This window comes from Centropristis striata, chromosome 20 (assembly GCF_030273125.1).
Source record: "Centropristis striata isolate RG_2023a ecotype Rhode Island chromosome 20, C.striata_1.0, whole genome shotgun sequence".
Lineage (NCBI taxonomy): Eukaryota > Metazoa > Chordata > Actinopteri > Perciformes > Serranidae > Centropristis > Centropristis striata.
Window position 1 is genome coordinate 17,224,351 of NC_081536.1, and position 242,317 is coordinate 17,466,667.

The 242,317-nt window shown below is 39.7% G+C and overlaps 9 protein-coding genes and 2 long non-coding RNA genes across 17 annotated transcripts; 4 read left to right on the top strand and 7 right to left on the bottom strand.

Moving 5' to 3' along the window:
• Positions 1–11,908: 11,908 nt before the first annotated feature.
• On the bottom strand, positions 11,909–18,348 carry LOC131993163 (G-protein coupled receptor 26-like). The gene is made up of 3 exons (XM_059358934.1): positions 16,855–18,348; positions 15,848–15,961; positions 11,909–14,637 (listed from the first exon to the last, which is right to left on the bottom strand). The coding sequence occupies exons 1-3, from the start codon at positions 17,523–17,525 to the stop codon at positions 14,361–14,363; spliced, it is 1,062 nt and encodes a 353-aa protein (XP_059214917.1). The 5' UTR covers positions 17,526–18,348; the 3' UTR covers positions 11,909–14,360.
• Positions 18,349–18,983: 635 nt separating this feature from the next.
• Positions 18,984–118,772, top strand: LOC131993166 (uncharacterized). Its single transcript, XR_009396285.1, has 3 exons — positions 18,984–19,337; positions 47,761–47,835; positions 117,877–118,772. It is a non-coding gene; the product is annotated as an uncharacterized LOC131993166 (long non-coding RNA).
• A 433-nt stretch (positions 118,773–119,205) lies between these two features.
• hmx2 (H6 family homeobox 2) lies at positions 119,206–120,946 on the bottom strand. The gene is made up of 2 exons (XM_059358937.1): positions 120,440–120,946; positions 119,206–119,802 (listed from the first exon to the last, which is right to left on the bottom strand). The coding sequence occupies exons 1-2, from the start codon at positions 120,711–120,713 to the stop codon at positions 119,255–119,257; spliced, it is 822 nt and encodes a 273-aa protein (XP_059214920.1). The 5' UTR covers positions 120,714–120,946; the 3' UTR covers positions 119,206–119,254.
• Positions 120,947–126,302: 5,356 nt separating this feature from the next.
• On the bottom strand, positions 126,303–150,496 carry hmx3a (H6 family homeobox 3a). 2 transcript variants are annotated; one of them, XM_059358935.1, is made up of 4 exons: positions 150,270–150,496; positions 148,975–149,070; positions 128,728–129,031; positions 126,303–127,803 (listed from the first exon to the last, which is right to left on the bottom strand). In XM_059358935.1, exons 3-4 carry the CDS (start codon positions 129,014–129,016, stop codon positions 127,181–127,183), a joined length of 912 nt encoding a protein of 303 aa, XP_059214918.1. In that variant the 5' UTR covers positions 129,017–129,031; positions 148,975–149,070; positions 150,270–150,496; the 3' UTR covers positions 126,303–127,180. The 2 variants fall into 2 exon arrangements, with proteins under 2 accessions (XP_059214918.1, XP_059214919.1); XM_059358936.1 differs by lacking the exons at positions 148,975–149,070; positions 150,270–150,496 and having other exon boundaries at positions 128,728–129,337.
• ikzf5 (IKAROS family zinc finger 5) lies at positions 150,425–155,290 on the top strand. The gene is made up of 4 exons (XM_059358933.1): positions 150,425–150,971; positions 151,130–151,290; positions 151,690–151,863; positions 152,031–155,290. The coding sequence occupies exons 2-4, from the start codon at positions 151,158–151,160 to the stop codon at positions 152,990–152,992; spliced, it is 1,269 nt and encodes a 422-aa protein (XP_059214916.1). The 5' UTR covers positions 150,425–150,971; positions 151,130–151,157; the 3' UTR covers positions 152,993–155,290.
• An 856-nt stretch (positions 155,291–156,146) lies between these two features.
• Positions 156,147–170,144, bottom strand: LOC131993160 (deleted in malignant brain tumors 1 protein-like). Of its 5 annotated transcripts, XM_059358927.1 has the most exons (22): positions 170,113–170,144; positions 166,651–166,676; positions 166,523–166,546; positions 166,113–166,205; positions 164,944–164,985; positions 164,760–164,858; positions 163,588–163,647; positions 163,400–163,498; positions 162,600–162,638; positions 162,407–162,505; positions 161,717–161,758; positions 161,525–161,623; positions 161,046–161,093; positions 160,854–160,952; positions 159,998–160,045; positions 159,668–159,812; positions 159,317–159,522; positions 158,514–158,689; positions 158,156–158,386; positions 157,922–158,082; positions 156,465–156,709; positions 156,147–156,319 (listed from the first exon to the last, which is right to left on the bottom strand). In XM_059358927.1, exons 1-22 carry the CDS (start codon positions 170,127–170,129, stop codon positions 156,273–156,275), a joined length of 2,145 nt encoding a protein of 714 aa, XP_059214910.1. In that variant the 5' UTR covers positions 170,130–170,144; the 3' UTR covers positions 156,147–156,272. The 5 variants fall into 5 exon arrangements, with proteins under 5 accessions (XP_059214910.1, XP_059214909.1, XP_059214914.1 ...); XM_059358926.1 differs by lacking the exon at positions 170,113–170,144 and having other exon boundaries at positions 166,651–166,722; XM_059358931.1 differs by lacking the exons at positions 166,113–166,205; positions 166,523–166,546; positions 166,651–166,676; positions 170,113–170,144 and adding an exon at positions 165,511–165,533.
• Positions 169,459–175,056, top strand: agt (angiotensinogen). Its single transcript, XM_059358932.1, has 7 exons — positions 169,459–169,605; positions 170,914–171,356; positions 171,525–171,891; positions 172,619–172,743; positions 172,866–173,014; positions 174,244–174,400; positions 174,485–175,056. Exons 2-7 carry the CDS (start codon positions 170,952–170,954, stop codon positions 174,659–174,661), a joined length of 1,380 nt encoding a protein of 459 aa, XP_059214915.1. The 5' UTR covers positions 169,459–169,605; positions 170,914–170,951; the 3' UTR covers positions 174,662–175,056.
• Positions 175,057–176,268: 1,212 nt separating this feature from the next.
• cog2 (component of oligomeric golgi complex 2) lies at positions 176,269–185,314 on the bottom strand. 2 transcript variants are annotated; one of them, XM_059323895.1, is made up of 18 exons: positions 185,154–185,314; positions 184,225–184,386; positions 183,576–183,641; positions 183,393–183,473; positions 182,984–183,087; positions 182,564–182,672; positions 182,138–182,317; positions 181,907–182,031; positions 181,456–181,582; positions 181,206–181,345; positions 180,147–180,208; positions 179,907–180,058; positions 178,977–179,165; positions 178,754–178,826; positions 178,156–178,298; positions 177,560–177,699; positions 177,076–177,259; positions 176,269–176,882 (listed from the first exon to the last, which is right to left on the bottom strand). In XM_059323895.1, exons 1-18 carry the CDS (start codon positions 185,208–185,210, stop codon positions 176,784–176,786), a joined length of 2,193 nt encoding a protein of 730 aa, XP_059179878.1. In that variant the 5' UTR covers positions 185,211–185,314; the 3' UTR covers positions 176,269–176,783. The 2 variants fall into 2 exon arrangements, with proteins under 2 accessions (XP_059179878.1, XP_059179880.1); XM_059323897.1 differs by lacking the exon at positions 185,154–185,314 and having other exon boundaries at positions 182,984–183,089; positions 183,394–183,473; positions 184,225–184,300.
• A 1,877-nt stretch (positions 185,315–187,191) lies between these two features.
• pgbd5 (piggyBac transposable element derived 5) lies at positions 187,192–217,055 on the top strand. Its single transcript, XM_059359101.1, has 7 exons — positions 187,192–187,579; positions 194,600–195,030; positions 199,889–200,023; positions 204,661–204,835; positions 207,134–207,331; positions 208,535–208,640; positions 210,137–217,055. Exons 1-7 carry the CDS (start codon positions 187,207–187,209, stop codon positions 210,330–210,332), a joined length of 1,614 nt encoding a protein of 537 aa, XP_059215084.1. The 5' UTR covers positions 187,192–187,206; the 3' UTR covers positions 210,333–217,055.
• LOC131993275 (uncharacterized) lies at positions 194,124–214,151 on the bottom strand. The gene is made up of 3 exons (XR_009396297.1): positions 214,012–214,151; positions 199,856–199,951; positions 194,124–195,008 (listed from the first exon to the last, which is right to left on the bottom strand). It is a non-coding gene; the product is annotated as an uncharacterized LOC131993275 (long non-coding RNA).
• A 17,724-nt stretch (positions 217,056–234,779) lies between the features above and the next one.
• On the bottom strand, positions 234,780–241,871 carry klf5a (Kruppel like factor 5a). Its single transcript, XM_059359626.1, has 4 exons — positions 241,545–241,871; positions 239,399–240,524; positions 237,918–237,977; positions 234,780–234,998 (listed from the first exon to the last, which is right to left on the bottom strand). Exons 1-4 carry the CDS (start codon positions 241,707–241,709, stop codon positions 234,820–234,822), a joined length of 1,530 nt encoding a protein of 509 aa, XP_059215609.1. The 5' UTR covers positions 241,710–241,871; the 3' UTR covers positions 234,780–234,819.
• Between the last annotated feature and the right edge of the window lie 446 nt (positions 241,872–242,317).

Below are 242,317 nucleotides of genomic sequence, written 5' to 3' on the forward strand. Positions count from 1 at the left end.
ATAATTACATCAAAGGGAATTTAATTTAAATGCAGGGAATAAGTAAGTGTTAAAATCAATGTGGGTGTCACAGGAGTGGTTTTATATGGAGCAGCTCCAGGATTATCACCACATGGCTCTGTGTTGTTCAGAATGAGAGAATGGCTTAGTAAAAATTAAAACTCAGTTTATAGAAATTGTATTAAAAAATAATCAAATTATATTACCAGGGGAGGTTTCATCTTTGATTTGCACAGAACAGAACACAAACATCTAACTCCCCGTTGGACCAGCCTTGTGTTGCAGAGGCATATGTCCTCCTGCCTGTGTGTATTGGCTGTGTTTCCTCATGGCCACCCATCAGCAGCGACAACAGCTACATCTAAAGACGGCTTGTCTCGTTTCACGCTCACGGAGACAAACAGAGTAGAAGAATGATAGAGATAAATCTCTGTGTACTACTGGGCCCAAGCAGAGGCAATCAGTCATGGTTGAACTGTGCTATGACTTCAATTTCAGTGAGAGGAAACTCATCCTGCTATCTCATTTGATTGCACAATAGAAAGGGCCCGCTGCCGGGACTCTGTTTATTTCATCCCAGTAGAATGGAGAAATGCAACATTTTTTTGCAAATGATTTTTGTAACAAAGAAATACACATAAGCTACACTATATGGACGTATAAAGCCACACATATACAGGACTTTATCTGTTAGCTTTTAATAAAACAATGAACACAAGCAGCAGATAAACAATACAGGAAGTAGACCAAGGAGCCAAAAAGGGTTCAAGTTTTCTATATATCTTTATATTTTAATGTGTGTATCACCACGCCCTGTTGATGGCATAACTAAATGTGTCAGTCTACATTCAGATTGGGTTGGATGTGTACAACACACATAAGTTTCATTCATTCATTAGTTATACACTGTTAAAGATGGAACATAATATTTGTGTCTGAAAACAAAATTAACTTTATGGGCATATATATAACATATAATTTAAATAAAGTGTTATGTTTCATTAATGTTTTATTGTTATTGTTGTATTGCTGTTCATTTATATCGTTATATTTTCATAGATTTTCAAATGTTCATATCTCTCTCTCTCTCTCTCTCTCTCTCTCTGTCTCTCTCTCTCTCTCTCTCTCTCTCACACACACACACACACACACAAACAAAACAAAGCATGTTCCTAAAAGTAAGATGGCCCTGAAACCATGGTAGTATTGGTGTTGTGTAGGACCACGCATTTTTTTAGTTTTTCTTAAATAATTGTCTGTGTGTATTTGTATGTGTGCGGATGTGTGTTCGTGTGTGTGTAAGACAACTCAGTATTTGTCATCTGAGCTGCTGTGTTGACTTACTTCTGACTCATTCCTCTCATTTGTACCAAATAGTAATTATTTTCAGACTTCAAATGCAATGGTAGTCTCTTTTGTAATGTGATGATGTGACAAATTGTGACTCAGACACTTTGTATGAAAAATTAATGTATTTTGTTGTTTTTATTATGTCACTTTTGCATTTCAATTTTGACATTTGGAAACGACACAGCTATCAAATCTGAATTTATCACATTTTATGTTCAGGATAATAACAGAAGAATATTCAAATCTGACTGGAGAAGATTTGTAAAAAAGTCATGTATGTGTAAACAACTTCTAATATCCTGTGCCATATTTAAAAAAAACCTTAAATAGAAATGAGTGCAGTATGTTTTCTCTTTCATTCCTCATGAGGAACAAGTACATCAGATCACTTAATCACTGCATAACATCGTTTTAATCTAAATCTGCAAAGTTACTAGTAACTTAAAATGTCGTGGAGCAAACGTATAGTATTTGGTTCCAAAATGTAGTGGAGTAGAAGTAGTAATAGTAGTAGAAAAATTGAAATACTCAGGAAAAGCACAGGTACATTCAAAATGTACTTAAGTACAGTACTTGAGTAAATGTACTTCGTTGCTTGAGTCGAGAAAGTTTAACACAGATAAACACATGTGATTTTTGCTCCATAACTAAGTACTGTCTATGACTGTAGTTGATACTCTGCAGCCATTGACTTGCTTTATGTCTTCTTACAACATTCACTATCAGCTAATCACATAGTAAAGCTGAGGTTGTCATGAATGCCAGAAACCTGACATTGTTGCCTGATGATGGCACTAGATAAAAAGTCAGTATATGAATAAGGGATCAGAAGTCACTATGAGGATTTCAATTGGGGTAAAAAATGGCGGCTGGGAAAGTTTCAGGCCACGCCCTCTCAAATGGCCGCTCACATGGCGTGTGTCCATTTAAAAAAATAAAGGACCTAGAGGGATTTATGAGACTCTGGAGGTGACGTATGGTTTTTGATCGTCGCATAATCGCTTAGCGACAGTTTCAACCGTGACGTCACATACACGATGGATTTAACACGGGAGACGTGCCAAACGTAAACAATAAGGAAGGAGACGCAGAGATGGGAGGAGCAGAGCTTGCTGTGTCTCTTGTCTCTGTGTCTCTTGCATGATTATTATTGTTGTGACTACTTGCTACTTCAAGTAGTCACAACAATAAAGAAGATGGCGTGTGTTGTTTTGGCATTGAGTACTACATCACATCCCTCTTAGCGTTCAATCCAATCAGCAACCAGGCTTTTTCCAGGGGAGAAAAATGGCCGTGCTCTTCGACAGGGACAAAAAATGGCCGGTCAAACGGCTGCGGCTCACATTCCGGGTATTCAACGATAGTGGAAACGCAACTCTGGTCCCCTAAAGGGCGGGCAGAAGTGGTGGTAGATGTATCAAACCAACTCAGGGCTTTCACCCAGGAGGCAGGGTTTTGTGTACTGTAAGAAGTTATGTACAGAAGTAGTTATTTTAACTGTAACACTGTTCTTTTTTCCTAACCTTACCAAGTAGTTCCATTTCACAACACCGTATTTCCTAGAATATCAGACAAATTTGCATTACTTAAGTTTTTGTAAGAAATTATACAAATCTGTTGATGAGAATATATTGTGCACAATAAGTACAGCCAAAAAATTTAATGGAAATCATCTCAATAGTTGTTGAGATATTCCAGTCCATAGAACCATGCCACTACCATGATTCAAATATATAAAAAGATGTGATGCACCAAAAACGGCTTAGAAAACCAATAGCAGCTTTAAACCACAGAAAACACAATTATTTTCTAACAGCAGGTGATGTTTTCAAACTTGAAATCCCTTCCATCTCTGCTTTATTTGTGCCCACTCTCCTGGAGCCTGTCCCTGCTCAGCGAATACTCTGAACAGGTTGGCAGTCTCACAAGGCTGACACATAGACAATCACACCTCCAGCTTCCAGTTCACCTGAGCTGCATGTGTTTGGACTGTGGGAGGAAAATGGAGCGCCCAGAGGAAACCAGCACAGACACTGGGGATGTAAGGACTCCCAGTTGGTGAATCTTCCTGCTGTGACAGAGCCCTTTGCTACTTGGTTCCACAAGTGTTGAAAACTTTTAACTTGAAGTTGCATCTCAGCAGATCAACAGGTGCTTGCATAATTATTTCATAACAATATGCAAATAAAGATTACATTAATTTCATGCTTCCTTTAAAATGTTATCCTTTCCACATTAGAAGACAGTGGAGAGCATGTTGTGAGAAGCCTTTCTATGTCTCATAAGATCGTCACCATGTGTGTAGATTTTTAATTACAATAATGTCATCTACAATCCCAGATCTCTGGTTATTGTCATCAAGTGATTTCACTTGACAGTAATTCTCCTTTTCATAGGACATGAGCTTGCTTGTTCATTTGACCTCTATGAGAGCGGCTTATTCATGTGCAACCACTGTTCTCCAGAAAGTGGCTCCATTGTCTCCAGATCTTTTCACTGCTGAGGTCTCTCCTAATCAAATGACTTGATGGATTTTCCCTAAGCCATGGGCTCTTAGCTGGCTGAAACAATAATTACATGGCTCAGTTTTGTTCACAGTCCTTTTTGATAGATTCCCAATCCCTTTCCATAGGGATTTCTCTGCCGCTTATAATGATTCTCCCTTTCAGATTTCCTCTGTGGTTGAGGGTATTGACTGAGTGGAAAGAGACAAATATGGTCACTGAGCTACAGTCACATCCTGTTGCATTTGAACGTCACACTCTTCTCACCACATTGTGCCACTCAGCATTAGCAGATATTCTGTTTCTTCTTTCTTTCCGCACATGGAAGCGCCAATGCTATCTCTTAAAATGTAACACAGCCCCGAGCGGTGTCTTCACTTCTGCTATACCTTTAACCTTCTCTGAGCCCTATCGCACCTTAAAAAGGGATATAACCCCCTTGTGTCAGTTTAGACATGCCCCTCTTTGGTCTCAATTATTGTCTGATGGGATTTCTAATGGTACCTCGTGTCAGAGTGGGTCTTTTTGGCACATTTTTATCACACACAGCCTTCACTGCAGCTGACAACAGAGTAATGGAAAAGGTGGATTCGTCTGTCAGATGCATTTCATAGGATCAGCTTATAGCCTGAGGTTTATCAAAGGGTTTTAAAGCAAAATGACACAAGGAAAAGTACAACAGTGTGTTTATTTGATGCTATGGAAATAAGCAGAGTGGCTTTGAATGGATAGGAGAGAGAAAACAACAGTTTTAATAGCATCGTTTCATTGTTTTAGTGCCACTGAAGCAGTTATTACTGCAATTATTGCATGTGACTAATAAATGTACTTTAAAATGTCTATGGATGTTGGGCGAAACGAATGGATTTGATTTAAATTGAAACACTGCTGAGACAAGTTAATGGATTTTAGCAAGTTGGGAGTCTGCGTGCAGCTCTCCATCAATGAAGCAGGAGGCGGCTGTCTGAATATGTGCCTTGTATACTGGGCAGCACTGGTAAACATGGGCAGCATGTTAACTGGAGACATGAAGGTCAGGGACAGACTCAGAAAAGACTGCACAGCATTTCTTGCACTAAGCTTATCACTTATATCTGTACATACATGTGTAGAAGCACAAATCAGGATTTCATGAGAAGCATTTTTTTGGTCGAAGCCATTTGTTAGACAGATTCAGTCTTAAATTCTACCTTTCTTTTAGAGTTGAGAATCAATACAAAAGGTCAATTTGTCTCTAATACAGCATTAAGACAGAGACATTGAGGAATACCAAAAAAAAAATCCATGCTGTGTTTCGGTTTCAAAAACAATTCACAATTTGGAGATTTCTACAAGAATTGCATTGCCAATTGGATGGCGAGCACTTCTTTTCTGAAAACTGATGAGAAACCCCTTTATTGTCAATATACTATGCACGCAATACATCCTCTGAATCCTCCAGGTCTCTATTTTGTGGTTATAAAGTGTCATTAGGCTATGATTATCCTAGAGGTCACAGCAGGTCATTTTATACAGTGAGGTCAAGTTAAAAATGTTCTCACCACAATGAAATGGTTACTATGGAGACAAACATCATTACACATGAACACAATTGGGTTAATTGAATCCTCAAGAGTCTCCACTCTCCAGTCACAACCAATTTATACAATCCCTAAGACTGTTTATGGACAGAAGAAATATGTGAAATATGTGATATGTGAAATATTGTGAAAACACAAGAAATACTGAAAATATAGAAAATATAGGGAAATAACTCATTTGTATTCTATGAGAAAAATTAGATGGGTCTTGCCTTAACCCTTTATCAGGTGAAGAACCGTATTTGGTAACTTCAGCGGATATCCCAAAAAAAAAAAAGGTTGCAAATTTACTAGATTAAAGTGGCGGATCTACAACAAAAAAAGTAGACCACTTTAAATCTCATAAATCTGAAACTTTTTTTCTTGTAGATTTGCCACTTTAAATCTCATAAATCTGAAACTTTTTTTCTTGTAGATTTGCCACTTTAAATCTCGTAAATCTGCAACTTTTTTCGCGCAGATTCACCACTTCAAATTTCATAAAACTGCACCTTTTTTTCTTGTAGATTTGCCACTTTAATCCAGTAAATTAGCAACTTTTTTCTCGACTCCATTTTGATATCCACTGAAGTTACCAAATATAGTTCTTTGCATGATAAAGGGTTAAACTATATGGAATTTTAAATCAGATATCTTGATGTCAAAGGTCAAGGGACCCCTTTGAAAATGGTCATGTCAGTTTTTCCCTCACTACGATTTAGCTTAACTTGTACTAAAGGATTTTGATACCCATATCTTCTCTGTAGCATTAAGATTGAGTCCACTACCAACCTCTCAAAGAAAAATCTTGGCAGTGCCATTCTGCAAAAGGGTTTTAACTACAACTGTACTTTTTCATGCATCTTAACTGTTTTCTTGCATTAAATAGCATTAGAGCTGATGTATTGTAATCCCTCAGCAAATGCCATGTACAAGCTGTGGCTTAGATCACAGTCAAACTCATCCCAAAAACATACAACTGTTGTTCTGCATAGGGGAGTCATCACACATTTTACGTTAACAAGCTCTAATGTGTAGTACATTTATTCATCCCTCTGTATATGTCATGCTACTGCAGAATATTAATCTTTCTGCCACCCACACAAGCCCTGCAACACTGACTGAGATAAATGAAACAGTGGAGCTTTTTTCCCTACATGAGACCTTCATATCACCAGGGAAAGTTATACCATGTGAATAATAAAATAAAAGTTGCATTGTCTATTATTTATGCATCAGTTTTTATAATAATTTATTCCAGCTAATTTACATCGCCAAAAGAGAAATAAATAAATTAAACATTCCTTCAAAATGTTCCGACTATGTGTCATGGTGCTTTAATTATTTGATACCAATCAAAAGTTTCAGTGAGAACCATCTGTTGTGCTTCCAAATCACGTATTCACCAGAACTTTCACCAGTTACTGTGTCTGCTGATCATTAAACAGATGGTCGGAAATGACTAAAGTCACATACTGTACGACATACTCTCATTAACTGTCAGCAGCAGGCACGTTAGGGTCAAAACATTACTACATCCTCACTGATCAATGACCAGTCAGGCCCTGCAATACGCTTCATCACTGACTACTCTGAAGTATTTTTAAAAAGCATCATGATTGCAAAGCACTTGAATAAAAATCAAGTACTTGGTTTTCACATGCAAATAAAAGCCTTGTGGTTTACACCTTAATGTGTCTGCTGTCTTGAATTTGATTAGGAATAAAATAACATTGTTTTCTACCCTCTGATCTATTTTAAGCACTAAGTGTTGCAGAATTCCCTCCTCTGGAGTTTTGCTGTTGTTTGATGCAGAGCAGCACCACTCAGCTGTGGATGTGACTGGAGACATGAGGAGCAGCCAGTGTCTCTGCATTGACTGAAAGATATGAAACAGCTGCAGGAGAAGGGAATCTGTTTCTGTATTTTTTTTAGTGCCTCTCGATCGACTAATCTTTTCTTTATTGTACATCTGTGTGTCTATCTCTATTTTCCCCCTCATTCTTCTCCTTTCTACTGCATCAAAATCAGCAATTTACAGATAATTAGTTACTACATTTGAAGGAAATAAAGCACACAAATATATATATATAGAACCTGAGAGGGTGTTAATGCGACAGAACACACATATCATTATTGTAGAGCAGCTGCTTGAAAGGCGGATCCTATAGATTCTATAGCCGGACACATATATATTCAGATAAAGGCCACATCGGATTAGGTTCATAAAGTGCCTTTATTGTTTTAAATCTGGAACTATATGGTGCTGAGGACATGCAGAGTGCTGACAGGAGATGATCTATTATTTCAGAAGAGAAACCCAGCACATTGTGATTTGTACTTGTATGCCGAACAGGAAAGTTCAGTTCATCAATGTACTATTAAAGTAAATGTCGAACTCAAGTGCCTGTGCTTATTTCTACATTTCTGCCACTCATGACACATCTGCGGAATCAAGAAATGTTCATGACTTTTTCATTGCAATAAATTTCTAACACAGAAATATTGCATACTTCATCTTTATGCTATTCAGTTTATTTGCCCCAAATCCCTTTATTTTATTTTATTTTTTATTAATCTCAGTTTGTAGACTGGTCTACCACTTTAGTCCAGACTGGCCATGGGATGATATGAAAATTTCATCATTATCCAGGCCAAAATAGTAGTCACAATTCATGATTTTATCCCAATGATAATCAAAATAAGTAAAAAGTTCTAAAATGGGAACTAAAACACATGTCAAATTAGACTATGGAATTTCTGTAAAAAAAAATAATAATAATAAAAAATAAATTATAAATGAATTCTACAGTTAGAGGTGAAACAGTAGTAAACAGCAATCAATTCACCGGAGAGAACAATGGAATAATTGGCTCTGGCACCGCACAGTGCTAACATTATAATGTTTACAAGACTCTATCTCAGCGAGCAAAACAGCTTTTTCAACTCACTAATGAAGATATTCCCATTCATGGAAATTCACCATGATTAATCTATTCCTGTTATTTATCATGATCCATGATAAAATTATATATAGTCACATCCTTAATACAGACTGAAATAACTCAATGATTATTTAATGGTCTACATATTAATGGTCCCTAGTGCCCAAAGTGACCTCCTGAGTTTACCTTTCTTTCTCTAGAGCCTCCATGAACTTAATGTTTGTGTTAATTAAATATTTAAAAAAATTATTGAGTGGATTGCCAAGAAATCTGCTATACTGTTTATTCATGGTCCCTATGGATCCCAGTGACTCACTGTTTTTACTGGTGATCCCTCCCTGATCCCTCCCTGATCCCTCCCTGATCCATCCTGACATTTAAGAGTGAAATGTCTCAACAGCTATTGAATTGTTTCCAATGTAATAAACCGCGGACAATTTTTGCTGTAGACATGGGCACACATAACTGTAACGGGTATTGGCAGGCAGGTGAGTCAGAGGCAGACAAGGTTGGCAAAGGGTAATCAGTCCACAGAACACTTGGAAGACAGGCAATGGGGATTGGGAAGCAGAACTTTGATAATAGCAACCATCTCCACCAGGTTTTGTTAATCTTCATGACTCCAGTTGAACTCATTTTTGAATTGATTCAAATGTGCTTATTATGAAACCTTTTCCAAACATGTTGAATAAAATCAAAAGACACAAACCAAAGCTGTTTGTCTGAGGTCCTGAAGGGTTCTCACTGTATGATGAATGATACTCTTTAAACACTGCTGCAATGTTTTTTGAACAAACAAAAATGAAGCAAAAACAAGTACAGCATTCCTGGACAGAAATAGATTTTTTTTTATTTGTCCTGTGAGCAGTGCTGGCTGTTTGCTCGGGGGATGGGGAAAACCGTGACATCTGGGTCCAACATTCCCATGATTCACATTATATGCCTGCAGTCAGTTCGATAGCTCAACTGCTAGAGTTATAGACAGGCCTGTTAGAGGCTGAGGACAAAGAAAACAAGAGACTGAGACTAAATGAGACATAATGGAAAGACATATCGATAGCTTTTATTATCTTGTCATGTTTTGGTTGCCGTGATCAAGTGATTTGTGACGTCTGAGCGCGACTGATGTGCAACACCTGCTTTGTATTAGTGTCATTAATGACCAAACCTGAGGAAGCGTTCAGTGAAATGCCTTGTTTTCTCCTTTGTTGGTATAAAGGAATTAAAAAGATCAGTCAGTTTTGTCAGTGTGTTGAGGATGATTCATTACTGATGCAGTTCAGTGTTGTTGTTGCTGTTGATTAAAATAAGCTGCTGTGCCTGGATGAGTCCAGTTACTCTCCTGCTTTTATTTCACTGTGCAGTAAGTTTAAAACACATATTTCAGATTCATCTTCTCTTTAAATTGTCATTACTCAAGAAAGTTGTAAGGTACATGTTGTTGTTTATTCCAAATGTGTTTGTGTGAACTTTCAGTATACTTATTCAACTTTCTTTCTTTCCAGAATATTTTTGCGTCTCTAAGGGATCTACCAAATCTGAAACACAAAAACACAAGTGACGGTGACAAATATTTTCTTTTCTTTTTTTTAAGTTGCTCGTTATCATCACAGAAAAATCATTGACATCATTGACATACCTGTGTCAGCCATGATGTTTCTTGAAATTATGAAAAGCACAGTATGAGAATGTGAAAATATACATTGTACTTGATTATGCTTTAAAAGCACAAACATTGCTTGAAAATGTTATAAAACGCAATATTTGCATGATTTAGTGTGACTTACAGTATAAATCATGTCCATTTCTGGCCCTCTAGCTGAACACAGATACAGATCATGACATCTCTGCACAGTAGGGATGTACCTGAATCCAAATATGTTATTTGGGAAAGCACAAAAAAGTGACGGACAGATAGAGACAGATAATGTGACGGAACAGATATTTTTTCTTATCCAAAGTTACTCCTTACTATTCAAGGAAAAAAAGCTATTAGGCTCTTGACATTTTCATCCAGGTATTATGATTTTTTTTTTCACATGATGAATAGTACAATATGAGGATACAAAATACACTTTATAATGAATAATATGCCAATATTAAGTCAATGTGATGCTCTGAAGGCACACAAGTGAATTGCCAATAAATACAAGGTTAGAAATTATCAGATTCAATGGGACTTCTGGTATAAATCACGGCAATTTATGGTATTTTATCCGAATACAGATCCAAAGACAGAGAGTTCTGTTGGTTAAATGAACACAGACACAGATAAAAACATCTCTGTCCAGCTCAAGTATGGTATAAAATGCACCTGCTTCCTTCACGCCACATCTGGACACAATTTATCCTTCTATTTGGCTTAAAAATCTATATTTGACATAAGGAAGAGTAATAGTTTGCACAATACAGCTTAATGTAGAGACAATGACTGCACTGTGGCAGCATGGCATGTAGTTTAAGACACATGTTGAGTCTCTTGAGTAAAGGGTAAAATATGCAAGACACATTTAAACATATTTCTGCATTTATAGCTCAACAAACAATCACTTAGCATCTCAAATCCCTACTGAAATATTTTACTTCATGCAGTGATGATGTTTTATGAGGACAATTTCACTTTATGAGTCTGGGAGAACCACATTTGGACGAACATCTGGCTTGTGTGAAGTCAGCCAGTGCCCTCGTCTTCCCTGCCTTCTTTTTTCTGCTTTCCTGTACTTCCTACGCGCTGTGGCTAAATCACACGGTCTGTGCACGCAGCATTTTGTGTATTGCAGGTTTGTGTCTGTCTCTCACCCACTCACTGAGTCTCCCAAGGAGATTAGATGTACGCACACCTCCAGACTGGGGATCCTTCCAAACTTTCTGAATACTTTTCACCAATCGTTGTTGATTGGCATGCACAATACAGTGATATGATAAATGCAGCTTTTGCCCCCCCTCGGTGAATAATAAAAACCAGTGGAGGCAGCTTTGATGGATGACAAGTCATGATTGTCTCAAGCTTTTGATGGAGAAAGAATAGATATTGTTTCACGCACTTGTTGTCAAAGTGGGTAAAGATGGAGATTAAACAGAGCGTTTGTGAAGGATAGATTATAGAAATTTGGTTCAGGATGAAGATGAAAAGGATGGAGGGTGCAGAGTCTTTTAGCACCATCACAGATGTACAAACTTGGTGAGGTAATGCCTACTTTGCTCTCTTTTTCTTGGCTCCTTTTCTTCTTTACCCACTCCCTATAGCAGCTCTACAATTAAAAAAGCCTTTAACCCACAGCCCCACTGCTTTTATAAAACGTCTTTGTTCTGCTGCCACATCAACAGCAGCAGTGGTGGGTGGAACACATCTTAAATGATTTTTCAAATTAATTATTCCTTCTCCTTGACTTAATCAGCGTGGGAGAATGAAGGTGTTAAGATTTGGCCGACTTGTCTTTTGGTAAAGCATTGTTCAAGTAAAAATAAGCTGAACTGTCTGTGCATCATTTCAGGTCACTCGGCAATGAATACAGACATTAATAAATGTGTAAGAAGAAATTCAGTGAGGTTTTAAAATGTCAAAATGCACAGCATTTATTGCAATATAATCACAAATGTATTTAGCAAAAACACAGTTTTGACAAAAATAAATATTTTAAACCTTTTAAAGGCTTCATACTGTCACAGTAAAGTAAAAACACAACATCCTGAAGTGCCAGTGTTGTCAAAATTAATCATTTTTACAACCCAGACGTCACACAGCTGCTCATACAGCACAAGCTGGAATGTTAATTACACATTACTGAATAGTTGCTACCACATTCAAATAATATTTCACCCTGTTTTGCCCGATGCAGTACAATGTGGTGGTATTACAAAAATCAACTTTCTTACAATGTGACCAAACTGCATAACTCTAATATCACACTTAACCACAGCACGCAATACCAAGGAAATGATGATGTGAAGGTTTCCTCTGTTGTGTTTGGATGCAATCAGAGTGCTCATAGTCTAAAAGGCACTTTAGATTTCAGGCCTCACAGCTACAACATTTCAATTAAACCATCAGTGTGGTGCACTGCTGTGCATACAATATAACTGTATGGTCAAAATCTATTTTATATATATTATCCCTTCAACACAAACACTCCTTAATCCAGCCAGAGAATCATCACTGAGGTCAGAGGTTTGGCTTGAATTTAGAAATTCAGCCATTCAGCTAAGGTGGGATGTTTACATTTAAATTGGTTTTTACCATATGATATACAACTATACTGACTTGAGGTAATGAAAGTACTCCTATGTTTACTCTTGTACGTTACCAATGTAACCAAACTGTAAAACACTGCATCCGAGAATGACAATACTAAAGATTTAGTTGCTTTTTAAGTGAGGGTTCACTTATAGTTTGTGTATCTAATGACACAATAAACAACTTAGTCAATTTTTGCTTTCCATGTTACACAGGCTATTTGAGACACATTTACCAGTATGCTACAAAATTATCGCATTAGAAACTTTGTTTTTGCAGAAAAAGACGACATTACACTTTTAATGAAATACTTAATGCTATTACAAACTACACACACAACCCACAGATGTGGTCAGTCTGTTCTCCTTTGAAGGATATTCTATACATTTCAATGAATTGATTGTACAGAAAATGATTTCCCTTTTTGCCTTATAGGGATAATCCCTACACAAACTATCAAAAATACTTTGAGCCAAACTTTTGCACTGGTTGAGATGTTTTTGAGACGTTTATTTTGAGTTTGGCTGCTGGAAATAGTTGCAAGTGTACCAAATCTCCTGTTGAAAGAAGTCCCCTACAAACTTGCTTTTAACTTCTGTTTAAGGGTCAGCTGCAATAAACTGCAGCAACCAGCTGGTTAAGGACATATGAAGACATTTTATTGTACTTACTTGTATTTTATCTTCAAGATTTATGTCCTCAGTAGGAATGAATGAGCTTGGGGTGGCACAGACAGGCTGGGAAAGTCCAGTTGTTGATTTTGGTCTGTTCATGGGATTTGTTGATAGTAAAAAGAATGTAAAATATTCCCAGCCTCGTCCTTCAATAAATAATTAAATAACAAAACTCCATCTGATGTTAAACCATCACACAGAAGTAATTCTACTATCATACCCCCATTTTCTGAAGTGTTCAGCTGCATCCACACAAAATCAGGTGTTTCAGTGAAAACTGCCCGTCCTGAATGTGGAAAGTGTCCCTGTGGTGAAAAATTCAAGCAAAATCAACTTTTGACTACAGCATATTTTTTGTTCAAACTGATAAACTATATAGACTCTGCATTTGGAGTTTGATGCATTCCGTTTTTACTTACGTTTTACACAGCATCCCAACATTTTTGGAATTGGGGTTATAGTTATACCCTCGAAGAGCAATGTACTGTATTTCCTATGTGACCCATGTTATTGTGAGCCAAGAAGCCCATATTGATGTTTTTATTATAGACAACGACCTCTAGTGGCCATAGTAATTTTGTGGGAAGCAAAACAGGAAGTCGGATAATATGCTATAAAGACTGAGAAAGTCTGTATAGGGTGGGAGAAGGCGCTGGTTAATGGGTCAAACACACTTTAACATGTTTCCCCTGTGAAACCAAAAGCCAACAGATATTCTAAGGGACCTTGTAAATTAATTTCCATATCTAAATATATTCTGTTATATATCACCTATGCAATTATGTACAGAAGTAGTTACTTTATCCGAACCCTGATCTTTTTTCCTAATCTTAACTAGGTAGTGTTGCTGCCTAAACTTAACCGCAAACTTCTGTTAACCTTGTTTAAAACTGCCACTGTGCAACCATTTCACAACATTAGATAGGTCATATGTTGCAAGATGTTGTGCATAAGTTTCCGTAAGATATCTTACACACTGTTCATGAGAGTAAGTTGTTTGGTGTGTATGCAGCCGTTACCTCAAAGTAAGATCTCAAATCCAAGACACCTTTAGCACGGTAAAGTACCCTTATTGTCTCTGAAAGCGACGACCTTCACTGGCTGAGAGGCTTATTGGCGGTTGGTTGGATGTTGTTGGTGGTGTTGGCGTTGTTGTTGATCCTCCCTGCGTTGTTCTCCATCCTGAGGGAGGAGGAGTTGAGTGGACTCCTCTTGAGGACCTTGTTCGCCAGAAGGTTGCAGGTCTTCCTGTACTGGTGGCGCAGCAGCGAGTAGACAAACGGGTCGCTGGCTGCCTTGCTGTAGGCCAGACATTTAGACAGCACGCCCCAGTGAGGGCTTATGGGCCATGGAGAGAAGAGCTCTACCATTCTACCTCAAATAAAGACAAAATAGATAGAAAAAGTCACACAGCATCCATTAGCAGAATGCAATCCAATCTTTAAATCAGTGTAATTGGAGTGGAAGTCATCTAAAGGAAATGAGCCCCCCCCCCCCCCCCCCAGTGCTGTAATATTGTGAAAATGTCATCATTTCACTTCACTGAAATGTCACCACTGTGTTGGGGAATTCAACGGACGGGTGTCAGTTTTACAGCTTCCGGCCTTCTTGCTGGTTAAAATCCTTTAATAAATCCAATGCCTGACACTTCTTTTGTCCCAATAAATCAAATTAAAGACAAAGTGAAAACCAACAGGAGCCTTGTTTTGTCTTTAATCCGTCTTCTTAATTGGCGTGATCTCCTTAAAGTCTAACGAGTCTCACCACCACACAGCTCCTAGTGTGCTTCTTTTCTATTTCCATACCACATCTCTAACAGCTTCTGACAGGTTGCCACCACTAATACTGGGGCTAATACTAATGAGAGCCAGTGATACCATCACTGACTCATTTGCTATCGCCCTCTTTTTCTAACTCTCTCCCTTTCATCTCCCCAGTCGCGGAGGCTCAGTGACAAGGACTAAAAATGTGTGTAGAACCAATAAGCCCTGAGATTATGAAAAGGAGGCAGCTAAAAATGTTTACAATGTTAACAGATAACAAGAGAGTATTAAAAAATAATTATCACCATTAGCATTCAGACAAATATAAGCACATTAGGAGCAACAAGGTAACTGAAATCTGTAATCTGTCAAATATAAAAGTCCTGGGAGAGTTGCTCTACTTATGAAGCTGAACAAGGAAGAAAATCTGATGTCAAGAACATCACAGACAAAATGTGCAGAATTGAACTGTCATTCAATCGCCTTGATGCTGTATATTAAGCATTTTCTTTTTTCTCTCATCTTGTGATTCATATAAGAATAAAACATCCTGCACACTTCAATACTTGCAATAAACTTTTTTATTAAATATGCTTTGGTCCTGTTATTGCAAGTCAAAAGATAGTGTGCAGGAATATTCTCTCTGGACATTTCCTCCTACACACCTGCCTTCAAGAATTGGAAGGTGTGCATTAGATTTCCCAATAAATCTTGTGATTCAAAAGACAGGAAAAATGTTTTGAAGGTACTGAACATGGTGTTAAATCCCTCTCACAAAGAGAGACAAAATGTTTACAATACTTTAAATCCCTGCTCACCTTGTAATGACATAAGGGGTGAAGCACACCACAAAGGTGCCGATGAACGTACTGATCTTCTTGGTGGCCCTCTGCCTCCTCCGCTTCTGCTCATCCAAGCATTTCTGGCGCACACTGCCAAAGCACACAGGCACCATTATCTACCCAGGAGGCATGATCAGAGACATGCAGACATAATGAAGCTGTCCACAGGGAAAACATGTGGGATGGACGGGAAGAAAGCAATGAACTGTGCCCTGTTATCTCTGAGGATTATGTTGGACACATTTCACGCTGTTCAGATATTATTTATGTAAATGGGGAGCAATTTAAAGTTTAATTATTTGACCAAATCAGGATGGATAGAAAATGATAGAATTGCAAAAAAAACCCGAGGATGATGAGGTGATAATATTCACACTGACTGCAGGCAGGCCTGACAGTTTAGTCTTTCTCATGAAGCATGAATATTCATGTCTAAAGGGATGCACCATAAAGATGCGTATATACTAACTTTCATTGTTAATGAGTTTAAAATATTTTTTGGAGTACAGGAAAGGAAATGATCACTGCAACCAACTACTTTCAACAGAGATTAGTTGTACTTATTATTTATTTTTTCCAATTTATCTAACAAACTGTCCAAAATAGGAAAAAAGATATACATTAGATAAAATTTGAAAAATTCTCAATATGGAGCCGGAACAAAATGTTTTTGATCAACATTATATCATCATTAAAATATCAATCATTTGATTCAGTTTCTGTTCATAAACTAATTGATTTTGCATTGTTTGCAAGGCAAATGAGAGAAAATCTACAATATTTCCTGTTGGTAATCTATATGAACACACTCAGTGCTCTTAGTTGGTCATTATTTGTGTCTAAAAAAATACATGTCTAAAACTCCTTTAGAGGATGTTCTGATTTTACCACATGGTCAAAATGCTTCTTCTAAAAGGCAGAAAAGGACACATACATTAAAAAGACAAATGGGTTAGACTTAATGCATCTCTAATGATTGTTACCTGGGGTGAATATCCACGAGCAGCACCAACGTCTGCATAGTGATCACGTCGATGCGTTTACAGTGAAACCTTGCAACTTTCAGCACTTTCAGGTACGTTACACACAACACGATCAGCGTGAGAAGGAATGTGAGGGAATACAGAGCCACGGTGAAAACGATGAACTGCGTCCCGGCTCCTTTCGCCCTGACATTGCAGAGAGTGCACGATGCGTAAAGGTAATGGTAGCCGACCCAGGAGCGGCAGGTGGCCACCGTGGAGAAGCAAAGTGAGTGTATCCACGTGTACGCCAGAGCGATCACTGCATCCCGGTGCCGTATTCTTGAGTGGTAGCTGAGGGGGAACACCACCGCCACCCATCTATCGATGCTGAGAGCTGCCATGGTGAGCATAGAGTTAGTGGTGAGAAAAGTGTCAAGGAAACCCACAATTTGGCAAAAGCCGCTGCCTCCGGGGTGCCCCGTGGTGATGAGCCCGACCAGAGTAAGTGGCATGTTGGACACGCTTAACAACAGGTTGCAAAACGTCAAATTGAGGATAAAAAGCCCGGGTACCTGTTTGCGGATCTCCGGGTTGTACAGAAAGCAGATCAGCACCACCACGTTGGACAGCAGCGACACGATAATAATTCCGAAAACCACAACGGAAGCAACTATGTCCGCTGCGTCCATGGTGCTTCCTCTGAAATATCCGCACTTTTGACGAGTGCATCCACAGTCCTGATGCGAACTGTCATCGTGAGTTGCAGTCACAACACATATGAGTCCAATACACTGTCATGCTTGCCGTCCCCAGGCTCCAAAATGTCTTCAATCCCTCCACTAGCGTCCACGATAAAGTCGCAGAGAATTCATAGAGAGGCAATGCTCACCTGATTATCAAGAGAAAATTTGGAAGTCCGCGTCATGAGAACGGGGTCACAGCAGGAGGCTTTTTTTCCCTCTCGAGAGAGGCACGCTGCAGTAGTTTCAAGCCCCCTTGTTGCCTCTGGTCTCACTGCTCTGGGTTTCCCGGCTGCGCAATTGCGCATTGACACAATGGCAGCTTTGAAAGGGACATGAAAGTACTTTAAGCTTTCTGCCTTCTGTTGCTACTTATATCGTCTTCTCTGCCACAGTCTGAAGCACGTTGGTGAGCCCCCGTTCAAAAATAGCTTTTGGGTGCAAAAAATAGAAGCACGACGCACGATTGCGTGGCTGGTGGTAAGGCTGATGTCACGAGCATCACGTTGAATACAGCAGTTTTTGGTAATGAGGTGATTTGTGCAAATAATACATATTTGGGTCAAGTTCAATATTAAAATCACACAGTGTACTTTGCTACTTTTGAAAAGAAAATTTACAAGTCAGTGTCTGATTAGATTGAACAACCACTATTGTCACTTTATACAATGACATTTTCCAGCAGCAAACACTTACAGTTGAATCCACAGCCCTGAAATAATTGCGACAGAACAGAGAAACCCAGAGCTCATCAATGCAGTGTTAAAAGCTGTATATTGCCATTTAAATGGACGCAGTGCAGCTGGACATCCAATATATTAGTCCACTGGATGTACTCTACAGCAATACTGTGTGTTTGCAGCCTGCAGCCTTGCAAGGGAGGGCATACTTTGGTTTCTGGCCCATGACCTAAAAAACATGCTGATGCTAGTGTGTGTTTATGTGTGATTTGTCAGCAGTATGTGTGCGCCAGTGGAATTGGCCATAATGACCAACTCTGCTGGTCAGTGTGCACAAGGACAAAGGTCAGGAGGAATAGGGGTCATGAGGTCAAAAATAATAAGCGGGGGAAAAGTGTTCACTAAAAGTCCTGTATTAAAAATCCAACATAACATGCAAAACAGTAAGTATTATTATTGTGCAAAACGTGCTGATGTAGAAAAATGGCCCCTGCAAAACAAAGCCTGCTGACAGCTGGTGTAGTTTTAACTTTTAATAAACGACCTTATTATAATTATAAATTAATACATGAGATAAATCACTGTTATTTATCATTACCATACCATTGTGGCTGGATATAATAATGTTTAAATGGTGTTTTAAATGCCCTGGGGGTGTGGAAAACAACAATGCGCATGCCCACAGCCTTGGGCAATGAAAGCGGGTGACACAAATGTTTCACCTGTTGCCCAGGTGAAATGTGTCATTTGCTTGTCGCGGTTTCACCGTGGAAGACGTTGTTTATCTGTTACAGTACACGTTTAAAAATATTCTATTCAAAGTTAAACTTGAAAATAGATTCCCACCAGCCGCGATATATAAAAATCAGGTCTTATGTAGAGTGGCTCATCAGAGCTAACAACTTGTCAGTGGAAATGCTAACAGCGTTATGGGATGTTACCTGCTCAACAACAGACTTCGAGGATGTCAGTCATCTCTCAGAGGATTACCAAGCAGGACAATGCGGTGGAAGTGAGAAAATGCAGCTAACGCCAACCCAAACTGACAACACAAACAAGCAGAGGAGACTGAGGAGAACAGGTATGAGCTCACCTGTATTTAACTGTGCGGAAAAAAACGTAATATGGCGCATAATGGCGTCACATTGTCTTATTTCCTGCTATTGCACATATCCAAATTTCTTGGCCCACTTTTTCACTATTGTATTTTAACATCGAAGATGCATGATTTTTATGAACATCTTCCATATAACATGACCAAGTGACCCACAGTAAAAAATAAAAAATAAAAAATATTTATTAAAAAAAAACAATTAAAATCACGTATAAATATGTGTGTCCTGTGTAGTGATACATTTTGGTATTAAAGTTGAGTCCCTGTGTGACATTAAGATGTACTAAAGGAAACAATTATTTTATATTTTAGTGTATTCAAATCATAATTCTCATCATTCACATCTATTTAATATTAACACATTGATGATCATTATGGCAACATGTTTTGAGTACTTTGACATGTGTTCATATGTCAATGTACTTAGCTATAGTCCACCACTGATAATAAAAAATATCCTATGGCTTTCTGGCTGTGATTCACTGCACACAGTCACCTTGCTGATGGCTAAATAACTGTTCTTAAGAGTGATGCTTCAGGCATACTTTATATCTCTCTGCCTTATAAAGATAACACCATCCCCACTTCTGAATTATTACATGCAAAGCAAGTAGAGCTTCAGTGTTGCTATTCAATTGAATTTGTCCACATCTAGTGTCAGGCAGTTGTATTAATAACTCTGCAGAGTAGTGAAAAAGTACTTTTCCCAATTAAAAAAACAATCAAACCAAAAACATGTCTATGTAAGACAGGATGCTCTATGTGTATTCTCTCTTAGAGAGCTGTGAATAATTTTGAGGGGGCAGGTTTTGTCAGGCATCTACAAACAGCTCAAAAGACATGACAGTTTTGTGAAAGATGTTGCCAAGCATCAAAATAATTTGTCCAAATATTGGGGGTGTAATTATGTAATATACAACCACAAAAAGCAACTTAGTTAGTGCTCTGTTTATCTATCTGTCTAAAGTACTAAAGACATCGCAGCACCTATACACACAGCAAACAGCACTGTTAAAGCAATAGTCACATGTATCTCAGACAATAATTTAGCTGTCTTTGCTATTTTTTCTATAGATGCATAAAGCTAAACAGTTGGGCCAAAACATACAACTGAGGGGTCTAAGCCTCTGTGAGAGCCCTCATAGTGCAGGTAACAGTGCAGAGGATTCATCACCCCTGTGTCTTCAGTGACAATGTGCTTGATGTGTTGAGCACCAACACTCAATATCTGACCCAGTTAGTCTATCACAGTGTTGCACCTGATGGATAGCATAGCAGTTCCTTCTGTCTGTCAGAATACAAGTGATAAACAAGTTGTTTCTGGTTTTAGTTAAACTCAAATTCCTCTTGTTAATTTGAAGCCTAAAACGGGAAAAGCATGTGAATTTCCATGTTTAAAGTTACACAAAAAATCTAAAAAAACTAAATAATGCATTTATCCTGCTATCAAACAAATTGGACACAGCTTTGGATGGAGGGTACTGGGACCCAGGATGCATACTGACAGTTACAAGTTTAGCCAGAAAGTGCATACATTGTCAAACAAGCAGTGGATAGTGTAGGAAGTATATTTTCTGTGACAGTCTAAATCTTGTCACTGCAGTTAACTCCACTGATCTAGTGCTCCGATAGATTAGAACATGATGTCAGAGGAAGGGGGTTGGATGGTAGAAGACGTAAATGATTCGCTGTCATCCTGTCGTCACGGTGATGTGCTGTGGAAGTGGGTGGTTGTATCAAAACAGAATGAGCCTTCTATGAGAAAACTGAGAAATATGACCATGATATTATATTAGTAATAAAACAAGTTTCTACTTTCAACTATTCTCTGAATAGACTAATTTACAACTGTCACACAGCACCATACATTTTAGCTCTTTAAAAAATTCAATTAACATGCTCAATGAGACCCCCCCAGTAAGGATGAAATTTAAAATTACTCATTTGCAAAAAAAAAAAAGGAAAAAAAAAAAAGATTTGCCTCAGATTAGTTCCAGGAGCAAAATCACGGATGTGATCTACAGTTTTTAATTGAAAAAGATTTCTCCCCTGTCTGGCTACAAGGATAAGAGAAACCAGTCTATTTGTTATAATAGTAGTCACACGTGCCCCTGTCTAGCCATCCTTTAAATTATCAGTAATGACAAATTGCCAATAATGGCTGCACAGATTTTCTAATTAATTCCGCAGAGAGAGAGAGGGAGGCTTTTTACTTCAGCCGTTTCCTCATAGTGAAGGAACAGACGGTGGAACTACATTGGATTTCTTTTTTAATACAGAATCAAGTCTCTGCAGTGCTCCACTAAATAAGATAAAGTTCTGATTCATTTGCCGTCAGACTTTGAGTTAATGAGGTGAAAGGTTGCAGCTATACAAAGCCACCCTGCAAAAAGTTTCTGCAGACACCTGTACATTTTTTCTGTCACATTTACAACAAATGTTTTTTTACCATTGTAAAATATATATTCTGATAGCTTTCCTGTTTTATACTGTTTGGTGGACTATTTTTCCCGATAAAAATATATAACTTGAGAAAGTTTCAGGGCTCACACATGTCCTGGAAACCCTTAACATTTAGAGAGGTCTCCAGTCATGGAAACACCTGGAAATTAATTAAAATGACCAGATATTGTGTACAGTTTAATTGTATTTTAGCCTTACACTTACCTACATAGGTGCATATTTTGTTTGAAACTGGACTGTTGGTAGGATTAGCTTTGGGGTATAACACGAATGGAGAAATGATCCCTCTTCATTTCAGCTCCCATGTCAGTCAATTTCACACTTATTTAACTAACCAGACATGTAGTGGAATGGACTTACAGCTATCTCAAAAGTATTTTTTCTCATGAGCAGAATTCTCAGTAGCCCGGTGGACAGTAGCTAGATAGCTAGCTGACTAATGTTATTCTTCCAGGTTTTCATTTGGTTTCGTTGGGACAAAATACTGAAATTGGGTTAATAGGTCTACTATGTGACTATGTGACTGCCTGACACTAAGGCAGTGGAGGGGGGAAATAGTGGCAGCCAGCATCGTCAACATAAGTAGCAAATGTTAATACTCAAGCATTTAAATGAAATTGGAAACTGGAGTTTTGCTAATGTTTGGGTTGTAACCCCATATCTTTTTTACTTTAAATTACTTTAAGGACATTTTCTAATGTCAGTTCGCTGGCATCACAATTATGAGTTCAGACGTCTCAACTGCTCCTAGAGCTGTCAGAGACACAATCGAGTGTGCATGATGTGATAAGATTGTTGCCTTGAGACACTTTCTAACCAACTGAAAGACGATTGAATATTATGATGATTTAATATTACAATCCTTTTTTTCCAATATATTGCTATGTTCTTTCCTTAAAGACTGGACTCAGGTGTAACTTGGGTAAATGTAGGTGTGTCTGTCACCTGTAATGAACCTGACACTTCTTCATGAACCGTGCACTGCACTGTAGATAGACAGATGATAATAAGGTGTCTCTTATCTAATTAGATTAAAAACTATTGGGGCATTTTTGCTTAATGATGCCAAATAATCCTGCCTCCCTCAGCTTTGATTTTAAAAAACATTTTCTTGCAAGAGAGCATGCTCCTGGACCCCTATAGAGGGGGAAATGTCCTGAAGGCTATATTTTCATATTGCAGGGGGAAAATGACCTGTGAAACATATGATATTGAAATAGGAAATTGCACTGTATTTTTCCCTATTGTGTGCAGCTCTAGTTTACTTGCACAGTTGCTGGTTTATCGACCACAGTTTTTCGATAAGTTGCAACCATACATATTGGCATTGAAACAAAGCTCACGGTTATTTAGAATATCAATGTGCCTTTAGGTCTGGTTATTGAAGTTAGTTATGATTTTAACTCCAATTTGACCATGACAGCTGACTTCAAAGTCGTACAGTTTGTATCTTTATCTGCATTTTTCTCCCTCTGACTGTATCACTCGTCCACACCTGTAAAACACGCTGACTGTGTAGCCTCTCGTTAGATGCAGAACCACTTTCATCTTGAATTTACTGTAGCTCTAAAGGCGGTGGTTTTTCCCGTTGGCTGAACCTCAAATGGCTGGTTGTATCTTGGCTGTACATAAATTCTCGCAGCCATTCCAGGCGCAGTTAATCACGCTCGCCCATCTGCTTTGATGTCCTTTCTCTGGTAATGAGTGTGACATCGCTGTACACAAGCATGACAGCAAGCAGCTCCTAGTAGTTTTTTTTCTTTTTTAAACGAAGCGGGGAATCTTAATGAGAGATTATGATGGTACATGTCAGGACCTTCACACTGTGATTAGATAAATGTGTGCATTTGTGATGTATGTTCCTGAAGCTGAGACATTTTATTCCATTATTATGGGACTGCTTTAAATCTGTTTGTGTCTCTAAACTGCAATTCTGGGAATTAGTTTCTACAAAGACAGAAATCTTAAACCTGTCTTTCATAGCAGATATATCAGTCAGCTGTTAATTAAAAAAAGAGAACAAGTTAGTCCATTAAACATCATAATAAGCATGTTAAAGGCTATAGTATACATACAGTATGTGATGCAGCAGTTCCAGCAATAGATGACTTGTGCCCGTGGCTGCATAAACACACGCCTGGCTGCAGCCCCAACTGGCTCATGCACAATTTCAGAGGCTGTCTTCTCGTATTATTCTTTGTTTGTTTAGTGCTTGGACAGCCGTCTCACTTTTGTGGAACAAGCTTCACATCCACATCCACAGCCAAGCTGTTTGTCCATGTCATGATTCATGCTTTCATACGTTGAACTGGTGACTCAGAGGAGCAACGGCACAATCAAGAGCATGCAAATATGTTTGTGCATATTAATCTCTGGAGGGGATGTTTTGTTGTAAACACAGTGCGGAAATACAGTTTATCTGACTAAGTACTTCTAAAAATAAATCAAGGGCTCCACTATGATGCCCTTTTTATAGCCTTTACATAATTATATTATACTGCTACTCATAGTTGCTACTCTAAAGAAAAAAGACACAATGCCTAATTAAATAGTTCTGGAAAATATTCTTATGTTAACTGTTTCCGAACCTAATCTTTTCTGTCGTCTGTGTTCCTCCGCTGTTATAATGTTAGTGTACCATCGTTCATTTAGCAATTATTACATAAAATAAAACACCTCTGAAGTGCAGGACTGAAAGGCTTCTGAGGCTCAAATTAATATAACAACCTCTCCATCCCTGGCTGAGCTGGCTGCCCTCCCGACAGGAGGTGAGATCTCTGATTACAAGGTGTCATTTAGTTAATGTGCTCCACTCACTTCAGGTTATCAGAAAATCACAGGGCTATTAAATGACTTGTAGCAGTTACCTGTCGAGTTCTTTTTCATTAGTTCACTTTTTCTAATCTCAGCTATGAGACAAAAAGTCTTGTGAGAGGCAAATGTTTTGTGTTACAGCACAATTTTGGCTTAGTTCTGCAATTGTTGACAAAGAATTGTTTACACTCTCCAATTGTGGATGTGGAATGAAAGTTTCAGGTGTTCACAGCACTAGTAGTAAAGGGTTTAAAGAGTTTTTTTTGTTTTTTTTAAGTAGGGTCGTATGACTTATCCATAGTCAGAAGCCATTTTCATTCTAAATTTCTGTAAAAGTCCTGTCACAAGCACTGCCATAATTTCATACTAATTCTGCATCAATATTGGCGTATACATTCACATTGCAATCCAGCATCACAAAACGAAGTGGGAGGAGACAGTAATGCCATGTTAGCGGCGGTATATGTACAATAAACTACAGCAGCGGCAAGTGTATTCAAAACAGTGATGGCGGAAGAACTGCCCGTCTTGCTGTTTCCCGCTGTAAAGATTCTACATACTCAAGCAAAGTTGTTCTCCATTTTGCTGAACATGATTCGAATCCTCCCATTAATGTCAGGGGGATGAGGTATGGGACACACACAGATGCAGACTTGGGGTATCTTAAAGTTGTCCCAGAGAGATAACCATAAAAATCACATGCAATTGGATGGGAAAGGGGGAAATATCTAAATGAGACAAAATTAAAAGGAATAACAAGCTCCTTTAAATAAAAAGGCTTAGATCAGGAGAAGGAGAAACAAAACCACCGCTGTTGAGCAGTTGACTTAAGAAGTGAACTCAGGAGGCATAAAATAGCACTTATAAACAAAAACACAAAAATGGCTGTCAAAGAAGCCTTTAAATAACACAAAGAGATTGGTTTGACAACTACCCTGGATAAAGAACCAGCACACTGGAAGACACAAAATAATCTCTAAATGCATCAATGGGGAAGAGGTGATGCTCTCACTGCCTCTGAAGGTGAGATAATGTGTCAGCACAGAGCACTGGAACCCAACTACATGTATAGGCCTCACACACCTGGGCCAAATCAGGGGCGATCAGTGACACACACACCTGACACTGCAGATCACACTGAGTGAATGAGTGGCAAGTGTGAGTATCCTCACAGTTACGCCTCTGGGACATTCAGATTGAAGGTGAAACATCCCAGAGGCATAAATATTGAGGCTTGAAACGGCAGTCTGAGGGGGGCTACTGTATTACCTACAGTAGAGAAGGAGGACGAGTACTGACATAGAAACTAAGCAATATACTGATGTGGACGGGGGGCAGCAGCAAAGCGTAATTTAACTACCTAAAAAAGGCCAAACAAAAAAAAAGGGTTGGTTTAAGTGTATGCTATATTATAATATTTTCACCACTTTACCTTGCTGTCACACAGGCTTTTCAAAGAGAGAACCAAAAGCTATTATTTATTCTCTCTTCAAAGCCACCAGACTCCATTTACAAAAACAATGATTTTACCTTGTCGATCACAGAAGTTGGTCGTCTATTGATGTTTTGAAAAGGTTTGTGTTATTGTGTGACCTAGATGTTAGTTCTGATTCACCAAAATCACACAATACAATTTTTTTTATTATAAAAACAATTGATCAAGACTCTTCTGTGTGGAGTTTACATGTTCTCCCCGTGTCAGCACGGGGTCTCACTGGGTACTCCGGCTTCCTCCCACAGTCCAAAAACATGCACTTAGGTTTAATTGGTGACTTTAAATTGCCCGTAGGTGTGAATGAGAGTGTGATTGTCTGTCTCTATATGTCTGCCCTGTGATAGTCTGGCGACCTGTCCAGGGTGTACCCCGCCTCTCGCCCAATGTCAGCTGGGATCAGCTCCAGCCCCCGCGACCCGAGTGCGGATAAGCGGTTAACGATAATGAATGAATGAAAAAAAAGAAGTACACTAGCAACTTCTATTGTTCTACAAGGTCAAATTTCTGATTCTGCCAAACATGTCTGATGGCTTTGACGACAGCATTAATGGATATAACAGCTTCAGTTCTCGTTAGAAAGGGTTAAAGCAGTTAAAATTGTCTAAATATAACATATACAGTATACTTACCTGATGTTGACATTACAGCAGTGCATCACTGGGGGCGCGCCGACCTTCATCTACTGTCGGTAATATACTGACTATGGATAAATACCTCATGCAACCCCTCTTCAAAAAAATCCACACTGTCCCTTTAAGTGGTGAAAGAGGGGTAATTTTTCCAGAAACCTAGTGCAGCATCATTCAGAGAGGTACAGCTGGTATTTTGACAGAAAGAAAACATGTCAAAAGGAATGAAAATGTAAAACCTTGATAATGATTCAGTCCAGGCTGATGCTCAGGCTCAGAAGGTCAGTCAGTGTGCCATAACTCATAACTTGAGTGCAGTTGTGGGACCCATCTTAGTTGAATAAATGTAAAAATCAATGTGGAGAGCAACAAAATTCACTAAATTACTTTTCACAGATCTAATGATGGTAATTGGTCACCAGTGTTGTCTTTAAGCTTTTTGAATGTTGTTTATCATCTGCTTCAGCTTTTCCCAATTTTTACACAGATCTTATGGCCAAAATAAAAGTCCAAAATTAAGATTTTTTATTTGAAAAATGTAACATTTTCTTGCGGGAGGACCCCCAAATCCCAACCAACCCAACCAAATATATGCATCTAACTCCTTGATAACCTTCTGGAAAACACTGTAAGAGACATTAAGGAATCATGAGATTTAATATGATTAAATGGCTGAATTTAACTGGTTCCTTGACTCCTCTTGCCTCATTGAAAAGGTCTGTGTAAGGCCTCGGCATGATGTGTGGAGAAGTTACTGCGCCACTTTGTGGGGAATGATTAAAGCTAGCTTAGTCTACTCGCTGTGATAAAAGGACACTGTTGTCATACAGTCGTGGCACTGATCATCACACCCACACTGTCTGGGGTGTGGGTGGATAGATGTGCTGATCTCTCTGTCCCCTGCTCCTCCTTGACAGTCGGGACTGCTGCTGCTATAAACCATTACGCTCACATGCAGCTGTTTGAGCACACGCCGATGGCCAGGGAAAACAGCTTTAAATGATTTTGACATCTTTCATAAAAATGTTTAAGTAACATTTTTACAGAGTTCCTGATAGCTGATATAGACATAATCCATTTATATGATTTGAATATTAGAAATGTACTGTAACAAATGCACTTGTCGTGTCTTGTTGACCTTGTATAGCTCAAGACTTTTGATACAGTGCTGCCCTCTAGTGGACCGAAAATGATATGAAACAGAAAAACGGATTGCTTTGAAATGGTAATTGTATGACTTAATATATTATTACAAATAAAGTATTAAAACATTATTTAATTCTCAGATTAAGTGAGTGGGTAAATATTTTATTTACTCACTTACTAAAAATTATTTATTATAGTCGCACTTGATTTTTCCACATGTGATCATTTACAACCAGGATTCCCAAAAAGTTTGTAAGGGGTCTAAAACAGAAATATGTGATAATTTGCTTATCCTTTTTGACATATGTTGAAAACTGTACAAAGACAATATATTTATTGTTCTAGCAAAAACACATATTTTGTAAATATGATGCATTTTCGTTTTTTGTGTTGTTTTTTTTAAATGTTTTTTAAAAAAAGTTTTTATCCCAGATGTAGATGTAGATCTATGTCTCACTCACAGACTATAAATCATTCTCATGCAATTATTTATTCTAACAAAAAAAAGTTTTACTTTTTACACAGCATCCCAACTTTTTTGCAATTCGTGTTGTAGATATTTGTCTCACTGCTCGTCCACCCGAGAGCCTAACTACATGGCTTTTAACATTTTGTTGCTTTGTTCGGACAGAAATTAACTGGGATTCCTACAAATTCCAGTGCATATCATCACTTAAAACATGAAATTAGGATAAAAATGGAAAACATATATGCATCATCAAAATAAGGATGACTTAATGGGCATGATTCCACTAAGAGGATGGTACATTCAGCATGGCAGCAGGATAGTAAAAAAAGGTGCTATAGTAAAGAAGAAAAAGAAAAGAAAACAATGATTTAACAGAAAGGGTATGCAGTTTTGTTTCGTTATTTTTATCAATAATAAAAGTAACAACTATATGAGCACATTTCTTATTGGTTATCATTTGGCTAGACTCAAAGATTACCCTAGTAAATCCTGAAAATTTAAAATAAAGAGTGAGATTTCGAGTTGACAGAGACAGGAAATGACAGGGGGAATGTATTTGCTGGAGCACCTCTGGTCCTCTTGGTGGTCGTGTCCTATTTTGACCAGAGGAGGGCGCTCTCTGCTCTCTGAACTCTGCCAGCTGAACCTGGTGGAGGTGAGCTGATACTTCTCTGTGCTGTCTGAGCTGTCAGCACTCATTAGTGCTGTCTCATTAAAGTGATGTCAGTGGCACTCCATTAGCAGTGAGATGAACAGCTGCCCTGCCTCGGGGCCAAGTCAACCACTGAACTTTGTTGGTCAGGGAGGTCTGCAGGTTAACCGGCTATAAGCAGGAACAGAGAACTAACTCTTTGTTTTGTTTTCCCAAATCGTCAACAGAACTGTTCAATAAGAACACTTCAGCCGCAGTTCACATTTCTGTTATTTCTGCTTTGTAGATTGGATATAATTGATAAAACATAAGTGTAAGTTACATAAAATATATCAGGTGTTAATAGCAAAATACAAATACCATCAATGACAACACACAAACAAACAGTCAAATGGACAAATGAAGCAAAGACTCGAGTTATAATTTTTGTCATATCTTACAGGTATTTTATTCTACCATGTACATTTTTCATGAATTTGTCAATAAATTTGATCCTAACAACTTCATTGTTTTGCTTTCTGTTCCTGTTTTAATTTGTGGTTTTTAAGATAGTAATGTATTGAGGTCTTGGGGTTCCCTGTCAAATGCACAGAATTCTGCCTATGCAGTTTTAACAGACAAAATACAAAGGGATGGATAAAATGCAGTGGGTTTTAATTGTGGATATTGAAGTTACAGTTACCTGTCTCTGCCATGTGGGGGCACCAGTGTGTGAAGTTGCTTCATCTGGCTTTGAAATCTAGGACATAAGTGTAACTAAAACTGTAATGTAAAATGGTTCTAAAAAGAGTCTTGATTTGCTACTAGCTCCTGATTTCACAAGTTAAAAGCCTGGTAATATATGTGCTTTTAACAAACCCCTCTCGAATGACACAGGAAGCAATTGTTGAAACGTCTCAAACACTGAAGGCCAACCACACTTTAACTAATTTACCATCATCCCTTTTCTCTCCCTCAGCTCCTTGTGACCCAACACATGCTACACCTCAGACAGCCACTCAGCTAGACCAGGATCTGAATGGTATTTGGGGTCAAAACCACGATATCCCCCATTTGCCTCCCTCCATTAAAGGCCTATTTAGCGTACCGCCGATGGCAGTAAAGAGATAGCCGGGCTTTTATACCTTCTGACTGGATATATTAGCAGGTAATGTCCTTAAAGAGGATTAGCGGATGGAGAGAGAGGAAAGGAGAAAGAGAAGGAGAGTGGCTGAAAGCGCCGTAGGGATGGCATGGCAGTAAATAGGGAGGTGATAGCAGGAAAGACAGGAGAGCTTATGCTGCCTCTGGCTGCAGTTGGGGATTAGCAGCTATTGTGGATTCTCTGGTATCCTGAAGCATGTTGAGTCCGAGCGGTCTGTTTGCATACATGGAAATATATGTTTAAAAGTAAACCTACGTATAAACAACAATGGAGCTGTTTGTCTCATGATATTGTCCTCTCTTTTAAGCACACACAATTAGGTAAATCAGCTGTCGAGGACAATAAGTGCGTAATGACACCGCTCTTCTCATGGTAAACTTTTCCTTCTGATGTCATGTCAGTCAGTCAGTCAAGAATGTGCTGCGGGTCGAGGTCAAGAGTTTTAACAAACCAAACAAATCATTTTGTTTACTGTGTTCGGCATTTAACCAGCTTTCTAGTTAATTCTTAAACAAGCATTGCAGCATTTAAGGTTGCCTTGAAGGAAGTAAATGCATGTGTGCATAGGTATAAAGATATTATGAAGTAAGAGTCACATGGTTACTCAACTCCTTGGGCCTATGTAGTATAAACATATATTTTCCTGGTGTCTGAGTGGTGGACTTTTTCAAGAGTGTTAACCACTACATCACAATTTATTGTCAGGATTATCATAGTTAGAATAATTGTGTCAAGATATTATCCCTATGATGATCAAAATGGCACTAAAACATACTGACATAACGACATAACGACATTCAGAACATTAATATAGCAGCAAACAGCTATTTGCTATGTAAAGATATAGTCGTGGTACGGCGTCCTGACCAGAATAAAAGGTCATGCTCCCTATGTGTGTGTTAATCTGAGTTTCTCTGGTCTTTTGTTGGTTGTGGTGGCCGGTCCGCTGAGTTGCGTAGGGCTACCCAGTGCGTTAAGAAATTATGCTGGTTGTGACAAATTGGAATTAAGAAAGAAAGCTGTGTGAAGGCAATCCTAGCTCACACAACGAACAACAGATATGTTCTAAATGTTCTTTACAGCAACTTTAAAAAACAATTATTTAGAGTGAATGGTGGTCACAGAGATAGGAGTTCAAATTGCACCGTCCGGGTCCTGTCAGCCTGCAGGTTGTGCAGGTGGGCATCTCTTCTCCTGTTCTTTAGTTAGGAACTCCCAGTATTTCCACATATCCAATTTAGCTGTTTTTTTGTGGGGGATAGAACTGGCAAGCCTTCAGCCATGGTGACAGGTGTAGGATTTTGGAATGAGTGGAAATATGCAGGCTCCCCTTGTGGTAGTTCAAAATAAATCAGGCAATCAATGTATTTCTAAGTTTGCGAGCTAGACATCTGTTTGAAATCACACATGTAAGGATATTCACGATTATCCCTCTATGGAAAATCCACCACGATCAACCTACTGCAAGAGTTGTTGTTTTTTCATGCAATTCAAGATAGTGTCATACATTGTCCCATCCCTAGTTGCAGCATAAAGCATGATGTAGCCTTTTAGATAAGAGGTGGAAAGGAAAGATGTGGAAGTGTAGCATATTTATTTGTCATAACTATAATCTGTCTCTCATTGAGAATTTCTAAAATGTATATTTGCAGTATTGTCCATTATTGACAGTCTTGTCTGTCAAGGAGTTTGACCATTCCCGAATTATAATGCATATAAACACAGTTGTGAGTTCAAGCGATATTTTTGGTTCCTTCTTAAGACCTTTCAGGTGACAAACACTTTTGAATGAGCTTCTCAGTCTAATCTGCTCCTCCACCCGTCTAACTGCCACAGGACTAATGCCCTAGACCCGAGGCCTTGGCTCGGCCCGGCTAAGCTGTTGTGGGGGGATTTGATCATGCATAGATGACATTGAGTTAGAATGGTTCACTGCAGATTCTGCTTTAGCCACAGTCTGCTGGAAAGGAGTCAAGTGGAGGGCAAGCACCTGGGCTAGCTGACCTTTACCTGCCGAGAGGAAAGAGAGAGGGATCAGGAGGGGAGGCTGCAGAAATCCACTTTTTTATCAGGAGTCGGTTTCAGAATTTCAGGGATGAGTAAGTAAAGCATGTAGCATTGCATGAAATCCTGTCATCAAAACCGGAATGGTATCATCCCTAATCACTCTCCGTCCATTTCCTTATCTACTTAAATGTCTCTCTGTGTGTCACACATTAATACTTCCTCATGCTCGCTCAAGTTTCCAAATCTTGAAAAAGTGTGAGACTGTACTCTCTCCAGGGGAGGCATTTGCTAAATCTTGTCCGTGCCAAGACATCCCTGTGACCATCTCTGCTCTCAGCAGCAGCAGCGATGATATGAAAGGAGCCTTGTGTGCTGCTTCACGCTCCATGGCCAATTGACTTCTCTTCCCATTAATCAAATGCACTGTTTACCTAATCTTTCATAGCATTTTAAAACCAAGAGGATTATCCTAGTATTTCTGACGGTGTTTCTTTACCTCAGGTACAGGTGGCCCGATAACCCCCCTCCCCCCTTGCTCCTGCTCTCTCTTCTCCATCCTTTCCTCTCTTCCGTCTTTTCCCTGTTATCACTTTCTTTTTCCTATATTCACTTTCTCAACTTTTCCAAGGATTACTTTCTGCATTATCTAAATGCTTAAAAGTGCAACCTCTCCATCTTACCAATGGGCGATTCTACCCCCGCTCTGGATAAATAAAGTATTATTGTCCGATTAAAGCAGATTAAGCAGATGGAAAGGGGGTCAATCTGAAATTGGGTTTAATTCTGCACTTATCTGAATTCTTGACTGCTTCCATAGTGTACACTTTTGTGTCTTTGAGCAGGAAGCTGGTGTGGGTTAGAGGGGCTACATTTCGGAGAGTGTATCTCACTGTAGAGCTAAAAGAGGAAATTGTGAATTGAATTGCACTTAAAACCCCTCTTTGTAAAACTAGACGAAGCGCAAAGCAAACTCACATGCCAGAGCTGTTGGCCAGGATCTAGGTGTATAGGTTATAGCCAAGCTGCACTGCAGCTTGTTTTGCCCTGAAGCTGTGGGAGCATGCTTTTACTGGCTTTCACCAGCAGACGACCAACTGAGGTAACATCCTTTAAGGTCAAAAACAGCAAATTTATGGAAATCTGGATTTTTACACAAACAAGGTATTAGTGGTAAAGGTACCGTATTGTGTCTCTGTGTGTGACTTTGTAAATATGCAGCTATTTTATTGTCCTAGGAATTAAGACACATTTGCAAACTTTTATATTACATCAAATTCAAATGTTATGCCTTTCTAGAGAGGTAGAAAGTAGTAATACGGGGTGTGTTTGAGTTAGGGTTGCAACTAACGATTATTTTCATCAGCGATTAATCCACCCACTATTTTATGACGTCTTCAATGGTTTGTTTTGTCCAACCAACAGTCCAAAAAAAGAATCTATCTAGCTTATTGTCATGTATTACAAATAAAAGCATTAAATGCTTACATTTTAGAAGCAAGAAACCAGCAATAGTTGGCATTAAAAAAAAAGTTCTTGCATTAAAAAATGAATAAAATGATAATACATCAAAATAGTTGTATTTTAATTTTCTGTCCATTGAATAATCAATTAAAAAATCTTTGCAGCTCTAGTATGTGCATGTCTGACTTTAACCCATTTAAGCCAGGAAAGCATTATCGCATTTCTACCATTGAAACTGGGGACGCGCTTGCGTTATTCTACCATTAAAGCAGAGAAAGCGGATACGTCGTTTTGTAGTATTTGTTGTTTTTTCCACCTATTTTCGGTCTCTTGGCTAATGAAATGCATCAGAATACATGTGGGAGTGTCGCAATGCAACATGGGACTTTTCCAGAACTGAAATCATGGCGGAAGACGACTATAGCGGAGGGAGCTCAGATATAACAGGTATAAGGTCTCAAATTTAATTTCTATCTGCTACAGAGGCTGAAAAATCTATTATTTAGTATCCGTTGACACTTCTGTTGAATTTCCAGAAAAACTTCAGGTTTTAGGGGGTTATTTTAAAATCGCCCAGAGGTTTTACAGGCATTTTTTCCAGGCGTTTTAGGCCTAAATGGGTTAAAGCAGGAGGCCGGAGTTTGCGCACTTTCATAGATCTGTTATCAACATTTGTATTTTTGTTACTCATACAATAGTTACTGTATGCAGATATCGTAGGATGCAGGAATTATATGCTAACCTTGAACATTAACGTTGTGTTACTTCAAATTTTTGGAGTTCTTAAACTATGGTGACCAGTAAAAAGAAAAAATAAATAAATAGCGCACATGATTTCTTTTATGAAACCAAATATAAAAATAATAATATATCTGCATTTAGCACTACGGAAGACTGTATGGTCTTATGAAGTGCAAGTTGTGTGTATCAGTACACACACTCATGCACGAGTGAGTTAGTCATGTTGATTGAGTGGCTGCTGATGATGCTGAGGGTTAATCTGTATTTAGTTGGTCCATCCGGATGCCTTAGAGGCCATCTTATTAAAGGAAATGAGACGTTGTGAGGCCTTTTTCAACAGACAGTTACTGAGCTCCACGTGCATTCCTTCATGTCTCCTGCATAGTGGATAGGAACAGCGCTGTCCACAGTGGGTCCCAACAGAACAAAGCCAGACAAAAAGGCCCTTGTGCTGGTACACATGTTAGAGAGGACATGCCGGTGTGTCAATCCAGTGCAATTTTGAAAGTTTATCTCTAAACAGAACGTGACCACCGCAGACGGCTGAAGTTCTAAACTATTTGGATCAAGATAGCTGAAGAATCTAGAACCGAAATGCTTTAAAAGATTGCCCAACCCCTCCAGTTGCAGGACGGAGGTTGAAAAAATGGGGACCTGTTGAAATAGACTAATAACGTCTTATTCGGGTCATTTTTTGCCTTGCCAAGGAGTTGACTGTACGTTTAGATGAAAGGGTTTAATTGGAAATGATAACCTGCTGACAGAGGGGATCTGTCAGCCCACAAGCCCTGGCTGTCTGTCTGCCAGTACTGCAACAATATCCACAGGGAGATTGGCAGATAGAAGCTGCTGTCAACGCCCTCAAGCTCAGGGTTGTTCCAGTATAAGCCCTGCACTTGTGTTTGCTTCAGTGAGGGTACGTGATCTATTGCTGGCTGTGTGCAGGTCGCCCTAGAACTTTCACACACAACAAACAAGCAGTGAATGTACACACACAAACAATTTCGCATCATTTGCATGGAAAGAATAAAGGGATAAAGACACGAGGGAGATGAGCATCAAGGAAACTCAAATGCTTTCAGACCATCAGAGCAGTTCAACAAGATCCAGGACATCAAAGCCACTTAAATATTTTTCATTCTTGGGGCCACAAAATGCAGGATGATATGACAGACACACAATAGGCCCACAGTTTCCTCTTGGCCCCTGCAGCAGTGTTGACATGAGTAGAAATTAAGTTATCACCCCTTTTTAAAGTCCAGACGGCTGTCAGACAAGGTCCAGTGGCATGGGGGAAGATTTGATGGTTCCAGCAGCGGACTGCTTTACATGGAAGCTCAGTCTCGCATCTCCTTTTCCACCGGCACTGCTCTACATCTCATACCTACATTTGTAATACAATGGCTAATTGTTGACTGATGTTTTGTATAAACTTGGTGGTGAACCATGTGCTTCAGTTTCAACCACAAAAATGTAGTTGCTGTACAGTATAAGTTGATGATACTGTTTGACCACCTTTTCTTTATTGTTTTCTAATAAATTTCATATAACATATATGTGGAACTCATTTTTATTGTCATGGTAAATCCTTGTATAATCTTCCTTTCTGTCACCATTAAAAAAAGTCTTCCTCCTTTAGTGATCACCTAATTTACCCACCAGGCTGTGTCTGCATTTGAAATTTGCTTCTTGTTGATGGTGACTGATGTTGTTGCAGTATAATCGGTCCAAAAATATACCCAACAGAGCCTGTATTTTGCCTTAAGATAGTGACTGAGTTGAATCCAGTTTGCCTTGTAAAACCTCACTCCCAGTCTTGTAAGTGCTACCTTCTGATCCCATAATTTCTTTGCTGCCAAGTTCCAACAATGCTCCCTTGGAGCATCCTAACACTCTCCCAGAGTGGCCCTCTGCCAGTGTCCTTTATATCCTGATTCCACTCTTCCCTAAACACCCCAGTGTCTCAGATACCGAAGGTCCGGCCTCCAAATGCTCAGTGCATCTGTTGGAGAGCCATCCTAGCTTATCATCAAGCCACTTTGGTTTATCATCTTCTACAGTTCATGTTGACCTTGAACCCTCAGATGCATATAACATTACTGGGGGATATGATTTACCAATTTTTAGCTCTTTTTGTGGATATTTAGTTTTTTCTCCAATGCCAAGTGCACCATGTTCCCCCACTCTCCCTTGCCTGCTTGTCTAATTTATAAGCTATTCTTCCTGATTATCCTTTCAAAGGGCAGTCTTGAAGCAGTTTGTCATCTTGAGTGCATAGGACATTCACTGCACCCCAACATGGCCTTACCTGTTTAGGCAATGGGTCTGGTTGTCCCACAGTTGGCCTCTTCATGCAATCACAGAGACTCCATCTAATGGTGGGGATCTTCGTTGCTTATATCAGCAACCCAACTGCTGTGCAACTGTCTTTGTCCACGTTTTCTGGGTCTGTCTGACTGCCCACCCACGTTAGTATCAGAACTTTCTGGTGCTTTAAGATTGTTTTATGTGTGTGTAATGTCCAGTCAAGTTGTGTCCAACTGCCAAGAAATATGTTTTTATTTGTTAAGACAACTACCAGAAATTATGATGATTGACCTGAACAGTATTAATATTATTCTGATACAAACACCCTAAACAAAAATGTCACAAAAATCTTATTAAACCTAAACTTCTTATTAAACTTTCAACATGTTGACCCCATGAAGGGTGTGCACCACCCTAACTCATCCCCACAGAAACATACATTTAGAGGTTCCTGCTTTAAAAGGGGAGTCGCTCGCCATCACAGAGCCACCATTTAATTACGACACACAGGAAATTATCCTTAGAATGGGCCCAGTGCTGATAAGAAGTCCAAGCCCACTGGATGACAGCTCTGGAAACCTGAGAGAACTTATCACCAAAGTGGAGGGTGGGGGCCCACGACTGGGCGCCTGACAATCTGATTGGACTGTCATCCCCAGGTCATAATTAATATATTTATCAAATTAATAACTGAAAAGAAAATCTCAGCATCATTGGCGCTATTGTAAAAAGAGGCTTGCCCTGGCCCCAGAGGTGAACAGTGGCCAAATTCATGTGGCGGCCGGTTTCCCTTGTGGCTAATAAGGCTGCTGTCAGTATAATGGGGGTGGAGGGGGGCAAAGTGAGCTGCCTCTTTTAGAAGCCATGACAGATAAATTGCCTCCCCCCTGCACAGAATGAAACAGAATTTAGAGGAAGAAAAGAAATACGTTACTGTCTACTGACAACCACAACCACAGTCTTTGCATATGAATACTAGTTATTGTATAGAAAGTAGCACAAAACATGTACTAGACATCACAACAAAACCAAGAGATTTGTTTTTATGTTTTTATCTTTCTGTATAAACTGTTAACAGATGTCAAAGCACTTGTATTTAATTTGTAATTTCCAATTGATATGATTTAATTTGAAATTATACTGTTATGTTAATTGATTGGTATAAGCATGTATTAGAGCAGATTTCTTTACAAATTCAAATTTGTATCCAATCTGGGTCTGTATTTACACATTTCAGGTACATACAGACTATATACTATAGCATCATGTCGAAACATGCTATCAAAAATTTACATACAGTTGTATGTATTTTCCTATTATGCTGAGCAGGTGAACTTGTTAGCAGTTGGCTATATACAAATCTAGCTGACATAATGTATAATTAGCATTCAGTTGGAGTAAAAAAAAATGCATTATTCACTCTTTTACTTTTTGTTTTTGTCTCCACAGACTACTGAAGTTTTCACCAGGTAGTCAAAGAATAGCCTGTTGCTGATGAAGAAAATGCAGACGGGATAAATTTCTGTGGGTCACGACAAGCAATCTTTTTCACATACAATTGGTCATGTGATCTATTGTAAATATAAAATTATTCATTACAACTTTTAAAGGTTTGACCATACATGTGAGCACTGATTCTGTTATCAGTTATATTTGCCATATTTGCATTTTTTTCATAGTTCTTGTAGTTTATTTTTTAAATTAATTGATATGACCTCTTAACCTGTGTTAGAGGGTAATATTGTGCAGATTCCCTATGGGGCTGCATATTAATTCTGACCCCGGACCACTGCCATATCCTCTCTTGTGCAGGTGGAAAGCCACTGTGGGGATACTTTTATCGGGCATTCCAAGGGTACAAAACAGGAAGGAGGGGAAGCCGAATTGTAAAGGTAACACAATCAGCCGCTAAAGTAGTCACAGGAGTATCAGTTTCTTTAAGCTGCGCTGAGCGCGGCACAAGATTAAGATGTGGATTACTGAACATTTACTTCATGTCACACAGACGGAGGCATGTGGTTTGTTCTATAAAGTGATACGGCACCCTGACCTTCTTGCAATCCTGTCACGTGATATAATTACCCTAAAAGGGATGTACTTCTAAATTCTATGCATTTGATTGTTACAGGGTCAAATGAGTTTTAATGGTGTAGGTCCATTATGAATAAACTGATCAATAGCAAATATCTTAAACCTTGAATGTGTATATATGACCTACTACATTAAAAGTTTACTTCAATAGAAGTCAATATATGACTTGGGGAATCACTTCTGGGGTCAGTAACAGACTACTCCTGCTCATGCACACTCACTAATTATTTCCCCATGGACTGGAATCTAAACCTGTGGGGCAGACTTCACCTTTGACTCTTGTACTTGACCCCGTACCTTGGGAATGAGTTTGTGGAAGTCGGACATGCTCAGACACTGTTATGCATTTCTGCTTGACCAATCTCTGGTTGATCTGGAATGCTGGAGAGAGAAAGTGTGTGCGTGACACAGAGACGGAGATTTTAATAACTGACTGGGGACACGCCCTCATGTTACACATGATGTGATACACCCAAATCCCAGCAGCTGATTTCATTCTGCTCTTGAAAGTCAAACATTAATCTCTAAACACAGCTGTGGAACTTAAAGGAATCAAACACTGTCAATCAATAACTGGTGTGTAAGTTAAAGCTGCTATGTGTCAGATGTTAATCACCTTTTGTTCTCTGTCCTCTGAGATTCAACCCACTCTTCTGTGGACCCTGCATCCACTGCCCCTCTGTATAAGTGAATAGGTAGCACAGGTGCACATTGGCGCACAGTTACATAGAGCCCTCCCTCATGTCCTGTGTGCATTGTGTCAGTTTCATTTAGGTCCATGTTCCATAGGGGCAACAGTATGTGTGTTTCCTGCTTTCAAAAAGGCCTTTGAGATCCTACCCACTACCCACCTGCGCTGCTCCTTGTTGCGAACAAATGTACAGCTTTTCCACGAACCTGGGGAAACTGTGGGTGAAGATATAGAGTGAGCAAAGGAGTGAGGGTGAGGAGGGGTTGGGCTCCCCTCCCTCCCCACTCACCAACCCACTCTACAGACTTTCTTTCAGGTTCTTGGTGTAGAGAGAGGCCGGCCGGCTGTCCCAAAGCGTTTCGCCTCTGTGAGCACGCACAAGATGTCCATTCATGCCCCATGGTCCTACAACTTCACCTCTCCCCCCACCCCTCCTCTCCCTTCAACTCCAGCTGAGGCAATTCAACTCGGGCCAGAAGCAGGGACCTTTAATCTAACAGAATGTAGCAGGCACCTGAACTACTTAACCGCTGTGCTTGTTCAAGGGGGTGGGCACGGAGGCTAAGGTAACTGGCGTGTAACAAAAAGCCCCGAACTCTATCCCTGGCCAGGATGAGTACATTTCCTTTCTGTTGTTCCCAACAAAGGCCACCAGGCACAAATGGTCTGCTATCTGTGTCACCGGGAAGTGGAGAGCAATTTGTTTCTATTAAACAGGACGGTCCTCATCTTCCCCAATCGACCCCCTCCCTCCCCTCCCCACCCATATTGATTCGGTTGGCTTTTGTGTGTCAGGTAAAACCCTGCCAGTCAGTGGGTTTCATTTGAGCTCACCTTGACCAGGTGGAGACCTTGTTGTCTTTACTAGGGGGCCCCCATTAAAGAGCAAAAGAGGACCCCCTTTTTTGTTGTTGTTGTTCAGGTTAATGTGAGTATTTACGGGGGGGCACGAGGGGCTTCAGGTATTATGAACACTAAAGGTTGTCGGAGAACAGAAACTTGACTGCAGCATTCAGGGAAACATCGTACAGCTGTTGATCTGCCCTTTCCAGTTCATGGCTGCAGGTCTCAGTGACGCGCAGCAACTTGTGCACACACACAAAGCACACACACTCCACAGCATAACCCATCCCTATGTTCCCTTACTACATCATATCAGTGGCAGCTTGACCTCTTTGATTTATCCGGATTCCTGTAGAGGGCAGAAATACAACAGTGAACCACTGTATTTCACCTGCATCGGTCCTAATACCACACAGACCCATTCCCCCACTTTGACAGGCAAGATGGCTGCTTTCATAAGAGGGTGTTTCTCTTTTTTATTTAAACCCCAGTCTCAGCCCATTCGTTTAGTCCCTGCTACAGACAAGAAACCTTTGAGTATGATTGTATATCATTCGTGACACCACAAATCATACACAGGAAACCTTGCTATTATTTTTGTGCAGTGTAAATGTGTATACTGCTTATGAAACAAAGCGACATGGTTATAGGTGGGTGCCTGCAGGAAATCACATGTCAAACAGTGCCGTTTCCTGCATTATTGTTACTGAGTTTTATGTTGGATTACATTTTTCTTGTATATTCCTGCAGTTTGCACAATCATTATTATATTAAAAAAAAAACACAAATAGTGCTGTAAAAGAGATACTAAAAGAGAAACTACTAAGAATTGTGGGCGTGTAAAACAGTCATAGATATGTGTGATATAAGTGTGTTTTGTTTGTTTGTCTGTTTCCTTTATTTCCTCCTTTCCTTTCATCCAGTTAATTAGGAATTGGACACATATGGTTCAATTCATTTAGCTAATGAGCACCTCTAAATGGTTAAGGCGAGACACTATCCCTCTTCACTTTCTCTTCATCTGTCTTTCCATTTCCTCCCATTTTCCTCCGTCATCCCTCTTTTTTTTCTCTTGCTCCCCTCCCTTCCTTTGTATTGACGCCCTGGGACCCCATCTGGGCCCTTTGGAGGCGTGAAATGCACAGTAATTATTAGTAATCATCACACACCATCAGAAACGGATCCTAGTGCTGTAATTACATGATAAATGTCTGCCTAACACATGCCCTCTATTTAGCAGCCCCCTGGAGACCGCGGATAATAGACAGCTAACAGGGATCCGCAGAATGGGCCTTTCAGCGCTGGCCGGGGCTCATTGTCTACGCGCCAATACACCCTCACCCCCCGTTTGGCAACAACGCAGACCCCGATCAATCCCCTGCACGGCCCCCTCCACCAGCCCACTGACCCCTCCCCATACACACACACATCCCTTGTCAATGCTAAGTAGACAGCAACGTCAATCATTGGCATTACACTGCATTGCTAATGGCTGCCAAACAATTTCACAGGAGAGAAGAGAAGAGTTTTGTTCAGCCATTCATGCTGTAATGGTGACTTGGTTTAATGCTGTTGCCTCTGACCCCTGAGCAAAATGTGATAATTGGCATTATTATCATCAGAATGTCTTTTGTTGCTTTTTCGTGTATCGCTCTTATCACAATGCAGTTTTTTATTGTGTGCTGCTGTCACCTACCTAAGTGGGTTTTTTTACACTGCAGGCTGAGCCCAAAGGAGTGTGGCACGCTTTGTCTGCACACTTTGTTGGCATGCAAAGGACTGCAGAACTATCTATACACATGGGAATACTAGAAGTAAACAAGTCATTATTACTGCCTTTGATTGCAAGCTATCTTAAGAAGTGTGTAATTTCAACTTTTACCTTTACTTCTTGTGTAATATTAGCTTGTCTAGGGGGTGATGTCAGCTTAACACTGCTGTATTTAGCCAACAAACAGTAGTTAGTGGTCTGCCTTAGACACTGTCTGAGGTCTGCGGTGGATCCACAGAATCAACTTACTGCAGATTTATTGTGAAATATATAAGATAAGTTGCTCTTACTGGGCAATGAACAGAAAACATACAGTGATGTCTGGTGTTTTGGTTGAACTAGTGACTGTGCTACCTCTGATGGCAGCTGTAGAAAACATGGACAGAACATGTAGGTGTCCCTTTTAAAAGCCTTAAATTTTACTTTAATCCATTTAAAAAAAAAAAAAGCCCTATGTTTCGTAAGACTGATTTTGTTCACTGTTCTTAACTGTTATTTAGCAGAAAGTCAATAATGTCCATTTTGTCCATACACTTTATGCCAAAGTTTCTCATCAATTGGCCAAAATAATTTGTTGTCAATGCAAATACCCATGCTGCTGTCAGCAGGCAGCAGCAGACAATGAGTCAGTGCAACTCACCACCACAGTAACAGCAGCATTGCTAGATGGGGGAACAAACAAAGCGGTCAAAGCATTTTAGCTATTTTAATAAATGCTCACAAGACTTACAATCATCTTTTTATTTTATCTGACATGGACACAGCTAGCCTTTTTGCAAAGGCAAATTAAAGGCAAATGTCACTCTTACAGTATCAGTGTGTGTATTTCACACTTTATAATCTAAATTGTTAGTTTAAAAAAACAAATGTAAATGAAGCAGCATCATCAGCACAACATGAGGAAGGGGCAGCTGTGGCTCAGTTGGTAGAGCGTTCGTCCAGTGGTGGTTCGATCCCCGACCATGGCATCTACATGTCGAAGTATCCTTGAGCAAGATACTGAACCCCAAATTGCTCCCGATGCTGCGCTCATCGGTGTGTGAATGAATTCCCAATGGTGGCAGGTGGCACCAGTGTGCCCTGGTAGCCTTGTATGAATGTGTGTGTGTGAATGGGTGAATGAGCGTAGAGTGCAGTGTACAGCGCTTTGGATAAAAGTGCTATATAAGTGCACCCCATTTACCATTTACAACTTTCAAAAATTAGCCACACACAAAGAAACCACCGGAGACTAAATAAACATAAGAAAGCATGTAATAACGCATGATAAATTCCAAATTTAAAAGTTTATTTGGCACACTTTCATGTGAGTCATTGAGCAAAGGTTACACTCACTACCTGAGTTCACAGGCCCAGGCAGTTAGCGTTGCTGATACAAAGGTGAATGTGAAGAGATGTCAGCTCAGGTCACCAAGTGTAAATGAGACTCTGAACCTCTGCAGTTTTTAATGCAAATAAGGCCAAGGTGAGTAAATAGACATGTGCACTGCTATTTTCATACAACACTGTCACATTATTTTTCATCGAGCGACTGTTCTTGTGTAATAGCAGTGATGGAGGTCATCGCAGTTTGACTCTACATATGGAAGGATCAGATATGTATGCAAAGAAGGATGCTCTTATCTAAATGCGTAGAGCGAAATGAGGACTCGTGTTTGTGAACAACAAGGGGAATTTGCCTGAGATTTGCCTAGCTGGCTCTAAACAATGGTCGATCCTGTGGGGATATTTTATATAGCGGCCAGGCAAGGCCACAAAGATGTTGGCTGTTAAACAAATTTTATATATACTGTATTACACCTTGTTAAAATATTAACAGTAATTGTTTCAGATGTTGGCATGGTTGCTGTTTATTTTGTACGTAGTATAACCGATTTCCTGGCAGAAGGCTGTCAGTTGGTCCCACGGAGCCCCATTACCCATTCACCTCAAATGACAGTTGAAATGTTCTGTTACAGGGAAAACGTTGTATTTCAATGTGACAAAGGCTGTTTGAGTTCAAACAACTGCAACCATTGCTTATCTGCATCAACAGGGCCTCAGGTTTGCTATGATGCTGTACTTTTGATCCTGACAATACTTCATCTTACCTGCAGATGGCAACAGTTTCCCTTTTCCCTGCTTCTGAGTGAAGGATTAGACCAAAACAGATAAGATAAACACAGTTTTGTTGTTTTTGTTTTATTTAATCTATGCTCCAACGTGCTTAATGTGTTCTAATCTGTCAATCAATATCCTTTCACTGGTCGAATCTTTATCATTTTGGCGTTATTGCCATGTCAAGACCACACACACAGTCACAAACTAAACATGTAAGAGCTTTGCCTCAACACAAAACCAAAAGCAGACATTGAATGAAAAGCAGTGCAATCTCAAGCAGGGTCTGACAATAACAGACATATCAACTATCTCCTAATTGATACAGCTAGGCGGTCAGTCAGTCACTTAATGAATTGCTAATAGCCCTCGGCAATGCTGTGAGTGACAGGGGCCGAGCATTCCACCTGGTGGAGGCTGCCTGGGGACTGCGGTGGATGGGATGTTTCTCATTAATGGAGGCGGGATGCCTGGCGATTGTTCAGTCTTGTGTGGAGAGGCCCCTTGCACATGGAGGCCACGCTTCTCCTTTAGCTAGCCCCCGTAGCCTCAGACAGCTGAGCATCACAGAGTCACCGATAATGAAGACTTGATCAAAGGGATGCAGCATTCCATCGGGCCTGGCTGAGCAACCGGACATGATGAGGGAGCAGGGCAGAGAGAAGCACTGAAAGAGAGACGAGGAGGGAAAGGAATAGAAAGAGAGAGGGGGGTGCACTGAGGAGAAAAGGGTTATAGTCCACTCTGCATAGTAATGCTGCAATTAGAGAGTTTGCAAAGCATACTCGGGCTGGCAAAAGATATGCATTGATCTGGAAGTCTGCCATCAAGTTTCAGAAAGTGCTCGACAAAATGGGTTGGTGTGTGATAGCCAATAAATTGGTTTTAATGCTTACAAACTGGGAAAGGGTGAATATATAATGCATGTTGATCCCTTTTCTTATTTGTATAAGTATAAAAACACTCACTGGCCACTTTATGAGGTGCACCTGAGTCCAACCTAGTGCTGGGTTGGACCCTGTTTTGCCTTCATAATGGCTCTATGCTTTTGTGTTTTATATGCAATTCAGAACATACCACCTGACTGTCGCATGAGAAACAGAAGAATAATTAGATGAAGCAACCTTTTTTAAATCTTCTATTGTTCAATTTTGCAAAGCCTGTGCTAATTTAAGCGTCAGTTTCCCAGTTGTGGTCCCAGTGTGCTTCTGTAGCTGAGTGATTCCCAACCCTAGGTACCTGTACCCTACGCGGGACATATTGTGGTGTACATCATCTTGTTTTGCAATATTATGATAACAAATTGATTAGGGAAAAAAATTTATCCAAATATTGGGTTAGCTGTGTTGCAATTGAGAGTCCTCGAAAAGTAGTTAGCATGTGAGCAGAGATTTCTGAACAGTAAGTTAAAAGTAATATGTAAATGCTTAAGAAAGTAGCTAAGAATGTAATGTAATGTAATGAAATAGAGTTCAAATAGTAAGGGATAAATGACTGAGAGGGTTAACCAAAAATAATGAATATGCAGTTAAAACATTTGGTTAAATGTAATGGTTAGATGGTTGAACGTGTTAAATGTCTGAACAAATATTGTAATAATAATAATTTGGGACATTTTATAAAATTTTAATGAAAAAATATTGTGAATAGTGTTAAATAATATCCAGTTGTAGCTGTAGCTCATGACTGTTGCTGACGTGCATTGTCCAGAAATATGCCAAAAGAAGCCATTACTGCACTTCGAAAAGATGCAAAGCATCGATTGAATATTATATCCCATATAAATGCTTTTTTACCAAAAATAATACATTCAAATGGAATCACCAACATTTTGATTAGTGAGTGTAATAACATTTTTCTCAGTTACTGTAACTGATTACATTTGTATGTATTTTGTAATTTAATTCCACTCATGCCAGAAGCTGCGGTGGGAATGTTTTGAGGGTTTTTTTCAGCTTAATGCAACCTGTAAGCATTTTTTGTTTATTCAAGATATTTACAGGATTTAAAAAAAAAAAGTAATATCATTAAAAGTGACACTATTTAAAAAAACAAACAAAACAAGATTCAAGTCATGATGCACATTATGGCTGGAAGTAGAGGTACATATGCTTCTCATTCATTTGCTGCACTTGCCACAAGCTGCAGCGTTATTTATCTTAATGCATATAACTGCTAGCCCCTCAACTGACCCATAATTTGCTACTAATAACTGCTGTGGGCGGAGTGATTATAGCTTTTTATTAGTGCCAGCAGCTTTTACTAGTGCTATCCCAGCTAAAGGGCCCTTGCTATAATTGTTAGCCATTATAAATATAGTACGTTGAAAGTATAGGGGGGGCCGCTGACGCCTCTTTGTTAACTGTGGGTGATTGAGCAATTAAACTTTGGCAACTTAATTACCTCTCCACAACAACATGGCTATGAGGCATTAAGACTGGCATTATGGTAAACATTGTTGTCAGAGAGCGACGGCCTTGAACTGGATGATGTATGAGTCTTTGTTTATCGCCAGCTGCTAGAAGAGGTAAACAAAGCAGATATTGTCAGGTGAAAAGTAACAAAGTAAGTTTCTTTTTTTTGGTAAAGTTATTACTTTAATTAGGTATAAATAAATAACAACAATTAAATATATGTAATAAAATATAAAATAAAAAATATTATTACATTTATAATAGTAATTATATTACTGGTAGGAGAATTGGAGTAGTGGTATTTTTATTTGAATAAGAACTGTTATCAAATGTTGTAGTCATACCTGACCACCAGCCTATTAATTAATTGGCTACTTATTGTGACTTATTGTAGAATACATAGAGAGCAAAATCCGGCCCCACATGCACCGCCTTTGCTAGCTCTCAGCACAGAAAGGCTAACAGATGTTGCATGGAGCGAAACAAAAAACACCAGAATAAAAAACCAACATCCATTCGTCAGCCCAAGTAGGAATCACACTATGCAAGCTCCTCATTAAGTGGCATTAAAACTGTGAAGGTCTATAATTATCAAATAAATCCTTTCCCACATGAATGAATTCATCTGCGTGCCATAATTCTTCCCCACACAGAGCAGCTCTGGCGGTGAATGAGTCTTTTGTGTGCCACTGTGGGAAGGCTTTTGTGAAATTACACTACTGCATAATGATGCTAATCATAAATTAGCATTTCAAGATGGAGCAGCATGTTTATGTGTGTGTGTGTGTGTGTGTGTGTGTGTGTGTGTGTGTATGTGTGTGCATGTGTGTGTGTGTGTGTGTGTGTGTGTGTGTGTGTGTGCATATGTGTGTGTGCATGTGTGTGTGTCTGTGCAGGTATATAAATTTGACAAAGTAAATATAAGCAATCTATTTTTTATTGTCATTGCCAGCTCACTCAATTTCAGAAGTATAAGAGTATCAGAAGACAAATATTAATTTTAGCCTTTTTTTGCTGATTGTGCCACCTTTTTGCAATTATATACCACAATGAATAAAAAAAAATGAGCAAATGTTGTCACTGAAGTCTTTAAATGATAAAAATGATATAAAATCTTAATTTAAACTTAAATTGTTTTACTGTAATTTCCCTCAGGCAGCTGCAGACCAGAGCGGATGAGCTGTAGACTACGAGAGAAGTTGAACTCAGCACTGACCTCTCTGCTTGAATGTAAGTTTCCTCCCCCTTGCTGTTATTTCTCTCTCTCTCTCTCTCTCTCTCTCTCTCTCTCTCTCTCTCTCTCTCTCTCTCTCTATATATATATATATATATATATATATATATATATATATATCTTCTGTCCTTTTTTTTCACTCATAAAACTGCAGCCCAAATTGCGAAACAAGCCTGCACACTGCAACAGAGATGAACGCAAAATCAACACAAAACACAGGCATTGTGAGCGCTAATAGAAGCCACATGATGGTGATATTAGATTCAAGTTTCTATTCACTGGCTGAGAGTAGCAGGTGTGTGTTTCATTACCCAGCAAAGAAAACACGACTCCAGTGTGGGCTTCTTAATGTAGGGGCTTGACCAACTAATGAAAGCAGACAAAGAGAGCGATCTAGAGGCAGCGCCCACTCTGTGTCCACTTAGCACCAAGCTGGAACCTTTGCCAATTAGGACCTGTTTGTTTGATGTGACAATTAACAAGGAGGTGCTTGGTCATTAATCCCAATATGGTTTTACTCTGCTCACTATTACGATGTCCACCTTTGCTATATGTAAAGGAATAGACAGAAAAAGGAAGAAGCAATTTTCCATTAGTTTGCCATGTGTTCCATTCAGTTTGTGTGTAAATGATTTGTTTTGTATGTTTACTTCCTCAAAATGAGGTAACATGAGCCTTACACAAATGTGTAAATAAACCTGTTGAAAGCACACTTGTCAGTCACAAATTATGATTCAAACTCATAACTTGGTGATAAGTTTCTTTATATTTACTTGCAGACTCATAAGCATTGTTTTCAATTATTGGCACAATGAATGTAGATATGTTTCCAGGTTATACAGAACTCATTTGCATGACAAAAAACCTTTGTAACCTCAGGATGGGGACCACATGTAAATGCTAACTGATGCAGCGTGTGCCAAAACAAAAGGACACTGACATACAGCATGTCTGCGCATTTAAATTTCACTACGATTTTCCTAAGCTCCGGTTAATCATTCCAAAAAACATTGTTGCACATTTACAGTAAGTCCTGGGTGGGCCTTTCTTGTTTTGCAATGTCCTTCATGTTAATGTGACCACGGAGCTTTGCATTTTTCACAGCTCCACCAAACAAATAGAGCTTGCATATGCAAAGCGTATGGCTTTTCAGAGATAGAACTTCATTCAAACAAAGACATCATGCATGTTCCTCAATATCACCACTGCTCTTTGTAATCTGATTCTTGAATAGTTTTACAGACTGAAGATGAAATCCCTCACATGTTTTTGTGAAGAACAACAGCATTATTGGGATATTTCATCCTAAAATGAAAAATATTTACAACATATTTTCCCTTTTACCTGTAGTGCTATTTATCAAACTTGATTTGAGTTGCTGAGTTTTGGAGATTTTTTCCAAAACATTTTGTTTCTAGTGTTATTTCTACAAGAAAAAAATGCTCACAACAAGGTCTGTGGATTATCTTGACTAACAAGGTCATGGATTTCTGGAAAGAGGCACTTCTGTTTCATGTTTAATGAAGGTGCCCAACATCTACTCCATCATCTACAGCAATCACAGCAGACTTGGGCATGTTAAAGTTTTTATCAACAGAGAAGCAGAAGTTCACAAACATGTCAAGGTGCTTCAAAGAGAAAATGATACTGCAGGTGTTAAAAGCGGTATCTTAAGTTGTTGCATGTAACATGTATTTTTGCATGTATTGTGTGTAAAAACACTTCAGTGGAAGGAAAGGTGGCTGTTGCAGTGACTGTGCACTAGGTGGTGCCCCATCTCTTCACCAAGACAAAACCACATGGTACTGTTAAACCCCACACTAAACCTGTAATGAGTGAGCTGTGCATGCAAGCAAAGTGATGAAGCTTTAGTCATGAGTGACAGAATATCAAGTTATCAGCACTAATAGATGTTTTTTGATGGATTTGTTACCTTATATTTTTAGACAAAGTAAATATGTACATGAGTAACTTAAGGTACAGTATAAGAGAGAATTATTTGTGATATGTGTCAGTGCATGAGCACAGATTCACGCACAAAAAGGGGGACAAATTTACTAACACACACTTTTATACCGCTTTAATATGCACACACACACACATATAAGTACATACAGCTTTTTCTCCCCCCACCGTCTCTCTCAATAACTCAGAATAATGTGATCTGAGAAGTGAAAACTAGTGGTGGTTGATTAAAAGGGATTCAGGTGATGAAGGCTCTAGTCTTGGTGCTGAGGGCCTATAGTTTCAGCCCGGCCCAAGGCAGCAGCTGGAAGCGTAATTACACGGGGCTGATTTATACATCATTAAGGCCTCCATATAAGTCACCCCTTTTGAAAAGAGCAGTTAAGCTACTTATACTTTTCACAAAACAGCAGCAATTCTGTATAAAATGAATGTATGCCGTTCCTCTGAAAGCATATGGTATATTTCTCACCTATTAATAATTCAAGTTGAATGAGCAAAAATTAGTTGGCTCGGTTACCGCCGCGTTTGTCCCACATTAATTTCGCCGACATTTTGTAAATGGGGCTATTACGCTAAAAACAAAGCAGAGTGAATGACCACGGTTTGCCGTGCTTAGGAAAAGAGAGGGCCTCATTCGTACACCTGTCATTTTCAAACAAGGCACCATTATGGTTTGCAGAGAGGGGATATCACACCTTTCATTGTGGCTGTGTCCCTTCTGTGGAAAAGCAGTAGCCTTGAAATTGTTACCTGCGAGAGAAAGCCATTTGTAATCTGAAAATCCAGACATTTGCTTTTCACTTCAGAGTCTGTCAAATGGCTGCATTTTGCTCTGCATTTTAAAATGAAAAAAGCTAATAATTAGCATTTCTACTGAGGCAATTACTCTTTCTACTTTACTCATTCTACATAATGCACGCATTGAGTTTCGAAACTCTGAAACTCATAACTAAGGTTTGATTGAAATCAAATGAGGCCCTCATTATTTGGGTGGCTGCAGAACACACAAGTGAACAGGTGTTCTTTTAGATATATCAGAGCATATACATTTTAACAACCCTTGACACCTTATATACACACTGATTTTGAGATACGCGCACACACACACAGACATTCAGCAGCAACACAGAAGGAGCGGCTCAATGGGGCTGAGCACATTGTTGCTTTAACCTTCTGCGCCAGTTATCCCTCTCAGAGCTCCAAGCCTTGGCAGCTAACTCTATTGGCTTTTTGTCATGGAGCCTTGGCTTGTACAGTGGCTGGGGGTGGATGGCAGAGGGGGAGAGATCGGGGGAGAACAAAACAGCAAGAAAAGAAATCCTTCCTTTCACATTATTTCTGAAGTGAAGTGAGTGTGAGCCTGGGCTGGAGGAGGCCTAGTTGGAGCTTGTAGAGGCCCTGTCGTCTTGGGGTCATTATGCTCGGCAGATCATTAGGCTGTGAAGAGGAGGCACACGACACAGCAACCTCTCAGCTGCTGCTGCATCCCCCCCCTCCCCCCTCCTCCACCTGACCCCTCCACTCCTCACCAAGGCTGAGTGGTGAGTACATGACCTGACCTCTGCCAGCCCCTCTGCTAAATACTTGTATTACAGCATCTGTATGGCAGTTTGATGCTGAGATAGATGAACAGATACAGCAGACTTCTCATCCCCAGTGGTCCGTAGGTATTTCTACGAAATGTATCCCACCAAATATTGTCTGTTTATCTGGCATTACTGTCCAATTCATGTCCTGCTGGAAATATTGACTCATGTTCTAGGCCACCAATGTAAAAGCGTCCAGTATGTTAAGTGATTTTTAGGCCTAACCCTGTTATTTTTTTTTTGTGATGCCATACCTAAAGTAGTTCTGTTACAAACATGTTCAAAGCAGTGATTGTATGCTATATGGAAAAAGCATGAAAATTATGACACGTGATAGTGTTTCCTGGACCCACCTCCGCCTCTTACTGTCAGTAGCTAAAATTTTGAGACACATAACACACAGTGGTCTCTCTTCATCACCCACCATTAAGGGTGTGATATGCCTGGTCATATTTTCTTGTCTTTGTTTTGAGAGTTGTGGCGTCTGGTGTAGATTCATTGTCTGCTTTATGTTTATCTGGCAGTCCTTCAAAACTTGACCATTTTTCGTTAGCAGTGCAGAACCATTCATAATTTATATTTAGCCTCGCCACGCCTGTGTCCCCCTATTTATACCTTTTGTGCCACCCCAGTTTGGGACCCAGCGTGCTATTATGTTGATTACTGATTAAAAAGTCTGCCTTGATTAGATTTCTATTCTATTTGTGATCAATATGACAGGAAATATCGAAATATGATTTGACAATTTTATTCCCTAATATAAATGAGAAACACTTTATTTCTTTTTAATAAAAACTAGGGCTGGGACTCGATTAAAAATATTAATCTAATTAATTAGAGGCTTTGTAATTAATAAATCGAAATTAATCGCATTTTAATCGCATATAAATATTTGACCTGAGAACAGTGAGAAGTATTTTTTTCACATGGATTTTTAGTATACCATTGAATAATGACTGAATACATAAGCTTAAGCAACAAAAATATTGTTTATTTTTGTTGAAGTCCAACAGACCAGTGCAATTTTTGCCATTAAGTGTAGCAATAGCATATTTAGAAATACAGTACATTTCAGAAATTCTATAGCTTGCACACAACCATGCTCTTATCGACGCTTCCATCCGTTCGTTTTTTGTAACAAAATGTCCCATCATCCACGGGGCCAACCAAAGTGGTCTCATCAGCTTCTTCGTTCATGTTCACTGTGGTTTGTTGTTCTCATGAACGCTAGTTGGTGCTCCAGTATAATCGGTCCGCCTGAAACTCATCCAGTGAGAAACGTCCCGCGGTGCAAAAATAAGTGTGATTAAAAGGCGTCAATATTTTTAATGCGTTCATTTTTGTGTAATTAATTAATCTTAATTAACGCGTTAAAGTCCTGGCCCTAATAAAAACAAATACACAGTTAGTGGGAATTTCAAAGTAAAGGCACATCTCTAAGATAATGATTTTTTACTTTGCATTGGTGATATTTGATTGGTTATTGAATTGATATAGCTATCCAGATCAGTCTATAATAACACTATAATAACACTAGAATTTTTAAAGAGATATCATGAGAATATGTTTATATGGTGCAAAACAGACAAAGAACTGGATGCAGTCATTTCCTTTTGTCCCCTTTCACCTCCGCTCAGTGACATTCTGGGATCTGATCCGTTTTGTTGAGGGTGAACTTTTTCTCGCCAGGTCAAGTGAGCTAACACGGAAATAGCTAAATCAGGAATCTGAAGTTCAACACTCACATGTAAAGACTGAACATGTTTGTGTCATTCTGATATTTTACGTGATGAATTCTGTCCTTAATGGACCCATTAGCGTGCAGGAAGAAACCAGTCATACAGAGGTCATATCTCAAATGGTTCGCAGTCATAAATAAAAGGGCAGTGACAAGTGAGGAACTGTTAGATTCGTATTGGTTGATACATTTACAAACTCGGCCCTCTCTCTGCCGTTTCCCCCCTGCCTCCCTCGCTATCTCTTCCTTCCTTCGCTTGAATGTCACCACTCTGTGGGAGGATTTAACGTTGCTTTTAACCCTCACCGCCTCATAATTACCTTGACATTTACCCTGCATTCAATCAAGTTTTTAACAGCAGATTTATTGCAATGACTTTTTTGTATTGCAGAAGGCAGCAGTAATTATGCAGGTTATTAAGAGTCTTCATGTTAATGCAGTTTTACATCGATAATTTTCGGCATACCCTGTTTTCCTGGATGGAAGAGCGCAGTGTCAGCTGCCTTAAGACAGAGTGACACAGGAAAGGACAGAAATACTATTAGATGAAGTATCAGATGACTCGGGGTAGTGTGGTAGAGTGGAACAGGGTAGCACTGCCTCTCCCTCCTTTATTGCTCAGGTTATTATCACAACTGCTGGGGAATTGTCGAGACGGGGAGATAGGAGTGGCAACGATCCATCCGGGACTCGTTCATCACCATGCGCCGCAGCCCCCCGAATAGAAATTACATCTGCATCTGAATTAGTAACATTATTCGCCAATTTGGCTCAGAGTGAACATTGTTCCATTGAAGGTGGAATTAAATTAGAAAATGAGTGAGTCTTTAATTTTCAGATTATAAATCAGGGAATATAATTCACCTCCTTGTACCTTAAGGGCAATCACATTATCCTAAGCGACATTTTATCCACAGCCCCGCCAAGTGATCTCGTCACGACGCGCAGTCACACACCAATCATGCTTCCTGGGGAAGCAGGAAATACATCTTCTCCTCCAGAATTATACATAAAATATGAGTGTCTTCTCCTGCATGAGAGCTTATTTTACATGAAATTTGATGGTCCTTCTGAACTCATAAACACTATAAAGAATGACTTGGTTCAAGTGATATAGCGTCTCTTTTCAGCACAGTAAGTGCATAATTTTGTTGGTTGAAAATCAGGTGCAAATATAGAATATATAAGTACTACAAGCGTAGATTATATGCCACTTGGAGAGTTTTAGAAATGGAAACCACACACAGCAACCGCAAAGGTTATTCAAAACCTCAATGTTATGGGTTTGAAACCACTCAAAAACACAATGGTGCTTTTTCTTGTAGTATTCCATCTTTTTAATGTGGCTCAACCCTTTTGAACATTCCTATCAGGAGAAAAAAATCTTCTTTTAGAGCGACTGAGCTTTTCTAAACACATCTGTGTTACAGATATAGAGAAAATGCTGCTTGGCTGTTATAAACAACTTAGCAACTTATAGTCGCACATAACCTGGTCAAATTGGAAGGAATGGTTCGACCTTTTACAGCCAGTCGCTGCTATACTGTGGCCCAAAACTCTCTGCCTGTTCATTTCATTCTGGCCAATGCCCAGACCTCATTAAAAATGAATGCACTCCTTAAACCCCAACACTAGGCCTTTTCCATTAGGGAGAGAGATATGAGGGTGATAAACATTATTTGTGATCGGATATGAATCGTGCGAGGATTGGCTGCAATATTGGAAGCCGCATTGAAAAGTGATTGTGCTTGAATTCCCCCATGCAGTTTCATGCCATATCACAGCTCTTGTAATTTGATTCCTATTCATTTTGGCCATTGTTGTGTATTATATTGAAAGCCCTATCAAGCTGATCTAGACCAACCAATTTGGATTTTTGTTATTCTGTCCCACTTGGTTGATTTTAAGCTGATCAGGATATTTGCCTGGCACAGTCTTGGGCATTCTGAATGGCCTTATCTTACATTTAATTACCATACTGCCTTTGTTGGAGCAAAATTCATCTATTTTGGTGTGTAGTGGTGGGCTGCGTTACTGTCTGTGTGTATAAAAGAGTGGGGGAAAGAGAGAGTGGGATGGGGAGTGTTTGCTCGTCTTCACTTTCTGTCTGTAGCTCTGATGTCACAGCCTCCCTTGATATACTGTACAGGTGTATTTTCACGGAAACAGTGCATTGGTGGATCCCCCATAAAAGGCAATAAACCTTGACAGGCTATTGGAGATTCACCCCTGAGCGCTCCACTGACAACCTCCCAGACATATACATTTAATATTCCATTGATTGATTGATTTTATGGGACATGGTTAACATTATCATCAATACTGCCCTCGAGACCAAGACACCAACTTAGTCGGAAATAGTACTTGTCATAGATTATACATGATAAGGCGCCTTATAAACATCAGTATGAAGGGATTTTTTTATTTATTACAGTACACATATGGTATACCTTTTTATGTTAGTGTGTGTATGTGACGACCAAGGTTTGGGGAGTAACACGATTACACATTTAAAATACAAAACTTAAGTATTCTGTTATGGTTTAAATTTGTGATTGCTGTTTTTAAAAATAGATTTCTTAAAGAGATACCTTATCCCCACCAAGGAGGTAAAGCCTTCAGTTTAGATTTTTTGTTCGTCAGCAGAGTTATAAAAAAAGTATTGGTCTGATTTTAATGAAACTTAGTGGAGGTGTCGTGTTACCAGGAATTCAGTAGTCGATACCAGTACCAGTGAAATTCCACAATACGCAATTCGATACCTCTGTAAAAAAAAAAAAACAAGACAATAAATCTAATTTCTTCTTCCGGAGACGATATGAATCCTGGATGAACTTTACAAACTTTAACCCTTGTTCCATTTCTTTCTTCCTGACCACCAGAGAGTCAATGTTATCCACGTATTTTATGCCACATCTGGCAGTCGGGAGGATTTCATAGAACCAAAATTACATCCGTAACTCTTGTCTTGCTATCATTTACTTTACTTTTTGGGGGGTGCACAGCAGAGAGAAATGAAAAGTGATGACTCGACAGTCTGCTAACTTGTTGCACTTGCTGCCAATATTAGCTGCTCTGCCTGCAAAAATGTGCATGCAGACCAAAAATAAACGGTGTGGTTCTGCCAAGTCTGTATGTATCGGTTCATGTGATAATTGTGCAACAGTGCGTACAGTGCATCTGCCACACAACAATGGAAGAGGAGAAGTACTGCCATGACAGTGCCAGGACTCTGTTTTAGCACAGAAATAGACAGAAACAGACCAAAATTAGCTCAGCAGGACTATTTTTGAAGTATTTATAAAGTATTCCTAAGTATTTAGACATTTTCTCATTCATTCGTGAGTAGTCTGAGGGCAGGTGTGCATATTTCTGAGCATGTGAATGTATGTGTAAGGTGTGTAGGTCTGAAGCATCTATGTGGGGGTTGCAGTACAAATAGAAGCACATCATCCAGGTGCATTTTACAGTATCCTCCACACTACTGGGGGTTTGAGTCGTATTGGCCTGACTGTTTGACCCCGCCACGCTAATCCAAGTGCCTGTCTTACTTTCCTCCAGGTTCACTGACAGTCAGAACGGGATGATAATGGCCGCCCTTGGACACTCTGCACCGGGGGCAGGGATGTGATGGGCTGCAGCTCAGGCACATATTAATATTAATACGTATAAAAGCCGTCCGGCTGGCACAGAGTCATCGGCTGTAGACACTCGCAGACACACACACAGGAATGCATAAGTGTGCACGTGTGCACACACACACACACACACACACACACACACACCCTCAAGTGCACATCTGCATGCTTGCAGACGCACACATATACACAAAAACAAGTAAAAGGCCCATTATGGATGTGACAGCGTAGCGTTTGTGGATGGACCGTTTCCCAAGGTCAGTTTGAAACATTTGCCAGCAGGAAACCTACACAGAGTGCCGGTTGTTCACACCGTTTGGGGAAAACACACATTATGTAAATGATTCTTCTTTTGGAATGGAACGCACACAACTAGAAACAGTGTGCTAATGGCTATCGTGTCAGCCAAAGCTAATGGTTGTTGTGTGTGTTTGCTTATGTGTGTGCTGCGCTTCATGTGTATGTGTTTTTTACTGTATTACAATATAGATGTCTGTGCATGGCATTACTTAGTCAGAATTATCTTATCTGCATGGAGGAAATAAAAAATGCAGAAAGAAATGAAAACCAACAAGGAAAAAGTTAACACCTATTTCCATATTTCAGTTCATTCACAGTGCGGTTTATTAAACGCTCCGATGTAAACGAGACATGCAGAGAGAGAGAGAGCAGGTACACAATGTCACCCCTGTCTCTCAACCAACAGAAGGAAGCGTTAGAAATCATATTCTATTTGCATATTTCTAAATTGGCGGATAGTTTGGTTTCCACAGCATCTACAAACAGTCTAAAGTAATGTTGCATACAGGCAGTTCATTTAAAGAGCTAGGATTACACCTCTTCTCTGTTTGGGTAGAGGCCATGACGTTCAAACACAAGGGCGACAAGGAAATAAAACTGATATAATTTGGAAATGAAGTTACCGAGGGGTAACTGAGTAGCTGACATGTACAGTGAACTGAAAAGCAGATTTCAATGTCAATAAGCAAATCGAGGAGCCAGGTTCTTGTTTTCCTCTGCGTTTCAGATGTAGAAGATGTAACCGCTGAGAAGGAAAATTAAATAGCAAATGAAAAAGCATTCTACATGGTAGGATAAGTGTGCAGGGGCATAATGTTCATCATATGTCACTGAACTGCATGCTTGAACTTAATTAAATCACTCTGTGATCCGTACTCAAGCGAAAATGAATGCATTCCCTGAAATATTTAGCAAGGTGTTGTTGGAGAATGTTACAAAGGGGATTAGCAAAAAAAAAAGGATGCTCTCAAGATTAGTAATAGAAGTGTCTTTAGGAGCACAGGGGCCTTTGAATTTGACCCACACCTGGATGTTCTTGTGTCCAACTGGCTATTTGTGACTTCTTCTGATCAGCATGGGGTGTTAAGAAAGGCTGAAGACTGTAATTATCTTAACACCTTGCCTATACAGAAGCACAATAGGGTCATATGAGAGTAAAACCCACCTAAATAGCACTTTTTATTGGAGGAAATTAAACCCTGGCTCCCTGCAGTTTTCTCCGTGAGGATACTTGACACTGTCACTCCTGCTAAACAAAGACACACTGAGACCTGTTATTACTCTAGAAGGCTCCTCATGACAGTAAACCTGAATTGAAAATAACAGAAGAAAATAAAGAAGGATAGATTGGACAATGATGAAGAGAAAGAAGAGGAAAGTGTAAGAAGGTAAAAAAATCCTGTTGTGTGGATAAAGTGATTTTCATAGCACTTTTTACATCTATGCTGATGTAATGAGACAAAGAAGTGGAACAACAGATCTATACAGTTGCTTTTAGTTTTACCTTAAGACTAAAGAAAACTCTGGTCTTCTCCAGAGCGGGGGGTTGGGCCGGGACAGGTCATATTTCACCGTCAGCCTGACTTGCCCCAACAATGTGACAGCAGGTGACAAATAACCTGGCTCATGATTGAAATCTGACAAAATAACACTGTGTTTTATAATAGCGTCCCCAAGCAGAAATATGGCAGCCGCAAACTAAACAGTGCTTCATCACCTCCATGCCAGTCCCAGCGGTTCTCCATTAAGGGCCAGATCATTGTGTTTTGCCTCCCCCCGTCCCAGCTGACCGCCGAAGTGACAGCCCTGGCTTGCTGCCGTGACATTGAAAAATATTTGTACTGACAAGGCCACAAATCACATGCCGACAAGTTTTAAAACTCAATATTCAGTCAATGTGCATCTGCTATATTCTCGTTAAAAGTGTAATATGGTAGTCTCTCCCCTCCGCGTTCTTTTATTATTATGGTATTGACAGCGACTATAATAAAGTTGTGCTGTTTTGATGCCAGGGAGGGAAGCAAGGGAGATGGAGAGATTGAAAGAAAAGGGTGTACGGGGTGAGAGACGAAGAGAATAGCTGGTGATGGTTGAACGCTCGCATGTCGCTGCAACAAAAGTGTTCCATTTTCATGACAGAACTTCATCTGACATGTTTAGTTTGATGGTCTAGCCATGGATTTCTCAATAAGTCCATCACACTGTAGATCCATACACAAGTTTGGAAGCATCAGATGTAATATCTTGCCTAATATTCACACCTAAGTCACTATTTAACCCTATTTTTAATGCTTCATTCTAACATCATAGCTCACTGGAGTATAATCAGCCTGCTCTAGACCCCTATGCTCTACTATACTAGTGCCATCGAGCCAATGGTTACTCTAATATCCCCTTAGTTTGAAGCCTTGTCGACCATGTAGGCCCTAATGTGTGCCCAGTGCGCACGAGTAAGTGTGCTTTAGGCTCATTGTTAACATAAGGCCAAATCTGTAATATAGCACGGACAATTAAGTGCACAATTTTTGTATAAATGCAAAATCCCTCACTGTGAATTATTTAATTCCCTCTCTACAGTTCATTTAATAGAGCCCTTTTGGCGGGCGGTTTGAGTCACAGAAAACTAATTTGATTCTGCTCCTTGATTTAATTAGATTTTATGATGTATGGTATTGCTAATTCGGTGGCTCACCATGCGTTGTCGGCGCCTGTCCCTTGCACTGGCGGTGAGCTGTCAGAGCCCCATTTTTAACAGTATTGAAAAATTCAAGCTTTATTATTGCCCCCTCACTCATTTTCTCCCATCAGGGGGAAAGTAATGAGCTTTTAGTCTCTCCTCTTTTACTCGTCTCCCTCTCCTCTCTCGTATACTAGCTCTTTTTTTCCTCTTTCCTCTATCTTCATCTCTCTTTTATTTTTTTCTAGAGCACTTTTTTTCTTTTCCACCTCTTTGAAAACAATAAGAGAGGATAAAGAGTTAGAGGAGAGCTCAGGGGAAAGAACTGTAAGAGCAGGGAGGCAGAAAGTAGAAATGATGGCACCAACGAATGCAATACAACAGGGGGAACACAGAATGAAATGAACAGAGAACAAAATGAACAAATAAGATAGCAGGACAGGGGAAGGATGATCAAGTAAAAGAGTGAGAGAAAAGAATAAATGTGTCAGAGAAAAGTGGAATGTGAACACAGCGGTGGTAGTGAATATGAGAGATAAGTAGCAGTTAGAGAGGGAGAAGGAGAGAGTGAGAGGAAAAAAGGGAGTCACTGAGGAAAATGAAGGAGATCAAGGAAGCAAGAGGGAGAGAGAGAGTGAAGGGGGGCAATGGAGATTGTGCCATACGCTTACAGCGCTCCAGGCTTGCTGCTCTGGCATTAGCGCACTGATTCATGAGTTAAGTTTCCCCAACTGCCCGCGGCTATTAGCTTTCAGTTCCTTCGGCTGTCATTTAGACTCCAAAGAGTCTTTTGGTTAATGCACTGTTTTAATGAGAGTGCACCACTCGCTAATATATTTGACTGTATGAAAGGTCACAACAGGAAGCTAAACAGATTGAGAGAGAGGGAGCACAATGGCGGCGGCGCTGTCAAGATGCAAGACGGGCTTTTTTTCCCAGCAAACGGATTGGAGCGGAGGGCGTCAGGGGTGGGCGGCGGGTTTTTAGCGTTAACCCGTGAAGGCAGCCTTGCTACGGTGTCGCCGTCGCACGGCTCGTACCCTCTTTACCCAGCATCCAACTGTGCATAATAGGGCCTGGAACTGATGGGTTACTGCTCCCTCTAATAGTTACGCCCCATCCATCACCGGCTTTAACCAGAGAGAGAAAGAAAAGTTAGAGAAAGAGATGGAAAGAGACAGGGGCAGACACCGGGAGGAGGCACATGTTTCATTACCCATATAATCACCAGTCTGATTGCCACACAAGCAATATAAGAGCGTCTTACAGCAGCCTCGGGAAATTTATGGCTGTCTGACGATGAGATTCCCACCAACCCGTTAAATATCCCTGGAATGCTGAGCTGATATGGGATGGTTCCAGATATACGGAATAAGACTCAATAAAAGTTTGCAGATTGAAAAATTTAGAGCATTTCTGTATATCTTTCCTTTTTTGTTTTTTTATTTCTATCTTTCTATACTGTGTCAACCATAACCTTATTATTATTATGTGATATCTCCAACCTCACGATGCTTCATTCCAAGGGTTTTTTTTTCAGAAATTGAAGTTGGCGAGCAGTGGCGTTATCAAACATTTTGACAACTCTGCATAAACAAGCGTGGCCTCCGCCCTCCTCCCTTCTCGCTCTTTGTCAACACGCAGTCGCCGTTCTGTCACGGGACACCCGTAAGGGACCGTCTCACAGTAGCAGAGCCGTGTCTAGGTTTGGGCCCCAAACCCGATAATCTAACAGTAATCCATTCAAAACTAATCAAACATTTACAAAGGTGCCATGATGGGGAGAGAGCTCTATTCATCAGCGTCCTCCATCACCAACACGCAGGCCGACCTCGTTACGCTTGCGGCGTCTCAATCTACCTATGCAAATGAGACAGCGGGGTGAGCAGGGGACTGACAACCAGACTTGTGTACAGAAATTATAAACAAATATTCATCCATTATGGGTGGAGTAGCGTGCGTCGGGAAGTGCCTGGCAGTGAGGCCGCATACTAACTCTTCTTCTGTTGGACAATTATTCACTGAGCAGGAAGTGACAGTGTTGTCAAGGTGAATTAGCAGCATATGTCAAGCTTTTGTTATAAATCCTGGCCTACTGTAACCCTTATTTCCCCCCTCTACGATGTATGTACACGGTTGATGATATATCAACACCGCTCAATGATTAATAATTCAGCAAGGGTGATTCCACAGGGGGAGTTGTGGCGGGACATGGGACAGGCCTCGTTGTGAGGGTTGAGGGGTTCTGGGGGTGAAAAGTGGGCTCCCTTCCCTGTAATCCTCTCCCAGTGCCTGTAGGCCCCGGACCTTTCCCCCCCATTACCCAAACCATTTGTTTATTGTGCAGTAATTACAAACCTTCAAGCCTAAAGGCAAACAGGCAGAGAGGCGCTCTAATGATGGAGACATTTATAACAATATATCATAACAGCAATGGAATCAAACAATGAATTTATGTCACAGGATATCAATATCAACGAGCAGCAAAACAACCAGGTGGTTATTACTTCACAGTGAGTCAGGGCTTGTTGGAAACGGGAATATGCACTTGTTAAGGTGGACTATTATTGATTTGTAATGAACTGCATTCCCCCCCTAAAAGCTCCAGTGTTAGCAGGGTAATATGTTGCATTTTATTTAGCAATTTCATGCATGTTTGCTTCACAAGGTTAAAAACCACAATCTGTTCTGAGACAAAAAAAAAGGAAAATTTTCTCATTTTCAGCACTCCAGAAGCCATTTAATGCTCCCTGTGTAAGAGTGGCAATCCCTATTACCGCTGGATAAAGTGTACCCTTTTTTATTTGAAATGAAAATGTCAGTAATTTCTTTTGAGATTGATGACTCCTTACACGCGGGCCCAATAAATGAAAAATTGATGAGGCTCAGTTCTCTCTTTTAATATTTAAGGCAATATTAAAGTCTCTCTTACATCTCATGGAAATAGTTTTATTTAAAAGGAATAAGACCATTGGGCATTGTTTACTGAACACCTCATGCATGTTTTATAAACCCGGTGGCTCTTGGAGGAATTCAAAGGCCCTTGAAATCGTTACTGTTTTGCAGTAAGTATAAAACGACTTAAGAGGAAGTCGAATGGCATCGGCATTGTTGTGTAGCTGCTCTCGTGTTGTTGGATGTGGGCTGCTTTGATGAGGGTGCCAGTGGTGGATAGCGGTGCCAAAAAAGGGAGGAGGGAGTTGCACAATAAATGGCTGAGATTTTATTTCTTCTATTGGGTCGTAATGTGTGCTCGGTGAGGAAATTGATGTTTAATGTGGCTGAGCGGACGAATGGGATGAATTGCCATTTAAAACAAAGACCCATGGGTTGAAAGCAAGGGAGGAGGGAGAAGTTAGAAGTAGGACAAGGAGAGGAAGCTACTTGAACTGTTCTGATAGTTTAAAAGAAGCCAGAGGCAAGGAGAGTCCCATGCAGGGCGGAAAATGACACCCAGGTATTACCGGCTAAATTGTCTTGGTTCGAATAGTTCTTCAAATGGGTTGAAACGCAGAGCTCGTAGGTATGAAAATACACAATGCAGTAAATCAAGCAAAGGAGTTCATACCTCACAACAAAGCCTGACCTGTGATGACTGCCGTGACTTTTAAGCACAAAGAAAGCAAAATAATACTGCATAAAGCTTTGGCCTCCAGTTAAATTACTGACCTAAAAATATCTTTAAGGCAGATGGTGTGAACTTGAATGAAACAAAACCCTGCCAGGATCATTTATGGCATGTTAACGATGCCACTTTATTCTTATGGCTGCTTATTTGTGGCCAAGTGAGTCATTTGACCAAGATTTAAGTTAAGTAATGTGTTAAGGTATGCATTTTTTATGACAAAAATGGTTGTTTTCATGTGCAAGCATGCTGCGTCTGTGTTTGTGTGTGTGCCTGCAGCATGCTTGCACACGTACACACAGTCAGAAAACAGCCTATAGTGGAAAACCTCCTATACCAGCAGGACACAATCAGCAGCTCCAAGTTGAGGAGCCCATTACATTGTAGTGGTGGTTAACAGGGACATTCGAACTGAGAACCAAGATACTCCAGCTCCCATTTAGACAAATTAAATCAAGTCCCATAATGCTTTATGTATCTGTTGCCTGGGTTACACATCCTAGCACACCAGGCCCCTTGATGGAGGGCGGAATGAAGCCTTTTATATCAGATGCTTCGACAACAGGGGGTGACTACTACCTGCCAACTATTATCAAAGGCACTGGTTTCATAGCCCTGCCATATTTTTTGATTGATCTAAATTACACGTCAGTGAGTGCTGCAGTAACATGATCTATAAAGAGATAGCGACTACTTGTACATTATTAAACTCCCCGAGCGGCTGCTCTGCTTTTGGATTGCTGTAATTATCTGTGCTGGAGGCACAACAAGTGGCCCAAACACAGCTGTTAGCCTGCCTGCGCACCCGAACACTGGTTGGCATTAATTGTTTCTGAACAGAAGCTACATTTGGCAGAGGTTAACATTAAGAGGAGGGGCGGAAACATGCCTTTATGTCTGAATCTAAAAATGAAGCTTGTGTACAATTTTTCACTTTATGCTTTTGTTCAAGTATGAGAAGAACCGAGATGGGATTTTTTAACATGGATACCAATGTTAAAGGGGAACAATTCACTGGTTACTGATATGGCAGCCAATATGATGAATTTTTAAACTGGAATGGAAATGGACTTTTTGCACTCACCGAAATGCCTCTGCAAAGGTTCTCAGAATGCTACTTTGTTCAACAAATAACTTTATTAAACAAAATGTAACATTATTATACATTATAATGCATAATATATGCAATGTAAAGTAAAATAAAGAATAGATAATATAGATATAAAATAAAATAAATAGCTAAATAGTAGTACAAGTTCAATATCGGCTGACCATTTAAATAAGTAATACATAAGAAATAAAATAAGTGGCTATATGACACAATTACTAAATTACCACAAGCATTGTTTTTTGCATTATATGTTCTGTAAAAAAAAGTTTTAATATCAGTGCATATTGTATAATATATATGCCAATACCGATAGAATAAGATATGTCTGTGATAAGCCAATATCGCCTGATAATATTGGTCGACCGATAAATCAGTCAAGCTAATATATTCACATTGCATTGAAAACATTTTTGTTGTTTTTTGGGGAAGGAACAGTTGTATCACTTTGGTCCAAAGGTGAAATCCAAAACACGGTTTCCTAGAGGGAGCTCAGGACGTGCGGCTCAACTGATATTCCTCTCTTCAGCCTCTTTCCAATATCCCTTGAACTGAGATTAATCAGCCATCGGGGCTTTTTTAAAAGCAGAAATTCCAGTAAATCCTCCTGGCTTTAACAGCAGCTGCCTGTGGCCCTTTGACTTCCCATATATCCCATCTTGTAGGAGAGAGAGAGGAAGAGAGAGCAAGAGAGGAGGGCATTCTGGGATACCTGAGGGACCTCTGTGGGACTCTGGTGAGGGTCATGTGACCCATGGTGTCCGACTCTGTGGCACCAGCCAGGGTTTGTGGCCAATTGCTGGTGTTGTGGTGAGAGAGACGGTAAACAGGACGTATCGGTTTTACCGCAGCGCCTTTCTTTACCTCAGAGCAGATATCTCTGTCTGTGTTGTGCATGCTGTAGATTGCAACTATAGCTGGAGAGAGTATAAAAAAGTGAGAACTTATCGGTCGCAGAGGAGGCAGTAATAGTTCTATTAAGAATCATGGAAATCGCACAATCACCTTGCTATAAGGTTGTTCTGCTGCAGTTTTATGTAAAAGCAGAACATGCATGTAAAAGGATTTTTTATTAAAGGAAATCCATATACAAGCCCCCATAATGTGTTTGTCTTGGTTTACATCATCACACACCATCAATGTCTTTTGCCTGCAAGCCTTATTTCACGTTTTCACCTTTTACGAGGACTGCTTGGGAGTGGAACAGCAGATGCAGACATTGAATTCGAATTCATACAAGGCAGACATAATATCAGGCAATATAGAGGCAGACAGAGAGGCTATTGAAATGCAAATAGACTGCTGGGGCCGCGGCAGCAGGGAAAAGAAATTGGCCAGGATGACAATGCAAGTAAACCACTCCAGTTTGTCAAGAAGGCCACGCTTTGTCACAAAACTGGGAATGGATTTCAGTACAAGTGCTGCTACAGCACTAAAAAGAATAATATTCAAAAATAGGAGGAAAGGAGAAATAAAATAGTTGCCCACTGCACAACTCTCATGTTAAGATTGAGAAATGCCTGTAAAGTTAGCGTTTTTCAGTTTATTGCCGTGTGTTTTCCAAGGGACCCTCTTATGTGTGCCGGTTTTATGGTGGACCATGAATGTGAGCGATGTTGAGGGTGAGAGTGCGCGTGCATGTGCGCGCTAGGTGCTCGTGTGCGTACACACTTTCTTCATGCTTCATTCTCCTCATGAGTGGCCTTTCAGTGCACGGTGTGTTTTGTTAGTCAGGTTGGCACGCTCCATCAGGAGGAGGGACACAGAACTGGGAGGCCTCACCGGACCCTCAGCCATAATAAATTACCTACAAGTGCTGCAGAACAATAACACAAAAAAGTGCGAGCCATCCATTTCGCTACCATTTACAAGAAATCAATATCAATACTTAATGCAATGCGGATGAAAAATGAGCAGAGATACAGGGGCATAATACAAGCTCAAATGAAAGACCTTGGAGTGCTGCTTCCCAAGGGTTTGGGGGATGAGGAGGGAGGCATGATGTGAAAAAAATGCAGGTATAAGAAAGATTGCATTATGGTTTTGTTTTTGTCCCTCATCTATTTTTGTAGTTTAAGTTTCATAATAATCTCTTTTCTCAGCTCAGTTGTTTAATTGTTAATCAATGCGCAATTTTGTCTCGCCAACAACCTGGAACAGAACATGTGCAAACATCTATTTAAAATATTAGAAAAAAAGAAGGTAACATTTAATGCTGAACTTCTTTGAACTTACTGTAGCAGCGGTGGAGGTGACCATCCAGCAGTAGATCAGTCCAAAGCGCTGACATTTCCTTAACAGTCAGCGGAGATCTCTTTACCATGTCACAAATGAATCATCTGTTAAAGATAAACATGATCTATATTTGTCCTCGAGGCTCGCTGCATGATGTCATCACAGCCTTAACGTCCCATTTCATTGTGCTGGTCAGTGATGTATTGCAGATCTTTGCACGCTGGGTAGAAAACGCTTGAGCCTTTATGACTGAAGGATGATAAACATACTGAAGTAGGAAAAAAATGCAGGTAAATAACAGAGCTTAAGGTATTTTTCTTGCATATTTTGTTAAGGAATATGTCACCAGTCTTTCTGAAACCAAATGTTGTTGTTTTTTTGGGTGATATACATTATTATTATGCATACAAAGAGCATGAAAACACAATTCATCACCCAAAAAAAACCCCCCAAAAAAACACATTTGCACAGTCCCAGGATGGTTGTCACATGACTGAAGTTCTTTTTACTGCCAGGTGCATCACCGGTCTCAATTAGACTTGTCATCTGCAGTGAAAGGCCTTTTTAAATGGTGCTTTTGTGCTGAAGTTCCTGATGTCTTGTGGTTTAGTGAAGTTTAAACTTCTCTGGTTCCCCGGAGGGCTAGCCAGCAGTTTAGTCAAAGTTTATATCCTTTTGTTGCTCTCCTATCTCCACCGCAGCCCCTCCCTTTACTCCCTGATGGCATAGGCACTATTATAGCATAACCAAAGCTGTGTGGGTGAGATATGGTTTTGCCCACGCGACTCTAAAATGACATTTCAGCTTTGGAAAATGCTTTTTGCTTTTGAATGAGTGCTACCTTTTTATGCAGGTTAACCATGAGAGAAAAAAAAGACAGATATGACATTGTAAAATCTGAAACTTGTTCACCTAAAGTATGAATCCTTTTCCAGTTGTTGTTTCCATCCACCTCCTGCCTCCCCGAGTGTGGTCGTCTCAGCCCCCGCCAGTTGTCACCAGTAGATGGCACTGCAGCCAAGTCATCTGGCTGCACAGCCACCAATTTCACCTGCCAGCTCCGGCTGCCAAAGAAAAAAGTGCAAATGTATTTGTTTCACCCGGGCTCTGAGGGCTTTTTCAGCCGTTGTGTTCAGAGGCCAGATGCAGTGTGTGTGACACAGAGAGAGAATATCAATAACCAATATGCTCACAGGCCAGTGGCCGACGGTTCCAAGTCCTCTAAGCACAACGCGGCGATTCCCCTTTTAAAGTCTGTCCCTATTCAAATTACACTCTTGTTGCCCTGAAAACACAAATGATCACAGCTTTGGTGATAAGCAACCAAAAACTGAGCATTTTTGTTGTCTCTCCCGCTTTGTACTCCAGTTACTCAGGTTACAGGCCATCAAAAGCAGTGCGTATATTCTTTACTATTACGTCTGCCTACCTCTGACTTATCAAAAGGCGAATAACATCAATTAGTCTTTGGAGGATAGAGTATTTTTGTATTGTTAAAGGTCTGGTGTCGAGTTCTGAAGGGAGCCATTGTCCCTTCTTGAGCTTGAGTCCTTTAGAGTACATAAGTGTTTATTGAACTCAATAGAAAGCGCCGGGACAAAGGGACCTGATATTCCTTACTCACTTGCTGCATAGTTTGTATCATAATTTCACTATAAGCTGTTGCAATCGGTGCTGTGTGAGCAATATTGGCAGCCGTTCAGTGTGGCTCTTTGAACCCCGTCCGGCCCGGTTGTATTGCGAGTTCCACCTGGTTACTCTCGAAGACGGATTTAACCTGAACAGTGGTGTTGACTTTGAGGGTGTTTGGGATTTCATGTGTGGAATTAGGAGGTTATGCGGTGGGGTTGTGACGGGGTTTACCACTGAAAGGATTGTGGTTAAACATGACATGTGAAGGTCCATTGTTGAGATGTGGAGCTGCAGGCTAAGAACAGGAGAATGTTTGGATTTCTTAAGATTTTTGGGCAAAAAAATGCTCTTCAGTAAAAGGTTTTTTTACCTGAAATATGGGAGAGGCTCATGCTTTTCATCTGTTAGCGTACTATAATGCACTTTAGGAATGTAGACTTGTAATCAATAGCAGGAAAAGTATTCCTAATATGTATTCTACTGCAAATATTCAACTCTATTTATACCTTTTTTTGATGAGGAGCACACCTGGAATCAAACATATCCATACATTTCTCTCCCAGACAGATAAGTAAGTGATATATTAGAGCAGAGTGTGACAAAGTTCACTCTCTTGTCCCCCTTGTTGCCCCGGGCTGGATGAGCTCATGGCTGTGCAGTATGGAATAAAAGAAAAGTGTTTGGTTGAACTGAGGGTGGACCTCGGTGTCACAGTGTCATCGCTAACATCAGTGAAACACACACACTTGTCATTCACCATTGTTTTTTGAATGACTGTATCGCTATAACAGGTCGTGCAAAACACACCTCACTTGAATTCTTGGAGGTATAGTTGAATATTTTGGGAAAATATTGTATTCATGCCAAGAGTTGACTGAGAAGACTGTCATATCTGTCAGTTTAATATAATGCGGGAGTCGTGATACAGTTAGCTTAGCTTAGCATAAAGACAGAAATTGCCTGCCTCTAACTAATCTTTAATCTAACTGTTTGTTGCCACAGCATAATTTGGAAATTACAACAAGAAAAGACAGTCAGAGTTTGATGCTGTGAAGTAGTGTGGAATCATGGGAATTGTTGTCTTCACCATCATTGTTCTCATTGCATTCAGCTTCTCTTGATCAGAAGCTGAATTCTCCACAGAGTTCTCCTTTTCTTCCTTCCACAACAAATGAGCAAAAACACTGATTAAAGCAATTTAATATAAAAATCTGTGTTTCCTTCTTTCCAGAGGAGATGTGAGCCGAGCTGCCACTACATTTGCTCAGCTTGTCCAGACATCTGATGAGTAAAATCCTTCATCCGGTTAAAATATATAATTAAAACTAAGTGTATCGAAAAAATGTAACTTCTAACTGGAAAAAAAGTTCATTTATGACAGCTTCCAGCCGACAAACACAACGCTGAGGCCTGTGCAAATGAATAAGATGCCATTGACAGGTGACCACATGAACACTAATAAATCATTGAATGATTAAAATTACACAGACCTTAAAAATTTAAATACATTTTGGTATGTTCACAATTTAACAAAAGTCGTTTTGGGACATTTTAATGCTACAAATTATGTATTATACCTTTAAGGAGCAGGCTCAGGCAGTCAAACGATAATTTCTAAAGTAATTATTTTTATTTATTTTATTCTCACCTTTTTGACCTCAAACAGTGAATGCAGCACAAGGCATCAGTACTTAAAGTCTGTTTGTTTGTGTTGCAATTTGAGATTAAGCGTTAAGGTTCAGCTTGTTTGCTCATCCTGAAGTAGTTGGTGCAGCGTATTACAACTTAATTGCAAAAATGTAGCTCCACGTTGAGTGATATTAATTTCAGTGGTGCTGAAATTTGGGGTCATCAAACCAAAAAATGTAATGACTACACCCACTCAGCTCCATTAATATGATAAATTCTGAAGCTTCCTTTCTGCCTCACCTTTCCTGATCTGTTCCTCCTTTCCTTTCCTTCCCCCTCTCGCCCCCCCTGTCTCTCTCTGGCGATGATTTTTTAGATCACTTCCATTAACACCGGCATGCTGAGCTCTAATTACTCACTCACTCAGCGTTCTGGGCTGCCCGCCGCTCGTTTGGGTAAGCAATGTGGCCCGTTAGCAAGATGCTTGTTAACTGAATGCACTTAATTATATAAGAAGATAATTACATGTAAACGTTGCATCTAAAAGCAGCCATCCAGCCCCGCTTTCTGATTTAATAGGCGCATGTTTAGGATCCCTGTTTTGTTTATTTTAGAGTGAGGTGATTAATTGCCTGCTCTGATGAATCTGCCGGATGTTGTCTCCATGGTGGCAGAGACCCAGTCACACAAGGTTTATGAATACATGTTTATTTGCCTTTGTGGATGATTACAAGTTGGAATGTGCTGAACTTAGCCCACAATTTTAATTGATATTCAAGTCTTTTACCCCCAGCTGGTGATTATTAATGCATGTTACTGTTAGAATGATTCTCAATGTGCATACTAGGTAGCAGCAAAATCATATGACAAAATACTATTTCTTTTTAATAATCACGTGATCTACTCAGAAAAACCTGCATCTTCCTCCTATCTGTGAAAAAAAAAAGAAAGAAAATATCCAGCATGACAATGATTCATTTATCAATATTCTATGGTCCAGGGCAAATGATGCGGCTCTAAGCTGAATTTCATTCAAGCCCCTGTCAAATGAAAGATTATTTAGTGTGTTTTAAGAAGGCGGAGTGCAGGGTGGAGATAGGGGTCAGAGTTGGAGGGCTCCCTCGGGAGGTCCTGAGGGTCTCGGGGACATCAGTCGTCCATTATGAGCTAATCAGAGGGGGGGAGTGTGTGGCTGTGTGTGTGTGAGACCATGTGTGTCCATGTGTGTTCAGAAGGAGGAAAGGATGGAAAGAAAGAGAGCCGCCACGTGTTGTGTGTGTATAATGTGTGTGTATATGAGTCCATGTGGTGGCAGGTGTGTGTATGTGTGTGTTGGGGGGAAAAGAGGTCTTGCTCGCATCTCTTAATCTCTTTAAGCAGCAGAAGGCAGGATCCCCCAGGACGTTATCCACGGAGGCCCTCATGAACATAGGACAGACACCTCCAGCCTCCAGATGCTTGCAGTTCGATATAGTCCCCAAGTATGACATCCACCCATACTCTCCCAGGGCTCTTTGCACGGCCCAGGGGACCTGCTGTGTTAAGAACATGATATGGTATTTACAAAAAAATATTTGTAAATGGAGGCCGTTTGGCTGTCCGTAATGGGCCCGTCCATGCTGCTGTTTCCCATCCTGCCATCTCTAGTAGGAGGGCTGGAAATGCAAGCCAGGAGGGATGAATATCAGGAGATGTATGCCCCAGACGCCTGGGCCGGACTGCTACTGTCTCATCCAGTCAGCCAACACGTCTACTCCGCGACTTTAAATCACTCAACTAGAGACAAGCTAACAGCTCCTTCACTTACCGCCACAGAAATGAAATCCCTGAGAACTTTGATGAGCGAAAGTGCATCGAAAACATTAAGTCATATTTCATTTCAGGCAGCTTGTTGGAGCAACGCCGCAGCGGATGTGAGGCTGTGAAATTTCCAGTAAAAAGTGTAACCTTTTTTCTTTTTTTTCTTTGAACAAGCACTTTCAGATAATAAATTGATGTTTCGATTAGATGGGCTTTATTCGTGACCACTCAGGAAACAAATACACCACAAGAAACAAAATATTGAAAGGAAAAACTCTACAGAAAACCTCCATTGATTTCCTTTTTTTTCTTCATAGAATGAGTGGAAAAAGCCCATAGCTATGATGCACTAAAAGGACTCATAGAGCTGCATATGATAAACTGATATGCCCTGTTTGTGTTACTGTAGTTTAAAATGTCATAGCTGGTAAACCCGGAAATCTTCCAGGTTCAGTCGATTATGCTTTCGCAATATCCAGGGTGGTTATTGAGAAATCATAACTGGTGTTGAGCCAGAATCAGTTATGATTTTAATAAGACAGGAATGCAACAAGCACACTCTCCAGTTGTGCTGACCGGGAAGCCATTTTTAAGATTACTTGAAAAGATAACACGCTTTATTCTAGAGAACACTTAATTATACTGCTTGTTTGCAGTGTTCATTTGGAGGATACATGGATTGGTAGCCTGTAAGTAGAGGCTGCTCTGGGAGGATTGGGTGTATCAGAGACACCTGATCCATCCCTAGGCGCACTTTTACAGCCTCTGAAATGAGACGCATCTTTGATTTGCTTGCCCTGTAAACAGACAGAGACATGAAGGAGCTCTGGTCTCAGCCTCACTCAGAGCTGCCAAATATTCACTGGCTGAAAAATGGACGCAGTCACCCTCCTGACTCTGACACATTTTTTGTTCTACGCCACATATTGGATTGCTAATGAAACAGTGGTTTTGCAAGTGTGGTAATCGAAAACATTGTTAAAACAGTCATTATTATTGAGGAAATATATTAATAACAGCGAGCTGCCGTATTAACGATGTTCAGATGTACTTAATTAGTTTCTTTGTCATGATGACAAACCATTTTTTTCCTCATAGGTTTATAAAAACACATAGTCAGTGAGACATTACAGATTCTTCTTGTTTGGGCTCCCTCATCCCCTGGGGCCTCCTCTTGGCCTGTCAACATGAGGGCCACGACAGGTCTGTGAACAGGCTGACAGTCTATTGCTGGAGGGTGCCACCACTGGAAGTCTTATTAGATTGTACAATGTATTTAGAGGGAAGATAAAACCACAAAATAGTTAGCTTTAGATGGAGCGATAGGGAAGCGTCAAGGGTATGTTGTAATCTAGAAAGGTTACAGATTTGTTGTGTAGGTGCAGGATCTAATAACTTCTGTTACAGTTGGTGCCTTGAGCAGAGCGAACAGGTTCTGCAGTGTGTTGAGATGTCAAATACAATACAGCTTTGTGTGGACTGCTTATTGCTCTTAAGGTCTTGGCTGTGTTGCATGAGTGCTTTCACAATTATTACGCAGCAAAACAGTATAACTATTTGTTTTTTTGCACCACAAATAACACCATCATCCAATTACATTGTGCAGAACAGACGTATTGAAATTATACATTATAGTGAAGATTAGGGTTATGGGTGGCACCTATACTCATGAAGATTATAAAGCTCTGTAGTCCAAACCAAGATGGCAAACTTTATTACAAAGGCAGCAAAGATCCACTCCTTCAGTTCTTCTTTTTCACAAATAAAACCTTAGAAATATAAACTGTCCATCAGAGGAAACTCAAATTTACTCAGAGCATTTTGATGAAAAGAAATACAACAACTTACCCCAGACAGACAGCCAAGCACTGCCTGCACAAAGATGTTGATTTAACCTTTTGTTTAACAAGGGCTGCAACTGTTGCAAATTTGTATCCCTGCCAGTAAGAAAAGTTTAATGCAAAATATTACAGCTGAGTATTTTGATATTGTTGGCTTTTTGTTTGTCACACCCCTGATGTGTTAAAGGTGTGTTAACAGCTCTCCAAAAATGCAAGAAAATACATGAAATAGTTTTTTTTTTAAACCACAGAGATTAATTATTCAGCATTTGGCGTATGCATTGATTACTCCAAGTGTAAGAATGAAATGAGGTCTTATTATTTCATTATTGACCACTAATGTAACCCTGCCCATGATAAATAGCAATGTATAAGTAGAGCTTAAAGAGATTAATATTGCAGTTAATTTATAACAAAGAAGTAAGTTAGCTGCAGTTAATTAATATTAATTAACATGATTAATATTAATTAATGAATTAAGTATATTTAAGGATACCTCTTCAGTGAAATATTGCAGCTACACTCAGAACAAGTTCTGTTTAAAAAAAATGTTATATATGAATATTAATTTAGTTTTAGTAGTTGCACATGAAGACATAACTTTACTGTGTTTATGACTTCATTTAAAAACCGTTTGGCTTGTACAAATGTTACTTAATTATAATATTCATGTTGGCTGTGTGTTTTATAGCCTATGCAACAATATCAGACTATTTTAATACAAGATATAATATATCCTCCTATTATCACCCCCCATGTTGGAAACAAGAACACAGCAGATATATGAATATATGCTGTTACTTATTCAGAATATTTACTGAAAACTCCGATCATGACATGTTTCATAAGTTGTATTAAGTCTTGCTACTCCATGCAAAGGTAAATATATCTGTTTTACCTAGTGTGTGTGTGTGTGTGTGTGTGTGTGTGTGTGTGTGTGTGTGTGTTGCAGTCTAAACAGACTGTTTATCACATTAATGCCATGCCACCGCTGTTTATCTAGACAGATGAATCATGACTTAATTGGCTGTAATGAGCTCAGTTGTTTTTAATAAACTATTCCTGGCAAAGTGAATGAGTGGAGTGGTGGGAGTGAGTATTCCGAGTTGAAAAATCCTGTTGATGTTTATCATTTAAATGTAGCATAATCTTTTATTGCATAGAGTAGCAGTTATGCATTCACCTCTTTAGATCTGTAAAGTGAAATTTAACATGAATTCTCTCTCTAAACCAAGAGAGAAATGTCATGGTTTTGGTCCGCTGTGACCTTTCCTGTTGTGGGCTGAGAGTCAGAGGAGCAGTGATGAGTCAGGAAGGAGGATGGAGGGATGGTGAGTGTTGCTCCTCCTCCAGACAGTCTGCCTCCACTCTGTGAACATGAAGCGGTGCGGTCGGCTAATGTGGCCGGGGAGAGAGCAGCGGAGCTAAGATGTCATGTCTGTCTGTTGGCTAACAATTAAATGTGGCACCTCAAGCAGATCAATTTGACTTTGAGGCTTCAGGTTTTAACTCCTCACTCATCTCTCACTCACTCTTTCTCTTCGGCTCACTTTCACTCTGCTGCAGTTTTTTTCCAGTTCTCCCTTTTGGCACATAAACACCTCTCATTTCCTCTAACGCACCATGTGCTTAACCATGTTTCCCTCTTTAGTTTTTCTTGTCTTCTCCCTTTATTAGACATGTTATCTGTCTGCTTTTAAAAAAATGACAGACAGCTGAAAAGTTGGAGCTTTGAACAGGAACAGATTTGAATAGAAACAGAGCTAAAAAAGCAGAAAACGGCAAACGCGCCAGACAGACTCCTACTCCAGGACGGAGACGAGCGACGCTGTGGGGAAACACAACACCAGCACAAACCAGCACTTGAAATATCAACGCTCCAGCCTTCTAATTAAAGCCAAGACTAATGGGCCCTAATTGCATCGCTAAAATGTACCAGTTCTCTTCTCTCTAGTGTAACTTGACTACACTTCTCCCCATATGGATTAATGGGGACCGGAGCTGCAAACTAAAAAGCAGTTAATTTATCGGAAGATCTGTTAGGGAGGATAAAAAGGGGGGAAGGAGGATAAAAACAGCAGAGGTGGAGGAGGGGGTTGGCAGAGAAAGAGAAGTACATTATCAGCCTCTTGTTATTGAAAATGCATTTCATATCTGTCTCCAGAGGTTTGTATTTCAGATTAAGCTTGTTAATTTTACTTATTCTTCACATTGGCCAGCAGCCAAACCAGTTTACGGTGTTGCAAAGGAAGACAGGCTGAACAGGACAACAGTTGCATTAACTACTTGTGCTTTTAATTATATAACGAGAGTGGTTACTTAGTGGAAAGAAAGGGGAGACAAGGGGTTGGGGAAATGGTGGGAAAGGAGGGGAGAAGAGGGGCTTGTTGATGGTGTAGATATGATGCGGGGTTTTAAAATGTTTCGCTTCTTTTGTGCGGTTTCTTTTGTTTATCAAGGTATAAAGAAAGAAGGCTGGAGCCATTTTCTGTGGTGAGCGAGACAAAAATGTACTCAATAAGGCTACAATATACGTGTTTAAATTACTCTTTCCCCCAGGTGGAAAACCATTAAGCTTGGTGCACCAATCTGTTTTTCTCTCTGTCTCTGCTCCATCCTGATCTTTCTTTGTTGTTGGTTTACTCTTCATAATAGCTTTTTATCAAATCTTGCTATTAATCCATTAGAGGGTGATATTCGTTTGGGGTAATTTCAGTGCACATTTCAGGCATAGGAGGCATGAGCAAGAAGCTTCTGCACCGCATTTAAACTAATGTGCCTTCAATTCTGATGTGATACCCATTACAATGCTACACACAGGCCAGCATATTGAGAAATGTGTTTTTAATATTGGCCTCGTTAACATGCCAGTTGACTGAATAAAAAGAAGAAGAAAAAGAATGGTGAAAGCACTCTCTGCATGTATCTTCCGCATTCACACTTCATTACTTTTGTGCAAGCAGAGAAAAATAAGTCGAAATTGAGAGTGGTCTTTGGATTTGGAAAGTAATTTGCCTGCAAGATCTGTACTTTGGAGAGCTTCAGTGAGTTTTACTACAGCAATGAGTTGTGCTGTGTATAATCTGGTTACTTATTAGGCCTCTCTGCCGGGGACAGCCATGGCCGGAGGCATTATGTTTTCAGGTTGTCTGTCCGCAATATATCAGGAAGGAAATTCTTAAAGGTTGGCACAAACAGACTCAAGGATGGACTTGGTGGTCATAGGTCAAGATCACTGTGACGTCAAAAACAACTAGAAAAGTGCACTCAATGGAGTGTAGATCTCTGCCATGTGTGTCTCCGTCTCCCATGCCAAAACAAGAAGAGTTGAATCTCACTCAGTTGTGCCTCCGAGCTCCCTTATCTAGTTTAGATAAGAAAAAAACTTGGGATTTATACATCTCATATTTTGCTTAACGTTGGTGCAATATAACATATGTAGTATGGAATTAATCTGCAGATGCTCCCGTTCAAAATAGTTCAAACCTTTCTATGGTTGTCAGTTTTTAAGCCTTGACAAAGGCCCAAAAGTGGCCTGCAACAGACTAGGGAATTGCTGTTTTAGCCTGGCTGATTGCTGTTAAATGCCATTTGCTACTGAAGCTGTTTTTATTCATGGGCAGCCACTAGGAGGAAGTGAAGGAGTTAGGATGAGTCAGCAGGTAATGACAGTATAAAACATCACTAAAATAGGTTTTGTGAATAAACACAACCAAATGAGGTCCTTAAGAAGCAGTCATGAATGTGCACAAAAAATATACTGCTAATAGGTCAAGTAATATGCGAGATTAGGTGTGGACAGACAAACAAACACACATGAGCCCCTCAAGGCTTCACCTTGTGTAGATAATCATGACAAACTCTCACACAAATGTCTAATATGATAAAATGATGAAGGGTTGGACCTTTTATATCCAAGGTCAACTCTGCAAAAACACTGTGCTGGTCATTTTACCAAGCCATATCTCAGAAACAGAAGAATCAGCTTTAATGACAAAGCATGTCAACACATACAAGTAACTTGACTCTGTTTTTTGTTTCTCTCAGTGAAAATGGAGCTTAACAAAATCAAGTTAAATCAGTGTATTTATATATTCTGATCTGATTCCAAGGTGGGCACTTAATATTTGTTTTCATAAACAAAAAAAACAACTGAAAAACGTGCAAAAAACTGTGACATGCACACTGAGCACCTAGTCTTCTAGGTTCAAAGTCCAACGTTTTGTTGACGCATCCAACCACCCTAACCTCCTTCCTCTGCAGAATTTGTGGCTCTAAAACAACATCTGACTACTTCCTTGTTTGCTTGTGACTGACAACAGTCAAAATTTCTACAAGGCTTCGTCACTTTAACATATTGTTTTTGGGCCATTTTGTGACTGATGCCATCAGTCACAAAATTCCTGCTTTATATGAAATATTTAGTGCAGTTTTACACTAAATTCAACAACAAGTCCCTATAATAGATAAAGACATGCAGCATACACTGTGGCAGTAACAGAAAGTCACATGGCTGACATGTTGCAGTAACTTGCAAATATGTACAAGAGATTTGCATATCCAAATGTGTGCTGAGGGAAGGATTTGCGATAAGCTGTCAATGAATGTGATACTGGTTATTTACATCAAATGATTTATATATATATAAATATAGGCTGCTTTGTAACAGTTACTGTAATTGTACGTTTATTTCAGCCGGTATAGAAAACAGATGGCATACTGGATAAAAGCCATGCAAACACTTGTAGGTTTGAACTAAATTGAACAGACTGCTAATTTGAATTAAGTCAGATAGTCTTAAGTTCCATAAAAACATTAGATTTAGAAAGAAAAAATGAAGGTTTTTGAGTGCACTCCATTTAATCTATTTATATATACCTACTGACCGATTTGAATCCCTCAGGCGTTGAGCAAGTTCTTCGAATCAGGCCTCACATTCAATATATTACCATGCAAAGCTTATCTAATTTTGACAAAAAGTAAAATAAAGTTGGAAGTTCACTGTGACACCTGTCATACACTTGCATCTCTCAAGTCAAGTTGACACAAGAACCTGCTGCAACAAAAGGCTTTCTGAAAGGCTGTCGTGTGGAAGCAAAGAGAAGGCAGAAAAAGCTTTGTTGGTAGAGAAAAAATTACTGATATATGATTTATGTTTTGTAATACAATTATGGTTCCAAACTTAAAAAATAGGATTTATTACTGCTTGAAGATTTCTGTTGTATACAAATACTCATCCAATTTCTGCATACAGTTTCTGCACACAATGGAAATGAAATGACTGAAAATAAAAGCTTGATACACATTTTATAACTTAATGTGCATTTAAACTTCAACAAAGATTGGGTTTGAGCGTCTATGTATTGTGCTTCCCGACTGGCATTGGTGTCAGTAGCAGCAAAACATTTATTTCAAGACATTCCGCACCCAAAATAGGTGTTATCATTATTAATTTATTTTTCGTTTGCTGTTAGGCAGTCACCTCTAGTGGCTGTAGTAATTATGATAAAGGAGGAAGTCTGGTGATGAAGTATAAAGAGCAACAAAGTCCACATAGCGAGGGAGCTTTGGATTGATGGGTTAAACAAACACAGGATTTACCCGGGAGACTGCTGTTCATGGCCTGTGTGAAACCAAAAGTCAACGTTCATAAAAGGTATATTAGTTATGTAGATAACTGGTTTATCACGTAACCGCATCATTTATGTAACTACATCAAGTAACATAACCATTTCAAATCCTTGTTTTTGCTGAAACCTGGATCTCTTCCTAAACATAACCTTGTAGTTCTTTTGCCTTACCCTAACCAAGTTAACATTAATCATGAGTTTGACCCTAGGACCATAACACAACATTAAAAAAGGCCCCTGATGGACATATGCTTAAAACTGCCACCGTCTGGATTTACAAGCCCTTGTGAGAATTTCTTGGATTATTGACTTATTTTAACCCCAACCACAAACTTTTTCTAAACCTAACCAAGTAGTTTTCTGAATGTCATGTAGTAGGCTTATGTTGTAATATATACTGTTCAGTGACTGATAGAACTGCTTGGTTTTGCAATGTTGACCAATATTTGTTTATTTGTTTTGGAAATTAATTGGCAGAAGACTTTTTCTGTCTGTAAGTATGTGTTTCTTATTTCCCGCTGTTAGTTGCTTACATCCTATTTAAAATTCATTAGATTAAATGTTTAGTTCAGTGACACAGTGGCAGTGTCTGAGTATCTCCAGCTGTGATTCTAGTCAATTGACAGTTTGACTCTGTCCTTCTGCCTGACCAAACCTTTTATCTTTAATTGTGCTCGCATTGGACTTCCAATCAGACCAATTTTGCCCTCAGCAATAGCTCAATCTGGCTAATTGGTTTCAGCATTTTTTTAAATTGTAAGGTATTGATTACACGAGGTCATCTGTGTTTCACAAAGACGAAAGTCTGTCTTGCTTTTGTTTGGAAACTTCTATAGCCCTTACCCATTTAGATTTGTGAGAGGGGAGCAGTAGATCTACTCATTAGTCCACAGACCAGCTGGGCAGTGAATTACACACACACACACACACACACACACACACACACACACACAGCCACATGTGCACACATACAAGAGTGTGAGCGACACAAACTTACACATGATACCATCACTAATGCTGTTTGTGCTTCGAGCGATCATCTCTTAGTTTTTTAATTAAACAGTCCAGTACAATGTAGAACCTGGATGGGCAGAGCTGCACTTTTAACTCCCGTTTATTTCAGGCCTGTGGATGTTTTAGGGAGACCAATAGCAAATAAAGGGAGAATCAATGGGGCTTCATTAAAAGCAGCAGGCAGTCTTTTGCCTGGACACGGCTTAATTACAGTTTCACTGGCGTTTGCTTTAATTGGGGGAAATAAAGGGAGTGAAGTGGAGTGAATGGAGAGTATTAGCATATCTATCACTGGAAGAGGCCACAAGGTCCTGTCCAACCTGCGGCTGTACACCTCACCTCTAACCCCACATGCACACACACACACACACACACAGCCACACACAATATTGTCTTTTTTGTCTCTTTCTTTGATATCTTACAGTAAATACACTCGGATGCTCATGCACATTACTTTTTACTGGTGTCTGGTTCACAGACTTATTGGAATGAGGTAGTATTTCAGAAAACAGAGACAGAAACATTGTTTTTTAAAGGTATTTACAGGCAGCCAGTAGTGTATCAGGAAAATAGAAGCACTTTTTGTATCATTCTTTTTAAGGCAGCTTTGATCTGTACAGTGGTATATTAAGCTTAAGAAAAGAGATGTCAAGAAGACATTTAGGGGTTGTAGCACATTACATTTTCATGGGTTAGCTGATAAATAACAACTAAACCTACATCATTTTAAGTAATGATTCATTTTAATTCATTCCTTCACAGTAAAAGTTCCTTATCCACAGCTTACCTTCAAACTGTGTTGTCTCATATTGTGTCTAACTCTCGAAAGCATCTTGTGTTGCTATATGTGACCTGTATAAGAAGGTTATATGACAACAATAATAATAATGACACCACATAATGGGAAATATATACATGTTTAACATAAACAGCATAACACATCTTCATGAACAAGCAGTTCTAAAACAGGAACATCTTGTTTAACTAGCTACTATTGGGGTGCGGCCTTAAGGGGTCATTTGTTAACAAGCAGTAGCATGACAGTTATAGATAGATACTATAGGATGACAAGAAGATTTATTTAACAGTTACATTGAAATCCAAAGTTTGTATTTTTAGTAGGGTTGTCAATTAATTAAAATTAATTAAATAATTAATTGCACAATTTTCTGTCATTTTCTTTGTATTAATACATAGCTTGAAATAATGTCAGTTACCTGTAAAAGGTTGACCCATAGATTGATACTTTGGAGCATTATCCAGACCCCTGGTACCAGTGGATTCTGTAGCTCTTCTGGTATCATATGACACCTGTATCTTCACTGCATCTTTAAAACTCAGGCCGCTAAAACCCGGAACCTTTAGATTTAGATTTGATATTTTTTTGTGTCTTTTTTTTTTTGGACCAGGGTTAGGGTTAGAACATTACAACATGGATGGAGCTAGCTATTTCCTGAAAAGAAAGTGTCTTTCATAGTTTTCGACAGTAACAAAAATGAAGGACAGAAAACACGTTATAGTATTCGCTTTTCTTTTAAAAATAAATGTAACATTTTATTTCTAAACTCACAGCTTTAAGTTTTACTGTTGAACTAAATTGGCACAAAAGGATCCATGTTTCCTTTTGTAAAGACTAAGTTTACCTTCGTTGTTTGTAAAATGCCAAGCATCCCTTTTTGGAGTCTTGCTGGACACACAATAGAGAGTGATGGATACCTATTATACTGCGCCATTAAGAGCAGACAAGAAAAAATGTCTCATCCAGTGAAGGAAAAGTCAATGCAGCACTTGATGAGTCGTACCAAGTGAAGCATTTCGATGACGTGTGTATTATTTCTTGATGTGACAAAATATGAGACACTGAAAACACAATTTCACCAAAACATCCAGTAAAAAGAATTCATCGGGGTATCATCTGTGCGTGGATGTGATCCCTCTCCATCCCAGCTTTGTCTCTGACAATGACTGATAGCCAGCCGGGATCAAACCATCCTCAGCAGCGCTTCGGTGACAGGTGAGCGGAGACAGTTTGAGTCCCATTCTCTCCCTCAGCAGTTAATAACAATTTGAAAAAGGGTTCAGGGTTAATAACACAATCATTACCTGGATGAGGACGGGAGACAGCTGTAAGCATGTATGCAGATGGACTGCCGTCATTAGTCCTTGTCAAACAAGCTGAATAGGCGTGCTCTAAGAGAGCACTTCAGGTTTTAGTCATGAATGAATAACAGCTGAGAAAGGTCCGACATTCAGCTTGTTTTGAAATCACCTTAAACACATGATAGAGGGTGTTATTTTTTGTTCTTGTCCACACAAAGTCAAACCAGAATCCGTTTTGATGTAAAATTCAGGTAAAAATGTTTGAGTACAAACTGTACATGTCTCTTCATGTGACAACAGACGTGACCGAGCGAGCACACGGCGTGGTCCTTCATTATTGAAAAGATTGATTTGTAATTTGTAGTGTTCCCATCTGTCCTGGTTACGCAAAATTATGGCTAAACCAGTTAGTAAACACTTTGCCCCATTGTCTGTTGTTTTGATAATCACCCATAATAGCATCCAGCATCAGTATGGTCTTTAAACCTGATTTAGGAGTTAATGGAATAAGAGGGAGAGGCAGTCAGTATATGCACCGGGCCTAATGTCATTAGAAATGTTTGCGGAGGCTAAATTAAATCAGTCGTAAATTGTGCTCTCAAGTAAGCCAGAAAAACCCTGCCTCGTCGAGGAGAGGAGGGGGCGGCGGGGATTCATATTTTAACCTTGCGTAGAAAATGCACTTAAACAGATTAAAATAAAATAGGGACCGTGTGGATGGATGGGAATGGTAATTGCTGGTGCTTTAATGGTTTCCTGTTAGCCAAGTCGGGCTGAAGGCAGAGCTATTTTAAAGTTAGAAACGGTGATTGAGGTCATAACTTTGCAAATCTGGTGATTAAGCCAAAGGGTGCATGTCACCAAACAGCACGTTACACATCTAATGGGGCTTTTGCTGAAAACAGATGTTTGTGGAGAGACTTTCACTGCTTTACATGCTAAGTCGTGTTGCAGAGCAGGTGTGGGTTGGAGTGGATGGCTTTTGACCAAACAATGCAGTAGAATGTGGACTGTGAGTGATATAGCCTGCCAAAAATGTAGAAATCTGTGTGTGTGTGTGTGTGTGTGTGTGTGTGTGTGTGTGTGTGTGTGTGTGTGTGTGTGTGTGTGTGTGTGTGTGGGTGCACATAAAGCCCACCCATGTGTGTGCCTCATTCAGTTTCCTTAATGCTGTCGGTGCAGGCTCACTGTTTGTCTGGTTGCATCAGGTAGCTCATCACACAACGCAGCCCAGACGGTAATGATAGCCGTAAATACTCTGGGAATTCCCAAACCTGGATTGAATTAGGCCGGTGTCTTTCCCAAAATCTGACAAAAGGCTCGGGGGAAAAAACAAACACAGTGTCCATATCTCGCAGGAAATGTCGTTATATATCATACATTATGGTATTATAATGATAAAGTGCTGGGGATAAATGAATTCTGGGCACTGTTGTGTGACGTATCACCCCTTTCTGTAACATTACCTGCAGATTTCTATCCTGATGCACTGATTGTGAACTTTAATGTCACACCACATACCTTAGATATTATACTACACTGACTTCATAACACACATGAACACATTTCTTTCCTTGAACTCGCTGCTTCTAAGAAGTCGCTGGTGTGACTTTACCTCTCGAACCTGGGTTCACTTGTAACTCTGCACTGTTGGCTCCAGGTAAAACTGCGGCCCCATGCATGCTCATGTTCAGCTATTGTGTAAATTAACAAGGAAAAGGCTGTGTGGATTGAATGGCAAACATGCAGGTGATGACACATCCCCCGGCACACACAAAGTATGTGTCATTACTCAATGCCGGTTAAATTGTCAGTCGAACAACTGTCTGTGATATTGCGCTCCGATCTGTGCATTCACTCATACTTTGACGATGATACTGTCATTTCAAGCACAGCTTTCTAACGGGCAGTCGAATCGGAAGAAGAGCTGTTAAGAAGCATTTAAGTCAGCAATCCCAAGATTAATTTGTTTGGGTGTGGAGGATGAAAATAATGCCAAAGATTACCTATGCCTGAAACTCTATGCACATGGGTTCAGTTTCAGGTCCCGACCTCTTATCGCCGTATCTCCAGAGACCATTGTATTGTCCATCGGTACTATTGAAACTAAATTCAGAGAAGAAGAAAGTGACACCGCTGTCCGGAAAAATCCCTGTGAATTGGGAAGCATCTTTCTGTCAACTGAAGGCCTTTTTAGTTGATTGCAACAAAAAAGTTCATGACGCTTTCTGTTTCCTATAAACACAGTGAGGAATTTTACTAATCAAAGTTTTTGAACTCTTCATAGAAAGTTAAAGAGAGCTCTTGGATGTTTGCTGCTGCTCTGTAAATTGAAACCCAGACTTGGTTGTCAGCGTGCCAGAGGTTGATGTCACTAAGTAGCACAGGGTGACAGAGACAGAGAGTACAAGTGTTGAAAAAGAAGGACAGGAGCATGTGTAGAATCACCTGTGTTGTTCCCTTTGTGTTTAACGCTGCAGGGCACATAGCTCACTGGGTCACAAGTGTGAGCTAAAACTCTTTTGTCCGATGTCTGCGCCCTGAGGGTCCCCATCTCCTGGCAGGGAGAGATATCACTTTTTTTCCTTAACACTTTATTTTACCTCCGCATTGTCTGTGGCCGGGGTGCAATACACTGCAGTGATCTCTGTAACCCTTTAGACTTTAAGGATAATTCTGGTGAGATTGTTTTTCTTGTTGCCAACAAATCCGACTAACAAGCATTTCCTGTGTAGCCAAAGCCTGGTGAAGCTTTTTCCTCTGTGCCAAAACACCTCCATTGTTGTCCAAAAACTATTAAAACACATCAGTGAGCCACACTGTTACACTGAGTGACATGCCTCTTTTGTTACCATGAACATGGGCGCTGTAGTTTATTTTGAGTTGACCCTTTAGACACCATCCTGCTGCCAGACAATGTAGTGCATCAAGTCTGCAGCCCCAAAAAATACACAATTTACTCCTGGATGAGTTATGTTTTCCAAGAACTACAGTGCCCAGCTGTTTCGGGATTTAAAAAAAAAATGGAAATAAATATTTGTGAGACAGGAGATTTTGAAAAGTATCAAGAATTGGACTAACACAATATGTGTTAATCTGTTGACAATGAGACAAATAGCACCAACCTTATCCTTTAATTTGTTGGTTTTTTTTTTTATGTCACCAGGGTTTGTGCCTCTGGTAAAGTCATAATAAAGTTATGAAGATAGCGATCTTTAAGATTTAATTTAATTAAATGTCTGTTAGGTCACCATCTATAGTCAAATGAGGTAACATACAACGTCTTTTCTGGTCTCTGCTGGCACTACAAGTCAATAGTTATTAAAGCTAAACAAGGAAGAAACGAGCGACAACAGATGATAAAACCTCAAAAAGCGAATGGCGAAATTCAGAAACACACCTGCAATTGCCGCCTATCAACATAGCTCATGCCAAGGATAACAAAATTAAGATGAATATCGAGATTGTAATTTTTAAGTATTTGCATATGCATGCTTCAGTTAACAGCAGCTTCCACACCTGGACTAAAAAAAACGTCACTGAACTAAACTGTTTATTTGTAAACCAATGTTTGGAAAATGAATTGCAACAAAAGCAATAATTGTTCCTAAAAAAATGCCCAAATCTAAAATTTGAATGCACTTTCACATGCAGAACAGAAACAGTCTTGTCTTCGACTGAAGTCTCAAAGAAATCTGACTCCACAGTATGCATACATCTGTCTACATCCAGACTTGAGCTCGGTGACGAAGAAGCAGATGTTACTTTCTAAAGAAGGCCTGTGCCATGAGCTGACCATCACTACTGAACGGCTTTCACCTTTCACACTTTGTCACACTCTGTGTTTATGAGTCAAAAATCTCTTTCATGCAAATCATACTGCACAAACACCTTATTCAATAACAACAGCCAAGCTTTGATTGAAGGCTTGGGGAAATCCACAGGTAAGAGTAGTCAGCCTTCTAGTTCATGTCCCTTGGAAGCGACCCAGACAATGTTTAGGCACACAGTCAACAACTCCTGTCCTTGCTTATCTTAAGAATGTAAACCTCTATAACCAAGTGCTTCATCTGTAATTCTATTGTGAGTTGGCCGGTTGTCTCAAAGTGTCTGATTAATCTAATGTAATGCAAAACCAGCTTTGTCTGCGACACCAAATACTTGCGTTAACGCAGGCGTCTTCACTGTTGGCCTGCACTGCGTGGAATTCGCTGGCAGACAGGATGGCTAGACCACACCAAAACCTGCCAGTTACATTCTTTGCGTGATTCAGACGTATCTCTTTCCACCCATTGGGACCGACTTGAGAGGTCTGATCAAAAGAGCCGTCATCCCAAGGAGCCGAGATTTGGATGTGAGGTTGAAGAAAAGAAGGGACGGCGAACTTGTTGGTTGTTGTGTGGTTGTGTGTTATTATTTCCATTTGTTGGGGAAAAGAGAGATGAATGGAGGGATAAATGGATGATGGGGAGGAGGAAATTCCCTTGTCTGGATGGAATTGGATGGCGAGCTTGGAGGGAGGGATGGGGGGCACCTGATGTAGAGGGTGCTGTCAGGCCCGAGACAGCGGGGTCTTTGTCTTCTCAATAATCACTTGCTGTACCTCTTCTTTCCATTCCTTTTCTCCACACTGCCATTCTGCCTTTACTTTTCCAATTCTCTCTGCAACTTTGGCTCATAGGTCAAATGTCTCAGTCCACAAAAATGAAAAAATAATTAAAAGTAAAGCCTAAAAAGTAATCTTAATGCAATTATCTATAATTTATGCATGCAATAAAGGCCCTCTCAGACATGCACCTCATTACATCTGTCAGTTTAGCTTGTTGGTCTAATGTCTGAATAAGCACGTTTTTATGTAAATATTGCTACAGCAATCTTAGCATACTGCATCGGACCTAGTAACATTTCACCAAAACAGTTGTGACGTTGTTTGATACCAAATATATCAGTATCCAAAAGTGCATTGTCTCAGCTTTTTGACTATTTTTATAGGTTGGAAATACATACTTTATTTGATTATAATTTATTTCTTACAGTTTATTTATTGTTTGATATGTGTGAGTGCACCGTGAGTGCATGCTACATATTTTAGTTTTTCTTTCCTGCAATGACTGTAAAGAAGTCTGATTAATGTAAAGGCTGCAGCAACACAGGGTTGAACATGCAGAGATTAAATGTGCGTCTTCTTCTGCTCTTTTTGGATCTTTGTTACAATTGTATTATGTCAATCTTCATCGTGTATGCTTAAAGTAAATTTAATTGGTTTAATAAAATTTGAATCTACTGGAAAGAGATGTTTGAGTTTTAGGTTGTTGAGGAGATTCTTCAGATTGTTCTGCAGAAACAGTATTTCCCTTATGGCACAACCGAGGCAAGAGTGAACAAGCCCTTGTACAATCGGTTATAATCAGACTAGTTGTCTTTATTTTGCACTGTCAGATATCATAAAACAGGCAGCAGAATTTGCTTTCCAATAGCGTTGAATGATAACACACACAGATGCATAACAAATTAAAGAAAAGTATGTTGTTAGTATGGAGTCCGGCTGACATGTTCCTCCTCCTCCAATGCTCTTTGCCAAGTCTCCTGAACTATTGAAGGGATGAACACCATCCCTCCACATGATATCCCCTCATTCATAGGCAAACCTTTATTTAATTAGATAACCTCATTGAGATAAAGATCTCTTCTGCAAGAGAGAGCTGAGTAGAGCAGAGAGAAAGAAAAACAAACAAACATAGCCAGACGTAACAGAAAGACAAATAGCATCAGAGACTAACATCATTAAATAGATTTGAAGATAAAAGTTATATCATGTGGTCTAATAGAGATGTTGCTGGAGATCATTGTCTTACACTTTGTCTAAAACTTCTTCATCTTGGTTGAGATCTGGTGACTGTGTAGGCCGGGGCATTTTATTCACATCATAATTACTAAATCATTTAAAGAGCCATGGTGCACGAAGGCATCTCCATGTGATGTGTTTCTTCACTCTTCCATTCAGGTTTTTCATTATTTAGTCCTGTCTGCATGCCTGAATCCTTGAACATAAATCAGCAATATTGCACATTGAAAAAGTCACATTTAACTTTGCTTTTATGAAGAAACAATAGAAGAAACACAGGCAGTTAAAGCTCTCTTTGCTGTAAAATGATCCATTGTGAAACAAAAGTTCAAACATTCCAGCGTGATATTTGTTACAGTTTGTGAAATATTATAGACACTAATCAAAAAGACTATAAGTAAATTTAAGGCTAAATCCTAATCTAGACTTGTTATTTTTGGCCTTTGAAGGCAAAGATGATACATCCTGCATCAGGTCACTTTATCCAGGTGAGTTCATAGCTGGAAGACTTAGTTACCTTATACTGTACTTTCAATCCCAGACATGCTCTGTACCAGCAGACACAACGTACTGAAATCTGTTCATTCACACTTGCCAAGGACATGACCAGAGAAATCAAAGTCCTTTGATTACATAGAAAAGAAACTTCAACAGCAGAAGGTTATTGTCCGTTTATGAATGTATGTGCGTGGTTGTTTTGCACAGTTGTAGCTTCTTGCAGTTACTCACTGAGGCAAAGGAATAAACAGGTTTACACACCAGATAATATTCTATGTCATGTAATGCCACAGTGGTTTTAAAGTTATTCAAAGAAGTTGTGGTACATCGACAGACATCTCTGGAATCTGGGTTTATCCTCGTCAGGTGAGGTTGTTGGTGGACAGCAGCAGTAGTTAAAATAATCAGACTCCCATTATCGCACAACCCGCAGGAGCCAAGACATAATTCACAGCTCACACGGAGATGACAGGTCCCTCTCCCTCATGAATGGGAAGACTTGTGCTTGATTGAGGAATTCTTTGGGGTTTTGTTTGCACAAATAAAGACTTACTTTATTTCTGAGATGGCTTTTACCTTTGTAATGGTAGTTGTGGTTGGATGTTGTCATAAAAAAATTCCTATTCATGTTAAGAAGGTGTTTGTGATGCAGTTTTTACTTTCTAGGTAATACGTGGGATTAGCGTACATTCTTTCTCGTTTGTTTATTGTCTTGTAGGGCTGCGAGCTTTTGACAAAGAGGCTTTCCACATTTTTTCATGTAATATGATAAAGGTTTAATCTATTACTCTTTTGTTTATTCCAGCTCTTTCTGCTTCTGCTTCCATGCCTCTTTCCTAAATTCACCTGACCCAATCAATTCACCTCAAGCTTCTCAGAGCCAATCATAAATCATGAAAAAAATGGCTGAAAAAGTGACAACAGCGACAGTAAATAAATGTTTGTTGTTTCTTTCCCTTCCTTGTTTCCCACCCTTTTTCTTTCTCTACTCTTTGTAATGGATGGGCTATTGTTGGTGCTGCCCTCTGGGCAGGGAGAGTTGTTTACTTGGGTGTAAGTCCCCCATCCACCAAGGGTCTCTGTAGGGGATGTTCCTGTAGCAGCCTCACTCCTAACCTCTCTATAGCTCCAAAAGTTAATAGCATGGAGGAGACATGATTTATATGAGCCTTGGAACCACCACCAACAGACTGACTTCTCTGTGCTCGTGGCCTGTTATACTAGCCCCGTTCATCAATAAAGATCACATTTAGAATTCACTCCAAACTCAGTGGATGTGATTTAATTTCTGGAGAGTTTTTCTGAATAAGTCACCCACATTTCGGAAGCAGCTCCGGGCCATGTGACTGAATTTTCACTGTTCTTGGTGTAAAACTTTTGCAAGAGAGGATGCAACGTGGTGATATATAAAAATCAATTCATCAGAGCTCAGATAAAACTAATTTCTGTTCATGCAGGCTTTAGATTTTGGAAAGTCAAGCATGAAAAGAAACGGAGCTTTGAGAAGGAATATATGTTCCCTGACCAGTGTTTTGTTTTGTTATAAAATTGCATTGTTATTTTATATATAGCATGGGCTTTTCAAGCAAAAATACTACTTCATATTCAATGTGAACCAGTTTATGATTATTATAAGATTGGGTGGGCGAGTGAAAAATAAACCATAGTTACATACAGAAGTGGTTATTATAACGCAAACTATGATGTTTTTTTCTAACTTTAACCAGATAGTTTTGGTACCTAAATCTAATTGAGTAGTTCCATTTCACAATGTTAATCACTTGTTAAAAACTACTGCCAGTCATGTTTAAAATGGTCATCATGCCACTGTTCCCCAACATTAAAAAGAACAAAATATTTAGTAAAAAAAAAACATATTCATAAGGAAATGTTTATTACTTACTTTTAGCGGTTTTAAGCCCTGTGACCAACAATACATAAGGCATTTCTGCTGCCCATACACACAAAAGGTGATTTTTTTATCTTTTGACTTTCACACAATGAAGCATTGCCAGTTTCACCTTTAGAAGGACTTTAATTCATAGCTTTACACAAAAAACTCTACCCTTTCTACTGCAAGAAATGACCCTTTATTTGCTAGTCTAAAATACAGTTGAGTAAAAATCGACATAAAATCGACATTCACCCAGGACAATAGGGTTTGTGTCCCATGTGAAAACAAAGGTAGATTACCTCTGTGGCTCACGTTACCCTCGTAACTACTTCACTTAGGGCATTCAGTACATTTGTTTACTTTAAAACTGTCTTTTATAATACCTAACCAGGAGGTTTTTTGCCCTAAACCTAGGTCAGTGGTTTTGTAGCATTAATTCACTGAAACTGCAGCCTTTTTTACAACCGCGAACCGTGCATGTATGTATAATAACGTGTTATTTTTAGAAAGCTAACCACAGGCTACTTTTAACAAACAAAAAACAGATACGAGTCGATATGGGTGGTATTGATAAATGGTCTATTCTGACATTTAGGTTGGAGATCTTGTTGTTTCATATATCGGTAAGGTTTCAGAAAACTTTCATAAATATGGACAAAAAGAACATAGAATATCTAAATACACATCTAAAGTTTTAGCATAAATGAGCCTTAAAGGTCACATTTTTGCCATTCTCTTACAGTGTGTACTATTAAGTACACGTCTGAACAATGACACTGTGTAATCTGTCCCGTAACCGTTACCCCTGACTAAGATAAACAAATTAGCACATCATAAGCAGCTCACATAAGGTGCTATTTGGTTATCTATTATGACTGTATTCCACTTGTTCCAACAGGCCTTTTAACTGGATATCTGCAGTCGAGATTACAAGGTGTCTTGTTTAGGAATGAAAAATGAGGAGTTCTTGCTCCTTGGCAGTAATAGTTTTCATATTAGGTTTTTTTGAAAGAAAGAAAGATCTCGGCCCTGACACTAATCCCTGTTGTGTCAGCCTGTGGTTGCCAAATGATAGTATATCATCTCTTTGTACGTGTTTGTGTGTGTGTGATAGAGAGAGAGAGAGCGAGTGAGTGCATTCTTTTCATTTTGGAGTACGCCAGCACATTTTGTCACTGTAACATAAGCTTTACCATAGATAACCATTGCAGGGCTGCAAGATTCAATTTAACCACAACTGTTTACAGCTGTCAATATAGGGACCAACACCACAATAAATGCATTAAATTGCATCTGGCCTCATGTCACGGAAAATAAGGTGAGTGGACGGGCTGTGTAGGTGATGCTGGCTCTCACTATTATTATATGGCTGTGTCTTAAGGGTTGTCTGGGCTGCTGTCCATTGGATTTAATCAGCCTCTATTACCTGCTACCCTTTTCACAGTTAAAATAATCACCCACAATTACTGACATAAAGGGGAGAGCTGACATGAGAGTCAGAGGCAGAGAAATCACACACAAAGTAATTTCTCTCCACCTTGGTTGCTTACGTGGCTTTTGATGTTTTGGGGAGGGGGGTGGTGTAATAAAAGGATTGAGGGGTGTCTGGCAGACCCCCTCAGCTTCAGTGTGAACAGTAGATATGGAAATGCCCTTTAAAACACACACAGGCAAGTAAATGTACAAGATACAAACAGAAAATGCATAACATACAGTACATACTTGTATAAGGACGCACCACAGAATATACAGTACATGTAAACATAACACGCATAAATACAGACACACAAGTATGCATGCTCACACACATTCATGCAGTGCACACACACATACACGGACACCCACTGCCACTTCCACCATTAACTAAAGAGGTCCGTACAATTTATTGTATGTTGCAGATGAAAGAAAAAGTGGAAATAATTCAGTAATTGACCACCTCTAAAATTAAGAAAATAGAACCATGAGAAAGGGGGCATTGTGATCTACTTTAATCCTCGGCACGCTGCTGAAAATTAAGAGACACCATTAAATGTACCTTTGAAATAAATGGGCCCAATTACCGAGATGGCTGGGACTCTCTGATGAAGCTTTTGTAAAGGCAGACAAACACGGTGGAGGGACACTCAGAAGAGGATGAAGAGCAGGGGGTAGACACGAAACGCAAAATCATTCAAAAATGATCTTTTACATGAAAGTTAAATTCACATAAATGCTTGTGGTAGCAGTGTTGTGATGCAGGGTTCAGAGAAAACACTGGAGCTGAAATTTGTCTATTTGCAGAGATAAAGAGGGAATGATGGCAGGCATAGCCACATGAGAGCTAGCGAGCAAAGCATGACCCAAACAATTAAAAAAAACATGCTAAATGTAGACAATATGAACATTAGTAGCAATCATTACCCAGAGGGTTGCTCAGTTACATTAGCTGTTATGTGTTCAGGAAATAAGTCATGTTGAATGGGTTTAGGAGAGTTGTTTTGATAATAGCGTTTTGTTGAATCTCTCCTTTTTAATTATCGGGTCAGAGGGTAGCAGCTCAAACTCCCTCTCTTTCATCCCTCTTCACAACAGTGAGTGCTGCCGACCCTTCTCACAGTAATACAGCACGCTCTGTACCTCCAGTGTAAAACACAGCCTCAATTACTTTCGCTGAAGCTCTTTTCTGACAGCAATTTGAACAAAGAAACACGGTGATAGCATGAAAAGCATATAAATCAGGTGTTACTTGCTGTTATTGTCTGTTTCTCAACCAACAACTTGCCTTTTTTCAGATTTCAAAAACAAGTGTTTATTTAAAGAGCAATGACATTTTCAAATAAAAAAACAAGAGCCAGAATGTGACGTGTCGTCTGATGACCTTGATATGCCGATTCTTTCCTTGCCATAGTTCGTGTTTGATCGATCCAGGAGAAAGCCAGACCTGACACAGGGGGCTCATAGATGGTTTTGGACACAACAGCTTGTCTAAGGGTAAAGGTTAAGGCCACTAGTGTCTGTCAAGGCCCAGACAGAGGCCAGCAGGTCTAAGTCAGGGTCAAGACCCCAGGTGACCCCAAGTCTGCGCTCACATGCATTCATGTTTCTGCAGACTGTGGACAACTGCCACTGCAGCTTTAATAATACCCAAAAAGAAAATAATGATTATTATTGTGACTATTACATAACAATAGGGAAGAAAAGTGAATGTCAATCAACATACGGGTTAAAATGATGTCATAAAATCACCACATTAGCTTAAGAAACCACTTAAAGGGTATCTAGCAGGTTAACAAGTGAGATGTAAGCTGAACGCATCATCTGCAAAGCAGCCATTTCAGTCTCAGCTGGTGCGTTAAACATAACAGAGTGTAATGTGTACTGCCACCCTACTGTACTATTCATTCCTTCATTACTATTTTATATATGCGTATGATTAACACTCATTGCGTGGCTCGGCTCCCAATCTCTCTGTCGGAGGCCCTCCACTAAAGACAGCTCAAGCTTGAGAGATTTTTTTTTCAGTCATTTAAATTTTTGCACTTCCATTTACCCGCCTTTTAATTTAGCGTATAATGATGCCATTAGAACGAAATCCATCTGGAAGTTCTGTTGGGAGCGGTTAATGTTCCATGGCTTTTTGCTGCTAATGCCATTGCGCCTGCATTGGCAACAGATGCTCTGAAAGCAACAGATACATTCTCTCCCAACATCATTACAATCATGCCCATGTCCAGGATAAATGTTGCTGCTTGTTCAGGACTATCATACCTGCAATGGGACTGTAAAACACAAAGGATATACAGCAGACTGTATCACTGCCAATGAATTCCAATTTTTCAAGCCATTTATTCATGAACCAGGGGTGTAAAAATGTGTCTCTTGCCCCATACAAAGGTGACAGGCAGTAACTCTTTAAGAAGTGAAGCTGAGGGAAGTGGATGAGAAAAAGGAAGTAAGTACTCCAGAATTAAAGCTTACTAGTTTTGAGCTTAAACTGTGTTTTGTCACAAGCAAATGTGAACTCCTTTTGCTCCCATTGCAGCTATTTTAGTGACCCTTCTCCCACCCACTAACGAACACCCTTGGACAGTTCATCTTCTGTGATATGAAAGCGAGAGAAAAAAAGAAAAAATTGTTTTCAGTTGCAATTTAGGTGATTAAGTACAGTGGATAATTAATTGGAATAACAAACAATTTCCTCCATGGAGGATTACTGATTAGTCAAGCTCCCCAACGCTGCCATGGCCTTTTTATCCTCTCTGCTTCAATTATGTTAATGCTAACTTTCTCTCCCAGAAATTATTGTGATTAATTTTCTCTTGTTTTGAATTACAATTGCACTGGCTGCTAGCACTTTAAAGCATTCATTAATTCCCAATTAGATTGGTGGGCTCATTTGCTCCAGTGCTGCTCGGTTCTGTAGCACTTTGTGTTTAATGTGCTAATTGGGCGAGATTAAAAACAACTAACCTCTTATGAGAGGAGAAAAGTTATTCAACGGTTACATTAGCATAATTTATCCCAGGATGCTTAATTAGACATTGCCACAATAATCATGACTACTGACTAACAACTGTTGTTAACAGTTGGATACTAAAACTGAAGTAAGTTCAGGGTTCAGTCGTAATGGATGAAGCGCACGTTGGCTTTCTTCAGTTCTGAGCATCTTGCAAATGTGTTGTCTGTGCTTATCTCCAATCATCCAACATGTCTAAGACAGTATGGTGTTTTTTTCGATTTCTGCATTTTATGTCTCTTCAGTGCTTTGTTACAACCACTCGAGCAGCATTAACAGCTCACTACTCCATTAACCCAAGACTTGGATTGTCGCTAACTCATTTACCACCATCAGAGGATCGACGCTTCGGGCAAACATGAGTGGGGTTGGATATAAGGAAAAAAAGAATGCTTTCATGTCCCGATGTGATCTCTTCAAATGGGACCTGGAACCCGGGAGTGAAATATTGTTTAGCCGTGTGTACCGCACAAGCTTTTTCATCCTAAGATGAGAGATGCTGGTGTGTGTAAGCCTGGAAACTGGTCTTGAGAGGTTTGGTAAAGAACTGGGGTTGTCCAGATCAAAGGAATATAAACCTTGATCATTGCATCTATCAGAGCTCCGTATAGGTTTCTGTAGTCTGTACCTTTTTTAGATTAAAGAGGACTTTCACAGATAATTCAGTATGTCTTTTCTTTGGGATTGAGGTTTTTAGTTAAGTGGTTATTTGGTTCTAGTGCTTGCATATTTACAACTTTATCCCTTACTCAGACCTCAAACTCCACTGTTCACACTACTACACATGGATTTCAGGCTATATATGTCCTCTTCACCATTTAGATAAGTCCTCCAAACCACATAACCACATGTCCTCATACATAAATGTGTAACAGGTACCATTTTAAACACATCATTAGCATTGTGAAATAAACGCAGTCTTGTAAGGTTTAGGAAACAAAACTATTTCCTTAAGGATAGGGGAAAGTACATGGTTAGGCCTTCAAATATGGTAATTAAATGGAAGTTTCTACCAAATGTGAAGAATTCATGTAGTTGATGTAAAGTGCGATAAGTGAAAGTTAACTTATGTAACTTCAAGAACAACATTGACTGTGGTTTCACATGGGACACAAACACCGGCTTACAGGGTGAAAGTCCTTTGTTTGATTGACTCATCGGTCATCCCTCTCGCCCGACCTAAGTGAACCTTGTCGTTCTTTATACTCTGTATCCTTGTTTCTCTCTTTGCTTTGACTCTCAGTAACGTCACTTCCACTTTAGAATCCTTCATAATTACTTTGGCCCCTAGACAGCACTGCTAACAAACGTAAAAATGGGCTTTTTAGACTGCTGTACAAACAGCATGTCGGGTCATTTTTAGGGGGAAGAAAGTCTCCCTTTAGGAAAAAAAATTACAAGCATTTTCTGAACTGGGGCCACAGGACTACATCATCTATCAGTGGATGCCAAAACAATTATAAATCACTGTTAGAATAATGTAATCAGTTTTATGTTCAGCTATGGTTAGTTTAGTTTTAAGCGCTACAACAACTTGGTTTCCCTTTGTTCTTTGATAGACAAGGACAGTCTCTGACTTTCTTGGGAGGACAGTCTAGTCTTGGCACGAAATTTGGGGCAATTTCTAATTATCTTAAATTGAAGTTTATAGGTACTGCATGTGTGTCAGGTTCCCACCACTATGATCGGGTTCCCTTCAGTCGTGCAGATATTACGAACGCTAAATGGGTACAAACCGTCCGTGCAGTTTTATAATATGCTCCACAGAATCCATCCTACGTTGCTCATATAACATTACAAGACCCAAAAGGAACAGGATGTGGTCACAAGTGCGGATAAGTGATAATAATGACATCTGGTGTGAATAAGACTGAAGAGGGACACTATCATCTCAGTTCTCTTGTTGCTTTAACCTCTTTCACTCCTCAAGTGCTCGGACACTGGCAAAATCTATTAGCTCCCTTTTAGAATTACAATGCAGTGAATATCATCCTATCGAGTGTTTTGTTCAGGTAATTCATGGAGCACTTTGAACAATACGGAAGCATCAAGATGAACACCATTGTCCCTTGTGTACAAATGGACACTTGCTTATTTCATTGCACACTTTTCATCTATATGGAAATGAAATGATGCGCTCTCAAGCCTTGTTTGCTTGTTTGTCTTGTCTGGCAGGGACAATGAAAGGAAAATAAGAATTGCCTGTGCGCTGGGAACTTTTGTAGAGGCAGCTCCCGTGGTATTATTTCGGGGCAAGAGGGAAGGAGGGCTGGATGAAAGAGATGTCCAGTGTCACAGAAAGCCCAAATTCTCATTTTGGTGAATAGTACACAGTCTTTTGAGAGTATGATTGCACTGTTTGTGCTCATACATGCTCAGTTTAACACAGTTAAGGGGAGGGGGGAAATCAAATACACTTCGACAAAGTAATAGAATTTTTTTCGGTTTAACTTTGTTTTAATATTTTACATATTATATTGTACATACAATACAAAACATATTACAATTAGGGCCGGGACTCGATTAAAAAAAATAATCTAATTAATTAGAGGCTTTGTAATTAATTAATTGAAATTAATCGCATTTTAATCGCATATAAATATTTGACCTGAAAACAGTGAGAAGTATTTTTTTTCACATGGATTTTTAGTATATCATTGAATAATGACTGAATACATAAGCTTAAGCAACAAAAATATTGTTTATTTTTGTTCAAGTCCAACAGACGAGTGCAATTTTTGCCATTAAGTGTAGCAATAGTATATTTAGAAATGCAGTACAATTCATAAATTCAGGTAGGCTATAGGTAGGTAGACCTTCTGTAAACTATAATACTTTGGTTTTGTTAAAATAATTTGAATATTTTGTCTGTCCCTGTGTCTGTCTCTGTTCTCTGTCTCTGTGCGTGACGCAGGTCACTATCAGGTCAGCCTTGGTAAATATCTCTATGCATCTATATTAATCAGGCAATATGATTTTGATATAATGATTATGTTTGTGTGTTAATGTTAATTTAGAGACTGTGATTACTTTGATTACATATATTCCATTTGCTTAAAGTGATTAAGATTCTATAATCACAAAGAATAGTATTGTCTGTTTTATATTTTTTAGACTTTAAAATTACAAGTAGACATTGAAGAATATTTGGGCTCTTGTTATATCTCTGTAAGACATAACAAGGCAGGAGGTTTTTGTTGATTGTTCTGGAGAAGAAACCAGGTCAGGACTTGATGTCAAGGCCTTGTTCCGGGCAGCAAGATTGTTGCCCAGGTGGCATGACGTGCCGTTGTATTGATTAAGACTGGCGAATCAGCGGATGAAGAAGGCAGAACTTCCTGGAAGAAATCAACCAGCATGTTTTGTAAACAAATGTTAGTATTTTAATGGGTTCAAGGAGAAAGACGGGGTTCTGACTTCACAAACTGAAACCCGTCTGTTTGTATTCAGGGACATGGAGAGTGAACCTGGAGATCTCTGTATAATGCACATTTTTTGACGTATTGTAATAAAACTATGTTAAACTGAGAACTTGGACGGCCTCCTGCTCTTCATTCCCCATCAACGATCTGCGCAGAAAAATGGTGAGGGTTTTCTGTTGGTGACAGATTATTCAATATTCCACAGTTTTTTAAGTAAAACACAATCCACGCTAGCTACCACACTAGCCACTAGCTGCTATATGTTTTGCATTGAGGTGATACTTGAGGCTTGATGTGCTGCGGTGATATGCGAATTCCTTGTTGCATAGCAACACAACCATGCTCTTATCGACGCTTCCATCTGTTCGTTTTTTGTAACAAAATTTCCCATCCATGGGGCCAACCAAAGCAGTCTCATCAGCTTCTTCGTTCATGTTCACTGTGGTTTGTTGTTCTCATGATCGCTAGTTGGTGCTCCAGTATAATCGGTCCGCCTGAAACTCATCCAGTGAGAAACGTTCCGCAGTGCAAAAATAAGTGTGATTAAAATGCGTCAATTTTTTAATGCGTTAATTTTTGTGTAATTAATTAATCTTAATTAACGCGTTAAAGTCCCGGCCCTAATTATAATAGAACATATGGCACAAAAGTCCTTTTTTCTATATGATATAGTATAGTGAAATAGTCTAAGATTACATGTGCATGTTTGTTTTGTGTGTATTGGATCGGCTGGGGCATTGCACAGGGGGTCTATGAAACTAATTATCTAGAAAGATAATTTCTTTTTATTACCTCCAATAAGGAGGTCATGTTTTCAGTTTGGTTTGATTGTTTGTCTATGAGGATTACGTAAAAACTACTGGCCTGTTTTTCATGATTTTCGTGGAGAGATCTACATCTCCCTTTTAGTTATCTGTCTTATTTGAATGAAGGTGCTTTGTGATGAGCGCTTGACACAGTGGATGTCATTAATGGAGGTTTGTACCACTTCAAATCTGGTGCAGCTCTTTGTTTGCCTAAAGACACTTGATTTTCAAGATGAGCATATACAATAGTGTGCATTTGTTATGGAACATATTACATATATTTTTAGATATATATTTTTTAATGTATGTTGTTGATCTAGGAAGAGAAGCATCTTCAGACCTTTCAGCTACATCCCTTCCATTTCCTGCCCCAAACAGAGGACAAAGAGACCCTTGTCTGCCGGTGGTGCCCAGTGCCACTGGGAAGTTAAGGCGGGGAGAATTAGGAAGGGGCAGGAACAGGGCTCCCAACTACAAGGTAACAAGGGAAAACCAATCCCTCCTGGAATTATCCTGATACTGGAGACACTGGGCTCACCAGACAGCGGATCAATGGGTCTCTCCGGGGAGGAGAAGGAAGGAGGAGGGGTCGAGAGCAGGATATTGCACCAAAGAAAGTGTGCCACGCTGTGTCCAAATTACCCCCCAAAGTTGTGGAGGATCCTGTTACCTGTTCAGATGTTTTAGTTTGAATGTTCACTTGCCTGCTTTGGCTGAATGCCCGTACCACACCTACCAAGGATCTGGCTTTGGAACTAGTGTTACAGATTACAAGGACACAGAATCATCCAACAAGCCTTGTTCTGTTGAGGATGACCACATAACGTAAAGCTGACACTTCTCTGGACTTGCACAGTGTTCTTAAACATGTATAGTAGTGTTTTACTGTTTGCATATTCAAATCAATCTATGAACCCATCGGCTATCGGTCTGATGGCGATTAAGCTTCTGGAGACAATGGCCAACATTTTGGAGGTTACAGTCTATCTAATGGATAACCAGACCAAGACTTCCTATTCCATGCACTGGTCATTGTTTACACTCCAATAAGCAACTTAAGACTTAAAAAAAAAATCAGGTCCAGACAACATTTTGGCTCTTTGTAAACAGATATCTGTATATGACTGCTGATAGAAAAAAAATCATATAGATTCATGTGGTTGTGCAGGTCAGCCATATATTAAGAAAACACAGAGATTTTGAAACTTCTGAATTGAAGTTGTTCTTGTTCAAAACTATTAGTTTGCACAAACAAAGTTCCCTAATTCTGCTACAGAATAATCGTTTTATGTGGTTATTGCTGGTGCCTTTTATGTTCATGTGAAAAGCACTGTATTGTTTGTATTCAACCTAAAAACCCAAACCGAAAGAGAAGTTAGGGTCTCCATTATGAACAACAACAAGTCGTGTTGGTCAATCAAATTTGTGCAAGTGCATGGTAGATTATTTAGGAACTTGAATGCAGTAGTCTTATTATTTGCACGGTTGTTTGGTTTGAAGATAAAATTATTATCATGGAGATCATTCATAGTTCTATAAATCTGTGTTTTGGTACCAATGGAGCACCTCTCATCTCTATCTAGTAGTTGTCTCACTGATCCATGCTGTTTTCTGTCTGAAGCCCAGCAGGAGGCATCTTCTGGAGTCCATCACTGATCAGCTAACAACCAATATTCTCCAAGTATTACGGAGTACTGCAACTTATGAAAACCTATTCCGCTCCTAACCCTAATCCTAGATAACCAAGTTTTCTTCAACAGTTTCTCCACCACTTCCCTCTCCAGAGACTACCTGTTAACCTCCCAGTACCACCATTCAATAAGACTGAGGCTCTCTTGTTTTCCTTTATCCATCAGCACACATTGCTCTTCCCCTCGCCTGTTGTCTGTCTTTATGAAAGCATTAGGTATCCTCTTTGAGCCAACAGGCATTGGAAATGAAAGAGCAGAACACTCTTGGTCCTCACCCTCCCCGTCCCTTACCACCATCCCACCCCTACAATGCACTCTTGTCTAGTGCCATGTTTCGAGCGAATGTCATCATCCAACATCTATGAATGAGTGGAACACACTGCGTCACATATTGATCCACTCCCTTTGTGAGGCCTTCCAAGCTTGAGATAATTAGCATCGTCCATTAGCGACTTTGCTGAGCTAACGTGCCCATTAAGAGTCAAAGCTTCTGTTCTTTTCTGCGAACATTCATTTGGCCCGTATTTTCTTCTTGAAAGAGAATAATAAGGGAATGGTAAAAATGTGTTGTGGACAGATGAAAAGTGGAAAACATAAAGTGGGTGTTTAAATGCATTAAAAGGCATCTAGATTTAATTAACACCCTGGATATCTGGCAGCTTTGTTCATGTGCTGTAAATGATCATCTTAGCAAAGAGCAGAGCTATAATTTTGAGTATGTTTTTAAAAGGTGTTTTGCAGAGGCATAGCGGAGGCCTTTTTTCTTTTCACAGCCCAAATGTATGACTTCTCTTTGCCCACTTTGATGCCAAAAGTAACCTATTAGAGTCCAACGCAATAAAGCACGTCTTTACTTGTCTTCTTTTTTTGTAATTTGCCTTCATTAGATGAAGAATTTATTTGGTCGTCAGGGATTTTTTAGTAACAAGCACAGAACTTCCTGACTCAAGATGAAGATTTCATAAAAGTGCATGACAACAAATAAAGTAGCAACAATTGCTTATGACACTGTAACACTTTGGTTTGGAGATCCAGCTATGCAGAGCATGAAAGCTCCTAACAGAATATGTTGACACTTCATGGGATTGTTCCTTTGCTGGTCCAGATCTGAGTATTGATTGCAACACAAGAGGTTCACATCTACCTGTTTACTTTCTCTGTTTACTGTTTGCATTCCTCTGGCAGGCAAAGATATTATTTCTCCGTTGAGGACCCTAGAAAAGCGGCAACCCCGCGCTCAGTGTTCGACCCAGGCGCCCGCTGTAGCACTACTGATATAATGAGAGACTGTGGAGAGAAACTATACCGGTGCCAGTAGAGGCTCTTGGTGAGGCATCCAAACAGCGGCTTCCACTCTGTGGATGGCGTTTTGGGATGCATGCATGTCACGTTGACCTTACTGACCATCGGCTGGCTAAGAGGGGAAATGAGCGCAGGGTATGAGAAGGAGGGAGCACCAAAGTAAAGTGCTCACCCTGAGCCATTATGATTAACCATCAGCAGTTTTTGTGTAATCATCGGCAATGTGCACACAGCAGAATCCTGTATGGAAAGAGCTGCAGAGAAAAATCAATCACATTATATTACTGTGGACATGCTTTATTGACCTCTGTTGGTGTTCACACATTTCATACTTGATTTGTATCTACTGGCGGGCGTTTAGAACAATGTGGGCAATTTGGGCAATGAGGAAAAACAGGGCAGCATTTTCAAGCCCGAAGCCGATGCTTATGGATTGAGTGCTACTTTATGAAAAAGAGCAACCTATTTAGATGCACTCCCTGCATACATTTTATGAAATGCCCAGAAGCGTTGGATGGAGCTCTGCCCTTATTCAGGCCCATCAGAGGGTATTTGCAGTTTGGAATGACTTGCAGTATATATATATATATATATGGCTGTATAGGAGCCAGACCGGCAGTACAATGTGTGAAACCTCCTGTAGCTCAGGCAGACAACAGTAAATAAGAGTTGGATGTCTCATTATCTGAACACCAAGCCGTGACAGCAGCATTCATCCAAAATGCATTGTATCCAAAGGTTAAGAGTAGTTATGAGAAAAGTAATGTATTATTAAAATACCTTTCGGAGTGAAGTACCTTCAGATATATTTTCCTTGGTAATGAAAGCAGGATTCGGTGGAAATGTAGTAATTTGGAGACCCATTTCTTCAAGCCTTTATTCCCCTTCTCCCTCTTCAACGATTTATCTGGGGAGAGTGAAGAGCTCACAGCTAGCGAACAGACAGTAAACATTTTGTTATAGTCAGAACCATCTCTTATTACTGGTTTTTCATTAAAAAAGAAAGCCTTTTCTAAGCATTCAAAGCATTTCGGCGGATGAAGATGCTTCACAATTTTCTCCCTCTCACCCTCTTTCTCTCCTCACTATACCTGAATCCTTTCTCTTTTTGATGCTGTTAAGGGAGTAATTGAGTGCAGAAAATGGCTTGGCTTATTTGGACTGAGCCTGATCCAGAAATGATTAAAGCTAAAGGGGTTTGAGGTATTCAAAGAGAGAGAACGACAGAAAGAATATGGTTAATGCTTTTTTTTCTTTCTTTTTCCATTTTGTGAGGAGAGAAGGAGGCGGGAGGGGTGGTCAGCCAGACAGGTTGGTGTTCAAGGGGAGGAGGGGGGAGGAGGGGGGCGCACAGAATAGCCCCTACTCATACCCCTATTAAAAGCATCAGGATTGTCAGGGACGGTAAAAAGACAGGAAATCACTGTAAGAAATGAAGCTTCTTTTACCAATTACTGAATACCGAGTGCACACCTTGGAGCTCTTTGTCCTCTGTAGCACCAGTTCTCTGTCTCTCTACCCTTTTCTCTCTCTTTTTCTTTCTTTCTTCCCGCCTCTCTCTCTCCCGCTCTCCCTCGCCGGCTTAAAGCCTTTGAGTCAGATGCATTAGCACCAAGGCCCGGAGAAGAGGCAGCGTTTTCAAAGCCCAGTTGGACTCACTTCTAGCCTGTCGTTGTGGCTCCTTTTCAGGCTTTTATTCGCAGACAGTAGGGGCAGGTCTGAAAGAGACGCCCTCAACCTCTCCACTCAAACATTTATCTCTCCCTTTTTTCCCTTGCTACAGCAGAGATGATTAGCGAAGGGAGCCATTTACTGATCCGCGGTGCCTTTCCGCACAGCGTGTTAAAAAATAAAAAGGGAGCACATTCAGTTTGTCTGATTAACACACACCTACACAGTTGTGCACATTCAGACACGTACTCTCAGACAAACATGGAGCAAGCATGGACACAGTCTATCTGTAGTTATGGGTGACGGCAGTATTTTTTTAAGTAAAGTCTCTTTTATCTTATCAATAATTGATATGAGTGTGAGCCTTTAGTGGAGGATCTGTCAGGTCATTGAGTTTGGATAGATGAGCTCTGTCGTGCCCTCTCACCCCACCCGTGACTCTTGGGACCTATAAACATCTCACAGACTGGCTCTCCATCCCACCTATTGACCAAGTCAGTTAATTACCTCCCAGTTAAAACAATAGCAGAGAGCTAATGTAGTCAGTAGAGAGCATTTAGCGCCTGTGGTTGTGTGGGTTTGTAGCCAGTTCATGTGTGTAACAGCACAGCAGCAGTCCGATATGAGTCCACAGGAGCCATCTTAACGCGGTTTCACATTATGGGTTTTGTGAGGATTGTTGCTGTGGATGCGGTTATGGTGATAGCCACTGGTAATGGTGTCGTTAAAGAAGATATAGCTGCCAAATTAGAGGTTCACAGAGCATATTTGCTGGGGCAATAGCTGCTTTCAGGATCCATAACGTTGTTAGTGAGTTTTCATAGACCATGCTGACGGATGCTGTCGGCTTGTTCGGGGTTTGCTCTTATCAAGACACATGAGGATATTATTATGTAAGATTACTCATTTTGAGATTTAACTCTCGCTCCCTACACCCCAACCCCACCCCTGCTCCACACCAATCCCTTTACATCGTCCTCACCTCATCTGTCATCCCCACTGGCAGACAGCAGGGGACACTTTTCAAATCACCCAGTGTTTTGCCACGAGCACTGTTATGATGCTAATAAGATTTTCATTTATTTGGAAATACATTACTTCGTCTTAGCGCCCTGCGTCGAGTACAGGTATTTTTAATGGTTTGAGATTTTTAGCTTGGTGTTAATGTCAACCATCAGGAAGTTGCCAGAGTTGACAGCGTGTGTGTGTGTGTCTGTGTGTGTGTGTGTGTGTGGTGTGAGGCATCGCTGCTCTCTGGCAGCCATTTGCAAGGTTAATGTTGTAGAAAACAACATCCATCTCTCCGCTCCCCCCTCTCAAAACAGTTTCATTAGTCCTGGCGCTCTGACCCCTCTTCTTATAGTGTTGTCAAATGTGACATGCTTCATATTATTGGCGAGTGATGCAATCAATAAAATTTCAAAGTCTGTTCTGCTGCCAAGTTGCCCGGCCTGGTGTTCACAGTGTGCATATTTTAAAACACAGGGTCAAATTGGCATCGCATACGCCGCCTGGCCGTCTCCCATTCATCCCCAGTTGGCTAATAAATAAGACAGGCTGAAGGCTCTGACTATCAATAATAATAACAGAGTGAGTTTAGTTTGGGACCCATTGATGAATGAAGCCTGCGCCTTTCTGTACAGCTTTGTTTGGTGCTGACACATTGGTGTTCTGAGCGAGTGAGTCTAAGACAAACACTTTGATTCAGGGGATTACATTAGTTAAACAAATATCCAACTGAATCAGGTGTTCGCCCTCTAAGTCTATCTGTACTGTTCAGTATGCACTTCATATTTTAATCTTGTTGAGATTAAATGATGTATAGCCACGTAAAGTCTTATTTCCTTATAATTAAAAGATGTTATCCTAAAAATGAGAGAAATTAATTATTTAACAACACCTAGTTAATTTTGTTATAAGAAGAAACTTTATAATACAGTGGTATGTTGCTTGTAAAGTGTTTTTAAATATTTGATGTTGAAAATGAGAAAAAAAAATCCAGTGAAGTCTGTATGTCTGCCTATATTGGTGAAATTATTTGTGGCATATTAATATTAGTGTTGGGCAATATGGCCAAAATCTTCTATCCGGATAAAGGTAATTTCATATCTTGATAACCAAATATTTCACAATATAGCATCTTTTCTGATATTTCAATAAATAAATTGTTTTAAGAAATAACTGCCTGTCTTTGTTACAAAAAGTAAAAAAGTATTTTTCATTTAATTAAGAAGTGAAAAATCTCCTTGTCCTTGATTAAAATACACCATTAGTGGGTTTGCTTAACTAAGGATTATTAGAATAAAGTGAAACGTGATCAGGAAACTTCAGGGTTTAATGATAAAAAAATTATAATGTCAAACAAATTCAAGACTATGTCAAAACTAAAAAAAATGAATAGCTGAAAATTTTGGAGAACAGCAAATTTATTTCCTTGACTATGGGTCAACACCGTTTAATCACAATTTGTTCTCTGATCAGTTAAATATTAATAGAAATACCAAAAAGAAAACCTCAATAATAAAACAAATATGAATAAGAGACCACACAAAAACGTCCCTTGTATTAACAATATAAATATTATATATTATAGTTTTGTCATTATACAAAAAAAAGTTTGTTCAACAAAACAATCATCTTGTTTAAAAAAAATACACCCATAACACATAAAATATCTTGTTATCAAACAGTTTTTGTGAGTGGTAGCAATAACATGCCGTACATTAAAGTACAGTAAGTAGTTCTTGATTAAAAATGAATAGATATATTTTAAATTAAAAGAACAAGATTTTTTTGTAATGCAGACATATCTACAAATAAATGAATAAACAAACTTTAAATGGGGCCTTTATAATGGCATCCATCTCTTTAAATATTTAACTGAGAGCTGATTGGCTTCAGTTATTTCCAGCCTTCAAAATATTGCTGCTGTTTTGCGTGTGTGTCAAATGTATTTTTTAAAATGGACAAAACAATGTAGTCAAGGTCTCATGTTCAAACAAAGTTAGAGTCTGACACATTTATAAAATGACCTGTGGGTAATCAGTAAGTAAAATATGCTTAAGCCTCAGCCAACAGAAATGGACAAAAAAGCACTGATAAATTGCTGTGCTCATTGTGAATTCCATACTCAATTGTGGCATTTTCCAGGGTAAATGGAATTGTACATTAAAGTCTGAATATGCCTGACTTTGGGGGAGTGATACATTTTATTTTCCCTCTTTCTCCCACAGATGTGGCCCGTAGAAGCCACAGTATTGCGGTGCTTTCAGGGAAAAGGCCATCTTTAGGACCTCTTGATCAATCTGTGACCTTTAAGTACATAGCCATCTCGTAAATAGGAGGGTGCGCTTACAGAGACTTCAAAAGCAAGGGGACCCGATAATTTCAAAATGGAGCGGTGTGGAGTGGCGCTGGTGGGGAGTCCATAAAAGCCTGCCTTGTTCTCTACACACCTCCTCTTTGCTCCACAACAGCCAGTTAGGGTAATAGCTCAAGGGAGAAAGGGGAAGAGAGAGAGAGAGGGGGGGGAGGGATGGATGGAGGGAGAGAAAAACAGGTAATTACTGGTAATCATTGGTCGAGGAAGAGCTGATGATCACTACAGTATAACAGATTGTACTGTTCCCTGTTGAAAAACACTGAGGAGACCGGATGTGGTGCTGTCGGCAGGTAACGACTGGGAAATTAGTCGGTAACCTTAAACCCCCCTCGCAATCATAGAGAAACTCTCTTTCCCTCTTTCTCTCCTTTTCTCTCTTTCTCTCTCATTGAGAGGAGTTACATAAATCTCAATGTTCCACTCAGTAAGTACTGTATAAGTAGGGACTATGGGTCCTTTATTATATTACAATCTTTTTTATTTAGATTGGACATCAAGTAGAGGCAAGTAGCTGTGGTTCAACAAGGAGACAGGGTGATACAAACAGAAATATTAGAGCACTTGGAGTTGTACCTCAGTCTTGATTTAAAGCTGAAATATATTCATGACATACTTCTGTCAGAAATGTCTGTTTAGTTAAGACAATTTAGTCTGGCTTTGATTTAAACTAAACCACTAAGTCAAATTCAAACTGTGTCCACTAGGCAATAAAAGCCTCACAGTGAAATGTGATTTTTTTTTTTTTTTAATCCATACACTGTAATGAGGTTCCCCTGTAATTCCCCCTACAAATAGCTTTTGTTTTCTGAGCCTGGCTGTCCAGCAACATTATCAATTTTCTGCTAAAACCATGTACGTTAAACACAGACATACAACATTAATTAAATGAAAGTGCCTCGAACCATTTGGTAGAATGTGCCTCAACCTTTTCCAGAAATTACTGAGCATTGATTGCAACCATTTTTTGTGCAGCAAATTTTAGCCTCTTACTATAATAGATGGGAGAATTTGGCTGCAGTGTAGATAAGCCAAGCAGCAGAAATATTAGTGAAGAAGTGGTGACCTTTGTGTGGTCCCGAAAAAAATCTAATTATAGTTGCAGCAGTTACAGCAGGTTTCAAATCTCTTGAAAGCAAATTATGCAATTGAAATCATCAATGCAGCTGTGTTGTATCACTTCTTTTTCAATGATTTCTTGCCTCTCACATTCACAGTGATGAGCTACTAGAAGTGTAGACTTTAGCAGAGCCAGTGTCACAGAAAGACTTATTGATCTGGAGCAGTGTCTTCCTTGGGCCCTGTGTGACTAGACAGTGGACTCATCACAGTTGGAGTCTTTAGTGGATCAATTGGGAGCACTTGCACTGCTTGTACCTGTTTGTAACTGATAAGACAACACTTCAGAGAACTGATAATGATTAGCTGAGGATAAACACCAATCAACAGGAAAATATGAAAGAGGATTAGCTGAGAACATCGATTCTCTGTTGTTTTTTACAGCACTAAATAAAGCTGCAGTGCTGTTTAGTTTTTACTCAACTATTCACAATTATTAATCACATCATACATTAGTGTATTTAAATGCAAATAATTGCCATACATAATCACCAACAACAACCTGAATCCTGGAGCTGAAAATCGCAATGCAAAGTTTTCTTGGAACTGCGTGACAAGGCCTACTAAGTGGCCACATTGTTGTGTCACTTAACACTCATGAGATCATTGCAGTTTGATCCACATCCCATAATGGTAACACGGTGAGCCCATATCCTGATCCGGCCCCAGTTGAAAGGGAACGCATGAGATCATTCAGTCTTGACCTAGATGCTAAAGAACATACCGGAGATGACCCTGCTGAACACAAAAGTTTGATTTTAAACGAAGGAGCAGACCATTTGAATAAAGACGACCTGTTATCGGTTGAATAAAATAAGATGTTGGGACATGAAATATGGATGAAGTCAATGAGGGAGTGGTGATCAAGGCAGATGCCTCTTGTGTTGACATGTGACAGTACTAACTGTTGTCAGGGGAAGCCCCTCACTTAATACAGGTCAGATCAAAATGTGCCGCTGGGAGTCGTGTCTTCCCTCAGTGTTGCCGCACAATGCCACGCCAACTGAGGCGTAATTCTCACTCTCAGTTTGTTTTCAAAATTACAGTATCACTAACACATTGGCCACACCCATGCAGTATCCTGTTGTTTTGAAGTCCTCTTTAGCCAATGCATCGTTTTTGTCATGGCCATTCAAAAGGAATTACCAATAACACTGCTAATAATAAAAGGCTCGTAACGGATACATAGGAGGGTTTGTCATCTTGCTACAGTTTAATCTGGCCTGCAGGTACTCCGGCAGTGAAGGACAGGTAACGTGAGACTCAAAGATTCGCTGCATTAGTTCTGCTTAGCTAACCGTGAATGCTAATTGCAGGAAGAACAAACTACTACTCTCCCCTCCTTTTCCTCTCTCCTCCCCCTTTGGCCAACAGGAGAGCTCGCTGAGAAGCACAGAGAGTGTCATGCAGCTTTGCATGGAGCGGGAACAAAGAAGGTTGTTCTGCAAGTGAGATTCAATATGTAGAGAGAAAACACTGTTGAACATGCAGCCGTTGACTTCCCCATAGCCATCATGCGGTCCTCTCATGGGCACAATAAAAGCGTGCAGGATAAGAGTTCACTTTAGAGTACGACTGTACACTAACTCTTATCTTAATCTGTGGAAATCCTTGCTTTTCTTGAGCTAAGCCATCTATTAAATAATTTATAATTTATTAATAGTTTATTGGGCTCCTTTTAAGCTGCAGCCTTTGGATGTGTTTATGTGCTATTGGTATGTCCTCTTTAAGAAAAAAAATATTTACATTTTAGAACTAGAAGGGCACTCCGAGAGCACAGATGTCCACCAAGGCATGCCCTGACTTGGGGGAAAGTTCACAATAAATTTCTTAGTCTGGAATAAATTTTTCCACTTACTTGGACATATTGATGCTGCAAAAATGTCCTACCTCGCAATGTTAAAGACAGTGAACAATGATATGTGTATCTGGTCTGTGATCCCTTACAGTATTGAATAGGTTCTTCCTTGGCCCATGCTACAACCTTCCACCAAGTTTCATGGAAATTAGGCCAGTTTTTCTATAAACCTGCTGAGAAACCAACAAACAGACAACAGGCAAACAGATGGACAAATGGAGTTGAAAACATGATCTCTTTGGCAATAGTAATTTTACCATTTGACACCAAGCAATTACTGTGCAGATGAGATTCAGTATTGTTAAACTGAAATGTCAAAAACATCACCCAGCATTAGTGCTGTGTTACTAAAGAGCCTCTATTGAAATCAGTATTACACTTTAGCCAAAGATATCATGATCCAAAATCAAGCAGAGGGCTAAAATCTCAATTGAAAGAGTGTGCTACATTCAGAGGAACCCAACCGTGACACACCTTTGTGAGAAAACGAGACAATAAAAGAAAAGGGGGCTAAGAATGGAAGAGGTAAATCCTCCCCTACTAATCTGGGGGCAAGGTCAAAGACCCGGTTACACACCAGAGGCTAAAAAGGCTCAGAGGTGCTGGTCAGCCTGAGCCGCCAAAGCTGTGATCACTCTCTGAGGTTCTGACCTGGGCAACTGAGAGGCCACTACCCTAGTGGCAACCACTATCTCCTATCAGTCTTCTATCCAGACATCTATAGGCTACCTGTAGGCCCTCGGGCGAGAGCTATCATATAGCCACTGTACCAAGCACTCCTGTCTTTACCTTGCAGTGGAGATTTATTGTAATTAGAAGATTCCTTTACAAAAGCTTGGGATCAGCGTTTCTTCAAGGATCTCTGTGAGGTCCCATGGGGGACACCCTTTGATCCCGACCTTCGAACCCTAAGGGTTAAGCCTTCCCTTTGCAAATGAGTTTGACATGATGGGCCACTTCCTAATTGGCCAATTGCTCAGTGCCATTTCTTGGTCCCGCTGGTTTAACAAGTGTATGTTTTGCTTCCAACTCTCCAGTGTTTTAACACATCATTACTCCCGCCATAAATTCCTATGCTTTGCTAAAAAAGCTACAGGATCTTCATGTATGTAAAGGTTCATATGGCAGAACCCTTGCAAGTTTTAGATTACATTTCTGAAAATGCATACAATCTCAGCACTTCAGATTTTAAAACCATCTGAAACCAGTGTTGTTTGTGTACTTCATTGGGATTCCCACATGTTTTCTCTTTTGTCTCTTTCACTCTACCTCCCACTGTTTGATAGCCTGACAATGCTGAAGGCTATAGTAGCTCTTAAACCATCAGAGACATTGGAGGAGAGGACTGGCGGTGTCGAGTCCTACCCTGCAGCATGTGGTTTGTAAGTTTCTGCCCCTCCCCTGCACCTCCATCTTTTTCCCAATCAGATTAGTTTGTCTAATAGTGAGAGGAAAGGTTGTTGCCAGTGGGCCCTGCAGGCTTGGAAGAACAGGTGGCCAAGTGCTGAAATGGTTTCTCTGCATTGATCTTCAAAAGCGATTTGAAGGTTTGCATCTGCTTTTGACTATGAGATCCCAATCATCTGAGCTGTATACAATCAGAGTACCTACAACTTTTGAGCCAATCTTATTCAACAATACAAAAAATGTTGGATTCAATTTGCATCATGTTATGTATTTGGTAACTGTCATTCTACAACAGGATTAATAATCCGTACTGTTTCCTTACATCTCACTACAGTTAGGTTCAACAGTTGCCTGTATTCTGAGACATCTTTCAAAATCTACCTGCAGACCGTTACTCAGATGGATTACCCAGTAACCTTTCCCGATGACCTCTGTAGGGTTTGTTCACCTGCAGGACCATGGGAATCTCCCCTGCTCAAACACCTCCTCCCCAGTACACCGAGAACGTGCCTCACCAGCCGCCTAGCACCAAGACGGATTGTTTAGAGGCGCAGAATTAGTCAGGTCAGGGAATCCTTGGCCTCAGGCCCGGCTAATTACTTTCTAATGTGACGACGATTCTTTTGAAGAGCTGTTTTCTCGCTGACCAAATCCCTTTAAAAGCATCTTGGGGGTGCAAAGGGGGCCGAGAGGGAGTGCGCTGTGGCAGGCCACACCAGGGCCAGGGGGGGGGCTCAGGTTACATTCTGCCTGCCGTGATGCATTGTTGGTGGGACGCCTAGGCTCCAGTGTTCCCCCTCCTCCTCCTCAACCACCTCCATCCTCCTCCTCCTCCTCCTCTCAGTACTGTCCCTCCAAGAGAGGCTGCCGCAGAGCCTCGCAGAAACTCTGACACCAGTGCGGAGGATGCACTCTGCACATGAAACCCTACACTCAACTAATGGTTACAAATGTGTTTTCAAAGAAATCCCAGGTCTCCCGTACAAACCATAGACTCACACTGCTGGATGGGCATATCTGTACACACACACATGCGCACACGTGTGGGCACATTGGCGAACACAATTGGGGACAATTTCTGTTGCTGAACTGGGAGATTTTAAAAAGTACTCCATGCATGTTTAGATGTGAGGTCCGTGAGCTCACTCTTGTGGGAGACAAGAGAGAAAAACTTTATATTTTAACTGACGTCAGGTCGTTAATTATTACCAACTAACATTAATGATTTACTACAATCAGCAAATATTGCAGATTTGCTTTTAGAAATTGCAGGTGGCTTGTGGCTTTGATTGACACATCACACAGATTTCACCGACCTCTTGCTTTCTCTCCCTCATTCCCTCAAAGAGAATGTATTCCCTTCCAGGGGAGTGATCCCTAATTAGCTGTCAGGTGATAGTGTGCTGCTTTGTGCTCCCTGCTGCTGCGCTGCAGGCTATGTGGTCAGCAGTCAGTCTCACACTGAAGTGACAGATCATCTCTCTATACAGCAGACCCCTGCAGCTGAAAGAGACCACTTGGTCCTTACAAAGAGATCCCAACTCTCCATATTAAGAAGAAGTCAATATCGAATCTCATAACAAACAGATCAGTGAGCCAGCAAAGACAAGAGGATCACTTGAGAATCTGTCTGCACTCTCACTAATAAAAACAATATCCAGGGATGTTTGTCTCCCACCAATAGATGACTGATGACTGGATTTGCATCTGAATTATTTAGTGGCCCTTTTGTGTTTGTCAGTTTGTTCAATGTAGGTGATTTTAATGGAGAAAAGATACTTCTTATATCATGTTCCAACATTCAGTGAAACTGACAAAAGCTTTGGAAAATCACAATCACATTTTGCCATATAAGTGCGAAAAATAACTATCCTTTCCTGTATTTCCCAATAAAAGCCATATCTTCTAACTTCACAGGATATGGCAGACAGGTAATTCCTGATATAAAAGATATGATTTCTTCCTGTCTGTCTGTTAGTTTCACTGCAGGTCTCCTCCAGACAGTTCCAGTATCCACCCTGGCAGCAGAGGGACCTTGTTTGAAGGTCATGTCAGCACCGGGGCGTAAACGTTAGACCTTTTTGTGGTCAGGGTAAATGTACAAGGCCGCCCTGCGGGAGCACTCCTTCCCTCTCTTTAATCGGCGTATAACAGGCCCTTGTAGAGCCAAACTGTCTGCGACACATCAGCACTTAGAAATAAAAACCCCTCAGCCAACCCTGCGACGGCTGCGGTTGGAGTACGGCAGCTGGATCATTTCAGAGGGACAACACAGACGGCTCTGCTGTAGACGGGAAACAGGAAAGGGAAAATCCATTCTTAGACTCAGTTCATAGGAGTTCTCTATTTTGAAATCTTACAATTGGAACTTTTAAATAAAAAAATGTTTATCATCCCTAAGATAAAAACATGTTTACCTCTGCAATGAAAATGATGGAACTCCATTGGCCTTGTTGACACTGCAGCAGCGCAGGTGTATTTAATGGTGCTGCTGTTGTCTGTTAGCACAATAAATTAACCTAATTTGTACTGTATGATTGCAGTGATTAGTTCTTTGCAAAAATAATGTTGAGGTTTTGTCCCTAAATGACATTAGATAACAGTTTTAGCTCTCTGGTTTTCAGCTTTTGTCTGTAAAATTATAAAATTGTAAGAAAACATAATTGAAGATAAAGGGGTTGTTTTTATGAATCTATGTATGTTTGTGTTGATCTGCAATCTGGAATACATGTCTCAATCATTGTAAAACTGCCCCTTTTAACAGCTTTTTCTTAATGCTCCAACATTCAGCTCCCCTAACATCTGCTGTATACTGCGTAAATAAACAGTCTACAAAGTTAATAAGACAAAACATAGAATATACAGCCATCTCTCTGTGTCAGTGAAGCCAATAATTTGAAGGAGCCGAGAAAGCAAACTTAACAGTTCTAATGCTCCAGCCGAGAAACTTAATTTACCAATTTGCAGGAAGACAAGATGGCAGGAAACAAGCCAATTTGCCACGTGTGCAGCGCACAACAAACCCCAGCCTTGCTGCCCGGCCTCATGAGAGGTAATTATCCCTAAAAAAGAATGCCATGCTGTATTAAGATGTTGCCGCATCAAAACGAGGGAGACAGCCTCATTACAAGTAATTATGAGGGAATTAGAAACATCATTTAACTAAACGAGCAAATAATGTCCAGGATATTGAAGAAGCTGCCTGCACTTCTGCCGACCGCTGCAAGTCCCATTACAAAAATTGTAGGTCTTTAATAGAATAATGACATGCTTTATCTTCCCTGCCTCTCTCTGAGAGGGTCTTGGAGCAGAGGGAAGGGCTGAGGGAGGGAGGGGAGGATGTGAAAACAACTGTTGCAGAGCTCTCTGTCCTCAGTGTGGTCTCACTCTTGAGTGTGTAGCATAAGGCCTTCAAGATAATCCCCCTATTATCCTTACAAATACAAAATGGAGAGCAGAGAATTGTATCTCACATCCATTATTGTGTCAAAGGTAATGCTAATGGACTTATCTCTAGAGTAATAGCCGGGTTCTCTGCACGTACTGTAGCCTGTAATAGTTTGATGCATATTGGACAGAGAATGGCACTTCAAAACAGGCAGTTCAAGAAATGGTTGGTAATTTAACAATGAAGCGTAATGCATTTTGCCATTAAAGCCCTAATGCAGATTTTTGGTTAAATATTTTTCTTGGAAAGTTCAAATAACAGAGCCGCTCATATTTGACCTTGAGTTATACACATCTAAAAACATTTCACAAGTTCAAGAAAACAGCCTGAAAGACTGAAATTATATCCTAGTGGTTTTATGCCTTTTTGTAAGTAAATTATTTCCATTCTGTGATTTTACTAGCAATGCATTGATGTATCAGCTCAACATCGGTATCGGCCGATATCTGTTGACAGATGGCAGTGCCTGATGTTTATCTGAAATGTTCCATCAATTTTGCGCAGGCTAAATGCTGTTCTGGTTATTTGCTGTCGGACTCTGACAAAACAGTTTTGTTTTTTTTAAATAATTCGCTATTTTATATATATGAAAAGATGTGTTTCCCTGGCACATGAGGGTTAATAAATGAAAAAAATATCAGTAATGGCTTCCGCTATCGGCCAAATTGTTATTTTACACATCAGTATCTACACCATTACATTTTTACCATATTTGACTTAATATCCATATGTCTGCTTCGCCTGGTTCAGTAGCATATGCCTCTTCTGTTAAGGAGAAGGGGTCGGGGCTGGGGAGAGGAGGGGGGGACAAACACAATTTCCCTTCAGCTCCTTCATTTCCAGTTGATATAAAACAGAATCATGAAAAATCACTTCTGGTCCAAGCTCTCCTTTTTAACCATTAACCCATAAATACAGAAGCTGGTTAAAGCCAGCGGATGACAGGGCCTGCCTCAAAAACCTTGTTACGCTTCCCTCAAATTCATTTAGGGAGCAAACAGGTCTTGAGAGTTGTCTGGCTTAATGCATTGCGATCGCTTTTAAAACTCTTGTCTTGAGGCAGACCCGGGGCTCTGCATCTGCTCGTGGTGTTATACTTCATATCCTCCCACTATAAAATGAAGCCACACATACCCTCTTTAAATCAAATGGCTGTAAATATGTGAGGTAGTTGAAAAGCCCTCATCCAAATGCATGATGAAGGGATGGAGGGTTGGTGGGGGGTGTTCTTCAAATATTAGACGGGAACATTATAAATAAAAAAGTAAAGTAATGTTGTTGCAGGCTGTTTAAATTTAATGGGGTCTCTATTAAGTTAGTTTAGATCTACATCATTTTATCTCAAGATGTAAAAGAGGTGATATCCGCAGGTTTTAGTATAATTCATTATGATCCTGTAAATATGCTCTAAAAACTATCCTGAGAATCAATTTACCCGGTGCTCTCTGTCTTTGCCTCTTCCTCTGCACACAGTGTGTAGCCCACAGTTTCCATTACTCCCATCATAAATTATACCACAGAGTGAATTACACTTGCTTTTCACCTTACCAGGCAGGTTTGATGAATCCTAAGGCACAACACATCATCTCAACAAATCTTCATCACCATGCCAGTCGCTGTCTCTTTGCAGTTTAAACCACTTCAAATCATTTTCATTGCCCTGCTATTAAAATTTGTAATTCACACCTGCCATTGCAGTGATACATAGTTACATCGAACCCCCTCCTCTACCCCCACCTATTCCTCTCTTTCACTTATTCTCTCCTTTGCTCGTCAACGCATCTCCACACATATCTCTCTCTCCTGTAAATCAAACAACCTCAGGTGACAGGTCATGCAGATTTCGCACAAGTCAGTGGGGTGCAAACATCCATCCAAAAGAGCGGCGCGCTGCCGTCACACCTGATGACATAATGACCACTTGGAAACTAATAAACAGCTTCATTCAACCAAAGCTATTGCTCCTTTTCATAAGCGTTACGGTCCCCCATCCCTCTCTCTATCTCTCTTTTCTCTCGCTCTCCTATCTGTCACAAATTCATCCCCCCTGCGCCTCACCTCTTCGCTGGTGCCGGAGTTACCCATAAATCACTGCTGTTGTCTAACGCTATCCATTTTCCCAGAAACACAGGGCGGCTGTTGCAGAAATTGGGTCAGGCATAATCTGCAGGGCAGCAGAGCCTGGCTAGTCATGATTCTGCTAGGTAATGTAGCCATTAGCACACAGTGAGAGATTGGCGGGATGGGTAGAAGGGGTTGGCTGCTGGTGGGGGTCCCTTGTACATGATGTGACACCCAAGAAAAGCTGGCAAATGACACGGTTTTATCGCTCCCCATCAACCACGAGGCATGCGTGCATGTGCATGTGCATGTGCGTGTGTGTGTGTGTGTGTGTGTGTGTGTGTGCGTGCACGTTGGGAGTGACTGATTCTCTTCAGGCTTGTGTTTATTATTTCCATGTATTGAATTGTTATGAAATTGAACTTTGACAATGTGTGCTGGACCTCTCGAAAAATCCAAACTAGCCACTGAATTAACAAAACATACTGAATATGGTACTCAAAGTGTAGCTGATGCAGTAATTCATTGCACAGATGGAGAAAAGAGAACAGCTTCGATTAATCATTCAAGAGTCTTGAACTTTGACAATATGCCTCTTTATTATGTTTCCCCCTTTCAAGGCCTGATGCTGGAGAGCCACAGGAGGCAGACTTCAAATGAGAGAAGATCCAGCCCAGAGGCATGATTGGCTCGTGATGGCGTGCATCTCTTCTCCACCCTGCAATACACTTCATCTACTTCTTATTTACCTCTGTATGTACTACCTTTACAAGTCAGCTCAACCGGGTCACCCACCTCTTGATTTCCAGCAGTGTTGTAGTTGTTATCTGTCTTTATTAATTTAAAATGAATCTGTAAGTATGGCTCTTTGCATCTTGAAAACACCTGCAGTTGATATTTTATTCTGCTTGTAATTTGCATAGGAGTCAAACAAATATGGAAAGCCAGCGTGAGCCTTGCAGAAGGGTAAATGCATCACATTTCACACTGCAGCCCTACACACATACAAGCTGCAATTAAAATGTCTGTCAAAAAGCTCACAACTCTGTATTTGATATAATGTTTAGAGGTATAAGGTTGGATATGTGAGCCAACAGCTATTTAAACTAGTGTATAAACAGTAATGTCATATAAATGGTAATTAACACCATTTTTTCCCTCACTATAGTCATAGTTAAAACACAGGTGTTCTCAGTTTAAAACATCTGAAATAAAAACCCTCCAGGTGAGAATTACTGCAGCTCTACAGAAATTCACCTTTAATTTCTCATTATATCACAAGCCTTTACCATGTAGAAATAATAACACTGTTTTTACAACAACAAAGAACATCTTGTTGATCACATTTGTTTGTGTACTGTTTGTACACACAGTGTCAGCACAGCTAAGTAGAGCTAAGTTTACAATAGTTTTAGGTGTTTGCTCACCGAGTTAAAAATCTGTGTCAATATTTACAAAAATACTGACACAAACACAGTACATAAAATAAAACCAAACAAGCCCAATTTTCACTGAAATAGAAAATTTATTGAATGAGAAGGTTATTATTGAAGGTCTAAATTACAATAGAAACAATGATATTTTTCCTTGAATGGAATAATTAAGTCTTTCCTGTGTGGTGAAATAAAATGACTGATGCTTTGCAATATATGTAACAAACCAATAATGAATAATAAAAAAAAAAAAGAAAAAGCTTTTTTTGTGGAATGGATTTTTTTTTTCTTGAGTGTGATATGAATGTTAACTTCCATTATTTCATCGGTTAAAAGGAGGAGAAGGAAAATAAAAATACAAAAATTATTGTAATTAATTATACACATGGTGTATTTTATACATTTAGGGAAGCTTGATTGCTTTCATGTGAGACGCTGCATAATAAGAATTTCCTCAACAAATAAAGTGATACAATTAATATACAAGGGTTATGTGGAGACACTTATAAGAATGTATTGTTTTGTTTTTACGTGGACTGCAGTGGTGGACATACAGCAGAGTCTATCAGTACTCAATCTTGTTATACAGGTTGTATAAAGGTAACGCTGGCAGGTTGCTCCCCGGGTAATAAAGGGGCGTCGGGAAGGCGATGGACCGGGGAACCGGAACACGCAGTAAGGAGTTATCTCTGAAAACCAGCGGCATCCCGACTAGAGTCTGTGCGGAGGCGTGGGCCATGTTGGCCGCCTCCAGTTCAGCTGATAGCTGCCGTTTCCATTTGTTCCTCCTGTTCTGAAACCACGTCTTGACCTGAGTCTCCGTCAGCTGCAGGCTGGACGCTAAGCAGGCCCGCTCCGAGCTGCTCAGGTACCGCTTCATGTCGAAGGTGGACTCCAGCTGGTACACCTGACTCCGGGAGAAAACCGTGCGCGTCTTCTTCTTCGCTGAGTTGCCCTGCTTGTCCGCACCGTCTGTCTGTCTCTCCTCGGACAGAGGTGACATCTGATGGCATGGTCTCTCCTGCTCCTCCTTATAATCCTGCAGCAGAGGCTGTGGCAGGTGCGGCCGCCGCGCGAGCCCGTCACTCCCAGACAGCAGTCCTTTAGCGGGACCTGAGCGCGAGCAGGAGGACAAATATGTGGTGAATATCATAACCGAATAATAGGCTACATCTAGGCTTTTTTATTTTATTTTTTCTCCTCCACATACTCAGTTTGAGAGTTCGTCAAGTGTGAACTCTGACTTTCTAAAACGACTTTTTAAATAAACAATTGAGCGTGGAGTACGCTCGCTGTACAGTTAGCTATTAATAAAATCCCGCTCTATTTAACGCTCAATTGACGACGTGTAGTGCAGCCATTTTCGAAACATGTTTCATCAATTAGCAGGCTCAATTAAATTTGAAATGAGAGGAAACACAGAGGGCTAATTATTCGACCTTCCACTCTTCCGCTGCTGCTGCTGCTGCTGATTGTCTGCACACAACAAACAAGTGGATGAGCTGCATGTGAGTGTGACTGTCACAAACACGAGCTAATGAAATGTGAGCTGAAGTGCAAACAAAAACACAAAACAGGAGGACTGGTTATTAAAAAATAAATAAATAAAAAGAAGTATTTAGGCCTACTTTCATGTCATTTTATATAGTAAACAAATGGTGTAATTGTTTAAAATGTGCAATAACATTTAAATTATTTTGCATCCCTTTTCTGTAATAATAAAAAAATAATGATGATAAATATTCCTTACCTATACAGAAGTTGTGGGGTTGGTGCTGGGTGCATGGATCGCTGTGACCCGTGTCGGAGCAGAAGCAGTCCGCTGAGTCCTCCCCGCCGCTGCACTCCTCCTCGGAGGACACCGACAGTGAGCGCCTCCGTGGCGGCGGTGGCGGCGGCCCCTTGGAGAGCTCCTTGTTCCCGGAGCGCGGCGCATCGGACGGCGTGCCTAAAATCGACTGGATGGTAAAGCTGGAAATCGGGCCCGACGAGCACTTGCTCCCGCTGTCTTCTGCGTTACTCATTCTCGCTTCATAACAGTAGTGAAGTATTGCCTGAATCTGTCTGTCCCCCTTGTATTCCGTTATTGGTTTCTATACGCTTGGTGCGTAAAAATTACGAAAGCGGCTTTTGTCTTCTTCTGTTTTTTTCCCCTCTGTTTTTTTCCCTCCTACCCGGTTTTAATTGTGGAGTTTTAACATTGAAGGAGTTGAAGGTGTTTTTTCTAGAGCTCGGGGAACATGAGTGTATTCCTGGTCCTCCTCCTCACGCTCTGGATCAGAGGCAGCAAGGTTGCGTTGCTTCATTTGCATGTAGGTAAGCTCCTCCTGGGCCAATCGCTGCCTCCACAAGAAGCCCGGAAATTTCAAACTCCTGTCAATGTTTTGAGACTGGATGAGGAGAGCGAGAGGGTCGGAGAGGATCAGCAGGGCTCGTTTCTGCATTTAGCTTGACTTGACACTCAGGGTTATTATTTATAAATTATTATTTGAACAAATGCATTATGTGTTGTAATAAACTGCATGTAAATAATGTTATGTAAATAACTAATATTAAAAGTTGGTTATGGTTTTAAGGCAAAACATTTTACACTAAATGTCCATGTCACATTTAAAAAAAATGTTGAATTGGTAGAATATATTTAATTTTTTTTTGATTCCCCCATTTATAAACACACTCTTGTTATGTGATAAATAAATTTAAAAAATATGGAAGATTATCCTACAAGCAACCTGTACAAGCAGGAAACAGCTCAGTCAACAACCCATGATGACCTCATCTTATGCATGCTAAATTGTCCTGGGTGACGTTAACACGCATGCAGCCTTGGAACTAATACAGAGGCCTAACTCATTTTTCCTGAAAATAATAAACTCATTCCGCGTCCATTATCAGCGATTAAGAATTAATTTGATCATTACTGAGCTAATCTGCCTCGTGATGACCGCGCGTGGAGTGGAGGCCGGCTAATTGATTGACTAATTGATTGGAGGTGGTGGGGGCTGAGTGTGCGCACGCGTGTGTGTGTGTGTGAGAGAGAGAGAGAGAGAGAGAGAGAGAGAGAGAGAGAGAGAGAGAGAGAGAGAGAGAGAGAGAGAGAGAGAGAGAGAGAGAGAGAGAGAGAGAGAGAGAGAGAGGAGGAAAGAGGGGCGCGCTTTCCACCACCACCACCACCACCCTCCTCCTCCCACATGCTCTATCCTGTGTGTGTGTGTCTCTGGTTGTGTCTGGCTGCGGGACAGCTGCGGGGCTTGAGCTGGCGGTTCGGGCACATTATCCCTCTTTTACTGCTTTGTAAGGGAGCCCCAGACACATTACAAATGGTCAGCTTTAATCATCATGTCAGCGCCCTTCCCGGTAGCCACACAACCGGTATTCGGTGTTAAAGACAGGGGCTGGAAAAGGGAGAAGAGTGTGGACGCTGATGAGGATGATGATGGTGGTGATCATCATCATAGCAGCCAGACAGAGGCATCTGGATCCACGCGTAAATATCGTCAACTGGCAGCAGCTGCTAAACGATCTTAACAAAACGCTTACGCAGGGAAGGCTTTACTGAAGGGGGCGAATATATGAGGGCAGTCGGGGCGGATGCTGGATTTATGGTGGTTACACATAAGGCGTGAAATCTGCAATGACAGTTAAATGGGTTTATTTTATATGCCGCTCTTTTCAAACAAAGACCTTTGTCAGTGGAGCCGCCTTCATCACTTTCAGACGACTTTTGCAAAGTGAGATTAGTTCATCACAGAGATAGTGGACATAACAGGCTGCTATTGTGGCGCGCAGAGTGAATTACACGCGCTGTTTTTATGTCACACTTGGCGTTTATAGGCCACAGGGCGAGCAGTGTATTAGTATGGAAATGTTCATCCCGTGTTTCTGTGGAGAGGCCCCAAACAGCAAGCAGCGGGCCTAAGTTCGTGCTCTATCACAGTGATAGGTGGTGTATGGCCGCCCTACCGCAATAACAGAACAAGATCTTTAGCAGGAGAGAAAGGTCTGAGAAAGACAGATGAAGTTATGAGGCGCTTTGATCTGGGAATCAAGCTTCGATAAATATTAAACAAAGACCCTTTACACGTGTGTATTATGATATATGGCGTGTCCAACTCTAGAATAAGGAAATTACCAGAGAAAATGATATCAATAAATTTTCTAAGTATAAACGTTGATTACGTTTCGATTTTCATTCAAGAAAGCGGGGCCTGCTCTTTTTTCAGGAGGCGTTTTGTGTGCGTCTGTGCTCGCACACACTGTGCGCGTAAAAGAGAGAGGTGTGTGTGTGTGTGTGTGTGTGTGTGTGTGTAAGAGAGAAAGAGAGAGAGAGTTGTAAACGCAAGCAGAGCGCCCGAGCCCTGGAGGTGTACAATTTATGTAATCTGAGTGTGGAAATGAACTGGGTAATTTATTGGAAAACACAAAGTCAGGAAGATTGGATCAGTACAGCCTATCCACGGGCTCCTATCCATCAAGTTCCAATTAACAACCTAACCATTGAGTTTTAATGGCTTTCCAATCTACTGCCCTGATAGACTCATCAATTCCTCGGGGAGAAATTAAGAAAATCGACCGCCCCTCGGCGTTTCAGTGTCATTCTTCACAGCAACTATATGTCAAATTAAAAACACAATTAAAATTTAAACTGTTCCAATCAGACGGTGCCCCGCAACCTATGTTTCACTTAATAGAACTTTGATGAAAATCTGATGCTCGCATTCAATCAGCAAAGCAAATGGGATGGGCTTAAAACAAGATTTCCTCTTCGAGAAGTGTCAAAAGAGTTGTTGGAGCACACCAGTTTTGACGCGTCAGATCACTTGTGTTTGGCCTCTGATTGTTGAAATTCATCACCAGTTTGTATTAAGAACAGGATGCATTTGTTGACGCACAGGAAGGAAGTGAGAGGTGAAGCCTTTTTACACACGTATTCACGTTTGGCTAATTTTTTTTATCATCAAGGGAGGTACTGTTTGTTATTGTTGTTTAAAGAAAACTTTACAGTTGAGGGTTAAGTTTACATTCACCTCTTGCTAGTTCAATTAAAAATATCCGGACCTAATTTCATGAACCACTAATAGAAATGATCCTCTAGGCGTCTGCCATGACAGAGCCATATCTGGTTATCTAAATAAATGCTTTAATGTTGCATTTATAACTAACTTTAATAATCCAACACACACGTGAGCAGACACCAGTAGCCACAGAGAAGAGACTGGCGTTACGCACGGTGGTCGGGCCACTTGTGTGTTTCCAAACTGGCACTAAAACCTCTGATAGGGCTCAAAATGACCCATTCAGCTCTCCATTTTAATGTGATCCACTGAGCGCAGTCTCCGGTCACGTCCCGTTTGCCCCCGTTCCTGCAAATGTACTTTATCTGATTTTGGCCCCGCTCCCCTTTCCCTCCTTTACATACAGATGTCGCACAAATGGAAATTATCGAGTGGTAATTTTTTCAATTTATGCGCGCAAATCAAGGTCATACGCTGAGCCGAAGCGGTGCGTATGAACGTTGTTCTTCCTTGACGCAATATGATGCAGACGTTCACGGATCAATATGTGCCAGAGGAATAATGCCATAGCAATCTATTAATTTGCGGTAATGGGGCCGTGTTGAGTGTGCGCGGTAGGTGCGCGTCAATACTTGGGTGATCTGACGATATTTGAATGAACCCTTTGTCTCCTGATGAGGTCATCATATAGAGTTTATAGCTGACTGATTCATTTCCAATAACTGCATTAGCCTACAGATGAAAACAGAAAATGACCTTTGAGGCAAAGGTTGTTCTGAGGAATACATGTGCCTCAGAATATGTTGCATTTTAATTTCAACTATTTTCTTTATGGTATATTTTTCAAATCAGTATTGTGTGTTTGTTGATACATTAATGCAGGCACATTGAATGTTAAAACTGACCTCAAAGCTGTCAATAGTTTAGAGGAATCGAGCCTGTGTTGTTGGTGTTTGAATTAAAGGGACCAGAAGCAGGTTGGAGTTTCTCTGCAGATGTCTACAAGTGTCCACCTGGACTCTGTCACCTGATCACAGCCTGGAGGTGGATTCTACTCAGATTCAAAAGGGGGGGGAAAGGAGTAATGTTAAAACTTTTATTTTTATTTTTTTAAATCACCCTGGTGATTATTTTTTATTTGTATTTATTACTGATTATTGATCATTGTCATTTATTGTAACAAATCCAACAGTGTTCGCTCCTTCCACTTGGATCTGTATTTTTTTCCTCCTCTAATTTCAAAATTACACATTTAAAAAATATATTAAGGGTAAACAAAATTAAAAAATATTTATTTTAAAAAGGCTCAGGTTAAGGTTTTGCATGTTGTCTAATCTGGATCCTGTCAGTAGGTTAACTGTGATAACGACATCTGATTTTTTTTTTCATACTAAAGAAATACCATCACCACAAGGTAGGGACAGATATATCCTATTTGTATGCACTTTATTTATTTCCACTGATTTTTTTTCCAAATCACTAACATTAAATGGCATTAAACCATCACGTTCGCTCGACAGTCGTTTTTCCTTATTCATTTTTGGGGGTAATTTGCACGAAAACCAGTATGATTATTATTTTTTATTTTTAATCCATTTGACTTCATTATAATTTAACAAAAAACACAAAAAGCTATACGTGTCTAATAGTCGCATTAGGTATCCAGTGTTACCTGTGGGCGTATTTCTTACAGAGCACCAGTTTAATCGTTTCTCAGATTTAAAATTTTGCACTTTTCTTCGCTATTTTTTAAAGCTACGACAGAGAAATACAGGCTCCAATTGTTGAAACACTGAGATGTTGTTCTCCGGATAACAAACAAACAAAATTAAAAATAAAATAAAAAAGACTAAGGCTCTGATTATGTCCTCTGAAAAAATGCACCATTTCAATAAGTTGCTTCACTAGTAATCCCTGTAAAGAGAGACGTTTCCTCATACAACAGACAGGTATAAAACAAATAAAAAGAAAAAAAGAGACAGAAAATAAATTAAGGGTAAAATTCGCAGCTCTAACAATACTATAGAGATGGAGAAATACTTGTCATAGATGTTGACATCCTTCCACCTCACATCGAACATATAACACACACACCCTCTCTATCTCTCGCTCTCTCTCTCTCTCTCTCTCTAACACACACACACACACACACACACACACTCACACACACTAGGCCATGAGATAGAGAGAGAAAATGTTAAAAGACAGCAGCTCACACTCAGGGAGTAATGTCCTCTTCTGAATACATTACCCATCATTTTGGCAAGATGGTGGCAATTACGCATCTAATTGACCGAACCACTTTTTATGTAAAATAACGTTTTTAAAGTACATAACACCAAGATGATTACAGAAAGCTACCTGCTCAAGCCACGTGTGTGTGTGTGTGTGTGTGTGTGTGTGTGTGTGTGTGTGTGTGTTTTCAAAATAGAAATAATTTAGCCTAATTATTTTTTTTTTTTAAATGCGTGTCTTGGTGCAGCAATTTTTTTATGCAAAAAAAATGAATGTTGCATGACAAAAGCATTTTTGATAATAAAATGGTTCCAATTAACCACATTAAGATTAGTTATATAATTAATACAAACAAGCTAAATGTAAGGAATATTCTCCATTTATTTCACAACATGGTTCAGCAATACAATATCAAAACGTTGTTTTACTGTACAAAGGAGAAGTGGCAGCTCCTCTCCTCGTGCCTCATTAAATATATACATTTACAGATTTTTTTTACACCAGTGTAGTCGATATTTCTGCCGCTCCTGTTCAAAAACACAAAGTAGATTCAGAGACATTGGGAGCTCACACTTGTGCTTGAAAGACGCGTCCAAAGAGGGCACAAGAGTGAGGATCACTAAAACTAAACATAAAGCTACATGGTATTTTACAGCTGACAGTGTCTTGATTGTCTTTTAAAAAAGGGCGAAAAGAGAAATTACAACAAAGCCTCATCAATAATAGATGACAAAACATGTTTCCCGTTTAGTGGAGTCATTCATTCACAGCACACCGTCAGTGTATTGCACATCATCGCGTTATGAGTTCTGGAAAATGTAAATAAAATCAAATAATGGTGTCAAATGATAAGCAGGCCTGCGCCTCGAGGCCGCCGAGTTTTGTAAACAAGGTTAAAAAGAGAGAGAGAAAATAGAGCAGTTGGCTTGTCCAGAAACAGTGTAAAAAAAAGTATATGGAAAAAAATAAGACACTCATCAGGCAGTGTAAGCAGGTGGACTCCTGAGGTGATAATAATAATATTAATAATAATATAAAAATGCGATTTGAATTGGATCACGTGTAAACGGCACCCTTTTGTAAAATGACACAATATATTTGCCAAAATAGGTCCATGTAGGCCTGACAGTGTGTCTCTTTTCTTTCTTTTTTTTCTTCATTCAGTCAGTTTAAAAAAATATTAAGTTCTTTTTTTTTTCTTCTTTTTTTTTTTTACTTTTCAGATGATTTTTCAGCTATTTTCAAACCGGTCTGAGCAGCGGCACGGATGTGACGATGGGATGGGAGTAGTAGACGCCCGGGTGCGGGAAGGTGAGCAGCGGCTGGCTCACGGGCACGTTGGCACCGGCGCCTCCGCCCTCCGAGGCCGAGTTCTCGTGGTACAGGATGGGCACCCGGACTATCCTCTGCGCCGCGGCGTGGCTCAGGTTGGCGGCCTCCAGCTCCGCGGCCAGCTGCCTTTTCCACTTGTTCCTCCTGTTCTGGAACCAGATCTTCACCTGCGTCTCCGTCAAATGCAGGGACGCGGCCAGGCCGGCCCGCTCCGAGCTGCTCAGGTACCGCTTCATGTCGAAGGTGGACTCCAGCTGGAACACCTGGCTCCGGGAGAAAACCGTGCGCGTCTTCTTTTTGCGGCACGGCTTCTTGTCGTCGTCCCTCTTCTTCCACTCCTCCAGCTCGTCTTTTTTGGCTTCGTCTGTGTCACTCTCCTCCAGGATTATCTCGTCGCCACTTTTGCTGTTGTTGTGCTCGTCGTCCTCGTCCTCGTCTTTGACGTCCGGCTCGGATTTGAGAACCAGGTCTGGCGAGTCTCTGTCCGTGCCCGAGGTTGGAGAGGAGTCTCTGGCTGCTAGTTTGTCGGCGACTGAAACGAGGACAGAGGGAGATGTGGTCATAAACACTGGAGCTGATGTTGTTTGGAGTTTTATTACAGCCTGTTGATACTGGACAGCCTCAGACTAAACTGCCTAGAACAATGCCAGAAAAAAAATACATGTGCTATAAACATACACCATTTTATAGATAGAAATGACTGAAAACATCGTATTTATATAGACATATATCCACATTATAATTTACCCTCCTAAAATATAAAATATTCTCAATATGTACAGCTGCTTCATTTATTTAAAAAAAAACCCTCAGATAATTACTGCCCTAATTGAACATGCTTTCCAAATTCTTTGCACGATATAGTGCCATTCATATAATTTTAAATCCCACGTGAATAAATCACACAAACAGGGAGGTAAAGACGCTGTCAGTGACCAAGCCTCTGGGGGAAGATGTTCCTACTGAGCGCCAATAGACAAATCAAAAGCACGCTGCGCATCGTCACCCTCATCCGATGATTTGACGATGTCTACTTCATTTTATGCACAACGTGTCACTTTATTGATCTATTATCGCGCGTCGTGGCATAACAAAATAGGCCTACACAGAGGACAAGGTGTCAAATCACTACACACCCTGTGGTGTGGTAAAGACAATGCATGTCATAATATCTCCCACATCACCAAAACGCACAAAATCCACTTTTATCGAGTGCGTTTATGAAGAGGAAGTGCAGAAAATGTCACAAAATATGATGTCACAAAACCTACAGGGGGCATGGTCCTGACAGGTCCTATGTTGTGATTATTATTTTTGAAAAATAATTAAGTTTCCTTTCTTTATTCTAATGAAAAAGAAAAAGACTACAGCATCAAAATAGAAGTGCGATAAATACAGGAGTATCTGCGCCTAAAATATATGATAAATCGTGTTGTTTTGTGTCTGTCAGTCTTACCTTCGGTTCTGTGCAGGTGGGCGGAGGAGCTGAGGGTGTAGGGGTACCACCACGCCGAGGTGCGCTCCAAGTAGTGAGCCGGTAGACTGAACCTCTGTGCCGGCAGGTCAAAGCGGGGAAAGTTGAAGTCTCCGACCTGGGAAAGGGAAAATCCTCCCTCCAGGGCGGCCTTGGTGGCAGCCAGCACGGGCTTGGGTTTGGACGGTTTGCTATCACAGTTCAGCAGGTTCTTAATGAAGAAAGGAGAGTCCTTGGCCGAAGCGCACGTCTCTTGCGTTGTCTCTGGCATCGCTGTGTTTGTGGTCTGAGCGCAGAGGACCACGGAAGCAGGAATTAAAAAGAGAAAACAAAGCGAAGCTGACTTACGCACAGTCGATATCCTCCTCTGCGAGGAGTCCCTGGTTTATTCTTCTCGGTGATTTTACGCGGAGACTGGATTTCACTCGTGCGTCAAAACACGCGTCCTTCTAGACTACAAAAATAATAAAATAAAATATTTGAGCGGTGAAGGAAAACGCGCATAAACACGGAGATGTCTCATTCCGGGCTCTTTTCGTCAAAACGCAAACTGTGTCCACCCTGTCAGTCAGTCTGGCGTCTGATGCTAATGATGAAATAAAAATGTCATCCAAGTTAAATGCGGAAAGTATAGGCGATTGGGCATGTACAATGGCAAATGGGATTAAGGGAGAGACGGTGTGGAGAGAGAGAGAGAGAGAGAGAGAGAGAGAGAGAGAGAGAGAGAGAGAGAGCGAGAGAGAGAGAGAGAGAGAGAGACCGTCCCCTCTCTGTGCGCTCTGGCTGCAGGCTGTGTGCGCTCGCCTGTTATTGGTCTCATACAGTCTCCAATTAGGCAGCAAATGAACACAGTGGCTGTTAGCGCCAAAAAGGAAGGTTTGGGATAAGCGCCTCATCACACAGCTAACATTACAGTCAGCACGAGGTTACTCATGATCCAGCGTGGGGTTGTTTTTTATATCGAGATGTATTTTTGAACCACTTTCACTCAGGCTGCAGGTGCCTGGTGGATTTATTAAATTCGGCAATTTATGAAAACATTTTTGGAGATGTTACACTATATTCAACTTCTAAAAATATCACCAAAAGCTATTTATTTTAAAGAATAAGTGGCCTATATAACCGTTAAGTATATATTCCAAAGCATGCATTGATCATAAGGCCTAAATGTGATGATTTTATATCGTGAGCCCGTTCAAACAACATTGCATTGAATAAAAACATGAACAAGCCGTGATCTCTTAAAATAACAGTACTCAAAAAGTGCAAAAGTGTCAGAATCATGGTTACTTTTTATGTTGGTTTTTTTTTTCAGCAATAAAACACCTCCTTGCGCAGAATTGTTCCTAATTAATATCCTAACTTAAAAAAAAATACAATTAAATATAAGTGTGTGGTCCCCATGCCAGTCCTCTAACCTTCAAATACTCCCCAAAAAATTCTGCCTCTCAGACACAACATGAAAAAGGCCTGAGATCAGGCTGCAGCTACTCCACGTGTCACCAATGGGCGATTAGATTCATATTTCTAATTCATTGATTTTCAGCGAGGGCCACTTCCACAATGTCTGCGGGTCGCACAGTCATTTATTCCTCCCTAATCGATTAGGTTAATTCATCCCTCAGATTGCACTCTTTGTAAATGTGGTATGTATATTCACTCATTGATATTAATTGACTTGTTAAAAAGCAGTCCATTGGTTGGAAGCTGCTGTGGGAGAAGGACGGGGAGACAGCGCCCTCTGTGGGTCGAGAGGAGGAAATGCAAGTGTGGGGGGAGAGTGTGCGTGTGTTGGGTGTTTGTACTAATACGTTGTGGGGACAAATATCTCATCCCACTCACATTATAGGGACTCACCTACAATTTGGTTCCCACAAGGCAGACCTCTAAATTTTAGGGTAAAGATTAGGGTTGGGGGTAGGCATAATACATAAACAAGTTATCAAAATCACAATATAGACTAATGTAATATTCAAATCACAAGAGGCACAATATTTGTTTGTATTTGTTTGATAACATTGTGAATGAAGTACTGTGGTGCTGCAGAAATGTCCCAGCCTACAAATCATATTCTATATCTTTAAGAAAAATATATGTTTGGTATAGATCCTCCAAGAATATATAACTATTAAGTCATGATAATTCAAAGATATTTTTTAGTGAAAATGTGGATAAAAATGCAAAACAATTGTCATTACCTCTGATGTTGTAAATCATATCAGAGTCTCAATATCTGTCAAAATATTCACAATTTGATGTTTCTTCCAAATCGAGCAGACCTAAAGCAAGTCAACACGTCCTCCAAAGTAACAAAAACAAGTTTGTTTGAGACCCAGACAAATAGAAGAAAAATGTCTCCTCTCTCAGTACATTTGTCCAGCAGTTTGATCACACGTGACCTGTTCTCATTTCAGTTATGAATCATCCCATTATCACCTCCCTGCAGACATTCATTAGCCATGTGATATGCAGCCATAACAGAGGGTGTCAGTGACGAGGTAAAGGTTGCACTGGGTGCCACAGAGCTTTTTTTCCATCATTTCTAGAGTTCTTACAAGCTCTGGCGTGTTCGTGTAATTAACACGTATTATTCATTTAGTGTGCTGCTCAAGTGGAGATATCTTGTTACTCCGATGTAATTACCGCCTTTTCTTACATGGTCATCATCACAGGTGTTTGATGGCGCGCTCAGACTGCAAAATGTGTGCATTTGGTTCAGAGTAAAAAATCAAAAGAATTCACATTATTCCAATATGATTGTCGGTATTTGTGAATATGGACAAGAAGGTCTAATCCAATGTATGTTATATTATTTTCATAGCAGCAGAGCTACTGAATCAGTTACTTTTGTACCCCTAAAGAGAATTTGGATATGGTCATTGTGTCCACATAAGCTCTATTCACACTGGGACAGCATTAAAGTAACTCAAGCTCTTGGAAACTCCTACTGGCTGCAATTTCACCCATTTCTGTCTGGCTATTCTCATGAATGCTTTGTAGTATTTCCTATGAAAAGTAATGCACATCTCACAAAGTTTTGTCTGTTTTTGCAGCACAAAGAGCGTGAACATTTTAAGGGCAGGCGGGAGGAGAAGTGGATGGCTCAAACCCAGGACTTTGTCCCTGAGGACAGATTATTGTCTCCCATTGGAAACTTTACTTTTTACTCATGTTCAACGTCACAACATAACTTTTTTTCACTAACCTGAAACAAGTGGTTTTGTTACTTAACCTTCAGTAGTTTTTTTATCATGTTACCAACATGATACAATACAGCGACCTTGATGTCTTTAAAACAGCAACATTTATTTTGTAGGACATCATATGAGCTCTGATAAGTTTTGATAAGAAATCAAACTTGTTAATTATAATATGTTGTTTGGTAATACTTATATGCATTACTGAGCACAGAGAAGAAACTGCTTATCATTCTGAATAGTGGACATTGGTTCAATGATTTTTCAAAAATAATTAATTTATAAAAGCTTAAAATCCTGAACTAAATTCAAGTGAAGATTAACGTCCTGATTCTCACATATCTGATACTTTTTTCACAAGTGGCCAATTTTGGACTCCAGAATTATTGTTGCATTATACTGTATATATGACTTATATAAGACTTTAAAATTGGAAAATTAAAAACTTTTTTTTATCACAGCTGACAGATATAAATGTGACATTCTTGTTAAAAATGATTGAGTCACATGGTCCAAAAAGAAATACTGGCCTTCGTGCAGCCTCCTATATTTCATACTGTAAATAGCATAATACTAATCCCACATTGTATAGGCCTACCTATCTTTAGAGAAATAAATTATTGTGCTTTCATACTAACACAAAATTGTTTGAGATTATTGATATTTCAAAAAGACAATGGAGGATGTACAGTAGGAAATTAAACAGAGAAAGAAGCTGATAAAATAAATAAATATATAATTTGGGCGCTCTTCAGTGCGCAGATATCATTACTCTCCTCTCTGTATTATTATTTTAACCCTTGGATAAAAGTGACTCTTGTAGGCTGTTATCATATTGGCCTGATTCCCAGGTTGTGTTTTTGAATAGTCCAATAGAGATTGTTGAAGGGCCCAGCAATATTTATCACATGATAATAATAAATTACCACACTGTTTCACATATTATAATAGCAGTCTATAACTGGGGACAGAAAGAACACAATTGTTGCTTAAACAGAAAAAAAAACGTACAGACTAAGATCCTGTACTTTAAAAAAATACATTTCATATTATGCATTGATTAGAAACATGCAGTAGACATTGCCCGGAGGCTATATAGGCCTTCTGAATGCTCCATAAGTCTATTTTTGTTGCTCCTCGGGTAGGTTACTATGACTTTTATATTATTTATTTCAAAGCGCCCAGATATTGATTATTTCACAAGGAAAAATGACAAATGGCAGGAGGGAATGACACGGTCAGCAGGTTCTATTAGAGAAATGATAGTGTTGCTCGTGGTTTGTTAAAAGGTCCAGTTTAGATACTTTATAGGTTTACATCCATCATCGTCTAATGACCTATTTGATGAAAAACACGCGCTCTGGTGACAACGGCCCTGTGCAGCCAACTTCGCTTTGTAATTGCTCCCATATTAAATATAGATTTTTGTTTTGATATCTTGTGAGAATTCCTTTCGGTGGGTCAAAATTGTGATAAAAGACATGGATGCAATGGCAAAAGCTCAGAGGGAGAAAACTGGTCGGAAAATGGGAAAAATGGGTGGTGTAGAGGTGTAGACGCTGGAACTGTGAGTCCTGAGCAGTGGTGGAGGAAGTGTTCAGATTTGTTATTCAAGTCAAAGAAGCAATGAAAAAATACTCTGTTACAAGTTAAAGTAATTAAGTAATTATTGGAAAAACATACTTAAAGGCATACTATGCAGGAATTGCCGCTTACTGTCTGTAAATTCCTCCCTGGCTGAACAAAAGTAAAAGCAAACCCAAGAAAAAATGGGGAGAAAGGGTAAATACAGGAAGAGGAAGTGTCTCTTCAAATATAGACATTACTACACCCTTTTAGTGGGTTAATGCGTAATTTTTTGTCAGCTCGGCAAGTTTGCATGAAGTTTCCCAGTCGAGAAATTCATTTTTCTCATAATTTCACTAAAATAACAAAATCCTCTGATTATTCCCACACAACATGAATACAGAACTTATGTCATGTCTTGTAATTTTAACAAAAGTGTAAAATAACTTGTCTTCCTTGGCCCATGTTACACCCTTCCAACAGTGTCATGAAAATCGGTGAAATCATGAAAACCTATAGTTTTTCCAAATTCCTGAAATTTAAAAAAAACAAAACAAACCAAAAGCACAACCTTCTTTGTGGAGGTAATAATACTCTATTGCCGGTAAAAGTCTCTGCATTTAAAACGATACTTAAAAGTATTAAAAGAGTATTGTGTGTGGAGAAAACAAGCATTTATCACAGTAACCTGTCCACTCTGTGTCCTTCTTGCACTTTTAACTGGACGCTCCTGTTGGCACGAGCCATTAAACCATTGAAGGCCACACTGAGATTGCTTTAGATTTAAGTATTGCATTTAACTTGTAAAGGAATTGGTGGCCCTCCACTGACCCGGCAAGCTTTAATTGGGATTGTGCGAGTATTGATTGTAAGTGGCCGGGCGAATCTTGAATTACAGCCTGATTAGCTTTTACTCGGCCTCTTGCGCCAGCCAGTCGAAGGAGCTCAATGTCATTCAGGTTGGAACACTTCAGTGGCCACTTGACTAAAGGGAATCTTGTTACTTCCTGTGTAAACAGGAAAAAACATGTATTTAAGGAGGAGAATGACAGCTCTTCTGGCAAATGTACTTTAGTCACACAAGGCTGTAATCTTCCCATAGTGTATGGTGCCTTTCAGAAATAATGTCACATGTACCTGAGTAGATATGGGCACATAGAAGATGTATTCTCCTTTTTATCTCTCCTGCTCTCATTTTATCCACATTTTATCACTCCTTCTCCTCCTTTATTGTTTCTCGGCAGAGATGATGACCTCTGTAAGGTTTGGATGGAAACAGTCATAGGAGCGATGTAGCCCTTTTTCTCTATTATGAGCAGCTTCGCCTGAGCCCTCCGGGCACCCAGCCTCGATATCCACCCTCTGTACCTCCAAAAACTCTGCCGTGGATCGTCAGCTTTTACCCGGCCTGCCTGTATGTGTCATTACAACTCGGTAATCTGGAGAGGGCAACAGAAAAGTTCTCATCAGTGTCAGCCTGAGATATAGATATGGGCCGGGTAACAAATGGCCAAATGCACAGGCAGCAGAGCAGACCATCAATAAAGCAATTTCTTGTGTCATAACAGCCGCGCTTTTCCTAAAGCCAACCTTTCAAAACTTTTCCCTCTGCAAATCGCTGCAGCCCCACCATTAGAGTCCTGCCTTGTGAATTTAATGGATTCCGTACAAATAATATTCCACCATAATGGAAAAGGTTGAAGTCACTGAAGACAGATGAAGTCATAAACACGTATAATTGAGAATCAAAGACCGATAAATTTTAAACTGCTATCCATTTTCTCTTTTTAGATGATGATCTATGTCAGCACGGCTGCAGGAAAATGGAAGAGATTATGGGGGGAAATTATAACAATAAATTTTCTAAACATACACCTTGATTATGCTTCGATTTTTTGGAAGGGTAGAGGGAGAGGGAGGGGGGTTAGAAAGAAGGCTGGGATTGCTGAAAGCTTGCTGGCTAAATGGCACCATAAAATAGGTTCCCTGCTCTTTTGCCTGCAGAGCGTAGGCATGCCTGGAGGTGTGATTTTCCCCCTCCTCTAAATGGGGGAAATGAATTGTGTAATTTATTGCAAACGTGCACACAGTGAGATTAGATCAGCATATCCCATCAAAGGAACAACAATCAATCAGCCTCTAGTTAACAGCTTGAAACACATAAACCAGGGCACCTAATGGCTTTCCAATTTAACAGATTGATAGACTTATCCGGTCCTAAGGGATGAATTAAGAAAACCGGGTACTTTCACACAGGCACTGGCACTTTTGACAGGACCTTTTCCCCCCTCTAGCTTTCCAACCATCTTTACTCCAGAATATAGAGATAAGGTTAACCTGAAAATAAAGAGAAAGTCGGTTTTCTCTCTTTTCTTTTTTTTCTCCCTTTTCTGTTTGAGAAAGCACTCCAGAGCTGATTTGTTATTCAGATGAGGCGGGAGTGGAAGTGTGTCAGATGTGGAGAATGGGCTCATTTTAATGACCTGATTATCGCGGGTCATTTGGAACTGTGAAATCAAGGGAGCTATTCAAAGCCACTTAACAATATCTAAATGTGACCCGGGTGACCCATTCAACCAAGAATGTAGTTTAAAAAAAAGGAACTTGTTTATTTCATATCTTATTAATCCAATGATTGATTCATGTTAACTCATTGGTGCAAAAAATATTAAAGGAATAGTTGACATTATAACGAGTTCTCATAATTGCCAAGAGAGAAAATTGAAACCACTTTTATGTTTGTATAGTAACATGTAGCTGGAGCCTGCAGCTAGTTAGCTTAGCTTAGCATAATGACAGGGGGCTATGGCTAGCATGGCTCAATCTAAAGAAATTGTAACATGATATATACATTTAATCAGGACAAAACAAACTTTGCTTCTTATTGGGAGAAATGATCCACTCCAGGAGGTTAATGGTTCAGGTCAATAAATAGTCTGACACATATTCCCTCTGTAAAATGACAAATTCTCATTTTTACCTCCCCCAAGGAGGTTATGTTTTCTCTTTTGGTTTGTTTGCATGTCTGTTTTTTTCATGACACTGCTAAGCACTGCTTAGCTAAACTAAGCTAAGCTAACTAGCTGCTGGCACAAGCTACATATTTACCATACGGAAATAAGAGTGGTATGAATTTTTCCATCTAACTCCGGGCAAGAACACAAATAAGCATATCCCAAATTGATGTACTATTCCTCTTATTACTATTCTTTTAAGAGATGCAGCATGGAGCATTTTGTGTGGGCCCTACTTTAACTTTTCCAGATGAGTGCAGGTTCAGTTACCTCCAAATATAAGTGGCCACATTGTGTTTAGAACATGTACAAATGGATCTTTAAACACCAAATCAAACTAAACTGACTATACTGAATCATCAGTAGCTTTTATCAGTGGGGCTCCCCTCACTGGTGACTGAGAGCACTGTTGCAGCTCAGCTCAGCCTGGTTAAAAGCTTTCTGAATTATGATACAATAACTCAAAAACTTGGACAGCGATAGGCTGCTTTTCATTGTGAATGGGACCTGGCATTGCAGCCCGGCGTTGTCCGCTGAGCTACAGAGACTCGGCCAGTGGCATTACAGGGGAAAGTTGGGAAAGGCTCAACTTTACTCGAATGTCCTCTGATGCAGTTCAAGTGACAACCAGGCAAGAGCCAATAACGCCTCCAGCTTCACAGCTTCACAGCTTCCAGCGCTATGGCAGGACCACCATGCTGAACAGCTTTAACAATGTGAAATAAGAGGTAAAATATATATGCTTATTGTTGTTTGAGGAAACTATGCAACAGGAAATAGCCTACTTCCTTATCTCAAAAACTTTCATGGGGTTTATGTGAGGCGATGCACTCATTAGAAATAGTTTTTTTTTATTGTTTATGTACAGGCTTAGTTTTGTACTGTTTGAACTGAACATAAATACAACTCAGAATAAACCACTATTTGTTACATATCTTACATGTGAACTACTAATTAAAAACCTAAAGCGTTTTTAAGAATTGATACTATATCTGAAAACATAATATTGTGAAACTCAAGTCTATTGATATTTTCTTACATCCCTAAGCACCGTTCATATGCACTTCAGTCTTAAGTAATACATTCAGTATTTTGGGAACCACTGCACAAAAAGTAGTAAATGTTAGAGACTGAGCTTAATGCAAATGCAGATTCCACTGTTCTGATTGCATAATAAAAAACATTTGTTTACTCATATTGTATGCAGAGGATGTTGTGTTCTTGAGAATACAAGTTCTTAAAATTGAATAATGTTAATGTATTGCCTTGCTTACAGTATCAGAATATGTCAGAATATATTGAATCGTATCACATATACCCAGATTCTTGGTAATACACAGCCCCAAAAATGACACTATTATTAGAAGATGTGAAATAACTACTAAGTCAGTGACCACGAAACTTCATCAACAGTCAGCACCAAATACCAGCCTCAAAGAACAGCAAAATAAGGTTAAATGTCTGTGCTGTCCTCTTGAGATCTTAGCTACAAACCCAGAGAACGAGCGTAATGCACACTCTGTGTCACACTATTATCTTGTCCACATCCACAGAGACAGCTGATCTCTCTGTGTCACTGCATAATTGAGGAGCTGTTGGTATCAAGGATGTGACCCTGAGAAGGATGAGAAAGTGTTACCCTAGACCCCCGAGATCAAACCAGAGGAACCATCTTGAGTGGGAACCACAGACGGGGTGCATCTAAAGGCCAGAGACAGAAGACAGTCTCCCCCGATGCCTCTGCCCCATAATATATACATGTGACTGACGTTTGAGCTCCACTTTAATGTGACTGAACTCCACTGTAAAGAGAAACTGGATCTTCTTGTCAGAATAAAGCATGTCAAGGTCCGGGGTCAATTTTGTCTCATCTGAGACACTTTAGGAAATGGATTGAGATTCGGGTCATTGGTTGGGGATGAGGCAAAATTGATTACTGATGGATCAATAGATTGGCTAAAGAATAAGAGCCCATTACCAACCGATCAAAACTAATAGCACTTAAGCTGCCTCTTTGTTTCTGCTTTTCCATCAGCTTAGCAGGAACCCTGCAGCTATCTGACACATGGAGGGGACGATTCATGCTCCAAAACTGAAGAGGACAACAGAGGAAATACCCCAAACACAAAACAGGAACAAGACTATTAAACTCAACAAGAGTCTCACTCTACAGGTCAGAGAACAAAAATTGTGTTTTCCTACTTGACACTAATACTTGTATCCTCCCCGTGGACACAACTCCGCTGACCCTCTTGTTCGGTCTGTGAGTGCAGCAAGGAGCACATGATCACAAAGAGCGCCCAAACATGATTGCTCCCCCTCCTTGTGACGGACAGTAATTGGTGTTTGTTTGCTCTCTCTTCTCCCTCTCTTGTGTCGCGGGGTGGTAAAGAGTGCTATTACTGTCAGCTGATTAGTATGGCTCTTCCAGCAGCTGTCAGGACTGCCTAATGAGAGGAAACTTGAGCAGAGTGACAAGAGAGGCCAGTGCACACACACAGACACGCATATTATACGTGCATTTAAACGTGTACTGATGTTAGATAAATAGAGATTCAATGTATTTATTTCTTCCAAAATTTTGTATTTAGTCAAATAAATAAAGATACTGTCTTTGGATACAAAAACAACTTTGTTGCAGCAGTTTGGGGAACACCCTTTTTCTGTTTCAACATGAAAAAGTTTCCATGCACAACGTGACAGGACACAATGCACGCCCACATATACTGTCAACCTGACTGCACCTTTGAAAAATTGGGTAATTCGAAGAAAGCCAAAAACATGATCATGTCTATTTGTAAAGTGCCATGGATACACATTGCTATGCCTCTATCCTGATTGACAGGTCGCGGTGGTACTGACTTGTCAATCTCAAGGTAGCCAGACCTAAAGCCCTGGAACTAGCAATTGAGATGACTGAGACTCATAAGAAAATGTTTCCAGAGGTAATAAATCAAGTGATAAGTAGGGTAATTTTCTCATGGACTTCCATACAATCTGATTTTTTTTCACAGCAGGTAAAGTCGCCCCCTGCTGGCAATTAGATTCATATACACCAGCATCACTCCCATTGTTCATTTTTGAGAGAAATCCTAACATTTCTTTTTTATATTCTGCAAAAACATTTGCATTTCTTTCCCAGTTCACTCAAGTACTGTCTTAATATTTGCAGGAACAATTAACACCTGAAATATACAAGAACAGCCTACAAACAAAGTAATAATAAATATTTACAATCTAAACCTGGTGTCTACATAGTTTTGGCCATGAATATACAGACATAACTAGATGCAAAACCTGAATATGCAATGTACTTTACATGGAAGCTGGAGGCTATATCAAATATTCCGCAAACATAAAATTAAATAAAAATCACCTGAGTCATATCATCATTTTCCTTCTGTTTAAGTAAAAATGGGGAACACAAAAGGCCCCAGCATCAGTTGCTAATGGATCTTTCAGAATTGCTCTCCTAATACATCAAGCATTCACAGCAACCCTTGACAACTCTATCTTCCACACATCTTAACGCACCCCAGAGTCCTCAGGGCATCCAGGAAAATTAACCATTTAATAGCAATAAATAACAGATTCTGACTCAAGGGGACTTCAAATCAGCCTCACACACACACCCACACACACATAAAGAGTAGCCTTACATAGCTGGATTAACACCAAGCAGCCCCAATCAAATGTTTTATGACTGAGATATGTTACACCTATTTTTCCCCCCATTCACATACACACCAGCCTTATAGGTTGTGACAGCTTTATAGAAACTCTAACACACCTCATGCATGCAAGTTTGTTTTGGGGGGAATTATTAAGCATTCGATCAAACTAGAGAAAGATACTGAAAGCAGATGTGATAATATACCAGGGTTACCTTCACTAACAGAATGTAAGTAAGTACATTTACTCAAGTACACATTCATATTGCTTTATACATCTTTCCCACTACATTTCACCGGGAAATACTATTATTAGTATTATTCTTGACCACATTTAATAAAACATATTTACTTATTTTATAGATTAAGTTCAAATTTGCTCCACCTCAATTAACTACAACCATAAAATCCAGGAAGAACTTTTACTTTTTATACTCTAAGAACATTTTGCGAATAATTCTCAAATAGACTTAATACATTTACTTTCAAAGGAGTAATATCATATTGTAATACTGCTACTTTTAAATAAGTAATTAAGCAGTTTACCACTATACAGGGCTGCATGCTTTGGAAAAATACTCAAGTGCACACTATTTTGACTGATATAGATATTGTGATATGATTCATGATATTGGAGGGAATTATAATTTTTGCATCAATATTACATTTTATTTTGAAAATATATTAAAAAGATCATGGCGTGATTTTTTTTTTTTTTTTTGAGGATTACGACCACACAGACTTTTTTTCTTTACAAGTAATGCAGCTCCATTTAATTTTCATTAAATGTGCAGCCCTAATTACCACTGTTTTCTGAGTATTGCTAACATGATTCTGTGCCGTTTTAGACTTTGTGAAATCATGAATGATTGTACATCCTGGCATTTATCTTTTCTGTCAATGGTATTCCCATTAATACCTCTTTCCTTGTTTCTCTCCTTTTCCCCCACTGATGACGTATGCTGTTACAGGCCCTTGCATTAGTCAAAATGGAGAATTGATTATTTGTAAAAACATGAGTGCAAATCAAATCAACCTTGTGTGGGGACAGATGAGAGCTGCCTACCTGTGCACACGCAGGAAAAGGAGCCAGTTATTGACCAATTGATTTGATATGAAGGAGGGGCATTTTTTTTCCTGCAGTGGAAAGACCTTCGATGTAAGGCTAGCAATCACTCCACCACCTTACCTCCAACTACAACTACCTCTAACAGCCAACTGTGTCCTCAATCTCCTCTCCAACGGGCCCAGGTATGCAACTTTTCCGTCAGCACTGTTATGTATTTGGCTTTCTATTTCACTTTAATAGGGGAGAAATTGGCAACATATTCTTTTACAGCCCCCTGGCACCATTAGAAAGCCTGCTGTCATTTGGATTATTTATGAAAAACTATTTCATGCTTACTTACATTTGCCGCTTATTTTCCCCCAGTGTGACCTGCAGCAGATTTAGCTCCATTTCGAAAGCCTTAAAGCCAATTCTTTATATCTGCAGGTCAGCCTTCTCGATTGAGTCGAGATTGAAATACCAGTGTGTAGTGGGAAAGGTATGGCAAGAGGAAACCAATGGTCTTTTATTGTGTTGAGGGCTATAGTAAAGAGAAAAGGGAGGGGGGGTACTAAAAGAGGAGAAATGTTAGAGGGGTGAAGGCGGGGGAACGGGGGTGATTTTTAGGTGGATATAGAATTGGAGACACCTGCAGAAATAAGAGGCAATGCAAAGGCAGCAACAAAAGTTGAGGAATGAATAGGCCACAAACATACAGCTGCTCGCGAGCACCAAAGACAACAAAGACCGGCCAAGAACTGAGTCAGCAAATTGGCATAGAAAGTAAAAACAGAAAGGACATAAAAAAGAAAGCGGCCTTAAATCTGCAAGATTTTATATTTCATCCAAAAACATGTCAAATAGCGGTGCTTTCAAGGTGTTTTACAAGGTCTACAATGATAAACTTTTCTTGAGGGGGGAGGGGGGTGTTTGTGAATTTTTTTCTCCCTGTGTTTTTTAGAATCTATACTCATATTCTTGTCTGTACAAGAAAATTGGCAATCTTTGTCTTTCAACATATCAAATAAATCAAAATAAACTTCCCCACTAAGGAGCTCGACAGGCCAGGACAAAGCAGTCACACTCCCCTCTGCAGCATGCATCTATACTCATAATCCCATACTGTATGAGATGGGGTCTTTCACTCCCCATTGCACACACATACACACACTTTTGATCTGGGTTTGGCCTGGGCTTTATACAGTGACCCTAATAAACTGCGGCGTGGCCGGGCAGGTTTGTCACTGTCACAGGTAAATGATGTAATTAATGAGCGTTCAGCGGAGTGAATGGGAGCCGGGGTGTTAGCTTTTAAACACCTCTCCAGCTGACTGGGTTTGGGGAGGCCCAGCTGGACACAGCCAGCGGATCGATAGGAGGTCAGGGGTCAGTCAACCCTCCCATTATGGCCCTGGTAGCTCCCATCATCGTCTGGCTAACGATGCCTGCAGGAGAGCCAGAGAGGGAGCCACAGCAGGAGAAGAAGCAGCTTCTGGAGCTTCAAGCTGAGGCAGCTGGTTTCTGGGGCTGAAGCCTGAAACTCACATCTATTGTGTTTATTATTGTTGATGCGCAAATCTGTATGACTATACGAGTGTACAACCGGCTTTACCATGATTGGTTTTACTAAGAAATTAATGTTCATCTTGTTGATAAGGCCGGTTTCTGCACAAGTACCATGAAAATGTTACTTAATTGAATAATTGGAATAATAATAATAATAATAACCTATATCAAGAAAACCCTAAAATGAAGAGCTGTTTATTGTCCACATCTCAGGCTAAATGGCTTTGCAGAGCTCCAGACTTCTGTGAAATTTGACAGTATTTTCATGTTTCTGCTGTCTATTATCATTTGTCATCTGTATCTTGTAAAAAAAAATGTAAAAATAAATAAGCGACGGCCTGTAGATAATGTCAGTATAAGCATTGAATACAAGAGGACAACAAGAACAGCAGGAGACTGTGGGAAATTGTTCCTAGTCAGAGTGTTTTAATCATTAACGGTGAGTCCATTGATAATGTTGTTTTGTAATGACGTTAACAAAGGTTAAAGTATACAGCAAAAAATATACTTCGAAGCCATACAATAAATTTCTCCTTTATGAAAGAGAGACATTTTGTTGTATTTATTTCTCAACATTAATGGTCTATCTGTAATTCATGGGTTGTCTGATTGCATTAAAAAAAAAGGAAAATGAATATATGAATTCAAAGCATTCATTCATCACCACTCTTTACTCATTCAATAGCCATTCGGAGTGATCCAAACAAGGATCAAAATCACAGACTGCATAAAAGTAGACGACATAGCCAGCTAACCAAGCTAAAAAAAAAAGCTAGCATTGTGTTTTAAGTACAACTAAACACTGAACAAGACATTTTACACAACCAAAAAAAAAATTAACCTGAACTGCAGTTGTGTGTCAAAATTCTAAGACAAAAAAAAGGCAAAAACACCCCGACTGGACACAACGTAGCGCCAGGTCCCAAAGCATACCCTGTTTTATTGTCTTTTACTCTTACTCTAAATGGCACCATCATTTACAAAATCAACATCATGCTGTAATGAAGAAGACTTTAAACTAGCAAACAATGGAGTCGCCCCCTGCTGGCCATTAGAAAGAATGCCCAGAAGTTGTCCCTTGATCAAAACTAAACAGCTAATTTGTGTGTGCCTCACATCTTTTGATGCTTTGAGTGTTTTTTTTATCCTCTATGTGCCTCAAGGAATACTGCTACCAGTTATATTCGTGTTGTTGACACATTATTATTAGTATAGCAGGGGGACAGTGGGGGTCATTTCTGGTCCGTTTGGATTGATCAATATCCTTAAAAGGGCAGAAGCGTAATCTAAAACTTCCCTCATATTAGCAGAATTGTCCCATTCAGACCACTCTTTACTCAGACTCAACAGCCACTCCAGCAGATCCATACAGAGATCAAAACTCAACAGCTAATTTAGAGTGTGCTAGAGTTTTTAATGCTGTGAGCTCCCAAAGGAATACTGGGACCAGTTTTGTTCACGGTGTTGATACATTATTAATATTACAGCAGGGGAGCAAAGCATTCCTGGCCAGATTGGGTTTGATCAATATCCTCAAAAAGGCAGAAGCCTCATTAATCTAAAACTTCCCTCACATTAGCAGGACTGTCCGATTCAGGACAATCTTTACTCCTGCAGATCTGTACAGAGACCAATACTCAGAAGCTAATTTTGAGTTTTTAAAGCTGCATCTCCCAATGGGATGCTAGCAGCAGTTTTGTTCATGATGTTGATACATTATTAATAATACAGCAGGGGAGCCAATTGTCCCTGGCCAGATTGATCAATATCCTCAAAGGGCAGATGCCTCATTAATCTAAAACTTCCCTCACATTAGCAGGACTGTCCAATTCAGAGCACTTTACTCCTGCAGATCCATACAGAGATCAAAACTCAATTTAGAGTTGTTAAAAGCTGTGAGCTTCCCATGGGGACCAGTTTTGTTCATGATATTGATGTTGATGCATTATTATTTTTATTCAAGGAAAGTTATTTTTTATGTTTCATAAAACATCCCTATGATGATGATATTTTACAATTTAAAACCACAAAAAAAATATTTTTCTTTCACTTAACTTGAAATCTAGACGAAGCCATAATGTGTGTTTATTTGTGTACTGCAGCACCTTTCAAAAACAAGGCAACTTAAACTGCTTAACTTAAGACATAAAACAGCATTAGGACGAGATATAAAAGAAAGCCAAGTCAATACGTACGTAGATAGTTCTTTAAAGTTACACAATAAAACGGATTATAAGAATGAGCTTAAATTTAATCAAGTGCTCTCTGTCATATAATTCATTTAAGAATTTACTTTGAATTGATCATATCTAAGGTGACAGAGAAAGAAATAAAATGAGTAGAACTAAAAGTATTAGTTTATTAATAAATAATAATATTTAAAGCAAAAATGCAGGGTTGCTGCATTTCACTGACAATAAAAGAGCAAGCTGAAAACACTTAAATGTTTTTTTTAACCATTTTTGAAACATGTCATAAACTAAATGATCAACTGATTACCCAATTAATTGAGAAAACTATCAACAGAATAATCAATAAAGAGAATTGCTACTTGCAGCACTAAAAAAAAGATCTTTGTTTTGTTTGAGTCAGAAGTATGAAGAGGATGACTAAGATAAGTGCTAGATGTGAGCAGACATGCTGAGAGTTGATATTCTACCTGTGACCCATTGGTTTAAAGATGTGCCAGTGGACGCACTATATTATCTTCCTATGGACAGGCTAATCTATTATCAGCCTTCTTGCGGTGCGAGTGAAATGCTCGTATTAGGGCAACTGTGCGTTCAGAGGCATCATTCAGGACAATGAGCTATAGCCAGAGAGTGACAAGCTAGAAAAATGTCCCCACTTTTCAGGCTGTACAAATGACGTTTGGCCACGATAACTCACAACTGGACACTTCATTTCGAGTCGGGAGCTCGCTGGCCAGTCAAAAGCTATCATACCATCTTCTTTATTTGTGGCCCATGGTTTTGGTAGTGGGACCATCAAATAAATACTGCTAAAATGCCACTTCAGTCAAAAATATTGGCCAATTCTTTCTCCGCCGTGACTGGGTCCGGATGGCAACCTGTTTCTGATGGTATAAACCTTTAAGAGTCAGGTGGTCGGGCAGCCGGCATCCATCAGGCCCAACAGCACCATAAGTTAGTGTTGGATATATATGCACGCGAATAAGAGTGACCATTGCTGCTGATCCCTTGGAGCCATTCACAAAGCATGATAGTCAAATGAATTGATTACCAATTTATCACTGGGGAACTGCTTGCTTAGAGGAGTAATCACTCACCAATAAAGCAGAAATGGCTATGAATACATTTCAAGGATGACAATCTTTGAGGAGTAATAGTATAATTTGTCACTTGTGACAGTCTATTTGATTGTCCTCGATATTTCAGCCAGGTGGAATATTGGACAGAATCACGCCGGGTTGTCACAGGCAAGCCGAGGTGCGTGTGGATTCGTCGAGTGGTGCTTTAATACGGTAATAAGGCAGTCAGAAGAACACTTAGACTTCCTGAGGTGACAGCAGCTTTATCGCGCATCGCCTCATAAAGTCCCATCATATCTGTTCGCCACTATTATCAAATGGGTGTTTAGCGTGCTTCTGTGTGTCCGTATGTGGGTGTGTGAAAGACACAGAGAGACGATGAGTGAACAACCTCTGCCCGTGTGTGCGTGTGAGTGTGAGTGTGTGTGTGTGTGTGTGTGTGTGTGTGCGTGCGTGCGTGCGTGCGTGCGCTGAGGGTAATGACATGAGAGCACAAAAAGATCAGCATGAAAAGTGAGTTGATCCTGGCTGAGGGCAGAAAAACCACAAAGATTTTGAGCTTTTTATAAGAAAAATAAGCCCATCCTCCTACGCTGAAGTGAAACATTTCTCTTTTTCTCTCCTATTCCTTCCTGAAGCCCAGGCAGCTGTGGTCAAACTTGGGTCAATAAAATGTCTGTCTGTCCATTGAGTTGCCACATCTATCAAAAGATGAAAGTTTGTCTTTAAAGGAGAGATAGAATTCAGCAGCGAGAGAGTGGGTCCATTCTGTGAGGCATGCAGGAAATTAATCAAGGAAATGGGGTTTTTGGTGTGCCTATATCACATCTAATCTATCCTTTGTCCACATGTAGCCGTCTCCAAGCCTCACCAATCAAGAGCGACACGCTGGCTTTATGAAAAGCCACTTGTTCCCTGCATAATTGGGGGGTCTCATTGCTGAGTTAAATGGGAGGGTGGAGGTGGAGGGAGGGGCAGTCTTGTTTGCCCATGTAAAGTGTGATCCAGATAATAGCATTCTCATCAAAGGCGGCAATTACATTCATTACAACAGCGCAAGGCGCGCCTGCAAGGAAATTAAGTGGTGAGAGGAAAGAAAAGCTTAATATATACCTCCTTTATCCTATCCCCCACCTCTCAGTTCTTTTTCAAATGCTCCTCGTGGAGCGGGAGACCTCAAGAAAGAAACAGTCTCAGTAGGAGAAGAATAAATCTTGTCAAAGTCCCCCTTCACCTTTTTGCCTCCAAGAGGCTCCTGTCTACCGTTACTATGGCTGCACTTGTCTCGGATTAAAAAGCTTTTTCCAGGAGGGTAATCTCTAATGCAGCTTTTACACAAGCCCAACAAATGACACAGAGTCTTTAAAAACTGCTTAAGACCTTCTCTAAATTAAATTCCAATTTCTTTCAGGAAAGGAGGAGCGAATCAATTGTCTTGTGTGGCGTTAAACCACAAACAGCCTGTAAATCAAGCAGTTAAGAGGAGAAGGGAACCTTTTCATTCAGGCCTTTTAAATGTGAATCAGAGCAAGTGGATAACACTGCAACCTTCTCAAAGACAGGTGTTGTCCCAGAGCCTATTCTGCACGAGCCACTGTGTATACTCAAACTCGATCATATTATTTAGATTAGTCTTGTGGAGGTGTTGAGTTCAAGTCAGCCTTTACAAAATGTTAAGTATATGTGTAATTGTATCAGAATTGTACCAGAAAGACAGACATTTCGGATTAGCAGGCTTTAATTATATCACATTAGATATTACACGGGCTGCAATTAAAACATTTTTCCATATCAATTAGTCTGCAGATTATTTTCTAGATCAATCGATAAATCCTTTGAGAAACTGTGATGGACAGCTGACATTTTATAGACCAAAGTCCAAGGTGATGTCTTTAAATGTTTAAAAAGATATTCAGTTTAATATAATATAAAACACAAAAAAAGCAGAAAATGTTGATATTTTTGCATTTTTGCATGAAGAATTATTTAAACAATAAATCAAATGATCAAAATAGCTGGTGATTACTATCAATTAATCAATCATCTCTAGATATTATGTAATTTTATCCGTGGCTAAAGGTAAACCATTCAAAATCAAACACAGTTTTTTGACAAAACTTAAGTCATTTCTACGCAAGTACTGTGACCACAGCATTACTGGGAGTAAATGCCAGCCCCAGTAAGCCCTATTAGAGTATTACCTACTCTCAGGCTCATTAATAAATGCTCACTGCCCTTTAAAAGAACAGCCTAATATATTGTGCAGTGGACATGTCATTAATGCAAAATTAAGTTTGACCAATTATTCCCCTTAAGTATTTTTAGTCTTAATAAATCTCTCCTTCAAACCAGCGGCTGCAGGAAATGTTTAGTATGAAAAACAACATAAGATTATTGTTTTATTGATTTATATTATAGGAATTAAAAGCAAAAACATTGAAAGAAATGAGAGCGCTGAGAAGTGCACACTTTGTCTTTTTGAGCCGACAAATCATTGTGGCTTTGTGTAAATTATTCAACAGGATCTGGCCCTGGTGGAAACCTGAGCATAATTAAATTGCAATAAAATAACATTAGTGTGGACAGGCTGTTAGAAGGTGATGTAATTGGCTACTCGCTGCGGTCATGGTTCAACTGATGAGGTCGACTGTCATGTCTTCCCCTGGTCCGGTACATGCTGTCCCCCCTGGGACTGACAGCTGACACAGAAAGAGCTCACTAGCTGACTGTACACTGAATTTTACATGCCTGTACAGTGACAACCAGGACCTGAGTAATCTTGATGAGTCAATCTGTTCCTGTAAGCTTAGGACTTTTGAACAATACTAGCCTACATGTCATTTTTTATCTTGTGGTCTGTGAAGTACACAACAGTGTGTGGTAGAGTGGGGAGTACCTCTTTCACCACTGAGACATGTGCGCCATCTAGTGTCCAGATGTTGAAATGTAGTCACATGTGACCAAACAACAGCAGGTCCAGGATTATGTTTACCTGTCAAAAAATGATAAAATAGTATGATTAAACAGTTAAAATACTCTAAAATGACACACATACAAATCATACACAAGCACAGTTATTGTACAGAGCATAGTGCAGCTTGGTAGATATATTTAAAATACTAAATGAGTGACTCATGTTGCAAAGTAAAGAATTACAGGTTTACATTACTGCTGTAATACTACTGCTCTGACAGTAGCAGTAAACGCGGTAAAAAGACACCGCAGCATCACTCAACTTGGTCGTTTATCATCTTCTCCTCAGTGGTTTTCCTACAACTTTGACACAAATGGGGCAATGCGATCTTCACCAAGCGCTTACTGGTAAATTATTGATTGTGATAAAACATGAATGAGTCAATAGCTTTTGAAAGTAATGCAATTGTTGTGCCTCATTTGCCACTTGCGCATAATTGCAAGCTGAACATCTGAAAGTGTGTCATGTCACTGATGTGAATGGATATGCTATCAGTTAACTTCATTAGCTTGGTGGCTAGAGATGGGTGCTCAAAATCAAAAAAATGCTCCTGTGCTTGGATGACAAAGTGCATTGTTTAAAGTGTGTATGATAGTGTGTTTGTTTTTTTTCATATACATAAAACTATATAAAAATCCAGACTAGGAGAAAAAAAGGAAGAAGCCACAGGTTTATACAATTGGCATGCCCTCTATTTAAGTAGAAAACAAAAAATAAAAAAGGGGGAGAATAAAGTATAACTAACTAACCCTAACCAGACAGGAGACAAACAATCCACTGAATACAAATAAATACATGAACAACTCACTGATAAGACCTCATTAGTTGTGTGCTAATCAAAACCTTTAAAATATATTTTTTAAATTAAAAACGTTTAATATGTAAGAGACAATATGCAGAAGATACTTCATGTTTTATCAAAGGGTCAATAACACACTGAAACTTACATTTGTCTCCTCTGACAACGGTGCTTTTTTTAGATGGTTGGATAATGTTTGTTTGTAAATGTTTGCCAAGCACTTCTTCACACATTTATTTGTGAAGGCATACATTTAAACAAGTGACCTAGCTTTATTCGACGCCTAACAACATGTCATAAAGGGTCATACAGTGTTTTGTTGTTGTCAACAATACATTACGTTAAATAAAAAATGAGTCAAGCGATTATTTTAACAGGGTGACGACGATTATTTATAAATGTATAAACTTTATCTTACCTGATCCTCTCTAAAAGGTTCTTGGTCTTGTCAACTCTCCAAATTGATAACTTCGCCAGAAACATAAAACATGGCGGATAGGTGCGTTTTCGATTCATTATGTACTTAACAAATGTCGAATGATAATGTTTTGTCGATTTCATGCTATGTAGGCAACTGTTTGTTTTATTTGTATATTGAGCACAGCGTTACTGGTGGGAACCTTCCTACGCGGGAACGTTGAATTTTTGGCGGGACGGGTTTTACTGGTGCACAAGTGAACTTTCACCCCTCCAACTGCTTTATTGTTTTGATTTTAACAGGTTGTCGTTTCGTGTGAATTGTAACAAGTGTCTCGACGGGGAGAAAATTTTAAAACAAGAAGTGCTCTTGAGGATTTACTAAAACGCGTACAGCCGATGTAAATAATGACCGTGTCGTTTAGATACCAGCGCTGTTGTTGACAAAGATGCTTTCTCCAAGTTAAGCTAACGTTAGCTGTTGGCTAACGTAGCAGCGTACGTAGCTTTGGTAACAACATGACGGTGATGAGGAGCGGTGTGTAGGAGCGACCCACCACACATCGAATCGCGCCGATTTCCTGCTTGTCAATCATATATTTCCAGGATTATCCAGTCTTTGTGTCTGGATAGCCCCAAAGCGGCTTTCTCAACCAAACAAACAAAACAGGTTACATTCAACCGGCAAGTTATCATTAAAGAGGTAGGTGTGTATTTCTGTAAGTCAGTTAGCTAACGATGGCGTTGTGATACTTTGGCTTTTTAAAAGCTGGTTGATTGTATGTTTGTTTTCTTATTTTAGTCATATAGCAGTTCATTTGCTCTGACCTCATGCCAATTCATCCACAAACGTCTTTGTAGTGTTGGACATTTGCATCACTTTCTTTCAATGGGTGAGGAAAAGCCAGACACGCTCGACTTTGTGAAGGATTTCCAGGAGTATCTGAGCCAGCAGACTCAACATGTCAACATGATATCAGGCTCCGTCAGCGGCGTTAAGGAGGCAGACGAGCTGCCACCAGGTAACTAATAAGCTGTGTGTCATTGACTGTTTACAACCCTTCCATAGAAATAAACTGGTTTGGAGTGTGGCAGGATTTGGTACAAATTTGATGCTGTTGCTGTATTATCTGATATCTGACTTCAGATCTAGTCATGCTAATCCTTATCAACAGGATCCCATGCCATTAATCAGTTTGTGAATGCATTAATGTTCAACACAAAATGGGATTAAAATGGGTTTGTAATCAAATGACTATCAAAAGGCAGCTGTGTAAATCATCTATAATAGCCATGAAGAAAATATATCCCACCTGAAGAATTGTTTAAATAAATAATTAAGTACAATCAGAGTTTGTATAGTATATCCTTTTAGGTTTTTTTGTACAAGTTGTAATTCCTGCTAATGTTCGTGTGTGCAGATGGCAGTCAGAATGGACTGGATCACCCCTCAGTGGACATGTCCCTGGAGGACACCTCAGGGATCCTGGTGGATGGTTTTGAGAGAACCTATGACGGAAAGCTCAAGTGCCGCTACTGTAACTATGCCACCAGAGGTACAGCAAGACTTATTGAGCACATCCGAATCCACACAGGTAAGTGTTAATAGTTAATTATTTAGGTTATAAGGCAGCAACAAGACAATTCAAAGTGCTTTACACAAATTATTCAACTAGACTAGAGTAAGACAAATATATATTTAAGAATAGGTTTACACACTGACATGGTGTCGTTATTTAGCCTTTTTTTCTCAATGAAACAGGAGAGAAACCTCACCGCTGCCACCTCTGCCCATTTGCTTCGGCCTACGAGCGCCACCTGGAGGCCCACATGCGATCGCACACAGGCGAGAAGCCGTATAAGTGTGAGCTGTGCTCCTTCCGCTGCAGTGATCGTAGCAACTTGTCGCACCATCGACGTCGACGCCACAAACTTCTTCCAATGAAAGGTGCTCGCTCACTTTCCCACAAGAAGATGCTGAGTGTTTTACAGAAGAAAGCCAGCTCACTGGGCTACGGCCGCCGACTCCTCATCAACTTCAGCCCTCCTTCTATGGTGGTGCACAAGGCTGACAATGTCAACGACTTCTCCCATGAGCTGCCTCACTTACGTCAGGAGACGTATGATAGTCAGGGTCGTGCAGTCGAGGACGGGCACACCACAAATCAAAATCACCATCACCATGATATGGTTATGGATAACCCCCTGAACCAGCTGTCCACCCTAGCAGGCCAGTTGGCCAGTCTCCCTTCAGATTCCCAGGCCCAGACTCAACCTCCCATGTCTCCAGGAGCAGAGTCTATAGTTGATGAGAAGCCCTTCCTCATCCAGCAGCCCCACCCTGCCACAGCTCCTGTGGCCGTCACCAGCATGGCCCATGCCTCCTCCTCTTCCCCAATCACCCCAGAGCCCCGGGCTCCTCCTCACAGCAACTGCAGCCCTGGAGGGGGACCCTGCAGTGAGCACAGTGGGCGCACCAGTACCCCTAGTATCTCCAACAGCCAACCCAGCACACCGGCCCCAGGCCTGTCCGTCCCTCTCCAGGATCCCCACATGCTGCATCACTGCCAGCACTGTGACATCTACTTCCCCGACAACATCCTCTACACAATCCACATGGGCTGCCATGGCTACGAGAACCCATTCCAGTGCAACATCTGCGGCCACAAGTGCAAGAGCAAGTACGATTTTGCTTGCCACTTTGCCCGCGGGCAGCACAAGTAATGGATGAGTTAGGAAAGCTCTGAAAGAACATTTAATGGACAGCCTTGTTTTATTAATTCCATAGTAATTTTATTTATTGGTCTTTTACTTGGCCTTGATGTAGCCTAGCCTTTGGAAGTTGTACTCATAAAATGTCAACATTCAGATGGTTTCATTTTGTACAATTTAAAGGTGCCCCTTCAAATGTATTATTAAGGGATGATCAGTGTTTTCAACAGGTTGAGAATTTATTTGTGGTGGAAGAGTGAATTACATTCACATGCTGTCGTAAATCAGAGAACAATAACTCTCCTACTAAGTCAAACTAATTAACCCTATTTATTATTGTAGTTTACTGAATTCACAATACTCCTTCAATTGTTTTTGCCTTTTGGGGTTTTTAAAGAGATATAGCTCAATAATGAAATGCTGTTCATATGTTGGCGCATCTCTTCAGTATGTGTTAAACCTTTCAAAGTGGTCTTTCAGAAACAATACCACTCAACACAGCCAAAATCTAGTCCATACCATTTCATACTGTTTATATGGCCTCATAATAGTGTGAGGTAAATTACAGCCAGTGGCTACTGGAAGGAATTCATTCAGTAATCTGAAAAAACATGAATAACCTTGCATGGTAATAATGTTTACAAAATATGCATTTACACACTGACACAGATTCTTAGCATTATGTCCCTTTACAAAAATGCAAAAAGAAGAAGACCCAATAAGTTCTCAACCCTCCTGGAGCTGTATCTAAAGATTTCCTTGATGATGCTGACACAGGAGTGTAAATGTTGGCCTTGAGTGATCCTACTTAAGCCTTGTTGAAATTATTTAAGTGCTTGGTGCATTAATACTTTTTCTTTGCAGTGCCTGACATAGTCATTTTCTTGTGTGTCCAAGATAGAGAGGATTGTTACTTCAAAGATTAAAGGTGGAGTCAGTGATTTTAATCCAATATTTGGGCTTGGCGATGTGGTCGAAATTTTATATCCAGATAAGATATACATCACGATAGAGCATGTATTCTGGTAGTTCAGTAAATAAATAGTCTATATGAAAAACCACATGGTAAAGCCAACTTCTATATAATTCATACTCCAAGTAAGCAAAACAGCACGTCAATGGTTTGTTTCTGCCTCGATTCCAGTTTTTTTAACATCACTATCGAAACGATTTAGAAAAATTTTTATAATTTTGATGATATATACGGTACATTGTCATACCGCCCAGTCTTATCCTATACATTTTTGTCAAATTTAGCAAATATCTCCTCGTGTTCCGCTTGCTGTCTGTTATCAGTGAGAGAGGGACAGTAAACAAGCACTCATAACAGACTTAGGATATTTAGCGTCTTTTTCAGAAATTGTTGACTCCACCTTTAGTATATATTATTACAATATCCTCTTCCAACTGTAATGAATAGACCCAGAACCTTAGAAAAAGAGTTTGGCCATTGTAGTTTTCTATGGTAGCCATGATTTTTATTTTTTTTATTTTTATTTTTTGCCAAAATTTTGCTCCATGAATGCTGCTAAGAAACTGTTGGAATCAGAACTCTCCAGCTGGCATCCACGGTAAAACCTGGCCAAACTTCATCAGGGGTTTTTAGTCGTCCAGATCAGTTGTCAAAGATTTTGTCTAGTTGTTTTGAAGTTCCTTCACACAGTGCCCTTCCGTGACCAGCATCCTGGTAACTCCACTTGTTCTGTTAAAATGGTTCTGCCTATCCTTTGAACTACATCCTGTCACATTCTGATGTTTTAATATTGTATGAAGTCACTTTGATATCCAGTATCTCCGTGTTTAGGACAGAATCGCCAAGTCTTGTGTCTCATGTGAACACTTTTTTTCAGAATTGCCACGTAGCACCGGGGATACCACGTTTTAGCCTTTGTGATAACACACACTGAGATCCCCATTTTATCATATGGATCCCAGTGTTTTCCTGAATATTTACTGAGTATTGTATTCTGAGTCGTTGGATAGATGTTCAGTGTCAAAAAAACATCATGTTGCAGTCAAACTGCGTTAGCGAGGTTGTTCTTTGTCTTGGGTACTGTTGTCTGTTGCTAAGCGACATGCGTGGAGAACATAGTTACTGTTTTTAGAGCCACCTCCTTGTCGCCTTGCTTACCAGTAATAGGGGCATCCAGTAATGACTGCCTTATGTTCTCTCAGTGTGTCGTAGGTTCATAGGTAATGATGAATGTTGAAGCCTGTTGGCGATCACCCTCTCCCTCTGGGATGGCAAATCATTTTATTGTGAGACGGATTAATCTTACTAATTTATAAGTAAAGTGTTTTCTAACTGAACTGCACTTTGTTTTTTGTCTTTCTTTTCTCCATCGACCATCCACCATATGATTATTATTAATGATACAATGATATACAAATTCATTGGTACAATGTGATATTTACTAGGGATGCAAGAATAAATCGATAAAGATCGATATATTGATTAGACTCCGCACGAAATTGGATTTTTGAGACCGGTGCCGATACTAATTTTAGAGAGGGAAAATTAATTGATAACTGATATATTTTTTTGAGGTAGAAGGAAAATTTTATTTTATTTGTTTTATTTTCACCACTCTGCAAAGATACTTAATACAAAGGTATTTAACATTAAAATACAAAAATGATTGGTAATACCATTTCTAAATCACACCAAGCAACGTTTTCTGCATTGTGTTAACATCTTTATAATGGTACATATTGGACAGCATGTAAACTGATATATTTGCTTTTGATCAGCCAATAATATCAACTGATACACTTGTCGGGCTGCCTGCCTGCTTGGCAATGATGTTATTTTAACATAGGATATCAACCTTAGATAATATGCTGCTCAGTTGGAAAGAAGTGGAATGTAAGCCCATTTTGCATAGAAAGGTGTTTTAGCATATTGCTGGTTTCCAGCCTTACTTGATATGATCATTTTACAGACATTACAAGCAGCACTGTTGTCCTCTTTCTTGTGAACAGGTCACACTTTGAGCCCTTTCTTCCTCTCTACCATGTCTCCTTCTTATTGCAAACCTGCCAGTATTGATAAAAGGAATTAGTAAGCTCAGAGGCCTATGAGTTTAATGGAGGGGACAATTCAGAACCAGTTGTCAATGCCCATCCCTATCTAAGAATATGACGTAATGAAATAAAGTAAAACAGATTGTCTTTTGATGATGCTTTTAATCAGGTATTGTGATAAATGGTGAATATAATTCAATGTCACAATGAACAGAATATGCTGTAATGATTAGTAAAGATAATTAAAGCTGCTCATTGGAGAATCAAGTCAAGCCTCGTCCTGCTCCTGAGTCTCTTCCTCCTTTTGCTCAGGGTCTGGAGAAGAGAAATAATGAAATTAGTTTAATGTAATGCTCTCTTTATATCATGAGATTACAGTGGATTCTATCACTGCTAACCTAATATCACTCTTCAATTGATGTACTATTGCTATCAGAACCAGGTACAAATGTCTACAGACCTTCAAGTTGGATTGGACCCAGGACCAGAGTTTCACTGTCGTGTTCTGACCCCAGGTCTCTGGCCACACGTTTGTTACAGCCTTGGCGGCAGCGCGAATTGTAGTCAGAGGCTTGGCATATCAGGACCTTGCACTGGATGTACACTGTATCCGAGGCACGCAAAAACTGGAAAGCCTGAAATCTGAAACGGGCATAGGGACGAGTGCCAGTGCTGTAGGCCGCGTAGGTGTCATCCACAGGACAGCTAAGGATCAAAACGAGACAGTGTTACTGGACAATGCTATGAATATGTGCGGTAAACTGCAGAGATGAGTCCTTTTTGGTTGTCCTCTGAAATTTATAAACTATTCATACATCTTCTGTTCAAAATTTAGAAGTGTAAAAAAGAAAATATTCAAGTACCTTAAAATTATATCTAAATTGGGCAAAAAAATCTAGCCTGGCTAACACCAGACTATTCTCAAATGAGGTCTAGTCTGGCAACGAGCAATGGATTTCTCCGTAGAGGAGGTGTGGTTTACGATCCTCCAGAGCCGTTTATTGGGCGCTTAGAATGTCTATCAAAATCGTCTGTAGGTAGCTCTTAGCCAATCAGATCAGTTATACCAGATGACGTAGTAGAGCAACAGAAATGGATGTTTGTTGTGTGTGTGTCTGTGAGAGGGTGTTGTTTGCTGCTTTGCTCCTCCAGTTCTCGCTTTCTGCAAGATTATTTATTTTCACGCTTTATTCCCCCTCATGTCATTCAGCCACACACATCCACTGATTTTATGGGCAATAAACAAGCTGCTGCTTGTCTCTCGGCGGCTCCGCTGTCCGCGGTAGCGGGGCTATTAGCCGCTAGCGCTAATAGCCTAAGTAATAGCCTAAGTATTAGCGCTAACGCTAATACCATAACGCCGGTGATCTCAGCGGAGCCGCCGAGAGACCTTTCGCCTTTCAACTTTCGCTCTAAACTATTTAAAACACCATCTACAGCTAAAGAGAGTTTCGCGTCTGCAGCAGCCATGTTGGATCCGGAAAACTACAAGCTTCCAAGTGCCGAGTAGTACGCATCATCGTCTTGCCGTCCCTCCCCGCTCTGTGATTGGATCCCTAAAACAGGGCTAAGAATCCTTCCTGGTTTCCAGACTGGATGGAGGTTCGAAATTAAATTCGAGCGCGCAAGGCAGTCTGGGTATACCCAGGCTACAAAAAATCCATAGTTTCACAATTATTTTTATTCTTCCTGCTGGTTCCTAATGTCTTATTGTCTCAATACACTTTTTTTCTCTTACAGGCTCAGTTTTTCTTTGGCTTGGCAGCTTATAAGAACTTAGTTATAGGTTCTTTACCTTGTTAGTAATTCATCCCACCACACAAAAGCTTTTAGGCATCTTTCTGTTGTTGCTAGCAGATGGAACTGACAAGGAGGGGCCTCCGCGAAAAACAAAGTCAGTGAAGAGCGTTTTCTTACCCGTTGCGGACCAGGTCGTAAGATCTGCTCTGGAAGTCATGGGGTGATGGTGAAGTCACACAGGTGTCAAGAAAGAGAACCAGGGAACTGTCACTTCTCCTCAGGTTCACTTGGACGTACAATCGCTGGTTAAGTTTCACCTTATATGGAACTTCAGTCACCTGAGAGTGTAAAAGCAAAACGTCAGTATGATGTTATTCAAAACATTACATTTCTGTACCAATACAAACGCACCTTGTAGAAGAAGCTGCTGGATGTGTAGAAATCCATGCTGGTGTTGAATCTGCCTGTGCCTGTAATGCTGGTGTTGTCATGATCATGGACAACGTACATGATCTGAGACACTGAGTCCTGCTCCATTCGACAGCTCACGTTCATCTTAAGGTGAGACTGCCGTGTGATCTCTCCAGAGTTGGAGCTGTAGGCACGGATAGTGTTGGTGTACACAACTCTGCCGTTCTGAAACTGTTCAAGATTGGAAAATATAAGAAAAATTTAGCCACACTCTTTCTCTATTTGCCATCACAGTCATTTGTTGGAGAATTATCAGAAAGTACTGTTAATGTCGTCAGGATGGGGATTTGTTGTGTACCTCTCGAACATTGCCACAAGTATTAATGGGGAAGCTGAAGACCACCGAATAGCTGGAAATCTGGGGTCTGCAATGTGGGTCACTCAGGTACAGATTGTGGGCATCGTAGCCGAGAGAGTTCAGGTAACTCTTATCGATCACAATGTTCATGTTGTCTGAGGAACAGTCCACTCGACCTGCCAAAGGGCCGTGTTCACAACAGCTTGAATTAATTTAAATAATAAGGTGTAAGATTACAGGTTCATAATGCATTATACTAACTTTGGTCATGTCTTCACTTTCCACACAGAATCAGGTAAACTTGTTATTTTGTTGAATAACTTTGTTTTTGACCAGGAAAACTAATCACATCCCAATCAGCCTTAGCTGTAAGTGGTTTTTTTGTGATGTGCTTAATTTAGATGGTGAACGTGGTAGCATTCAAAATATCCTCATGTAAATATTCTTATGATGTCTTACAAAAAGTTTAAAGGTTTGTGTACATTATCCTATGTATGTCTATCCACCTAAGCAATAGCTGTGCCTACACAAGCCCCTGCATTATCCACAATGCAACCAATATCATTTTATTATTATTATTATTATTAGACCCTCCCTGCCTGGTAATGTCCATCTCTTTCCCCCAGTTTGTTATACAGGTTTTCAGCCCAAATTAACACAATTTCCTTTATCTACTTACAGTAGATGTTATACATTATTTTCACAGGAGCTAAATCAGTCCACAATAATAATTTAACACAAACACGATAACAAAATCAAAACCAGATGTCTTAAACCCCATATGAAATCTATTATAATTCTACCTGAGCTTGGTGGCAGTGAACTTATGAACTCAGCATTGAACCCTCGGGCAACCACAGACATATCAGTCCTGAAGAGCACAGTCATGTAGTTGGAAGTGGAGTAGAAAGTACTGAGACTGTCGTTGCACACTTTCCCCAGATATCTAGAGCCGACAGATGGCCCATCGTAGATGGAAACGTAGTCACAGTCGCAGCAGTTCTCCAATCTGTTTGTTTTAAAGATGATAAAAGCTACAACTGAGTAGTTGTTTATCACAATTTTACAATATGCATTAGATCTCTGTGTAATTCATATAATAACTTGACTAATTTATACAAATCGTCTCCCAAAAGCAGCTATTGTTCACTCACTGGAGGTATGTGAATGACAGGAAGATTCTCTGGTCGAACGAAGTCCTGAGCTGCCAGACACAGTAGGCATTGTCGTGGTAGTGGTCGGGGTGGTTGGGGCTGGAGAAGGTACCAGAGCCAAACAGAGAGCCTCCACAGGGCGGTGCTGAAGGAGGACAAGACAACAGGAGTGTCATTGCAGCGAAATACATTTACAGCAGGCTCATGTTGCACACTGAGGGTCATAACTGTGGTTGGCATGACAGAAAACATTTACTTCATAGCAAGATCACCTCAAATTAAATTGATCTGTTTTCTTCAGTGGAGCATTTACTGAGATAATGAAATTACCTGTTGCAGTTTCTGGTCCTACAGTACTGTGGTAGTAGTAGCAGTAATCTGTAAAACACACAGATTACATTGGTTGATACATGAACACTAGCACTCAAAAGTCTGGTGTTGTTTTCAATAAAAATAATCTGTTTTATTCATGAAATGAGTTACAAAATGAATCGAAAATATAGTTAAGACATTGACAAGGGTAGAAATAATCATTTTAACCTGTACAAAACCTGTACAAAAACCGTTTTCAGCTGTGCTAACATAATGCACAGGTGTTTTAATGATCAATGAGCCTTTCAAGACTATAAACGTGGATGTGCCACTGGAACACATGAGTGATGGTTGCTGACAATATATAATAGATATTTCATATGAAAATCAGCCGTTTGCAGCTTTAATAGTCATTTGCCACATTAAAAATGTCTAGACTGTATGTCTGTTATTTATTTATTTTTTTTAAATTGTGCTTTTCTTTCAAAAATAAGGACATTTCTAAGTGACCCCAAACTTTTGAGCAATAGTGAACATTGGAATCACAATCAGCAACAAATTACTTAATAGCAAATAAAAGACAAAACACCAGGCTTAAAATGCACACATCAAGCTAAAACATAAAATACACCTGCATTAATAATAATTATACACACACACACACACACACACACACACACACACACACACATCCAAATGGCTATAATTTAATGGTTTGATTCTGCAAACTGTCTTTTTAATTTAGAATGGGCCTGTTTTGAGCAATGTTCCTCAGATGGTAAAAACAGGAGCCTTAAGACTTAAAGCCTTTTAAACATCAAGGTTAGAGTTTAGGTTTACATAAGAGGAAGGAGAAACAAGACATGGTACTTACCGTAGTAGTCATTGCAGCAGTTGCCATAGTATACACAAGAGCTTGCACAGGAGCAGCTTCCCATGTCCGAGCCACAGTACCAACCACATGAGGGCTGACCTGGGAGACAACATTACTTCATAGTCAGATCACCTCAAATTAAATAGTTCTGTTTTCTTCAATGGAGCTTTTACTGAGAGAGAATAGAATTACTTATTGCAGTTTCTGGTTCTTCAGTAGTGTGGTAGTTGTAGCAGTAACCTGTAAAACACACAGATTAGATTGGCTGAAACATGAACATTAGCGCTCAAAAGTTTGGTGTCGTTTTCAATGAAAACAATCAGTTTCATTCATGAAATGAGTTACAAAATGAATTGTAAATATAGTAAAGACATTGACAAGGGTAGAAATAATAATTTTAACCTGTACAAATCTGCAGCTTTATCTCTAGATTCTCAACCAGTCTGAGCAAGGATCATTTTATTGCACAAAACAGTTTTCAACTGAGCTAACATAATGCACCGGTGTTTTAATGATCAATCTGCCTGTCAACTCTATAAACGTGGATTAACACAATGTGCCACTGGAATACATGAGTGATGGTTGCTGACAATATATAAAGCCTTTTAAACATCGAGGTTACAGAGGTTAGGTTTACATAAGAGGAAGGAGAAACAAGACTTGGTACTTACCGTAGTAGTCATTGCAGCAGTTGTGATTTTTCACACAAGACCTTGTGCAGGAGCAGCTTCCCATGTCCCAGCCACATTTCCCATGACATGAGGGGTTATCTGGGAGACACCATTATTTCATAGTCAGATCACCTCAAATTAAATAGTTCTATTTTCTTCAATGGAGCTTTTACAGAGAGAGAATGGAATTACCTGTTATCAATGATCCTTCAGTAGTAGAGTAGTCACAGTAACCTATAAAACACACAGATTAGATTGGCTCTAAAGAGAGGAGAAAAAAATGATTACAATCTTTTACACCTCTTATTATTGACACCTGTTGTTTTTTCTGTAACTATGAACACAAATTATTGTTATTATGATAACAATTATAATTCTATGTATATAGCACCTGGCTTGAAATGCAGACACCAAGCTAAAAATATAAAAGTCACTTAATAATAATAATAATCATATTCATAATTGTAATAAACAAATCAAACTTGAGCTGCTTTTTAGAAGATCTGTGTCCAGTTATTACGCCCAATGGGAGAGAGTTCCAAAGTTTGGGAGCAACAAAACCATAGTCAGTTTTTGGTCTTGGCCTGGTAACAAACCCTAATAGGAGAACCTCAGAGACCTGCTGCTGATGTATGGCTGCAGCATTTTGGATGACTGTAGGTGATTGAGGGAAGTCTCACTAAGGCAGGTGAAAAGGGTCGTCCTGATGGGAGGATGCATTAATAATCATTTTCACCTCAGCTGCGAACATAGGGCCTATTTTAGCAATGATCTTCAGCTGGTAGAATCAGGAGTAATCCTAATAAGTGGTCCTTATGAACACCGAGGTTACAGAGGCTATATTTAACACAAGAGGACAGAGAAACAAGACATCGTACTTACTGTAGAAGTCATCACAACAGTTGCCATAGTTTAGACAAGAGCTTCTGCAGGAGCAGCTTCCCATGTCCCAGCCACAGTTGTAACGACACGAGGGCTGACCTGGGAATCAACATTTAGTTCATAGTAAGATCACTTCAAACTCAATTGTACCGTTTGCTTTAATGGAGCTTTTACTGAGAGAGAATTAACTTACCTGTTGTCCATAGATCGGCTGTGGTGTCGAGGCAGTAATCTGTAAAACACACAGATAAGATTGACACATGTATCAGAATCAGAATCTTCACTGCTTCACTATTAGGTATTATTATTACACATACACAAGCTGAACAAGGTATTTTCTGACTGCTATATATATGTATGAATCTGTCGATTTCTCCTAAATACACCAAAAGTTGGCATTAGATAATACCTAATTTGCATGAAATGTAATGGTGATAATTATTAATTTTTTACCCTGTTTGTCTGTAGTGTAGTGTTATACCTTTAAAGGCCATTCTTTCAAAATTAGTTATTAAGCCAAAAATTTCCACTTCAGTAGCACTTATATACACCAAACTTTCATTCTTATCTATATTCTGAAGGTTTTTACAGACATGTTTGTTTGTATATATCATTCATAGCATGATTTTGAGAACATTTTATTCCTAAAAAATATGGTGATTTTTTTTTTAATTTAATGGTTCTTGGCAGTATTTTCTAATTTAAGGACTCATTAAAATAGATATCCCAAATTCCCCTCTGCAAAAAAAATGACAAAAAGAAATAATCTTCAGATTTCATTTGCTGGAAATATATGCAAATTAGCATTTTGTTATTTTAAAAATTCAGATTTATTCCTTTTTTTTTACTATTTCTGAAACTATGAACAGAGAATTTTTTTTAAATCCCACAATGTCTGTATAGGCACTGAGGAATTTGATGGACTGATTCCTTCAGAAAGAGAGGGATGCAGAAACCTGTTAATCCTATTGATTTGTTGGACTTGGCACTTACCTCTGTAGTGATAGCAACAGTTTCCACGGTATTCACAAGAGCTGGTGCAGGAGCAGATACCCATGTCTATGCCGCAGTTGCCTTGACACGTATACCAATCTGGGAGACACAGATTGATATTACAGTATGTAGGAACCATTACATATCAAGTACTTTAAGATAAGGTGTAATTCAAAGGGTTTTCATACGCGTGATGTCTGTGTCAGTTGTATCAGGTTGCAGTGTTGTGGTCGGCATTGGGCAGTAATCTACATGACAGAGAGAGATAATTAAAATTTAATCCATGTCTTACTGCATAAATACTTATAAAAAACACACTATTCTTTGATCTTTGAAGCTCTGTTAGACTATCATAGTTCTTCTCTGACCCCACACAGCCGAGACACAACAGGCAAAAACATTTTTCATGCACTTGTCAATTTTGAGGTTTTGGGATATTTATCTCCCATAGCATGTCTTCTTTCAGATGCGTGGAAAGAAAACATCCAAAACAAACATTTAGGTGTATATTTTATTATATATTTGATCAATTCACATCTGTAGATTTCTACTAATTTCACTAAAAGTTAGTGTTCTAGTGTTCTTGTGTTCTAGTGTAGTCTAAACCTTGTTAGAAAGCTCTCACTCTCTTGCACAATATTATGTGTTTCACATGTTTGGTATTGTTGTTGCTATGAATTAGATTCAATATTTTTTCTTCAAACAGTCATTTCCTTTAAAAATGTATGAAATCTTTGAAGGCTGTTTTCTCAAAAAGAGTTTTTTTCTCATGCTCTGAGACATTAATTGAACTTCAGCTCCACTTACAGACACCAAACTTTCCAGTTTTATTTCTAACTATTTAGAAATATGATAACATTTTGTTCCTAAAAATACATGACAAAAATGTATGTTTTATAGCTTTTGACAGTATTTCTAAATTTATGAAATGATGAATGGATTTATCCCACTTTCCTTATGTAAAAAACATTGAATCTAATATATCAACAAAATAAAATAATAACTTTGAAATATGCTTTATCCAATGTTCAGATTTGATGTCCCGGAAAGATATGCAAATTAGCATATTTAATGAGTCCATGCCTCATTTGTATATCTAAACATCAAATTTCAGAAAAATTGTAATGCAAAAAATATTGTCTTAATGTAAATAACAAACTGGGGAACTTTCATGGTGATATCTTTAAGTTGTGTCTCGAAGGGAAAAAAAAGCAGAGTATTTGTTTTTCATTCTCAAATAAAAAGGGTCACACGTCATTCTCAGCACAACATTTCACTGGAATCTGGCAGTCTGATTGCTCCTGCAGCAGCGGGCTGCAGAGGTTGTTCATACTGTTGATTTGTTAGACTTGGCACTTACAGTTGTAGTCAGGGCAACAGCTGCCATAGTAATGACAAGAGCTCTCGCAGGAGCAGCTTCCCAGGTAACTGCCGCAGTTGTAAAGACATGAGGGCAGATCTGGGAGACAACATTTACTTCATTGTAAGGTTACTTCAAATTAAAATGTACTTCATTCTTTAATGATGAGAGATAATTAAATTACCTGTTGTTGTTTCTGGCATGTAAGTGGTGTCCATGCAGTAATCTGTTAAACACAGAGATACAGTTAGTTCATATATCAGAATCAGCTTTATTGATCAAGTTTGTTAATACATACAAGAAACCCGTTGTGGAGTATAACTAAGTGCATATACTCAAGTGCTGTACTTTACTTGAGTATTTCCACATATGTAACTTTATACTTCTACTTCACCAAAAGGACAATGTTTTACAGAAACAGCATGTTTATCCGAACGTTTTGTAGACTGCAAGCTACAACATGATTTTCATCAATGTCATAAAATGTGCAATAACCACATAGTTAAGGGTGTAGTAGTACTAAAATCCCCCGACACATAAATGAGCTATTCTTGGTAGTACCAAAAAATCTGCTTCTATGTGAATTTATGTGAATTTTGAAGACATACACTTGGAAAATGTGTGTGTGTTTTTTCCATGAAAACAATCTGTTTTATTCATGAAATGAGTTACAAAATGAATCGATAATATAATAAAGACACAGACAAGGGTAGAAATAATAATTTTAGCCTGTACAAATCTCCAACTCTACCTCTAGATTCTCAACTAACCTGAGGAAGGATCATTTTATTGCTTCTCAAATCAGCACTAAACAGTTTTCAGCTGTGCTAAAATAACGCACAGGTGTTTTAATGATCAATGAGCCTTTCAACACTATAAACATGGATTAACAAAATGTGCCACTGTAACACATGAGTGATGGTTGCTGACAATATATAATAGATATTTCATAAGAAAATCAGCAGTTTGCTTAAATAGTCATTTAATACATTACCAATGTCCAGACTGTATGTCTGTTATCTTAATTTAAACATTTTTTTTCTTTTCTTTCAAAAATAATTTTAAAAAATTCTTAGTGACCCCAAACTTTTGAGCAGTAGTGTAAATTAGACAAATTGAGGAAAATCAGATTGAAAATTGGCTGTACCGACCTCAAAAAGTTTACTTTATACTCTACATTTTGACTTTTTTCAACATTCAACATTATATTACTACTTTAGTCTCATCCTTTCAACTTTTTCCTCAACATGCATAATGAATTCCATAGCATAGAAAGGAAACACAGATTAAATGTCTCCCAAAATTGTAATTAAGAGCATATTTGAGTAAATGTTATTTTGCACCACAGCTTACCTCTATAGTCTGAGCAGCAGGACCCCCGCCATTCACAGTCATAATCGCACGAGCAGGAACCAAGATCCCAGCCACAGTTGTATCTGCAAGAACCTACAGATGCAGAAAGAACAAACAAAACAATTTCCATCACTGAAAGCACACAGTTTAAATCACTCTCCACATGATGCAATAAGAGTTCATGTGTTTTGATGCTATAGTGCCTTTTGGCATGCGACAGTATGAAAATCCCAGATGTAAATAAAAAAATTTAAAAAATCAACTATGACTGAATTCCATTCAGCTGCTTAGCTTTCGGTGTCCTGGTATTTTGCATACGACAATTTTACTGGGACACATTAAATGTTTTTATTCACACTTCCTATAGAAATCCTCAAAATCCTTCAAATGGGGACAGTAACGTGGATTACCTGGTGTTGTTCCCCAAGGGTATCCTGATGTATTAAGAGGAAAAGAAACAGGATAAATGGTCAAGTAAGCCACTTCAATTCCAAAACCAAAGAGACAGACATAACAATAAGAAAATAGTGGTCAGTACCTTGACCTCCATGTGAGGCGATCACGCTGCAAAGAACCAAGAGAGTCCACATGGTGAATCTGTTCACCTTCCAACCTGCTTCAAGTGCAGAACATCGCAGCTTATATAGCCAGACACCCATAAAGTTTCTGTTGTCTGATGGATAACTTATTAATTATGGTGTATGAGAAAAAACACACTTGGTTAACTATCGTAAAGCATACACAAAGATTGTATAGCTTCAGGATGTGTTTTAAGATATTTGCTTAAGGCATACGGTAGAACTTCAGGAGGGTTTTTGGGCAAATGAATCGATAATAAAACATGCACTATGATGAGCTTAGCTGAGTAACTGACATCTGCTGCAGTTATTGTGTGACGCACTTCTGTTGCTGCGCGAATCCTGCTGCATCAGTTGCATTGGTTTTATAGTAAATAGTTTAAAAATCCAATACATTTTTATTTTCAAACTAATAGAACAATGCAGTTGCATGTGTGTTAAATCCTAAAAAAAAAAATCAAATAAAAACTCAGCATATAGTAGCTTATCATTGTTCTGTAAACACATTATGTATAAATCAGGTTAATTGGTTTGCTGATTCACACATTCATCACATTTCTTTGCAAATAATGTCATAATTATCACAGTGAAATAACAAAAAAAAAGGTTTTTAACTGCCGTTTATGGTGCCATGGTCAAGTTTTCAATATATTATTTATATTTACATTTTGTGTATGGTGGTTTTGTATATACTTGTATATAATAATATTCACTGCTCAAGGTGTACGGTCATTTAACAAAGTACTTTTTTTTTTTTTCACCAACTAGCATTGGCACAACTCTTGGAAAACCAAATGTCATTATTGTCAAAATGTCCATTAATGTTTAGTTCCTCCATCTTTTTTAAGCAGGAGTATTGGACAATATTTAAATATTGTGTAAGTGTAAAAACTAGTGTCTCATTGGTTGATAAGAGATTAGAAAAGACACATCAAGTTTGCTTTTTTCGTTACATTATTAACATTCAGATGAGTGACTTTGGATACCAATTGGTCTGTCAACATTACGTAAAGTGTTTTTTTTATCTTTGCCTTTCAGACTCCTAACTTCCTGTTATCAGTTTTTATTAATGTAGCAATGTTTATAAAGGATAAAACTATTGCTGTATAACACTTAACCAAGCACGTTTCTCTTTCTGATGAGAAAATCTAGTGCACTCTGTCCTGTTGATCCAGCTGTGTGTAAAGGATTTTACTCATTAAAGTCACGGATGTCACTATTTAATAGCAAATATGAGCCATGTTGCTGAACAAACTTGTTTACCTGCCTGTCAAGAACACTTGTTCTTTTCCTAGTAGACATTGGGTTTGGTATCTCTCGAGATCAGTTTGACATTAAGTAAAGATAAAATGAGGATGAAAGATACAGTTTTGGTTTATTTTATACATTTTTCTTTTCTTTGTTCTCACTTTTCTCAGTAAGTTAGAAAGGCAAGTCAGCAGGATGCCTGCAGAATTGATCTTAATGTCAGTTAACATGGTTAAATAATGTTATTGTAAATTTATAGTAAAGAGTAAATTTGCACTAATGACATGGAATTAAAAATGTGGATGATGATTCATATGGGTTAACAGAAGTCAGAGAAAGTGTTTGGAGCTGAAGACATTAGTATAGAGAACAATAATAGCAAAAATAATATAATACAAATGCCTGAAATGGGTCAGTATCACCAGTACTCACCAGGCTGAGTACCAGCACTTCTGATTTTGTCCATGAGGTCCCTTACTTCTAATTTTTGTTGACAGTATTAATAATAGGCTATTATTTAGGGATATTTATAGCAAAATTGACTATATACAATGATTTATTGGGAGAAAATTAGCAATTATGTGTAAAATAAGCCCACACACTTCATATAGCCTGAATGTAATGATCCTTTGTTTCATAACCACATGTTCCACAACTGTGACCATTTGATTGGGAGATTTTAGATTTTAGATTGAATCATTGAATATTTAGGGTCATCCTTGCAACATATACATATAAATATAAAAACATATGTCATGCAACTGCTGAATTAGAGGAATGGTAAATGGTAAAATGGACCTGCACTTATATAGCGCTTTTCTAGTCGATTTGCGACCACTCAAAACGCTTTACACTACAGACTGCGCTCATTCACCCGTTCACACACACATTCATACTGGTGGCAGAGGCTACCCTGAATGGTGCCACCTGCCACCATTGGGAATGAATTTGATGAACACAGCACATCGGGAGCAATTTGGGGTTCAGTATCTTGCTCAAGGATACTTCGACATGTAGGCTGCGATGGTCAGGGATCGAACCACCAACCCTTCGGTTGGGGGCCAACCAACTCTCCCAACTGAGCCACAGCCGCCCGAATGGCACATCCTTTGCTCTAGTTGAAGCTCTGTATGATACATTACAACGGATTAATGCTGGACTCTGTTTTTTCTTACATACATTAAGTGATTCAGAGACTTGTTCGACCCCGAGGTTGAGCAAAATTTCAAAGAACATGCGTAATTTATCAAGAGGACCATTCATTCTTTACAAATAAACATCCCCACAATATGGTGACATTTCAGTGAGTCACTCTCAAACAAAAACATGCCTGGCTGTCCCTCTGCTTCCCACTCGTCCTTTGTGGAAGTTGAGCTCTTCTTTCACCCCCTCCAGGATGTGTTTGCATCATCCTCCTAAAGTCAACATGTAGAGGGACATTGGGTGGTCTCTCTCTGTCAGACCTATTTGTCTATAGCAGTAGCGCGTCAGTACAAAGCGGAGTTCAAGTCATGATAGCAGAGCCCCTGACTCAATGCTGATTTGGTTAATCAGTAACAAGGGTGGGAGCACCGCTACAGGCTGGACGGGTTAAAGCAAGGGAGCAGAGGAGCCAGGACCTCACTCAGCACCTCACTCAGCAGCAGCAGCAGCAGCAGACACACACGGTAAGAGCAAACTTTGACTTTATCTCAGTAATTGCATTTTGATTGGGTGTTGCAGAGAAAGTACACACTCTTAAGAGGTGAGGGGAAATCTTTGGAGTCCTATATCTGACTCAATGTGACAGATCCATCCTGTTCTTAAAAACCAAAATATAATGTTTAAAACTTGTCAAACTGCCCATGGACAATCTCTTTAAGTTTATTTGATGGTTCTTCACTTCATAGAAATAAAAAGCACAGCTAATTTATGTATCTTTCAACTCAAAGATGAGGTTGTAATGAATCAGATCATTTTAAAAAAGTAGACACTAATAGTGGATCTTGACAGAAAACATTAAAGGTAATGAACCAGGCATGTTTTTTTAACCTCTGTCATTAAGCCGCCGGGTACAGAAGTGGGTTGTTGTTCATTGTGTAAGGACATGTGAGTGCACTGGATTTATTGATAAAAGACCAAGGCCATGTTCTGTGGTACATTTCCAAATAGAGGGAAATCTAGTGTTTACTCACGTCTTCCAAGAGTCCATCAGTCCACATTTCTGCACGTTCAACTCAAAGGATAAAGTCCTATTTTTGCATAAGAGCACTTACTCAAGTAAGTAAGTTTTCATGCTAGAGAGCACTTAAAACAGTGTTTATGCTGCTTCATAAGGAGCTTCAGCATCAAAACTTCAATGACAGAATGTGAAATAGCTCAACTCATTTTATTATTATGTACTTCATGTGTGTAAAAGCTTGTTTCGCAAATCTCATTTATTCTAGATAACGTGTTTATTTGTACAGTTATTACTGCATAAATGAAGCCAAATTTGTCACAAGTATCATATTTAATATATAACAGTTTTGTCTTAATATCTGGTGACAGTTTGGTTTGATTCCTGCCTGAACACACACATTTTGTGTCCTCAATCTGAAAACAGTTTTAACAGGATCCAAATAAACAACAAACAACATATCCAAATGAAACATCCATCTTATTTTAGTTCGTGAACGCACACAGATGCATGTAGATGCGTCTTCATTATCGATGCGACCTCTGTTGCAGAGGCTAATGCCTGCTCTCATTCACTGACCAGCAGGAGAGAGGACACACAAAGAGCAATCAATCCATCACTGACATGCCGCTCTATGTCCAATGTTCCTGCCAGCCAATCCTGTCGGAGACACAAACCAGATCCAGCCAGATTTCTGACCGAAAGCCACACTAATAGAGATGGAGCATTCACAAGCCACCTAATACTAAGTGCACTCAGAGTCTAGAGGCAGAAAGTTTTTTATTGTAAACTAAGAAATATCTGTCTCCTTCCACAGAAAGAATCGTTTTAAGGTGACTACCAACAAAAGGTAAAATGCGGTCTACTCTACTCCTCCTACTCTGCTGCTACCTCTCAGGAAGCCAAGCCAACCGCGTCTACGTCCACCCCTTTCATCTCTTCGCCGCCGAGAATGTCAGCTGCGAAACTCTGCAGACCCAGACATCCAAGCCTCTGCAGACACTTCCTGTTGCCCCGCTTGATATCGAAGTCCTGACAGCCGACAGCAGGGACCCGTCAAAAATGGACGCACAGAAGCAGAACATCACAGAGAGGACAGGGGTCCTGGCAGAGCTGTTGAACTCTCTGGGCCTGAGGATGTACCAGGCTGTCAGCAGAAAACAGCAGAACACCAACACCCTCCTCTCTCCGGTCAACACCTTTGGATCCCTCGTCACCTTCTACCTGGGGGCATCCAAGACGACAGCAAGAAAATATCTGGTCTTTGCTTTTGATCTACTTGTAGAGATAGTCTGAAAGAACCTTCTTATTCTTTACTATTTTTGAATGAGGGGATTATTGATACAGCTCTAACCATCTATTTTATTATTAGAGTTGTACATTCATTCAGAGGGGTTAATCTTTCCAAATTCACTTCTTTCTTTCCAGATGCTTCTGGGCCTGAGCAGGGACGGCGACCGAGAGGACTGTGTGTCTTTAGTGGACGGACATAAGGTACTAAAGACCCTGCAGGGCATTAACTCTCTGGTGGATGACGGGCCGAAAGATGAAATCACCACCCAGGTCTGGGCCTTCGCTCGCCAGGACACTCAACTGTCTGAGGACTTTATTCAAGGCATGCAGGACTTCTCCGACACATCGTTCACTCGCAGTGTGGACTTCTCCAAACCCCAAGAGGCAGAGCAGCTGGTGAACAGCTTTGTGGAGACAACATCAGACGGGAGGCTGAAAGGCGTCTTCAAAGATCTAAACTCAAGCACTGACCTTCTGTTTGTCACGTCCTTCAACTTCCAAGGTATATTTTAAGATTGAGAGTAGACATCACACTTAAAGCCCATTTGAATAAAAGACTGCAAAAGTCTCTGTCTAACACTGAATAAGGTAACACAATGGTGATTGAGTCTATGGCCCACTGATGAAAGCCCTTGCATTTCAAGTATTACTAAGAGGCTCTCTGTGGCGATATTCCTAGGAAGAGTCTATACAGTGTGACAGTTTTTATATATTCCTGCACTTAGCAGGAAACTGGCATATTGCACGAGCATCAACACTAAAGTTAGCAGCTAGCTAGTAAACTATGAAGGATTAGGGTTACATCTCATTCCTTATAAAGGTGAAACACTCATTAAAGCATTATGCAAATAACATTCAAATGCTACATTCAGCCATTAAACAAACTAGGGTCCTTTGGATTTCTGGGACACAAGAGTGGAGTCCATACCTGCAAGTTCTGCTTTCTGCCACAGGTGTCACCAAAGAGAAAAATTCTTAACTTAAACTTTTATCACAATGCCAGTATGTAAATGTTAAATCAAGCCTGATACCACTCATTATGACCACTGTCAGATTTGCAATAAATTGTCAAGAGCATTTACCATACAATATGCATGTGCCAGATGCTGATATGGCAAAGTGAAATCCTTCAGACAACAATGTTTAAGTCTCTGACACACCAAACGTTCTGTCAGATACAACATCAGCTTGCAGTACCTGATTGTGTACTTTTGGATGTATCTGTTTAGGCAACTGGAGGACAGCTTTCCAACCAGAGAAGACCTCCATGCAAGAGTTTCACGTGGATGAAACAACCACAGTGATGGCTCCGCTGATGACCCACACGGGTCAGTACCACTACCTGAATGATAAGGTAAATCTTAATTCAGCAGATTTTGGGAGGGTTGTATTTCTGCTCACATATTAGCGTCTGTAACATATTAAATGTGCTTGATGTGAGAACTCATCTAATATTCTTCTTGTGTTACTATAAAGGTACAGCGGTGCACAGTTGTGAAACTGTCTCTGAGCAAACGGTCCTACATGTTGCTGGTTTTGCCTCATGAAGGAGCCAACCTCCGTGATATTGAGTCTAAGCTGCTAACTGATGTCATGTCTGGCTGGTACCAGAACCTCCAGGAGGGGTGAGTACTGCTTTTTCAAAATCTTAAATCCCAACCTAGTGTCCATTCCAATATCCATGCCAACATACAGGTGCATCTCAATACATTAGACTATCATAGAAAAGTCCATTTCCAGTAGTTCAAGTCATATAGCCCCAACCAAGTATTGAGTGCATATAGATGGACATACTTTTCAGAGGCCAACATTTCCATATTAAACATACTTTTTAAAATTGGTCATTTGTTATATCGAAAAAAATTTGAGACACTGAATTTTTTATCTTTTTTTTACATTACATTACATGTCATTTAGCAGACGCTTTTGTCTAAAGCGACTTACAATAAGTGCATTCAACCTGATGGTACTAGACATAGACCATAGGAATCGAGTAAGTACAGTAAGTACAGATCTTCATTAAATGTAAGCCATAATCATTATAATCAGAATAAATTGAATGAATTAAGACATTAAATGTTTCATTCTGTGTGTAATTGATGTGTATAATGTGTTATTTCTTCTTTTTGAATTGAATTACTGACATAAATAAACGTTTCTGTGATATTCTAATTTATTGAGATGCACCTGTACTATTAAACATGCCAAAAAAAGACCTAGTCAGTCCCAATGTCAGATGCAGTATGCCAAAAATACCAGTGTCCTACTGTGTCCGGTCACATTTTGCAGTGCCCATTCAGCAGGTTTTTTCTGTTAACCCTTTATCAGGCGAAGAACTATATTTGGTAACTTCGGTGGATATTAAAGTGGCAAATATACAAGAAAAAAAGTTGCAGATTTAAGAGATTTAAAATGTCAAATCTACAAGAAAAAAAGTCGCAGATTTAAGAGATTTAAAGTGGTGAATCTGCAAAAAAAAAGTCGCAGATTTACGAGATTTAAAGTGGTGAATCTGCGAGAAAAAAGTTGTTTTTTTTCCACTTCTTTCTCGTAATCTGTGAGTTTTTTCCACGCAGATTTGTCACTTTAAATCTAGTAAATTTGCAACCTTTTTTTAATTTTGGATATCCGTTGAAGTTACCAAATACGGTTCTTCGCCTGATAAAGGGTTAATTCTGACACAAACCCCTCTGTGCAGCACATACAGTATGAGCAAGATAGTCAAAGGCACACTGTTAGTATAGCATATTCATTTAGAACAAATGCAGAAAGAATCAGTTATCGTCTCATTACAGTTCAAATAGTTTTCGCGGTAAAATCAAAAATCTGTCTCCCCTTTTGTCCATCCTCCCAGTCTGCTGGAGCTGTCCCTCCCGAAGTTCTCCATGTCTTCTGTGACTGATGTGCGCGACCTGCTGACCAACATGTCTCCAGAACTTGAGGCCCAGATGTTGGGCTCTGAGGCCGAGTTCAGCCAACTCAGCAACACCAAACCCTTCACTATAAATAAGGTGAACTAGATAAATATGATATTTAAAAAAGAACACTGAATTTGCATGTTCATGTATCACTAACAGATTTCTGTGTCCTCTCAGGCGGTCAACAAGGTGTTGTTTGAGATGTCAGAGGAAGGAGCAGAACCTCAGGACAAGATCCAGGAGGCAGGCATCCCTCTGAAACTGACCATCAACCGGCCGTTCTTCTTTTCTGTCATTGAGGGAGATTCTAACGCCATCCTCATGCTGGGAAAGATTACCAATCCTACACTGTAAAGTTATATAGTATCTAAAAACTCATTTAGATCATACCTTTGTTTTCCAGCTGAAATAATGCCCACACACATTTCATGAGGAACGAAGCACATGTTTCTATCGATATTTAACAGTGTTCTCTTTCACCATAAACTCAGGAATCACTGGGGATCCCTGTGTCAGTATTTATGAAAAGCTGTTACTTCAAGTTGTTCTCAAGCAGCCTGTTAAAATCCTTAATTTTTTTCTGTAAAATTTATTATAGCAGAGTTCTGTACAGTATTTTTCAGTAGAGTAGGTACAGTAACCACAATTCTCTATGACGAACGACTAATAAGTTATATATTATAACTAAGAGTTTATTTTTGTTTTGTTACGATTTGTGATTGCTGAAATAAAACATTTGTATCCCAGTACATGTTGTTTTTCATCAGGGTTTCAGACAAAGTTTTTTCAAGTATTAATATTCATCACCACTTAAACAGAGAAGTCAAGAAAGCTGGGCTGCAGGTCTTGGCTGTACAAGAGGTAATTTAACTGCCAGGTTAGGGATTCTTCTTCTACATTTATTGCTGATTGTGTGGAAAATGGGATGAGAAACGGAATAATAATTTTGTATTTTCAGAACCATCTCATCAACTACCATTCATTAACAGAATTTTTCTTAAACTAGATTATAATATTGTTCTCAGATGATAAATGCTACGCCTCATGCTAACTCCCATACATACTGTGCAGGAAATAATATTTATTACTTGAGAAATAAGGGTTAAAACCTTCTATCACCAGTTGACATAATACAATTGATTGCATACTGAGCATTGAGTATAAATCAATAGCGATATGTGTAAGGCAAGACTTGAAGGCTCTAAATATACAATTTTTTTTCGAAAAGAAACGGGATGAGGCACAGGTGAGGCTAGAGGAGGCAGGAGTAGATTTATCTCCTGTTGCTGAGCAGCAGAGGAGTCCAAGTAGAGGAAGACACAACAGTGTCACTGCTGCTGCCACATCAATAAGATCAGGCTGCTGAAGAGGGATATTTATCTAGAAACCACTAAATGTAGCAATTCTACATTATTAAAACAGCCCTCCATTCATAATAGTATTTAAGTAGAGTACAAAAGTACTGGCATCAAAATGCACCTAAACGGCTAACAGTAAAATTACACATTATGCAGAATTACCATATTATGACCATTTTCACAATCATATTTATTATATTATTAAATGAAAATGATTGATGAATATGTTGATCATTTTAATGGTGCAGCTGGTAAAGATGGAGCTCATTTTAATTACTTTTACTTATGCTGGTGCCTCTGTAACCATGATCAGTTCATCCCATTTAGTCAACATCATGTTTTTATGTTTTTATCCCTTATTTTTCTTTGTTCCTTTATTATCTCCTTCTTCCGTTTTTTGCATTAGCAACATCTTGAGCTGTGATGAAGTTACAAGGCAAGTGAAATCTGGTCATGTGGAAATGTATATTAATGTCTTCCAATAATAAATACAGTTGTCAAAAAAGAAGGTGTGGCATGTGATGTAGTCCTGAGGGGGAAAAGATGGTGCAAACTTGTAGCTGGCTAATGACCTTTACATTAAAACACACAAATTCAACAATGTAGCCAAAGTACTTCATTTTATTCCCAAGATAATTAATGTTAATTAAATTATACAACTTTGATTTAAACAAAAATGTACATGTTTCACACTAGCAGACTTCATTATTTGAGATGCAGCCTTCACCAAGTATCAGAAATTAGACATTAGACATTATTGTTTTACATTCTCTCTTTACAACTTAAAAGTTAAGACTCTTTTTCAGCCCAACATAAAGACAACAATCATTTTCTATAGAGTAGTGCATATCGCCTGCATCCGGCATCAGTCATTTGGTGGAAAGAATTGAATGAACATAGTACCATGCTGCCCCTTTTATTGAAATTGCCTTAACCAGTGATGATCCAGTCGCACTCACAACAAAGTTTCTTTGCTGTTTCCAGCAAAAATCTGCAGTTTGTGTTCAGTAGTGTTAGTCTTATATTCTCTGCAGTCCTGGACTGATATGAATGTTTCCTTCAGAAGTCTTCAGGCAATGCAGCATGTTGAGGGTTTCACTTACTAGGGAGTCAGCGTTTTACTGGTTCTGTTCAGCGAGCTCTCGGGCCTCTTTGACCAGGTCCATCAGAGTGGAGAACATGGAGATGTTGCTTGGCTGGAGACCCATCTTCTGGATCTTACACACACAGAACAGCAGTTTAAGAGATAATAATGTGTTTCAGTTGACACTGAAGTCTGTAACACAATATAGTAGCAGTTGGTAACTTCAGCAATATTTGTCTACAGTATATGTTTTTGCCTGAGGAATGTGCATTGTTTGTAGCATGTTTAAGCATGTGTCCATACATATCTGCATGTCATAGTCATACCTGTTCCCCCAGGTATTCTACATCCAGTGCCAGCTGAAGTCTGATCTTGCTGTCGTCTGTGGGTCCGCCATTTGCTCCTGCTGTGGTAGTTGTGCTCGCACCCTTTCTGGCTTGCTTCAATCGCTTCAGACTCTCCTCCATCTTTCTCACAGAGCTGAGCACCTCTGAGATGGTTTCATAGTACCTGAGAACAAGAAAGATGGAAAATTAGAGTGGTAAACACATTAAGTGGGTTGCAGCTGGAAAATTGGAAAAGTGCTTATTTGCAAAAACAGATAAAAGACAGTCTCCCTGACTTGCACATAAAAATAGATAAATAAAAAGGGTTTTGGCAATAAAATTTCATTTTTAAAATGAAATAAATCAATTAGAATAATTAGAATAACTAATAAGAATTCTCCTCATTCTGTTAACGTGACAGGCAGAGGCCTACTATTTAATTCTTCAATACTGTGTCTGGATAATGTTTGTAGGTGTGTCTCACCTCTGTGTGCAGTCGGACAGTGTAACTCGCAGCCACTCTTGTGCTGTAGAGGGGGTGACCAGCCCCGTTGAGTCAGTCAGCAACTGATGTAACGGGCGTAAAGCGTTGTCCATGTAGGCGGATGCACGCACTGGCAAATCCTTTTCAGGGAGGAAGTACAATATTTTATACACAGTAAGGTTTTCTCTGACATGTTTGTAGTAAAGATACACATATACATATTTGCTTGTGTTAAGGTTCCTCTCCGGACAAGTTTTAAAGTATATAAAAATACGAATTTCAGAAATCAATTATTGACATTTTATCTCTTAAAAGTGTTCCCAGCCTTATACTGAAACCGTATTTAGTTCATTAGTATGATGTGTTAGAGTGAACAATAATGTTCAAAATATGACTTTTCAATGCATTTCAAAAGAGGGAAATTCTGACCTTTAATTATACTATTTCCATCAGAAAAATTGATATGTTACCGCAGTTTCAAGTGCATTAACCCTCAAGACAAACAGGGCTCTGATTGTTTCATCCAAGATGAGAGAATTTCATATGATGACATATAGGAGAAACATGCATGTGTGCGTGTTCGCAGCTTCACTGACCTTATTAGTCCTGCGGTAGAGTCGCGGGACCTCGGAGGCACTCTTCAGGAAACGGCAACTGCGTTCAGTAAGATGCTGGGTCATCCTGTTGTTCAGGGTGGGAATACTGCTCGACAGGCAAGCCTTGGAGTCTGAAAGAGATTCTGGCACAGAAGAGACACACAGTCTGAGTTATCCTGATGCTAAAGCCGGGGACAGCAAAGAAGGCCAAGAGTGGAGAAATTATTTTATTTCGTGACTGAGATGCTGTCTTTGAAGATGTCATGCTCAAAAGCCTGCTGGGGATGGAATGGTTACATTTATAAATGTCAGTGAACACTGGCATTTATATTTGCATTGCAACATGTCTCTTGGCCTATTCTTTATTTTAAAAAAGACAGCAGATATAGTGCAGTAATTCCTACCAATAACAAATACTTCACAAAAAATTGAAATTCCATCAGTCTTACAGTTATTGTGTTACATACTTGTTTAACAAAATCCTTGTGCAAAATTCTTTCTTATTTCCTAAAAAAGCACTGCAGAGTAAGATCTGGTAAACACAGACAAGGAAGTGAAAAGCTTAATGACCTTTGTATGCACTGTATGGGTCGCTTACCTTCAACAACCACAAAGTTTTTGAATCCGATGGCTTCTAACCTCTGTCTGACCATCTCTGACAACTCTGATATCTAAAAGAAAGACGAGCAACCCGTCAGTGTGGAAACAATAAAGTGGAAAACATTTGAAAAATTCTCAAAAATGGGACACATGATTACCCCATCAGTCTAAAACTGGAACCACATAGTATGGATGTATGTGTTTTATTTGTGTGTGTGCACCTGCTCCTGCAGCTTCTGGACGTCAGCTGCGATGTAGACCAGCTGTTTGGTAGACAGCGAGGCAGGACTCCCACTCTCACTGCCGCCCTCATCCTGCCCCGACGTTCGGCTGGAGGTGGAGGACGCCGAGCTCGGCAGAGGCCTGATTGGCTCTTTAGTCACCTCAGGGGCCGGAGTCTTTGTCAACACCTGTGTGGCACCAAATCAAGAAGAGCAGCAAGAGCAAGAACACCTTGTTATAAGAACTGGATAGAACTTGTGATAGTTACATTCAAAATGAGGATTAAATTCTCTGAAATGTAGGATAGATAACTCGATAATAGATAATTGGATATTAATATGAATTAAATGTTAACTTTTGTATGATTTTCTAGCATCTTACAGCAGTGGTAAATTACATATGTATATACAGTATACTTATTATTTAGATGGTATAATGCAAAACCAAAATGATGTTTCATGACATGATTTTACATAGGAAAATGTTACAAATTAGAGGAAACACAACAAAGTTTAATGTTGTGTCACCTGTTTGTCGACTTTGCATCCTGTATAATTTAAATTTCATTTTTATTCAAGATCCAAGCACTTTTCAAACTCTAAAACAACCAACATCAACAACACATCATGTGTTGTTTAAACTCTTAGAGGTAAGTCACCTTGCATAAAAGAATCTGCTAAATGACACATTCTAACAGTGTAACATGATGTGTGTTGTGCGGATGGGGACATTATTTGATCTATAATGCTTTGCTGTTGTGTTTGCTTCAGTTTTTGTTTTCGGTCTATGTTTGTGTACTTTGTTACCTGCAGTCTACCAAGTGAAAAGTATGTTCTGTACTGTAATGTTGCACAATGTTGAAGGAAAAAAAAGAACAGTCTAAATAACAAAATAGATGAGGAACAAGAGTGCTTCTCTGGGTTGTTTACCTCGTCAAGAAACTTGGCATATCGTGAGTAAAGCTGCAGCGTGAGCTTCCAGAAGCGATGAGCCAGAGGTGACAGGTAGACTTTGTCTGACCAACATCTCATCAGGCAGGACCACAACACCTCAGACACCTGCAGGTGGTATACACTGCCAGCTGGGCATGAGCAGACACAGATATACAGTTACTGCAGGTGAAGCGTATGGTATGTGTTGGCATTCATAAAAAAGAAATGGTATGGTACCTGGTGCTGCCTCAAGTCCATCACTGATGGCATTTTCCAGACTTCCTGCTATTTCCTTGTACCTGGAAAAACACAGCAAACAATCAGTGTGTTATCAGCTTATTCCACGCATCAGCTATGATATGCACATGCTCATGACGTGAAACACCGCTGTGTGCCTTGGAAATTATGGACTTTCCAGAAAAGCTGAACTGTGCAGGTTTGAGTTGTGAAACGAGGTCAACATGTCTCATCATTACAGTGTGTGCGTTTGTGTGGGCGGGAGGAGGATGACAAACAGTGAACAACTTTTCTACTGTTTCACACAGATCAATGGCCATTCAGTCAAGGTCCAGTGTCATGTTTAGGGGCTATGTTTAGTAATGCGCTGACACACATCCTCAGTTTACATTTTACTTGTTGTCATCATTCTGCAAGAAACTCACACCCACAAGCAATTTCCCACATTCCTATAAAAACAGGCTTTGTTCAGCCTGTGGACGTCTGCCAACTTGTCTTTTTCCCCTTAAAAATGCTGGCAGGCTGCAATTTTAATCAAAGCTTGTCTCTTGAGTCTTTAAAGCGAGACCAGTCAATTCTTCAAAATACGTGCTGCCCTGAAATTTCACCTTCCCCAACGACTGACTACATTCCTTCGAGCTGAGAGGTCCAAATTAAGATTTAAACACATATATTATCCACTGAATGCAAGTCAAAATGATATAATCTATGAGTTTTATTCTATAAGCAAAATACCACTTTGTTTGAAGGAATAGTTTTGCATAATATAACATGAAATGCGGTTAGAGCATGTCATTCAAACCCTGGCTCCCTTCTCACCTCCACACAGCGGGTCAATCATGGTGTAAACTGTGTGTGAAGGTGGAACTGTTGGTATCAAAAGTTATAGAAATGGGTTGCTCATATGACAAAAAAGGGTATTTCCGAAAACATCAAACTATTACCTAAAAGATGCCCTTTTTGGTACTTTCACAAAACTGTACTGCACATTAGCTTATATTTCCGGAGGATATATAGTTTTTTAAGTAAAAAGTATTGTGGTATTGAGGTAATATGCACCGTAGTTGAAAGTAGACAGGCAGGTTCCATTTGTTTTGAAAGCTGGTATATGATGGGTGTACTCTCAGTCTCTTCACGCTGGCCTGGGAGCTGCACTGACGCTCAAACCTCCGCACAAACTCCATACTCGTGCTGTAACGCTGGAGAAGAAGATAAAGAGTCAACTATTTGGTCTAACATTGAATTATGTGACACAAAACGTTAACAAAGTGAATGCATGCACAAGCCAACTGCGTCACAGTGGCTATACCTCATAAAATATGTCGGGGTTTCCAGGGTTGAAGAGGTATGCCAACCGCTCCTCTATCCCTTTGATCATCTCTGGCCACACAGAGTTCACCAGAAAATCATAACCTGGCACTATGTCAGCTTTGTCACTGAGGAGAGAGGGAGCATCAGCACATTACAAGTATGTCATAATATAACCTTCTTTGACCACTCGCCAGCCACTGATTCTTTTTATGTGCACAATGTAAGAGTAATAGTTGTTCAAATGTTCAATTATATTGAGTACATGATGCATGCATGCAGAATTAACAAATATTAGAAGCGTGCGGTTGATATGCTGAGTGCAACCGCTACACAGATGAAAGCAGACTATTTTTTTTATTTAACAGAGGAAAGAGAGTTCAAAGAGCAACAAAGAGTCTCTTGATTTATGCATGCACTGAATGAATTTGCCTCCATCATAACATCAATACCTTGATATGGCTCCACCAGTCACCTCTCTGAGCAGTCTACAGTGATGAGGAACAAACTCCAACAGTCTAGAGTACATCAACTGGAGACCATTCTGACTGGACTTCACTGCCTCTTCTACAATCACCTGCAAGAAAGAAAGGAGAGGATGTTCAGAGTTATCAATAAATGTCTTAAAAAAAGGCAGAAACTTTTGGATCCACAATGTGTCAACAATGTGTGGTTTGATTTACCTGGTCCATGTATGGCTTGACCAGCACCTGTCCTACCAAGGCCTCCGCATCTCGCGTCTTGTCTATGGTGGCATACGTCCTCAGGCAGTGACGCACCATGTCCACATTGGACGTCTGCAGACCCTCGATCAGCACGCCCTCCAGAGACTGCTGCAGCATGGAGGTGATTCCTGCGATACGCTGGAAGAGGACACAACCAAGTATCATAAATATTCCAACAGAGTATATTGTTGCTAATACACTGACCAAGTGAATCAATAGGAAAAACAAGGATCAAATATTTTCTCTTAAGATAAGGGCTGCACAGAAGCTGATTATATTTGTACATTAATTACAGGACTGACTAAAGAGCAGCCTGACTGACAAACTAACTTATTTACAAAATTAATTTATCAGCCGTCAGATGGATTGACAAGTGACACTTACAGGTCTGACTTTGTCCAGTAGGGGCATGCCTTTGCTCTGTACAGCATGGAACTGCAGCTGGTTGAATTCTGTAGCAATCCTCTCCAAGATCTGACCAGCTAACAACGGACTGTAAACAGACAGAAATAAAATCAGACACAAAGGGGGTGTGCTCAAAATTACAATATAAAAATATGGCACTCTTACTGCAGCTCCACGAAAGATAGATGCATAAATGAACAATGACTTTTTTATCTTATCTAATTTGTCATTTGTTATAAACATCCATTTTTTTATACCTGGTTAGGTTGAATGTTATACAAGTATTAGTAAGTAAGTATAAGTAAGAAACTGCCATTATTTGGAAGATAACCTGCCCACATTCAATCAAGTTATCTACCAAGTGATGCCAGCAGGTTTGTTAGCATCTCAGTTTCCCACCTGCTGATTTCCAGAGAGTTGGATTCCTTGGTGTTCTGTGAGTGGAGGATCTTCTCAATCTTCTCCACTGACCGGACCACCTGAATCAACCTCAATACACACACCTGATGGATGGTACAATAAAAGGAAGAGGATAATTAATTAAGATTGCCCCACACAGTAGACAGCTGTCTACATGTTATCTTTTACATTAAAAGTAAGAAACTATTGCTATAAATTAATTTCAAAACTGTTAATCGTCTGTACTGCACCATATATAACCAGCTAGACCAACTTTAAGGTCACAATTTGGCATGGGCATGCCATAGTAGACTGTCAAAGAGCATTGTACAGGTGATTATAAAATATATTTAACGATGAATACTAAGTATGATCAAATGGGCCCATACAAGAAGATGAAGAGACAAACCTTTTTTTTCTGCAGATCATCCTGTTTGGTTAGCTGGTTGTCTATAGCCTGAATCACTTCACTCACAACAGATCGCAAACTCTGTGACAAATAACAGCCAGAAAGAAACACATTATACAATACATTAACACTTTGGTGGAGAATTTAATTAAAAGTTACAGTTACTTATTGTACTATACATACCATAACCTCCTCTCGTAACTGCCCCAATGGCACAGAAAGCTGATTGAGGGCTTTGTCCATCCCCACCTGAGACGAGGGAGCAGGAGACTGAGATTAGTTTACTGTCTCTCACACTATTAGGCTTACTTTAAAAATTCCAGCAGAACTGAACTATAAAGGCTGATTCTGATATTGTTAAGTTGATATGTGTTGTTATGGAAACTTTTTTTACACAATATATTTATATGCAATAAAACACTGCTTGCCATGATTTTTTTTAAAGAAAATTAGTCAGTAATTGACAGACACTGAACAATAATTATGTTTATTTAGCTATTTCTTTTATTTCTATGTATTCATTATTTTCTCGGTTATCATTCATAGATTGGCTGACAATGTATTATTCATTAAAGCTTTATGTTTGAGAAAATAGCTCATTTTGCAGAGTGGTGAAAAATCAGTGCACAATCCACATACAAAAGGTCTATTTTCATTCCAGCTAAATTAATTTCCCCTTTTAAAATCAGTATCGGCATCAGTCTGAAAAATCACATATCGGTCGGACTCTACTCAATAGACCACTGACTTCTTGGTGTCCTCCTTGTCTCATGTAGACTAAAAAGCTGCTGGTTTAGGTTCACAAAATACAACCACATTTAAAACAACTGACCAGGTTGGTGGACAGGTTGACAAAGTCTGCATAGTCCTTGTTGATGAGCTCCACCATGGCCGTTTTCAGCAGCTTATAGTAGAGCTCCAGGTCCTCCCTCATCTCCTCCAGCTGGACCTGCTTCCGACACTCCGCCACAAACTGATCAACGTCAAAGTCATCCTGCAGGAGGCAGAGAGACAGCAACATCAGACACACCAAAGAGACACATTTAGATAACAGAAACTAAAATATGATTTAGCTACACAGTCCGACCAAAAAAAAAAAAAAAGAAAAACTCATTATACAGAATGAACATTTTACTGTTTAGCCTGTTGTTTGCTGATATGGTTAACACTGGGACCGGCTATACGCAGGGGCAAGACCCAGATACCTTACCAAAGTAACTAAGTACCAAGGTAACTACTCACTCAATCTGTCAAAAAAAAAAAAAACAGACAGAATAACACCAGATTTTGAGATGTCCAAAAATGGAAGAAAAAAGAAAGTTATAATATACCATATCCATTTTTGTCAAAAAGGTCAAATTTTAAAATCACTAAAATGCTTAAAATGGACCAATTATAATCTTTTGTATCTAGTTACTTTGGGATGTTACTTTGGTAGTTATCACCCGCCCCTAGCTGGAGCATGATGTGTACGTATGATGCCCCCTTCACATTTCTGTCTGCCCCCTCATATATGCCTGCCTACGACCGGCCCTGATTAACACTGTAGCGTTATCGTATTTGATATTAATACAACTGCGATAGAAGTTTAAACAGGCAATGGCTTCATTGTTCTAAGTATATCCACTCAAAATGACAAAACAAAAAAGGTTTAACAGTCAGGAGGATCCAGTATGAGCAGTCAACTAGCTAATGCTAACGTTAGCTAGTTGAGCAGCATAAGCTATCGTTTGCGCACTAACAAACGTGACGGATTCTTACCTTCATAAAAACATCTTTGTCGAAGCACAACGAATCTGGCCCCTTTGGTAGATTCATGTTGAGATATAAAACACAGCTACAAAATACACAGAAATGTTTGCAATCCTCCGGTGAGCTGCTGCTGCTGCAACAAGACTTCCGCAAACATGGCAAGCGCACCAACGAGGAAGAAGAGACAGGAGGACCGATGGACAACGCTCCCTAGAGGTCAGAAGAGGTAACTGCAGCGTGGACAGGCGAGGTTCTCAAACAACCATCTTGTAAAATTTTACATTGATAAATGTATAAACCAGCTGCATCGCAGTTATAAAAGTCGAATAAACTCAAAGATGCATGTAACAATGTCTTCATTGCAGAATCAGAATCATGTTATCATCTGGAGGAGTAACATACTAGTTATGTCCATCTTAGTCTTTCAGTGTTAAGATTTGAATAGTTTTATTTTATACAGTCTATGCTTGAACATAGCATTTTAAAAGTAAGAAGAAAGAAAGAAGTGATTATAGACTTTGCATTAGTTTTCCTGCTATATTGTATTATACCATATACGACACCACATTATATTTGATATTCTTATCAATCTCATGTTATATTGCTGTACTTTCCAACAAATCAGGCTATATTGTTGTACTATACTTTTTATTGTTTTATATAATACTACTATATTGCAACACTAAACTTCGTACTATGTCTCATATCCTTTACTACATTTCAGTATTCCACATTATACTAAATTATTTTAATATGTTACATTGACTCTTCTATATTCTATTATATCAATACAGACAAACCATGACCATTACCTTATCTTTATTATACATTAGCCTTGTGCACACTAATTACATAAACCTGTTGACTCTACTGCTATTAATCACACCACTGTCACATTATCAGCACCACTCACTTTACCATGTCTCCTAAACCTCTGATACACTTTCTTTTTTTGTTCTAATTTAAGTCTTTATGCATTTTTATTATTATTTCTGCTTTTTTCTATAGTTATCTGTAGTTATTAATTTTGTTCCTGTTGCACAGCTGCAACAACCAAATTTCCCAGGTGGTGATCAATCAATTAAGGTTTTTCTATATCTTATCTTATCTTGCTTGTGGCCAGCACAACAGGATGCTAAACACATCTAGCTTATTTTAGTTTTTGTGCATCTCTTAAATTAATTCTGCTACTTTCTATGGTCATCTGTATTTATTTGTGTTGTTTCTGTTGCACAGCTGCATCAACCAAATGTCCCCAGTGGTGATCAATAAAGGTGTATCTATATCTTATCCATGGCAAACACAACAGGATGTTAAACACATGTAGGCACACTAATGTCCCCACAGCAGAGCAATAAAGGCTGCATAATGCCCCCGCCTACCAACAAATTATGATAACATATCCTGTGCTTTAATGGTATTTTAGCTTAAATTAACTGCTTCTACACTATTGTTTATTGGGACTCTCTTTTAGGGGGTATTTTTAGTAACTGTCATGCTTATCTTTTCTGTGTCCAACATTTTATTCAAATAATGGCCTACATTCCCATTAATCATCACATATTTCTCCCACATTTCATCTCCAGCAGCTCCCTTCAGCCGCTCCTCTCTAAGTTTGGCTGAGAAAATGTCTCTTATTGGATGACAGTGCAGGGCTGTGGTGTCAGGTGATGCGGCGGCAGCCACTACTCTCTCTATTTTCTCTCTTGGTGGAGAAATCACTGGTCTCTCAACCCGGATGCTGTGCCACAACTATCGATAATTCTGCCCAGTGCGCAGCGCTGTAGGCAGAGCAAGGGGGCGGAAATATTTCAGTACCCTTGAAGCGGACAGCTCTCCCCGGATCCACACGCCTCTCACTGCCGGGCTCCGCATCCGAGCCTGGAGGGCGGGCAGGACCACAATTCATACCGAAGATAGGGGAAGGTGTAGCCGCCACGTTAAGCCACACTGCTCCTGCAACATCGTGACTACTTGCACGCTGCTGAAGCCGTAGTGGAAGGGTGAGAAAGAGGGAGGAAGAAAGAGAAAGGGGGAGAAGAGCATCACTACAGAGAGAGAGATGGCGGAGTGCGGGCGGAAGGCGCTGTCTCTCCTGGAAGCGGCCCGCTCCCGGTACGAGAGCCTGCAGATATCCGACGATGTGTTCGGCGAGTCCGGGGATGACAGCAGCGACAATCCCTTCTACAGCACCTCCGGAGACTCCGACTCCGACAACTACATAGCCGAGGTGGGCGAGGAGGAGCAGCACCACCACCACCAAAAACGGGGGGATAAGGAGAGCAGCAGCGGGCACCGCGGGGGAGCAGGAGGTGGCGGCAGCGGGAGCAGCGGAGCCGGTCCCCCGGGCTCTCTGCCCCGTAGTCAGGCAGAGGAGGAGGGCTGGACGGAGACTCTGCAGGATGTCACGGTGCCGCCGTTCAAAGAGACATATGGTGAGGCGTGATGCACGACAACATGAATAAGGTCATTTGTGCAATGGGAGAATTGTGTGTGTGTGTGTGTGTGTGTGTGTGTGTGTGTGTGACAGACAGAAATAGTGCAGTTCACGGTCATGTTTCAGGTCAGATAGGCCATTTCTGTGGCTCTGATGCCAAAACAGAACACAAAAGGCTATTTTCTTTCAAACAACAGGGTGTTTGTTTCGTTTGTGTTTCTGTGTGTGTGTGTGTGTGTGTGTGTGTGCGTGTGTGTGTGTGTGTGTGTGTGTGCGCGCGCGCGCGCGCGGGCGCGTGTCGTAGTTAGTGAGTGACAGACACAGAAGCATGACATTGCATCGGTAATTGATGTATTAAGTTAATGGCAAACGTTTAGCCTTTGATATTTACCCCTTGGTGCTGTGGTACACATGCTGCCCTGTGTGTGTGTGTGTGTGTGTGTGTGTGTGTGTGTGTTGCGGGGCAGGGCAGGGAGACATGCTGTTTAATTTAGAGAATCAGCATGATGTCTCCCCTGGTTCTGCACACATATACACACACATTACCCCAAGCATAGTGCACTATGTTTGCAGAATAGTACACGCACACATACTGGCCTTTGTCCTCCTGCACCTAGTTAATGAACATAAGTCAGAACTGTAGTAGGGCAGCAACCAACCATTGTTCTCATAACAATTAATCTGCAGGTTATTTTCTCAATAATTGATTGATCATTTGATCTATAAAATGTCAGAAAATAGTGAAAAATGTCCACCACAGTTTCTTAAAGTCCAGGGTGTCCAACATTTGATACCTTTAAATGTTGTTTTAACAGTGGAAACTCAAAGACAATCAGTTTATTATGATATAAAACAGAGAAAATCAGAAAATCTCCATATGTGAGATGCTAAAAACAGTTTTTTTTGTTGTTGCCATTTTTGCAATTGACTTAAACAGTTAATTTGTTATCTAAATAGTTGGGGTTTCTTTGAATAATCGATTAGTGAACTCATTGTTGCAGCTTTGCTCTTAGTTGCACACTTTCTTTGTTGAATGTTTTCAAAACGTGACAGTTAAACAGCTCTGTGCACTCACACTGCTTCGTCTTCCTGTGTATTATTCCGTCTTTGTGATAAATTCCCAAAAGCGTGATCTCATTCTGTTTGAAACCCGACGGCTGCTAGCCAACATGTACCACTCTATCAGTCTGTGTCTTCAGAATAGTTTTTATCCATTTATCTTTCACTAAGTACAGCGTGATGCATCTGGCAGTGGTGTTTGGGTTTATAGTGCAGAGCCTTGTGTCAGGCTTCGTTTGGTTTGTCCTCCTCTACCATCTCTTCTGCTTCAGCTGGAGCAACAGTGATGGGTGGAAATACAATCCTGTGTGTGACATGTTGCACTGTGGCACCCTTGGAGGTGAAGCAGCATATGGCTGCAGCAGATATGGACCAAGCTGCTCACACATAACACAGAAACACACATTGGAGCATTCATCTGCAAATGAATAAAAGCACCGGCATACAATTGATTCTAGGTAAGTAGGTGTCAGGAAACCACTGGAAATTAGTTAACTGCATTGATTTTATGCAAAGATTTGTTTTGCAAGCTTTTAATGGCAACAGGAAAATGCACCTCTTCAGAATTCAAAATAAAATACCTGATAATGAAATAAAAATCTTTAAATTGAATGACAGTCAGAGAGGCAGTCCTCAGGCAAGGCCAATGCTGCATTCACATGCTCTTTAGACAATCCTATTTCTGAAGTCATTCTTCTAACTTTGGTCTGTTTGTGACCTTTAAGTCATAATGTGGAAACAACATGGCGGCTACAAAAAATATGTTTGCTAATTTAATGCCCATAGTCTAAACAACACATTGAAAGCTGTTTCCAGTATTTGCATGACAACAAAGAGCGAAGGAAAGGATCAGGTGAGACATGAAACTTGATAGGGAAGTCATTATTCTGACACCACCTGAATGCAACACAAATGCCCTAATTTGCAAGGTTAAAGAAAGTGAAAAATGATTTTTGTGCCGGTCCGTGACTCAAATTCACCCCAAAATTGCCTTCCACCAAGTTCCATGAAAATGTGGCCAGTATTTTTTCTGTCATTGTAATGACAAACAGACAAACATAAAGAAACATAACTTCCTTGGTGTGTAGAGTAATAACTTCTGTTTCTGCTGTTGATATGGTGCCTAAATTTAAAGTGGTGGCACTAGCCTGTCCCAGGCAGCAGGATTACAGAGCAGGACACCAACCAAAACTCAGAACAGCTCTGTTTGCTTCTGCACATGATCCAGATTTAAAAGGTTTCCAGCCAGCCCGGTTATCCAGCTAACTTCAGTAATCCTGCTTTGGGAGACAAGACCCAGATATGGAGCAGTATCTATCTCACTTATCCAAAGTAATCTGAACCAAACTGGGCTGAGCTTGGGTAATAGCTGCTTTGGTGATGTTACAGGATGTTCTCTCTTACATCCAGCTCTGTACTTCTCTGTTTGACTTTTTTATTTATTTATTTATTTGCTCTGTTGACCCAAGCTTTAGAGGCAGCAGGTGTGTCTGTCTGTTTTGTACAGTCTCGTCTGGCTTGTAAAGCTACAGTGTGTGTTTGCACAAGCACAGTCAGTGTGGGTGTGGTCCCGCCATCTTGCATCAATGTTGGGATGATTAAGAGCTGCCTGACTCCTGGATGGTAGCAGGACTACCAGGGAGCATAATCACACTTCAGACCACAAGTGGCCGAGAGCGTGCTCTGATTTTATCGGCCCGAACAGTAAAGATTGACTGCGTCCTGAGCCTCAGCATATCTACATAAATATGTTCCACCACAGATTTTAATGGCATGGGATTTGAAGCCGCTTAAGCCAGATGAGGTTTCGACAAACTGAGTGAAAATTTAATCTGTGAAACATTTATCATGTGCTTGGATTTCTCCCGTCTAGCTCTCTGCCTACCTTTTTCTCACCTGCCCGTCTGTCCTTCTGTCCATTTCTCTGTCTGTCTTGGTGTCTGGCTGTCTAGCTGTGACGGTGCTGACACAGACACAGTGCCGATGTGACAGCTCCACTCCTTGGAGACTGTCCACCCCGTACATAAATCATCAGCCACCGACGGAGAGCATCAAGTCATATACTCTCATACAAACTCTCAAGGACTCCAATTGGTTTGTATTTGTTTACAGTTGCATTAGCAAATCCTCCTCGGTTTTGAACCAGTAGCACAAGTTTAGGACCCCGCTGCAAATTTGTTGTTTACTCAAGGTGATGTGTTCTGTTCATGTCAGAGAGAGAATGTTTTCCCTGCAGCGCGAGGGGTTGAGGGAAACAACCAAGCCGAGGATTATCGAGCATACATCCACATCTCATATTATATAACCACCTTATCGTGATGTTGGAGGGAATTACAGAGCTATTTATTCATTCACTTTGCTGAGCGTGTAGATTACTGGTGCTCTCCATATGTCAGTTTGTCTGCCTGTATTCTCGTCTGGCAGTCCTGTCTGCATCTTGCCTCTTACCATTGCAGAGACATTTGGAAATATCAAACACTTACTCATACAAACAAAGTGGACTTTACATGAGGTTTATACACATAGAATGGGACTGTAAGTTATATTTAGTTGCTGTTTGACAAGCAGAGATGCATGCATCTGACACACACTACTCCAAATATTCACAATAAACAAAAAAAGCAAAAGATAACTGCAAACCAGCATAGGGCCTATATATGCAGAGACAAAAAATACAAAATTAAATAAAAAACAAAACAATAAATAGCATATAAAGCAAACAAGATGTTATGTATGACACAGAAAAAAACACAGAAGAGTAATTAACTTTTTTCTGTAGTGGTCAGTGGAACTGTATTGTTATGGTATCAATAACGAATACTACAAAAAGTCAAGAAGGAATAGAATTACTGCCTCACAGTGTGGTGGCTGTCAACCAGCCAAGTTGCAGTTTATGTCCACGTCTGTTCAGACTCTTATGTATCCACGACAGTATACGAGGCTTCAAATATGGATGTTGCTGCAAAGAAGCTTCAGTATTTGACCAAATGTGTATCCTTCTGTTCAGTTATGGCATTAAATAATGACCAAAAATGTATGTGAAATTTGTCATAATTGGTGTGTGGATTCTTGAGTTATGGCTAAATATGTATTTTGTGAAATCTCAGCAACCTTTGACTTTCCTGAGAAATGGCATTCACAAAACAGGGAAAGACATGAGGTCACAGTGATCTTGACCTTTGACCTCCAAAATCTAATCAGTTTATCTTTGCTGAATCTGGGCCAAATTCCAATCATGTTGACATTGCATCGCTCTTTATTATCAAAGTCTGTTGTACACATGCAAAAAAAGTTTTTCTCTGATGTAATGCACATCAGTATAATTTTATATGTGATTTGGCCCACACTATGAATAAAATAAATTATGTATTGACAAAAAAAAAATCCATTGTGGTACTAATTTCAGTATATTGCCCAGCCACAGCTGGGATTTGTCTGAGAAAATAAACAGAAATGGCTCTCAAATTCATGAGCTTTTTCTCTAATTTCCGCTAAAACATGTTTCGTCTACATGAAGGGCTTATCCGACGCGACTACACGGTAATCTCTCATTCTTAAATCCACGGCTATAAAAGCTCTTCCAGACAGATGTTTGTCCTCCGCCATTAGAAACACTACAACCGCTGATTATCATGAGGGATTAAACTTCTGTTTATAGGTGCAACGTAGGTGGAGTTTTGCACAGTGGGAAATTGATATTTCAAAGCTAGTGCAGACAAATTAGCTAATATTTGTAGTGTGAAAGAAAAATGATGTAAATGTTTGATCCAGTTTTATCAGAGTGATGAAGGATGGGCTGTAGATGAGCTGGCAGGGGTGTATAAAGAAGATCTATGGAGGAAATAGATTGAAACAATTCCATTATCCATAAAAATGATGAGTTCCTCCTCAGGTTGTATTTTTGGCTGAGATGAACTGAGGTGAGTCACTTTGCCTCGGTGGACCTTACATCTAAATGTCTGATGTTTTTATGGAGGAGTGGCTCACTCCGAGGAAGTCATGCTGGATTTTTACATTCAGCTTTCAAGTCTAATGGAATGCAAATGAGCAGATTTCGAGCCGTGCCCGGCTACTTCCCCTGTCTTGGCTGCAAGCCTCAGCTTTGTGGGCGTGCTTGTACTCTACTCTTTTTATTTTTTTCCTTTCCTTGTCCTCCTCCACACAATGCTTAAATAGTCTACCGTTAAGCTTCGTACATGTTATCTTTAACTCAGCATTAAAAGATTGAAGCAAAAGTCCGTTATTACTGCGGTTGCAGCCACTCAGGACCGGAGGAAGGATAGAGAGAGAGTGAAAACCTTGTTCTACTCTGTTCACAGATAATGAGATCGTGCTGTTCAATTGAGCCTGCAGTTGTTCTGCTCCACGTCCAAATTCCCTCTCACAGATCCAACAACCTCAGAGAGAATCTCTAATTTACTAGAGCAAACACACTAGGCCAGTCACTGCATTGTGTATTGATTGTGTGGTTTCAAAGCTTATGCACACAGAGAGCTTTTAATTTGGAGATAAATGTCACTTCCCCCTTAGTTAACTTGTGAATAACAATATATGAAAGAAGGAAAACAGCTGTCCAGTATGCTGGTAACTAATTTGATTTTCTGCTTAATATTTTCATCTTATTTAATTCATTTTTTGCTTAGCCATAACTTTAAACAAACTATTAAACAGTTTATCCATTACTTTTACCCTTGCACCTTCCTAGGGACATTTCTGGCTTTTTAATATTTTGATCATGGTGTGATTTTAGTTATTTATTAATTTCTTTTCTCAAATTTTGTAAGTCTGACTTTAGATCCTATAATAAGTCTAATAAAAGTCTAATAAAAACCTCACTTTTTGTATCTGACAGCCATTACAGCATAAAATCATGCACTCGATTATATCAGGCTTTCAATCGAGAGCTTGTAGAAAATTGCCGGTTTTAGTATTTTCCACCAGATTGAGCCATTTTCTCATGTTTGTCCTCTGGGGCAAACACATGCTGTTTTCATGATTTCCACACTGCTGTTTCATGGAGCAACGCAGCATTTGATTCAATGCATCAAAATCAATATGTCAATATCAGTTAATCAACTAAAAAATCAACTATAGCATTATGTACTGGTGCAATATTAAAATAGCAGGAGTTGCAATCAAATGTGTCTGTTTGACATCAGAGCAAAAAAAAAAAAGTATATATCCATTAGCTCAAGCAAACCACATTATTTATTATTTATGTAAAAATGTAAACTATAACTAGTTAACTCATCCACATGAACATTCTATGTTGTTTTGCAAATCAACAGAATTTGGTGCATCCATTACTTGTTAAAAGAAAAAGACAGTTAAGCTTTACTGACTCACTTCTGATGCCTTTCATTCAAGGCTCCCTCGTGACCCGACTATCAGATCAGAACACGATTTTGCCTCATTGTCTGCCGTAACACTAAAGCGACGAGACACTGAAACCTTCGGCAAGGAGCGTAGAAACGCCGCGCTGTGACACGGATCGCAGCGTGGTGGCTGTCATGTTGTGTAAACAATCTAACCGTAGCCCTGGGCTTGTTTGACACCAAAGACTTCTGTGGCTGATTTATGTAAAACCACAGCAATTATATGTGAGTGTAAGATGTTCTTCTGACTATTTTAGAGAGTACCTCAACCAATGGATGTTCTCTCTGTTAATGTGTCCTCTTATGAAATGACAATAGAGATTATGTAAGAAGAATAAACAGTTTTTTTGCATCCCACACAGCCTTGAGAGTGACAGCTCTATAAAAATCTTATTTTATTGTGTCTTACAGTGTCAGAAGAGAAACCTTTTATTCAGCAAAGTCAGTCAAGTTGCAGGCATGGTGCCCGAGTTGAAAAACTGGGATTAAGTGACAGTTGTTTCTGTGAGTTAGCCCATATGGGACCCTCTGTCTGCCTGTCTGTGTCATAATCTTGTTTTTTTCCTCTTCCTGTCCTGATCCAGGCCCCGCTCAGAAGATGCCGGCCACCGCCACAGCCTTGGACTTCTTCCAGCTCTTCGTCCCAGACAATTGCATCCAAAATATGGTCACCCAGACCAACATGTATGCCAAGAAGTTCCAGGAACGCTTTGGCTCCGATGAAGGCTGGCGCCCCGTCACGGCGCAGGAGATGAAGGCCTTCCTGGGCTTCGTCACCTCCACCAGCGTGCACCGCTGTGAGTCGGTGCTCAGCATCTGGAGCTCGGGCTTCTTCAGCAACCGGAGCATCGCCTTGAAGATGAGCCAGGCTCGCTTCGAGAAGATCCTCAAATACTTCCACATCGTGGCTTTCCGGCCATCGCAGGGAAGCAACCAGGGCCTCTACAAGATCCAGCCCTTCCTGGACTCGCTGCAGCAGTCGTTCAGCTGCACCTTCAGACCGTCACAGACACAGGTGAGTGCGCGCTCCTGCAGGTCTCCAAAGAGCATCTTATATATTTTTAATAGCTGGGTGCCACATTTTGTATTCTCATACTGATTCTACAGTCACTGAAATGAATGAATACAGCCTATTTGTGGTCATAGCTGTTTATACAGTATGTCAGTCTACCTGTGTTACCAAATACCATGGCAGGCAGCAACATATTCTCATGAATGAGTCTGTATGATTTCTTGCAAAACTACATGCATCACGATCCAATGATGTCCTACAAAATAACATTTACTGTTTTAAACACATCACGTCACTGTTCTAAACATGACAAAAATTGCTGTTTTGGGGCGTTTTCACAACCCAAAGTTTAGACTGTTGTAATCTAACTCTGGTGCGGTTAAATCCGGTTAAATTCATTTGATCATTTGTGAACGCTCCAGTTGTACTCTGGTTTGGACCAAAACAACAGGTCCAAGACCATTTATGCAGTGTGAAAGGAAAACAGACTAAATACAGAACGAATCAAATTCCACTCTTATTGGTGCTTACCAAACTTGACTTGGGTTGTGAAAGCGCCCTTTAAAACATTGGTAAACACGTCTGTAATGTGTTTAAAACAGTATCGGTTTTGTGAATTGGAATTATTTGGTTAGGTATAGGCAAAAAACAGGGTTAGTCTTAAAATAATTACTTGCGCACAGAATTACTGGACAGTTTAGTGACATAAAACATAAAAGGATACAAACACCAGCCTCCTGTTTCAAAGTACTTAATTTGTTGGCAAATGGGAGACAAAACCTTCACAGACATTTTAAGTTTAAATATTAGTTATAATATTATAATAGATATAAGAGCTAGAATTTGTTGATTCATTGTTTTCTGGTTAGGTTTCAAATACATGCACTTTTAATACAGAAGCTAAGGAGTTCCCCAGTTATCTTGTAAAACAAAATCAAAATTTAAAGGAAATGTGAAGTAGGGCAAATCAAGTCAATAGCTCCAACAAGAAGTCTAATTTTGAAAACCGTCTACAGATCAAGTGTTTGTGTAACATCTTTAACAGACTTCCCCTCCAGTGGTCTTACTCCAACTTTTCAGCTGCACTGTATGCATTAGAGCTACATTTATGCAACTGGGGCAGTGGAGCGCCTGCCTTGCTACTCTATTTTGGGTGCGCTGGAGTTTATTCAACTCCTACTTTACTTTCTTCTCCAGACGAGCAGCAGCAATAAAGCGAATAAACAAGCCGATTGAAGTCAACAGTGTTGTACATCATTTGCTTCTGATTTTTCCATTTTTTTATTTATTTTTACTTACCACTGACTCACAAAAATGGTTTCTATAAAAGTCAGGATTTATAGGGTTCCTTCCACTTTATTTAAAAGCTTTTCTCATTCGGCTACATGTTCTTTCATAATGACAAATAAAAATCACCCAACATATTCAGAAACTGGTTAAGAAGAGGGCATCCGGGTTGGCTAATCACATTCCAGTGGGATCTGATGCCACCTCTGTAGACACTGTTGAGCTCTTAAAAATTAATGAATTTCTGGGAAGGAGTTGATTAAATAGCTTTTCTGCAGTGTGAGTGCTGTAACACGGCCTTCGTTGTGAAAGATGATGTCAGTGCTGTGATGCATTTGGGAATACAGGCTCTTAACAGCATCAGCCCCCCTCAAATCACAACCACATCCCATTCAGTTGTGTCATTTTACAAAATAGTTGAAATGTGAATGTTGATGGGTTTATTTCATTGTGGAGTAATTAAGTGTTTTTACATTAGTGCTCGACATCCACTTAGGGTCTAAAAAGGACCAAAGTGAAACAATGAGGGCAGAGCGGCTGTCAGACAGCAGTAGCGGGGTACATGTGTATCTAGGACAGTTTGTTTTTTGTCTGTTAGTTTTCTGTGCCAGGGGCAGCGAGTGAGCCCAGATAGTGAGAGTGACACACTGAAGCTCCACAGACAAACGGAAAAAGCGAATCTTTCCATTTAATGACCGACACAGATGGATGGAAAGAAGTTGATGTTCTGGTTTGAGTTTTAATTAAACTGTTTGTTTTTCTCGCTGAATCAATTAATCATTTAGTTCATAAAATGTGAGAAAATAGCAAAAAAAAAATCGCAGTTTAGTGGTAAACCGATTTCAGCAGTCGTGTGATTAATGGGGCGATTGATGTCGTTTTGGGATAATTGGCATCGAGCCATGCCTGCTCTCACAAGGTCGATTATTTATTTATTAAAGTATTTCACTGAGGAAACACCAGAAAAGGACACTACACTAACATTATTTATTTATTTTATATGTACGTTTTAAATTTTTTGATCCCTCTTAGAAACAAGGAGATGCTTCATTAATATGTATTTATTTTGATTAAAAAAATTGCTACATTTTTTTAAACTTTAAAATTAGTGCACGACAGCAGACAGAGACAATGCAGACAATAACAGTGTTCATTTAGCTTCAGCAATTTTGTGTTTCATTTGTAAGTATTTTTATCAACAAAAAAAGAACAATTTGATATTAAGTCGTTACCCAACAATATTAAGTTAGATATTATAGAGGAAAACCAGCAAATATTCATATTTTCATGGCTGGAAAAAGATAATTTCACTTAAAAAATTGCTTTTTGATGATCAAAATAGCAGCTGATAATTTCTGAAGATAATATAATCAATCGACAAATCAATTCAACTCTATTTTTAATTGACAAAAAATGAACAAAATTGTGTGATTGTGATGGGAAATTACCTCACATGGCATAAAACCAACTGATAAGTTGAAGTCACAAGTTTATCTTGTCCTCTTGAGTTTGAATAAACCACAAAGATCTTGTTGTCAGTCCTGAGTTCTTCAGAAATTACCGCTACAATCAGCATTTTGTTTCGTATACAGTATAACCTGTTTCTCTACATGTGATCGAGTCAGAGTGACTTGGATTTATCTGCCACTTGTCATTATTTAACACGATTTGAGTGTTAATGTGTGAACAACATCAGTGCTTAATGTTCGCATGTTATGTCAGCTCCTTTTCGACAGCGACGCTTCACATTTTCTGTGTCAGTCTTGCAGTTTTGCAGCCACCGAGATGATCTGTTGACACTGCTTTGTATTGATTTGCAAGTGTAAAATCAGTGAGAGCATCTACTGCAAGACAGCAAGTGAGTGGCTGGATTGATTTTTCCCCTTTCTCTGTCCAATACAGGTTTAGGGAATCCGTGCAAATGATTTACTCGAAGCGTTCATGTGCAAATGTCACCACCTTGTTTTCAGATGCAGAGAAAAATCCGGCCACCAAGAGAAACGTGCTGCAGCAGCGACCACGGTGCTAATGTGCGGCAGCGACAGGATGAGATATTTCTTAAAAGGCCATTGTGGTTTGGGTGATGTCATCCATCCAGAGGCTAGTTAGCCTAATTAATCCTCCACTTGTATTATCCATATTTGACTTGGAAATGACTTGTTGCTCTCTGTTCTGAGAGCAGGAGAGAGCTGATGGTTGCAGCTCACTTCAGCTTTAGTCAAATCATGATGGAGCAGCATGAGGAGGAGGCGGGGAAGACTCCAGAGGAAGGGAGAGCCAGGAGACATTTGAAATGCAAATATTTGTTGTGTGGTTGTCTCTGGAAAATATTTGGCCAGGATGTATGTGTACTGCGCTCGTGTAATCATCCAAGAAAGGGTTAGATAATATTTGGTTGTGTGTGCGTGTGTGTGTTCTGTTAATGCCCCTGCTTGTGTGTGTGTGTTTAGATTTGTGAATGTGTGCTAGTTTTTAATTCTTACTTTAATCCCTGTTTGGAAATTCATCTTCATTACCATATCTGATCCATCCAAACCATTTAGAGACGAGCAGACCAGAGAAATAATAAATGCCCTAGAGGAAGCTGGCACAAATCATCGATACCTAATCCAGTTGTTTGAGTCAGTATCACACAGATATTTCTCTTTTTTTTGTTGTTGTAATTTTTCCTTAAATTGTGAAGGTTTTTGTGAAATTTAACACTGATCTGAGAAATGTTGAGAAAAAAAAATGAGAAAAAAAGAAGTGAAAATTGCAATTAAGTAATCATTTCAGCTTTACTCTGGGGTGCTTGTTTTAAAGGAGGAGAATCATAAAACCCTGCAAATAATTGGAAACTGTGTGTGTATTAAATTTGTATGCATTTCTTTTAAATTGTAATTAATTTCCACCGAGCTTAGCAGACAGCAGGACCACTGTTTTATGGCATCCTTTTTTCCCAAGGGCCCATAAATGTACCGCATCAGGCAAAATTTATATTTTCTCCTTTTTTGCAGTCATGCTTTTTTTATTACTTTAGATGCATTTTTAATCGTGTCTATTTTTCACAGGCTTTGGTCTGGAGTTTGAATAGCCAAGTGGCAAGCATAAAAGTACTTTCTTTACTTTGTTCAATTTGTTATTTAGTGTTTATAGACAGAAAGATGTAGGCAGATAGATAAACAGACATAATTCTAAAGGGAATATATAAACATATAACATATAAATAAAAAAATGGTATGATAAAGCAACGACTGAAACAAGTGGAAGGTTTCTTCCTCTGAAGGGTTTTGCAGTCAGATCAGCACAGTTGACAATGTGTTTCTGGAGGGAGCCAAGTTTTTTCTCGCTGCAGTATCACACTCAAACACATACATAAGACTTGTGAGGATTTGGATTGGCTGCCTTCTCTCTCTAACCCTGAGCTGAAATGTTACATCATACACAACCTTGCTTTTATTCCTCACACAATAATACTTTTTTATCTCCCTTCTCTTTCCAGGAACACATTGTGTACTTGCGACATGGTTATATAAAAAATGAACTTAATAGAAGAACTCACATGTTCAGGAACAATGCCTGTGTGTGTCTCCAGGTTCTTCATGAGCCGTTGATAGATGAGGACCCGGTGTTCATCACCACCTGCACGGAAAGAGAGCTGAGGAAGAGGAAGAAGAGGAAGTTCAGCCTCTGGGTTCGACAGTGTACCTCCACCGGCTTCATCTGTCAGGTAGCAGCTAATCATTCTCATGAGCTCCTTTCACACATGCACTCTATTCCTGAAATGTTCAGCAACATTTCCTGCATTGGATCATGTGTGAATGGGAGCAGGGATCGAAATTTAGGGTACCACTAATTTCTCACCTCGAGACCTTGAAGAATTTCAGGGTAAATGCCTGTATGACATTGCTGATGACGTATTTGAATCTGCGATTGTTTCTGATTCAAGGAGATTGTGAACATTACCGGTCTCACAGACTTGTTGAATGTTAAATACAGCTCTTGCTCGCCATGTGTGACATTGCACTGCACGCCCATCGCTGTTAGCGACCTTCCAATCACAAGGTAGCCCCAAATCACACCCTGCTTTATCATCTATTTTCTTCTAAATGGGACCAATATTTACACAGTTAACATCATATTTTATAGAAGAAGACTTCAAACAAGCGATGAAGACCATGATCTTGCCACAAGCATTTTTACTGAGGTAATAAATCAAGTGAGAATTAGTTTCATTTTGTATTGAGATCGATAGGACCGGACTTCTTGTGCAGCCAACGGTGTCGACCCCTGCTGGACTTTTTGAAAGAATGCATGCTTAAGACACTGCTCAGACCAGGAGGTTGCCGCCTGGTTTATTTACATCTGCCCTTTTCCCCATATTCTTCTTCCTTTGAGTTTTATGGCAGTTGGCATCCAGAAGCATTACCGCCATCTGCTGGCTCTATTCCTCTATTCCAGGATCGACATGGCATGTGTTTAAAGGATTGGGACAGAAATGTTCCTTAATATAGTGCATGTATGCAATGGAGGAAGAAGTATTCAGATCCCTTACTTAAGTAAAAGTACTAATACCACACTGTGAAATTACTCCACTACAAGTAAAAGTCCTGCATTCAAACTTTAAATAAAAGTACAAAAGTATCACCATCAAAATGTATTTAAAGTATCAAAAGTAAATCGTTATGCAGAATGTCCCCACTCAAATTGTTATTTATATTCCAAATATATGAATAGATTAATATTATTATTGATGCATTAATGTAAGCAGCATTTTACTGTCATCAAGTTAGGGTTAAATTTAACTACTTAATATACTTTTGTGTGGTTTAATTTACAAACATGCTTAATCATTTCGAATCGACCATATTTTTTAATCCGAAATCTCGACCTGAAAAGTAACTACAATGTAAATCCAACGCTGCATGTGTGAATAGTTCAAATTACTAGCGGTGCCTAGAAATGATCTCAGTAATTTACTGGGAACAACGTAAGTGTAGAAGAGGTGAACAGAAACAGTGAACAGAAGTAAAAGAGAGAAAAGAGTATATGTGTGTGCCCACTTTGCGGGAGTTTTAATTTGCTGCTTTAAAACTTCATGACAGAAATCCAGTATTCTACATCAAAAATGCAAGAAAAAGTCTCCACTTTGCCTGAAGTCAAAAAGGCTCTTGAAAACATCAGACTTTGATCTTCACCAAATGTTTAAATCTCATTCTCAGGTCGTCGATGTTGCATCATTTTGCATTCAGCTAATTACATGCAAACACCACAAAGAATAATAATACATTCTGCAGGCTTTACATGCATGAAATGCAAAAGTTTGATTGAAAAAAATGATCAAACTCCTCTTGAAATGAGAAATACCCTCTGGGCAAAAATATTGGTTGTCAGGTTTTTCTTTTGATGTTGTTTTCCATTTGAATATCTACTGGCTGAGGATTAGATCTGTGTTGTCACATCTCAGGCAGGCAGTGCTGCTCCGCTCACTAACAACCTTGCCCTTACTGCAACCTTCAACTCCTACGCTGGTTTGTTATATAACAACGACCATTAACTGAGGCCGGGGCCTGCAGGAGGGCTGACAGACATGACCAGCCCTCCCCATTACAGGGGACAGAGGAGAAAACATTAAAAAACACCACTACAAGAGGGTAAAGTTGTTATTCTGTATTGTTAAACTGTTGACAAGTGATGGAGGCAACCTCCTAACAGCTCCCTAGTATCTGTGACAGGACGGCCACCCAACTGGAAGTGAAACATTTTTCCACCAGGATGCAGTTCGTTAAAGTGTTTTTCACTGTATAATATTGTGCAGAACTCTCACACAAATGTCTGCAGTGCCATACTGAAGAGGACTTTTTTGACAAATACTGGAGGGAATTTTGTGGAGTTTGTGGTTCTGACAGTGATGAGGGGTTACATTAAAAATTCAACATGTCTTTCCAGAAACAGTGTCCCCAAGTGTCCTAGTGTGAACATGTGCTTTCTGTTTAACCTGAGGAAACCCACTATTTAATCATAATCACTACATTATATAATACATGCCTTACCCTAACTGTAACAGATACTGTAGGTTGATAATCGGTGGTTCTCTCCTTACGTCTTAAAGGTCTTCTAAGAACAATAATCCCAGTTTGGATTTCTGTATTGACCTGCAGTGGAGAGGGATTTTTGACAAATAATAACTCTCCAGTGCTCACTCACTCAGTGCTTTCTTCTCGTCACTCATCTCATTCGCTACAGTTGATTATAATAATTTGCAGATATTGTTACGGTCTTATCTCATTAAGGATGATGTTATGCTCAATTTTGCCCCATGTTATTGAAAATAGTATTAAATAACGATACTTTTCAAGGTGTTGTGTTGAAGTTAGGGTTTCCAGTATCGTGATAACACAAAACTGTTAAGGAAGTACTGCAATACAATCATACAAGATTGTAAAGAAAATGTTTTTGACTGCAGAGAATCCCTAAATAGATAGATCACAGGCTTAAAATTGTGCTGCAGGGGATGTGTTTCCTTCTTTAGCCTGGACATAGTCCAGAATTACATTAGTAGAAGCAGGGGCCCACCATGATGAGAATTTAATTTTTTTTCCTTTTTGTTATCATTGCTTTATATCAAATGAAATAACATCAATTCATCATTTTGTCTTGTAATCCCAAATCTCCTGTGTAGATCTAGTTGTGCGCAAAAAGCCCAGACCCCGACATTTAAAGCCATATCCCATTATCCAATCCATTTAACAAATAAGCATTAGCATTCACACTGACTGTGGCCATTTGGCAGTCACTCAGTCTTTACCAGTCCCCTGATGTGTCTCTGCTCTGAGATCTTCTCTACTCTTTAAATGAATTGTGTCGAGGGAGAGAGAAAAAAAATCTAAGGAATAAAAACGAGTTAATGGAGCGAATCAATGAGATTCCATTAGCCAGTGTACCACACACACACACACATACACAGAGGCATGGTCTGGCCACTTAGTGTAATAGCTAAAGGTCTGACGTAGATGCTGCTAATCAGGCTAATGCCGTTCAGCTTGTGAACAACAGCAGGAATATAAATGCTGGAAGGACACAGGACTGTCTGTGGGTGTACATTTCTGTTGAATGTTCTTCTTTGGTAGCCAAGCGCTCTTTTATGTTTCTTTTGAAGCTTGTATCTTCAAGGACATCATGTACGAGTGTGTTGCGCTAAGAACCACGGCTCAGTCAGCCTTGATCCAGAGCAACATATATCACAACAACAACTGGCCACACAGTCATGAAATATTCATATTCACAGCCTCAGTGGGCACTTCTGAAACATTTCTGCAATCCCCTAACACAACTGCAGATAACAGATGTTTTTGGAAGTTTTTGTAAAGTTTGGGCCTAACTTAAAGTATGAAAAGTTTTTGGGCTGACTAGCATGACATTTACTGGGTACTTTCAGGTTCTCCAGAGGAAAAAACTTTTTTCTTTCCTTTTATAAAATATCCTTTATAAACTTTTTTTCTAGCAGAAACTTCAGCCCGAATGTAAATAGTTTATAGTATATTATATAGTTATAGTTAATTTTAGTTTATTTTTGAAGCAGTATCAGTCAATCAGTGAAATATTCAGGCTTAATCCACTTTGTGGCTTTTACTTGCTAAATCGTGGAGATTCAACTTTAAAGCATCTTCCTCCATTTCCACAAATATGTAGCAGAGTACTGATGCCAAAGCCACATCCATGTTGTGAACTGGTTTTGAAATTGCAGCACTGAATTTAAGCAGGACCGTCCAATTACGCAATGATGCACACCTGCAATCGGAAGGCTGTTCCATTTGCGCGTTATACAGTGATAGGAAGGATTCTGGCCTCGCCTCTGGAGGACCCGACTCCAAAGAAAGGATCCCACCAAGGAAGGATCCTTGACATTGGGATACAGCCAATGAGTGGGTATGACGGAGGCACCACTCTTCCTTTTACAAGTCAGTGTAGCATCAAAATGATTTTGAAGCCGTTATTATTCTAAATAGGTTTAAAATGTTGCCCTCAAGAAAAGTTATGGTTTATTGTATTTCATTTTTTTTGCCATAAATGTTATTGCCGTATTACTATGACATATCCCAAAACACAATTTTGATTTCAGCAACTTCCTGTCCTTTTCTCTCAGGCCACTTCAGGATCATTTTTTAGCCTCTACTGGTACATTTAAAAAACATTGCTGTTTGTTCCATTACACAGTGTTGTAAAATAAAAATACAGCCTTGCAGAGAGTTAGGGGTAATATAGTGGCTGCAGAATTTTCTAACCTAGAAGAAAATAAAATGGTACTTAAAAAGTGAAATAAAGTTTGTCTGTTTTATCTCTCGTCTCTTTCCGCCCACGCTGCAGATCTCAGTCCATCTGAAGGAGGGCACAGACGGTCTGGCCACCTTGAAGAACAAGCCTCAGCTCCACAGCCTCGTGGCCAAGCAGCTCTGCCAGAACATCTCCGGCAAGAACACCATCATCTTCACCGGGCCATCCATCACAAGCCTAAGCCTCTTCTCCGAATTCAGCAAACAAGGTGCACAAACAAGTTGAGACAGCAGATATCTATTGATCTGTCATCCTGTCTAAATGAAACACCCTTTATTTTTTTTTTCTTCCTAGTTCTTCTCTCTCCTCCTCTCCCCTTTCTGCTTTCATTCTCATCTCTCCTCATTTTTGCATTTTTTATTTGTTTATTTGTTTTCAGTCATGTTGTGACAATTGCATCCCCGGGCTCAACAGCACAGAGAGGAAGACAGTCTGTTGCATTTCACCTTCAGATGAGACTTCACATCTACTACAATATACAGCTAGAATGATTCATGATCTTTTCTTCATCTGTCCGTACACCCCAAGTGAAGTAATCTGACGCTGCCAGATGGTCTGAAGCATCTGAGACGATGTCATCGGAAACTGTTTGGAAGAGGGCAGACACTCTCAAAAAATAGCCGATTGGATGAACCATCTGTCGATTGCTGACAAACACTCGGGAGGGGAGCAGAAGCCTTTACTGCATTTATCTGCTCCTGTTTTAGTGAAGATAGACTCTAAAGTTCTGATATTACGCTAACCTCTTCAGGAGCCACAATTATTGATTTGAACCGGAACGAACAGTCACCACGAACACGTAGATGCCAGTAGCTCCTCACAGGATGCTGATTGGTCAAAACCTCCGACTTGGACCCTGACACAAATTTGGTTTGAGATTTCTATATAATCAAGTTCATGATGCACAAAGCTGACTTATACAGTTACGTTTCCAAATATTTGCATTCACAACTGGAACATTCCTGAAACTGCACTGAAGTGAAAGTACATAACTGAATGTTTTCCTCCATCTTGATGACTAAATCTTACCCTTGTTGAGATAGATGTTTTTTGCTGTTCAACCAAAATCGACCATAACCGTCCCAGATTCAGTGGGTTGTGTTTAGCCTCGTCACAGCTCAAAAAAATCAATAGATTAGAAAAGGGGACACTTAAAAGAAACACCACTTACTGTGAAACCTGCCGACTTCTGATATGCTCAATATGCGGTAATTTATCAGAAGGGGATCTGGGAAATAGTTTTAGGGGAAATTATCATATTTAATGCTGATAATTTGTCTTTGAAGCCGGTTTCCACAGAGCTCTGATTTTCATGCTCATTAAACCGAAGGCATCTTTTATTATGAAAGCATAATCCTGGTTTAGTCAGGGTGAGTCACATTTGAATTCTCTTCACTGACCCGTTTTCTTCTTTCGTCATAAATGAAAAAGTGGGACAATGTCATCGTGCCATAAAAGGCTGAAAATGAGCAAATCAGTGAAGGCAGAGAACAAATATTCAGTAAAACACATCGGGCCTCTCTGACGTTATCATCAGCACGACTTGGAAATTGAAAAGTTTTTACATTCCAGTTCTCACAAATGCTCTTTCACTAAACAATAACAGAAGAGCAATTTTAAACTCAACCGGGCAGAGCTGCAGTACGCCAAGTAAAGAAAAAACAAGTCTGGAGATATAATCAATATCTTGTCATACTAATTGGGCAAAGCTACATGAGGCATTGAGCTGAAAAAAAACTTAGTTCTGAGCTCACAAAGCCATTGTCCGACATTTTTATTTCCCATTTATCATACTGGATTAATTAGTGGAGTTAATTGCCTCTGCAACACTTACTGGGAACACACACACACTACAAAGATAGAAATCACTCCAAATTGAGAACTTTTACAAATCAGCAGCACTCAGCCACATGATTGTTTCAGGGCTGCTCATCCATGTTTGAAATAAAGCAATTGAAGGGGTGGAAAGACAGAAAAAGTGTAAGACAGAGATGGAATATGAAGAACAAGTGGTGCAGCTGTGAGAGAGATTTACAGTCTACAGTAGTTTGTTCTGTGAGTTTTGGTCCAGCTTAGAGGCAGAATGCAGGAAAAGTATAATAAATGCACAGGATTAACTGCAGGGGTTAATGAAATCAGGCTGCAACTAACAATTATTTATCCAATTACTCGTTTGTTCGATAAATGTCAGTACAAAGCCCAAGGTGATTTCATCAAACAGGCCAAAACCCAAACTGGATTTAATTCACAATCACAAAAGATAAAGTAAATTAACAAATACTAAAATTAGGAAAGCTGGAATCAGGAAATTTGGGGCATTTTTGCTTAAAAAAAACCCCAACAAGTTAGTTGTATGTTATCATAATCAGAGAAGACCACCGGGTGTTGAAACGTCTTCATTAAATAATATTTTTAGCCTTTATCCGTGTGCTCCAGTCTGCTTTGGACATATTTCTGTGGTTCTTCCTGTCAGAAATATTAACATGTCTTTGTGTTCGTCCCTCAGATATCTATTGTTGTGGACTTCTGAGCACCAGGAAGAGTGACTGTACAGGCTTACCACAAAACATGCTGGTCTGCGGCTCAACGCCAGCGCAGCGCGGCCAGTCACGAGTCATGATGAAAGGCAGCATGTCACTGATCAGCTGGTACAACAAGGGACACTTCAGGTTCCTCACCAACGCTTATCCTCCAACAAAACAAGGTAAATGCTGCTCTGATTCACCCAGAGCTAAAACTCTGATAAAATCTGTATTTGTCTTGCTGAATTGTAAATATTTTATGATTTTAGTACTAACAGGAGACATAACACAGAATGCATTCTAGCACAAAATGCATAATATAATATTTTGATTTTGGCAGCCATAAAACTGAGAGTTCTTAAGTGAAAATAAGCTTCACTGTAGTTTCTGTATGCAAGTTACAATCAGGTGAAATTGGCACCTCGTTAAGCATTCGTGTCAGCAAAAATCAATGAGAGCTTCTAATCCATGATAATCCATTTCCAGGAGGCGACAGGATCATGATATTCCCCTCCTCTTATAGTGTAATCCAGCCTTGCTGAACAGTTTTGTTGGTTTTAAACCCAGTTGACGGGCTGCGGTGTGTTGGAGCTTTTTGAATGAAGCGTGTGGAAGCAAAGCCCCAGAACAGTTAAACTGTTATTATCCAATATTGATTTTTCTCTCCTCTCCGTGTGTGCGTGGGTATGTGTGCGCTCGGATTTTCACTCTGTACAAAAAGTAGAACAAAGTAAGGTTTCCACTCACATCAATAACCCTACATCAATTTTGTTTATATTATGAGCAAGATTAGTGATGATTATGTGGGTAATATAATATAATCATCTTAATGGTAACTTAAAAAAGGTTTGAATGATGACACATGATAAATTTGACCTGAAACAATGTGGTTCAACTGCACCATTATGTAGATATTTTTTTAATTTCATAGTAATGATCTTTATTCACCATAACATACATTGAAATACTGATCATTTATAAAATTCTGTAGTTTTTGTGAACAAACACTGAATAAAAGTTTGTATTTCTTCACAAAATTCAAGTCTGAAAGCATCCTTTTTAGCCAATCAGCAAGCGTTTTACATGAGGACAAGAGTCTGGTTTTGGTGCACAGCTATTTTAAATATATCAAACACAGCCTGAGTGTCTTCTTTAAAAAAAAAACCGGTAAACAAAGCAGCGCAGCAGGGAGCACAGAGTGAAGAGACCAGCTGAAAACAGAAATAGTAACAAGGTGCACCTGGGCAGCCTCCCTCATGTAAAGGAGTGCTTCTTTTCCTCTCCCTTGTCTGGTGACCACATAATCTGGAAAAATTACTCTCTTCCTTGGATCTGTGCTGTGTGACGCTCACTGTCATTTTGTGGTGTTTGTGTGTTTGTTGCAGGTATCATCATTAAGAGGAAAAGTGGGGAGATCCCGTGTCCTTTGGCTGTCGAGGCCTTTGCGGCGCACCTCAGCTACATCTGCAAATACGACGACAAGTACAGCAAGTATGTTGAACAAAGCAGGTTGATTCAAGATGAGACAACTACTGTGTCATCTTTGAACTGCCTTCATGCCTCAATCAGTTCTATTTTAGACATAACATGACATATTCTGCTATTAAAGCACTCTGTTATGACCACTGGCTTAAGGTGACTCATGTTTAAAAGCTGAAATTATTAGTCAATTAAACCATTTGTGCTGCAATTTTTTCATTATTTATTTTATTTCCTTTGATGGAAGTGTTTTCTGGGCTTACCTTGACACAAACCTGAAGAACATTTCAAAATCAAAGGAAAGTGAGATTTCTTTATAACTAGTGCAGTGCCTGTAGGAAGTATCTTTCTGTCCGTATTAAGCTTAGCTGTCAGTTAATAAAGTTTTTGTTTTTACTGTTTTAATGGATCAAACTGATGCGGAAGAAAGGGCTTAAATCTCTGCTTAGCATGCTCAACGTGAGATAGCACATTACGCAGTATGCCGCACTAAAAGTACATTAACATGAACCCAATTAGCTATTGCATTTAAGTATCACATATCAAATGACTATGGGCATTACACGAAGCAACATGAATGTCATCTCTGAATTACATAGTAATGCAACATAAGAAGTGAATAAAGCTAAATCTCCGCTTTGCATGCTAATCGCGAATAACAGAATTAGCACATAACATGCAGACCACTACAACGTCTACAACTCCATAAAACACTTTCTTTTCATAAGATACGCACACCATCCAGCACATACACATTGAACATTGATATTCGCTGGAAACAATTTGAATATTATTGGAAAATCGAACCTTGTAGCGCACTTTAAAACTCCTGAATATAGGTAGCTAAATAGACTTACAGATGAAATGAGTCAGGGTGGAATTGGGTTACTTACCAGGTGTAGGCCTATCACACAATGGGGCAGTGCTCCCCTATAAGGCACATTTTTCCTTATTATCTTAATTCAATCTTTAGTTAGCTAGTTTATCTATTAGTGGATTGACAGAAGCTTAATTCTGATAATCATGTAACAACAACAAGCAACAAAACCTCATGCTCCAGTTTCTGCAATTTGATGATTTGCTGACTTTCTGTATCACCTTGTGCTTTGTGGCATTTTATAGCCAAAATAATTAATTGTGTCATGCTGTTGTAGGCAAATGTAAATTAGATATTACTGTGTAAATGACATGTCTAAATTACTTAACAGCTCTTCTACTACTGTTACACTGCCTTTAAAGTGTCACAGATAAACTCACCTCACAATGTTTGGTTCCAGCCTAATGATGATGTCTGACTCACAAAAATGCTTTTGCCATTATTCTGTTTATTTATTTCTGCATGGCACTCGATGTCAGCTTGCTAATGTTCCAGTAAAAGTTACACAGTCTCACGTTAAATCACATTATTTATAGTGCCGTGATAAATGTTATCACGGCATTCATTTATTTATTTAATAGAGCATCTTTGAAAAGAAACCCTGGAGTAAGAGGCTATTTTTCTCCCACAGGTACTTCATCTTCCATAAGCCCAACAAGACCTGGCAGCAGGTGTTCTGGTTGAGTATCAGCATCGCCATCAACAACGCGTACATCCTCTACAAGATGTCTGACGCCTACACGGTGAAACGCTACAGCAGAGCGCAGTTTGGAGAGAGACTGGTCAGAGAGCTGCTGGATTTAGACGACTGCTCCCCCACACAGTGAGGCGCAGGAGGAGGAGGAGGAGAAGGAGGAGGACCACAACACAGAAACACACACACACACACAATCCCCACACTTACACTTCATTACTGTGGTACAGACTCTGTGTCTGCGTGATAATACTGAAGCAGTGCCAAGCCTGGCATGCCTCTCTTCCTCTAGTTGTTTTCTGTGGTACTGTAAATATTCACTGCACACTACACAATAGAGAATCACGAGCCATGGGACAGTCCACATGCCTCAACTGCAACTTTTAACCACACAGTTTTATTAAGGATTTGTCCACAGGAGCTATTTCACAAGCAGAGACGCAGGCGGAAACAATGAAACCGGGACGAATTCACCCTTAAATGATGTCAGTTATCGATATGAGCCTGAATCTCCCGTGTGAGTGTTGAAACGTACTTGTCAGGCTAAAAGGCTACATGTAGCTTTATATCTACGCTCTGCAAAAACACCTGTGACCCTGTAACAAAAGCTTATTAAAGCAGGACGATGGTGTGTTCACACGCTGCATGCATAAAGAATCTGGATCGTGATGTTCTCTTGTTAGGTGTGAAAATGATTTCTTGCTCCAGGTGGGTTTTGAAACTTTGATTTTTTTTTGTGTGTGTGTGTGTGCGTGTATGTATTTAGCAAGTGGAACTGCCATTTGTGTGCGCGGCATTGAGCCTGAGGATGTAAATGTACGGCTATTGTGACCCAGATGTGTCGTGTTGCTGCACACTGTGCTCGCTTAGAGGAAGACTGTCAGGTGACGTAAAGCCACACACAGCAGTGTGCCACCAAATCACAGCCTCACGCTTCAAAAGAGCCCAGAAAAGAACAACAAAGGGAGTTGGTTTTACATTTTTTGAAGCCCCTGAAAACTCCAATTTTCAGGATTTCTCTACAACGGTAAATATCCATGATTAAAACCTTAAGTTGGGGAGGGGAATTCTCAGGTTTTATTTATTAAGACCATAGTTATTTATTAAGAGTTTAATACTTCAGCTTATATGCTTCATCAGGACTGTGTGGGTGTGGTTTGAATGGGTGCACAGAAACACGGACAAAAACCTTAATTACCCATGTCAAATAACCAAAAAATCTCAAACTTGGCAGAAGATCATTTGCTCGTGTGGGATCACATCCCTCTTAGTATGAAGCAGATTGATTTTTCAGGCTGTGAAACAAAAATAATAATAATAATAAATGCCATCAAATCTACAGCCTACTTTTGTATTTTCAAGCGGATAAACTCATCTAATTGGTCTGTTTGATTACTCGTGTAGTTAACTGCTTTGCAGGGCACAACAAGTTCAGAGTCTCCTTGACTTAAATGTTAAGTAAGCCAGTGTTGCCAAGCAACGGGTACAATCTTGGCAAGTGGACAGGGGTTTGGATAATATTGCTTGGCAAGATTTAAGTACTGGAAGTAAAAGCTGAATCACTGGCGGCTCTTGAGATGTCTGAGAAAATCAAATCTTTGCAACAAATCACTATGTAGATGGAAAGCTAATAGGCTGTGACTTGCTTTTTTTACACACTACTGAGGCCTCATTACAGAAAATATCATAAATGCTTGTCCTGTCTTAACTTAAGACCTCATGGTTTATCTTTACTTAAGAAATATCATACCGGTAAATTATATATCCGTTTGTGAGCAAATTTCAGTTTTTTAAATAAAATGTCCTGGAAAGTTCCTTAGTAAAAAGGGGGAACCCTGTGACTAGCTAACTTGCTATCAAACAAAATAAGGCAGGTGTTTAACTCAAGCTGCAAGGAATCTGAGGTATTAATCGTGCCTGTGGAGAGGAAACCCCACCTTTTAAGGATGTTTTCCTCTCAATCATTCATATTTTGAGCAAAACGTATTAAATTATTATTAAATAATTATCTTGGCAGTTGATAAATAACCATTATTACATGGTCCAGGAGTTTCCCATCTTCATTGCCATAGAGACATAACAACAGTGTGGCTGCCATTTTTGGCAATCATTTTAAATTTATGACAGTATCTACGCCAGGAAGGTTCTGTTAAATGAGAAACCTTAACTGAGATAAGATAGGATTTCAGACTTAGTAAGTGAGGCCCCTGTCTCAAATTGGCGTTAAAATCTAAGACAGAAAGTCACATGATTTTATAACTAGACAGTTACATTTGCAAGAAACACCCCTGGATATACCGCCTATTGTATATGTCTTTAGGAAAACAATCTGTTTATTTGGTTGTTTCCTTCCAGTAGCACATTTCTTGCCAAGTTCAAGTGTGAGTGCGAAGGCGAGCTCACTGCTGTCTGTAGCTTTAACCTGAACTCTACAGTCTACTTTGCTTTGCTTAACATGTTATGCAGTCAACATGTTATTGTCATGCCAAAATCCCGTTATGAAGATTTTAAGTGAAAGGTTTCGATGTGTGCTTGCTCAATCAGCATGGTTCGATGTGTGAATACATAAAACAGTGAGATGGCGGTGTTTACGCTGGCAGAGCAGAGTTGTGATTCGCTGGCAGGACTCATGCACTTTCTCCCATAACAGTCTGGCACTTTGAGGAGAGTTGTAAAGTTAGCAACATGTTTACTAGATAATCCTTTTAGTTTTGAACCCAATGATAGTGTACACTGCTCTCAGAAAAATATGGAAAATATGAATAGATAAGTTCTGTAAATATACGTAGATAAATGAAATGGATTATATAAAAATATGCCAATGAAATAAGACTGAAAATTACTGACTATAACCAAAACAGAAAAAAAATCCACAATAGATTTAGAGTCCACGGTACGGTATGTATGTGTATGTTTTGTTTACAAATACTGTGCTGAGTGTATGTCCATAATCACTTTGTCACTGAGACTCAAGATTGTGATTTTTTTAACTTTTTCACTAATCCAAAGCATCGTTGTTATTGTCATTGTGGCTCTTGTCGTCTTGTGTCTAATCACTGTTCACCTCAAAGTATCACTGTTAATCTAAAGAGGCACTCCCTGTCACGTCATGTAGGTGTCAACTTGTGGTTTTAATACGATGTTCAATATTGACATTACACACACATTTAGTATGAAATTGAGCGGGTCATGTTGTGAAATTAGGTTCAGCTGTGCTCATTTTAGAAACACATCCTTCCTGTTAGACTGCATATGTCTTATATAATAAAAGGAAAATCTGCACTACTAAAAGAACTCTTAAAACAGATAAAAGATTAATTTCATACCTCACTGAATAGCAATGTTTCACTAATTACAATGACATGCAAAAAATATTAAGTTTCTGCTTTTATTCTGAAAAAGAAAATACTCCTACTCAGCTGTTTCCACAGCAAATGAAAATTCATATTTCTCTAATATTCCTGTTTATATGCAGTTTTGCATACTCCAATTAAGGTAACATGTCATGGGCAAATGAATGGCTGCTTGTGCTATGTTACTTTTCAGAGTTTTTGACCCCATTTAATTCCTTTAACCAACTTCTTCAAAAGGTCAGCATTGCAATATTCACACATCCAAACCCCTGTTAAAATGTAAGTCTTTTATAATGTTTAAAAGCAGACCCAACCAGAAATGTGGGCTCTTCTTTTGGGCATGCATCTCTACCCCAGCCTTGCAAACTGTTGGCTACAAACCCTAGCAACACACAGAGCTGACTGTAAACAGTCAAGAAGCCATAAACTGGCTAGCAAACTGCAGTAAAAAAAACTCACATTGAGATGCATTATTCCACCTCATGGTCACCATGGTCACCAGCTCTCTTTGCTCGGCTGAATTTTCCTCCAGTGTAGTTCCATCATCCAATGGTGGAAGTTCAGATTCAAAGGTGTATTAACAGTTTGTGATGGTGTGTGAGACATCTGCATTCAGTCTTTTGTCGCCAAAGTGTTGCTTTCGGTGTCTTTCGGTCCAAAACCACCTCACCTCTGCACACAGGTGACACTGATAACGGCTAACGAGTCAAACCTACCAGCTGTGACATCAGTCTGACCGTGCCCCTGCTGCCTGCTACCACACCTACTGTACATCAAAAATAAATTGCTGCATGAGCATTATTACAGTATTTAAGGTTCTCCTTGTGTGGTGGAGTACCTACTCTAAAATAGAAGCAAAAAAGTCCCTTTAAATGGCGCTCTAAGAACCACAATCGTTCCTAGTTCTTGCAGTGCGCACACGGTAAAAATGAGCCTTCATAGAAGTATGAAAAAGTTCCTCCGCTCTGAAGAAGCATATTGACAATTTAGAAACTAATTTTCTTTTTAAAAACAAACAAAAACTTTAATTTCATTCCACCAATTTACATCAACATTTGGCAATCATACAGAGGGAAAAATCAATTTCAAAAAGGTATTAAACAATTTCTCCAGTGAGAATATCCTGAGAAGGCCTTGATGCATGCATGTGCACCTGCAAGGCATGATGTGTCGGACGCAGATATAGAGGCAGGGTGAGAGTAATAAAATCTTCATAAAATGGTGAAGAACATAACCAAGGGAGGATGTTTACTTTACACAGGCATAAGAATGAGCTGTACTTGTAAATGAGCATTCAGTCTGCAGCTCATAGACTGAAGCAGGCGTCACACAGACACCTTAAGGCCACCAAGGATGTGTGTTCTGTAGTGCTTACATCGCCAGCCACAAATGAGAAGAAATGATGCACCAGGGACCCTGCAAGACCGCAGCTCCTTGGCAACAAATTATATGTGAGTGTTAGAGGGAGATAAAGGGGAAGTTTTTGAAGTTTTTCTGCCCAGGTGGCAATATTGTTATCACCTGAACTGCAGCCTGAGAGCTGAGCGGCTTCACGTTGTCTCCTTTTATAATCTATCAGAATAAAGGGCCGGGGATCCTCCCCTGTGATGCTTTTGTTCATCTCATTCAGTGCGTTTTAGCCCACATGGATCAAAAACACAGCTTCATTTAAAAAATCTTCAGGTTGATCTCTAAAGTGATTATTCTGTCCAGCAGGCTCCGTCGATCCGCCGTGAATCAGATATTTCTATAGTGCCTTTTCCACTTATTTCCCCCCTCTCATTGCAGTGGTTTAGTGTTGTTGATGTACTAAAAATGCAGTTGATGTGAATGATTAGAACTGATTAGATTCCTGTCCTGCATGGTGTGAATAATAGAAACTAGAGAAATAAATCTGTCACCTCTGCAGTCGTGTTTTAGTAGCTGAAAATGTTTTATGCAGCCCTATGCCCTTTCTTCCACTGCTGTAATGTTTCACCTCAAGTAATATTTCACATTATCAAGTGGTGCCACTGGAGTCAACACCACATCCTTTAATATGAGTTTTTACCACATCTTGAAAACATAAGTATGTCCAAATAAAACTCCTTTGTATATTGGGTCATTTTACCATGATAAAAGAAAGGACAGCAGAGGCTAGTGATGGATGCTTTTGTTTACATGGGTGAACTACTATGTAGGAACCTAGTTTGTATCGTGAAGGAAAGAGGTGAGCCCCACTAAAGTCGCCTTAAAATACAATTAAAATGAAAAGCAGATGAGAATTGCCACTTTGATGGGTCTCACTATAATAGTGTGGATGTTTTTCTCACCAGTTTGAACCTTGTCTCTTTTTGCAAACAGCAGAGACATCTGACATCTTTCATTTATGTCAGATATGCAAATGGGAGTAAACAAAGACAGATAGGGAGCAGCGGGGTACTAATATTTCTGCTATGACAGAAATATTTGTCTTTCATCCACTTTTGTCAGACAAATGATCCCTAAATCAAGAAATAAATCACCCTTACTGTCTGTGGTAATGAAATGCAGAATAATAAATGTATAAAATGTATGTGTTGAGCTGTATGTGCCAGTGTGCCATCTCTGTACAGTCTGTCTGTGTTTATATCCGGTGAGTGAGACAGTTATAAGAATGAGTAAAGATATTTAATAATCTAAGTCATTATCTGTGGATGTGATAAAGAATTTAACTGGCTGACCTCAGGGCTTCATAACTAACTGCTGTACACTTATTGAAATAATACTCTAACTAACTTCTATAACCTTATCAGGTGCTATCAAACCACTATACAAGTAATAGTAGAAGTTAGATTTGTCGTTGTTGGGAGCTCAGCAACCAAATAGTGAACACAAGGATCATACAGTTCATGTTTTTCTGAATAAATTGTCAGAAATATTGATGTGAGGAGGCAAAAAGCAAATTAGCTGTTTCACTTCATATGATTCTGCTTTGTAATGGCGGCTGCAGGATGTTCAGTACTGTGGGCTAAAGTGTAATCACAGTTCACAGGAGCGCCAGAAGGATGTGTGTATGTGCATGTGTAATGTTCACATTGGGTGGAATAATATGTGTAAAATAACTGGTGTACGCTGGACCAAATAACTTTCTAAAAAATGTGTGTGGTGATGAGTTGTACAAGGTTGTCGTGTAAATGTGTCTTCATTAAAAACTCGCCACATGTGGGTGCTCCACCGGAGATTTGGAGAAGCGTATTACTCTGTAGCACATGATTGGAAACCATGGAGAGGTACAGATTCAGTGTTCCTGTGTTTGCTAAGCCTCTGTGATTAAAAGAAGATTCTGTTCAAACATAATATTTACATGTTGGCTTTCAAATTCAGCAAAGACACACAAGGACACACTGTTCAAGGGACTGTACGAAAATTATTGGGGTGTGAAGCGGGGCTTAGCCTAAAACAATGTTTTACTTTCTAAAGCACTTTGGTCTGATATCAGACGGACTGTTTCCATCTTCAGCCTGATATTGCCTCCTGACTAACTGATTTCCATGAGGCAGAGGGATTCGATTTTTTCCAGCCAATCACTAGAGACCAAAGTATCCACCTAATGGCATTTTAAGTCGACACTGACCTATAGCCAATGGGGCGGGGTATTGATTAAAAGATTTCTCTCCAGTACACTTTAAGTGATACAGATACCAATAAAGTACTTCATTTGGTAACTTTTCTTTTCTTCATTTGATACCCATCGCGTAAATTGAAACATTCAGTTTTGTTTCCTAAATCTGGGTACAAAAAATACTGAATTTCCCCACTGTGGGATAAATATAGTCTGATCTTATCTAAAAAGGATTAAATGCAGTTTGACTTGAGTTGTCATTTTGGTCAAGCACCAATACCCAGACCTAGTAGGCATGTCATCATAATAGATTTGCCTGGGTTGTAAGAGTGGGGTGAAGAAAAGTAAAATCAAAATATGATGGCAGGCGATTACGAAAAAAATGTCTATGCTGCAAGAGTGGGAATAACGAGTGGGCGGATTTAAAGGTCTGATGCCAGAAAAAAACGACACACCACTTGACTGAGGAAAAAATAAAATAACTTCAACACGCTCTCCTCTAAAATCTCATAACCCTATTGACCTTTGCATATGGCAAAACATACCGCCATTCATTTTATACAGTAGTGGATATTACAAGTAAAAGTCCTGCATTCAAAACTTACTTCAGTAAAAGTACAAAAGTATCAGCATTAAAATGTACTTAGAATATCAAAAGTAAAAGTATTCGGTATGCAGAATGTCTCCACTCAGACTTTTATTTATGTTGTATTGATGCATTTATGTAAGCAGCATTTTAATTTTGTAAAGGTAGGGCTTATTTCAACTACTTAATATACTGTTGTGAGGTTTGATTAAAAGAAAATGTCTAATCACTTTAAATTGATAATCTATTTTTCATGTTAAACTTGAAAAGTAACAAAAGCTGACAGCTAAATGTAGTGGAGTAGAAGTATAAAGAAATACTCAAATGTAGCACAAGTACCTCAAAAATACATTCCTCCAGTGATTATATATATATATATATATATATATATATATATATTGTATCCTCATATATATATCAAAAATAAATCTCAAAAGGAACTGCTGAAAAAAAAGTAGAACTACCCTCCTTTCAGCCCCCTTTCTGACCCCTGTGACCTGTTATTAATTTTCGTACTTTCCCTCATTGAACAAATATTTCCACTTTACACACCCAAGATGCAAAACTACTGTGTGAAATGATTCTTTGTTTTGCTGCTATTTTCAAAAAAAGTCATCCAAACAAAACTAACAGGTTTAAATGTTTCAAATGTTGGCCTGTTTCTATTGTTATGTGCTGGAGGCATCTGTACTGTGAAGATTATCTGTTGTATAACATGGAAAGCATTTCTACAGTACGATGGTCTGGCAGGAAGCCCATCTGATGTTTCATAAGCCTTTGATCATGCTCTGAAGTTTTGCCTTCAGCACTCAAGAAACCAAACCTGCAAGTTAACTTATAATGCCAACATGCTACTCTGTATTTGTTGTTAGATAATGATGGGCTGGCTCTTAATGCCATTTCTCTCCTTGTTTAACCTATGAACTGACTGACTCTGCTTTGTGCAGCTTCTTCTGTCACTTCTGCATGCACCACAGCTTCTACTCTTCCTGCCAAGGACTTTGTTGTGAAGTGTGTGAGTGCATTCTCTGCTTCCTCAAGAGTATTTTACTTTTGGGTTGAAAAGCTGTCAAGGCTACAACTGGGCCACATATGGCTAAAAAATTAAAGTTATGTGCAAACCTTGACAGCGTTTCACCAGCTGACACTCACTGTGCTCTGCCTCTGCTCTCACAGCTTTGTAGATCCGCTGACATTTTGCACACACAGTATCTAATAAATGTTCCTGGTTTGGTACACCTGGCTTGTTCAGAGATGTGTTGTGATTGTGGAGCGCATTTCATGTGTTTCACTTGCACTGCATGGAGAAACAGCATTAGAAAACCTACATTGTTGATGCAAAGATGGGTGGTTCAATATATGGAATGATATGCAGTACGCAGAGTCTGACCTAAATAATGACATAAACAAAACTCACTGTTCTCATAAATGTTTTTATTCCTTCATTGTAAGATTTCACTGAAATCCTTCATTTTATTGCCCTGTCATGTAACTACAATAGTAAAAGAGCAGCTGGAATGAGATAAGACAAAATAAAGACAAACTGTCACAATATAAGACAATAAAATACTGCTGTTTCTCTATAAAACAAGCTGTTAACTCTGTAAAGTAAATCAAAATTCACAATAGTGTTATAGAACAGTTTTGATTAATAAAATATGTCTATGCCTCAAATATGTGGCAATGGATTCAAGGAGGAAGTGATCAGATTTTGGAGGTCAAAGGTCACTCAAGAAATCATACCCTTATTATGACAACATTTCACACAAATGTCTGATAGGGTAAAATAATGAAGTGGTGACATTTTATATCCACAAGGTCAAAGGTCAACTTCACTGTATCATTATTAATTATCTGCCAAAAGAAAAGACTGACTGTAAGGATTATCTGTGCAGAAACATCCACATTTGAAGCATTCTTTACTGCCATGGCTACATGTGAGTTGTTACAGACATGGAGGTAAACTGATACCTCACAGGCTGGCAGCAGCATACAACAAGTTGTACAACACTGTCAGAACTCAGGCTTTCAAATACATCAACAGTTCAAGTCAAGTACTGATTTATTAGACAGACAGGACAAAGTGACCAAGCAGGAAAGTTAAAGACAAACCAGTCCTGGATGAGTTTCCAATACCATTTTCAGAGTCTGAAGAAAAAGAAACCTGCTGTACCACTTTTACTATCATTCTTTAGAGTATTTAAATGGCTGGCTAATAACTGTTGGAGGGAATATAATACTATCGGTTAGGGAAATTATTAGGCTAGTCAAATCCATTAGTCAGGGCAATAATGTTATAACTGACGGCTGTAACCACAGAGAAAGGCCTGTCTGTACAACTTTAGATGTAATATGAAACAAAGGCAGCAGAGGGCAGCAAACCATAATTCTCTCAGACACATTAAAGTCACTCTGACCATCAGCTCATTGATCATACACTGAGGGTAAATGGATTATAATTGGTCTGAGCATCAAAGTGAGACTGTATAATTGAATTATTTCGCGCCTTATTGATGACCGACTGGCTGACCTCCTAAAATCGGTTTGTAACTCAAACAGCAGCCTCCAGGAAGAGGCGGTTTGGCAAAAAATAGTGGCGTGTTATCCCATCTGCAGAGCTGCAAGAAGCTTTCAGGGAAAATATTATTTCTGCCTCTGACTGTGTGTGGTGGAGCAGCATATGTGTTTGAGTGAAAGAGAGAGAGAGAGCAAGTGATGGATAATCAAGCAGCTCTGTTCTCATCCATGCCTGAAGGTAAAACTTATAATGATTTGTGCAGAACAGAGAGACCTGTGGAGAAGTTACACAATAGCACACATCAGAAGGGACGAGCGCTGAGCTGCAGCTTGTTTTCAGAGCTCAGACAACCACCGGCAGCTCCCAGGGGTGCACACACACAGGAGAGGCTGGAGCAGTGCAGAGACAGACAGACAGACATACAGACAGACAGATTGAGTGTCAGACATGAGGGAAAATGGGCAGCAATATTGGCTAACATTGTAAATAGTTAATTAGTTCTCATTTGATTGTTATAGTCTTAGAGTGGGATTGATTTTGTCGCCTCCTGCCATTGCACTATGTGGGATTAGTGTGTCCTGCCAATAAAGAAGCTGCAGAACTCCACGGAGAGAGACAGAGAAAGACACAGATGGAGAGATGAACTTCAATAAATATATGCACTTCTTATTATACGATATACTAGACTTACAGGCGACGGGTGGCCCACTGACCATTATGTTTACAATCAAAATAAGTTGATTCACACTGGGGGGTTTTTTCTGTACTTAAAATGTAAATAAAGTGCCAACATGCATGGAAAGTATCAAATGAGTAAAGACAGCAAATGTCAAAATATAAAATAAATAAATAAATAAGCAATTCAATGAAAACGAACACAACAATTGGCCTTAGTTAATTAAAAAAACAGATCAGTTACAGGCCTTTCAATGTTTATTCATTTTATGTGATAGTTATAGGCTACTTAATGTTTGTTTTGTAGCTGGTTCCTGGCTTCCTGACCCTTTTTTTTGTTACTTTTAATGTTGTAGCTGGTAATGGTTGAATTACTTATAACTAACTATTTAAAATTCTGCTGAGGAGCTTTATTTATAATACTGTTTATTGGTTTATTATGTTTTGTATCATATTATTATTTTAAATCTGCAAAGTAACTAAAGCTGTCGAATAAATGCAGTTGGATTAAAAGTACAATATTTGCCTCCAAAATGTAACATAAGTAGAAATATAAAGTAGCATAAAATTATTTTATATATAGTATTTTATTATATGTTATTTGAGAACAAGTACACCTCAAAGTTGCACTCAAGTACAATGTATATCGCTGTACAGAATATTGACTGTTTTGTGAAGAGTACAATTTGAGATTTATAAAAACAAAAGATGCATTTCCTCATTAGAGCAAACACTTATTTGAGGGGAACTTATTTCGGTTTCATTATGTGATTTCAGTGTGATTTCTGGTAAAACTTCTCCTACACACAAGATTCCTTGGGAAGCTACAGACTCTAAACGGTCAAAACTCTGGTAACACAAGAACAATTTTACTGTATGGTGAGACCAACACTGTTCAGCTTGTAGTGGTGATATATCATCCCAAATGAAGACAGCAGAAAACTGTAATTGCTGAGACAGTAAGTGACAGTTTACTGTAAGACATCAGCTCCACAGCACTTGTAATGTAAATTATATAAATATATATGAGACATAAGGACACCACCTCTATGCAAACAGCACTCAGACGTATAGTTTTTTCAGAGCAATATTGTAAAACATTACTCATCTGAAATATACTGTTAAAGCGGACTAACAACAGTGTTCCTTGAGAAATCTTTCTCAAGTTTATAACCTCTGTCTCCACAATGTCTGGAGTCTCCACCCATCCTATGTGTGCAAGGTTATGACATTCTCAGCCCACACTCTTTCAATCAAGCTCTTAACCCTGCACACACACATACACACACACACACACACACACACCTCTACAGTATGTCATTATGTTGTAATCAGTGGTCTAAGCGACACCAGGGTAATGATTATATTTATGGTTTTCTTTTGATATCTTCAAAAGGTCAGTGTTGTGTCACGAGCCAACTGCGGGAAGATGCCCCATTGTACAAAATCATCCATTTTTCCAGTGAAATCGCATAAAAGCTTATCAATACGGCTTTTTTTGTTTTGTTTGGGTGGGTGGTTATGTATTTATTTGCCAAAGAAATTAGCTGATTCTAGATTATGTGCAATGATTAACCACAATCTGTACGTTTCTATTTACACTGTGGCTGCTGCCCTGTTGCAACACCGCTACACGTGCTTCGAGAAGTATTGTTTGTGAAAATGACAGCCACTCATTTTGACATGAAATATGGTTTAACCAACACAGCTCTTAAGAAACCTGTCTAGATAAGGCTCTGCCTGGACTTTTGACACAGGCAGGGGTAAAGCTAATTAGTTCTCTATAATAATGAGTTCTTCTTTACACAAAGGTGTCGAGAAACTCTGCACAAGTCTTTTTCCAGTCAGGTGGCGTGTGTGTGTGTGTGTGTGTGTGTGTGTGTGTGTGTGTGTGTGTGTGTGAGGGGATCTTACACTTACACGTCATGTTTCCTGGTGGTTGTTCACCCTTGACTCACCAGCATGGGATAGATAGATAGATAGATAGATAGATAGATAGATAGATAGATAGATAGATAGATAGATAGATAGATAGATAGATAGATAGATAGATAGATAGATAGATAGATAGATAGATAGATAGATAGATAGATAGATAGATAGATAGATAGATAGATAGATAGATAGTGTACAAGAAGTCAGGCTGACCATTCCTTTCTCATGGAGACAATGGCTCCCAGCTGTAGTGTGTGTGTACGTGTGTGTGTTTGTGTGTGTTGCGTGTGCTGAGGGAGCCTCTTGTCTCCCACTCAGGTCACATCTAAACAACAGGACAGGGTCAAGACCATACAGATTAAACTATTACCATTATGATGTTAGTAGGACTCGGGGGTGGAATCATGACCAGCAGTTATGAATACCAGGTTTCATAGAGAACAGTTAAAATGACACACAGCTGCCGAAGAAGAAAGGGGAGAGAAAGGGGAGGGGGGAGGGGGCCGAGAGGTAGGGGATGTGTGATTCTTAGCCTCCTTACATGAGTGTGTGTGTGCTTAAGCCATGTGTTCAGTGACTGTGTGTAGGTGTTAGGGGATATTTTGGCTGCAGCAGGGGGATTCAGGCATGAGAGAGGCCTTCGTCATATAATAGGATAATGTTTTATCTCATCGGAAGAAAGGAGGAGGGAGGGGGCTGGTAATGAGAAGGGGAAGAGAGGGCTGATTATTTTCATGAAGCAGATCTGGCACGGTTGTCCACCCACAAAACTTTACAACCTGTTTGACATGTGTAGTATGCACGCACACATTAATAATGTGCATAAAGGGTAGTATGTGGTCAGGCAGGATAGGACAAGCAATAGGAACTTCTTTTCATTATATAACCTCCATTGACATAGAGAATTATGCGCTTATCCTTTGGCTACAAGAGACTGCATGTCTGTCAGTTTGTGTGTGAAAGTATGTATGTATGTGTGTGCATGCTGCCAGTTAGTTTTTTTTTTTATGTAAGTCTGTATAGTTGTAGACTGTTTGCATGAAACTATTTGAATGGATCCATTTCCTGGACAAAGTGGCATATCTGTGTTAATATAACATGCTGGACAGTATGTAAATGTGTGCATCTCCCAGGCCAGAGCTGAATAAAAGTGTTTTCAGTCAACTGTGTGGGTTAAGTAAGGATTTTCACAGAAATTAGTTTTATGTAATGGAATATTAATAATTTAAATCCTACTTTTTCCTTACTTTGATCACTCGAGAAACTTTTCCCCAACTTTTGGTTGGCTACATGCTCCAAACTAATGGGGGATGGCATTTGACCTACTTCTCCCCAGACTGTGTATGCTTACATGCATAATGTATAGCAAACTTTCCAAACTTCCAAAAAATGCAATGCCAAGTTGTTTCAATATGGTAAACCTATCAATGTTTTTTCAGTCTGTGTCCTACTGGTCCATACAATCAGTAATTTAAAAAAAAGTTAAACAAGCAGCTGAGTAAAAATACACAGAATTCAACCAAACTGCTGAAACTCTAAGAGCTGATCATAAAAGGTCTGCTATATTAGTGAGTGTCAGGTATAAGACCATCATCAATACAATCTTGACTGAAACATTTATCACTCTTTTACTTTTCTGGGCGTTTTGTTCTATGTTATATGATTGTGTACCTTGGCTACATTCGCCTGATATTTGATAAGAAGCCTGGATTCAATAGCACAAACCCTTTCACATCGCTTATCATGGGGATAACACACGCATACACACATTAACTTCTACAGGAAGTAAAGGAGTTACGTAAGTTAGTTTTGTTATTTATATAGCCACGTATCACAACTTTGCCTCAAACTGGGCTCTAGAGCTTGGATGGGATGTTTCTTTTTGGTGTCAATGGGCAAAAAAACCTATATTAACCTTTTCAAATATTGTAATTCAAGTGGTCTAAGAGGAAGACTTACGCAAAACAAGGAAGACAGACTTATCAAAGAGAGTCAAATAAAGAGCCTGACACTAAATGCAAAAAATGTGTCAATATTGGCAAAGTTTTTCAAAAATGAAGAGAAAATATTGGCAATAGTTTAGCCTTCTGCTAACTGTAGCGAAAGGCTCTCAGCTTTGGCTAATTCCTGTTCATGTTTATGTAGCTAGAGCCTCAAAGCACAGTCTGTCATCTCATATGGCTCTACAGGCGGTAATTCTCATAGATTTTATAATCCATGCAACCTGCATGTGTTTGAACTGTGAGGTGAAACTGTAGGAAACCCTCACAGAAACTGGGGGAACATGCTGGTACCTGAACTCAGGCTTCCTGAATTGATGTCGGATTGTCGTGTGTGCTTTTCTAAATGTTAAATCCCTGGCTGCAAACCAAATTTCCTTCAGGGTGGTAAGAAAATTTAAAAATGATTCATGTCCCAGTAATTTTAGTGTTAAAATCACAACACAAACCCGAGTGGCCAGTTTGAGTTAGTAATGACTGCTGCAAACACATGTAAAAAACACCTAATGAATGTAAATTTCACATTAAAAGCAGTTAAATGGTGACTTTAAAACTTACATTTTTAGGTTTTTCAATGTCCTTTATATCCTTGTATTTTTTTGTATATCTTAATGTCAATACTTTCTACTTCTAGGAAAACAATAGATCATTTCTGGTGAGATTTAAAAAAAAAACAAGCAATAAAACATCAAGTTGTTTTTTTTGTCCTGACCCCCAACCTCTTCTCTAACATAACTACCTCTGTTTTCCACTGGTGCATAATTGTGAATACTGTCTGATTTATGTCCTGCCTGAGTATAATGTTCAATAGAAATGCATCAAATAATGAATGTCAGATAGTCCCAGCAGTCCTGTCTCAGTGGGACTTTAAATTTAGGATTTTGTCTTCCAAAGAATGAGCAATCAGTATTTGAAAAAAAACTAACAATGCTACTATTGTATTTTCTTTGCTGTGGGTTTTTCTTATGACAAAAACTACAAGTTTTCCCATGAATATTTACATTGAAACAGAACAAATTGATTGCTAGAATAACACAAAACAGCATAATCAGGTGGTCAAGCCCAGGTTTAAGTCATCATAATGACAAGTCATTAACCCTACTGCGTATAGTTTCCCTCAGTCAACAGAAAGACTTTCTGACAGTCACACTTTCCCATTTATAAATAGCTGATGTTTTACAGTCTGATTACATAATTCTGGTAAATTAAATGAGGAGCTGAAGTGGGTGTAATGTGACATTTTGTGGTGGGAAACTTTCAGCAGAGCCACATGTGGTCCTGTGCCTGAAAAGGTTGAAATCAATTAGACTGTTTAACATTTTGAAATCAAGACAAGCAGGTGCATGCATCTCCAAGAAGGCATAATTGATGGTTTTAGGGCAAATCTGATCCTTTATATTCTTAGACTGCAATTTTCTGTCAACTGTCAAAGTTGACAGTTGACTAAAACGAACTGTGTTGAGGATCAACATGGAATAGATTAGATAAGAAACCAGAAAGTGAAGACTGTGTTTTTACATAACTTTTTCAAAGCCAGTTGCTTGTTTTCATTATCCGAAAATCTGCCTAAAAACAGGATGATATATGTCCTCAAAAACAGAATTATGGCGAAACACTACAGCCACAGCATGATTTTTCATATATAGTTACATTTTGAGATTCCAGGCTTCGCCACTGCTAATGCTAACACTAGTACACTCAAGTAGTGGACAGAAACATCCAAAATACACACTTTATTATGATATTTATTGGACTACATTTTGTCTCCTTGCATCTGTAGATTTGGAAAAGAAAACAAAATTTAGCATTAAATTTCGAATACAAAAAAATCGCAAAATAATTGGAATTTTACAATACATAAAGGCTGTTTTCTCAAAATATAATTTTTTCTCATATTCTAAGCAAGAAATCTCCACTTCGGTAGCACTTACATACACCACTTTCCAGTTTCATTCATTTTCTGGAGGTTTTTACAGAGGATTTGTTCATTCAGTCTATTATATTGCTAAAAACATGGCAAAATGTGTGTCTGATGACAGTATTCTCTGATTCAAGGTGCAATAGAAATGTGATATTAAAAAGATTCTTACTCTTATATGTGAACAAAATAAAACAAGAACTGTGATCCTTCCTTTACCCAATGTTTAAGAGACATTTTAGTAACTGTTGATTTGAGTGACTGAGTCTCACATATTGTCATGTTGAAATGAACCTGCGTGCTTCCAGTTAGACGGTATGACTAACCGAACAGCGACCACATGTGCTTCACCTCTAATCTGTGAAACCATAAAACATGTGAGAAGACAAGAGGAAACTATCAGCTGTTTGGTCAGGGAGGCATTCAGTACAGTTCTGACACTCTGGGAGTTAACGGTGAGCAAACAGCTTTGATTAAGTGTATATACATATGGACAATATATAGCCCGCAGACCCTTTTCTCTTTTCACAAATCACGATAAGAACTCACAAAAAGACCTCCACTTCCACACTTCAAGTGCGAAAGCAAAAAGTTTTTTGTTGTATCCTCTGAAGGCCCACGCAGGCTGTCACTCTGAGTGTTTAACAGGTGCAGAGATATTTGCCTGATATGGAGGGAAGCCTAATGGGTTTGTCCTTTGAACTCATTTTTATATATAGAGGAACCTGCAGCTTTGGGTGGCTCAAGGCTATCATCATAGATTTCCGCAAGAGTGGGACTGAACATTTCAATTATTACCAGAATGGTTGCTTTATCAGGGACTGTGACTATTATGTTGGTTTGTGGTTTGTAGGATTCGTCATCTTTTTCTTATTAGTCACTGCAGGGTGATGTTAAAACTCCTTGACAACTGATACACTGTTATGGCAGTGACAAAGAATTTGAATTTGAAAAAGTACAAATAATAACGCAACTTGTGATTGTGAGTAAAACAGGACGTCGCCCTTTAGAGCAGCAGCTGAAACTATTTAGGAATATTTTTTTCTCTTGGTTATTATGTCAAGTATTTCATTTCAAATGAGAGATGATGAAATCACTATTTTGTTTAGAGTGTATTCGAGCTGAGGTTCTGCCTGATGGCCCCTTTTGGTGTGCTGTATATGTTCAGTGAAGCACTTCTGATTCTGCGTTGATTATTAGGCGTCAGCTCCACATAATGATGTTGATATCAGGCAGGGATCAGCTGAACTATAGTCCCTCTCATAATCCATCCATGACAGGACAAAAAAATCCTGAAAAAAGTCAGAAATGTGGCAAAATGAAGGTCTAGCACTAAATTTCCTTTTCCCACTATCTGTGCATTGTGTACATTTGTATCCTGTTGCTTCTAAGTGCTCATCAGGTACAGAGCACATGCCAGACTACACAATCCAGCTTCATTTCAGATCGCCTTGGGCCCAACAAACTAAGCAGTTCTCCTGGAATACAACCTGACCCAATGCTGTGTGCCAGTTAGTTTGTGGTTATTTCAACATAAATACAGGAAGGTAATATGAGCCACTTATAATAATATCAACTGAAATAATAAAGGTACTCAACAATATACAGTACTACTTTTGTTTCCAATCACTGTACGTAGATTAAATATAGAAAAAAAATACCAATACTCCACCCTGTATAACTATATCATACACAATATGATGTTTACATTGAAAACTATTGATGCCCGAAACTTAAAATTCATCCCAACATATTAGGTATCTATGGAGACTTTGGGGTCTCCACTACAATTTAAAATAAACTGTTGTGGGTTCAAACAGTCATGAAGATCAAGGTTGTTTTTATTGTCTACCAAAATATTAATTGTCTTGTATTTAAGATATCACATGCAGCATCAGTTTGTAATGACAGGTCCAACATCAGGTCGCAACTTACAGACAGCCGGCTCTAACAAAAAGGAATATGATTAGGTAAAATTCTTAAAAACTTAAGGCTTGTATCATGTTACTATATATTTGGTTTAATGGCGCATTATGTCAAACTTTTTTTTTCATTAATCAAATCACAATCAATGATCCCGGGACCTATGGGGTCCCTGGTTCCTGATGCCCAACTTGTAGAGTTAATAATTCATCTTTGGTTGAGGCTTTTGTTGAGCTGAGTGAAATGTTGCATTAATCCAAAGTGCTTTACCACTTGCCGCTAATTCACCCATTTACACACACACACACACACACACACACAGATGGTAGCAAGCCGCTGTGCCCTTACCATTAAGTACACCTCAACATGTGATCAGGAGGGGTCAGAGATCAAATTGCCAACCAGGGTTATTATCAAGTAAAAATTAAACGAAAAAGAGAACAAGAAGTGGAAAATACTGTCTAGATTGTTTTGGTGTGAGTTGTCAGGTGTTAGAGATACTGACTGTAGAGATGTCTGCCTTCTCTTGAATATAATAGAACTAGATGGTACCCAGCTTGTGGTGCTTAAAGTGTCAAAAGACACATTTGAAAAACTCAACAGGAATGTCTGGTTCAAGAAATCATGACCCAGTTGCTCATTATAATCCACAGACCTTATTGTGAGCAGTTTTTTAATCAGGAAATACTTTACTTTTTTCATTAATATATAATTTCTACCTGAAACTGCTCACAACAAGGACCATAGATTATCTTGAGCATCCTATGATGGTTTCTGAAAAGAGAGATTACTCAGACTCATAACATGTGTCTGTATTTTGAGCTGCTGTGACAACTAAATTTCCCCACTGAGGGAAAAATAAAGCCATATCTTTTTTTTATCTTATCTTACTGTTGAGTTTTTTTAAAACGTCTTTTTTTAACGCTTTGAGCACCACAAGTTCAGTGCACTATAGTTGCCTTATATTCGAGCAAAGGCAGAAATCTCCAGCACGCTACAACTCACACCAAAACAATATAGGCTACAGCACTACAGGTAAGAGGAAAAATATGTAATTTTGATTTTGAGGTTAACTGTCCCTTTAAGCAAGCTATCCAGCCCAGATCTAATAAAAAAAACCTGGGATGGGTGGAAATTTTAGATTTCTCCGTGTGGTATAAAAAGAGTACTCAAGTTGATTCCCACAACAAAATATCTAAACATTATGGCCTTTTCCACACAGTTCTTAGTTACATACTTCTTGAACTTTATACCCGACCCTGACAAAAACAAACTACTGTTAACATATTTTAAAGAAATTAACTTTTATAACCTTGCTGTCAGCCCTGTGAGTACTGGACAAGCTTGTTGAGCCACAGGCGCCCAAAATGTCACAGGTTCAGATGTTGCTCAGGGTGAACCTCTAGTGTTTGTCCTCACAGCAGTTCCCCTATAGCGGCTCTCTATGGAGGACTTAAAGGCACAGTCCCCCTATAGGGAACTGCTGTCAGCAGCCAACTATAATATTTCACATCAAACATTTTTTAACTACTGAGTTCACCTGAGGCTACATTTTTGAAAATGAACAAATCGTCTTGGAATGAAACCCTCCTCGATTTCTGATATTATCTTTTTAACTTCATGATAGCATGTCAGCTGTTCTGGTATCTCTTCAATCTCTGATAACAACATGTTCTATTCTGAGAATATTGGGAATAGTTGACTTTGGAGGGAGTTGCATATGTGTGTGTGTCTGCGTCTATCCGGGCTCCCCGTAGTCTTTCTATTGGTCTTCTGAGTGGGTGGTCTGTTCCAAGAGACGAGCACTGGAAACATTATACCTACATACACACACACACACACAAACACACACACACACACACACACACACACACACAAAGTGAAACTGGGAATCACACCAACGCAGCACAGCAGAGGGTGGAGCAGGCAGGAGCCTTCTTCCAGATGTGTGACATTAATTTAGTTGATCCAAAACATGAACCGGTAGCTCCCACTCACTCATCACCACTGTGTGTGTGTGTGTGTGTGTGTGTGTGTGTAACATTCATCTTAACTTTTTAATAGTCTCACACTCAGATATACACCTGCAACATTTTATTATTCTGTATAATTTGAAAGAGTTTGGCGAGAGAGGAAATCAAGATAAGAAAAGAGAGAATAAAATTCCCCCTCTTGAGTTTTAGGTGGAGGGAAAGATGGAACAGGGAGGACAAAAGGGAGACGAGGTGTGTGATTAAAAAAAGGGGAAAAGATGAGGAGCGGAGCAGGTTATGAGAACAGTCTCCACTCTGACCCATGGAGCTGCGCCCCTGGACTTTCATACAATACTTTTCCACCGGGGAGGAGAGGGGGATATGGTGCATGGAAAGACAAAGAGAGAGAGGGAGAGAAAATGAAATTAAATAAGAAGAGCGGAGGAGGAGAGCAAGAGGAGATGTAGGAGGACGGAAGTGGTTGATTGGGTCCCCCCAGAGATTCTTTTGTTTAGATTGTTCTGCATTTCACTTCTTTCACTCTCTCCCCTCCACCTCCCTTTTCTCTGACATCTGAGGTAGATTACAACAGAGACCCTGGGTCACATTTATGACTTAAATCAAGAACATATGGTGTGTGTGTGTGTGTGTGCGTGTGTGTGCGTGCTTGTTTGCCCGTCCATTTCAATGCAGTGGGATTCCCCTCTGGTCCCGGAGTGGTGGTCAAATTTATTTTCTTGTCCATTGTCTCTTGCTGGGACATCAAAGGACTATTGTTTGTTGATCAGCGAGGGTGCTGCAGGTTACTTGCAGGTCCCGGGACGAGAACGCTTCACCTCTCCTCCACATCTTACCTCCTTTTGCTGAAACTAAACTTTGAAGCATGTTCACAGAAAAGTCCCAGACACAGGATCAGCACTTCCAAGAAACAATGTTTAGATTTGAAGAAATTAAAGTGTGGTCATGTCTCATTTGTTTCATTTAGGCCTTGACGAAGCTTGTTTTAATGGCCCACAGTCACAACTTTTTATTAGCGTGGCTTGCTATTGAAATAAAAATGCTTTAATAAAAACCTCAAAACTAAATGTACCACATATTTGATCGCTGCCACACCTTAAATCTAAAAGTCAGCCATTGTTAGCAGGTAGAAGAGGAATTCTCCCCATTAACTTCAGCACAAGAGCACATCTGTAAAAGTGTCAGTTGACTTTATTAGGATCGGTTTCACTCAGTTGAAGAAAAAACAACTTTTGTCTTTGGAACGTTTACCTAGGAAGAAAACAAATCTACAAAAGAAATTGTTGGAAGGACAATATATAAAACAATGGCATCAAAATATCTTTGACAAGAAAACAAAACCAAAGGAAAACAAAAAGGCTCAAATATTTTTGGATGCAGGGCATTTTCCTCTTTTTGCCCCTTTGTTTACAAAATAATAACAAAAGAGGAAAAAAAACAACAAAATCAAGTTATTTACAGTGCATATATTTACATTAAGGCATTTTGCTGGGGAGAAAGACGGTTGATCTGATACAACCCCCACTTCTACACAATCAAATAAATAGTCAGATTTACCATGATACATTACAGTGCTATATTATCTTTATGCTACCTGCAGTGAATGAACAAATACAGTTATAAACGCAGGCTGAATCACACCATCAATATGGACATTCAAGTGTATATTAAAGGACAATGTTCACATTTTTTCAAGTCTGTCTTAAAACTTTACTCTTGTGTCCATTTGTGCATTAAAAGAGCTTTTGATTGATGCAACTGTTCCTCTTGTCTAAACTGACTGAGACCAGATTTGTTCCTAGAGCAACTTCAGTGAAAGCAACGGGGGACAAAATCCTTATACTGTGGAGAAATATAACTTCTAAAGTTCAACAAGGTTCCCTAAAAGCTAAGGTTGGGTGATGATTTCTATTTTTTACTGTCCAATTGTGGAATGCTGTTAGGCGATCTTATAGCCAGGGGGCAGCAGGAGGAGGTGTGGGGGAGGAGTTACGTCACAGCACACCAGTGAAATGGCAGCATGGACAACTTTGTCTAAGTGTCTGTAAAAATGCAACATCTGGTATTAACAGTTAAAGTATTTTGATTATTTTGATAATAACATTCTTAGGAGCAGTAGCCGTAGTAGTTAATGAATCGTTTTTATTAAATAATTAATTCGTTAAGCATTAGTTGAGCATCCAAATTTAATTTGGATTAAAGATTTTAATAATCTGACAGACCTTTGAAGTAATCAAACCTTTAGGCTTTCTGCAGGCAATAACATTAAAGTTACTGGAATTTAAATAGAGTGCGAACATTTTATTTAAAATATATATTTTTTTAAATCTATCCTAACCCTAATAGCGATGTCTACTCAATTCAAATAACGTCTCCCTTTTGAAAGTCTGTTCTTCCAAAGTCACTGTCTCTTTAGTATTTTTTCATTTTGCACTGATACTTTTTTTTAAAGATGAAGCCTCACAATATGTTCAGCTGAACTTTTTACACAGGCACAAGGCTTTGTTTTTATCTCTGATCCCTGTTTAAAGCAGAGATCTCCTGAGGAACACTTGCAGCCACCAATAACATTTGCAATGCACATGTTGTTTTAAGAAAAACCTCAAACTTTACATAAACTTTCCCTTTAACAAAACATATGTCCATGTTCGATTGACTGATCGAGCCGAATTGCAAGTTAGTTGTGTACAGAGTCAGAGAGTGAAAACCCTCAGAGAGGACTGACTGTCAGTTTAATAGAAAAAATTCCACATGATGTCAGGATGGCCTGAGCCGAGCTGTTAAATCACAATGAATGATGGGTAAACCTTGTAATTTAAAACGAAATTCATTTTTTCCTAGAGATTTAAATAGATTAAGAAATAAAAACAGCACCATGTGAGTTTAAAAGGAGTGCCTACGTTGATCACAGCTCTGCTACCACTGAACATTAACACATAAATCAGAGGAGGCACTTAATAAGGTGTTGGTGATGGAGATGATACTTTGGTTAAAACATTTTTAAGAAGTAATAAAGGCTGGATGAGATGAGATGTACAGTAATTGTATTTTGAAGATGCTTAATTCAAGCTTGTGCATCAAATAAAGTCAATTCTGTTTTAACAGAATGAATTCTAGCGTGTGTCTACGGGTCCTGCTTACATTTCTCTGGTTGGAAATCCATTGTAAGACAACATGAATAATTAATCACCTAATTGCTGCTCTTTAGCAACCATCCACCTTCCTCTGTTTCTCAGTCGTCCTCACATCTCTCTCTAAAAACAAAAATCTTTCTATCGCTTCATCTCCACCCCTCCCTCGTATTTTCCTGCACTATCTTCCCTCTCTCCAGAGTATAAATGCCTTCAATTTTTAATATCTGAATAGCAATGATTTGTGTGGCGTTCACAGAGATTCAGTCCAGTAGTGATAATGATCGTTCCAGTGGTGAATGAGATGCATGGGCCAAAAAGGCTCGGACTTAGATTAGCATTTCTAGTGCAAACCAAAGGATTTGATTTAAAAAATAATAAAAAATAACCTGGATTTTCCAGTTATATGAACAAACCAAGAAGTAAACAAAGATTTGGCTTGACTAGTTCTGCAAACAAAAGCTTCTCCTTTATATATATATAAAAAAAAAAAGATGAAGCCAGTTCTATGTTAGGACAGAGACAAAAGATGTACACGTTTTGAGTGGTAAGTGCTTTCATTCCAGTCACACAAAAGAGTCCAAATGGACTGGAGACACATTTTGGAGCTACCATTTTTCTTTTTGTAATTATTTTTCTTCTTTGTTGTCCAAAGAAGTTTATACCAAGGAGGTTAAAGGGACCAGAAGCTTCTTCTGGTCATTATCTTTCTACTTTACAACCTCCGAGTTGTCCCACTCTGGGTTAAGAGCATCATGTTTAAGCTATCGTACCATTTCAGCACATGATAGCAGCACCAGGAGCAGCTGTGGTGTCATCAGGCAGCTTGTTACGTTCTTGTTGTTTACGGGACATGGATTGAGTACTTAATGCATGTCAAGATAGTGCTTGTGTGTTTGTGACGTGTGTGTGTGTGTGTGTGTGTGTGTGTGTGTGTGTGTGTGTGTGTGTGTGTGTGTGTGTGTGTGTGTGTGAGTGAGTGAGTGAGTGAGTGAGTGCAAACGCTGCTAGTTCTGGTGTCTCTTCATGTGCAGGGCGAGGTGGTCGGATCGGGAAAAGGACCGCGAGCAGACGGCGCACTGGAAGGGTTTGGCGCCCGTGTGCTTCCGGAAATGACGAGTCAGCTCGTCAGAACGAGCGAAGCGCCAGTCGCAGCTGTCCCATGTGCACCTGTACGGCTTTTCACCTGCAGGAGGATGGAGAGAAAAGAGAGTCCGAATGAGTTGAATGTCTTGTCTAATCATGTGATGTGGCATGTGTGATTATAAGAAGTGATGACTGATTATTATTAGAGCAGACTCTAATTCTCTGAGTTATATGATTCATACAGTTGGGTGTATGAACTAGGAAAACAGGCTTTACTGAAAAGTCCACTTGTCTAACAGCATGTACAGTCATAATGCTGTCAAAGGCACTCATCAAGCACCAACGCTGCACAAGTTTCCCACGGCCGAATCGTCTGTATTATCTGCCTTTGGCTCTGTGCATTTCTGTTTGACGGATGTCGTCTGTCTCTCTGTCACTCTGTCATTCCAATAATGTTCAGCTGAATCCACAGAGACTTTGTGAGAACGAGTGTGACTTGTCTACTTCACTCGCAGCTACCACCCTGTGAAGCACAGCCCAGAGGTGGGTTTAAAGGATTTGTTCAGTGGCATCTACTCATGCAGATAATTTAGATTTTATTGGTCCAGGATTTCTCACACCACCCAAATACAACAGAGGTGGATGGAATTTTATTTGTGAGATTAAAAGAATATAACAAGGAAACACAATTATGTATCTTGTGCATATTGGCATTTATGGCAGCTCTATGTATTTAGCTCTGTCTGGCAATAATGGATGCTCAAAAGGAAAGTTTTATATTTTTTATTATTGTGTGATTTTGGTGTTTCAAAGGCTTAGTTCAGGTTGACCAAAGTCACACAATAACACAAGCACACAAGTCTGGTGGCTATGAAAGCACAGATAACGGTTGTAGTTTTTAGGTGCATTGCTTAGGTTCCATGCTGGTACTCCTGCGTGCTTCAACTGGGGGCTGACATCTACTGCAGGTAATACACTGACTACAGACAAGTAACTCATACAACCCCAACTTAATAAATCTGAACTATCCCTGTTCTTTAGCTCTTCTTCTTCTTTCTTCAGTTTGTTTCCCTTTTTTTGGTCCCCTTTATTTGCTCGATAAAAAGGTTACGTTAGATAACCTATTCAAGTTAGCAAGTGTGTTTGCTTCTCCATGTAATTGATTAAACAGAGCCTTAAAAGTGAGCCACAGTGATATAAGATGAAATTACTTTATAATGGAATCAAATCTATTCAAAAACAGGCAGAGCAATGTGTAGACTGTTTGTATTTCTCCTGCAAATTAATAAATAATAATTCATCAATAGTGTGTCCTCCCAGAAACAATGTCCCCATAACTCTGGATAGTTAATAAGACATCAGTTCTCAATTTAAGAAAAAAGCAAAAAAAAGGGACAAATGTATTTTTTAAACCTGTATACACCTTTCATCAAATTGAGATAGATGCAGAAATCTAAGAATTATAGATGTCAAACCTGGACAAATAAAAATCTGCATGCTGGATACCAATACAGGGAAGAAGAATAAATGCAGTGTTTTTGTTATTTGTGTGAATCAACCCTTTAAACAAGCACAGCGGGCTCTGCAGTGTCGCTAAAACAATCCTGTTACAAAATTAACCACATCGTCACCAAACTTAGAAACACGCACCTGAAACCAAACACAATGAGGAGAGATGATGAAAAGACAGACAAAAAAAAAGCGTGAATTGGGAGGAGCGTTCAGTTCTTGCAAACACATGTAGCCATGCACACACACACATACACACACACACACACGCAGACAGACACACAAACAATCAGGGTAATGGACGTTGATGGAGATTAGAGTGGGAACTCCCACGAGGACCCAAACGCATTAGGAATCATCTCATACAGATTACTGACAGGTGTGTGTTGACGTCTGTGTGTGTGTGTGTGTGTGTGTGTGTGTGTGTGTGTGTGGGAGTGAGTACGTGTGCATTCAGGCAGCTGAATAAGAGAAGTAGAATGAGTAACAGACAAAGATAGAAATAGGAAGGGGGGTGGCACAAAGCAGAGAAGAGGATGATTAGATGAGTGAAAGCAAAAGAGGAGAAAAAAAAGGGAGAAAATAACTCAGCAAGACTGACAAAAGCAGAGAGGATAAGGAAGTTGCTGCTACATCCCTCTTTACGTGTCGTGTCCTCATCTTGTGGTCTGTAATAACTGCAATAACCACGATCAGCCTGCAGCATGAATGACGCCAGATCTAATTGTCGTGTCATGTTCCTAAACTGAAATGTGAGGCACGCACACCCACAACGATGTTCTGAACAAGCAGTTCAGACTCTGGATCGGAAAATGGTAAGGGTGAGTATTTTTTGTGTGTGTGTGTGTGTGTGTATCCAGATGAGTGAGGAATGTGTAGATATCAACAGAAGCTTTGTTTTGTTAGCTGGAGTGAGGTGGGGCCCAACACCTAAGCGGTTGTTTGTTGCCTTTGCTCATCCAAAACTAATAGTTCAAATCTAAATGTGAAAGACGGGAGACAGATATAAAGAAAGATAAGAAGAAAGGGAAAGGGAAGAGAAAGGAAAAGGGACCCTGAAGTTCACATAGAGATGACTGAAGTAGAGATATTAGGCACAAGATGATCTAAGATATTTTTGTATCTGCACAGACCGATCTTGTATATATTTTTAGTGGCAAACAAGCCACATGAGCATATTAAGGCGTCCAAACGTCCATGTCTGAACAGGCAGCGTGAGCCTAAGAGAGATGGCACCATACGTCTAGCGCTGACCACATAGCCGGAGAGTCATCCCCTGGCAGAAGTGTGTCACTTCCACCTGTTTTGATGGAATAGTATATTGGGCAGAGGATGGGAATGGGGTAGGATACATTTACACACACATGCCAGGAACACAACACTCTGCCTAGCAACATGGTGCCAGCGCAGATACCGAAATACGAGTCGTGTGGGCAGCATCACATCTTTTTTTTTTTTTTTTGGCAAGTCCCCTTTTAAAAAAGCTGCATTAATTAGAGGAATGTCTTACCCGTGTGAGTCCTGAGGTGGGCTTTCAGATGGGACGACTTGGTGTAGACCTTCTTACAGCCTGACGACAAACAGGGAGATAAACACAAACAGACGGCTTAGTCCAAATAATTCATGTGTCAGATATGTATTCACCCAATAAACTGAGCTGCGGCATGCTAGAAATGTGGACTAATGAAGAACAGAAGCGGTTTGGAATGAGATATAGTAAATGTTTGTTTCTGTTATTCTGATTTTCAACAGAGAGGATTAAAAAGTTTTATTATCTGCCCATGAGGTTATGTGTTCGGTTTGTTTTTTTGTTGGTATGTTTGTCAACAGGATTATGGGAAAAGTACTGAGGAAGAATGGAGCAGCATGAGCCAAGGAAGAACCTAATAAATTCTGGAGCAGATCTGAATCATCTTGCAGACATAGAAATTCTTTTTCAGTTTTATTAACAATTAGAGATGGAGCTAGTTTTGTCTTAAAATGGTTCAAATTTGGCAAAATTGCACACAAAATTGCATTCCACTAATGGCACTAATAGCGCAGAATACTGCTTTGATGAAAACTGTTCACCGCACCTGTTAGTTTGACATCGAAGTCGAGATATTTTAGGTTCAGGATTACAACACATTTTTGCACATGGCTATACACATAATATCAATTACAATGTCAAAAGGTCATTAGGATTTTTAAATGATTAAGAAAGATATTCTTCTGATATTAAAGTAGAAGAAGAAATAATTAAATTTCATGTGTTGCAAAGATTAAACAGTGAGCAGCTGCAGCAGCAGTGTGACTAATATACACTTGGGTAAAATGTGAATGTGTCCCTGTGTGGATATGATGGATCTGGCTCATCTGACTTTAAAGAAGTTAGACGTGTGGCAACATGCTGCAGGAGGCTCTGCTTAAGCCTATTTTACACGCTGCCACAGGCGAGTTGACATTACATGTCCTACAAGTAGCTGCACATCGTACAACTGCAATCTGAGCCAAAATCTAAAGTGTGACTATATGCAAATTATGTGTTAGAAAACATCAAATGACTTAAGGAGAACATCTATCTAATTAACACCCACGCAGGTTCATTCCACATTCATGCCAGTGATGACTTTAAAGCCACAACAATGTCTGAGAGCTCACAGTTGAATGCCCAAGTCATTTGAGGTGAGATGATAAATGTTAATTGAAAGGTAGTGATAAGTGCTCTGCATTGCCAAAATATTTTAATTCTAGTAGAGCAGGAGTTGTGCTGTGGATGTAGTACACATTATGACTCTTAAGCCTGGGAAAGTCATTCTGCACACAACGTGTAATTTAAAAAAAAATGCATGGGTGACTTGAAATAAAACCGGTTTTCTTTTAAAGCAGACCTTTGTGAGCGACCAGATATTCAACTAGCCACAGCGCAGTGTAAAAATAAACACACACGCACACAACAGTGACAAGAATCTGCATGCATATACAGTGGTGGACCTGTGTTGTTGTTCTAACCTGGGTAATCACAGTGGTGGATCCGTCGTTTCTCCAAGTCTGGGTTGTTCCTCCGGTTGTAGCGGGCAGGCACGGTGGTCTGAGCTGCGGCTGGGGCTGGGGTTGGCGCAGGTGCTTGTGGAAGGCCTGTGGCTTGGCCTGGAACTGGTGTGGGACATGTATTGTGAGGCAAAGCTAAGCTGCCTGGTCCCGGGCCGGGTCCGAGTCCAGGGGTGCTACCTGCCAACTTGGAGGCGATGGTGGCTGCATATGAGGGAGGAGGGGACATGGTGTGGAGCAGCTCCTTCTGCCTGTCAGGGCTGCCGGGCTCCGAGCTCGGCGGAGAGGGCGGCAGGTAGGGCACCTGCTGCTGGAGGAAATGGGGGTGTGCCTGAGTGTGAGGATGTGTGTATGCCCCGCCACCCAGGCCGCAGTATGCAGGCTTTGCAGTCTGCTGTTGTTGAGATGCAGAAGAAGCAACCGGCAAATCATGGAAAGGCGTGTGGATTGTGGAAGTGGAAGTGTGCTGTATCTGCTGCTGATGATGATGCTGATGCTGAGCCTCCATACCATTGCCATGATGATGGTCCATGCCAGAGTTCAGTAGCTGAAAAAGCGAGCCGCTGTTGTCATTGGGGTGAAGGGCATGCTGCTCGAACTGCGATGACATTTCCTGCTTGATGAACACTTCTGGCACTGAATCGCCGCCGCTGCCTCCCGACTGGTTGAACACACTGGTGAAGTCCGGTAACCCTGTTAACGTCATGTTTATGGCTGAGTTTTCCATGGCAATACTGCCAGGGCCATGCCCAGATGTGCTGCAGCTACTAGTAGGCGTCGTGTTGGGGCAGTGTAGCTGTATGTTGGAGGAGAAACACGGGGAGGCAGATTCTGTTTTGATTTGGATGAGACCTGTGTGGTTCTGGTGCTGAGGGGGCCGCACCTGCTGACACAAGCCCATCCTCAGGTAGGCTGCATCAGGGAGGTAAAGATTCATGTTGAGGGTGTAGGGAGCCCCAGTGTGGTCGCCAGCGAAGAACTGATCCAGTGAGGATGCACTGTCTCTGTGTGGCTTCTGCTGGCTGTCTGCCTGAGGTGGAAGGGGAAGAGACTGAGGAGAGAGATACCTGTCCATCTCATACTTTGCCTGTGGATAAAAAGACAAACAGAAGGTCTGGTTTAGAAACGTCTCATTTTATAGTCTTAGAACAAACTTTAAAGCAAATATATCCAGCTTGAACTTGCTTCTTGTGAGCCACCACAAAACTATTCTGAGGTGCTATTTTGAGAAGACAAAGGTTTGATAGGCTAGTCACCGCTAAAACATTTATCAAGTAGTCATCAATAGGCAGTTGCCACATTCCCTCTCTGGCTGCAAGGCTGAACTCAAAAACCCACCAGCTGTGAGGCCAACAGTTGAGGATCAGGCCATAGAAATCAGATAGAATACCACCTTATATAAAACATTAGGTCATTTGCACATCTGCAGTTCTGATATCAGACTAAAGAAGCGGCCTGTGACTGATCCAACTGGCATAACAGGTTATGCCCCCCCAAAAAAGCCTTGTTCAGGCTCTGTGGTGTGATTCCTGTGAATCTGGAGGCAGGTATAAAAGTTAGAGAAGCCCTGCAGCAGAGGATGAAACAGCAACATGAAAGGGAATGGGGAAACACCCATGCCTCCCTGTCCGCTGCAGCAGCAGCAGCAGCAGTAGTCTGGGGATGGGCTGCTATTTCTAGGCTCCTGATCCTACCAGCTGTTATATCGCACTCGCTCCTCTGCTGCACAAGTTTCCTGCTAACTGGGGACAGAGTTGCCGGGAGCTTTCTGTCCGAAGCTGGAGTCAGTTGTTGTCAGCGTGGTATGATGGTGAGAGGGGGAGAGGAGACCAACAACTGGTGGCCAACTGGCTGACATAGAAAACATGCGGTGAATGCGTTTGCAGGCGGAGCAGCTCGGCTTCACGTCCAGCTGGTCGCAGCCTGCTCGCTTATTAATATCCCAAATAGTGCGAACCAAAGGGGTAATTAACATCACGCACATAGGCCGATTGAAATTTGGGGGCCAGCAAAATAAATTAAAAAAACAACCTGGATCTACAACCAATCTGCCACGCCCATTTAATGAAATACATCACTAATGTGCAAAGTCGGTTTGGTTTCTAACCTGTGTGTAGTCGTTTTGTCCAGGCTTGTCTGTTTCTGTGATCTTGCAGTCCAAGCCGAACAGCGCCGAGTCCTCCAGGGGGAATCCAGCGGACAGAGTCGCCTTCTGCAGCGGATAGAAGGGATCCTCCTGCCCGCCGCCGCTCATCGCGAGTGTCGCGGCCATGAAGCTCCGATGCAGCACCGCAAATGATCGCAAACGTCCTGTTATGCAAAAAGGAGGATGCTACGGAGAAGTGTGGTAAAAGGAGTGCAGCCGACGACGTGTAGTGCGTGTGGTGGAGTTATTAATGTGTGCCTGTCTGCTACATCTCCTTCCACTTGTTTCATCCCTCCACCGGCCCACAGTTTTCTGCTGTAGGGCGGAGCGGCCCAGTGTAAATACTGCACATGCACCGCCCACCAAAGGCTTTGATCATTCATTCACTGGCCACCGCCCTACGCTCCATCTAAATACATTGACAACAGTGTCGTAAAGTGTACACAGGATCAGCCAGACCGCATACACATGCATAAAGGAAGTGAAGGTTAAACCAACACATTTTTATGAGTCTTTTTTCCTCCAGTGTTTAAGCATGTAAAAAAAATATAAATAATATACAGAGATTTGTATAGATTAAATCAAATTTGGTTTTTGCAATATTGGTATTGCACATGATTACATTACCTCCTTGTTTACTCTAAAGGCTTATTCCTGCAATTTCATACAGCTGGAAGTCTCAAAAGAGGCACATTAAAGCGACTACAAGAAGGTTTTATTTGGTTTAACACAAA

Bases quoted from the DNA above. Each gene is read 5' to 3' on its own strand.
- LOC131993163 (XM_059358934.1), bottom strand. From the start codon at position 17,525: ATGGACGCAGCGGACATAGTTGCTTCCGTTGTGGTTTTCGGAATTATT. The intron at 15,962-16,854 runs GTAACAATCATT...GTGCTTTGGCAG, and splicing joins CTCGTGGATATTCACCCCAG to TGTGCGCCAGAAATGCTTGG. The intron at 14,638-15,847 runs GTGAGCAGGGAT...TATTTGAGGTAG, and splicing joins ACCCCTTATGTCATTACAAG to AATGGTAGAGCTCTTCTCTC.
- hmx2 (XM_059358937.1), bottom strand. From the start codon at position 120,713: ATGAGTAACGCAGAAGACAGCGGGAGCAAGTGCTCGTCGGGCCCGATT. The intron at 119,803-120,439 runs GTAAGGAATATT...GCTCGCGCTCAG, and splicing joins ACCCCACAACTTCTGTATAG to GTCCCGCTAAAGGACTGCTG.
- hmx3a (XM_059358935.1), bottom strand. From the start codon at position 129,016: ATGCCAGAGACAACGCAAGAGACGTGCGCTTCGGCCAAGGACTCTCCT. The intron at 127,804-128,727 runs GTAAGACTGACA...TCCTCGTTTCAG, and splicing joins CCACCTGCACAGAACCGAAG to TCGCCGACAAACTAGCAGCC.
- ikzf5 (XM_059358933.1), top strand. From the start codon at position 151,158: ATGGGTGAGGAAAAGCCAGACACGCTCGACTTTGTGAAGGATTTCCAG. The intron at 151,291-151,689 runs GTAACTAATAAG...TCGTGTGTGCAG, and splicing joins GGCAGACGAGCTGCCACCAG to ATGGCAGTCAGAATGGACTG. The intron at 151,864-152,030 runs GTAAGTGTTAAT...TCAATGAAACAG, and splicing joins GCACATCCGAATCCACACAG to GAGAGAAACCTCACCGCTGC.
- LOC131993160 (XM_059358926.1), bottom strand. From the start codon at position 166,702: ATGTGGACTCTCTTGGTTCTTTGCAGCGTGATCGCCTCACATGGAGGT. The intron at 166,547-166,650 runs GTACTGACCACT...TTAATACATCAG, and splicing joins CGCCTCACATGGAGGTCAAG to GATACCCTTGGGGAACAACA. The intron at 163,648-164,759 runs GTAAGTGCCAAG...TCTGTCATGTAG, and splicing joins CTGTTGCCCTGACTACAACT to ATTACTGCCCAATGCCGACC.
- agt (XM_059358932.1), top strand. From the start codon at position 170,952: ATGCGGTCTACTCTACTCCTCCTACTCTGCTGCTACCTCTCAGGAAGC. The intron at 172,744-172,865 runs GTAAATCTTAAT...GTTACTATAAAG, and splicing joins ACCACTACCTGAATGATAAG to GTACAGCGGTGCACAGTTGT. The intron at 173,015-174,243 runs GTGAGTACTGCT...CCATCCTCCCAG, and splicing joins TACCAGAACCTCCAGGAGGG to TCTGCTGGAGCTGTCCCTCC.
- cog2 (XM_059323895.1), bottom strand. From the start codon at position 185,210: ATGAATCTACCAAAGGGGCCAGATTCGTTGTGCTTCGACAAAGATGTT. The intron at 182,032-182,137 runs GTAAATCAAACC...TCTTTCTTGCAG, and splicing joins TCAAGCCATACATGGACCAG to GTGATTGTAGAAGAGGCAGT. The intron at 180,059-180,146 runs GTACCATACCAT...GCTCATGCCCAG, and splicing joins TGGACTTGAGGCAGCACCAG to CTGGCAGTGTATACCACCTG.
- pgbd5 (XM_059359101.1), top strand. From the start codon at position 187,207: ATGGCGGAGTGCGGGCGGAAGGCGCTGTCTCTCCTGGAAGCGGCCCGC. The intron at 187,580-194,599 runs GTGAGGCGTGAT...GTCCTGATCCAG, and splicing joins GCCGTTCAAAGAGACATATG to GCCCCGCTCAGAAGATGCCG. The intron at 200,024-204,660 runs GTAGCAGCTAAT...CCCACGCTGCAG, and splicing joins CCACCGGCTTCATCTGTCAG to ATCTCAGTCCATCTGAAGGA.
- klf5a (XM_059359626.1), bottom strand. From the start codon at position 241,709: ATGGCCGCGACACTCGCGATGAGCGGCGGCGGGCAGGAGGATCCCTTC. The intron at 240,525-241,544 runs GTTAGAAACCAA...TTTTATCCACAG, and splicing joins GACAAAACGACTACACACAG to GCAAAGTATGAGATGGACAG. The intron at 237,978-239,398 runs GTTAGAACAACA...GTTTGTCGTCAG, and splicing joins CCACCACTGTGATTACCCAG to GCTGTAAGAAGGTCTACACC.